The sequence below is a fragment of the Pogona vitticeps genome, chromosome 4, assembly GCF_051106095.1.
Source record: "Pogona vitticeps strain Pit_001003342236 chromosome 4, PviZW2.1, whole genome shotgun sequence".
In the NCBI taxonomy this organism is placed as follows: Eukaryota; Metazoa; Chordata; class Lepidosauria; order Squamata; family Agamidae; genus Pogona; species Pogona vitticeps.
In genome coordinates this window covers 153384421-153630120 of record NC_135786.1, presented here as the reverse complement: position 1 = coordinate 153630120, position 245700 = coordinate 153384421, and the positions used below count along the sequence as shown (strand labels likewise).

Here is a 245700-nt window from a genome sequence, read left to right as displayed (position 1 = left end):
AATCAGAAAAACAAGGATTTTGGATATATGTTATATACCCTTTGTCCAACATTATCTGCAGGATGCTTCCACTTCTTATGCTGATATCCTCTCCTCATTTTGAGATGCCTTACCTTCAGATTAGCTCAGGGCAATGGGATTTACATTCCAAAACTCTTAAGCTGGTTAGATGCCTACATTCTTATGAGAGCTATATTTTTAAATGCATGCTGTAATGAAAAATAAAAGGATGTTCTGCAGGTAGCTTGATTCTAGAGCTGTGAGGCAATTGGTTCCATAAGTGCATTCAAAGAAAATAGTCTGCATATCATGAAATTAAACAATTCCCAGTTTTCTAAAAACATAGTATTTGGTGTTTGTCCTGAGAATGCGTCCAAACGAAAAGGAGGACCTGGGTAGTTCTATGTGAAGAGTTAACTTTGTGTACCCACAATACAGAAACTGTGGTTTAGGCGTTTGGCTGTGGAGCCAGAGGTTGTCAGTTCAATTCTGCACTGCAGTTCCTAGCAAAGAGCCAGCCTGTGTAGCCATGGGCAAGCCCCATGCATAGTTCCAGATCACAGCCAGAAGAAGGGAATGGCAAGCCCACAGCTGTGTATTTGTTACTTAGAAATATCTGGACAATGTAACCATAAGTCGAAATTGACGGCACACAATTATTATTTTCCGTATATTCAGTTAGCCAGGAAATTTGCATCTACAAGTGCTCAGCTGGAGAAGGGAGCACTGAGAATTTCATATTATGGACCTTGTCCTGGCCTTTTCCAATCCGAGAAACATAATGCAGCGCTATGGCTCTTTTGTCTGCACACAAATGCCAAGACCTTGATGTCTTTTGTCTGGCATGGGGGTAATGCTGGCATTGAATGGGTGCATGAGAAGCCCTGAGGTAGCAGGAACAGGAAGAAGGTATAAACTAGGATCAGTATTATTTAACTATTTATTTACCCATTTAGGGATCAGAGTTGGCATCAATTTGCTGATCTCCAGCCCCTCAAACTAGGTTTCTTTTCTTTTTTTAATTCCCAGTACAGTATTCTTTCTTTTGAAAAGGTGTACTCAGAGAAGATGTTGACTTGATCTGAATGCTGTTTGCTTTTATGGTTCCTTTCTTCCTTCTTACAGGATTTGCAAAGTGAAGCTTGTGACTTTTGTTATACCAAAAAGAGAGAAATTACCATAACAATATGATAGATGGCACAGGGAACAGCAGCTCTCTCTCTCTCATCTTGTCACAGATTTATCCTCCTATCCTTTATCCTTCAGCTGAACTGCTAATTAAACCATCTCTCCCTGATACCTAAAGGCTTTTATTATTTTACAAGGTAAAACAAGTTCTGTTTTGTGGGTGTTGAGGCTTCTTTTGATTGTTGGTTTGCTCATCAAAATTGCCCTTAATTGTTGACTCTTGCCTACCACAGTTTGTATTTTAAACTTTATGGGGGTGGGGTGCACAAGAGAGTTGACATCTTCCAGGTGGGCAGCTCTTAGAATTAGTCATGCAACCTCTCCCCTCACTTCCTGTGTTGGAATATTATGTTCTGGGCCTTGGTTCCCGGTGAGAAGGAAGGAAAATAAAGTCTCTTAAGGTACTTACTATTGATTATGTCAGGCACAAGTATAACTGAGCTTGTCATAACACAGTTTGTATAGGAATATCAACCAGCAAAAAACCCCACCATTTCGCATTCAGCGGATATTAAAAATGCTAATGTTATTCAATAACCAATTACAGAGTTTCTGGGAAAGCCAATTAAAATTCTGGAAGATAAGGAGTCTAAGTGACTTCATTGGACAGGTCAGTCAAAACTGCCTTATCAGCTGTCTGTTCTCGGGGTGATAAAGATTTTCAATTGTTATCAAGAACCTTTAAACTTTGTCATAATTATGGGGGGGGATATGATTTTGATCCTATTAGTGTAAGCGAAAATGACTTCTGCTATAGTCCTTGAAGAGATGGATGGTACATCCATTGCAGAGATTTTCAGTGAGTATTGTATTGAGCAGCATGCTGCTGCTTTGGCACTTTTTAGTGTTTTCCGGTGTTCCTGTGTTAGAAAATGCATCTGTGCTGCTGTGGTTCAGGTGGAAGAGTGACATTGCCTCCTCATCTCTCAGTATCCCACCTAACTAATTAGTCTTGTGGCATGCCTTTGTGGAGTACATTTGTCCATAGAGGTAGCTTAGAAAATTCTTATTGTCTAGTTTGCAACTCTGATACAGCAAGTTATTTTTTTAATGCCAGTTTAACCTGTAGCTAAGCTTTCCTGCATATTAAAACTCAGAATACCTGCTTTCATCTGCCCCCCCCCATCCCTCTTTCATGATGGCACCAAAAGCAAGCTACTTTTCTTTCTTACATAGCCCTGTAACCAAAAACTGAAATTTTTGGCCTGGTTGTTGTAGCTAAAGCTCCCACTGTGTTCTCTTGGCCATAAATTATACGATTGCTATCATCGTTATAGTGTAACTTTCTCCAGTGGATTTGTAGGCCGAAACATTCTGGGAGCTATAATCCAAAAAAATCGGGCTCGACGTGCTTGGGCACAGCTGATCAATTTCCAACTGGTTGGGGTGGAAGACATTGATATTTTCTTGCCATTCATGGCTACAAGGAATCTGTGATTTTGATCAGCAATGCTGTAGGAAAGATTTCCACTTCCCTTCTATGATCTCAGTGCAGGCAAGTCTGTCCATTTCCTTTAACTGTAGTCCACAATCTTCCTATGAATTTCAAGAAAGCATCACACCTGCACAGATTATTCTCTGGTTTCCTTATGGAGACAAAGGACATTTTTAATGTTTGGGAGTGTGTGCTGCTGTTTGCCTTGACCATATGAGGTGTCTGGATATCCCATCTCCCAAAAAGAGGAGCATGCCAATGGAAGTGATGTTTACATTGAGAGGGAACATCCAGATCAAGAGATCCCCAGTCATGGTGGAAGATTAAATAACTGTACTCCACTGTATCTTCCAGGCCCCAGTAATAATCTGGATCAGGCCCTTCCACCTATCTGCTATTTACTTTTAGAGAACCATCTGCATTTGCTAATTGCATAAATGGCATCTAGTCTACTGAGGCCTGCAGACTGTTTATTGATAGCTAGAATCACCCTCCCCAAAAGCTACATTCATATTAGCAGTAAATGAAAATAAATGTTCTTTTGTCTGTTATAGCCCATATGCCTAAGTTAATTACATCTTGTTTTGAAACACTAAACAGTGGAAAACAAATTTCAGTGGTAAACTAGACAAAATTATTTTTGCTTCTACTGGTTGATTATAGTAAAGATGATAAAATGTAACTTTGTTCCATCTGCTCAACTCTCCCCAAGATCTACAATTTCCATATAGACCCAAGAAAGTACAGCAGTTGCTTGAGACTTACAGTAGCTGCTGCCCTGAAACTTGGCAACCCTTCCAGTTTCCCAGTCCAATAATTGCTCTCTATCTTGAAGACTGATGTCCCAAAAGGAGAAGACAAGGCAAGACAAGTGAAGGCTGCTGCTTCTTCTTGCTCTTCTTTCTGCTTATATTGTGGGACCAGGTATATGAAGAGCAAGAAGGAGGAATACGTTCAGTGGTCTGTGAGGATCATGTCGCACCATGCTCCTAGCATATGGTCCTCAGCAATTGCCTGGTGTTGCCATCCTTTGATAATGGCTTGGCATTAAAGCCAAACGAAGGCATGTCCTCAGAATAAAAACAACATTTGATCAACATCTCTATTCAGAAGAGGCGGGACACTCATGGTTTCCAAATATTGATGTTTATGTTAGAAATACCTATATCCTAGTTCTCATTGTTGCACGTCCTTACATTGATTAACTGCTGGAGTTGATGGAAATAGGGTCTAATGCTATCTGGTGGTCCACAGGGTCCTCAGCCCTTCTGTATGATGCAATGGTAGAGGTGGAGCTTAATTCTCTTCCATTCTAGTGTTCCCTTCCTTTGTGATCTCTGTCTGAACACTTTACCCCAGGCTTATCCATAAATTGCTGCCCTCCATATGTGTTGTTCTACAAATCCCATAGTATCTACCACTGTTTCAGCACAGGGCCAAAGAGGGAACTGCTGTGGAAGTAAATGGGCACAGCTCTGTCTCCCACCAGGAACTGTGAGTCTACTAATGCAGGGATGGGCAACCTGTGTCCCCCCTTCAGGATGCTGTTGGACTATAGTTCCCATCTCTCTTCATTGGTCATGCTAGTTGATGCTCATGGAAGTCTAACGACATGGAAGGCTCTGAGGTCTCACTCCTGTTCAGATTTGTTCACTGAACTCTGTAAGTAGGTGGGTTGCCTCTTCATAGCAATGAAGCATGCATGTTCCATTATTTTAGTTGAGAGCCACAGACCTGATTCTCTTATTGAGTGGTTCCCAACGATGTTCTTGGACTAAAACTCCTAGAAGCCTTCAACACTAGCCAGGATTGTGGTAGCCAAGATTTCTAAGAGTTGTAGTCCAAGAACATCTGGGAACCCACGTTTGGGAACTACTGCTCTAAGTGAAGAATTGCTTACCATATTCTAACATGCTGTCATAAAGTTGCGCTTTCGTACTATTGTGGCTGGTCATACATACCACTGGGACGTAGGATGTCTGCACTCTGAAGTGCGGAAGCAGATCTCAGGTGAAATAACCCTTCTTTGCCATGTGTTGAACATTTAATGCAGGTGTTCCCAACTGCAATTGGACCCAGGTGTTCTTGGACTGCAATTCCCAGAAGACTTCACCAACAGCTGTGCTGACCAGGGTTTCTGGGATTTACAGTCCAAGAATACCAGGGTTACCCAAGGTTGGGAATTTGGGCCTATGTGTATAAAGGGTCACACTACATCCACTCTAGTAAGAATGGAGTGGTCTGCTGAGCAGATGCTATGCTGTCATTTGCCTGTTCACACAAAATGTATATCTGTAATGAAGGGCATGTGAGCTCATTGCTTATTCCCACCCCTCCAAATATTGTTATCCATGGGACTAAACTCTGTTATAAGTTCAAATTGACCTTTAATTTACAACCATCTTAACTTTATGGTGATGTACATGGGCTGCGTGCTTGCTTACCTCCTCCTGTGTACTTTTAACTGAAGAATATGCTTTTTAGTTTTGTTTTCTATTCTGTTACAAGATTACAATCTTTTTACCTGACAATCTTGTTTGGAAGTGAAGGAGGGCAAGAAAAGGTCCAAATAGGCATTTACAAGAATTCTTTACCTCCTGGGCAACCTTGTCTTTTTGTAATTGGCTTGTGCATTTTGTCTAACGATACTGACCTTTGTAGCAAACATGTTGGCTTGAGGTAAAGGCTAGGATCTTTGGCCTTTCGGGACTTGCTGCTTGGAAAGCTGAGGTTTTCTCTACTACTTCAGGTCTAAAAAGAAGGGGCTTCATTAACCAAACTGCCCTTTGTCTTGATTACCCATATGTGCCCTTTATCATTTGATTGACAAGGAGGGCAAGAAGAACCCAAAGCTTTGAAATATTTGGTAGTAGGTTAGAAAATAATCCACAGACTTTGTTAAAGTTTTGTTTCTTGAATTTGTGAGTGTGCTTAGATCCTTTCTGGATCTGAAAGCATGGCTTTTGTATGTGACAGGGTCTACCAGATAGAGTATCTGTCTACCCCTTAAAGATGGACTAGTAGTGGTCCCCAACCTTGGGCCTCCAGATGTTCTTGGACTACAACTCCCAGAAGGCTTCACCACCAACTCTGCTGGCCAGGATTTCTGGGAGTTGAAGTCCAACAACATCTGGAGGCCCAAGGTTGGGGACCACTGGACTAGTGCACTGAATTTAAAAATTTCCCAGACATCCAGATGATGTTCCTTTGATTTTGCTTTGCACTTTCCCCCCCACAATTTAACTCGTAATTTCCTCTCCTTTATTCTATGGTTCATTTTTAGTACCACTTTTCAGGGAGGGCACAAAATTTAGCATTTTTCAAGCAATTTATCACTAGTACCGCCAGGAAGACTTTACGATGAATGCAAATCGCCAGATTCTGATGATGGTGGTGGTGCCACCCAAAGAACCTGCTTCCTTCTTCAGATGCTGCTTTTTATCTACTTGCAGCTCTTGCCTGGACTGCCTTTGTATGCCAAACTCAGAAGCCCTCAAGTAACCATGACAGCTCCATAAGCCACTGCCATTTTTTCTGCTAGTGTTGCAGCTTCTGTTTGGTGCTGCTGCTGCTGCTGCTGTCACATATCACATCACTCAGAGATGTCAAAACTCCTGACAGAAAAGTGAAGCTATTGTTCAACAGCAGTGGAAGTTTTCGGGACACTGGCAAGATTAAGTACAGCACCAAAGCAGTGAAGCACTTCAGCGCTACACAATGAACAGAATACATGTATGATCTCCCATCACCAAGCAACACCAAAGACAAAAAAAAGGAGATGACCTAAGGTCTAACACATGTTGTATATGGAATGCTCCTAAGGTAAGTTGTCATGATAACAGGTCATGTGGAAGCAACCTAAGGAAAGGCTCTGGTACAAAAATAAACTGAGAATGTCTCTCCAAAGCCAAACATGACAGCTTTCTCTTGCCTTTAAGGAAATACTCATTAGGTCCATTAGAAAGAAACCTAGCTTGGCGGTGGGCAACGTTGGCAATTATTGACCCGTTGCCAATATTTCTTTTCTGACCAAGGTAATTGAGGGAGGGTGGTGGATGCTGACCAGCTTCAGGCTCTCTTGGTTGAATCCGATGCCCTGGATCCATTTCAGTCGGGCTTCAGGCCATGCCACGACACAGAAACAGCATTGGTTGCTCTGCTGGATAACCTTCTTAGGGAGGCTGATGGGGCAAAATGTCCTTGCTCATCCTCCCTGATAGCCACTTTTGATACCATTGACCACAGTATCCTCCTGGGGAGACTCTCCGAGTTGGGAACTGGTGGCCTTGCTCTTGCTTGGCTCTGGTCCTTCTTGGAGGGCCGTCCGCAGAGAGTTCAGTTTGGGGAGAATGTATCATATTGTCCCTATGATCCCTCAGTTGTGGAGTGCCACAGGGTTCAATCATCTCCCCAATGCTGTTTAACATCTATATGAGGCTGTTGGGGGGTTCATGTCACCAATATGCTGATGACACCCAGCTCTACATCTCCTTTTTTCCATATGCAGTGGATGCCATTCCATCCCTTGGGTGCTGCCTGGAGGCTGTTCTGCAATGGATGCAGTCGAATGGACTAAGGTTGAACCCAGACATGACTGAGGTCCTGTGGGTGGATGGCCCCAATGTCAGTGGTTTGGTGAACTCCCTCTCTTTTGGAAGGGGTGACTCATGCATATCTGAGGTTGTTGATATTTCTTCCATTACATACAAACTATTACATATAAAGCCCTTAATGGTTTAGGCCCTCAATATCTGCAGAATGCCTTCTTCCACCCAGTTCTACCCATATCACCCGTTCCAGTCAGGCCGGGCTGCTGAGGGGCCTAATGCCAAGAGGGGCCAGTGGGAAAAACCCCAAAACTGGGCTTTCTCAGCAGTGGCCCCTCTCCTCTGGAACAACGTACCTGTAAAGATCTGCCTGGCTCCCTTACTGAGGGCCTTCAAGACTAACTTGAAGACGTGGCTATACAGGCAGGCCTTCCCTGCAGCCATTATGTAGCCTATCTCCCCTTTTCTTTCTCTCTTTCTTCTTTTTCTTCTTTTCTTCCTTTCCCATCTTGGACTCTGTGATCAATCTGGAGTTTATTTTTATGTTATATGTAAACCGCCCAGAGTAGACACGTTCTAGATGGGTGGTATATAAATAAATAAATAAATAAATAAATAAATAAATAAATAAATAAATAAATAAATAAATAAATAAATAAATAAATAAATAAATAAATATTTTTCTTTTGTGTTTAAAATGATATAAAGGCACAATAATTATTGTATGTACAGATTACCTTTACCATTTGATAGGAAGTTGGCTTCAACACCAACGGAAAAAAAAATACCCCCTTACCACTAGTAATGTCTGTGTCATAGAATGAAAGGAGTAATAAGGTTCCTTGCAAACCATTTAATTCAACACACAAACTACTTTCTGGCTGTCTTAGTGCCAGTGAGGGAGAGATTAAGACAAGGTTCTGTTCAACTGCTTTTACATTTGAGAAGTTTCTTCTCATGATCAGCTGAAAACTCCTTTGTGGATTAAGTCTTGCCCTCTGGATGGCAGAAGAGAGCAACTTTTTGCACTTTTCAGAGCGACAGTGTTTCAAGGATTAGAAAAATATACTATGTCCCATCAGTCTTCTCTATAAAGGTACACACCCAGTTCCTTCACCCCATTCTTGTAGGCTTTTATTTCCACTGCCCTTCTTTATGTATATTCCAATTTATCTATAATTTTAACGTGTGGGTAGACAAATGGGGTCAGAGGAGGGTGGAAAAGATATCTTTCAGCTTATGCAGAGTACTATTTCACTAAAGGGGCTTCTCATTTTTAATGCAAAGTATTGGAAACAGAAAAATAATGCAGAAAAAAGAATAAATCTTTGGTTCCTGCTTTGGCAGCTCTTCAGAAGGATCAAATTCTGGTCACTTCAGTAAAAATCTGGATGGAGTGGGCAAACCAAAAATAAACTTGATGTATGTATTTTTAAAAGTAAGTCTCTATTGGTTTCAAAGTACACAAAATTATTTTTAAACACAAGAGAAATCCCTTGCCAAAAGATAACGAGGTTATACTTTCTAACATTGGATGTCTTTCAAGAAACAAAGGGTGGGCTTCCTCAATTCGTTTTATCTAAGGTTGAAATATAATTCCTATTTTGCTTCCTTGTCAAGCGAAGTGCTTATTTAAACAGCATCACAAACATAAGAATCATTTTTTAATGTTCTGGGTTAGAGGCTTTGTAGATGCCTCCCCCCTTTCCTATGTTGAAAGTCGCAATGGAGGGAATAGGGTTAATGCACTCTCAGTGTATGTGAAGAACACATCTTTTTAAAACACCTCAACAGGAATTACGTGATGGAAGGGAAAAGAGGAAGGAAGGAAACAGTTGGGCAAAAAAGGGGGAAAATAAAATAAAACAGAATGACAGCGAGAGAAGTGAGGAGAGAAAAGAACACATATGTGGAAGAGGGAATTGGATGGAGGGAAGCATGAATGTGCAAAAAGTTGAGATAGAAAGTATGACAGAGTGTGAGGTAACTCTGTCTCTAACGTATTCTCTCTCTCACACACATCATGATTATATGTAGTCCATGTAGGATAGGGCTGCACATATTTACTGAATGAGGAAACAGAGGTCCATGCAAGGGAGGATCTGATCCAGTCAAGACCTCCCTATAAGTAAAGGAGTGTGTGTTGTCATGTTGGCTAAATGGTTGGATTTGAGGGATATGTTTCTGCTCTGGGATTGAAGAGTGCTTTCCATGTTCTTTCAGCATGTGGCAGAAGTAACTGGAACCTCCTTTACATCTCCATCCATATATGGGAATCAGCCACACAGATGTACGAGGCAGGGCCGTGGCACAGCTGCTGTTGCTGTCCATGCCCTTGGAAATCGGGTGTCAAGGTAGGTGAGTGGGGATTGGCCTAACAGAAGAGCAGCTGAAGTTGCATAATAAATAGAGGATAGGATTGTGAACTACGATGGGAAGAAGTAAGAGTAAGTACATAATGGCCAAAATCCTGTTGCTTAGCATAGCAATGCTAAATTAAGTTGCAGTTAGAGTAGATCCACTTGAATCAATGGACGTATAGAAGAGTTCACTCACCAGATCCCCAGTTATTCAATGGGGCTACTTTAGTACAATTTTTAAATGTTCAACAATAGGATTTTGGCCTATCTTGCCATATACTGAAATGTTGCAGGTTAAATAAGACAAAGATAGATGGGTATATGGTAGAGGTGGGGACAAATAAAAAAATTGTGATTCATTTTGATCCATTATTCATCAAAGTTAACGGATCAACGAATATGAATACAGTGGTGCCTCACTAGACGATTGCCTCGCAGGACGAAAAACCCACAAGACGATTGGTTTTTGCAATCACTATGGTGCCTCGCAAGACTTTTTTTCTATGACCATGCTTCTCAAGACTTTTTTTTAGATTGATGCTTTGCAAGACTTTTTTTTTTATTCCGATTTTTGAGACCGATGCCTAGGGAACCTCACAAGACGATTTTTTCACAAGATGACGATTTTCGTGGAACTAATTAAAATCATCTTGCGAGGCACCACTTTATATGAATATTCTTCAACGGATCGATCAGTCGATTCATCTGCACTTTAAATGGCTATAACACTGGCCCCCAGTGACCCAGAGACACCAGATTTGCAGGGAAGCTTCCTCAAACTCCTGAAAGTTTGGTGAACACTGGATCATGGACCCCTGAGTTATATGGTCACAAAGAGGTTGGAACATGGCCCAAGGAGGCGACTGGAATCGGCAACTGGAGTTCTGACTGAGGGGCAGATTTACAGGCTGGCAGGCAAGTAGGCAGTTTTTTTTTCCAGGAGAACTGGAGGGTGGGCAGGTGGCCAAGGGAGAAACTATCATTGGAACCATACCTCTTTGGGTTCAGTGAGGAGAAGCCGAAAAAGGGAAGGTTCACCTTGATGAAAGTCTCTCCACAGTAACGGGATCCAAATGCGAGTGACATGGTATAGGTAGTGTTCCACCTGGTGGGCAGGTCTGTCAGGAGAACATGGGTCTCCTGACCCAACTCCTCCTGCCTCTCACACAGCCAGCGGGCAGCTTTCAGTCTGCCAGAGAAATGGCCCACCAGTTGGTGGCATTGCTCCAGGAGTGTCTGTGTCTCCCAGGTGCCTGTGTCCCACTCAGGCTTGACGTGGCTGCCCAGGCCGAGGGCATCGCGCACCACAAGATGCCTGCAGCAGAACGGACCTGTAGCTTGAGGCAGGGTAAGGCTGGTGGCTGCCTGCTGGGCCTTGCCCTTCGACCACCTGTTGAGGGTCAAAGTGGACCCAATGGGTGCTACTTTGTGGAGCGTGGCCTGCCTCATGCTCCCAGCCCCAAAAACCTCTGTGGCTGCCCTTTTGAAAGGAGGCACCTCCTCCTGCCTTCCTTCTGCCTCCCCTGCACTTTTCCCTCTCCCAGACGGTTTGAATGAAGTCCCTTCCCTGGACAGGAACCTTGGATGATGCCTCTCTGGATGTTGACAGAGGGCAGTGGAGGACAGATGCCTGAGGTCTGACCCCCTCTGGACCACCCCAACAGTATTGCAGCGTGCCAGCTGTGGGTCATCGCTGAGCGCTGTGAAATGATCCCACATGGCCCCTCTACCATGTTTGCCCAAACAAGGACCCACTGCCTCCCCTGACTGCTGGCCTGGGAAGAACTCTGTGTCCCAGGGGTGCTGCTGGTCTGGGAGGAAAGAACAGATGACTCTGGGACAATGGCTGTGAAGCTTTCCCTGCTGTTACTGGTTCCAAATCAGATTGGGGATCTTCGGAAACCAGTAACTCCTCGGATTCCTCTAGGAAGAGGAGCGACAATTCTTTTGGCAGCTCTGGAAGCTTTGGTTCCGTGCCTGCCTGCAAGGCCATCGGAGGAAGGACAGTGGCGCTGGTATCGTAGATGTGGTTGTGCACATGGTGGTCATGATGAAGGTGCTGCTACCTAGCCTGCATAGCTTCCCAGCCTTCTTCCCTTTGGATTGCCCCTGAAGAAATCCCTTCATGTTCTACTGCCTGCCTAACAAACCAACTAAGGAAGGAAATTAATAGAGGGTCAGAGAGTGTGTGTACATTTTATTTTTAGAATGATGGTGGTGTAATTCGTTTACTAAAATGTGACCTGTCTGCCTAAACAAAGCCCCCCCCCCCGGTATAATGTAATTAGGAAAATTTTCCCCCAGACCCACTGTGGTAGAGAAGCCAAGGAAGTCCAAAAAGAAAAGCTCTGCCAGCTAAGTCTCAGTCAGAGACAAACACACACATACAGTTCTAAATAAGTTTTAGAAAAAAAAGGAATGATGGATTCAGCCTGAGAGACATAAGCCTCCCTAAAATGAACTTTTGAAAACTGAATATAAAGGAAAAGAGATTCCACAGTCACACAACAACAGTTACCCCTCCCCCAACGAGATATATATATATATATATATATATATATATATATATATATATATATATACACAAGCCTCCAGAAAAAAGAAAGGTTTGATTGATTTGAATTTGAAATAAAATTAAACCCTTCTGAAGCCTAATCTACCTCAAATCCCTCCCCAAATTCCCAATAAAGTTGATGATGATTGATGAATGATAATAAAAAAGAAAAATATAAGTCTTTGCTGCACAAAAAAGCAAAACCGCAAGAGCACCAGCAAGCCAGTGAGCAGCAATTCTTCTCCCTCTGGAGAGCACAAACAGAAGTGGGGAACGGTCAGATGGGAAAAGCTTATTTGAAGCATCTGTAAAAGTAGATACACCTTTCAGCAGCGATATTGGTTGCCAGTCATGCCAATCCAGGATCTCTGTCCTGATTGGCCAGAGCTTCAAATTGGCGCCAGCAAGGTCAAAGGGGATAACGAATATAGATGAATATGAACAGGTTGATGAATAAAACTGAGGAAATATTTGTCAAGCCATATTTGTCCTGATTTAAAATTTTACACATACGGATCGACGAATATATGACAAATCGGATATATTCGTCAGAAAAACTGATACGTTTTTATATTCGTCTCCATCTCTAGTATATGGCAGTCACAGGAGAACTATTGGAACATCTACATTTTATAATGGGAATTTATTCCATTATTCCCATTATCATCTAGCTAATGAGCCTACATTTGCTGATATTTGATTTAATTGTGCCTCTGTTACATCAGAATCCAATTCAGTCTTCTAATTATGCTTAGCAGTATGTTTGTGTTTAGGTTAAACCTTTCCTTCCCTAGCTTCAAAGCCTTTGCTCCTTGTTGCTTCCTCCTCAGAGGTTTCAAATATATCTTCGCCTTCTTTTTTTAAAATGTTACAGTGGACCCTCGACTTACAGACGGCTCGACTTACAGACTTTTCGAGTAACAGACATCTCTGGCCGCAAAATTTAGGTTCGACTTGCAGCCAGAGAATCGACCTACAGACCAGAAAAAAACCAAAATGGAACAAAAATGGAACAAAAATGGCCGGTTATGGCATTAATCGGTTTTCAATGCATTGTAGGTCAATGGAGACTCAACCTACAGACTTTTCGACTTGCAGCCACCGTTCCAATACGGATTAATTCCGTAAGTAGAGAAAGTTTTATTTTAGCAATCCTTGCGACTGGGTGAAGATCAAGTTGGGGGATGTTGGGAAAGAGGTTAGTGGAAGGAAGACAAAAGAAATCAGAAACAATGGGCTAGCCAGAGATACTTTGTTGCCTTCCAAGTCATGAACAACACAGTGCCTTCTTTCATTCCATGTGCAAAGGCTGATTGGACTGGAATCCAAACTATATTTAAAAGCAGCAATGAGAAAGTTTTCTTCACTGCAGCTGAACACATTAGGATGGCTGAAGGGCATGAGGACAGGTTGCCAAGCACTTTGCTGCTGTCTCTGTATCAGCTTTCTGAGGCAACTGCAGTCCACTGAAGCAGAGGGCTAGCCTGTATCCAAAGAGATGCTGGTGAGAGTTCCTTTACCTTGGGCTAGCTGAAATGTCTGTGTCATCCTTTCAAGTAAAATCAAGGGTACTTTTTAACCACACATCAAGAGCAGATGTGTGATAAACTGTGTTCAACTGACTGAATACAGCTGTCTGTTTAGGTTTAATGTCTGGGTTTTACACATGAGTTGACTCCATTTGTGTAGGAGGTAATGGAAAGTAGCTGTATCCACGTAACTATCTCTTGTGCAGGATCATACCCATGAGGGAACTCCCTTTCCTCTGTATGGAAGCTGATCTGACAAGCAGCTGAATCCTACATCAACATTGATTGTGATGGAACAGTGTCTTTCAACACACCAGTGAGCAGCAGCTAAGATTCATTTTCCAAAAGGTGGTCAGGTTAGTGTCTTTCAGCATGTGTGTGTATTTTTTCCCCTCCATTTGCTAAGCCTTAGCAAAACGTAAGCAGGGATCAAAGTGCTGCAAGATGGCTTTGATCCTTGCTTTCCCCTCTGCTTACTAAGTCCCATGCGGCTTAGCAAAAGAAGGGGGAAGGCTCAAAGCAATCCCATGGCTGTATAAGGGGGAAAGGGATCAAAACGATCATGCAGTCACAGGATAGTTTTGATCCCTTTCCCCCTCCTTTGCTAAGACCCGTGGGGCTTAGCACGAAGGGAGAAAGCAGGGATCAAAGCGATCCTGCAGTGCTTTGATCCCTTTCCCCCTACACTTGCTAAGCCCCATTTAGATTTCTTAATTTTGGGTTAGAAAAGTGAGGGGTGTCTTATACATGGAGGCGTCTTATACATGGAAAAATACGGAACTTCATTATGAGTATTTGTGTGTGTGTGTGTGTGTGTGTGTGTGTGAGAGAGAGAGAGAGAGAGAGGAAGTGGGTTGGGAGTTCAATTCCCCATAGTGCTTCCTATGGGAAGAGCCAACCCATGTGACCTTGGGCAAAGCTGCACAGTTCCAGACTGTCCCCAGAAGAAGAGAATGGTAGACCAGTTCTGTGTATTCTCTACCTAGAAAACTCTGGAAAGGTTCACCATAGGTCAGCATTGATTTGACAGCATGCAATTATTATTCTATTAAACAAGCAATGGCCACCTTCAGACTATGGGCAAGTGCTTCCCTCAGTAGCCTGTAACAGTAATCAGTATCAAGATGAAATGACATGTAATGAAAGAAACACAGCATTTCAAAGTCCATGTTCACCTTGTAATTCTACAGAGGGGCTCGGAAGGCATTTGAAGAGGACAGTTGGTAGATGGCAAGGCTAACCCTTCTTGCATCCGTTGATTCTACCCTACAAATATTTCTCGAGGCATTTTTAAATTATTCTTAGGCCAAGTTATGAGTTGTAAGAAGCCTGGCTACTGAGAAAACTAGTAGCTACAGGGGGCATCTGCACAGAGAAATCAGTGAGCATGGAAAGAATTAAGTATTTTCCCATTGCCACCACTGGTTTCTGCTGCCCCAGCATATGGGGCAAAACTATATATTACTTGTTACTGTTATTAGAACTGAAATTGCAGGTGTTCTGAAGCGACATGATTCCAGAAGCCTTTCACATTTCAGATTCACACGTGAAGCCCAGTTTAGCTCCCAAATATCAGTCTTAAAAGAGAGCAAAGTAATCTGTGGATTTGGAGAGTGATGGGAAAAAAAACATCAATCTGATGGTCACACACAATCAACACATAAGGAATATCCCTTTTAAATGACAGACTATCTGTAATTTTTGGTTTGGTTAACCACAGCATATGTATATGGAAAACAACTTACTGCTTACTGATCTAATATCTGAGCTTAGCATAAATCAGATTGTACCCAGTTGTAATTCTCAGGGCATACATGTGCACACATGAAGAACTGGAGCAGGGACAGCTTATTGACCAGAGAGGAACAGATCAAAACCTATTACAGTGGTGCCTCACATTACGACGTTAATTCGTTCCAGTGAAATCGCTGTAGAACGAAAATATTGTAATGCGAAATTAAAAAGCCCATAGAAACTCATTAAAACCCAATTAATGCATTCCTAGGGGCTTGAAACTCACCGTCCAGCGAAGATCCTCCATAGCGCGGCCATTTTCGCTGCCTGTGCAGCGAGGAATCCATCCCAGAAAAGAGGGGGGAGCCATGTTTTTTACCCGGCGGCCAATTTGAAACTGCCAATCAGCTGGCTGAAAATCATCGTTTTGTGAGAATTGGTTCCCGAAGCAGGGAACTGATCATCGCAAAGCAAAATTCCCCCATAGGAAACATTGTTTTGCGATCGCTTTTGCGATCGCAAAACCTTCAATGTAAAGTGATTTCGTCGTAAAACGGAGCACTTGTAATGTGAGGCACCACTGTATTTGGTTTACAATAAGCAACAGAATTTTGGTCAATGTGTAATTCTATTCGGAAAACTATTCCACTGAAGAACTTTACCTGAAACAAGAACTTTCCTACCCTGGCTAGCAGACTCCAGAATCAGGGCCAATTTATGCAGTCCATCACCCTGTGACACAATCTCTGAAGTCAGCCCCTGCCCCATGAATTAGAGCAAGGCAGTCTCTTCAGGCAATGGATTTGGAATGTTCTGAAATGGCTGCCACCTGTTAGTTAATTTGTTGTTGTCTTTTTCTCTTCTATAGATGTGAACAGGAGCTTGAGGGATTTTCTGCTTCCTGAGCCAAAATATATTGGCTGTGTTTGTGTATTGTGTATCTTGACAAGCAAGGAAAATGACATTTTATACTCTGCCTCAGGCAGAAAAATCTCTTGGGCCAAACCTGCCTAAACTCTTCTTTCACCAGCACTACAAGGATGGGAGGGGGCAGGTTAAGAATCCTAATAAGGTTCAAAGGTCTGCTCTTGACTATCAGAAATAATGAGTTGCTAAAAGAGCAGTGTCCTTATAAGAACAACTTTTGTGGGTACATTTTTGTACTTGAAGAATTACAGTATGGGTGATATGTAGCATGGGTGCAGATAGCTTTCATTCCTTTCAATCGCCGCTTCATTTTTATCAGTGAAATTCATAGTTCCATCAACACACAATAATCGGGGGATGCCCCAAGCAAGCTTGTAACCTATTTCTTGTTTCAAGGAATAGCTATTTGAATCAGGCATTAGTTTTATGAAACAGGGAGCTATTCCTTGAAAGAAGAACAGGTGGCTGTGAGGATATAGGTTTTGTAGTACTTGTTTTTCAGAGTTCCGTAGGTGTTTCCATCTCAGCCTGGGACCCAGCTCTTGTTGTGTCGATTCAGAGGAGAAGAGCCAGGGTCACATCTCAAGACTGATAAACATTGAATTCCATTCTAAGTGCTTGCCAACCTGGGAACAAGAGACTGAGTAATGAAAGTTACAAGAGGGGCATGAACTTGTGAACAAAGGACTGTGTGCTAATTGGATACCATCAAGAAGCAGAGACTTAGATTTAAGTTATAGAAAGGGGGATTACGTGTGTCTAAATTGGAGGAGAAGAAGATGAAGGACATAACAGTTTTAAAGCCTTCTTTGATTGATTAGGAGATTTAGCAATTGTTACTTAGAATAGCATGGTAATTAAGTAGTAAAACTATTAATTAATCGTTTTATTGTCTTATGGAAAAGACTTGCAGGAGCTTACTTAATACTTAGATGTTTGGCATTTGACAGTTCAATTTGTTTCTTTTTGAATTTCTTTTTAAATACTATACTTTTAAATATACCTTTTACCCAAGTGTGATTCTTGGGGGCAAGAGGGTGAGTGCCAAAAGAAAATGCCTTAGCCACAAGGGCTATGTTTACTATTTTTGTTCTTTGGATGTCCTACCTGGTAAGGCTGGTGTGCAAGGTTTAAATTACATAGCTAAAGAGTGTTTAAGCCCAAATAAGGGAGGAATTGGAAATCTAGAGTTAGAAACTTGCCCATAGTTGCCCACTTACACACCTTCTAGGTTTCACCCAATCTAGAGTGAAAAGGTGGTGGAAGCTGGGAACTAGAGTTATGGCACCTTTCCCTAGTGGCATGACTCCTCTAAGGAGGTGCATTCCTGACAGTGGCAGACCAAAAAAGGGGTTGAAGTATGTATAGTAGGGCTGTGATATCTGCGGGATCAGTACCTGCAGTTTCATCTATCCGCTGCCTGAAAATATTAAATAACCCCTCCCAGAAATATGCCTTTCCAAGATGTATTGCTAGAACTGGCCACCAGAGGGAACACTATACAGTGGTGCCTCGCTTAGCGATGTTAATCAGTGCAGCAAAAATCGCCGCTAACCAAAAACATCGCTAAGCGATTTTTAAAAGCCCATAGGAATGCATTGAAACCCCTTCAATGCGTTCCTATGGGCAAAAAACTTACCTTTAAGCGAAAGTCCTCCATACAGCGGTCATTTTCACTGCCCGGTATGCGAGGAATCTGTCCCAAAACACAGCGGGAAGCCATGTTTTTTACCCGGTGGCCATTTTGGAACCGCCGATCAGCTGTTGGGAAAACATCGCTATGCGAAAATCGGTAAGCGAAACAGCTTACTGATCATCGCAAAGCGATATTTTCCCATCTAAATCATCACAATGCGATCGCAAAAACAAAATCACTATGCGATTTTGTCGTTAACCGGGGTGCTCATTAAGTGAGGCACCACTGTATATAGTGTTTCTATACCCACACTTTTGGGCATCCACTGCAGATACCACAGTCCTACTGTATTTAACTTTGGCAAACATGTAGCAGATGGCACACTCATTCCACCAGTTAAGGAACATAATTTCCAGAATCAGTCAGGTTTTGATGGCACCTGAGGAAGGTAAAGGTAAAGGTAAAGGTTCTCCTTGACGATTTGTCCAGTCATGTCCGACTCTAGGGGGCAGTGTTTCCAAATCACAGAGCTAGCGTTTGTCTGAAGACAATCTTCTGTGGTCACATGGCCAGCGTGACTAGAAATGGAACGCCATTTACCTTCCCACCGGGGTGGTATCTATTTATTTACTCACATTTTGGATTTTGCATGCTTTCGAACTGCTCGGTTGGTGGGAGCTGGGACAAGTGACGGGGGCTCACTCCATCACGTGGATTCGATCTTACGACTGCAGGTCTTCTGACCTTGCAGCACAGATGTTTCTGCAGTTTAACCTGCAGCGCCACCACATCCCTGAGGAAGAACTTATCTAAAAGCACGTCTCCTTCTGTCTGGTAATAAGAATGCAACGAGAATAAATAAAAAACCTGCTTATGACATCCCAAATCATGGTTTGATTCGGGGGTGGTTGCTTCATGCTGCCAAACAGTAGGGCTCTCTCTTTTCCATGTCCGTGTTTGTTGAAGGACTTAATGGGAATGTTGGTGAAGATGAGACCTTGCAGATGAGACCACAGAATTGTTGACTCCATCAGTGCTTACTTTGGCCCCTTTGCCAATCTTCTTTATACCTGTTTTTTCTTCAGCAGGTTGTACTTCTCCTTTGAAAGCCTGGCTGGGGAAAATGCAACTGAAAGAAAGCGAAGCATCTGAATTGATGGGTGGGTGATGAAAGATGAAGCACCATGTTTCCCGTGACCAATTCTTTCCTGAAGAAAGTTTTCTTTTGAAGAAAATATGGGGCCGCGAACCCTCAAACAACGGAGAACCACTTTCTTTTCTTTTCTTTTCATGACAGCATCTAGAATCCCACAGCCTCATGACCGCTGTCTGAAGATTCTGAGCATTGTGGTCCAAAAAAGGAACTTTTCTGAGATCTGAGTGCCCTACATTTCCTGTATGAAGTACTCTCCTATACTGGAATTCTTTATTCATCTTAGCAGAAATGTCCAGCTTCTGGGTCTTGGTTCAGTAAATAAATCCTAGGTTAGGCTTGTCCAACCTGCGGCCTGAGGGCGGCATGCGGCCCAGGTCAGCTGATAATGCAGCCCAGTGCAATTTTTTTATTTTTAAAGAAATTCCAAAGTTTCAATTTACACTGCCGGCACTTATGGCCGGAATGTGGCCAGGGCATGTCACAACAGTAGAGGGGGAGAGAGGGAAGGAAGGAGTGGGAGGAGAGGGGACAGGGGGGCTGTGTGACTGCATTGCGCCATCCCCATCAATAGGTGGATCCCCTCCCGGCCCCATAAAGCCGCCGGAGTCGAAGCTGGCAGCCTCTGCTGTCTGAGATCGCAACTGCCGGTAAGCGCGCTTGGAGCGGGGCTGCAGAGGACGGCTAGGGTGGCCCATACCAAATGTATGTGCAGCCCAAACGAAATTTTCATCTTCTAATGTGGCCCAGGGAAGGTGAAAGGTTGGACACCCCTGTCTAGGTGAAGCAATAAGTTTGCAGACTCCTCCGAGTTACAACTGCTGGGAAACTGCAGAGGGCTGCTCCAGCTTGAAGAGTTTCTGCCTTCCAGTTCAGCCTCCAGTTCCCTTACCCCACCTAATTCCCACAGCCCCCAGTGTTTCCCATTGCTACTCTTCAATGTGTATTGTTTCCAATGTCACATTTCAAATCCTGTGCAATGATAAAAGAAAGGGACAGGCCTGTGAATATGCCACCACAGTTCTTGATCAGAGTCTGTGATTGTAACAGAGCACTGTGCTTAGTTACATTGATTTGCCTTTGAGAGCTCTTTGCCATATAAATCTCATCAGAAATCTTTAAAAACCTAACTCTGCTAGGCCATTGTTTCTCTCCCCACTTTCTGTGGAAAAATGAAGGAGAGAAAGGAATTCTTTTCTTAATGCATCAGCTGGAATGTTTCTTTTTTCAGCAATGTATGTGTGTATATTTTAACATTTAAGGTACTGTAAAACAGACATGAAAACGGGCATGTGTTTGCATAGGCCCATGCGAGCGATTCAATAGTTTCATTATGAATAACCTCTTTCTATGCATGCCATATTCATGCCATAACACAAAGAGGAGCTTTTATCTATTGTTTTTTTTAAAGTCCTTGAAATGTAGAAAGAACAAATATTCTTAACATTACTGAAGTTCAGAGAAGCTGAAGGTGGGAAATGTGTTTATTGCATCACCATCATTCAGTAAACAAAAGGTTTTGTATTTCAGAAATGCCTTAAATGCTGCTTAGGCTGAAATTCCGCTTCCCCCCCCCCCTTCAAGTTTTTTTATGAACCAAAACTCAGCTCCCTATGCATTCCAGTAATGGGAAAGGCAGAATAAACATTTTTCTGGGGTTTTTTTCTGCTCCTAGTCACTCCTCCCCCAAAGCTACTGTTCTTTCCCAATGTGCAGAGAAAAACAGCCAAGGTGAGAGAGATTTTCAATAGAAAAAACTGCTGGAGGAAAAAGGGTTAAGTATACTTTCCCACTCATTCACTTACACTGGCACACTTCAAAGTTTATTTTTGTTCAGTTAGCAAAAGAATTTAGAGGTATAACTTAAATTCCTAGTTTAATTGCATATTGTTTTCACAATGAACTCTTATAATGTCCTCCTGCCCCCACCAACACATATATTCAAAACAACCCTTCTAAGAATGGTGTTGGAAGTTTGGACCTCCTTCTAGAAGAAACTATAATAAAAGTATTTTAAAGGTGCAAACCAATTTACAGCATGCTAGTGTACAGTTCACCATCATTAGAGAGAACACATTTGTCTCTTATGATTCAGGTGTGCGACTCATGCTCAGCTGTTGCTCTCTTTATTACTTGGCCAGACCCATATATTTTAAACTCACTGCCCACAGAATCCAATTGTTAGCATAGTTGGTACCATGCTGATTAGGTGATTCAGGGAGTTACAGAATACAGAAGTGATATTTCCAAACTCTGACCCAGCTAAAGAACGGTTCATTGGCTGGTGAGGAACAGATGGCCATTTACCTACTGTTGATAGCATAGAAGAAGCTGGATTTAACCAGCCATGCTGTACGGGGGCTTTAACCCCCCCCCCACTGTGGCCCAGAAGAAGCTCAGATTGCTGTTTCACCTAATTGCAGGCCAATAGCTACCTCCAAATTTTGTGAAAATGTCACACTCACATGAAATGTTATCTTCATTTCTTAGGAGTTAAAGTTTTCTTGAGAAGATCTCTGGTGTGAGTGTGTGTTGTTCACCCTAACTATATGAGGTGTCTGGCTCCCATTTCCCCATTTAAACAAGAGCCAGCCAAGCACACCTCATGGAATGCCTCAAGAACTATTATCACTGCCCTCATGCCTTTCTCAAAAGTGTGGGTGATGAGAAAGCAGCAGAGAGGGTTTTATACCCCTCTGAATAGCAAACAGCCTTCATTCAAAAACAAAAATAAGAGGAAAACATATTTTTCAATATATATCGTTCATTAATCAATTAGAATTAATTGTTACATCTACTGTATATTCCACCATCTTTCAAGATTCTTGAGGCATTATTCTTGGTTATGCTTCCCATTTTTAATCTTCCCTGCAATCTTAACAAGGTAGGTTAGTCTGAGAAATCGTGAATCGCTCAAAATCACTCAGTCACTGAACTTTATGGCCAAGCAGGGATTCGAACAGAAGTCTCCTCAGTCCTCATCTAGTACTCTGACCACTACACCACTGTGACTCTCAAGGGCAGTGAAGATGCACACTCGGTGTAATTTTGGGGACAAAAATACTTTGCCCATCTGATGATTTCATAAGGGCTTCAATTCTCCCAAACAGTCCCTATCAATAAATGAAGGGGGGGAGGTAACTATTTTTTTTGACCCAGCACAACTTTCTGGTTTTGAAAGTATAAGACCACAAACATGTGAACATGATGTGAAATGAAGCCCATCTCAGGTACCTAGGAGGGTGGCCGCATACGGAAAATAGAAAAGAAGAGGACACACATTCTTTGTCTTTCCCACTTCTTTAAACAAGAGAATTTTACCAGGTGTAATTTTAAAGGTTTTTAGCTTTGCCTGCCAGACGGAGGATATTAGGCTAAAAAGGAGGACATGTCCTCCTTTTGCCAGACGCCTGGCAACCCTAAATATGGTGGAACTGGTGGGGAAACTCTGGTGGGGTTTTTTTGAACATCGCACTCAATAGCACGAAGGACTCATCCCCAGGAGACGCTTCTCACAATGCTTTTGCAGCATCTCTGTCCCAGATATGATGCAACCATCTTCTCATACAGAGACATAAAAGAAGGACCTGCCATAAAATGTTGTAGCATGGACCAGAGTGCTGCTGCACTAGATTCCAGATGTTTTATTCTCTTCCCCTCACACACATATACCCATTAAAAAAAACAGTCCCCACTTCTACAGCAACAGAGTATGACCATCTTCATGGTGTTGGTGTGAAATCAGTATCTCCCACCTTGGTAGTCCAACCCTCCCTCTTTAAAACATTGTCAACCACTGACAATATCTTATTCTCACACATGGGCAGTGCCATTTTGGTTATAAAAAGAGAAGGGGCAGGTGTATGTTAATATGCCTTCTCTGGAGGCTTGCCCGGAACAGCAATTCATACAGAGCAGGAACAGAGGTTGAAAAAAATAGCATATTGGACTACATCTCCCAGAATTCTGTCCTCCACCAGCAAAACCATGCTAGTTAAGAGATTCTGAGAGTTGCAGTGGGAAAAAGGTGTTATTTTTTTTCAAACCATGAGGAAAGATAAAGAATATGTGTGACTCCAGATGTTTTTGGACTACTGCTCCCATATAGGTTTTACCCTTGGATATGTTGGCTAACACACTGGTTCTTAACCTTGGGTTACTCAGGAGTTTTGGACTGCAACTCCCAGAAGCCTTCACCACCAACTGTGCTGGCTGGGGTTTCTGGGAGTTGCAGTTCAAAAACATCCGAGTAACAAAGGTTAAGAACCACTGGGCTAACACAAATGGGAGCTGTAGTCCAACATAAATTGGGAGGCCACATGTTCCTGAATCCTTCTAGTTTGAGCCTGTAGGGTCTCACTCTGACATCATCCGAAAGGAAACTTTTTTGAGCTTAGGACTGAAGTCTCCTTCAGCCATCAAAAGCTCAAAAACTGCTGACTTCTGTTTTATTCTGCCACCGCCACTCAGAATGTGAACCGGCTGTTTAAGATGATTAGCATGGTTCGCTCAGAAAAGGGATGCGACTAGGCTCTTGAGGAGATCAATAGTGTGCTGATCACTCAACAAATGTATGCAGCCCTGTTTGGGATTGCCAATTTATTTTTTCAGACATGACTGCTGTTTCTTTTAACAGCCATATTTTAGGAGGGAAAAAAACCTTACTCTATCACTGCCAAGAAATGACAAGAAATGTTGAATTTTATACCCTATGCAGTTGCTAAGAGGGCCTAAGCCTTTCTGATGGAAAAACTGAAAACAGCTATTTCACCAAGACAGAGCTGGGGAACCTTTGATTCTCCCAATGGCTGGGCCTATAAGACCCACAGTCCTTTATAATGGACACAGTGAATAGGACAAGTGAGAGCTACAGGCCCAAAACATATGGCTGGTTGAGGGCTTGCCCACCCCTGTGGTAGCCCATATAAAAGTTCTAAATAAACTTTCCCCAGCTATTGCAGCCACTTTATGGTTTGGGAATTCCAACGGGAGCAAAGTAGGTATTCGGAGTAGAGATCGGCACCAACCCCTAGTTCTGTGGGTCATTCTGGTTCATTCATTGGCCTCACAGCTGTTCCACGGTTTAGTGCCCCGGCCCCTCCAGAAGGCACCCACTCAGAGGCAGTTTTTACAGTTCCAATATGCTTGCTACAGTATTCTGTTAATCTATTACTACTAACCACTTCAGAATTGTGGGAAGAGGTCTAGGTGGGGCACAGGAAGAGTAACTAAATGCTGTAGCATAGCATTCTACTCATCCAGCCACGCCCACTCTATCAGCTATTTCATTCTACTCATCTATTCATTCCTTGCTTATTAAGCATCTTTAGTACTCACTGAGCTGTTTTTCAGAAGGAGATGTTTTGGGGTTTTTTTTAGGGTTTCCCCCCTCTCCTTTTTTTATACTTCAAATCTTGGCAATTTCCCTAAGCTATTAATAAGCTATCTCATGTGGATGGTCCTGTTTTGGTTGCATGAGAAACCACGCTTGGCTTGGTATGATTATATCGTAAGGGTGTGCAAGTACCATCTGCTTCAATTTGGTCTGAATTATTTATCTTACAAATCACAAGCACTTTGCTTTGTCTGAATAGTGAAAAAAACATGAACATGGGAGCAATAAAGGACTCTGACATGGGACTAGGGAGGAAATGCAACATCATACTGAACCTCCAGCGTGCAGGCCTGGCTCCCACAATTTTATTTCTCTCCCCCTCCCCTCATTGGGAGCTATGCATTCTGGGTAAATTAAGCCCTATTCCTAATACTATTTTGATCTACTCCACTCAATCCCTGGACAATGGCACAGATTTCACACACATGGGTACCTAAACGGACAGAGATCTGCAACTACCAGAAGCAGAGGAGGAGGAGGAATAAGAAGAAATCTCCAGATCTTCTTAACTTATGAAAATGAAAATGAGGTGAATAAAAATCTCTTCCAACAAGCTGCTCTCATAAAATGCCTAGTGAACACATGAACAGAGACATTTCTGCCCAGGGACTTCATGACTGGGGTTTCCAGGACAGCCTGGGCCTTTCATTATCACTTGGACTGTCAATCTCCTTCTGCTTTGGGTTTTTTTTGGTTCTATTACAGTGTTACTTTTATTTTCCCAGTGAGTGTATGAATATATATATATCAGTGTGTGTGTGTGTGTGTGTGTGTGTGTGTGTGCGCACAAACACACATATTTATACACACACACATAGGAAAGTTATATATATATATAAACTTTTTAGAAGCTGAGTAGGTTGCAAACCCGAATGCATGTCTGGGATATAGGATACTTTTCACATGATTTGTACTGGAGTAGATATTTTATATTGTCTTTGAAGTGCATATATCTCTATCTCTTTTTCCTGACAGAGATAGAGATATGTGCACTTCTCTGCCCTGGGATGGAGAGAGAGAGAGTGAGTTGAATTGTTTTTCCTTATCCTATATAACTACTGTCTCTTCTTCTTCTTCTTCTTCTTCTTCTTCTTCTTCTTCTTCTTCTTCTTCTTCTTCTTCTTCTTCTTCTTCTTCTTCTTCTTCTTCTTCTTCTTCTCCTCCTCCTCCTCCTCCTCCTCCTCCTCCAACTCCTCCTCCTCCTCCTCCTCCTCCTCCCTGATAAGAGATATGGCACAGATTTATATCTGTGCCATATCTGTGCCAATATATATTTATATCTGTGCCAAGATATATATCTTCTATCAGGAAGAAGAAGAAGAAGAAGAAGAAGAAGAAGAAGAAGAAGAAGAAGAAGAAGAAGAAGAAGAAGAAGAGACAGTAGTTATATAGGATAAGGAAAAACAAGTCATATGATGACTTAGGACTAATAGATTTGTTGTAGAATGGGTTTCATTGCTGAGATCTGCCAAAGCACATGCTAAATTACATTGTTAGCATTAAATATGCCAAAAGACTCCTGTCTATTTTTCTTATGCAGAGAAAGAACAAGAAACCACATTGCTTGGACTGGATTCCAAGTGGAATAGTGAGGTTGCCAGCTTTTTCAACCAAGAAACCCACTCTGCTACTATTACTGATGACCTAGTACTGTATGTTGCTACAACTGGGGGATGCTGTTGAAGAAAAAACAATAAGAAGTGTTGAATGAGGTGGCAACCCTAATTTGGTTGATAGCAAAGTCTTACCAATTTGTATCTGCTAATAATGTTGGAAACAAAGATTATCTTTCTTCCATTATTGGAAGTAAAGTGTGGAGTAAGTGAGAATAAGGCAATCCTGCAAAAAACAAGAGGGACAGCATTTGTGTCCAAAGTGCCATGTGGGAAACTGTTGGACAGATGGATAGTCAGGTAGGCATAGGCATCTAGTCTTCCTTGGCTTTTTGTTATCGATTTCTCCCTCTTTAGTTAAATTTCCCCTTCTCCTCTTCAAGGAAATTATTGTTGCTCTTTGTTCTCCTTTCTCCCATGTGTAATGGAAGATTGAGGATTCCTCCATAATTGGGTCTCCTGCACATACAGGGCAGATCTAGGAACTTCTGTACCCAAGTCTAGTTTTTATTTTGTTTTGTCCTGAATAGAAATTGATTTTCTTCATATCGTTTACCGTAGGCATCCAGAGTGATCATTCTGAATTACAACTGTAAGATTATCTCACTAGTCCGCTGCACTCTGCTAAAATATTTACTGCCACCAGTCTCCTACTTAGGGAAACCTTGAATTGTCTCCCAAGGGACAAAACATGATTACCCACTGACTCCACAGTAAAGAATGATCCAAGAAGAAACAGATGCTGGGAGGGCACATAGAAAATATTAATTTATTTGTTATTCTGGATAGATCGGTATGGCAGCAGTCTAGAAAGCCCTGACCTCTAAGTAATTAGAGCTTTGGATACAAGAAACATTATGTATGAGAAGCACCTTCAACCTAAACAGAATCAACCATAAGATCGTTAAGAAGCTTCAGGAGTGAGTGCAATACTTGTTAGGTATTTTTCCCCCACACTGTTAACTCGGAAGGTATTTTTCACTCTGTTAACTCGCTAACTTCCACTGGTGTGTGAATGGGAAAGAGAGAGTGAGCAAATGAAAAAGAGTGCATGTTTCGCAAAACTTCTGAACCAGATGAATCACAGCAATTCTTATCAGCCTTACCCAGCATAGCCAATACTTTTTAGGGGTGGTGAGAATTACCATCCAAGAACAGAGGATCACAATGTGATTCACTATCATACTATCCCCTAACATAGCAGCCATTCTTGCTGGAGCTTTAGTCCAGGAAACTATATTTCTCAAGCAGTGATTAAAGGTACTGGAATTCTCTCCTCCATTTCATTTGGCCTCCCCATTTACTATCCATCAGCCAAAATTTTATAGGTTATTTATGTCAGTGTAAGTGTTATTATGCGGCAAATTAGCACTAGTTAAAGATTTTCTACTTTTATGGCAGCTGTGTGACTTCAGTTTTGAGAAGAAAAAGAAGGAATGACTCCTTTACTAGTGGCACTTATGTTGGCATACATAAGCAATAGGATTATGACCACAATCTCAGAAAGCCAATAAAGCATACAAAGAAAATACGCTTCTGAGTTATGTTGCTGTGATACTCATAAAGATATCACAGCAGAAAACCACTCCGAAGTTGATGAACCATAAAGCTATTTACAACTCAGCATCAGTTTGATCTAGAGTGGGATTAACAATTGTACAGAAAAAGGAATTTCAGCAGGCGTGGTGTCATGGAAATTATACTTGGAATTGTCTCTTTAATAATAATAATAATAATAATAATAATAATAATAATAATAATAATAATAATAATAATAATAATAATAATAATAATAATAATAATAATAATAATAATAATAATAATAATAATTTATTGTCATTGTAAGTATATACACAGTATAACCATACAACAAAATTCACAGACACCCAGAGACCAGACACATGCACACACTCTTTCATATCACTATTAAAGGAAATGTTCTCTTTCTTTTTTAATGAGCCCAAATAAACTTGGTCATCCTTCTGGCTTCTTCTTCTATAAATATATATATTTCTTTTAATTACATGCCTTCAAGTCCATTCTGACATATGATGACCCTTTCTAGAGTTTTCCAGTATAGAATACTTGTAAGTGATTTGCCATTCTCTTCTTCTGGGAGTGCAGCTTGCCCAAAGCCACGTAGGCTGGCTCTTCTGGGATGCACCATGGGGAACTGAACTCCCAACCTCTGGATTCATATACCTAGCTTACTGAACTATCTAGCCAGCTAATATATCTGTATTGCATTTGCAACCTGATAGTATTCTGACTTGTCTAACTAGTTTTCAGAGAAGACACCTGAAAATAGGTTACAACTGCCTTCTGCATCTAGTGCTCTCAAGGTTTTGGAGTGGAACCCCCATCACTCACAGCAGGAGATGGCCATTTATGTCATTTTCACTTTCTGCTATATTCAACTTTTGATAAAATCTAATTTAAAAATACCTGATGTGAAATCCTCACCTGTCTTTAAGAGAGGGGAAAATATGAAAGTTTTACTTTCTTCCGCTTTGTAATTTTGTGAATGTAAGTACATAAGTACATTCTGATAGTCAATTGTCAGGGAATCATGAGAGGTGCCATTTAAAGCTTCTTGAGGGCACCAGCTTTGGGAAGTCTGGTTTACACCACATGTAGTGCAATTCTATTCACATCTATTGAAAAGTAAATCTAACTGAGTTCCATAGGGCTTCGTCGTTGTCGTCGTTTAGTTGTGTCCGACTCTTCGTGACCCCATGGACCAGAGCACGCCAGGCCCTCCTATCTTCCACTGCCTCCTGGAGTTGTGTCAATTTCATGTTGGTTGCTTCGCAGACACTGTCCAGCCATCTCATCCTCTGTCGTCCTCTTCTCCTCTTGCGGTCCCATGGGGCTTACTAACAGATAAATACATAAAGGCCTGCACCTTTAACAATGCTTTGTTTCTCAGACTCTCAGGAGGGATTTTGTTTCTGTCTCTTTAAATATATCATTCTTGTTTGGACATAAGCTGTGTGTTTCCAGACCTTTTGTTGAAATAATTTTTTAGGAAGCAGTTTAGGAAAAAAGCCCAGTTTATTTAGTAATATCATATAAATAACTTGTTACAAAAATTGATTTTTCAAAAAAGGTAAATTCACTTTTTCTGTGTATAATATGTGTGAGAAATTACTACTCAAACAAATGAAACAGGAAGGGGAAACATTACACTGAACAAGAAATATAATAGGAAAAAGGGTTGGGGAGAGGATGCACATCATGACAGATAATCAGCCATTGTGAAATAAGGGAATAAATCCAGTATAAGCAGACGTTTTTTGTATGATCCTGTGCACCCGAAGCAAATCCTACCATCTTTATTAGGAATTACTTATACAGTCCCAATATTGTTCTGACTTGCTATCTGGTTCCTCTTCCTGTAATGGATATAGAAGGACCTGTTGATAGTTCTCTCAAGATTGGCTTATACTAAATTATGAAAATGTTCATAATTCCAGATTGCCCAGAGCTCAGATGATATGGTAAATCTATACAGACCATAGATATGGTACCAAATCTCAGCATCTCTCTCCCTCCACACTTTGTTTAAACTGCAGTACTGATGGACTTCTGCTTGTGTGGGAGCCTGGTGGATCTTAAGATAATACCTGGAAGGCCTTCTTCCTAGTCCTTAGTTTACTGGGATTCTTGGCGGCTAATCTAGTGATGACAAGAAACACGTTCTACTCTATGAAGTGTTCTTATTACACCATGTCCCACTTCAGAGCCCAAGCACACAAAACACACAACTGAAAATGGCTTGGCTCTGATGCAAATGAAGCTCTGCATCCACTGCTGGAAATTTCCCCACACAATGGGAATTGCAGGGGCTATAGCTGTTTAAAGACAAGCAATTCCTTGTACTAATTGGCCAATGTTCCCATGCAGTTTTTTTTTTTATCACTTGCTTTCTCGGCAGCAGTAAAGAAACCTGTCTGGAGACAGACGCACAGTAGGAACAGTTAATTGATCCTGCAAGATGGTGGCATTTGCCCTAATTGATGCTTAGCTCTCTTTTGTTTAATTAAAAGAAATCAATTTTTTTTTTAAAAAAGAAGTCATTTATTTTAAAGGGTTTTGAAACTGCAAATTACAAGAGGCTTTGACTTAAGCGATATAACCCCCATGTGATGTGGTCAAGATGCACAAAGCATTTCTTATAAGGCCATGGAAACAGAAGGAGGGAGTGGGTGGTGGGAGAGAGCGGGGATGTAATTTCCAGAATCACTGAAATCACAGAATATAATAGTATAGCATTTCTGAAGAGTTTCCACTTTTCAAACTCTTGTCAGAATCAAAATAGCTTCATGTTTCTTGTGATTTTTTTAATTTTTCTTTTAAATGTCTTTACCTGAATGCCTAATAATTCTATACATTTTTAATAAACACTAAACTAATAGATCTTAGAAAACTAAAAGCTTATAGAAAGTGTGTCCAGATGTATTTACATCAATAGTGCAGTCTTGTAAGAAAGGGTTCTTGTGATATATATATATATATATATATGTTGGGCTTTCTTTGCCTCAAAGCCACTACATATGGGACGAAAGAAAGTGTCATCTTTCAGCTTCCCTTTAAATGCACAAAATATGAAAGTTCAAAAAAAATCTCCACCAAAGCAAAATCTCATCAGGACTTATAGTTGCCAACCTACTGGGAGAAACTACCCTGGCTTGCTTCCCTCACTTTACCACAGTTTGATCTTGAGGGACTGGCATAGGAAGCTTTTCATCACATGAAGACCAAATGCATGATGATGACCTCCCCTCTGCAGATTAAGTCTCCACTAAAGTTACAGTGGGCAGTGAAAATGCTAACAACCCACTTGCCACATCAAACTCTAAGTGATTAGAAAATTAAACAGTATGATTCATTTTCTTCCCTTGACATTTCTGTCACCACATACAGTGGACCCTCTACTTACGGAATTAATCCATATTGGAATGGTGGCTGCAGGTCGAAAAGTCTGTAGGTCGAGTCTCCATTGACCTACAATGCATTGAAAACCGATTAATCCTGTAACCGGCCATTTTTGTTCCATTTTGTTTTTTTTCTGGTCTGTAGGTCGATTCTCAGGCTGCAAGTCGGACCTAAATTTTGCGGCCAGAGATGTCTGTAACTCAAAAGGTCTGTAAGTCAAGCTGTCTGTAAGTCGAGGATCCACTGTACCCCCCATGTATTTTTCTAGACTATGGATAACCAGAGACCATCTCAGGCTTCAGGTCTTTTGCTTTAAATAGAGCTTGTGATGCATGAGGACACATGCTGAATGAGACCTTCAGCATACTATAGCAAAGTACTGGTGTTTTGAAGATTGTCTCAGCAGTACCTAAATGAAATAGCTTGGGTAGGGAAGGTAAAACACCGTTGACATAAAAATTATAACTCGCTTCATTCACTTCTAATCATTATGCCGGCTTTTGCACTTTTCCTCTTCAAGCTGCTAAAGACATCAAATATGGATTCACTCATTGCTTTCTCTCTCTTTTTCATCTCCTACTCATTTACACACAAATCGCATAATCACTATTTGGCTACTTCCACCTTGCTTATCATTACCCGAGCAAGTTAATCAATATGCGGCTTTTCTCTCCTATAACTTACAGATGTCTATTGAGATCAAAGCAGTCAGCAAATAATAGGCTATATCATTTTTTAAAAATCAGAATAAGGAATTCGCTGTAGGTCCTTCATCTTTCTTTTATAAAGCTATCAAGTAATTACGCTGTATATGTTGGGGTGACATGAACAGTGGTGGTCTTTCACAATAAGGAATGTTGTTTTAAATGCAGGACACATACAGCAATCCTCTTGCCTCTCCCATTTTAGCATTTGTATCAGGAGCAGGGTACGTGTGTCCTGTGGACTGCATCTACTACCAGTTCTACTGGTCATATAGCCACGTTGTGGAAATCGGGAGCTGTAGCCCAGCAACATTTGGAAAGCCATTAAGCCTGTTATTTTCCCCATGCCTAATGTACACAACAAACTACCTTTGTAACCGTAATTAACAAGACTCAGAAAGTACACTCAGAAAGAAAGAAAATACCCCAATCTCAAGTAAAGAACAACCCCACATGAAGGAGAAAGTTCTGTAGGTTACCAGCAGCTCGAAATGCCTGGTGGGTGAATTTGAGGTTTGGGCTGAATCACCTGTAAGAGCTGAGTGAATTCATCCAAGTCATTCCAAGGCAGCTGGACAAGGATCAGCCGCAAACATCAAAATGTGTAGGTTGAAATGCTGGTTGTAGAAAATGACTTCTGGTTATTGCAATTGTTATTTCTTCACTGAGGATGATCACAGAACAAGTGTGCCATTCTATGCATACCTACTCAGAAATAAACCCTACAGAGTTCAAAGAGACATGTTGACAGATAAGTGTGTACCTGGCTGCACCTTTATTCTTTGAGCACTGTTTTACTTTAGCATTTTAGCTGTCTGTTCACTCTCTGTTTGCCTTTTTCACCAAACACAGTGCAATCATCTAAGTGCTGCAATCTTCCTTTTCTTTTTGTCCCATCCTGATACCCAGTCATGCAATGTCTGTTCAGGTAATTTTGCTTTTAGTTGCATTGTGGATAAAAATATAAAGGCCTTAGTCATTTATCAATGAGCTGATGCCAAAAAAATCCTATTTGCAGGAAAAAAAAATCCATGCTCATAAATTGCATGGATAGGAGAAAACTTTAGGTGATTAACGCAGAACGTGTCAGCCACCAGAGAATACCATATTTCATTTTTCATTCAGTGTGGAGTCTTAGTTTTGATGCCGGTATTTTAAATAGTTTATATAATATTTATGCACAAGCAGCGGGTGGCTTAATGTCCTTAATGTCATTTTATTGAGGAGGTGAAACACTTTGTCAATAAAATGCAAAATTCTACCTCAAATCGCCTGCTACTTAGTATCACTAATTCAAGAAGGGGGAAGGGAGGCTACTCAAGCTGTCAAAGTGTCATAGAATTAGTGTTGCTAATCCTAGCTAAATCAACTTAAGCCATCCAAGTGAATTTGCTATATCAGGAGAAAGTACAATCAATGCTTGTTTTCCCAATCCTCTCAACATTTTAAGCTCCTGTGGCTCATTTGGCATGGTGTGCTTTAAGGCACACTCATTCCTACAGCCCATATAACGTTCAGGATGGTGCTGTGTGGTCAATGTCAAACCCATGTCTGATTGCTCTTGATTTGACTCAACCTAAAAAACCTCAATGAATGAAAGAAACCGATGAAAGAAAGGTGTGTGCAATTCATCCACAAGGTGTTGGGTGTGAGCTGTCAAACATTTTCACTTCAAAGACTCTCAGGCAGCAATTGTCCTTAGATTATCTTGCATTGCTTTTGGATAAGGTTACATTTCAAGACATAGGAAGAGTTGTGATGGATGTCTGTCCTGTCCTGAATTATGTTCTTACATCTAGAAGAACATAGACACCCCTGGAAAAGCCACAGATGAGTCAGGGGTGCAATAACACTCTCCCTTGCTTGAACTCCCTGACAACTGGTAGTGTGAAGCATATTATCTTTGGGCAGAATCCAGTTGACTGTCAGTGGAATGCAGCACTCCTGCAGTGCAACTCCACCCAGTCTCCACTGCATAGAGAGAGAGAGACTGTCCATTGAAGCTAACAGGTATTCTGCAAGTTCTGCAAATATCTTACTACTCACACAACAAACGGGCAGGAGCTAGCAACTCCATTTGGGGGGGGGGGAATGTTGTGTGGAACCTGTCCTGGTCTGAACTTTACATGAACTATTACACCTTGGATAGCAACTTTAACGTTTGGTATAAAATCTGAAGCAGATTCACTGTCCCCACCCCCCAGCCCCCCAAAAACTGAACTACACGCAGCCTGCGGTGCAAACAGAACAAGTGAACGAAGAAGATTCCAGACTCAAATACTGGAATTCACTCACAGCCATCTGAGGTTAGTAATTACTCATAGCTTTCTTCTCCATGGATTTGCCTAACACACTTTAAAGCCATCACAGGTATTGGCCACTTGTGTATGTGTGGGTGCCATTTGCCTCCTATCAATTCTTGCAAGAAGAAAAAGAGCAAGAAGGAAGAGAGATGGGCAGATGGGTCAGCAGGCCTTCTTGGAGCCTTGTGGCTGCACCATATCCTGTGCTTGTATCCCTGAAAACACTTGGTGTCAATCTGGACAACACACTCAATTCACATTCAGAAGATGGTAGTCCTCTTTCTCTTCACAGTGTGATTTCCTCACAGATTAGATATTGGAAAATCAGACTTGCAAATTAAACCACAGTCACCTTCCGTTGTCCAATCACAAAACAAAGCTAGTTGGAACACAAGAGATTAAGCTCAGTAAAACACATCCTATGACAAAGCCTGTCAGTACTTAAGAAGTTTTGGTTTTAATGACATCCTTTTCTTTTCCTCACAGGACTGCTAGCCCTGATTATTCCCAAATGTATGGATCAGTATTTGATCCGACAACACTGAGCGAGTATCAACTCCCTGATGCAATTGCCTCTACCATTCAGCCACCTCTAACTCAACTAGTATTTGTGAATTCTCTCCAGTTTTAGACCACCCTTGCCCTTTGGCAAGGCAGTGGGAATTTGGGCATGTTTTCTAAACTGGAAAAAATGCATGCTCCTTTTACCATTTTCAGCAGTGGTTTGTTCTTAAAACAGGAGAAGTCAGCCTATTCTAGGTTAGTCTGGATGGCCATCTATCAGATCACTCTTTTGAGTTCCTTCCATGATTCTAGTATTCTACTATTCATTTTTTCCAAAATAAAGAATAAACTATTTTTACTGTTAGCTGATATTAATAACATATTATTCTCAACAAAACTATTCAATTTAATAATGTTCAATTTAAAAATTATTATTGTGGGATGATATAAATGCAGCCATGGTTTTAAAGAGATTTCACCTCTCCCCTGGACCGCATGTGCATTTCTTTTACCCTAGTGTTGTCTTTGCTGGAAACGGGTGTTGACCATTTTTTAAAAAAACAATAGTAAGAATAATAGTGTTGTCAAGTCAATTCTGACTTACGGCGACCCTTCTTGGGTTTTTTGAGTGTACGAAGCTATCCAGGCAGTTAGTGAAATATAAAAGTAAAAACTCAAAGAAGCACGGCTATACAAGATTCTTCTTTCAAAACACACTAATTCATCTCAAGAGGGTGGGGAGTAGTCTCCAAATCATCTAACTCCAACAAATACAGACTTGGACACTGGGTGGGAAGACATGGATCTATGTCAAACTGAAATGACTGTAGGAGTCTGCTGCTATTGAGACCTAATAGATTTGTTTTCGAACTGTGAGAAGATACACTTTCCATTACGCCCCATGATAAAGTCACATCCATAGCAGTCTTTTTTTCACCATATTCAAGTCTTTTCAGATCTTTAAAACTGAATGCATTCAAGTCTTTAAAACTGAATGCTACTGGTATGTAACAATAGAACTGGTTATCTGTCCTTTGACATTAAACTGGTGAATTCAATTTAAAATAATCCTTCCTTCCTTCCTTTCTTTCCTGTCATATATAGTTATAACAGAGACCTAACTGTACTGGTGGATTTATAGCTTAAATTCTTAGCTACCTTTTGGGCTGCAATCCTTCACACACTTAGGAATAAGCCTCACCAAAGTTTCAGCAGACATGACTAGGATTTAAGTTAATCTGTCATTCTGTGTGCCTTCAGTGCAGGATTAATAGATTAGACTTGCTTTTTGCAGCTGTCTCAGATTCCGAGCAAAAATCTTAGTTTCAAATTTTAATTTTGGTAGTGTTGGTCTAACCAGGAGAGCTGGCTAGTTGTTTATCTCATTGGATATTACAGCTACGACAGGGACTTTCACCAGGATCCACACAGCTGGAGGAAAGACTAATTTGGGGTCTTAAAAACATGAAAAACTATGGCAGAGTAGATGATTTGGTCCAAAACACTGTCACTAAGTGGTCAGTCATTTACCTGTGGGAAAGCCAGAAGCAGAAAATCGATACCACTGCATCCCTGTCTCATTTTCTGTGACAAATGCCATGCCTTCTTCCAGCAAAGTAATGACTACTAGCACCCTTTACAAAAGAAATTCAGAACCAACCTTCTGCCTATACATCTATACCAGCTGATACCAGAGTGAAAGTACTGTAACATTACATAATCAAAAATAATGACATAAAATCATATGATCCCATACTATTGTACTGCATCTACTATAAACCGAGAGAGAGAGAATATTTATTTTAAAATAGTTTAAAATATTGTCTTTGAAAACAAACAAACAAACCAGAGAGCTCTTGAAAAGGGCAGGTGGGCCTTTTGGGTGATCCACACCGGGTGGATGAGGGGGTTCAAAAAGCCATTCTGCCAGAGCTCTAAAAGGTTGTTCAAGTACCTCATATTGTTCAAAGCTGTATCCAAACCATCTTACAGTATAAACTTTCCTATGAAGTGGGTTCCTACCAATTCTCTATAGTCCACACTTGTACTTGGTCCTTGTACAGTGAAAATAAAAAAGCCCATTGAATGCATTGAAAACTGTTCAATGTGTTCCAATGGGCTGAAAACTCACCGTCCAGTGAAGATCCTCCATAGGGGCGGCCATTTTTGGTGCCTGTAGAGTGAGGAATCCATCCAAAAACACAGCGGGGAGCTATTTTGAGCACCCGGTGGCCATTTTGAAAACCTGACGATCAGCTGTTTTGATCATCGTAATGTGAAGAATCGGTTCCCGAAGCAAGGAACTGATCTTTGCAAAGCAAAAATAAAACCCATTTAAAACATTGTTTTGCAATCGCAATTGCGATCGCAAAAACATCGTCATGAAGCGGATTCATCGTTATACGGGGTAATCGTTAAGCAGAGCACAACTGTACTTTCTTTTCCTTTCTGGCTTTGCCTTTCACCTTAGACATTTTCTTGACTCTGTCAATTGGCATAATTTGGTTTCTTTTCAGATTGCCTTTTTGATATAATCCTTGATTCACCTCACAACTGATGTGAGGCTGGTGGGCTGAAGTTCTGTGCTGTCTTAATAGATCAAGATCCAGTGGTGTGCTTCCACATCTAACGACGCTTGTCCATATCAAACTCAATCTTATTCAGGACATTCTTCCCCTCTCCTTGGTGCCCAAAACCTCTTCTAGAAAGTTTCTCAGCCTTCTGGAACAAGTTTTTAGGCTGCACAGCATGCTCCATGGGAGGGCTGTCACTGGTCCTAGAGCAGGGGTCTCAAACACAATTTATCTGGGGGCCGCTGGAGGCAGAGTCTGGGTGAGGCTGGGCCGCATCAGATTTTCTGGCAAGCAGAACGGGGTGGGTCCCCCACAGGTGCGCGCATGCATGCACGCACGCACATGCACACACGCGCACGGAGGTCCAGCAACCTTCCTCTGAGGGCCCCCCCTCAAAAAAAAGCACACTCAGGCGGGCTGGCTGGCAGGCTGCAGTTCCAGATAGAGGGTGCAAGAGGCGCTGTCTTGGGAGAGAGCCAGCGAGCAAGATGAGGCTTTTTTTTTTTTTACTCTTGACAGTAGAGGACTCGTGGGGCAGGCAAGGCGGGGGCCACAAACTATCATCTGGTGGGCCGCAAATGGCCCCCGGACCGCACGTTTGAGACCCCTGTTCTAGAGTATGCAGCAGGATCCAGCAGAGGTACACCATTGGCTCTTCATCCAGGGCTGCTCTATGCTGCAGTAAACCACTCCACTCTCATTGATTTAAGGAAGGTATGGCAGGAAGAAAGCCTGGTTGCTTTACCTGCCTGCTATTATTGCCTCCTCCTCCCAACCCCCAGTGGAATCCCTTGTGGGGAAACAAAGTGCCTTCCTGCCTGCCAGATACCTCTTCCCTTGAAGGGGAGAGTGAGAGGGATTGCAGCCAGGCAAGTGAGCAAGCTGGGATGGATACAACTTACAGAAGAGCTTTTGATCGCCCGGCACACTAGACATTAAGATTAAGTGGAGCAGAGAGAGTTTAGCATTAAGGATTTGACTCAGTCTTATTCATGAAGTCGACTTAGGTAGGACTTAAGTTAGTCAGTGTATTTTCAATCTTACGTCCTTTCTATGGTTGGTGTTGTAGAACCCATTTTTCAACCGTTGGAGGTTTTCAACTTCAGCTCCTAGAAGCCCCTGGTACTGCAGCTGAGAGGCAGTCAGTCTGGGATCTGAGGTTCAAAACAGCTGCATTCCCCAAGGTTGAGAAACACATCTCTATATCCCTCTCCCTCCATTCTGGAGTCCTCCAGATGTGCCCAACTTTGACTCCTATGATTCCACAGCCAATGAACTGTTACCTGGGGATTACAGGAGTCGTAGTCTAACATTTCTAAGTAATTTAGGGTTAGGGAAGGGTGGTGTAATGTTTTCTGGGAACAGAATTCTCTTAAATGTACTGTTTGTAGTGCATTGCTATGGCACAAATAGTGAATCCACTTAGGCGCATGCACACACACACACACTGCTCCCTCCCTTTTACTTTCGATTGTCCACCACTAGTATGGATGAACACTTTTAGCAAAACAACCAATTCAAGATTAATATTAGTATTTGAATGGCCTATAGATCTTTTATGTATCTTAATTCCATATTGCATTTTGTGGCTTTAAAAGGAGTTATAACCTCACTCCCTTTACTGCAATGTTTAAGCTAAGCCACAATAGATCCTTACAAAGGGGTGTTTTATATATAATCTACAGAGGACATGTCTGAGCTGAATATTTAAAATATAGTCAGATTATTTGGTGAGTGATAACAGTAAGATAATCCAATTTACACAATAAGCGGAACAAGTTAAAACTATTATTCCGTTTCTGTTGTCCCTCAATTTCCTTGCTATTGTGCCTGTTCGGCTGCCTAAGTTAACAGGATGCAGTACACACACATATATATCTATATAAAACAGATTTTTTTTTAAAAAAATGAAGCTTGTTTTCCCTCATCATTTGCCTCTTGGAAGCTCAAATTATATTTGAGGGGGGAAATGACATTAGATCCACGAAGACTGCAGTCACGGAAACAATTTGAACTGGTAGAAGTGAACCCTTTCAACAGACTGTGGATAAATAGAAAGAAGGAGCAATGCCACACATTTCAATGCTGTTTCTTAGAAATGAAAAAGGCAACATATTAGGAGTCTTTATCACTGTCTGCTCCACCATACATATCGGCCAACTTTTTAAAACGAGGGCCCCAGTCACTGAGGTAATCGTAGTCCTGGTCTCCATCTGTAGTCACCGACTCCAAGGAGCTGAGTGACTCTGCCACAGACCCATTGCCTTCATATGCGTAGGTTGCTAATGAGTCATACGGGGGGGCTGTTGGATCCGTATCGTTCTCCTTCAACCTTTGGCTAATGAAATCTCTAACATCTGTATTATCTCGTACTGCCGGAGTCCGGCGTGGCATAAAAAGTGTTTCCGGCACAATGTCACGGCGCAATTTATTGTCTTCTATGGCTTCAGGGTTCCGTAGGGTGCCAATATCAAATGCTTGGGTATCTTCCTCTCCACCACCTTCATCGTTGTAACTGACAATGTTGTCCCGGATGTCCTCTTTGGAAATGATCAAGGGCTCTTTCTTCCTCTGCCGTCTCAAGGCTGCAAATAGCACCACTGTAACTGGAAAGAAAAACAGAGAAATAAATAGAGCAAAATAGGGGGATGGAAAGGAAAGTTAATTTTCCACCCAATTAGCACAAAAGAAAACAAAAATGAAGTCTGTGTCACATGAACCTTATCTCCCCCGTCCACTTTTCAAAAAGCCCTGCAAAATTGCACACTCCAAGCTCACATGTTTACACCGGGGACAATCTTACTGTGATAGTGTGGGTGTTGAAAATAGGATAAATATTAAGAGGGGAGAAAGAATTTCAAGCTAAAAGGAAGATGAAACTCAGTTGTTGTTTTTAATCAGTAAATGCTTTTTTTAAAAAGAAGACTCTGTGTGGTAAGGAAACCATCCTTTTGAAATCACAAATGTGGTTGTTTCAAGGCAAAGAAAAAAGAAATAAAGAAAGGAAGTGAGCCTCACAAACTCCTGAAATGCTTTGGAGTTGGCTCTCTGAGGAGAATGTACAGCACTTTTCAAGGTGACATGTCATGTTAGCAGTAACATATGAGGTGTGTGTGGGATAATAATTGGATTCTTTCCTTTCCATGAGGGAAAAATTAATGAGGAACATATGCTGTAATTATTAATTTAATTTATACCCCTTAAATTTGAGATAGCTGGTGTAGTGGTGTGGATAGAATGATAGACTAGTACTCAAGAGAACTGGGTTCAAATCCTGGCTTAGCCATGGAAACTTACTGAGGAGTGGCAACGGAATATAGTTATGTCCTTAGACTTCTCAAGTGAGAATTTGCCTTAAAAGAAGCACTCACTATTTCGTGGGGGCTCAGGAAATTGTTTGGCAGTAAATATTGACAAAGAAAAGGCTGCAGTGCATACAACTGGCCAAATTCCTTAAAGCTGTTCTGTAGCCTTTGTGACTTCAGGCATACAGACGCTCAGGGCTGTCCTGAAACATTTTGCTGCCTGAGGCAAAGCAGCAAAAAGTGCTCTGTTGGCTCTGAAGGCAAGGTAAATAGCACCCACAGCATTTTAAAACTAGCCAAGTTGTTTTGGTGCATGAGCCAGGAAACTCCAAAAATATTTCTTTTCAGTGAAAATGTAAAAAAGGACAACTTAAATAACTAACTATCTGCTTGCTCTTTCTTATGAGCCTGTGTCTGTTGCCTGAGGTGGCTGCCTCACTCTTCCGAATGGTAGGGCTGGCCTGGTCTATACTACAAACAATTCATTTTCCAAGGAGCTCAAGGCATGTTGCTTGTTCTTCCTAGCCTTGGACATGGATATGAAAAAAAAGAAAAGAAAAAAAAGGAGGATTTTGCTTTACTTGTACATGAACTAACTACCCTTCTTAGTGTCTTCCAACAAGAAATTACCAGCATTCCACTAGTCCTCATTCCAAGAGCTTAGAGGCCTTCCACTGAGTCCTCTAAACTCAGAAAAATCATGTGGCAGGCAGGGCCAAAAGCAAAAGAATAGGGCCAAAGACCCTGCATATTTCAGCACAAAGCACTGCCAGGAGGAACTCAGTCCTAGAGGAGAAGCATTTCAGTTGTTTAGAACAGGTATCAAACACACACACACACGCACACAAACTGGGACACTACCATCAAATGATCGTGTCATAGGTAAGGGGGCATCTCTCAGGAATTCCAGAGGATGGAACTGGGACCACAGGAGGGTTGGATTCAGTTCCAGGCTGAAGGTTTCCTACCCGTCTTTGAACTTGAGGTCTTTGCGATTACATCTGGGACTGTCTAAGATGTGGGGCATGTTCTCTACCAGTCAACAATGCCTACCAGTCAACAATGCCCCTTCCCTCCATTGCCTCCTGAAAGTTTGATACCAAAGAAAAAGGAGGTGTGCAATGTTTAGGGAACAGATCCATGAGAAGCCTTTGTGCCAAAGGAAATAAACACTTGCCCTGGATGCAATCTCTTCTTTAAATTAAATATCAATATGTTTTCCCCCTTCTTTCTTTCTGTAATGCTTTCATTGGAAACCTTCCCTGTCTTCAACCTCAAATTGTCATTCGCTGTTTGTGTCCTGTGTCATCACTGTACACCGGCTCTAAAACCTAGCACTCATTTGCTCCTCACCCACTTCATGTTATTATGAATGAGATTTCACTGACAGAAATGAATATTCAAACTGGATTTGTGCAACTCACCAAGTAACTCAAACTCTAAATATAACTTGTGTTCTTGATACTCAGTTTTTTCTTTTAAAGAGAGCTTGTAAAATAAGCCATCTGAAGGCTTGATGAAATGTTAAAACAAATGTAAAGCTGTTTTTGTTTCTCCATCCTTATCCTCGGTAACTCTTAACATTATCTGGAATTTTGCCACCAAAAAGTGTGTATGTGTGTGTTGAGAGGGTAGGCAGGCTAGGCTTTCTCAGGCTGCAAGTGAAATCTACCATATGACCTGAAACACACAATCAGACAAAAGAACCTGCAAAAAATTATCTGCCTTTGTTACTGTTAAAAATGGAAATGGTTGTTCAGTTCTTTCAATGCCTTTGTTTCAGGAAGCATGGAGATTGCACACAGAAAGCTTAAAAGAAGATTGGGGAAAAGACAATGATGTAGCTAGCAGCCATTAATTGAAAACCATTGTATTCTGCACTTTCCTTTCAACTCAGTTCTAGATCTAGGATCAAACAGCTGTTCTTTTGGATCCAATACTCCTGACAGCAGCTTCCTATACTGTATAACCAAAGAAGCTGAGTCCCAGACTGGTTTATCCTTAGTAATATACTATGCTGAATGGCTGAGGAGTGAAATGCCTCTACTAGAAACAATCAATATTTTGCAAGCACTTTTGGATCCCACCTGATACCTTTGGATGCTGCTAAGCCTGCTGGCTGGTACAATGACCTTAAGAGTGGATGGAGAAACTCGGATGATGGAGTGAAAACAGGCCCTCCTGGGATTCCAATCTAGGTCTCCAGAATCCCTAGATTGCCTCACCCCCTTTTCTTCAGGCTGTCAGGATTCCTTCCCCGCTTTCCTAAGAAGTCTAGAAGTTTCCATCTCCATCAGGAGCTGCTCTTTTGTAAAGTAAATGAGTACTAACAGCACACTGAAGACTCAGCCACACCCTCGCATTGCAAGAGGGATAGCTCACAACATACTCCCTACCACTATTTCATGCAAATCCTTTACCTAGCAATATAATGATGCAAAGAAGGATTGCGATCAGTGCCCCAGTGCTAAGGCCAGTAGGGTGGATCAGCGCTTCAGCATTGCAAGAGAGCATCTTGCCTCTCTGGTCACAGGCACATACTCGAATTGTCACAGTCTCGGTGCTGCTCTGAATGGGATATTCGTTGTCCGAAATTACCACAGGCAGGAGGTACATATTCATTTCATGTCTGTTGTATCTTGTTTTCCTGGTGTAGATGCCGGCTGTGTTATCTGCAGAGATGGAACAATCTATATAAGGAGTATGTCCCCCCTGAATTGAAGGCTAAAGGAAAATGAAATGGGAAAAAGTAGCATACCTCTGTTATCCTGAAGGGTGAAATTGGAGCTGCTGGCTACCTCAGGAGCCAATGTGAAAGAAAATTTGTGTCCACCAAAAGCGTCGTCTTTATCAACTGCACTTAGGGTCTGTATGAGCTAAACATTAACAAGATGGTTGCTGCATCAATACAGTTGTGCAGAGAGTCTTTAACACCAAAGATCATGCCTTGTCGTGCAGAATACACAACACAGTGGTGCAATCAAGACAGCAAGAGTGTCGCAAATGATGGGCAGTAACTTGTAACAAGATTTTCAAATACAAATTCTTTGAGAACTGTTTTGGAAGATGTGGGTTCTGTGATAGTTTCAGTTCTTGAAAACTGGCAAAAGAGGAAGACTAACTCATTTTATTCTACCTATCCCCTTGTTTCTGGGCTAATTTAATAATAACAACACGTCATCAAGTCAATTCCAAATTATGGTGACCCCTTCCAGGATTTCCTAGGTATGGAGGACAGAAGGGGGCTTCCATTTTCTTATTCTAGGGGCATCTGAGAACATTTTGCCGAAGGCTGCACAGGCTGGCTCTTCTCTAAGGAAACACAGTGGGAAATCAAACCCCTAACCTTTAGCCAGGTATGCAACTCATTGAAATGAATATGTATGCCACAGAAAGATATCCATTTTCTTGTTCCATGATTGGACACTACATATTCCTATGGTAATATCTTTATTTCTGTGTTCCAGAAACTTATGTAAAGATTCCACCCCCCCAGCTTTTCCTTTAATGTCCCTCAAGGGATTCTGGTTGGTTTTTAGTAAAGAAACAATACTAGGGCATAAGGAAATCAGATTTTGTGCACCAGGCCATTAATTCCTAAAAAGATGGTTCCCACCTTTGTGATCTCCAGATATTACGGGACCATGCCTTCCCAAATCCTTGGCTATTGGTCATGCTGATTAGAATGATGAGAGCCATAGAACTGACTGCAAGGCTGGGAGCCATTGTTTTAAAGCAGTGGTTCTCAAGTTTGGTCTTCCCAAATATGTTTCGGATTTCAACTCCTTGAAACCCCAGCCAAGGTGCTCAGTGGTCAAGGATTCTCAGAGTTTAAGTCCAAAACATCTGGAGGAGCACAGCTTGAAAACTACCATTTTGAAGGACATCTGCATCACAAAATTGACCTTTGTATGGACTGTGTCCAGTAACAATATATATTTATTCTTACATGTCAATTTATTTACATTGGTTATGCTTGAGTGCTATAATACCAAATAAAAAAGTCCCTTTTTGCTTGTATCTGGACAGGAAGCCAGAGTACTCCATGCTACAGTCAACACCGGTATCAGAGGAGGTAAGCAGTCTGTAGGACTGAAAGAAGAGGTAGGTAACAAGTGACCCTTCCAGATGTTGTTGAACTACAGTGGGGTCTTGACTTAAGAACGGCCCGAGTTAAGAACATTTTGACTTAAGAACCGCTCTCATAGGAAAATATTGACTTCACTTAAGTACTTAGATTTGAGTTACGAACTGAAAAAAACCCACGTGGGAGGCAGGGAAAGTGCAAAATGTGAACTTTCAGTTAACTGTTGGCCAGTGAAAACGGTGCCTGTCTGCTTCCTCACTCCTCCCAGCCTTTAGAGAGTGGATTGGGAGCCAGTCTTCGGACTGCCTGGTACTGTACTGCCTGGACTGTATTCTCCCTGCCTTCCCTGAACCTTTCTTGACCTAAGAAAAAAAAGAAACAAAATATCCCCCTCTAGTGGTTGAAGGCAGAATAGCAGCTTCCCATTAGTTTCTATGGACGGAAAAGAGCAGATACAGATCAAATGGTTTTCAATGCATTCCTATGGGAAATGCAGATTTGACCTGCGAACTTTTTGACTTGAGAACCGCCTTCCAATACGGATTAAGTTCTCAAGTCAAGACCCCACTGTACATCTCCTTTCACCTGTGACCCTTTACCATGGAGGCTGAAGCTGATGGGGGTTGTAGCCAAACACGTCCCCTTCCATAACTTGAACTATGTTTGAGACTGGTATATGTAATTTATTATTTAGTTATTATTAGTTAAATTCTGTTTTGCGGTTGAATTTAATTCTAATTTATTCTATTTGTTTTTGTTTTAAGTGTTGTTTAATGATTTGTGGTTCAATTGTGTAAACTGCCCAGAGTGGTCTTGGCAGCCAGAGGTGTTAATAAATAAATAAATAAATAAATAAATAAATAAATAAATAAATAAATAAATAAATAAATAAATAAATAAATAAATAATGCATGAACTATATTCCTTGGACAGCCTGATATAGAGAACTAGAATAGGGGAGAGAAACACTCATTAGAAATTGGAATCAGTGGTACATGTTAGACTATCTGCCAAAACTACACTTCCCAATATGTTGGGAGCCACTTGAATATAGGATCCAGCTGTGTGCCCAAAACTGTTACTAACTCATTAGAAGAAGCAGAGCAGATTCATGACTCTATCCAATAGAAATGGAGGTAGAAAACGAGAGTACAACACAATGCCAAAGTATTTGTACAGTACACAATGATGTGAAATGCGGCTGTTACATTAGCTACAGAGTGCCAACTATAGTTGGGGACAAAAAAGCATTGTTTGATTTCACTTAGCATTACTAGTAACCAGCTGAAGAGAACTACTATGAGGCTTAATGCACCTCTTATTTATAAATCATATATTTTCCCCCTTAGGAAGCAGAAACTGCACACCTGCTCAGCTTTTGCATTTTCACAGACGAAGGTCTCATAAAACATCGCAAATTCAGGTGCATTGTCATTCACATCCAGGACTTTAATGAACACTGGGACTCGGCTGCTTTCCTTTGGGTTGTCTGCAAGAATACAAGGATAAAGTTGAAGAAGGACTTTTAATACAGTGCATTACTTTGCATGGGAACATCCTTCTTGTAAAACACTCATGGGGTAACACAGGCACAGAATGACATCACCCGTGTGCTCAGACATCTGTGTCAATTCAAACAGCTGTAGCTATTTTGTTCTGTTATGCTATTTTGAATGGATTTATAAAAAATAAATTAAAAAAATACAAAAATATACATAAAATACAAGTAACTGTAGCCAAAAACTAGAAGAATGGAATTGCAACACTCTCTAAAGGAATAGCTGCAATTTCACACAACTCTGAATGTTCTCCTGTGATACTTTTCCCTAACTCACTTTTGTCCTGTTCCACCACCCAGACCAGCAGAAGTCCTTAGAATTCCTTACATTTGACATTTTGATCTGTCATTCTTGCATAGTCTCCTACTATCCTCTCAAATAACCAAATGAAAAAAGTCTCACTTGCATATCTTATGATTCTACTATTGGGTGCGGCAAACACAGATAGACCAGTGGTTTCCAACCTTGGGTAAGCCAGGTGTTTTTGAATTGCAACTCCCAGAAACCCTGGCCAGCACAGCTAGTGGTAAAGACTTCTGGGAGTTGCAGTCCAAAGACACCCGGCTTACCCAAGGTGGGGAATCACTGATATTGACAAATGAACTAACAAACAAAATGTGTACGTTGGTAACTGTTCTCGTTTCATTTGTGGAGCTACGATAGGCCACAAGGGTAAGCTGTAGGAAAGAGGAGGACAAACAACAATAGCAGCAGAGTTATTCTTAGAACCTGTGTCACCAGTTCATTTGTCTTCCATGTGGGCAAGGCTGAAAGGCAAACAGAATTGGTTTATATGAGCCTTGTTATATGAGCACCTGCTTGTTGCTTTTCAACCATGCAATCCTGTGTTATTTGAGACAATTCAGTGATATTTTCTCTCTAGAAAGTTTGCTTTGAAAGTTCATCCTAAATGTGTGAATTCCAAATTTTCTGAAAGCTGAGATATGTTTAAGCTTTGCGATACGGTTAAAAGATGGCATTTCTTTAAAAATGCACAATCAACTCTTTCTTCTCACACACTCTCCTCCTCCGTGTCCCACCACTAAGAACAGAATTCATTAGGTGGAGACATGGGGGAGGACCTTCTTGGTTGCGGCACAACTCTGGAATGCCGTTCTCTTTGAAGCTCAATTGGTATAATTTGAGCACCAGGTCAATATATATTTCTTTATTAGAACCTTTGAGGGTTGAGAATCATGGCCTGTGCGGGTTTTAACACAATGATTTTTATGCTTCAATATTTTAATATTTTAATGTTGTGTTTTAAACCAATGAATTTTAAATTGCTTTAAACATCTTTTACTTTTAAATCATTTTATACTGCTCTGTAACACACTTTGAGATCCTGTGATAAAAGATGGACTATAAATGTTTTAAATAAAATACATAAACAAATCTGTCCTGGGGTCAGTCAACAGGAACACCACTCTTCCATATGCTTATTCAAATTTTAAGCTCCACTGGCCCTTATCCTGCCCTTCTCCTTCATGCCCAAGTGGCTTTTACCTCATTGGATAAATTGTTAGACTTTGGCCTATTTGGTATAACCTAATTGTCACCTAGTTCTTCTGAAAAAATGAAATAAAATCAAGTAAAATAAAATAAAAAAAACCCCCACAAAATTTCAAGACAGCTTCACTATATGGAACAGACATTTCGTTCTTCTTAATGCATAATGTAAATACATCTTTCTTAGTTATTCATGTAGTATCTATCAAACCAGGGACTGAAATCCTAAATTTCTCTTGATCTTGGCTTTGAAGTGCTTTCTGCCGTGCAGTTGCTGTTTCACCTTTCATAGCTTTCAGGCATAGAAAATTCATCATTCAAAACAACTTCAGCAAGGAAAGCAACTGCTTGGTAAGACTTGAATTTCCTTTCTGCCTTTGTTGCTAACTTCACTGAGACCTTAGGAAGGTCAGAGAGGCAGAAATAGGAACTGTCAACATATTTAAACAGGTATGTATTTGTCAGAACATCTCAAAGCTTGGGAAAAGTTCCTTTTTGAACTACAGATACAAAAAATATAGCCATTTTCTGTGATCCATTCAGCTCTGAGTTAGGCAACACCTTGACTGGATCACAGATGGAGCTGAATTTAGATACTGATGTTAGCTTTTCATAAGCTGTGACCTTGGGGAAGAAAAGAGGGTAGGAAATATAGAAACTTTTTCTGGTTTACGTCCTTGAATCAACAGCAAGCAACTAAAAGAAATGAGATTGACTTCCTCTCTGTGGCTCATAGCTGGAAGACAGTATTCACTACAACACTGGAATTTATGCACAACTTACTGATCTCAGCAGCTATGACTGTAATGTTGTGCCACAACAATGTTTCCCGATCTAGAAGTTTAGAAGTGAATACTGAACCATTTCCAGAATCAATGTTGAATATTCTGTCCATATCTGTATGACGATCTACAGAATACCTACAAATACAAAGATAATAGATTAGACTTGAGATTCATTTTCATTTCATGACTGTTTTAAAATGTAAAGGTTTTCTAAGATTAGGTAAGAAAACAAACTGAATTTGCAGTACTGATATGTGAACTGCAGCTTCATGATGCATTCTCAGAGAAAAACTAGAAACTATGATTAGCAAACATTTAGAAGTAGTGCTCTGTAACTCCAGTGAAATTCCATGGCTAGGCAGGAATTTGAACCCAGGACTCCTGAGTCCTACTCCATGTACTATGTTACACTGGATATCAAAACTAAGATATAATGAACTGATACAATGTAATTCTCTTACTTACTTCTGCCCTGTCAAAACTTAATAGACACATATGAGATAACAATATTATTGCACCTGTATGAAATCAATATTAAAGAAGAGGAACCATAAAAAAAAAAGAGAGAGGTAGCAACCCTTTTTCTAGTTCTCACATGGCTGAATCCACCTGTGTTCAAACCCAGACTGGAGTTAAACCCTCAAAACCCTGGACCAGGATGGACAAATCTGTCCATTTCAGGCTTTTTCATGAAGGATTTGTTTTAAATCTCAATGTTCTTTGCTTCCTGTTGGGGAGAGCACAATCAAGAGCCTCTCGTTTCAAGCATCATTTCTCAGGGGATTTTCTGTCATCTCTTCATCTTGGCTTTAACACTGCTAAATCTGTTGCCTTATGGAAACCACCTGAGACCTACTTATATCTTGTCTATTTTTACAAGGACTGTAATAAACACTGCATTTTGCATCAGACTGTGTGTGTGTGTGTGTGTGTGTGTGTGTGTGTGTGTGTGTGTGTGAGAGAGAGAGAGAGAGAGAGAGACAGAAGAGAGACAGAGAAAGGTTCTCTGAATATTGTTAAGCTGTATCTCCCAGTATTACAGCTTTGCTGTTCTCATACTTAGACATAACTCACAATAATGTAGGTTTGTGATGATTTTTTAAAAATTGGCATGCCTAAATAATGTTTTTTTTGGTTGCAATTAATGAATTGTTATGCTTTTACTTGGAATTAATTTGTTCACAATGTCAGAATTTCACCCTTAATATCAGATGTACACCACTATTATCAGAAGTACACTACTAGATCAAAGAAGAGAAAAAGCAAGAAACACAATTCACTATTTCTGTGTTAAGTAACTGCAGGAACAGAAGTATTGACATTTTACTGGGTAAACATGTTCATTTTACTGGTGATCTGGAGGTTATTTTTAAACTCAAACTAGATTTGAAATAATACATGGACTCTCTCTCTCTCTCTCTCTCTCTCTCTCTCTATCTTGTGCTTCCACTAAAGTGGAAGAATTCACAATTCTGTTAGCTATAATAAGCCTAAATTAAGAAGAGGCAGATTTTAGTTGAACAGCAGAAAAAGGTTTTACAGAGCAGTTTGACAGGGAAAGCAATTCTCTAGAGATGGGGACTTTTTTTGGTCCTGAGAGGACAGAATGCTGCCTAAAACCAATCTAGGGGGCAGATGATATCATGGAATGATGTGCCGCTAGGTAGTGGTTTAGAATGGCATCCTGGGATTGTGACCCCCAAGTGCAAAAACATTGGATGCTACAAGCTGCTGGCCTGTGATATGAAAAACACTTTCCCCAGCTACCTTTCTGTTTCCTCAACCTTTATAATAAAGGAACATCTTATAGCACAACAAAAAGCCATAGATTGTTCCTTTTTGTTACATTTCAAAAGGAGCAAAAGTATCCTTACTAAGTTACAATTGTAATGTAATAAAGTTATATGCTCACTTTTGAGGGAAATAAATTACCAGTAGCTCACTATTTTAGGCTCTGTGAGTCAGGTATCGTGCCCAATTCCCCATTGTCTCTTTGACTGATATTATATAACAAATACAAGTTTAGCCAACAACAACAACAGAGTTACAAAAAGCAGCAATATTAGGAACAGCATACATCATGCGCCAATATTTAACAGATACTTAGGTTTGGGGTTACAACTGGTATCTATTCTATAATGCCAGTCAATGTTTTTATAATTCTGATTGACGGTGCCTGGTATTTTTTTCACCATCGTCATCTCACTATTTGTAACTGGTTACTTCTGAGCTCTGAGCTGAGAGATAGTGGCTAGCATAACGCAGCGGTAAATAGTAACCTAAATGGGGAAACCTCACCTTTGCACTGTGGAGACTTAGCTCATGAGCCACCTGTGACCCAGGTTCACCAAGCAAAATTCATGACTCACAGGGCATCTGGACATGGGGTCAGCATACTGACCATATCACACTGGCTCCCCTGCCATGGGTTGGGAAGGCACATCTAACCCATAAAGTTATGGTGGAGACGATCCATTGCACCAAAATAGTCTCCATGTTATGTTCCCCTTTTATGCTTTTTAAGCAGTGTTGCACATAGCCAGCATCAGTTTCATCAGGATCTGATCTCAGTGTAACAAAATCATTAGAGGCCATTTCCAGTTCCCTCCAATGAAAGGTCAGCAGGCAAGCATTCCTAACAAATGGGCAAAGGTGAATTAAAAATCATGAGTTCTGCTTCTTTTTTTAAAAAATAATTAGTTTATTTTTAAGGAAAGGAAAGAATGTATCCCTCATTATCTTTTAAAATCCTAGGGTTCTTAGAATCTGTCTACTTCAAAGGCTGTGTGCTAGCAGAAATTCTCACAGAATGATATGAGTTGCAAAAAGTAGGACCCCAAGCTGGGCCAACAATTAATATCTCAGAGACATACTGAATGTTGGCAGTAATGCCTTAGTCAGGATTTGGCAAGTTATTTAACAAGATTTAAGCAACCATCTTTCACTTGCGCACTGTATGGAGGATTAGCAGTGTAAGGTTTTGAAATACGAAGCCTAATATCTAGAAATCCGAGTATCATGGATTTAGTGCAGTGTATGTGACACAGCTCTTAGAAGCAACAGAGAAAACAACTTTAAGTTTGATTCTGTATTTGCATCCTAATGCTCACCATTTATTTGGGCTACAGTGGCTTTCAGAAAGCACATGAGCATTTGAGGCTAAGAGTGCAGAAAAGGGAGTGGTATAGCAAGATCACTGTGTCCCCTGGGGTTAAAAACAATGCCCAAGATGAAGGAGGCTAAACTGGGAGTATAAAGCCAGTGACTAGTGGTAAATGACAGGACCCAGTTTCTCTTCTCAAGATCTATGGGGGTTAAAATCTCATTTTAATTTCCTCTATTCTAGAAAAGGGAGGCAATGACAGAATTGTGATTTAAACCAAACTCTCATGCACTTTAACATCTAAATTCATGGTTTTGAGGCAGTCTCTATCATACAGCTAATAATACACTAGAGTGTAAGGGCAGTCTAAAAGCCAGTGTGGTATAGTGGATAGAGTAGGATCTGGGAGTCCTGGGCTCAAGTCCTTGCTTGGTGATGGAAATTTATGGGGGTGGCAATGTTAAAGCACTCTTTGAACGTCTAACGTAGGTCAAAAACCCTACAAGGGTTACCTTAAATTGAAGTGATATGGTGGTACATAACAGCAAGAAGAGTGGCCTGTCAAATACCCATTCCTTTTTTAAAAGGATGAGAGTCCCATAGTGTCCAGTTCTTTCCTCTTCTGCCAATAAACTCTAGAACAGGTTAGCATCAATCCTCCTGGTAATGATGAACTATCACTTCTCTTTTATCTACAACTGGTCGGGCTGGCTAGGGCTGATGGTAATATATGAATGTGTGTGTGAGAGAGTCATAGCTTCACTAGCATTGCTTTATAAGAAAGATCTAAGTACAGATTACATTAACCTGACTATCAATCATGTTGTAGATTTTACAAAAGTAAATGCCACATGTTTTTGTGCATGCATCTGGGAGGAGCATGAACAGCACTACTCTACACAGTAAGCAGAAACTTCAGCCTCTTCTCCCCAGGCTGTGATTCCAATAAAAAGCTGCTTCTCCCTCCTGTGTAGCAGTCAGTACATGCCTCTCATGTGGCTATTGCCAATTGATGAGAATGAGCTATTTTCCCCACAAGTGTTAATTGTCACATGTGATGGTGAAGGATTTTTACCTAGAATATGGCTGCATCATACTTTTTAGTGGCAGTCATAACCCCCCCCTCATTTGTATTGTATTAATTAAAAAAGAAAAAGGAAAAGAAACACCACAATATAATTCCTGATCAGATCATTAACACTGCGTATTTGGGCTTTTCCCTGTGAAGCTCTGGAGGATTCTGTGGTAGGATAGCCAAGTTCATTGCATGAAAATAAAGTAGTTTCTCTCCCATCTTGCTTGATAACTATCAGAATGATAATTAAACTCCCATTCCTGTTTCCCGTGCTATCCTCCCACCATAAATCTCCACCTGACTATCACTATTATAGGGAAACATAACTTCAAATAGGCACATAGGATGATTTGCAAAATAGAAACACAGCACTAAAAGGAAAAACAAGGGCTTGGCAAAATGAGACTTTCGCATTAGTCTTCTCTTCTATAGGAAGAAAAAAAAAAGAATACAAGGTTACAATAACTGAGCATATATTCTAATTACATTGTTAACCCTGACCTAGAAGAGTGCTTTTAATAGGTTACCCTGTCATTGCTTTCATTCTGTTTAAATAATCCCAGGTCTCTTATGATCAAGGGCTGCTAATTATGTTGAGTTGGTGGTGACTCTGACTTACGGATCATAGTCTATTAGGAATTAAGTCGACAACATCAAATTCATTTTCACATTTCTTTAATGAACTTACTGGTGCATGGATGGCAGATTTTGGGACTTTACTCACTTAAAATCCTAGGAAATTGAGAAGCTCTAAGATTAAGAAATACATGGTGAGGCCAAAAAGGGGGGATATGCGTAAATACAGAGAGTGGTCAGGTGGCTAGAGTAAAGCTTTATTAGTATTTGATCCAGAAGGTCCAAGAACTCAAATTAATTTATTTGCAGACTCTTTGTCAATTGGTATGTGTGCACACATTTGAAGAGATACAGTGCATACAGTAAATTACCTGCTCTTCAGAAACTCAAAGTGGGCTACTTGGTCAAATCTATAAAGATTAGAGCTAGATTCTCACATGGGGATGGTTTTCTAAATCAAGAGGTGGGAATGTTAGAGCTGTTATTAGAATGTAACCCTGAGGCCTAGTGTGGTTCAGTAGGTAGAGTGCTAGGAATTCAACTATGAAGTTGTGTCTTCAAACCTATTGACAGATAATGAAGTTCATAGATTGCTCTTGGTTGTTCTTTCTCAGCTTAATTTAGAATAAAGGATACAATTGAAGGTACATCTCTAAACCTTCTGGAGGAGAATTCAAGCATAATTCCAGCAACTCTAGTCAAGGAAGAGGAATGGGTGGCCAAATTCTCCCGTATAATTTTCAAGTTACTGTGCTCTCTGACACTATAATCCCAACCACTGTGTTTCTCTATGATTAAAATCCTATAGGCAGGACCCAGGATGCAATCCACAGGCTGTCTTTGCTCCACTTGCTGTTACTGCTGATCGTCTGTAGTAGCAGTGCTACTGAAAGAGAAGTTGCTGCTGTGCTCTCTACACTGGCAGGACTCTGCAGTAGAGGAAAGTATTCTGGCACTCTCTTGCACCATGGTTGCTTCTGAATTTCAGCAGCAATGTTGGGACTAAAATTGGTGGCTCACACTGATGTTCAACCATAGCAGCATCACTACACCCTTCTCAGTGCATTCCAAGTGGCAAATGTACATACACATGGCACCTCTAATCTGCTCAATTTTACTATGAACACCCTACTGCACACACTATGAACAGCCTAGAACTCACTTCTAAGTAAATAACTGTTAAGAGCATGCTGTAAATAACTACAAACCCTGTCCAACAAAGGTAGCCTGATGCTGGCTACATTGAGATAAGAGGGAAATAAGACAGGGTCACTGATCTTAGCAAAATAATACAGGCTGCCTGTTCACCTTTTCAACTATCAAAAGAGTGTAGAGGCTAGCTCGATCTTAAGGATAAATGTGTTGGAGTGCTGGCTCTACCATTAAGCAGAGTGAAGTATCTGCTTCAGCTATCTCCCTGTCTCCATATTGAGTAGGGCCATAACTAGAGGCAACTGGGAATTCACTTCAGGGTCAAAATTTAGACATGTCCCTTCCCCAGTTGCTGGTAGCATCCATGCATATTACACAGGGCTTCTATCTCCAAGCTTGTTCACAAACTGTCATCATGACTAGTACGGGCTCCTTGAAACGCTATGAGGCAGTGGTTGTTGGACTTTTTAAAATGCTTATACTGCCTCTTCCTGTGAGGACCTTCTATACGGCAAATGTGGGAGGATGGACGTTGGAGAGCCTGCAGCCACCCCAACATGCTACGCTACTTCTCCATCATCGGGTCTTAACAGGACAGGCACCTCCCTGGAGTCATGACTGGAAAAACGTCAGCTTCAATATTGTGATCCTTATACATCCAGGCACAAATGGAATGCATTAATTCATCTGAAAATTCCTCCAGCTCTCAGATAGGCTGAGGGCAATCAGCAACTCAAATATTACTCTATTGACAAGTGCATGTGTCATTCAATCTGCTTGTGCTTAAGGCACGATTATTATTTTTTTAGTTAATTTTAATTTACAAAGCTGCTCCATGGGGATAGCCTCATTGGTTTTCTTAAATTGTACTTTTTATTCCAAACCATCAAGTCCAGAAGACTTTTGGGGGCTAACAAGGGATGTAGATGTGATTTCCCCCCCTCCCCTTCTAAGCATTTCAATAATGACATTATGAAGGATTCTTTAATGAGGGATCAAAGGGCTTTCAAACTGACAGTGCTCTGTTCCCCCCCCCCCCTTTTGCTTTTTAAAGCTACAGTCAAGTGGAATGAAATTGAGGGTTTTCAATGTAACATCAAGTGTCTGAAGGTTTTATTTCTAACTGTCAGGGGAACCTGACAAGCAAGTGACAAGTAGTACATATAACGGTCTAATTGCATCCTCCCCCTGAGCTGAGAGGGAAAGTTAGAGTTAGCATTTATACTCATGATGGTATATGAGAGGGAATCACTGTCAAGACGAAACCAGCCTAATCTGTCCTCACAGATCCTGGAAAACACGAGGAGGAGAGAGGTTGCACCAGAAAGGCTCGTTCAGATTATATCTTCCCCACAAGCATTCAGCCTGAGCAGCAACACAGTCCTTTCACTTCTAGGGTGGATGTCTAGAGAGGCCAGTTTTGACACAACCATTGGTGCACATTCACCTTCTGTCCTTGTCCTTTGCTCATAATCTTCACTGTTGCTTCACTCCTCCTACAGTGTACAGTACTTACTGATCACAGTTCTTGCCAGTGGCAGCCATCCTTTCAGCTCCTCCATGGTGAGACTCCTGAATGTCTCAGGCTCTCCACCTATTATCCTTCATTGACTCTGATGCCTCCTCTGCCCTACCCATTAAACTGCAGCTCAGCACAAAGAAAACCAGGAACAAAGAAAAGTGGTTATTGGAGGCTTGGTGGTGGGGGTGGAAGCAGGGGAGATTTCCAATTGTTAAAAGACAGAGCCAGCACAAGGCATTAGGCCACCTCTGGTAAAGGATAAGAAAGAACACACACCCCATTTTGCGTAAAGAAACCAATCAGAGTGGCTGTGGAGCTGCAACAATGGGGCAGCATCTCCCACTACACCGGGGTAAAGAAGGCTAGTTTCTTGCTAAGGGCAGGCTGCGGAGCCCACACAACTTTGTTTCCTAGTACCCATCAGCATATTCCTCTCTGCTAAACAGTACGAGTTGCCTCTTGGGGTGGAAAAACAAGATATGAGGCACAGGTGCTTCTTCCTTCCTCTACATCTGGCAAACCCTCTATTTTATCTTTGAATATCCATACTGTGGGGATAGTTCATAGTTTGATGGCATAAAACAATAACACAATAACAATAACCTGTATTTTGCAAGGGTCTACTGAGTTGGTTCCTTCTCTTCTGCACTGCTTACACCTCCAGAGGGAAGTAACCATCTTCTTCTGTCCCACTGATTTCAGTGGGACATCAGCACTGCAAAGCATTCTCTGGATGTTTCCCCTCATTTATATTTTGGCCTGTTATTCACTTCTTCAATAACATCTCATAGATAGTTCCTGGTTAGCACTCTGATAAGCTGCTTCTACATTTACATTTCAGAAGAAAAACACTAAAAATATGCCTTTTATGGTTACCATCATGTTTGCATCTAGCCCAAGCTATATCTGTAGCATTCTTAATAGCATGAATATGCTGACATTGAGACATGTGGTCACTTCAGATAAGAATAATAAAGACTGAAACAGCTGATATGCTTACTTGATAGGATTCTTCGCACTGTCAGGGTCCCGGGCAGTCACAGTTCCTATGACAGTGTTTATCTGGACATCTTCTTTTACTTCTAACACATAGGCTGGCCGGCTGAACACCGGAGGTTCATCTACATCTTCCACTTGAATTCTAACAGTGGTCACATCTTTGAATGGCCCCAGATAGAGGAATCTGGGATCTACATGAGGATTGCTAGCTTCCACTTTCAAAGTAAACTGCCTCTTCTTTTCAAAATCCAGAGCCTGGAAAGTAAAAAAATGTACCTGTTTAAGACAAAACTGATAAAGGTTTCCATTGAGACCTGACATTTGAAGAGGCATTTGAAGAGATATAGTGAAAAAGCCTATGCTGAGTGACTCAAAACACTTGCAGCACAATCTCTTTGCATACTGAATCAGAAATAACGTACTTTAGAGGGAGTAGAATTTCACTGAACACAGCAGGAATTACTTTTAAGTAAACACACAAACGTTTGTTTTGATTACAGCTCCAGAGGTCTTTCTCAGCATACTATTAACATCATTCCTTATTTTGCCCCAGCTGACTGGTGCACAGTCCTTGCCCCCACAATGCCAGGATGCATGACATGGTTTACAGTTCATGACATCCCACCCCCTGAGATTTCAAGGCCAAAACCATAGACAAGGTGTGGAGTGCTGTGCTTTTGCAGGGCCAGTGCAGTGAGTTTCATTTGTCATTCTTTCCTCCCCACTTTGCTGCCTCATCTTTTTCTTCTCGTTTTGACTGGATCATTGTTTTGCCATATATGCTATATGTAGGCACTTGCTCCATTTGCCACGATTCTCCCACCTCAACCAGAGAACACCCACATTTTGAGACTTTAGAACACATTTAGGCTACAGGATTTATAGTGGGCACACAAATGTTCATTTACCATGACCCAATTATTTTGTGTAGTGTAATGCATGTGGTTGTACTGCTGTTTCATTCCTCCTTTTTATTTACATCTTGTTGCAACTTCTTAAGGTTCCTTTTTCAAGCACCCACCTAAACTGGAGGGAATAAGGAGAAGACAGCATGGTATAGTGATTAGGGCTGTTTTGGACTAGTGACAGAAAACATGAATGGGGGAAAATTAAACAAAGGAGCCTGAAAGAGCTGATTGCTTTATGTTAAATGAAAGGACCGCACATGAAAGACAAGAAAATGACAGAGGCACCACCTGAAATGGCTTAAAATGGACATTTTCATCATACACATCCCTATCAGGCATATAAATTGAATGAATGAATGAATGAATGAATGAATGAATGAATGAATGAATAAATAAATAAATAAATAAATAAATAAATAAATAAATAAATAAATAAATCAGGAAGCTTGCCCTGCACAGAGCACAGAGTGCTGTCCTCTGAAGATGCCAGCCACAGAGACTGGTGAAAAGTTAGGAAGAACAACCTTCAGAACACGGCCAAAGAGCCCGAAAAACCCACAACCACCATTAGATCCTGGCCGTGAAAGCCTTCGCGAACACATCAAGCCTGCCCTGCATTTCCAAAGCTAGACTTGTATCCTCAACGGAGGTCTAACCCTAATCCTATACTGTCTATGTTGAAATAAGTGTCAGCTGTCATCTAGTTGGCTTTCAAATGTGCAACAGGAGTGGTGCCATCTTGCTTTTTGCCCCAAGAGGAAAAAATGTCTTGAGAAAGACCTATCTCCCAGGGAATCCCTCTTCTGATAGCTACCGTCTCCCTGGGTTTTAGAAAGAGGAAGGGCAGTGTTTAAGAGACAGTCTATTCAAGGGAGAAAATATGTCTACTTCAAATTATAGCTCTTCTGAATACCTATTCAGAAAAAAAAAAACTATTCAGAAGATGTGTAGAATACTCACACATAAAGGAGAGCATGATAGCCCTGGCTGGTACACCTCCGGCTTTGTTGCCTTGCTACATGTGGAAGGTGCGGAGTTCAAAGATGAAAATCTCTGTTGTCTGTGGGGGCTCTACACATGAGTTGTGGCCCTAATTTTCCAGTCTACTTATGCCTTTCTACACTCATATAATTTACACACTTTCTGATGTCTGCATATTCAACCATTTTACAATGTCTGAATATGGCTGAAGTCCAGGAAGGGTGTTCAAATAGTCAAGCATCCAATTTCAAACATCTGTCCCTTCTTTTTGCTATTATGGCTTCAGTAGAGAATTGAATGTAGGAAAACTTCAATGTATTATGTACTACCACAGTGGTTCTTAACCTGGGCGATAATGCCCCCCAGGGGGCGATTTCATTTTTCAGGGGGGCGGTAGAACGAAAAGGGGCGGCGTGGGGGCGCTGGAGCAGAAGGGGGGCGGTAGGGGGCGCTGGAGCAAGCCAAACCTGTGAAGATGGCTGCAGCCTTTTTACAATGTGCATGAATATATATTTTACTCCTATCTTAATTTAGTTTCAGAGTTTTCGTCTTGAAATTTTTAGTTCTTGCATTTTATTTATTTATTTATTTTTTATTTTATTTATTTAATTTATATGCCGCCCACACTACCCAAAGGTCTCTGGGTAATGTCCTTTTTATATTTCTTTTTGAGTCTTAAAATTCGCTTGCAACTAAATCATTAAATGTTACTTTTTGGGGGCATTTCATTTTCTTGGAATTGAATTTTGTTTTCAGGGGTCATTGGATTTAAGTGTCTTAAACAAACAAACAAACAAACAAACAAATAAATAAATAAATAAATAAAATATATAATAAGAAATAAGAGGGGGGCGATGATAACTTCCTCAATGGCTCAAGGGGGCATTTCTTTCAAAAAGGTTAAGAACCACTGTACTACCAGAAATGTCCAGTGTCTAGAATCAGAAATAAAACCTTTCTGAGATAACATGTCATGAGACAACAGTATTTTTCTGAGAAATACATAACAATCTTTCAGCTTTTGGAAGGCATTGATACTTTTAATCTTATCGGAGTCAACAGAAATACTCAGATACCTGGCCTTCAGTTATGTCAGGATATAGTAAGGGAAGATTCAGATTCACTTTTTCCTACTTCTGAAACAAGCACTTTTCTAGTGTGTTTGTCAAATGGTGATGATCTCCCACACAGTTCCTGCCATAACAGAACATTTCCTTGCAAACAACAAAATAAATTGCTCACTTTAAATTGTCTTCCCTTTCCCCTAAAAGCATTTAGCAAAAAGAAGGGTGACTTGTGTGTGTGTGTGTGTGCGTGCGTGCGTCAGCGCACATGCGCAGAAGGTGTATGGGAGCTGTGTTTTTAAAATATTGTGTGAGTGTGTGTGTGTGTGCATACGTGCGTGCGTCAGCGCACATGCGCAAAAGGTGTATGGGAGCTGTGTTTTTAAAATATTGGTCATTCCTCACTGGAAATATGACTGAGGATATAATATAAAGTCAGAAGCAATAGAGTATGACATTCAGTAAAACAGTATAGCAGGAAAGCTATTGTGTGGTATCAAGGGAAGGCATAACCATCGTATGTTTGATTTGATTGCTTGTTAACTAGCACCAGAAGGGCCAGTTGACATTTCTAGAACTAGCCAAGGTTGTTTGCCTAAATGGCTTTTGATGTCTTACAAGATTTTGATTTAGGAGCACTGAGGCCATCTGCCGAGTTCTCACACAACCTACAGGCCTGGTTGTGTGGGGAGGGCAAACCAGTTGGTTCTTGCAAGGCAGTCACATTGACAAAAGACGCTTGGTCTAAATTTTGTAAGACAGGGGAGCCTTGAAGGGAAAAGAGAAGGACTCCCAGTGAAGCCCCTGTGCTTTCTAGTGACCAGATGCTAAGGGTTTTCCTGTGATTTTCCATTTTTGGTGCAGATATTTACAAACAAAAAGAGACTACAAAAACGCCACAAGCTTCCAATGCTCATTCTCTTCCACAAAATGGACCCCTCAGAGTCTCCAGGGAACTTCCTATAGCTCAGGGAAGAGAGGGAGCTCCATGCAATATACTGTAGTTGCAATTAGATGTGACTATATCATGCAGACCTCAGGGGATAGGAGAAAGGATACAAGCTAGAGTAGTCAGGCTGTCCCTGTTTTTATTTCTTGTGTTGTATAAAACCTGGGCCAACTGCTATGTTAAGAACCAGACTTAAACAAATAAAAAATGACTTGATATCACCACACCAAGTCCTGTGAGGCATTTCTGCACGAACAAGAAGTGACAGGTTTCATATTGATATCTAAAGGCAAAAGTGTGCAGCGGAAAATCTACACAATGTCTGTTTTGCATTGGTTAAACTTCGAGTGATACAGGCTGATATCTTTAACCTTATCAAACTTATCAGATAGGTTGCCTGTAAATGAGATTAGTGTTAATGCTTTCTGACAAAAAGCTCCGGTATAATTAGATAATTCCCACCCATTATCTAATAAGACACTGCCCTTTAAAAAAAGAGAGGGAGAGAGAACCAAGGGACACAAACAGAGAACGTACACTATCAGAATTATTAATTACATCACATAGAAAAAAGATAGGATTCTGACAGGATTTTACATAGAATCATAGAGTGATAGAATAATTGAGTTGGAAGGGGCCTATAAGTCCATCGAATCCAACTTCGTGTTCAATGAAGGAATCCAGATCAAAGCTCTGACAGATGGTTGTCTCAATTTTCTCTTCAATATCTCCAGCGTGGGAGCGCTTCACATACAAAATAATAGCTGAAATCCAGTAATGTAAAGTTATGCCACACGGGACTAATAATGTTATCAGCCCCAACCATGTTTTGGCAATTAAACATCTCCTATCCTCCCCACCAAAGTTTCTAGGCTCCTTTAGAGGATCCCTTTAGTTTTTGGTTTTTTGAGGGGGCATGGGACAGAGATGGGACTCCTAAATGTCTGGAAATCACTACCACAGTCCCTGCTGTGGTCACCAGGACTGGCAACAGTTATTTTGAGACATTTAAGATTTCTCGCTCCTTTCCCAATATCCCCAACACCAAAAAGATCCTAAAGGAGCCTAGAAACCTTGGTGGAGAGGGCATAGGAATTGTTTAGTCAAAATATGGCTGCAGCCGATAGCACCGTCAGCCTTATGCAGTGTAACCTTACATTACTGAGTTTCAACTGACGTTATCAACATTGCGGATCGTTTTTTCGTTACATTGATATCTGATATTTGGCACAGAGACAATGATAATTCATGGGATTATGTGTGCAGCATTTTCTTAGTCAGTGTCTCCAAGAGGAGTTCCGTTCCCCACAATCAGCTTGTGTAGCTGAACAGTACCAGGGCACCCACAGAAGAAGGGAATGATAAACCACTTCTGAGTACTATATACCTAGAAAATCCTGAAAGGGCTTGCCATAAGTAAGAACTGACTGGAGTGCACACTTTATTTTATTAATGGAAGGCAAACACCAATTTAACATTTTTGATTGGTTTGTACAGAACAATTAAAAATCCTCCCTCCAATCCTGTTTAATAAGTCATCCCATTTTTTTTTTACAGCTAGCTTGTTCACTAATCTCATTTTAAATCACAACTACTGAACACAACAGTAATACAAGTTTCATTAAAAATAAACTCTTTCAAACTCCTCCTCCAAACCACGAGACACCAAACTGTTAGGTACTACTTTTATATGCAGAACATGTCCCCTAATAACAATGCATAGATTTCAGGTATGCATGCATGTTTGCAAATTAAGATATGGAAGCACAGAAGAAAAGGAGTGTTTGAATTCAGGTTCATCCTTACAGTACAGAAATTGGCAAAATGCAGCATGCAGCCCACAAGCCTGCTGCACTGAGTCCAGCCCCTGTTTAGGAGGCATATTGCGGAATCGAACCCCCAACCTTTGGCTCCATAGCCAGATGCCTAAACCACAGAGCTATCCTGCTCACTAAAGATCAGTTTCCCTGGCTTGCTGACAACATTTAGTAGCAAACCAGGAAAACCAATAAAAGCAAACATCTTGTTGTAACATTTTTAAAAGTCTTTAAAAGCTACCTTGAGCCATTTTTTGGGAGAAGGTTGGGACAGAAATGAAGTAAATAAAGAAGTGAAATCAATACTAAATCTTAATGATACACTGCTAAATTTCAGTGACATAGTGGCAAGCTGAAGGAGGTCCTGGCTGGAGGAAAACTTCAGACCCACTGAAGTTGCCCACCCCTCTCCTTTTGTTATGTTGGCCCTCTTGGAAATCTTCAAAAGGAGAGCATGAGGTGAAAGAAGAGAAGTGGCATGGTGGCAATGAGCACTGGGATGCAGCAATGATGAAGTAATTTCTGGACCCAGGTTTAAGAGGATTATCAGAGAAATGTCTAGAGAACTGCCAGAGATGTGCAGGGGTGGTGGTGAGAACAGCCGACAGTGTCTCCAAGCTGTTTATGGTGACTTAATCTGGGCACCCACCCCATTTTCTATCAATGGCTGATATTTTTGTTCCTCTGCTCTCTTTGCAGAATATATTGTGCATTTTGTTAGCAACAGCACAACACTCACTGGTTGAAAAATACAGCCAATGCTATAAAACACACTAGAGATGGAAGTAAATCATGTAAAAATGTGCACCTTTTTCACTGTTATAATGCCTTCCTGTGTCTCCTTGTCTGTGATGACGCCAAACATTTCCGAGCCATCCCCTTCAATTATGCTGTATTCCATTGCTGCATTCTGACCCACATCAGCATCAGTAGCTTTTATCCTGCCAACTGGCGAATCAGGGGGAGCAGATTCTGGAATTTTGAATTGGTAGGCACCTGGAAATAAAGAGACTGAAGCTTCAGTAGACAATCACATTTATTTTGAATTTTTCCCCCAAACTCTCCCATCATGTATTCACTCTCCATACTGTTAAGGTTATTACAAGACAGCCAGTCATCCTTTGGGACTTCCTTCTGGTCACTTACGGCATTATAATGCCACATTCCTCCTCTCCTTGGGTTAAGGAAAATGCTAGGACTGATCCATTCTTTTTTCCATGTGGCTGGCATCATGCTTAAAGAGTTCTTAATCACTGCACAGTCTCTTTACATGCAGAGTATTCATACAATAACAGAAAGCTGTCTTATACTACGAAACCATTGGTTCTTCCACCTCAATGTTGCTTGCCCTTCAGGCTTCCAGGATCTATCTCACTTTTATGAGGATTCTGAAATCTCCAAAAAGAAAGTCTGAAGCAAAAGATACCTATTTAAAATCAAAGAACTCGGTGTCCAGAAATTTGTTATGAGTACCTGTACCAGAAATAAATGGAATGCAACCTTTTTTTACACACACATATCCACTCCAAGTTATATTTCAGAAATACGGTTTGGGCAAATGGATGGAGTCTCATTTTATTGGTGCAATTGCTGGACATGTGGGAACCAGATATTCTTATGGACCTACTGTACCTCTTCCACAGATCTATCAATAAAGCTAGGTGTCTGCTTCTGGTTTACATGTACTGGTTCTCCTGTGCTTCAGAGAAGAGTTCTTTCCCTGCTTCAGACAAGAGTTCTTTCCCTCCTCCTACTTGAAAAAGTCAGAAAACAAATCTGGACTCTTCTGCATGCAAAGCATCTGCTCTTTTGCAAACTTGGTCCCTGAAAGTAATGCTCAAAATTATTAGACGCCACAGTGAGGCATGATTTTTTTGCCAAGCAAATGTAATGTGGCAGTTAAACTCTTCAATTAGGCCGGTGTAAGACACTCAAGTTGTTAAGCTGGAGTTTACTAGTAGACAGTGTTTCCACCCAAACATGCCTCACCCCTGGCTAAAGTATGATGCTACAGCAAACACAGCACCAGTCAGGTAATACAAGGAGCCAACTGTATCTTGTCTGACAACATAAAAGTGCTGACCCTGGCTTTGTGTCTCAGATGAAGGTATGTGGGCCTCACATGTAGATGGACACTCTGCCAAACCATTTGTTTGTCCTCAGGCCACTCACCCAGGGTAGGGAAAAAACTGTGGAACCAGGATGAGCAGCTGTTTTATGTATGCTGAGGCTTGTTGAAATAACACCATACTTCATTTCAACACGAATGCTGATGAGACATTTCTCTTTTCCCTCACTGCACAACTGATTATAATGTATTCTTTTTGGATGATATACAAATGGAAGAGAGCAAATTGGAAATTTCTATATTGTCAAAGAAAGTGGATAAAACATAAGAAATAGCCATTGTCCAATGTGACACAATGAGACAAAGCTGAACTCAACAAAAGCCCTTATTGCACTGGATTATCAGTGATCTGAAGATGTTGCTTTGGGGACCTTTGAGACATAGCACTTCTGTATCATTGTCTCAGATTACATGGGAAGCCTGTGGCTAAAGATGTGTGTTTTTCTTTAGGGCATTAGGACCTACACATATCAGCAGGGGTTTCCTGATGCCCGTGTCCATAGGCTGATGTTGCCCTATATTATGAGTTGTTTCTCAATCGGGAAGCAAACCCACCACATCTTAAATAAAACCTGACATAGGCTCATGCACAGCATTGTTTTCTCTAGGGGAGAAAAATACTTGGTTTTTACTTCTTGGGTCCCAGTATTTCAGAATGCATCAAGATCTCTATGTCTATGGAAACCTGGAAAAAGATTTCGAGAAATAGGGAGTTTCTGTGATATTGTAGTGGGCAATTTTTATGCTAATACAGTACAACAGAGATCTTCAAGCAAATGATTAGAAAAGCTGGCATACACTTGTTAGGTCAAAATTTCATAGGGGCTACTGAACTCTCAAACTCTAATCCCACATTCATAGTTAGCCATAAATTTCAGAAGGGACCCCTAGCCTCTCCCTCTATTTCTGACAGTTATCCTGACCTTTAGTTAAGATTCAAGTGAAAATCTGAAGCACAGCACAGCAGTGTATTGATGTTCCTCCCTCCAAAGCTTGGATGGTCTCAGAACGTGTTGATTGATATAATACAATCTTTGAACTGCAGAGCAGGAAGGCATCCTATGGATCATCAAGTCCAGTCCCTGTCTGGGAAGCACAGTGGGGAACTGAACTCCCAAACTTTGGCTCCAAAGCCAGAGAACCTAAACCAGTTGTTCTCAAATTTGGGTCCCCAGATGTTCTTGGACTGCAATTCCTAGAAGCCTTCACCACTCACTGTGCTGGCCAGTTGGGAGTTCCTGGGAGTCTAGGAATATCTGGGGACCCAAGTTTGAGAACCACTGACCTAAACCATGAAGCTATCCAGCAGTTCAACAACGGTTTTTCTAATCCCATCCTTAGTTCTGCCAACATGCTGTCCGTGTCCATCTTTGCAAAGGGTGGTAATGGATCAGCCAGTACTAATGTGTGGCTATATGAATTTCTCCACTCTTTTGCACTCATTATTTGTATAACACTTGATTTTCTATCTAGTGAGAGCTGAAACGTGAGAAAGTGAGTCAAAAAGTGTGTGTGCATAGGTGGATGAATTTCCCCTTCTGTTTTGTACCAATTAACTTAAAGGTCATGTGCCTCCATTTCTTCTTTTAGTAGTATAAATGATAGGGATTCAAAAGAGTGCTCTGCCTCTGATGAGCCTGCCCCTCTGCTCTGCTATCCCCACAAGGCATCACCTGCCATTAGAAAGGGAGCACATGGGAATAATTGTAATGAACACAGAATAACAGCATGGATTCATTTCCTCCCTATTGTAACTCTATTGATTTTGATATAATTTGTTTTTACCCTTTTAAATAGTACATTACAATATCAGAGCCACTAGATAAAGGTGAAGAGAAATCTACTTAGATGTAACTGCCCATTGTCAGCTGAAGAAAGCTTATGTTAACTAATCAGTATCTTTGGACACAACTTAACGACTAAACAACAACAAAAATCTTCAATTTAGAAGGAAAAGAGAAGGGTTAAAAAAAGAGCAAAGGAATAATCATATAAAGGTTGCCCTTTCCCACAAAATGAAGGTGAGGGAGGTTGGGAAAACAATAAACTATACATTAAGTATCCAGTTTTCGAAATAGAATGAACAGATTCCCCTGTCTGAATAAGTTGCAGAATTCATCATTTCTCTTAGGTACAATATTCTGTCAGAGTATTTGGATTGTGGAGAAGCTAAAACCTCAGCCTCTGATCTGATTATTGGCAATATTGGTCAGATTTCACCCAGCATTTCACTTTCAAGGACATGTTTGCAAATATAAAGGAAAGCATTGGATTTTGGCTAGTCCCCCCCCCCCTTTTAAATAGCGATTTCAAAGAAACTTCTAGTAAGCATTTGTCATCATTATTTGGGATGTTCTTTCTGTGGTTGTACATGTCTGTGCCCCAATAATCCAGGATCTGTAGGGCTGATGAGCTGGAATGTTTTGACTGGAAAGGAAAGCTGACATCATCTGCCATTCTCCTCAGGCTTCCCCTTCCCCTCTAACTACACTTACAGTCTTAATATAGCTGGTGAGATGGAATTTTCGGTTACAATATCTTGTATCAATATCAAGCTATCCCTGTTGCAACACAAAAAAATTCTGCAGTGGTTTCAATTCAATGTATAATTCAAGCTTCTTCTGGAGATGAGTACTGCTAAAACTGATTTGCTGATACGTATGAACACAGTTGCTTGTACAGTACTTTTGGATTCTCCTTGAGGGTACACAGACATGGCTATGGGTGCTATCATGATGAGCAGCTGCACTTCAAACTCTACCATTACATTTCTCCCTGCTAGAAAGTTTTAAAAGCACTCTTTCCCTTAAAATGATTTTTATTTTCTCCACTGCTTTTATGTATCATCATCAAGCTGTGATGCGTTCACATCATTCGATTGCAGAATTAATTCAAGGCATTACTAAAATAAGGCTGAATGATTAAATTGTCCATACTTTGAGGGAAACGAGGTGGATTGTCATTGACGTCGGTCAGTGTAATGTTCACTGTGGTGGTTCCTGATAATCCACCCATCTGTCCTCCCATGTCCTTTGCTTGGATGACCACTTGGTATTGCTCTCTGTTTTCTCGATCCATGTTTAGCAGAGCTGTTTTGATGATGCCTAGGGATGAGAAAATGAAAGATACTACTGAAGATAGTGTTGTTATTGGAAATACTTGAGTTCAGTGGTTGGAATGGTACCTGTCTGCCTCAGAATGAACTTCCTCACAAGACTGGCCCTGCTGTTAGGGAGAGCATAGCTGTGCCTTCAGGCAAGAGAATGAGAAGGTGCCATGAAAAAGTAGCATATCTTTTGTGCTCTCAAAGGCTTTCATGGCTGGGATCCGATGGTTCAGACAGGACCGCCTTACACAAGTGGAAGCCCTGTTGATGTGCAAAGGAATACTCCCTGATCTCTATGTGCACAATGGAGGTTGGGAGGAACTACTGCTGGCAGAGTGTTACACTCTGCTGACAGTCAATAGATTATTGGCCTTGTTATCTTATTTTTACTGCTGGAGATAGGAGTGGCATTTGCTCAGTGAGGTCCAAAACACATTTGCTTTAGGCAGCCTGCAATAGGGAGGGAAACATATTTTCCCTTTGCATTTAAGTGAGACTTTTTCAGCTTTTTAAAAAGATATATATATATTTGCTGTGACATATGCTTGACTTCCAAAGTATACTGTTGCTTGGGTATATTCTAATTTTTATGGCATGTCAGAGTATCTTTTATATGCACACTTTTTTTTTTACACACCATACAGAAAAACGTCCAAGGCATTTTACAGGATAAATTTAAATCTCTGCTTGACTATGGATCACTAAACGATAGCTGCACATACTCTAGTGTAAACTGTTGCCAAGTTGTCACACTAAATTATAGCAAACTGTCAAATTGGATCTGTTGCTGTCGCTTGCATGACTGGCACCTGTGACAGCTGCTATGATGTATGTGCGTGTGTATGTATATGTGTGTGTGGGTATTGGGGGAATATCCAAGCTATTCACATATCCTGTTGTTTCATACCATTCTTTCAGCAACCTATTGATCCCACTCTAAAATCGTTTATGAAATGAAAAGAAGTATAACTTTCCCTCACTGGTTACTTTCTGTGTGTTTGTTCTCCCACCCGTTTTTCCATTCACATTTTATCTTGACAGCCTGGCTAAAAGCAATGAAACTGGCTTCAGCAAGGTTTGATTAAAAAGCTCATAACATGAAATTGGAAGAAATTCACTAAGACGTAACAAGCATCTAAGCATTCTTTCTATATATTTAAAAAACAGAAACGAGTATGGCAGTGATTTTTTGAAAAGAAACGTTGGACAGCAAACAGAAATAGTACATTCTATTGGGCTCTCTGTCTGGTGTCTTTACAAGTTTGTTTACCCATCACTCCCTCTATTTCCCATGACCAGGCTGTGCATGTCATTGCTGATATAGCCAAAGTGGCACCACCAGTGTGTAAACCTGAGGGAATTCCATGTGCTTGCAGAACAGGAGGAGGGGAAAAACCCAACAAAGCAAAACCATGGAAATTTTTTTTTTGAATAATGATAATCCTTTAGTCTGGGTGGGAGGATACCCCCTAACAATTCAATAAAGACTTAGCATGTGTAGCACCCACAGAACACTGATTACAGGTGTGAATACACAGCAGGTAAAATGTGAATGGAATCTCTGGGAAGTCACACCTGGGAAGCTGGGTTTCTCCAGGTTAATTCAATTCAGCCATTCACACAGGAGTCAGCAGAGAAAGGAGAGGGATTCAGCTTGCTTTACACATTGTTAACTTTTCTATCCTCTCCTTTCCACAACTGGTGTTTCCCTCTTCCCTTCCGCTCCTTTTCTATTTCTTTCTTGCTTGCTTGCTGTCCTAGTGCTAGGACTTTTTTTTTTTACTTGCCACCTGACATGGGGGATATTTTTAACAGCTATATGGCAGGTGCATGCAATGAAAGCCATCAAAGTTAGGATAAGTGTAGTACTGAATCTGGCTGGGCAAATGGGGGGAGGAGGGGAGCTGTGTTGCAGCTTACTTTTGAAACAAAACCAACATTTGCAAACGTCTTCATATTTGGACAGAAAGAATTTGTGGTTTAAGAATTTCAAATGCAAGGCAAATGGAAATCAACATGTTTCCTAGCTCTGTTTTTAACGGGAGATGCTGGATTGTCTACATGCCTGGATGCGAATTATAGTAATCTCGTTTCCATCTCTCCTCTCTTCTTTTTATCCATCAGAGCCAAATGGCTGAACTAAGAGCTATTTTTAATGAACACATTCTAAATATACAGTCTCTGATTGTTCTAATAAGGCCTAATATTTCAGAAGTCCTGCTTATTAGCTCAAGATAGGAAGATTAAAACAATGTGTGATGATTGCTCCACTGGGCCTCTCAAAGTCTGCACTGAGAGTCAAATGGAATGTCTTTGATGAGTTTGCTTAATATGTCCTAGCTTTACTTAACCCATCGTTTTAAATTATAGAGGTTGTCAGAGAATGACAGATTAAGGTCCCCCAACCTGACTCAGATTCCACAGAAAAATACGGTTGCCCCTGGAGAATGCTGTAGACTACTCTTGCACTGTTCCCATAAGTAGGGTCATCGGCATCTGTTGCTGTGACTTGCACGACGAATGTACCTAAAATATAATAAAATATAGAAAAACAAGCTTTTAGCCAACGGACACCATATAAAACATTCACCCTTGCCTCTGGCCAGACACATGGGCCCAGGGAATGGAGTTTACACCAGAGATGCCATTGGAGGGGGGGGGCATGCTAGAAACCAATTTAATGGCTGAAAGTATTATTTTAAATAAGAACAATAACTGTTTTCAAATTATTTGGACTTTGCATATCTAGTGAGGAGGGTGTGAAAGTTCTCCTGAAACACAGGTTAAACAACGGTCTCATTTTCCCTCTCTTAAGTGCATCTGGAGGGCCAAAGTAAACACGCTGCTTCAGCACACTCTTTGCTCTTCCATTGTTAGATTTTATTTCAGAAAAACCTGCTACGGGGCTAAGGCACATGAGAGGGATTTTTGACTGCCATGTGTAGAGGGGCAATTAAGCCACAGTCTCTCAGTTGCAATTGCCTCCTGCAGTCCATTGGAAGTGTTAGTATGCAAACACTGCACAAACTTAGATCTTACGGTAGCATAAGGAAATATAGTATCTGTGTGTATGAGTAAGAATTTTCTTGCAACATGTGCATTAGTACTGTCTGAACCCATCTGTGAGCTGTCAGACAAGGCCATTTCTAGTTCACATATGCTGCTGCAAGGAGGATCTCCTTTATCCTTCCATCTATCTGAAATTTTCAGCTTTGCATTCCATTCAAGACAAAATATGCTCCTAAATATGTTTCCTGTTCTTTTGTGCTCTGTTAGAGGTCACTGAACTTTCATTTGTGAGTTTGGAAAGAAAGAAGGAAATAGTGGAATGGGTTTGGAAAAAATCTATCCAATGAGGGGGGAAATCATTTATAGATTGGAAAAGGGTATCTCTTAACTTTAACAGACCTTTTCCTGACAAATTGATATTTTCTTTAAATCACATGGCGTGAATCAGTCAACACAGAGAACTTTTTTTAATGTAAATATTCTCTTCCTTATCATTCTTTCCCATTGTGTTATGGCCTAAAGACAACTAACGCTCTTGATAGAGCATGATAGCCCTGTTCTGACAGTGTAAGATGTTATAACTGCTAACCTAGGAAGCTTTTGGAAAGCATTATGTGCTTTTACTGAGGATAACTCTATCTGTGGCTATTAGTTGTGCTAGCCAGCCTCCATATACAGCAGCAGTATCTCAGATCTGAATGCCAGATACTTTGGACTTAGAGCAGGGACAAGCTATCATGTTTGTGGTATTCCCTGAGAACTTCCAAAACCGTTAACTAATCACTGTTGGAAACAGGATGAATTAGTAGATTTGATTTTGTATGATCAAGCAAGGGAATTTGTATAGAACAATGGATGAATGCTTGTTTGACACCTATGCTGGCCTAGAGTGGTCAATATGACCAGATAGGCAGGGTATAAATGGAATAAATAAATAAATAAATAAATAAACTTGCCACGGTTTCCTTGCATGCAACTATGAAGGGAGCTGGTAAACTGTACCATAGTTTCTGTATCATGGTAGGGAGTTCTTTATTGATTGAGCGAAGATACAGTCTTTCTCCTGACCCAATAAATGGATGTTATGAATGACCAGCTTTCTACAGGGCTACATGTATGTTGTGATCATTACACTTGGTATGCCATTTGTCATCTGTGTTGACACACCATGTCTATATTGTCCTTTTCTCCCTAGGCTGTCAGTAATGGCTTAATTTGTATTACATGACAAAAATGTCATGCATAATATGGAAAAACTACTAATTGAACTGAGACAGGAGGACATAAGTCTAGAACTGTTCCTGGACCGGCTAGTGAAAAATCAATCTCTGCATTGTTAACTGATCTGACACCTACCTACATCAGACATTTCTGGGACGCTTGCATTGTAAACATCTTTTGTAAATAGTGGCTCATTGTCATTGATGTCATGGATCTTAATGATGAACTCTGACTCTGGCTCAACAGGTCTTCCAGTCCTTTTGTTGATAGCCTGAGCCCGAAGAATGTAAACAGGCTTCTCTTCTCTGTCTAGTCTCCTTGTGGCCTGTATATCTCCCGTGTTTTCATTGATAATGAAGAGGTCTCCTGCTCCATCTCCCGAAAGAATGTATTTAAGCGAACCATCTCCTTTATCCTGGTCAGAGTGAAGCTGTGAGAGAGTAAGAATTTTGAACAAAGGGGTCAATGACCAGGAAATAATTCCTGAGGCTAAATCTTTGTCAGCCATGATTTGTATTTAAGCAATATTCACTGTCTAAAACATCTTGAGTTTATTTATTGTAAAATGGAGATTGTTGTAAATAGAGAAGTTAGAGTGTTACGACAAATATGCACTTATTATCTATGATCACTAAAATTTGGTTAGTTTGTACTTATCTTGTATTCAGATCAATTTAAAAGCCATGTTAAATGCTGTTTTCAAAAGTGCAAATAACTTTATTAACTCATTTCTGTAAGTGCACATACGTGCTTAAGTGACAACCATTGGAATCATATGGTACTGAGCTAGACTACAATTGCACTGGGAAAAATGTGCAGTTTCCAGCTGGGGAGTTTCCTTCCAGTACCAGCTTCAGATATTCCTTAAGATGAAGGCAGAAAATATTACAGTGGTGCCTCGCTTAACAATTACCTTTACTTAGAATGTGCATCAGGTTACCTAGTTCTCTTCCTGCTTCTCTTCTGTCTCATTAATGGCTGCCTATTTACCTGGATTCCCAGTGTGGTGTAGTGGATAGAGTGATGGACTATGGAGAACAGGATTTGAGTTCCTACTAGGCCATGTTAACTCAGTGGGGGAATGGAACTGGAAAAACCACTCTGTAAATATCTCACTTACCTTGTAAGCCCTATTACAGCCATTATAAGATATCTTATGTCTATTTCTGAATTTCTGTTACGTCTTATGGTGTTATGACAGTTGTTTTATTTTTCTTTTGGGGGTGGTGGTGACAGGTAAACTGTCCAGAGTGACCTTTGGCCAAATGGGTAGTATTAAAAAAATCCCAATTAATCTCTTCCTAGTTTTGAAAGCTTTTCCAGTGAAAAAGGAGATGAGTGAAAATATTTGGGAATGTAATCTGCATGCAAAGGTCCTTCCACTGTTGTTCATGTCCTTTTTGTTCTCTGACCATATGTTCATCACTGGTTTAATAAACTACATGATCCAGTTTTGGAAAATGATTTTTTTAGCAACCAAACACCTAAAGTGTGTTGGTACCTTTCACCCTCATGCCTCTCCCCCACTTCAGCAAAGTGAAACTAAAAAGTTTAACTGACTGGAGGCTTTCCCTCCAGTCAATTAAATTTACCTTCACTTTTCTTTAATCTTTCCATCTTGGCAAGGCTTTTATATAATCGCTAAAATTTTGATGTTTAAATGCTTTTAAGATGTTGCTTGTTTATTTTTATGTATGTAAGTTGCCCCGAGTAGACCTTGTCTAGAGGGGCAGGGTATAAATCCAATTAAAGTAAAGTAAAGTGTACTTTGCGTTCAGTACATAAATGCAATAATTCAGCAAATATCAGAAGATCTCTTGACAGGATGTTAACAGAGAGACTTTGAAATAGACTAACCTAGTTTAAATAGTTTTAAAAATTTGAACAATCAAAATAAAACCCAGAAAAAGCTAATACAGTATTTTTAGCCAGATTTAGATTTGTAGTATGTTCTTTTCTTAGAATTTCAAGTTGACTTGATTTTCTACATAATTTTGACAGTTGTGCTGATCTTTCTTTTGAGTTTGAACCTTACATACCTATGTAGGCCAACTGCCTTGCCTTAAATGCAATTGAAAAAAATAGGTTTTTCATTTTCGATGTGAAAACTAAACAACCTCGTAAAAAGGACTGAAGCATTCCCAGGGGGAGAACACGAAACATACCATCACGTGCCTATTCTGCAGTGGTAATGAGAAAGCATTCTTGTTTTTTGTTACTATCATATTCTTTTAGGAAACCATTTGAGGGTACAAGATTAGAAGACTGGTCAAATTCCTAGCATGGGCCTAATTTCTCTGCCCATGACACTAAAAAACAGAACTTCCTAAAAAGAACAAAAATGCTATATTGAAGGAAATATTGTTTCTGTTAACCATTTTTGGTGGAAAATGCACAGTGCACAGCAGCCTTCTCTACCAGGTATTCTCCAGATGTGTCTGACTACAACTCCCATCATTCCCACCAGGACCAACCTTGCAGATATGCCACTGTCATACAGAATGAGTGTTTAAAATAAGGATGGTGCAAAACCTTTATCTTCACAGCCAGCTTAAAAATGCTGCTTCGCTTAGCTGAAAATAAATAATTAGACTGTCTTTGATCAAGAATCTATCAACTTTTAACTTTTGCATCACACTGTTAAGAATGTGGTAATTTCCAAAGAAATACTTTCGGGGGGGGGGGGAGAAGAGGTAGAAAGCTGATTTCCCAATTCTTTACCATTTAATCATATTCCTGCAAAGGATATATTGTAACAGGAAAATTAAACTGTAAATTCATTCCCAAAGGCATGCACGCTACATGTTGCTTGATTATCCCAACAGCCTTTGAGTATTTTTTGAGTTGGCAACAGATAATACAAACCTACTGGCCTGATTCAGAATTTACATTCCCAGACCTTGGATAAGCTTCATTTTTGGACTACAGAAAAGAAATTGCAGCATCTTCAGCCAGCACGTTCACTGTCACTGAAAAGTAATTTTTCCAGCCTCTTCAAATTTCCAGTCCAATAAGGAAAAAGAGAAGAGTGTTTTTCAATGGATAAGGAACAAGTGACAGATGGGGTTCTCCTTCCTTCCCTTGCACGGTGATTTCTCAATTTGTTAGACCACAGTTCTTTATAACCTCTGAGATGGAAAACTGATTACGTTTATAAATGAAATAATCCAGCAAGTATCAGAAGATCTCAAGACAGATCTTGGATTAAATGTACCTCAACATTGCTGGAAAAAAAATTCATACAACTATGTTCCCTAAAATGACAATGATTTTTTTCCCCTCATAGCTTTCAGGGCACTGCTTGGAAACCAAACAATCCACAACTGAATAAACAGTGCAAAAGACATACAGAATCTCTATCAATTTCAGACCAAAAGTGATCAAATGTTTGGCTGAGTTAACCTCCCTGAGACATCAAGAGATGCAGCTTCAAAACATGGAAGAAAAGGGGAAGGTATCATCCCTGTGACCAATGCAATGACGGATAAATGAAGCACCGATGTGCTTCGTATAACTTTTCTTTCCTAATTTTTTTCCAGTCTAACTCACAGATGTGAACTGTGACAACTGTTCATCAGATGGTTGTTGTGGGTTTTTTGGGCTCTTTGGCCGTGTTCTGTTCTTCCTAACGTTTCGCCAGTCTCTGTGACCGGCATCTTCAGAGGATAGCACTCTTCTGTTCATCAGATGCTTGACCAGAGACTATCAGTGTGTCCCAGTGTGTCTCAATATCTGTAAAATTTTGTCACTGTTTACGTAATTTACAATTCATTGTTACTGTGCTTTTTGTATTTTGCACTTGATGCTATTATGTTACAGATATGTTAGAATCAGACAATGCATTATCTGATGTTTTAAAAACTTAATAGTCAATTAAGCCCCACAAACCTTTACTATTGGTTGAGGACCTGTAGCTAGATATTATCAGTCTTAAATGTACATCATCCCTAATTATTGGTCATGCTTCTTGGAGCTGAAGGGAGTTAAGAGTTCAAAATCTGTTAAAGGGCACAACCCCATTACAAGTATTACATGCATTGCACTGGCCCACCTCTTCTTGCTTATTAATACTTGCATAGCACAAATCCTGTATGCAAATATGAACATGACCCAATTCCTTCACCCAGAACTGCCCAGGCTACTCACCAGGTTCCGTGTGGTGCTGAGGTTCTTCAGTGGCAGTGGCACATCCATCCATCCAGGAGCCCGGTAGCCCTTCCCCACTTCCCCGCACAGCCGACCCCTTTGGTGTGGAGCTCAGCCAATAAGTGGTCAGCTGCGTGGGGTGTCAGGGAAAGGCCAGCTGGGCTCATGCCAAGATAGGAGCACCACCACTGACAAAGGTCACCAGTGCTGCATGGAGCCCAGGGAGAGGTCAACAGGTGCCATGGGTCATATTTATATCTCCGAGAATACAAAATACTCATCTCTAGTAATGACACATGAGGATGTCGGCCATTGCCTAGTATTATTGACCCTGAACTTTTTGCAATGATATGGTTTCAATGAAAAACAAAATTTACAATTAACGTGTATTTTTTAAAATTGCAAATGATATCTAGTTGAATACAAAAGCCTGCCCAGTTTTTCACTTGACTATCCTTAGAATTTACTTTCACTATTTTAGTGGTTTAACTAATCATTTAAAAATCTCTGAAGCCAGAAATATAATTGGAAAAATGAAAGGGAGAGGGTGCACTTACAGTATGTTTGTTTTTCATTCCCAATCCAACAATTTAACAAACTCATCAATATCCTTCAATCTCGAGAGACTATGGTATTGTGCTCTGCATGGAGGACTTGGAACAGCGTCTAGTGTGGCTGAGAAGGCCAATTCAAGAGTGACAATCCCTTCCACACTGAGGACAAATACAACTTGTATCCCGTCTAGCTCCCTGATTTTGCTGCTTTTGTGACTGCCTCTTTGCCTCAGCCTGCTGGGCAAGGGTCTCTTCAAACTGGGAGAGGCCATGATGCACCGCATGCCTCCAGGCTGAGCGCTCAGATGTCAGGGTTTCCCATCTGTTGAGATCCATTTCCAAGGCCTTCAGATCCTGCTTGCAGATATCCTTGTATCGCAGCTGTGGTCTCCCTCTGGGGCGATTTCCCTGCACTAATTCACCATACAGGAGATCCTTTGGAATCCGACCATCAGCCATTCTTGCAACATGCCCGAGCCAACGTAGACGTTGCTGTTTCAGTAATGTATACATGCTAAAAATTCTAGCTCGATCTAGGACTACTCCATTTGGAACTTTGTCCTGCCAGGTGATACCAAAAATGCGTCAGAGGCAACTCATATGGAACGTGTTCAGCTTTCTCTCCTGCCATGCATGAAGGGTCCAGGACTCACTGCAGTACAGGAGTGTGCTCAGGACACAGGCTCTATAGACCTGGATCTTGGCGTATGCTGTCAGCTTCTTATTGAGCCAAAATCTTTTTGTGAGTCTTGAGAACATGTTAGCTGCTTGGCCAATGCATTTATCCAGCTCGACATCTAGGGAAAGAGTGTCAGAGATGGTTGAGCCAAGGTACACAAATTCATGGACAACCTCCAATTCTTGCATGGAAATGGTAATAGAGGGAGGTGAGTCCACGCTGTGGCCCATGACTTGTGTTTTCTTCAGGCTGATAGTTAGTCCAAAATCTTGGCAAGCCTTGCTAAAATGATTCATGAGTTGTTGGAGGTCTTCGGCAGAGTGGGCAACAATGGCGAAGAGGAAGTCTCGCATGCATTTCATCTGAACTTTGGTCTTTGCTCTCAATCTAGAGAGATTAAAGAGTTTTCCATCTGATCTAGGAGATAGACACCTTCAGTTGCAGTTCCAAAGGCATGCTTCAGCATGACAGCAAAAAAGAACCCAAACAGGGTCAGCGCGAGGACACAGCCCTGTTTCACTCCGCTTCGGATGTCAAAGGAATCTGATGTTGAGCCATCAAAAACTACAGTGCCCTTCATTCCCTCATGAAAGGACCTGATGATGCTAAGGAGTCGAAGAGGACATCCAATCTTAGGAAGTATTTTAAAAAGGCCATCCCTGCTAACCAAGTCAAATGCTTTTGTAAGGTATATGAAGGCCACTAAGAGTGGCTGTTGTTGTTCCCTGCATTTCTCCTGCAACTACCATGGCAGTTGTGGACTTATTTGATCGGAAACGGCACTGTGATTCTGGATAGACTCTGTCTGCAAGCACCTGGAGCCTCTTCAGCACGGCACGGGCAAGCTTAACAAACTATTGTTCAGTTAAACAAACCATTATTTGTTGCACAGAGAATATGACATCTCATGGCAGCCTGAGCCCTGGTTGGAGGCATTCAGTTCATTTACAGCTGCAGATTACTACCAGATGCTGTGGGGAACCAAAGTATGTATTGTAAATCAGCACTCGGGCCTTTACATAGCCTTTTCTTCTCCACAATGACTGCTTTTTTAATGGAATTCAATACTCCATAAAAGAAGGGGCTTTTCAAAAGTACTTTTGAATGAGCTTTTCATGAATGGGCTTTTCAAAAGGTACTTCTACCTTCTGCTGAAACTGCCCATCTTAGTACCCATGTCTGTGTAAAGCATTTCCTGTTTTCACTACAGAGTTCACATTTGGACACTGGCATTACAGGACTGAGCAGTACAGTTGTGCCCCACTTAACGATTACCCCGTATAATGACGAATCCATTTCATGATGATGTTTTTGTGATCGCAATTGCGATCGCAAAATGATGTTTTAATGGGGTTTTTTCACTTTGCGACGATCAGTTCCCTGCTTCGGGAACTGATTCTTCACATTACGATGATCAAAATAGCTGATCGTTGGGTTTTCAAAATGGTTGCCGGCTGCTCAAAATGGCTCCCCGCTGTTTTTAGGAGGTATTTTTCGCTTAACAGGCACCCGAAAATGGCCACCGTATGGAGGATCTTCACTGGACTAGCAGGTATTCAGCCGAATGGAACGCATTGAATGGTTTTCAATGCATTTCAATGGGCTTTTTTATTTCACTTGACGACGTTTTCGCGCTACAGCGATTTTGCTGGAATGAATTAACGTCGTCAAGGGAGTCACCACTGTACAAGCATAGTTCCAGGTGACCTTTAACAAAATGTAACAAAAACTAATGAAAAGGAAGATGAAGAACGAAGGGCCCAATGCATGTTGCTCAAATGCTTGTACTTCCATATCAAGGTAAAGCCTTGATACAATGAAGGGAGATCACAGTAACTAAAAAGAGATGACTATTCTTACAACAGGTGGTGCGGTTGTCAGTACTGCCTAAAATGTCTCATCATGCAGCAGAGATATAAACGTAGGCAGCTCAAGAACTGAGCAAGCAGGTACAGTATCTCCCTCAACATTTAGCAGTGTCCTCCATGAGTCACTTCACAAGCCACTGGGGCCATAAAAATTATGTTCTGACATAATGTGGCTTCAGGCAAATTCTCCAAAATAACCTATATAAATCTAGAGCATAGAAAGCTTGATTTACTCAGTTTTGAGTAGGAATACTGCAGATCAGAGTCCAGCCAGGTCCAAAGCCACCTCACAAACTCTACAAGTTTATAAAGATAAAATGAGATAAACCAAATGTACTAGAGAAGTGAGATGTAAGTAGGACAACCATACGTATGTTGTAAATGTGTTAATAATATGCTGGAGTATATGCTGGCCAGTTCCTTCTCACACAGTCTTTAAATAAAGACCTTAATACAAATCTCTTTTGCTGATTTCCATCTCCGAAGCCTAAAGCTATCACACAGTTCATGATTCCTTCCAGCAAACACAACACATTCAGGATGTATCTAGTATCTCCTCTTAGCATGCCATCGGGGTGATGTAAGACACTGTCCCATTGCCTGTGCTTAGCCACTAATCCAGTGATTTTCTGCACATGGAACAGGAGGAGGCACCATCCTGAGATTCTTAAACTTAACATATTTAAATTGCAACTTGATTTTTAAAAAATTAAGAAGAGAGAACATAATTGCATATTGTATAATAGTCTTTACAGTGAATTAATTTGCTTCACTCCCTAGGTTTAATGGAGGCTCCTCTGAGAAATAATTCACTCAACAGGGTTGGTAGAAGATGAACCACGAATAATGGGTTTTATGTGGCACTACGCACTGTTTTACTAATTTCACTTATGCACAATTGTTAAATTTAATTATCTGACTCAATTTTAATGATTCTTTACCAAATAAAAATTATATAGTCATTTCCTCACTCCCCCTGTCCCCAATATCTCAGGCAAATGTTTTCAATTACAAGCACCTAATGATGAATTCCTGAATAATAACATTAGAGGAACTATGCTGGGTCCTACCAATGGCCTAACCGGCCTAGCATTTTGTTCCCACAGCTGCCAACCAAATGCCCATAAGACGGGATAAAACAAGATAACATCTTCCTGGTTGTGTCACTTAACAGCTGATATATTCCAAAGTAAACTAAAGGTGTACCCACTGTGACTAGTAGACAGCCTTATCCCTCAAAAATATAGTGAATCCACTTATTAAAGCTATTGAAATTGATGTCATTTATTACATCTTTTGGTCATTAATTCCACATTATGTATATTGTTGTGAAGAATTTATTTCATTAATTCTAAATCTTCCATGATTAAGATTTTTTTTGCATGAAACCTGGGTTCTTTCCTTATCCAAATTCGCCACAACATGTTACACGTTAATATAGGAACAAAAAGTTTTGAGCACTGCTAAAGTTGCATAGCTGAAGTTACATGGGGAACCACAGCCACTCTCAGCTACTACCAGTGTGGTAGGGCAGCTAAGAGTGTAGGACTATGGCTTAGGAGAGCTGGGTTCAAATCCCCACATGGCCAGTCAGTCTCTCAGCCTGACCTACCTCACAAAGTAGTTGTGGGGATAAAATACAGAGGAAGACTGCCATGCTCACCATCCTGTAATGAAGAAGTGATACACTGAATAAAAGGCAGAAATACAACTAATTAACAAATTTCAGTGTATCCTTTTCATTGACCATAAGCAGTTTTTTTCCTCAATTCTATATTAAAAAGGATACAAGCCAGCTAGAATCTCTACCCCTGCACTCAAAGCTTTGTTGAAGTGCAGTATAGATATATTTTCAATCAATTCATCTTTAACTGAAAAAATGAGAAAACCATTATTACCATCTTCTTCTGATGTTCAAATCTGCCTGTGGCAGCCATAACATTTGAGGACTAGCATAATTAACAGCATCTCATGGTTGAAGATTTGTATAAAGCAACTCCACGTCTACACTGGCTCTAAGGAAAACAATCTTGCTTCCTTTGTGTACAAAGAGGAAGATGGGGTGCAGATCTATAGAGAGCTGCTCTTAGATACAGTGGTACCTCGCATAGCGACGATAATCAGCGCAGCAAAAATCGCTGCAAAGTGATTTCGTTGCTATGCAGTTTAAAAAGCCCATAGGAATGCATTGAAATCCCTTCAATGTGCTCCTATGGGCTTCAGACTCACCTTAAAACGAAAATCCTCCATACGGCGGCCATTTTTGCTGCCTGGTATATGAGGAATCCGTCCCAGAAAACAGCGGGCGGCCATGGTTTTTACCCAGCGGCCATTTTGGAACCACCGATCAGCTGTTAAAAAATCATTGCTTTGTGATGATCGGTAAGCGAAACAGGGTACCGATCATTGCAAAGTGATTTTTCCCCCATAGGGAACATCGCAATGCGATCACTTTTGCGATTGCAAAATCTTCACCGCTATGCGATTTCATCATTAAACGGGGCGCCCTTTAAGCGAGGCACCACTGTACAGTATAAGCCAGTGATGGCGAACCTATGGTACGCGTGCCACAGCTGGCACACAGAGCCCTCTCTTTGGGCACATGAGCCATAAATCACCATAGAGAAATACTTACCCGTAAGTATTTCTTTGTTAATACCACCCATAGGAAAAAACAACAACAGAAAGCATTTAACCCTTGCAGTGCAGGAAGTTGTTTTTTCTAAACTGAAACCTCAGCATTCAGGTTTTAATTGCAGTATTGGCACTTTGAAATAAATTAGTGGATTTTGTGATGCAATTTCGGCACTCGGGCTCAAAAAGGTTCACCATCACGCCATAACCCCTCTGTGCCGACTCAAAATTTAGCATCATCTGGTCCATAACTGTGCAACTTCTCCTTCATTTCCTAGTTGTGTGAGCAGCTGTGCATTCCAAACAGGAAAAGCATCACAAAAACGGAAGACAAAGGAAGACATATATTTACCTGATAATGGCATATACTAATTTATAGGCATAGGTACAAATTGAGAAATCACTCGTGTGAGTAAAACAGAAATAAAATATACTCTCCTTTCAGTTATGTCAACTATCGCATATTAGAACTGCATGGCGTGACACTGGGGAGGCCAAGTCAGGATGTGTGAATCACAGAGGTCAACTCAAAGAACTACAATTACAGGTGAGTAACCTGTTGTTATTCTTCATGGCCTCTGTGAATCACACCCTGGGTGACTAAAAAACTGTCTTACCCAGAGGAGGGTGTCACACCAAGGTAGAGGATAGTACAGCACATCCAAAGGCCACATCGGATTTTTGCCTAACATCCAATCTATAGTGCTTGATGAATGTGAATGGCTGTAACTAGGTGGCAGAGGTGCAGACATCCGGAAGACGAATGCCGCGAAGAAATGCTGTGGAAGCTCCCATTGCCCTAGTGGAGTGAGGGTGAATGACCTGAGGAACTCGCCTTTGGGCAAGCTGGTATGCTAAGGTGGATGGTAGAAGCAACCCACATGGAGATTCTCTGTGATGTCACCTGTAGACCCTTCGTAGGGAATTGATAGCTGACGAAAAGTTGAGCTGAACATTGGAAAGGTTATGTGTGGGCTAAATAAAGTGCTAGGGCCCATCTGACATCCAGAGTATGGAGGAATCTTTCTTGAGCAGTAGACGGAGACAGAAAAAAGGATGGAAGAACCAACAGTTGGGACATAGGAAACTGGGAAACAACCTTGGGGAGAAATGAAATATCTACAAATAATTTGATCTTATCTGGATAAAACTGTAGATAAGGATGATCATAACACAAGGCTACAAGTTCACTGGCATGACGAGCAGATGTGATAGCAACGAGGAATGCTATTTTAAGGTAAGGCCTGTGAGAGGGGTGGATAGATATATGGAGGTAAATGAAGCCAAGGGCTCAAATGGGGCCTTGGTAAGTTGCTGCAGGACTATTGTTAAAGACCACTGAGGTGAAGGTTGGTGCACATCTGGATACATGTGTGAGAAACCCTTCAGGAAATGCTTCAGAGTAGGGAGTCTGAAGAACTGAGCTGCTGGAGAGGTTGGTGGTTGATAGGAAATGATTGCAGAAAGGTAAACCCTCAAGGAAGAAAGGGAGAGGCCCTTGGCTTTAAGATGAAGCACAAAATGAAGGGCAGTAGAGAGAGAGGGATTAACTGGAGGTAATGTAGAGGTTTCATTAAAGGACTGGAATTTTTTCCACTTGTACTGATAAGCTCTCCTAGTTGAGGCTTTTTCGCCTGATGGAGGACATTCATCAGGGAGGAAAAACCCTCCATGCTGCCAGGTGCAGAGTAGGGAGGTCCGGATGGAGTTTTGTTTTGCGTGAGCAGGTGCGTCAGATGGGGCAGGTGTTATATTTCTGATGACAGATGGTGTAGAACCGGAAACCAGGGCTGTTGCGGCCACCATGGAGCTATCAGGATAGCATTGGGTTTGTCCTGTTGGAGCTAGACTACTATTTTGTGGAGGAGCAGAAATGGTGGGAACAGGTAAGTAAGGATCCTGGGCCAACGGCCGACAAATGCGTCTCCGCGTGAGTGCTTGCCAACTCTTGCGCGGGAGCAGTAATGTTTGCACTTCCAATTTGTCCGGGAGGCAAAGAGAACAATGGTGGGAGTCCCTCAGCATTTGCAGAGAAGGAGAGAAAGACTGGTCTTATTCCCATTAGTAAGCTTGAGATTACAGTGGTGCCTCGCAAGACAACTGCCTTGCGGGGCAAAAAACCCATAAGACGATTGGTTTTCGCAATCCCTATAGTGCTTCGCAAGACGGTTTTTTCTATGATCATGCTTCGCGAGACATTTTCCCAAGACCAATGCTTCACAAGATGAATAAATTTCATTTTCCTTGCAAGGTTCTCATAGTGAACCTCGCAAGACGATTTTTCACAAGACGACGATTTTCGCGGAATGAATTAAAATCTTCTTGCGAGGCACCACTGTACTTGCAACTGAGATCTGCCAGATTGTTGTCTTGGCCAGCTATATGTAATGCTGTGAGGCAGATGTGATATGACAGACACCATTCTCAGAGGTCGACTGTGAGATACAGAAGGAGAATAGGTACCTCCTTGCTTGAGGATATAGTACATTGCTTTAGTGTTGTCGGTAGCAATTTGCACCATCTTGCCTGCAAGATGGTCTCTGAAAGCCTTGCATGCCTTGATCACTGCTAATAGCTCTAGTTCATTGATGTGAAACAATTTTTCCCTTTCAGACTATTGGACATGAATCTTTAGGGATTTTCAGTGAGCACCCCAGCCTGTGAGACTGGCATCGGAAGTCACTTGTATTTGAGGATGTGGTTGTTGGAAAGATCATCCCATTGTAAGGTTTTGGGTACAGCGCCACCAAGAAAGTTGAGCAGTGAGTTCAGGAGTGACCCTTAAATGAGTGTGAGGAGGGTTTGTTAATGGGTTGAAGATGGCAAGGAACCATGCCTGGAGTGATCTCATTTTGAGGTGTATGTGTTGCACAACAGATGTCATGGATGCCATAGTGCCTAGGACACGTTGAACTGTTAGTGCAGGTATAAGTGCATGAGGGTGAAGGCGTGAAGCAGGGACATCAAGTTGCATCGCTTGTCCATTGGAAGGAATGTTTGGGAGTGAACAGAGTCTATGAGTGCCCCTATGTATTGAACAACCTTTGTGGGCTGTAGCTTGGACTTTTGTTTATTTATAGTAAGGCTGAGATTGTGAAGAAGAGATAGCATAAAGTGGATGTCTTGTGTCCTGCAATGGGAATGAGCTACAAAGAGCCAGTTGTTGACGTATGGAAAGATGTGGTTCTTGTGAAGTCTGAGGTAAGCTGCCACAGGTGCCATGCATTTGGTGAAAACTCTGGGGGCTGTTGCAAGTCTGAAGGGGAGTCTTTTGAATTGGTAGGCTTGAGTTCTGAGCTGGAAGCAGAGGTAAGGCCTGTGAGAGGGGTGGATAGATATATGGAGGTAAGTATCTGTTAAATCTATGACTGCAAACCAGTCGTTTTCTGAAGAAGGGAAAGAACAGACTCGAAGGTCACCATGCAAAATTTGGTGGTAACACTGTAGTGATTTAGGTTTCTGAGGTCAGGGATGGGATGGAGGACTCCGTCCCTTTTGGGGACAGTGAAATAACGAGAAAGAAAACCGCTGTCAGTTTGATATACTGGTTCTGTGGCATCATTGAGAAGCAGAGTCTGTATTTTGTCCTACTGGGTTTGCGATGGAGGTGTGACAGTGTGCACTGGTGGAGGGAGCTGATGGAATTGAATGCGGTACCCGCTTCAGATGATGAAGAGGACCCAAACATCCATGGTGATGGCTTCCCATGCAGGTAACTGTTTCCAGAGGGCAGGAGGAGAAATATGGTGCGTTACGATCTTGGCCTGTTGGACATCAAATGTGATGCTTAGCTTTGCAATCATTGTGCCTAGTCAGTTTGTTGATGTGGTTTGGCCTGGTAAAATTGTTGTTTGAAGTAGGGTGTATAAGAGGTTTGCCTCTGAGGTTTGTGAAGGAACTTCTGGTAGTTGTAGGGGTGCCACCATTGAGTATGTTGGGGACGTTGCTGGTATTAAGGGTAGACTTCCCAACGTCTAGTGGCTGATCTCTTTTTCTGGACATTTTCCAAAATGTCATCTGTCTCCGCATTAAAAAGACCTGTCCGGTCAAAATGGAGGTCTTCAATGTGTGCTCTCACATCTCCAGCGAGGCCAGCTGTTCTCAACCAGGAAAACACCGAAGGGCGACAGAGGTAGCCATGGATTTGGCTGTGGCATCAACAGTATGTCTGGCTGACAACATTTGTAGTTTGGCAACTGAAAGTCCTTCTTGTTGGAACATTTGAGCCAAAACCTTTTTGACCTCAGGAAGCGCCTCAATGAAGGTGGACATATTGTCCCAGAGGAAGCGCCAGTAGGTGCCCATGGCTCCTTGGTAGTTTGCCACTCTCATGATGAAGGCAGCTGAAGAATAAAGCCATCTACCCATTGAGTCAATTTTCCTGGTCTCCTTATTGAACGGTATGAGGATTTGACGATGTTGAGATCGAGATGGGAAGCTACAACAAAGATCGAGTTTGGGGCTGGTTGTTTTTGGAGAAAATCTGCTCCCAGATCATGGACTCAATAAAGGTTGTTGATACACTTCAACATCAAGTGTGATGAAGCTGGTTTTGTCCAGGAATGTTGAGAGGTGCTACATAGGGATGGCAACATGGAAATGTGGACCAGAGTAGTTGTATGTTTGGAGATCAGATTGTAGAGATGATCCGCCGGCTCACTTGTGAGTCTATGCATCTGGAGATCCAGGGACTTGGCCATACACACCATTAATTGTGTGTATGTTTGAAAATCCTTCGCTGGAAATGGAGGATTGCTATATGCCAGATCAGATTCAGGAGAAGCCAGCAAGATAGATGGTGTCTGAGGTCTGGAGCCTTGTTCAGTATGATCAACATCATGTCGGGAATCTGTGGATTGATGATTGACATCAATGTCAAGGGGTTGCACCTCAAGGTATTGATGTAGACATCGAGATGTTGATGTCGATGGCGTGTCCATGGACATTGGTTGGTATCAAAGATCGTCCATGGGCAACAATGTTGATGGAATGTCCATGGACAGAGGTCAATATTGAGGAACGTTGATATCTGAGTCTGTATCTCAATAGTGACAAAATGGAAGCTGTTCTCGAGGTGCTAAAAGCTTTGATGGACCACCTTTGATAGCTGTGGAATAGATGGACACCGGTGATGCCAAGCGGGATGATTGATCTCAATCCTCTTGGTGGGCTGGGAAATACCAGCTTGCTGAGGCTGCAAATGCATTGTGAGTCGAAGTGTATTGATTGGCTGTTCTAGGTTTTTTAAGTGCTGGCTGATAGGCAGTCTGTAGCCCCTGACGATCCTGATGGTGAGATCGTTTTGACACTGAGGGCTGCCATGAGTGAGGCTCCTGATAAGGCACTGCCGTCAAACTGGGAAGAGTAACTGGTTGATAGTGCTTGGCAGGCTTTCCAGTTGAGCACTGATTGGGGCAAATGGCTGCCCAATAAAGGTGCTGGTTGTGGAGGCAGGTTGCCGGTCTTAGATAGCTGGTGCCCTTGATGATGCATTGGAGGCTGAGGTGGTAGGCCTGCTGGGACAGAGTAGGGCACGGTATCAGGTTGCATTTCTGCAGGTGAAGCAACCAAGGAGGACTCCTTAGGGGAGCCGGATTGCTGGGGGCTGGCAGGAGAGGATGTAAGCTGATCCACCCGCTCTTCCCATTCTGCCAATTTTGAAGAGCATAGTTGGTGGGATGGGAGCCCCTCTTCATCTGAGGGTGAACCCACACAAATTAAATCTCTGGCCTCCGAGGGCTGTGGAGAAGCAATCCCAGGGGATTTCACCTTGAAAGACTTGGACTTTTTCGGTGGCGAGAGATCGCAAGCTGAAGAGGCGTCCATGGACAGCTTTCTTTTTATGGTCGATCTTGATGTCGAAGACTTCGACTGTTTAGTTTTCTGCCCCTTTGTCTGCTTAGATGACATTGAGGGGTCACTGGAATGAGATGGCATGGGTGAAGGGCATTGTTTTGCCATCTCTGAGATGGCTTTTTCCACAGCCATAGCTTGTGAGGTAGTTTTACAAGCAGGCTGAGCCATAGCTTTTGCAGGCTGAGGAGATCGTTCCCAAAGCCGAAGTTTAAGCCTAGAAAGGTGACTGCGGAGAACTCTGTGCTTAAAAGTTCTTACAGTGAGGGCGTGAGGAGGTTTGGTGAAACAAACATTTAACACGGCTGTCCAAAAGTGGGATTTTATTGTCACAGACCACACAATGTTTAAATGGGCCCAAGGGGGCCATGAAAATGCGAATAAACTAAGAAAAATGGGGGGGGGGCCTTCGGCCCTAAGGTCAGAATGAAAAAAGGATGCATGTATATACATGTGTGTATGTTTGAAAATCATCCGCTGGAGATGGAGGTATATATATGTATGTTTTTATGTATGTATTTTCATGCCCCCCTTGAGCCCGTTTAAACATTAAACATTATATATATATACACGAGGCTCTCAACATGGCGGTTGAAAGAAACTGAAAGAGAGCCCTAGCACCAAGGTACATATATGGAGGGGGAGAGGTCTACACTAATGTGGTTTTTTGCTACTGCAGAAGTTCTAGAATCTTCCAATGATGCTCTGCGCAGGTGCAGATTACCAGGGTGTGATTCACAGAGGCCACGAAGAAGAACTGCTATCTCACTTTGCTTGATTATTTTTATGACATAAAACTGACAATCTTAGACACATAACAGTAATTACAGGAAGTTAATACAGTGCTGGCAATGAGTAAAATGCTATAATAATTATTTTGCAGGTATTTTCTAGCAATAATGTGCATTTTCAGTTACTCAAATATGTTAAAATGTCCTTATTTTGTCTTTCTATCATAATCCTTATACTTGGAAGTTTGTAATCTGCTTTTTTATGAAATGCGATATATTAATTTTATTCTCAATGAAGGTAAAGTTGCTGACACAGTTTGTTGAATAGGCAGAAATATAAACTTTGCCATCAGCATGCGTGTGGATGTCAGTCATGCTGGCTTTACAAGTGTTCATTAAATATTTATAGTCTTCATTTAAGAAGGAAGCTCATAATGGGCACTCTCAAGACTCAGCATTCTGCCAAACCTGGTATCTGAAGCCATCATCTCAGTTACCTGTCACTCAGACTGACTTGGACTAGTGATGTGAGGGGAAAAAAAGAGTGCTTCCCCTCTCTTTTTGGTTTCGTATGATTCATTAGGAACCATGAATGGATGCAAATACATTATCAGCAACCCTGGCAATTTAAAAATTGTCTGTAAAATCAATATTAAGCAAGATTTAAGTCAGAATCCAAGTGTTATAAGAAAAATACTTTTCAGATGATTATCAATAGGAAGTATATATATCAGAATGCATATATATATTATTGATTTGTAGAAAGGACAGGAGAAACAAAGCCACAAACACAGATAGTAATAACTGAAACCACTATCCAATTATAAGTTCTCCTTTAAGCTGTGAGGTAAAATCAAAACTGAAATAGTGTTGAATGTTTATTTCATTTTGAACAAATATACAAGACAGTGTCAAATTTCTTCAGCATCTCTTGAGCTTGAATAGCTTTATTCCTCGTAATAGCAAGGAAGAGCTTTAGTAGAACCCAGTAAAGCTACATCATATTCTGCTTTCCATGTATGGAAAAGGAATGAAGAAATGCTAGTTTTGCTTTCTCCTGCCTCCACAATTTGAAAGCTCAATTTCTGTTTTCTGTTAATACGTGAACAGTGAAAGTTGGTATTTTTTTTCAAAAAATATCAGAAAAAATTATCCCTGATTTGCACAGCTCCATGTATATGAAGAGTACCATCTTGTGCCTGCCTATCAAATAGGCATGATAGATGTTGAGCCTATCAGAAAAAGAAGTGACAAGTCCACTTCAACACTAATATAGTTGACTACATATATAGATTCAAGCCCAGATTTGCAAGAGTTAAAGCTGCGCCTGGGGTTGATGAATTTGTCAGCTTATTCTACAACGGTTAAAATTTCACATTCCTGCCCAAATATTAATAAATGTATGAATGGTTGTTGTGGGTTTTCGTTAGCTGGTCTTTTGTGTGCAGCAATCACTGGTCCTTGTAGCTGGGTAGAGTTTGTTGACCTTTTGCAGCTCTGTGTGGGTGGGTTTTCTGTAGACCTTGTGTCCCAATAGCAGGTCAGTTTTGTGTATGACCATGACATCTAAGAAAAGAAAAAGAAATAGAGGGCCAACTCTCTTTCTTAGATGTCATGGTCATACACAAAACTGACCTCCTATTGGGACACAAGGTCTACAGGAAACCCACCCACACAGACCGGTACCTACACAAAAACTCCAACCACCACCCACAGCAAATAAGAGGCATAATCAAAACACTGGTAGAGCATGCAAATCAGAACTGTGAAGCTCAATTTCTTAGCACTGAACTCAGTCATCTGAATTGGGTCCTACTGGCAAACGGCTACTCCAGAAATGAAATCACAAGAGCCATCAAACCAAGAAAACAACACCAAACTGAAGAGGAAAAACAGCCACCCATAAATAAAGTATTTCTGCCATACATCAAAGTGGTCATGGACTGCATGGGGAAACTTTTGAAAAAACACAACTTACAAACATTATTCAAGCCCGCCACAAAAATACAACAATTGTTACAGTCAGCAAAGGACAGAAGGGACCCCCTCACAACTGCAGGAGTATACCAGATACCTTGCAGTTGTGGTCAGGTATATATTAGAACCAGAAAACGCAGCATCCACACCAGAATCACATAACATGAGAGACACTGCAGAATAAAACAACCAGAAAAATTGGCAGTAGCTGAACATGCCCTAAAACAACCTGGGCATGAAATTCTATTTCAAAATACTGAAGTACTGGACAACACCAGCAATCATTATGTTAGACTGAACAGGGAAGCCATTGAAATCCACAAACACCAGCAGAACTTCAACAAAAAAGAAGAAAGTCTAAAACTCAACAAATCCTGGCTCCCAGCACTGAAAAATACAGCCTGCAAAAATCAATGAACTCTACCCAGCTACATGGACCGGTGATCACTGCACACAAAAGACCAGCTAATGTCACCCATCAATCACAGTGACAGATAATCTCTCCATTTTATCACAACAATACACCCACAACAAAAAACATGCTGATCACCACCATCACCCATCTCCTGAAAAGGACAAAAACTGACCCCACAGCTATAAATACTCAACTATTCAAACAAGCTGCATCAGAGCAGAGACAGAGTTCTGACTCCTGTCCTCTGAAGATGCTGGCCACAGGGACTCGTGAAATGTTAGGAGAACAACTTTCAGAATATGGCCAAAGAGCCTGAAAAACCCACAACAGCCATCAGATCCAGGCCGTGAAAGCCTTCGAGAATACAAATGTATGAATGTCAGTGAAATATTATTAAAAATAGACAGCAACAACATTTTCATCCAACAATAAAGAACAAGCAGCATGGTGCCCTAGCAGTTTTCTTTTCAGATTTGAGGTTCAAGTGTGTCCACTGTTAGACTTTTAAAATCCCACTGGATTCACTGAGAATGAAGTAATCTGATCATACACAGGATTATATTTAACTCAAACTGGCAGTTTGGAACCTTTGGAAAAGCATAGAGATCAGTACATACCCATCTTTTCTTTTTTCCCTTTCATTGCATTGCAACCCCATTTCGGCTCTGTTTAACCCCTACAAAAAAGCATGCTTGATTTAATTTTCCCCTCTCCTATCTATCCAAATTGGCAACATTCACGACTAACAATGTCTTATTACACAAACTCATTTTAACACTTGAACAATTTATTACCTTATTTATTAAAATAAAATAGCACATGTATTGTTACATGTGCTATTTTCTTTTCTTTCCTGTGTAACGAAAGCCATATACAAATATTAACACAGCCATGTCCATTCCAGGCCCAGTATAGACATTCTTAGAGAGAAAGAGATGCTGATGTCTCTCAGTTGTTGTTTCTTGTCTTTCCCTTCCTCTCCCTCACATTCAAGTTTTATTCTAAACGCATAGTGTAATATCATCAGATTGTACATCTCTCCTCCTGCATCCCATCCCTGGCAACTTTGCATCTCTGAATATGTCCAGTTTGATCCACAAAGTCCCAATTGGCTTCTTGAATTTCTTCAGTGGCTCGGGCTATATTGCAAATTGCACAATTAGACATCAGCTTCCCATAGCCAAACCACAAATACCAAGTCGTGCCATTAGAAATCTGAGCAATGACCAGGAGCACTTACTTATCCTATTGGGATTTGTCCCATTGTCTGATCTGTAATTTTGCTGTTGCAAACTCATATATGGAAGTGGAAGAAGAGGGATGTACATCCTTGACTGGATTCATCCTTTTGCAGTAAAAAGGGCCAATGAAACATTGCTCCCATCAATGCAAAGTGCTAGGAAACTATGGAGAATTACTTGGTTGGTCTCAGAGAAAAATCGAGGATTTTCATGTTTTTGTGTGTAAATACTAAAATATTGCAATGCTTTTTACAGTATTGGAAAGTGCAACAGCATCGCTTTGTTGCAGAAATTCCTAAAATAGAAATTGGTGGTTTGTTTCTTTATGATCTATTAGAGCATCCTGTTGTGTGTGCTGTGTATCTGTGTGTGCAGATACCTAGGAGGCTAATGCCAAGTATACGGAATTTTGCACAAAGCGCAAAAATGCTCAAAATGATGGCTGTCCCAAGATTCGAATATTTACCAACAACCTACTTAACTGATTTCCCCTTCTTACCCCCACAAAATGTGTGGACTCCTGTCATTATGGAGCCCAAAATCATTTGTTATAGACAGTTATCAAGCTGGGCCCTCAAAGATACATTTCACCATGCCCGTGAAGGTGCTGGTGAATAAGGTCCAGAAATCGGACTATTTGAATTATACCAGTGCAGCAAATATTTTCCACAATAAAAATTTGCAGTCAAACCCTCACATATTGGCCCACTGAAAAGCTACTGGTGGTAGTAACCAAAGAAGAGTTAAATACTGTCAGCTTCTAGGGGCAGTGTTAGAAATATTATTACACAGGGAAAGAGGGGCAGAGTTAGCAAAATTAAAGCAAACACATGTTTAAAAAGGCCAAAAAAGGTGTTCTCAAAGATTTTAAAAACAGTAAAATATTGTCCCCCCCCCCCCCCCCCGTGGAGAAGTTTGTAATCAAAAAATGTGTTGCATTAGTCCTGATTTAATTCCATAAATCCAAAAAAATCTATTCTATGATGTTCAGTTATATAAATATAGGAAGTCCTATCCTATAGCACCATGAAATGGGGGTCATCCAATGGCACCAGGCTGTCCACTGGTCACCACAAGCTTGAAAGCTGTAAGAAAGGACAGAAGCTCAGGAGTCCACATACCAGTGAACCATCTCAGAATTGCCTCAAGCCTGTACACCATGGATCATGTTTTATAGCATATTTGTGCTAAAGATGTAAGGCAGCTGTTTTCCTGTTTCTACAGTGATCGGATTTGTGATTCACCACTAACAAGATGCAGAACATACAGCAAATTCCTTGAAATATGTAATCGGTGACTAGCTGTCAGACTAAAATACTGGTTTACATGTGGCAGATACCGGCATCATTTGCTCTACTACTTTTTCAAGTAATAATCTCATTTTCGAATCTGAGATTTATAGAGTAGCAAGCAATCTGTTGCCTAGATAGGAAGCAATTCAACAAGGTCTATCATGTCTAGCTCTACACAACTGGATTCAGAAAGTCTTACGGACTCAAACACAAATTAAATTCCAGGGGAAACCTACCTCTCATTTTTCTTTCCTATTAATATATCACTTCTTTAGGAAAAGAAAAGGTTTCTTGGTGGGACTATGCAGCTAGCAGCAAGACTTTCCTTCCATTAATCTCCTGAGCCAGAAATCAATGTGTTTTCCCCCCCACCTGTAATGAAGCTAGGTTAAAGAAGGGAGCACTGAACACCTTAAGCTACTCTGCTAAAGCTCTCTTTATACGGGTACTTCCCAGTATCAGCATGGTAGGACCTAGGATCAGCTCACAGACTGCCTGCAAGGCTAGAGCAAATAGATTAAAACTTCCTAATTAGGGATGTGTTCTTCTCTAAAATTTGCATTTGGAAATACCTTCCTTTTCCTACATCAGATTTTCTCACTTGTGCATTAGGTCCCGTCTTTTTAAAAATAAGATACAACCAACCATCCATTTGGGTTTTTCCTCTCTCCCTCCAGAAGTATGTGCTCTATACTCTTCCGGTTGACTAAAGCAAGGCAGGCAAGGCAGACCTCCAGAGGTGGTTGGACTTTAACCCACAAAGTTCCTCCGCATTGGCTATGCTGACCAGGGCTGCTGGGAACTGTAGTCTAGCATTATCTGAACATTCATACTTTGCCCATTGGACTGAAACATGTTTAAACTGTACAGTAAGTCCATCTTATCTGTGGAATCAGTATCCGCTGATTCACTTATTCACAGTCTGTAAATATTCAAATTATTAAAAGAAACATCCTAGAAAAATATATTTCTAAAGATGATGTTACTAGAACTGGCCACTAAAGGGAGCCAGAGCTATATATAACTTTTCCTAGAGAAATATATTTCTATGATCTCATGACGATAAGTGGCCACTAAATAGAGACAGAGATCACGCTATGTATAGTACAGTATTTCAAATGCACCCAAAATACATTAGGACCCCTATATATTTGGGAAATCTGTTCCAAGGCTTCCCTGAGAAAGGCAGATTGTAGCAAGTGCTATTTTACTAGCAAACACTATACATTTCTTCCATTCCCATCCATTTGTAAGATACTGTGCCCGAGGACTATATATGTGGTTATACATTATAGATTTAGGAGTTATGCATAACACTCACCACATCCTTCTAACCCTTTCCAGAGGGAGAGAGTTTCCTAATCTACCCTTGTTCCCCATCTCTCGGAAGAACGAACTGCTATACAGTGGTGCCCTGCTTGATGACAACCCCGCTTGATGACGAAATCGCTTGACGATGGGTTTTTTGCTATTGCGATCACAAAAGGATGGTTCCTATGCCGTTTTTTTGCTTGACGTTGATTAGGACTCTGCTTTGCGAACTGTTTGTTTGCAAAACAATTTTTTTTTCTGGCTCCGCAAAATGGCTTCCCTTTGCAAAATGGCTGTTTTCTGGACCCCTGCTTCAGAAGACAGTGATTTTAAACAGCTGATTGGGGGTTCTCTATGGGCGATCTTCGCTAGACAATGAGGTATTTCCCCATTGGAATGCATTAACCGGTTTTCAATGCATTCCAATGGGTTTTTCCCCCGCTTGACAACGATTTCATTTAACAGCGATTTTCCTGGAACGGATTATCGTAATCAAGTGGGGCACCACTGTACTCACAGGATAGCTGATTACACTGAAGCAGCGCTCCTAACAGACAACCTAAATGATCTTCTCAGCAATTGGGAATGAATTAAACTAAAAATGGTCATGGAAGAAGAAAAAAGAAGAGCTGTTCAGCCATTTTGAAGATATTCCTATGTAGACTGATTAGATCTAATAAATCTTCCTTGTTTTTGAAAGGGAAAGAACGCACACACATACAAAGTCTGCTTTCAGGGGCTCCATGTATGATTATCCCTTTGTATTTCTGTATAGGTTCTTCGGTTATCTGTAAAGACAAATAATTAAATGTGTAAAAGCAAAAACTCCTTTGCTTAAAAGAAAAGAGTGTCTGTCTACATTTATAGCATTTTCTATGTCTGATAAATGCTACTAACACAAATTTATCATTCAGTTATATTCTCTCTACTTCCTTAAACATGTGACTTTATGTGGGAAGAGAAATTACGGACACAATGAAATACATAGGTTACAAATTTATATCAAGGCCAAAGGCGGACTGAAGATGATTTGCTGGCTAAGGTGAATGACAAGAGGCTGCCTGCTCTGGAGTCCACATACAGAGGCTGAGCAGACCAGCAGCCTGATATGACTTCATCAGTACCAATGGAGAACAGAAGGAGAGTTAATGAAGAATGCCTGAGAGGTTGCCACTGCTGCCTTCCCATACCTTGTGCCTGAGAGGGTTTCTTCATTATAGTTGGGGCCAGTTCTCTCCAGACTCCGCCCTCCCCCTGCCAAGAAAATCACATAATAACAGCCTCATGTAGGAGCACCCTCTGTGTGATAGAAAGTATCAGCACGATGAATTCTCTTAAAAAACAGAATTCTTGGAACAATTTGAACTTAAATACACATCAGAACATGACAGAAACATTGCTGAGGAACATGCTCCCTCATTCTTTCATAAAATACCACATACTGCCATATGCTGAAGGCACAGAGCTGCTAAAAGGATCTATAGTGCCTTCGAAAAGCAGCTGTCAAAGTGTGCAAGTTTAATAGCTCCATTTCTGGGGAAAGTTGGCAAGCCAGAATTAATACAAAAATGATTTTGATAGACAGCAGCTTGAGAAAGTAAATTGCTAGGAATAACCTTTCATTTGTTTTGTTTTACTGCACAGAAATGGGGAAAAAAGATGGATGACACCACAAGGTCTTTCTCTCCACCCACCAGATTTCCCATATGAGAAATGTGGATCCCTGCCATTTGAAGCCCATGCACCAAATTCTCAGATAAAATTTTACTGTCCCTGTGGAATCTGAGAAAGAAGTAACAACAGCAGAAGCCTGGCAAATTATGAATGCTATGTATTCGACATATATCTGAGATGATGGGTAAGAAAAAAGAATTCTAATGCTATTTTATTAGTATGTCCATATATTTCAATGATCACAAATGAAATTAGACCTCTGTAGGTGCATGTCCTTTTCTTTGTGATAAAACAAAAATGTTATCAGCACTGAAAAACTAGCATGTGAACCAAAAGATCTTATAATCGCTGAAATCTTCTTGTTTAGTACATTATGTTGCACCTAGAGTAGGCCCATGGGCCTACTCTAGTTATGACTTAGTATGCTAAGCCAGACATCCTGGAGAGTGAAGTCAAGTGGGCCTTAGAAAGCATGGCTAACAACAAGGCCAGTGGAGGTGACGGCATTCCAGTCAAACTATTTAAAATCTTAAAAGATGACACTGTTAAGGTGCTACACTCAATCTGCCAGCAAGTCTGGAAAACTCAGCAGTGGCCAGAGGATTGGAAAAGATCACTCTACATCCTAATCCCAAAGAAGGGCAGTGCCAAAGAATGCTCCAACTACCATACAATTGCACTCATTGCACATGCTAGCAAGGTTATACTAAAAATCCTACAAGGCAAGCTTCAGCAGCATGTGGACCGAGAACTCTCAGAAGTACAAGCTGGATTTCGAGGGGGCAGAAGAACACGAGACCAAATTGCTACCATGCGCTGGATTATTGAGAAAGCCAGAGAGTTCCAGAAAAACATTTACTTCTGCTTCATTGACTACGCAAAAGCCTTTGACTGTGTGGACCATAACAAACTATGAAAAGTTCTTAAAGAAATGGGAGTGCCTGACCACCTTATCTGTCTCCTGAGAAATCTATACGTGGGACAGGAAGCAACAGTTAGAACTGGATATGGAACAACTAAATGGTTCAAAAATGGGAAAGGAGTATGACAAGGCTGTATATTGTCTCCCTGCTTATTTAACTTATATGCAGAATGCGTCATGCAAAAGGCCGGACTGGAAGAATCCCAAGCCGGAATTAATATTGCTGGAAGAAATATCAACAATCTCCAATATGCAGATAATACCACTCTGGCAGAAAGTGAGGAGTAATTAAAGAACCTCGTAATAAGGGTGAAAGAGAAGAGCGCAAAAAATGGTCTGAAGCTCAACATCAAAAAAACTAAGATCATGGCCACTGGTCCCATCACCTCCTGGGAAATAGAAGGGGAAGATATGGAGGCAGTGACATATTCTACTTTCTTGGGCTCCATGATCACTGCAGATGGGGACAGCAACCACGAAATTAAAAGACACCTGCTTCTTGGGAGGAAAGTGATGACAAACCTTGACAGCATCTTTAAAAGCATCACCTTGCTGACAAGTTAAGGCATAGTCAAAGCTATGGTTTTTCCAGTAGCGATGTATGGAAGTGAGAGCTGGACCATAAGGAAGGCTGACCGCCGAAGAATTGATGCTTTTGAATTTTGGTGCTGGAGGAGGCTCTTGAGAGTCCCCTTGAGAGACTGCAAAGAGAACAAACCTATCAATTCTGAAGGAAATCAACCCTGAGTGCTCACTGGAAGGACAGATCCTGAAGCTAAGGCTCCAATACTTTGGCCATCTCATGAGAAGAGAAGTCTCCCTGGAAAAGACCCTGATGTTGAGAAAATGTGAAGGAAGGAGGGGAAGGGGATGAAAGAGGACGAGATGGTTGGACAGTGTCATCGAAGCTACCAACATGAATTTGACCCAATTCCGGGAGGCAGTAGAAGACAGGAGGGCCTGGTGTGTTCTGGTCCATGGGGTCACGAAGAGTTGAACATGACTTAACGACTAAACAATGCTAAGCAACAGGGTTTCACAATATTCTTCAGGATTGGATAGGAAGGACATACGTATTTAGTTTATAACAACAACTAGAGGAAGAGGAGAGTTGACAGAGAACTATAAAAGTATGCCCTGTGTGGAGAAAGTCAACAGAGATATGTTTTTCCACCTCTCATAATGCTAGAACACAAAGTTACTCAATGTGAGTAAATACTGATCACTACTTCACATAGCACACAGTTAAAATATGCAACTGGCTATCAAAAGTTGCAGTGACAGCTACCAACTTAATCCTTTTCGAAGTGAATTAGAAAAAAATAATGAAAGATGACACTATCAGTGGCTAGTAGTCTTCTTCTTAGGCATCCTTCAGTCTCGAGAGACTATGGTAAGGTGCTCTGTATCGAGGACTTGGAACAGCATCTAGTGTGTCTGAAAAGGCCAATTCGAGAATGACAATCCCTTCTACATGGAAGACAAATACAATCTGTACTCTGTCCAGCTCCCTGATTTTGCTGCTTCTGGAACTACCTCTTTGCCTTGGCCTGCTGGACAAAGGTCTCTTCAAATTGGGAGAGGCCATGATGCACTGCCAGCCTCCAGGCTGAATGGTTAGATGTCAAGTTTTCCCATCTGTTGAGGTCCATTCCTAAAGCCTTCAAATCCCGCTTGCAGATATCCTTGTATCACAGCTGTGGTCTCCCTCTGGGGTGATTCCCCTGCACTAATTCTCCATACAGGAGATCTTTTGGAATCCAACCATCAGCCATTCTCACAATGTGCCCAAGCCAACATAAGACGTTGCTTGTAGTCACACAATGACTAAATGCATGCTACTTTTGTGAGAGCAACATGGTCTGAATATCTGCTACTAGGGAGCAACTATGTGTGAGAGATAATTGAACTCAAGGCTTGTGCACTGACCATATATTTCTGTAGCATTTAAAATAAATTAAGGGTGGGCTGATAATAACGAATTCACCTTCCTGGATTAAAATTCATCCCACATACCTTAGGTTATCTATACTATGGACAAAAGAAACACTTCTGTTTCACTAAATGGACAAACACAGTTCTAAAAAGTGACCTCAGGGCATCAGTTTCTTTAATTCTTTCTGACTGGAAACTATTGGAGTTAAGGAAACATTACATTCATAGTTGACTGCATCACAGGTTATCCCTTTCCAAAGATATATAGAAATACTAGCACTGTACAGTTCTCTGTGTATTTAATATACTCTGTGCCATAAGCATAATAATTTATTAAAATTTCAGCTCCATTCAATTTATGCTCTACTGTAAAGGATATCTCTTTCATAAAAGACTCAGTAAAGCACATATTTAAAACTAACAAAACTATACAAGATGAACCAAAGAAATTTGCAGTTGTAACTCTTATATAGCAAGCAGCTTGATTTTGGAATGGTGATCAGACTGTAAATGAAATGGAATAAAGAAACCCCAGACCATTCAGTAATACTGTACCCTGAACAAGCCATTCTGCTATTCAATCTATCAAATGTCATCCTGAGCCACAAAAAGATGATTTCAATATATTTGGACTAAGACAGGCTGGTGATGTGATCAGTAATGAATTTCTCATGTTTACTTGCACAGCTCATATTAGTTTCAATAGGAAATAGATACAAAAAACTTGGATTAATAAACAGATGCACATAAAAGCCAATAAAAATGAGAATGAAATGGAAGATATACAACTAAACTATATAGACTCTAGAGAAGGATTGGGCAATTATGGAGGTTCCCAGAAACATCTTCTCTTTCACACACCAACCTATCAGAAGATTATTTTTGGGCCAAAACATAGTTCAGGGGGACAGGGGCCTTGTTTTATAGGAGACAGCCATGTTTCACCTTTTCTCATCCACATTTTTTAAATGATTGAGTGGCATCTAGGTGGGTCTATGAGGTCAACATGCAGTCTATGAGCCACATTCTTTCTTTCTCTGCTTTAGAGCTGGATTTGGTTTACACACTTAGCAATCTCCTTGTGGCTGCCTGGAAAAGTACACAGAGTAGTTCATATAGCTCACAAGATCTCTTGATGGTGCAGTCTGCATGACCTGATGCCTCCATGAAGGCCTTTGTGTATGCGATCACTCAGCAACACCCCTAGGATTTTATGGTCATTCAAACGCAGTATCCCTTTTCTTATAACCTTGATAAAACAGGGCATAAAAAATTATCCTGGGGTGCGACTGGCTATACAGAAGGAAATAATTCTGATGCAAAGTGTTTTGAATTTGATCTCTGATGGTTTCTTTGGGTGAAATAAACTGAAATAAATAATAAATAACCTTAGAACTCCAGAGCTGGAAGGAAATCTATGGATCAATGAGTCCAGGCCTTGTCAGGAAGGCACAGTGGGGAACTGAACTCCCAAACTTTGGCTCTCCAACCAGATACATAAACCACTAAGCTTTGGTCATGCAGATGAATACAATTACTGTGTCAGAGGCAGAAAGTTGTGAAAAGAGTCATCATTGAGATTGGCAATTTCCACTAAAATAACCCTTTCCTTCTATTTTATTTTATTCTGTGAAGTGACATAGCATTTCTCTGAATCAGTACTACGTATTTTTAAAAAATATAGAAACACTGTTTGGAGACTTGGTTGAAGGGAACTGATACCTGTGTGACTGCCCCATTGCATTGGATCAGATGATCACGTAGGTCAGAAAAAGGGGGAAAGTGAGGGCAGCTGAAAAAGAGTAATATAAACCATCTCTGCTGGCTCAACAAAAAGAGACAATTCCCTACCAGGCTTCTCCACGTTTAGATTTTTGTTGTGTGGTCAGCGCTTTTTAATTTGATTTTATCCATGCCAAATGGCACAAACTGAGGAGCAAGAGGTCAGTGTCGTCAGCCTCTAATCTTTTATTCTTTGAAAAATATGAAAAGTAGAAATACTACTAGAGATAGTATTGTTAAGGTGGTGGGTTTGAGATTAGCTTTAGGGACCCAGCAAAAGTCACGCTCTGACCAGTGCAATTCATAAAAGTTCCACCACCATAGCATAATCACAACTGTATGTCTAGGTCTAAATGTAAGTATTGTGGCATACAATTTATCTCTCCATGTCATGTCTACCAGAGTTGGAGACCACTAGCAGGCTACATGCTTCTGCAGGGGATTATCTGCAGCAGTCACTAGGCCTAGGGGTCTCATACTGTGAAGTAGTGTCACTGCAGAGGTTTCCAAGATTGGCATGAGAATCTGTCAAAGGTGTTTATTTTATGTATTATTGGCTTACGAATATGAGCAAATAATACATCTATTCCAAACAGAGGTTAGAACTATGTAAAATAAATAATACATAATAGTTGTTGTTATTGTTGTTTAGTCATTAAGTCATGTCCAACTCTTCGTGACCCCCATGGACCAGAGCATGCCAGGCCTGCCTGTCTTCCTCTGCATCCTGGACTTCGGTCAAATTCATGTTGGTAGCTTTGATGACACTGTCCAACCATCTCATCCTCTGATGCCCCCTTCTCCTCTTGCCTTCACACTTTCCCAACATCAGGGTCTTTTCCAGGGAGACTTCTCTTCTCATGAGACGGCCAAAGTATTGGAGCCTTAGCTTCAGGATCTGTCCTTCCAGTGAGCACTCAGGGTTGATTTCCTTCAGAATGGATAGGTTTGTTCTCCTTGCAGTCCAGGGGACTCTCAAGAGTCTCCTCCAGCACCACAATTCAAAAGCATCAATTTTTCAGCGGTCAGCCTTCTTCATGGTCCAGCTCTCACTTCCATACATCGCTACTGGAAAAACCATAGCTTTGGCTATGCAGACCTTTGTTGGCAAGGTGTTATCTCTGCTTTTTAAGATGCTGTTGAGGTGTGTCATGGCTTTCCTCCCAAGAAGCAGGTGTCTTTTAATTTCGTGGCTGCTGTCCCCATCTGCAGTGATCATGGAGCCCAAGAAAGAAAAAATCTGTCACTGCCTCCAATAAATAATTACTTGTAATTAATTCTTCCCCTTCAGTAACCAAGGTATTTATTTCATTTCATTGTTGAATCTTGTTTAATTTATTTAAAGCTTCTGTTCATCACTCTTCTGCTCTCCAGAAATGCTCTCAAGATAAGTAGACTGTGTTGTAATTGTAAACTACAAAAGGAAGCCTTCATTCCCAGTTGTATCTGTCTATCTGTGACTTTTCAGTCAAATCTAGAGTAATAAGGCTGTGTTCTTGGTCAATAAAAGCAGCTGAATGTCACATAGTTCAAGGGCTAGCTCACTGACAGTGTAACTGACAGCCTCCTTTTTTCCATTTCAGCTGGATCCTACGCTAGCACCAAGCACTCTGTGCATAAAACCTGTCCCCTTTTATGCTCCAGTTCTCTCATGAGGTGGATTATAATCCAAAAGAGATGAAACTAAATAAATTTACCAGTCTTTAAGGTGCTGCCATTATTTTTAGTTTTGGCTTTGATATACATGTGGTTGTTGAGCGAAGAATGTAGTGGATGGATGATAGTCTTGTTTTGTGGTATAGTCTCTAGCAGGTCATAGTATACTTAAAAAAACTTTACAAACTTAAAAGCTATTTATTTTAGCTGCTTTTAATAAACTGAAAGCCAAAACATATATTTTAGTTGGCGGACCGGTAGCTGGCGGGAGCGTTCTCTCCACGGCTTTGGTCCGCTTTCCTATTTTCTCTTTTGTTTTTTACCTCTCTTTGCTCTCTTTGTTCCTTGTTCTCTCTTTATTTTGTTTTGTGTTGTTTTTGCCTCAAGTGCTCTCCCCCCTCACTCGGTAAATAATCTGCTGCCTAGAAGCCGGCTGCTGCTTTCTGGGTGCAGGAGAGAAGCTGCCTGCAGTGGTTGGAGCGGCGCAGCATGACGAGGCTTCCGAAGCTCGTTTGGAGCTCGGAGACCAGAGTTCGCCTGGCCCTAGAGCCTGGAGCTTGTGCTGTGAGGCTTGAAGAAACCCCTCGCCAGCTCCGAGAGCCTTGAAGAAGTGAGGGGATTTGGAAGAACTGGTGGCGTTTTGGTGGCTAAAGCAGGGGGCTGTGCTGCAGAACAACCAGCGGGGCAAGTGTGTGTGAGCGAGGAAAAAGATTGACACTGAGCTTGATACACGGGGCTGGAACTTGGCTGGCTAGCGGAGCACAGAAGGACATTGCGCTAGATCGAGGGGCCACAGTTGGTAGCTGTTGGGACGACCGTGCAACTTTGGGGACGCCAGGAGGTCTCGCGGAATAGGTTGTTATGCCTGGGGCTCCGTTAGAGAGCGAGCCAAGAACCTGTCCGTGGAAGCTGGAAACCCGCCTTGGAATGAGACATCCGCCGGTCGTGGGTCTCTGCTGGCTGTATCGGTGAGTCGCCATGTTAAGACTAGTAAAAACTGTTCTCCGAGGGAAGACAGGGATAACAGGAACACTTCTACTACAATGTTTCCCTCTCTCCCCTGTTGAAAGCCTTGAAGCATGCCAGTTGTGTAAGAACTGCACCCTCCCTTTTACAACCCTAATAATACCTACTGTTGAAACACCAGGACAGAAAATGGTCCAGGACCGAGTGAGGCGGAATAGGACTATATATAGGGGTAATTTAACTTATTTTAATTTAATCTAATTTGGTTTTATGCTTATTGTTAAATATTAATGTTTATTGTTATTAATGTCTATTGCTAGATAGTATTTGTAATTTTTCCTTTTATGTCTGGTGGTATTACTTTAGTGTTTTTTTCCCTCTCTTCTTCTCTTTCTTCTTTCTTCTTTTTACTTTCTAGACTGATATGGAGAGGAAGGCCTGCCGGCCCAGTGAGGGTTCTAACATCATGGTGATTATGGGTAGAGGGAGATATGGCGCTGGTACAGTGCCTACTCAAGTTAGAAGAACAGTGAACAGAAGTTTGAAGGCTGTTCACTGTTCTGGCACTGTCACCAACTGCCAATATTGAGGTAGGCAGCCTAGCTGGCCCTCTACTCTGAACCTGGTCCTGTTGAACGCCAGATCTGTATCCAACAAATCCCAGCTTATTCAAGATCTTATCCTGGAGGAGGATGCAGACCTGGCGTGCATAACTGAGACCTAGATGGGTGGGGAAGGAGGAGTTCCTCTGACCCTTTCCTGTCCTCCAGGTTATGCAGTCCAGCACCAGGGCGAACTGGAGGGGTGGTGTGGGGAGTTGCCATTGTTTACAGAAAATCTTTAGAGGTTACTAGGAGCTCCTCGGTTGTGAAGCCAGGTTTGGAGGCCCCTCATGTGCGGATTGGGGCCAGGGATGGTATTGAGATCTTGCTGGGCTACCGCGCTCCCCGTGACCCAGCCACTTCCGTACCAGAGCTGGCAGACTTCGTCTCGGCGGCACTGTTGGAGTCCCCAAGACTTTTGGTCCTGGGTGATTTCAACATCCATGTGGAGGCGGAGGTATGCGGTCCAGCTCTTGAGTTCTTGGAAACCATGGCTTCCTTGAACTTATCCCAACATGTCAACAGCCTCACACACATGGGTGGCCATATGCTCAACCTGGTTTTTTCCACCGAGTGTATCAAGCATGGTTCGATAGTGACTGACCTCGTGTCAGTCCCCTTGTCATGGTCAGACCACCACCTAATAAAATGTAACCTTGCAATGGCGCTCCCTCCTCGTAGGGAGCATGGACCTATTTTGATGGTCTGCCCTTGAAGGTTACTGGATCCAATGAGTTTCCAGGATACCATGAGTGGGATGCCAGCAGAAATGTCTGGCGCTCCTGTCGAAGCTCTGGTCGATGGCTGGTTCTCTGCCGCTACTAGGGCCGTAGACACGATTGCTCCCAAACGCCCTCTCAGAAGCAGAGCTCGGCCAGGACCCTGGTATAATCAGGATCTAAGAGCAATGAAGCAAATAAGGAGACGGCTAGAGTGCGTTTGGAGAAGGAAACCGACGGGTCATAATAAGATAGCTGTCAGGATCGCAACTAACCGTTACCTAGCCAAGGTAAAGGCTGCTAGAAGATCTTACATCACTGACCGGATAAGTGAAGCTTCCAACAAGCAGGTGGAACTTTTCCGTATAGTTTGCGATCTATCCGGAACTGGTTTGGGTGAAGGGCCTCCCGCTAGCATCTCACCTGACCAATTTGCAGCATTTTTTAAATCTAAAGTGGAGGCCATCCACCGTGACCTTTCTCCTTTTTTAAATACAATGGATCGAGCAGAGATGTCCAGTGTTCCGCCTTGCCCGGTAATTCTTGACTCCTTTCAGCCTGTGACACCGGATTTGGTGAACAAGACGCTTGATTGCTGTCGTGCCACCACCTCTTCTCTCGACCCTGGCCTGGCTAATCACAGCAGCCAGGCCCGTAACAACTGAATGGGACACCGCAATAATTAATGGGTCTCTTCAGGAGGGCAAGGTCCCCGTTGCCCTCAAGGAGACACTCATTAGGCCCATTAGGAAGAAACCAAATTTGGCGACAGATGACATTGGAAATTATAGGCCCATCGCCAATGTTTCTTTCCTTAGCAAAGTGGTTGAGAGGGTAGTGGCAGATCAGCTCCAGGCACTCTTGGATGAAACCAACGCCCTGGACCCTGTCATGAGTGCATCCGAAGACCTGGACCCAGAAGGGTTAACTGAGGCTGAAGAGAATGCTGTGAGATCAGAAACACCTGAACCACCTCCAGATTCTCCTTCACAGCAGACAAGCTTCGGGCCAGGCTTCGGGAAAAACTTAGAACAAGAAGATCAGAGAATCGCTCGAAGGCTGTCCACAGAAACCTACGTTCATCTAGTCCTGAGTATTAGCAGGATAGAAAGCTTTCCAGCAGCTCAAGGAGCTGTTTTACTATAAAACAGCTCCCAATGAAGCCAGAAATTCTGTGGAAGCAAAGAACTGAACCTTGGCTTGCATCCACGTTTCTTGAACCGTGTTCCTGACTCTGGACTCTGCCCTTGGACTATGCTGGTATTGACTTCGGACTCTGACCCTGGACTACGCTGTGTATCGGACTCTGGACTTTGACGCTGGACTTCCTCCTGTGAGTTGATTTATGGACATTGGCTTTGCATTCTTGGTATTCTTGACTCTGGACTGGTTTATCGGACTTTGGCTGTTGTAACCCCCAGGAACGTAACAGACCCATTCCAGTTGGGCTTCAGGCCACGCTATGGTACAGAGGGCACTGGTCACACTGATGGATGACCTGCTGAGGGAGGCTGATGGGGGCAATATGTCCTTGTTGGTCTTCCTCGATATCTCAGCAGCCTTCGATACCGTTGACCACGGTATCCTCCTGGGGAGGCTCTCTGAGTTAGGAATTGGTGGCCTGGCACTTGCCTGGCTCCGTTCCTTCTTGGAGGACCGCCTCCAGAGAGTACAGCTTGGAGAGAGTGTTTCAGCCCTGTGGAGCCTCAACTGTGGGGTCCTGCAGGGGTCGATCATCTCTCCAATGCTGTTTAACATCTATATGAGGCCACTGGGCGGGGGCATCAGGGGGTGTGGGGCATTGTGTCACCAGTATGCTGATGACACACAGCTCTACATCTCCTTTTCATCTACCTCAGTGGATGACGTCCTGTCCCTTCAGAGCTGTCTGGAGACTGTATTGGAATGGATGCAGTGGAATGGGTTGAGGCTGAACCCGGACAAGACAGAGGTCTTGAGGGTGGGTGACCCTTCTATCAGTGGTATAGGTAACTCCCTTTCGTTTGGGGGGACAACCCTTGCCACAAAGAGGTCTGAAGCTTGGGGATACGTCTGGACCCAGCGCTTACCATGGAAACCCAGGTGGCGTCCGTGGTCCGCTCCGCCTATTTTCGTCTATGGCGGATTGCCCAGCTACGACCCTATCTTGATGGGGGGGGGCTCACTACTCTAATCCATGCACTCGTAATCTCGAGATCAGACCACTGTAACACACTCTATGTGGGGCTACCTTTGAGGCTGATGCGGAAACTTCAGATGGTCCAGAATGCGGCAGCCAGGTTTCTTAGTGGAGTGAGAAAACATCAACACATCTCCCCCACTGTGGCTGCTCTGCACTGGCTGCCCATCCGTTTCCACGTGGACATCAAAGTGCTAATGATTACTTATAAAGCCCTAAATGGTTTGGGACCTCAATAACTGGCAGATCGTCTTCTCCCACCCAGAACTACCCAAATCACCCAACATAGCCAGCAGGGATGGCTGAGGGGTCTGACGCCGAGGGAGGCCCAGAAGCAAAAAACAAGAAACCGGGCCTTTTCGGCGGTGGCCCCTCGGCTGTGGAACACTCTCCCTACCAAAATTCGGCTGGCACCCTTGCTGGGTGTTTTCAAAAGCCAGCTGAAAACTTGGCTATTCAAGCAGGCCTTCCCTTCAGTCAATTACGTGATTCTTATTTCTTTTTCTTTTGATTTATGCCATCTTGGGACTGTTTGCTTCAAATTAATTGTTAAAATTGTAATTCTATGATTTTATACTCTATATCATTCTGTTTTCATCTATGTAAAATTGTGTATATTTTAAATTGTTTTTATCTTGTATGTTGTGAGGCGCCCAGAGTAGACTATGTCTAGATGGGTGGCATATAAATAAATAAATAAATAAATAAATAAATAAATAAATAAATAAATAAATAAATACGAACAAACAAACATTTTATTTTGTTACATCAATGGCATTTAACTACTTTGGGGAATTTGGAACTACAGTGGTGCCTTGAGTTACAAAATTAATCTGTTCCTGCCATTTTTGGTTGTATCTCAAGGCGCCGGTCACAAGTCAAAGTACTGTATTAGTTCCCATAGGAATTAATGCAAAAGTGGTTAATCCGTCCAATGGGGGAGACCTTTTTTTAAACCTAAGATGACCTGGTTAAAAAAAGGGCAGGAAAGGAGGGAGGGAAGGAGGGAGGGAACAATGGGGAAAAGAGCAAAGGGGTAAACAGACCCCTCAGGCAAAGGTTTGTGCTTTTAGGCACAAAAAGGGAGGGGACAGAGAGAGAGAAAACAAAGTTTGGAGTCTAAAACAACTTTTAAACCAAGCACCTTTTAAACCAAAAGAGAGATCCCCCCACTAAAAATACACTGCAAGACCCATCAAAGCACAGAAACATAACCCGCCTCGAATCAAACAAACCCATTCCAGAAGGGACTAAAAAACACACTGCAAGACCCATCAGAAACACGATTAATCTGTTCCAGCTGAACCCACCCCCACTAAAAACTCTAAAAACACACTGCAAGACCCATCACAGCATAGAAACATAACCCCACCACCCAGCCCAAAACCACACTGCAAAACCCACCTAGAACAGGCAGTTTTTAAAAAGCAAAAAGCATTACTTTATCAGGCAGTCTGTAGCCTCCTCTGAACATACTCTCTAACTGCTGGGGCGAAAGAGCTACAAAGAAGTAGCCTCTTCACCACCAACGGTTAGCAGTTCAAATTTCCCCACCTTTTCCCCCCATCTTTTTTCTGGTTGTAACTCAAAGCTCCGGTTGCAAGTCAAAGCAAAATTTTGTGGCTGGAGCTGTTCATAACTCAAATTGATCGCAAGTCAGGAGGTTTGTAAGTCTATGTGTGCCAGATTTTTGTTTGGTTGGTTGGTTATTTGGTTATCAGAGGTCTACATTTTTGCTTAGTTCCTACTCTTTTTTTTTCAGTTGGAAGGGCTGTATTAATAGCATGGATTAAGAAAATTTGGTATGGGCCATTGTTTATTGTAACCATTGTTGTGGTTCCAGATGTGGACAATGAAAAAAGATTTATTTATTTATTATTTATTTAAAATATTTTTACCCCACATTTTTCCTTACAAGGATCCAAGGTGGCTTACATCATTACAAAGACAGTACAGTGGTGCCTCGCTTGATGAGTACCTCGTTAAACAAGGAAATTGCTTGACATTTAGTTTTTTGCGATCCCTATTGCGATCGCTAAATGATGACTGAATGGGCTTTTTTCGCTTAACGTTGATCGGTTCCTTGCTTCGGGAACGGATTTGGTTTCAAAGTGGCCACCCGCTGTGCAAAATGGCTCCCCGCTGTGCTTTAGGACAGATTCCATGTATTACAGGCACTGGAAAATGGCCCCCCTATTAAGGATCTTCGCTGGATGCTGAGGTATTTTGCTCACTGGAACTCATTGAACCGGTTTTCAATGCATTTCAATGGGCTTTTTCATTTCACTTGACGAGGATTTCACTTAACAGCGATTTGAACGGAATGAATTATTCTCGTCAAGCGAGGCACCACTGTATTTAAAAGGTAAAAACAGTAAATATACAAATACTGTATTTAAAAATAATTAAACAAGTATTATGTTAAAAATGGTAAATAAAATCAATACTAAAAACACATTTAAAAGCAGCAAAGCGCAACAATTCATTTTAAGAAACCCTTTCAGACCACTAAGGAAAAACCTGCCTGAAAAGAAAGGTTTTTGCTTGTGGAAAGACAGCAAAGATGGGGGCAGCCTAGCTTCTCATGGGAGGGAGTTTCAGAGTCTGGGAGCAGCGACAGAGAAGGCCCTCTCCTGTGTCCCCACCAAACACACCTATGAGGATAGTGGGACTGAGAGAAAGGTCTCCCCTGAATATTTTCATGCTTAAGCAGGCTCATAGAGGGAAATGTGGTCTGTCAGATAGCTTGGACCCAAGCTGTTCAGGGTTTTATAGTTTACAACAAGCATTTTGAATTGTGCCTGGAAATGGACTGGCAGCCAGAGGAGTTGTTGCAACAGTGGGGTTATATGCATGGATGGGGAGTTCAGTTGGAAGACTCAATGTCAAGTCAGACTTAAGTCACACTGGTGACTTGGCTCAGACCCAACATGTTCCTCCCTCCCCTAATGACTCGGACTCAACTTGTGACTCAGAACCCATCCACCTCATCCATTTTTCTGGGGGAAAACGCTTGTTTTTAAGAGGGACTAGGACTTGAAACTCAGGACTTGGTACCAAAGACTCAGACTTAGACTTGGGAGTTGGATCCAAAGACTTGCCAACATCCATGGTTATATGTTCCCTGTAACCAGCCGCAGTTAGCAATCCAACGGTGGCATTTTGCATCCACTGGAGTTTTTGAACACTTTCCAAATTCAGCCTCACATAGAGTAATCCATCTGAGATATAATAACTAGGGCATGTATCACCATGGCCAGATCAGACCTCTCAAGGAACAGGCACAGTTGGGGTACCAGTTTTAACTGTGCAAAGGCATTCCTGACCGCTGTCAAAGCCAGTATAGTTTGTTTCCCCCATTTTGCATTCGTTTTTCACTTGCTCCTTTAATTCTTTCATGGAGGGCAACTAGAAATATGTGAAATGCACCAAGCCACAATTTCAGGGTTAGACTGAAAGATAAGCCACAGTTTAAACAAGCTAAGGTTTAATAGGCCAAGAAAAAAAATTCTAACCATTCTAACAGAAGAACAGTTTCTGTGTTTTACCACTGACTAACAAGCAGGGTTTATTTGTGGGAAGGAATTCAGACTCAGTAACAAGCCAGAATTCAATAAATCATAGACTGGTTTACCACTACATGTGAAGAGAATACGAGAATACTGGTATAGCCAAACTTAGGCCATCTGTTAGATAGCAATGATTGAAGAACAGTTCTCTATAATGATTGGTCTGAACGCATCACAAGAATGCTTGTGCGGTTTACATCACACTAGACTGACCCCAGTGAGTATCTGCTATCTCAAGGGTGGAAAACACTCTTAAGGATGAACTATAAATAAAAAGCAACCTCTGGCCTAAAAACCCACAAAAGTGTTCACTAGGAAGTTGTTGAATAAAACATCATGTCCTTTCAGCAGCAGGTAACAGACTCTTACTGCTCCCTAATGGATGCACTTGAAAGCAAGCTCTTATCTTTTCCTTATTGACAAAGGTGACCCAGTGGAAGGCTAAACAATTGATGCCAGCAATCATGTAATGTATGTACTTGTATAGGGAGGAGACGGGAAGAGAAGGGAGAAAAATCAGGTATGTCCAAACTCATGTACTAAACAACTGAGAAACATTTTTTAAAAAATCTAAGCAGAAATTATTCAGAAGTTGTGTGTGCATACCAAGAACAGATGACTCCTCAGCTCTCCTTCCAGCATGCACATTAATTTATTGCTTGTTTTGCATTCTGTTATTACAAGATTTATATAATGGATAGTCTCAGTCTGCCATAGGAAAATCTGCCATGGAGCTGATACACATGTTTTGCAGGATCAACTAGTAGAATTACAAATTCTACAGAATTACTAAATTGCAGGAGACGGTTATTTCCAAACACTAAATATCACCAGCAAGATCATAATTAGCATGAAATGCAGTCATTTTCTAATGTGCTAGATCAGGGTTTCCCAACCCCCGGTCTGCGGCCCAGTGCCGGTCTCTGAAGTGACATCAGCTGGGCCGCGGGGACACAGCGGCAGCCATTACAAAAAGGGGCGGAGTGGGCTTGAAAATCTGTTGCTGCTGCTGCCTCAGAGGTAAGAAAGCCTCAAAGCCACGGCGTGGGTGGGGCTTGGGCAGAGGGAGGAGGGAGCCCAGCTCAATGGCCCCAGGAGCAACCATTACAAAAAAGAGGGGTTTTTTTGGCTTGGCTGGGCTGGAAAATCCTCTGCTGGTGGTCCCCTTTCTGCCTTTTACCAGAACAGAGCTGCAGCATAGGAGCAAGTCTTTTGTAAAACTAATAGGTCCAGATTGTACCCCAGACAGAATGGCTAGTATTTGGGAATGATGGAGATTGTAGTCTGAAATGTCTGGAGGGGCATCAGGTTGCCTGCTTCTGTTCTTAATGAGTCTTAATGTGGACTTATTTATTTACTTAAAATATTTTTATCACATCTTTCTCCTTGAAAAGAACTAAGACAGCTTACAACATTAAAAGACAAAATTAAGGTTAACCCAAGTGAGCATATAAATATTAAAAAAAGGTCAAACAAACATTGTGGATATAAAAAGTTTACACACCCCTGTTAAAATGTCAAGTGTCTGTGATGTAAAAAAATGAGACAAAGATAATTCATTTCAGAACTTTTTCCACTTTTAATGAGACCTATGAACTGTACAATTTAATTGAACAACAAACTGAAATCTTTTAGGTGGAGGGAAGTAAAAATAAAAAAACTGAAATAATATGGTTGCATCTGTGTGCACACCCTTAAACTAATACTTTGTTGAAGCACCTTTTGATTTTTTTTTACAACACTCAGCCTTTTTGGGTTTGAGTCTAACAGTATGGCACATCTTGATTTGGCAATATTTGCCCACTCTTCTTTGCCAAAATGCTCCAAATCTGTCAGATTGTAAGGGCGACTCCTGTGCGCAACCTTCTTCAGATCACCCCACAGATACAGTATTCAGTCAGATAAGTCAAAGTCTCACGCAGGGGTCAGGGAACTTTTTTTCCTTTTACTTCCCCCCCAAAATTATATACATCAACATTAACCCCCCCTTGGCTCTCCGTCCGCAGCCGACCCCCCTGCCTCTGCGCTTGCCCGGAACCTGCGGCCACCGCCTGAGCAACCAGTCTGGTGCTGCCACACCATTTGGAGTAATTCACCCCTGTTCCCTGACCACTGCCCTAGAGCATATGTAACTGTCATATTGGACGTAGTTGCCCACCAATATAGTTGATTCCTAAATTCTCTAGCATTTTATTTTCTTTATCTGGTTCTTAAGAAAGAACCTCACCTTGCATTGGTTTGTAGCTAGAGTGCTATACTAGTTTGTTTATATGGATGGATAAAAAATACTGAATGACTTATATATTGCTTACCTCTTTTTAAAGTGCCAAACAATGCTCAAAATTTGAATTAAGCAGAAAAAATATCACATGAATAATGCATAATAACATGTATTTTATAATACAGTGGTGCCTCGCATAACGAACGCCCCGTTTAATGACGAAACCGCATAGCGATGCGGATTTTGCGATCACAAAAGCGATTGCATTGCGATGTTCTTAATGGGCAAACATCGCATTGCGATGATTGGTAAGCGTTTCACTTACCGATCTTCGCATTGCGATGTTTTTTAAACAGCTGATCGGCGGTTCCAAAATGGCCGCCAGGTGAAGAAAATGTCCGCCCGCAGCATTTTCGCACGGTTTCCTCGCTTACCGGGGTGGTGAAAATGGCGGCCGTATGGAGGATCTTTACATAACGGTGAGTTTTCCACCCTATGGGTTTTTTTGCGCCGTATAGCGGCGATTTATCCGGAACGGATTATCGTCGCTATGCGGGGCACCACTGTATAAATATAATTTGCTCACATACTGTGTTTGGGCTTTGTAGGGACTTTCACATCTACCAATTTTGAGCTTTCTTAGCACAGAAAGTTAGTGTATTTTGGTAGAGGAGGGGTTGTTTTAATTTTCAGCATGGCACTCTACCAGTTCTGACTACGTTTGCTAAGCATTTTAGATGAAGACCTGACAGAAAATAATGGAGGGCATATTGTAATGAAATTCTTGTTAGCGAATGAGGATTGATTTAATGAATACTCCACTGTTGCCTAGAGCCCCCTAAAGAAGCAAATCATTATTAAGGAGATATAGTATGTGCCTAATTTGAGGAGTTGAGTTTGATGCATTTTACAACATTGAATTTTATTCCCTTGTCTTTTTCTGAGCCCACATCTTTGATCTTTGCAGTAAAACTGGGCCAATGTAAAAGGTTCAGCTTGTTTTTAATTACCTCCTCTCCCATCCTTTTTGTAGTTACTAATACATCAGATGCCTTCCATTTCAAAAGTTACCTCTACATTGTTATGATGATAATGCAGTAAATTTCTGTCTATGTCAGTGATCTGAGAAGCCAGGCACAAGAACTTGCATGAGCATATATAATAAAAATAGTAAGGACTAAGGGGGTTCAGGAAATCAAATGACAAACTATTAATAGAAGACTTGGCCCTGTTTTCTATCGTATGTGAAGCAGGTAATCTACTTTAGGGGAGAAAAGGGCAGGTCAAATGAGAAGCATCCCTTTGTCCTCCCACATATTTCAGTGTCAACGGCACACCTGAGCATCAGGTGATGGCCTCATTATGGCCAAATCCTGTTGCTTAGTTATCCCTGAGAAAGGCAAAATACATAACTTCCATGCATGCTTTGTCTGTTGGTACATGTGCTGTGAAAACCTAAGTGGGGATTTGTTTGACTTATTTATATGTTGCCTTTCTCCAGATAAGGGATTCTAGGCAGCTCACAATATTCCTCTGTAAGTTCCATTTATTAAAATAAGCCTGTTCTACTTGTGACTCACCAAAGTGGAGCAACAGTTGACTCACCAAATCTGCACTGATTCAATGGTCCTACTCTAGGGTGACTGACTACAGAATTACCATATTTTTTGCTCCATAAGACGCACCTCTCCATAAGATGCACCAAATTTTTAGAAGAAAACAGGAAAATAATAATCAGTTTTCTTCTCCTAAAAATTTGGTGAGCCTTATGGAGAGGTCTGTCTTATGGAACACACCATAGGACCCTTTGGAGGCTCACCCTGCCCCCCTGGGGGCCAGAGGGGGCAAAATCGCCACATTCAGGGACTCTTCTGAAGCTCCCCAAGCCTCAAAAGAGTCCCAGAAGGTGGCAATTTCACCCCCCTCTGGCCCGGTGGGGGGGAGGCAGGGTGAGCCTCCAAAGGGTCCTAGGGTCTGTTCCAGGACCCTTGCGAGGCTCCCCTCACCCTCACGGGGTCAGCGGGGGCGAAATCACCAGCTTCTAGGACCTTTTCTGAGCCTCAGAAAAGGTCCTAGAAGCTGGCGATTTTGCCCCTGCTGGCCCTGTGTGGGGGGAGAGCCTCGCAAGGGTCCTGGAAGGCTCACTCGGACCCTTGCAAGGCTCCCCCCACGGGGCCAGTGGGGGTGAAATTGCCAGCTTCTCTCCATAAGACGCACAGACTCCCCCCCCCACTTTTTTTTGGTGGGGAGTGCATCTTATGGAGCAAAAAATACGGTAAAAAGCAAATGGCAACATGATTACCAACCAAATGTTTCAACAGAATCAAATACCTACACAGAGAGTGTATTGGGCAGCTGCTGCAAGTTGTGGCACAAAAAGGTGGCAGATATCTTAATTTGCCACATATGTGAATATATTTAAGGAGATGGTAATTAACACCAGAGAACAGAACATATTTTATTGTATAATAATGATTTTGCAAATGTCCGCTATTTACATAAATGTTTTCTGGCATTGAAATAGCACTCTAAAAATGCCACATGGACTGGAATTATTTCTACAACTGATGTAGAAACAGCACCAAAGCCTTGGATTAGTATGTATGTGAGTCTTTGACTTGTCAGATAATTTATGTGGTTCATTGGATAATTATCATGTTGCTATTCTTCTCCCCCAGACTCTGTCTCTTTCTCCATTGTAGCTCACCAGATTGTTCCCTCATAGTTTATGCATTTAAGTATTACTGTGGCAAATGTTTGTGCATGTTCTTGTAATTATTGTTTCCAAACAGACTTCATAGTCATAATTGTGGTTATTGTCTTTTTGCAGGTCCTTGTTTTTATTTTACCATTTTTCAGTAGACCAACAGAAGTCCAGAACTTCAAGACAACTTCTGTAACTAAACTATAAAATAAAAATTCATTATTTCTCAATGTTTCTCAAAGGAATCCCACTATTTAAAGCTTATAACGCAGCCAGGCAATTACTTCATATTTCATCAAGGTAGATTTCCATCCAACCTTTCAGTTTTTCCTTGGATGTGAAGATTTCAATCCATATCATCAACTGTGAATCAAGAGGTTCAAACAAACCAGTCAAAATGAATTAAACAAAAAGTTATCAGTCTGGATATATGAAATGTGTTGTTGATAACTGTATTGTGCAATTTACAATGGAATCAAATTAGGGTTGGTGTCAGAACCTGGTATCCTTGAGAAACCCTGACCCCAGTGAGGGCCACTGCAAGCACCTCTGCCATGGATCCCTCATTTCTTCAATGAGTGCCGAGTCATTTGGAGCTGTGAATTACATTTCCTGTTGGCATCTGTCACTATGTTTCTCAATCACTCCAGCCCAATGAGTGAATGCCTCTTTAAGGATTGGAATGTGCTGCTATTGCCAGACATTCTCACCAGGAGAACCTCTGTTTGCTGGAGCCCACCAAAGGGCATTTGGCCTGTATCCAGCCCTGTTAAAATATGCTTAGTCAACTTCTTAGATTAAAACCACACATGATCATTAACCAAAAGGAGAGATAGTTATCGTGGCTGTAAAAAAAGTTCTAAAATACATTATTAAGGCAATGTCTTTATTAGTCCAGTCAACCCTCGACTTACGAACTTAATCTGTTCCGGAAGGATGTTCGTAAGTCGAAAAGTTCGTAACTCCAACCAGCATTTCCCACAGGAATCAGCATTTCCCATAGCATTGAAAACCGTTAATCCATTCCAGCTGTTTTTGGTTCTTAGGTCAAGGGGCAGTTTGCAGGTCGAAGCATTAGTTCCCATAGGAATTAATGCAAAGCCGGTTAAACCATTCCTACCACTAGGGGCAGAATTTTTTCTTTTTTAAAAAAACCTAAGATGGCGTAGGTTAAAAAAAGGCAGGAAACCACAGAGCGAACGAACAAACAATGTTTAAAAAGAACACTTTTTAAACCAGGCACCTTTTCAACCAAGCACCTTTTAAATCAAAACAAGCAGCTTTTAAAGCAACCAAGCACCTTTTTACCCAAGCAGGTTTTAGCTCAAACTGAGCTCCCTTTTACCCAAGCACTGTTTAACCCAAGCAAAGCACCTTTTAAACTTAATTTTACATTTAAAAATGATAATACCAGGCACTGCAAGGCAGTCCCAGGTCTCTCTTCCCACTCTCTAACTGCTTGGACGAGCGAGGAAGCAGACAAGCAGCCTCTTTGCTAACTGAAAGTTCAAATTTCCCTGCCTTCCCCGCACTCTTTTTTTCCGTAACTTGAATCCAAGTTCGCAAGTCGAGTCCATATTTTCCTATCAGAGCGGCTCGTAAGTCTAAATGTTCGTAACTAGGCTGTTCGTAAGTCGAGGGTTGACTGTAATAATAAGCACATACTATCAAGTCAATTCTGACTTATGGCGACCCTTTTCAGGGTTTTCCAGGCAGAAAATACTCAGAAGTGATTTGCCATCCTCTTCTCCTGGGGGCACCCAGGGACTGTGTAGCTTGCCAGCCTATGTAGCCCTGGGCAAGCTACACAGTCCCTGGGTGCCCCCAGCAGAAGAGGATGGCAAATCACTTCTGAGTATTTTCTAACTGGAAAGCCCTGACAAGGGTCACCACAAACGGCACTAGTAGGGAACTCCCAACATCTGGTTCCAAATCTAGATACCTAAACCACTGAGCTATCTAGCCTTCCTTAGGTCAACAAAAAACACATCAAAACATGCAAGCTTCCAGTATTTCTAAACCTCTTCATTAAGTAAGATGTTATCAAAAACAAGGAAAGCAACCTGTCTTGTTCTTGTAAACCTTGTTGTCTGCATAAAGCTGATAATCATTTATAGAAATAGAGCATCATTTAGTTATTCATTAAAAACTGATTTGGGTGGATTATGCTATAATCAATGAGATATGTGCATACTACATATTCATTCTAACACTTCAGCCACTTCCAATAATACATGAATTTGACTTTCATGCCTCATGGCTAATTGTGCAATTACAAGGACGTGAGCCACTCTGACACCTAAGAATCCGAGGGCCAGTTGTGAAATGCTTAGGGCCATGGAATCAATGACATTTATATACCATGTGTCCACTCCATACTTTGTAAAATAAAGTGCCATTCACACTTCAATAAGTAACTTTTAAAAATAACTTCAGGGCGTCTCACATTTCTTTGCTCTGCCCTATCAGCTCAGTCATGGATATATTATCCATATTTCAGCCAAGAGTCTTCTCTGCTTCGTAAGCTTGCCTGATGCTGGAGGAAAGTGAAGATATTAAGTGTAGTAGCTCAATGGTTTAGGCATCTGGCTGCACAGCCAGAGGTTGGGAGTTCAATTCACCATTGTGCCTCCTTGAAAGGGGCTATGCTTGATGATCCATAGGGTCCCTTCCAGCTCTGCAGTTCAAAAGCTCTTGTTGTAGTAAGTGAACCATGAAAAAAGTATCTTAGTGATTAGTGTGCTCCAGGGGGCACATGGGAGACAACTGGAGACAGAGATGGATGGACCTGAGAAAATCTGCAGTTCACCTGCAGAGGATATCTTTAATCATCATGGTCCTGCCCCCACCCCTTTGAAATTATTCTTTTAACAAAGGCCTTTTTTCCATCCCCAAGCATCCCACAATGATAGGAGGCCACTAGATGCCATTCGTTTAACATAATTATTTTATAATTTATGTATAAATACCATTTATTTATGAATAAGTTGATATGTATCATAAGAAGCACATTTCAGCTGAAAACCAGTAACACAGAGCATGGTGTGCTCTTACACAGGAACCAAATAGAATGAGAGCAGGTGAAATGAAAATAACAAAATACTTTAGAAAGATGGGGGTTGTTGTACAACCAGATCTGGAGGGACAAGGAGATATAATTATTTTAACGTTGTGACACTTTTTCTATGGAGCAGAATCTTTAAAAGAAGGAAAAAAGTTAGCTATGGAAATTTTACTTGCTTCCTAATTGGTGCTCAAGAAACAACAGCTGAAAGAGTGTCTGATTAGCTCTGTCATCTATAAATGATGAAAGGTTTATTTTCTAAAGTTTAACAATCGTATTCAAACTCCCAAGCACTCCTCTGTCAGCAATTTCCCATGCCTAAACTAATGAAAGAATCTTGGAAAAGAAAAAAAAATTAGTTCATACAATGACAGTTGAAATTATAGCATGACAGAAACTTAATAAATGAGAATTACATCTGCAGTTTATGGTGATACCAAGAAACCTTTACATGAGGACAAATCCTCACTCAAACAAAATTCTGAAGGGCTGATTTTTTGGCGGGAGGGTTTCAAAATTCCTCACAAATCCCTATCTACATCTTTGGGTTATTTTTTTTTCTACAGAAAAGGCCTATGAAGGAAAACAACAAAACTTCAGGATCAAAAGGTAACATGATATGTAGATGTTCACTGTGGTAATTGCTATGCCAAATTATTCACATGTGAGAAGAACCATACACATCAAATCCCATACACAGACGTTCATAACTCCCATGCAAATCAAGTGAAGCACCTGTCAATAAAGCCTCTTTCACATGTTCACCTGGACCTCATAAATATGTACAATATTATAATGACAATTTACAGATTACAAATTTTGTGAGGAATATTTCTCAGCAAACACACATAGGGTTTGCGTACAAATTTGAAATTTCACAGCAGAGAAACCAGGCTAGGATAGCCACCTACATGTAACAAAAAAGAGGATAGTTCTTCAAATAGAGGACAGTCCTTCCTAAACGAGGACATATGGCCACCCTAATGTGAAGAAATATACACATATGCCCGTGAATTAATACAGGGAAGAAACAGGTCAGCAACATAGAAAACAGAACTGTGAGACACAGCTTTGGAAGGCATATTTTTGGGGTAGGGGGCTGTGTGATGGTGTTCTGGCAGTAATTTGTTTGCTACTGTGCAAAAGACTGCCTTCACGAATGTTCAGACTGTAGATTTCTAAATACCACAAAACATCAGTCCTCTCTTCAGCAGAAATCAGGGCCTTGATTTCAACTCTTCGTAATGGCAAGGCCCCCAGGGAAGACATGATCCCTGCTGAAGTGTTTGCCACTGACACCTGCCAACTCTCCTCAGACTGAAGAAGCTACTTGGATGAGTAGCAAAACGTTTCAACCTAATAAGAAAGAAGTCTAGCTGCCATGACTCAACTTCCAAATAAACTCACCTGGATGACTGAGAATCTTCACAAATATATTAGCCAATCTATTCAATTATATTAGCTGTATGGGTAATCTCCCCTCAGGCTGGAGAACAAACATTGTTCTCCCCATCTTTAAGAAAGGTGATCTAATAGATCTCTACAATTATAGACTAGAGATGGGGGTATTTGACTATGAATATCCACACACAGGTGGAATAACGAGGGTCCAGCCCCATGGGGCCGGACAGTCCACTCACCGATCTGCCGTTGCTGCAGGTGCTGTGATCCTTCTAATGACTCTGGCGCTCGTGATTGGCTCGCCACTCCTGGGGGGAGGCAGGACAACAAGCCTTCCTGCCCGGTTGAAGAATGGCTCGCTGATCATGAGCTCCAGAGTCATTGGAAGGATCGCGGCGCCCGTGGCAATGATGGATCAGTGAGTGGACCATTCGGCCCCATGGGCTGGGCCACCTGTGAGGGGATATCTGTATTCGTACATGAATACGAATATCACCATCTCTATTACAGACCCATTAGTCTTCTGGATGTGGCTACTAAGCTCTATGCATGATATCTTTTGAATAAACTTATGGAAAGGGACAGGAATCAATCCATAATTTTTTAAGAGCAAGCTGGCTTCAGAAAAGGGAGAAACACAATTGATCAAGCATTTGTCCTTCACAATTTAATTACCAAATACACTAGGAGCCCTAATAAGTTTCTTTATAAAGCATTCATTGACTTTTCATCTGCCTTTGACTTAATAAATAGAGTGCCTATGGCATAAAATGGGCAAAATTAACTTTAATAGAAGACTTTTGGGGCTGAAAAAGCTGCTGCATCACAGCAATATGATGCAGGTACAAAATGGCATACAAGGTATGCATTAATCAAGGGGTGAAACAAGATTGCATTTTAGCATAGTTTCTTTTCAATTTTTATGTAAATGTCCTGATCCCTGAAATGGCTTTCCTTTCTCCCCCCCCCCCCGTCACCCCCAGCAGTCGGAGGTCACAAAACACCAGTGGTCTCTTCTTCCAAACAGGTAAAAAAGATTTATTTCATGGACAGTAAAGAGCTCAGAAAATGTGTATAGAGAAAAATTAAGACCCTAACACACGGGTGCCCGCATGTCCTCATGCATGTACACTGCCTAGAAGTAAAGGGGTGGAGGATAAAATGTGTTAAAAAGGGAGAAATCCAATATAACTGGAATGGAAAAAGATACATTTTTTGGTTTGTGTGTAAAGCATAGATAAAGCACATAATCTCAATGACTGCTGCAGTGTCAGAACCTGAAGTCAACAATTCTTGTAACACAGCAGGACCACCATTTTCTGTACCTTTACTTTCTCATCTGTTTATTTGCATGTCAAATGAAATATGCCCATGGCTGAGCAGCTGACTGGCAAGTATCAGAAGCAGCCATCTACTCTGAGGGAAAGAGTAAATGCCCTGTGGAGAGAGATCATGCTCCATGCACCACAGGTCAAGACGATCTTCCTGAGGTGAAATGGTTTTCTCCGTAAGTTTTAAGAGATCAGGTGAAACAAAGAACTGTTCAAGTGGAACAAGTGGTGCTGGATTTGAAAAGGGCACTTTCTGCATATTGTTTTCCTGGCTATTAGTTATAGTGTTGGAACTAATATTGCTGTTTTGTTAGAATGAGCAACATGGCTCTTCCAAAATTGTGATTGTCAACATAACAGTATTAAAACAAAGAAGAAGCCATACTGGATCAGAATAGATTATTATGTTCCTGAAATGGCCAACCAGAGGTGGGACATGAGTGCAAAGCACCATACCTTTCTGGAAATTTCTTTACCTTAAAAAGTAGGGACATACAGACATCAGTGGTGAATCAATCAAAGTCTCTCTTTACTTAACAATGCAATGTAAGATGATCTCTCTTTTCCATATAAATAAATAAAAGCAAATAGTCAACAGCTACCTACCTTGGAGTCACCAACTCCTCACAAAAATTATATATCGGTCTCTAACCCCCACTTCTCACAAATGAGAGGGGTTTGCTATTTAAGCCTCTCTTAAAGAAATAGGTTATGCTTACTACAAGGTATCACTGCTAAATATGTCTCTTATATAATGCTAGTGTGCAGCTCAAGGTATTCATCAGGAAACACATTCAAGAGTCAAAAGTGTTCCAGCGTAATATATCCTGATCAAGGGAGAAGGCAGCGAACCAAAATTTTCAGTTGTAATTGCCACTCTAAGTCATCCACTTCAGTAAAGGGCACAAAAATAATTTATAGGAACCACTAAAAGCTTCAATGCCCACAAGCATGTCTAATTTCCTTCCAAACCCAATCAAATAAAACTTATCATTTACCAAGTTAACACTCCTCAAATCTGATAACTCCTTTGGCATGAGATTTTTCTTGGTGTTATGGGCTTTACAGTACCTCATAAGGATGAACACTATGATCCATAGCTGTGCATGTTTACTGCAGAATGCATGCTGTGTTATTTTTTCCAAAAGGGGCAGGGACGGATTTATTTGTGCTATTTGCAAATGGTACTCTGAGCACCCATAGTGAACCACTAAGCTAGGACACTTCACTCCATTCAATGGCTTGCAGACATACAAACAATAACAATTCTTTGCAAATATACAAGGTGTATGGGAGTGGTCAGATGATGTAACATATATCACATCAATAACAACAGCAAGTACAATTTCTCTCTGTGAAGCCACAGTGGATGAGACAGTAGCACATATTTCTTCGGAGAAAACGGGTGGCCATGCAATTTAAATCTTAGTATCTTCCATAGTGGCAAGTTCCACTGTTTTCAATGGAATGACTTGCATGCATTCAGGATCAGAATGCAACTTGGGCATATATAACTATATAATAGAACAAATCAGGCTAGAAAATATGTTCAAAATCATTAATCATCATCATCATCATCATCATCATCATCATCTATATATATATATATAATGATGATGATGTGCTGTCAAGTTGTATCTGACATGCTGCTCCTACTAGGGTTTTCAAGGTATGCCAAATTATCTAAGGCATGATTTGAGTGGTGCCATAACCCAGTGAATTTCCATGGCAAAGTGAGGATTTGAACCTAGTTTTCCTGAATTCTAGACTATCACTCTATCCACTACATAACACTGGCTTTCTTACAGTCCTTACAGCGGACCCTCTACTTACAGAATTAATCCGTATTGGAACGGTCGCTGCAAGTCGAAAAGTCTGTAGGTCGAATCTCCATTGACCTACAATGCATTGAAAACCAATTAATCCCATAACTGGCAGTTTTTATTCTATTTTTTTGTTCCATTTTGTTTTTTTCTGGTCTGTAAATCGATTCTCTGGCTGCAAGTCGAATCTAAATTTTGCAGCCAGAGAAGTCCGTAACTCGAAAAGTCTGTAAGTTGAGCCGTCTGTAAGTCGAGGGTCCACTGTATTAGTCTATATATTTTTTTGATAATGAATACCGATTATACTTGTCATGCTGAGAAGGGTGATCAACTCTCCTGAAACCTGAAAGCACAGTTGTATGCAGCTCTTGAAGTCACAATTTCCATACCTTACTCTGCCAATTTTTTTTAACCTTGAGAAGTAGGTTATAAAATAATTACATACATTCTAATATACATAATACAATTGTTCTTGTTTGTTACTGATTTTTAAAAAATAAATTTCCCCTTTTCAAAGGTGTTTCATGAAAACTCTTCAAAAATAACAACTATTGCAGGATATCAATGCCTATATGAAACATCTGTGGCATAACAGAAAACAGAATCAAGTTTTCCACTCATCGCCTGCCTGAATGTTTCGCAGCAATTCATATTCACCATGTGAAGGGAACTGGAAAGATGTCAGTTTTTGAATTCTTCTCTAACTCGTACCATTCTGAGATCAGGGAATTCTCTGACATGTGTTAATCTATGTCAAGGGAATAACATGCCATATACTGTACAACATCAAAAATTTGTCAAGATTTTAGAACTACAAGTCTTCCAAATATCAAGAAAATCTTAAAATGAAACTATCATTTTAAGCAAGAAACCATTCCTTTATGATGATCATAAAGTCCCCCTCCCCTTTATATATATAACTAATATATATATACATACTGGGGGACTTTATGGTCATTCATTGTATGTGTATGTATATATAATTTTGTTGGCTGTATATATAATGGCATTTAAAATCTATATTGTTTTGAAGCTAAGCATACGCCAGTATTTTCAGCATCTACAAATAAGCCCGTAAATTCACTATCAATATTTTCAACCTTAAATACTGTACAGAATTTTTCAATGTTAAATCTCCAGAGCATTAGACAGTATATTCTAGTAGCATCAAATACAGTAGTATGCTTGAAATTAAGGGGCAAATGTTAATCTCCTATGTTGCAGGCTGAGCAAAACAAAATTTATTAATGCAGCTATTAAACAGATTTTATGTAAAAGACAGAAAAGATTTAATTGCAAATTTTGTCCTAAACATGTTATAGCTGTTATGTAAATCCGATCACCTTTTCCTGCTTTTTTAGTTATGCAGCTGAAGCAGCCCCTCTGCATGTCTCTTATAGCATATTCTATCAGCAGATTTTGATAATTCCAGTGGGCTAGAATTAACCTGCCATTTTGACTTGTCCATTAAGAGAAAAGACCTCTAAGAACTACAGAATAAAAGGAGCTGAAAAACATCCTACCTTGCCAACATACTGATAGTCAGAGCCTGTGTACTCTTCTAAAAGAAAGAACTGATTCCACATCCAGCTTCTTTTGGAACGATGAAGCTCTTTCTTGCTATTTCTAGATAGATCCAAAATCTTAGTATTTACTAGAAAGCCACTAGTTCTTTTCGACAGTGATATAGAAGAACTTTGGTGAGGATGACCAATCCAGAAGAGGAGCCAGAAGCAATGATAAGTTCTCATCATGGCAATACGCAACAAGCCTGAAGTGGTGGTATCTTTCTTCACCTGAACACAAACTAATTTTCTGTGGCAAAGCCCGATCTCATTCCATGTTCTTCACTATGGATTTCTGAAATGAAAAAGAAACGACAATTTATCAAGTACATACAGGGTTACTTAGTATTCCCGGTATAATAGCAAATATGACAAAAGTAGGCAGGAAATTGCCTCAGAAAGAATCCTATTAGGCTCTCGGTTCGGAAATGTTGCAAGTGGCCCTCTATATAAACTGAATGGAATATCTCTATTGAGTAGGAGGAATAATAGCACTATTTACTTTGCTCTTTATTCCATTTACTTGAAAAATACTAGTCTGGGCAACTCGATTATTCCTTTGACTTTGTTCACAGTGATTCTATTTATTAGATCAAGAAAAAATTGTTGTTTTCAGTTGGGACACTTTTAAAGTGTGGTTATTATTAGGGACAATATGGCTAAGTGCTGCATAGCTGGCCTTCTTGCGTTTGTGCACACTATTCTCTGTAGAATTCTGCACATTTCTTGATTACACATAGATGCGCTGTTTCCCAGAAATTAAGACTTGACCTGAAAATAAGCCCTAGTATGATTTTTCAGGATGCTCATAATATAAGTCCTACCCCAAAAATAAGCCCCAGTTAAGTAAACCCCTGCTCTCCACCATTGTGCAGGGACCAGATGACATGATTGTATTTGAATAAAAGTAGATTGTTGTCCATGAAAAAAAAATCCCCTGAAAATAAGCCCTAATGGGGTTTTTTGAGCAAAACTTAATGTAAGACCCTGTCTTATTTTCAGGGAAACATGGTAGGCATAGATATTGCCTCTTGTACTGATTGATAGCAATAGTATTTTTGTGGGGGGAATCATTCAGAGATGGCTCCCATTTCCTGGGTTGTCTTTAAATAATGATATCAATTTAAAACAAAAGACACTAAAACTAAACAAAAGCAACATAAATTAACATGGCAAAATGGCCGATAGCAAGTGAATCAACCTCTCTGGTTAACAAAGCATATTCCAGCAGAGTTCCTGGAGACCAAATCTAATGCATCCCCCATTTCCTTGGGGAAGGACTGTATTTCAGTGGTGTAGAGTCCAGGCTTTCACTGCAAAAATTCCGAGCTCTGGTTAAAAAGGTAACAGAGACCCTGGGTAGACTCTGCTGGTCCAAGCATGCAATTCTGTACCATATGCACAAACAGCTTACGCAATATCAGTCTGTATACAACGTATTTCCCAGCATGGATAAAAATCTCCCTGCTATCTCCTTTGAGGGGACAGCAGGACAAGGAACAGGTAGGTCAGGCTGAGGAAATAAGATTGACCCACGGTCAAGTGAGAATTTTAACTTGGGCTTCCTAGTTTAGCATTCTGACCATTGTGTGACACTGGCATGCTTATTTGAGTTCTTATTTGAGTTCTGGAGATGGAATAGTGCACTTCATCACACTGGGGCAGCAAGTTAGTTTAGCATCCCTAGGACAGGTGATGACACACACAATTCTGTTCTCCAGCAGAGGGGGAAACAGCTGGAAAATTCAGGAGGAACAGCCAGAAGGCTCCAGTGGCTGCTGCTATCATCCTTTCCCTTTTTCTGAATAATCATCAATACATATTGTGTATGCCATTCTATTGAATCCAATTAAATCTATTTGGGATGTTTAAGGATAAGCAAAATTGTCTGGAAATGTGTTCCCTGTGGCCACAGACCTACTGGTGAAATAATTCACTTTTGAATCTAGATGAACAGTTATGGTAAGTTTGGCAGATAAAGAAGATGAGAGGAAACAAACATTTAAAACATCCATAGGGTGGAAAAATCCATTCTAAGGCCATTTCTTTCGAAATTTATCAGTCTTGGAGTGCTTATCAGAACAGGAATAAGCTGGAGGATAGCATGAGATCAAAAATAGCAGCCATGGTGTAATACTGCAACATTAAATTGTGCACAGTTAAATGTTGTGATAGCAACTTGGGTTTTGTGGTTTGATGCCTTTTCTTTGTAATTTTTCTTTGAATCAATGGGTGAGCAAAACTCTTTTCAAAAAAGGAAAGCAGGTATATCTAAATCTAAAAGGATGGATTTCCCCACCTAATGTTCTATACTGATGAGTTGCAAATACAATGTCAATGTTTATTAAAAAAAACCCTCATTATACATCTGCAAAGGAAATATTTAGTAGGAAACCGCATGCAGTGGGGTAATGAGCTTTAATAGTTACCAAACTGGCCCACAGTGGGCACAGAAACTGTGAAAATAAGCACTGCATTAGCAGAATATAGAAGGGTAGGGCTGTTCTGAGTATACAATGTCCTACCAATATGCTCCTGGTTCATTCTCCTGTCTCTGGGTAACCTTCACTCACCCATGAGATATTTGATAATGTTCCATTTTTAAACAGAACAATCAGCCACATAGAGTGTCTCAAACATTCCTTTTTTAACTGTTAGATTCCCCAACTACCTTCTTTTCAAACTTGGCAACATACTTCAAAACAGCATAAAAAGTATGGCTGCAGATCGGGCATTAGAGGTAAGGTAATTAGTGCCATGATGACCCCCCCACACCCCCGGTTGTCCTGTTCTCTACCAGTGAACAGTGTGCTTCTCATTATGTTTGCTCGGAATTCAAATATAGGAGACTGATGACAATGCAGTAGTTCTCACTCCATGCAACTGGTTCCTTTTTTATTGGGCAGGAAAACTCTGTGGGTAAGAGGCAGAACATATGAACCAATGTATTGTTCTGTCATTAGTACAGGCTCGATGTATTACACTGGCATGGGAGGAATAGAGGAAATCATCTTATCCTAGGTAACTCCACCATCCGTTTTCTTTCACTTACTCTTGTGGATGAAACCTGCAGCAACTCATTATCCCTGCACTAGATTCCTTTGGTCATGTCAGGGAAAGTCAAGGAAGACAGAGAGGCCGACCATTTAAAGTAACAACCCTTTAAATGTCAATTGCCAAAACACACACACATACACACAGACAGACAGACACACACACACAATTACTCCTGCAAGGGGGAACTGTTCTGCACTTCAGATTTGTTATTTTTCACAGCTCTGATGTCACAGGAGAGGTTTTATAGCACCTTGGGGTGAAATATGGCTTGCAAGGATGGTATCACAGCTGCTAAGCACATCTTCTTAATGTCTCCCCCAGCTATAATGTGTTACTGATAACTACAGCAGGGGAATCTTACCCTGAATCATTTTACCTAACTCTTCTTTGCTTGATCTCTTCTTCCTGGAGAAAGCCAGCAGCTTCATATACCCAAGCACCAGCTTCGAAGCAGCCACAGTTCTGCTCTGCAGCACCTTATTGCTTTCCTCTCCCCACCCCCGAATCTACCACCTGAGATAGCTGACAATTGGCCTAATGGTAGGGCTGACCAAGGCTCAATCTGTAGATAGTGAATACCATTTGGGAGGAACAACATGTAAAGTACACACTCCATAATAACACCTGATGAATGGACAGAATTTGCTGAGAGTAGTTAAATGTATTTAAAACAGAAAATGGAGAACATTATGGGGATGAAGGGTATATGTTGAACAGCAAGAGATAATAAATTCTAATCTTCAAAAACAAGCCAACAAACCACCACCCTCTGTTTATGAATGTGGGATATTTTGCTTTTATATCCATGATTCAGAACACTAGGATGTGGCCCAATATCGCTGCATAATATTGCACCCGCAATGCCAGCAGGAAAAAGGTTGCAAAACTTCACATAGCAAAAGAGCAGCCTGAATGTTGACAACACAAATACTAGCAGTCAAGATGGTGTACAGCAGTAGTTCCCAACCTTGGTTAACCCAAGTGTTCTTGGGTTGCAACTCCCAGAAGCCTTCATGACCAGCTGTGCTCGCCAGTGCTTCTGGGAGTCACAGTCTAAGCACAACTGGGTATTCCAATGTTGGGAACCACTGGTCTACAGGGTATTCTCTTGTGCTCACTACTGTTTTTTCTATGCATTTTGATTACTTTGTGGCTTCATGCAACAGATGCATTGAAACCTTGTTGAAAAAAAGCCATCACAGTTGCTTTGTGTTTCGTTAGCTAATGAAAAAAGGAGTAAGGTTCTGGGATTTTCTCCCTGCTTGTTGTCCCTCTGTGAATGGTAAGTTGATAGGAAGTGTGGCAGAGGCAGGGGGACAGGAGGAAGAGAGTTAGCTAAAAGTCAGCTAATTGCATGACAGAAAAGGTCAAAAATTCAGATTGCCCAGATCTGGAGATGATTTTCCCCTTTGAAAACTTACGTGAGATGACTGTTTGGTTTCAGAAATCCTGAGAGGATGTTTACTGAAGATATGTGGCAAAATTATCCCACTTTCTGCAGAACTGTCACTCCATTACTTTCTTTAAAGCTTTTTTTTTACTCTTTAAAGAAAGCCTGTCTTTTCAGTCTGTTTCTGTGATATTTCTAAATATGTTCCCCGCTCCACCTATGAATTTCACTTTGTGGAGCTCCTGCCAGCTAGCCTGTACTAGACTTGTTCAGTCTTATAACAAAGCGATTGCTTCTCCCTTTTGAAAGGATCTTTTTTGAAGACTGATATTTTAGCCTCTGCAGCCTGGATTCTTTCCAAATAAAAAAGGGAGGTGGGGACAGACATTCTCTTTCTATTGCTCTTTTCAGTTCATGTGATCTATTTTAAATCTGGAGATGTTTAGCCTAGCCTATTTCTGAATGAAGGGTAATAGAGCTGTACTTTTAAAAAATTGTAATTTAAAAACCTTCCCACAAAATTGGCTCAGAGCAAGAGCAGAGTGTCTGCTACAACCATGCCAAATTTGGTGCTGTCTTGAAGCCTAGTTTAGAAGTTATAATTTTTTTTAGGGCTGCCCCCATTTTTAGAATTGTCTTATAGAATGCTGATTTGCTTTGCTAGCACAAGATTAATAAGAACTTTATATACTGTGTTTTCTTAAATATGAAGTTATAATGCTTCGGAGGATAGCTGAAGTGATTTTTTATGTTTCACATATAGCAAAACAGTCATCCATAATGAACTTGGTTTAAAATAGCAAATGAGCAGCTCCTAGATGGTTTTTCAAATTATGTTTCTTGCATCTAGTTATGATAAAAGCCTTCCTCAATTTTCTGGATTGTAAATTAGTTAAACTACTATTTCTCTTCCACCACCTCTTTCTAAGTAATATTCACAGATAAAGAAAATGCTATGTTTAAAAAGCATATACGAAAGAAGCACAAGTTGATGACCAATCATTTTCAATACTAAGATAGAAGAAAACTTTATTATATACATCCCTCTGTTTTAATGTCAAAGACCTTGTGGGAGTAAAATTTCCCAGCAAAGGAGGATTTGAAAAAGACAGGTATATTATCAAGAGAAAGAGGCAGTAATTGCTTCCAAAAGGGGATTTCATACTTTATTTCAAAAATATTTTTTTCACTTTAAAAAAAAGTCAGCCAATGGAGACTAAATAAATACTGATTTACAAACAAAATAGTGCACGGCCTCATCAGTGTAGCTCAGCAACAGAAGAAGCTGCCTGAGTGATACTACGAACCTGTTGTCTACGAGCCAAAACGTTCCATAGCGATCTGGAAGTTGAGTCATGGCAACTAGACCTCTTTCTTATTAGGTTGAAACGTTTCTGAAGAGAACCTTACCTGGGTGACTGAAAATTTTCACAGATGTTCTATAGTGATCCTCACCTGTATTTTTATGTGGAAGAGCTAGCCAGCTCCCCTTCTTTGCCCACTGAAGGGCAAACAGAAACTGACATTTGAAATAATTTCAGACATAATCTCGTATGCAGCAGGACCATCTTTCTCAGGGCAGCACAACTGGTAAGGACTATCCTGGATCTGTTCCACAAAGCTCTCTCTGTACCTGCTTTGTTCTATGGCTGGTGTTATGATAGCACACAACAGAGAAGAGGCAGGCAGTTATGAGTTAATGTTTTAGATAGTTGTACATATAAACAAAGTTCTAGCATCCAGTTAACTCAATGCAAACTTCCAATTTACACAGCGAGATATCTACTATGACCTCTGAGATTAAAGCTGTTCAGCTGCTTTCTGCCTTTCACATGCCTAATACCATCACTGACTGCATGATTAGCAGTTCTGAATACATGAGGTGAATGTTGAAATTTATTTAGCAAATCAACATGCTAGCCTAGTACACGATCACCTGAGAGGAAGGAAAATGTTTATGTTGCATGTTGGGTAGTTTGACCTTTTCTTCCTCTCACTGATCAATTAACTAATGTCCCTTATTTGGTGGGCAAAGATAACCCTTCTTTCTCATTTAAATTGTTTATTGCCTTTATTCACGCACACACACATTCTAGAAGTCCTTGGGATAAGCTGGAAGGATGATGCTCTGCTGAGCATCTCCTCATGTCCATCATGTCATGTGGTTTACGATATACCTTTTTGCTTTTTTACTATTTTAACTTTTCTTTATCCTTCTTGCTAACTTGTGAAGTACTTGGTACTGTTTATTTACTACTATTGCAACTTTCTGAATCAAGCTTCAGCCTGTGATTTGCAAGTTATCACCAAGAGTAAATATCTTCTTTCTTTTACCTTAAAGTGTTAATTCCATCTCCAAGCTGTGCGAGCCTATCACACTGTGCAATTAAGCTCATTATCCAATAGGTTAGAAAAATTACTCATTTGGATTACATTTCCCAGAGTTCCCAACCAGAATTCCCAAAGGCAACATTTATAAGCTGTGACAAAATTGATGCATGCATGCCCTGAATGCCTTCTTCATTTCTCAGTTACTTCAGGAATAGTAATTGGATGAGGATTTTCGATTGACTTACCTGAAAGAAGCTGACCATCACTAGATGTAAGTATTACTTTCACCACAGTACATGTACATTCTTTGTATCATGACTTTTACATATCTAACTATTTTCATTACTGAAGCTGAGAAGTAACACATTGTAATGTAACATGTTCCTTGTGACAGGTAATACTACTGTTCTAGCAGACTGCCCTAGCAAAAATTTCATCATTAGCACTTGTGGAAAACCTATCAAAAGCACTTGTAACAATTCAGACACTGAGTCCTACATGGCCTCAACAAGGAAGGAAGGAAGGAAGGAAGGAAGGAAGGAAGGAAGGAAGGAAGGAAGGAAGGAAGGAAGGAATGTTAATAGAGAGATGGGCTGCAGTTCCCACTAGCTTTTGGAGGCATCCTTTGGGGGAGGTCCAAGACATCAGAAACCCAACATCAGTTACATTAATATTAACATAGTGATAATGCAGAACATAACTAGCTCTGTTAAGCAATGAAGTAATAATAAGTCTCCTATACCTACTTTTAAAAAAGTAACTTCCAAAGCTCTCCTAATAATTTAGCCAATTACTTGCCCATCTTAGGTAGATTCTTCAATTGTTTTTGTTTATTTTTAGAAGACATACATAAACCATTATTTATGTTAAAAAGAATGTAAATCTCCCGCCCCCACGAATTTCATTGGAACTATTTCAACTTAGGGGCAAAATAATATCTTTCCCTATATTTATTTTACACTTATTGTTGTGTGAAACTGTGTCAAGTGCGAACAAATTAGGAGGGCACTTTCTTTTTCATATTAACTCATATCTAAAGTGAAACAGGCAATTAAGAATACTGGCTTGTTAGAAACTTCTCCAAAAGTCACTGTACTTATGTGTGTGTTGTGTCTGTGACACAAACAACACATCCCTCTTAATTCTTATGGACAGTGGGAGTGGGAAAAGGGGAAGATACATGAAGGGTGGGACAAAGCTTACTATTTAAGGCAAGTTAACAAAGGGTTTGACTCCACAGTGGGGCAAATATACACAGCTGTATATTTATGGCAATAGTATGTAGTTGTTAGATGACTACAACAAGTTTTTCTTTAAGTTCCAACTACCAGCACCTTTGATCTGACAAGGTTCTAGAGGTTAAATTACAAATCTGTTAAAATTTTATTTATTTTTCAATGGTGTTGTTTAGTCGTTAAGTCGTGTCCGATTCTTCGTGATCCTATGGACCAGAGCACACCAGGCCCTTCTGTCTTCCACTGCCTCACGAAGTTGGATCAAATTCATGTTGGTAGCTTCAGTGACACTGTCCAACCGTCTCATCCTCTGTTGTTCCCTTCTCTTCTTGCCTTCACACTTTCCCAACATCAAGGTCTTTCTGAGGGAGTCTTCTCTTCTCATGAGATGGCCAAAGTATTGGAGCCTCAGCTTCAGGATCTGTCCTTTCAGTGAGCACTCAGGGTTGATTTCCTTCAAAATGGATACTGTAGGTTTGTTCTCCTTGCAGTCCAGGGGACTCTCAAGAGTCTCCTCCAGCACCACAATTCAAAAGCATCAATTCTTTGGCAGTCAGCCCTCTTTATGGTCCAGCTCTCACATACATCGCTACTGGAAAAACCAAAGCTTTGACTATGCGGACCTTTGTTGGCCAGGTGATGTCTCCGCTTTTTAAGATGTTGTCTAGGTTTGTCATCACTTTCCTCCCAAGAAGCAGGCATCTTTTAAATTTCGTGGCCGCTATCCCCATCTGCAGTGATCATGGAGCCCAAGAAAGTAAAATCTGTCACTGCCTCCATATCTTCCCCTTCTATTTGCCAGGAGGTGATGGGACTAGTGGCCATGATCTTAAGTTGTTTTTTTTTTATGTTGAGCTTCAGACCATTTTTTGCGCTCTCCACTTTCACCCTCATTAAGAGGTTCTTTAATTCCTTCTCACTTTCTGCCATCAGAGTGGTATCATCTGCATATATGAGGTTGTTGATATTTCTTCCAGCAATCTTAATTCTGGCTTGGGATTCCTCCAGTCCAGCCTTCCGCATGATGTATTCTGCATATAAGTTAAATAAGCTGGGGGACAATATACAGCCTCCTTGTACTCCTTTCCAAATTTTCAACCAATCAGTTGTTCCATATCCAGTTCTAATTGTTGCTTCCTGTCCCACATATAGATTTCTCAGGAGACAGATAAGGTGGTCAGGCACTCCCATTTCTTTAAGAACTTTCCATAGTTTGTTGTGGCCCACACAGTCAAAGGCTTTTGCATAGTCAATGAAGCAGAAGGAACTCTCTGGCTTTCTCCATAATCCAGCGCACGTTAGCAATTTGGTCTCAAGTTCCTCTGCCCCTTCGAAATCCAGCTTGTAGTTCTGGGAGTTCTCGGTCCACATACTGCTGAAGCCTACCTTGTAGGATTTTGAGCATAACCTTGCTAGAGTGTGAAATGAGTGCAATTGTACGATATTTTCAATGGTGATTTAGCACTAATTCATTTTAACACTGACTTTAACACCTTTAAAACTATTTGGAGACAACAGTCTGTCACTCCACAAGCACCTCTTCATGTTAATCAGGCAAGCAACACAGAGCAGAAAGTGGAGAAAGGAAGCAAAATTTAAGCCACCTCAGTGGTTAAACTGAAAACAGACAACTCTCCACTGGGCTTCCCCACACTCAGTTATGTGTCATGCAGCTACTGGTTTTTAATTTCACTTCATCCATGCCAAATCTAACATAAACTGCTATGTAAATGTTGATGCCCCTAATCTGGCATGTTTTCTTATGGCATCTTTTTCTTTTGCGTTCTCCTTCTAACTTATACTAATTATTTAAATAACTACTCATTTGCACTTGAGAGACCTCACAATGAATCAGCAGTGACTGTTCATTCAAAAGCAGTTTAATAGCATATATGAGAATTAATTTTCAATATCTGGATTTTATGAAGATTCATCTTAAATTAGTAACTTCTAGACAGCAGAGATCCCAATGCCCATATTGAAATATATATGGAGTCAGAAGATCTTGAAAATTGGGAATGACCCACATCCTGATAACTCCTTCTTCCTTTATCCTAGGAGATTAAGAGGCTGCTATACACTGAGTCAGACTTTTTGATCATCTAGCTCAGTACTGTCAACTCTGACTCATAGTGGCTACTCCTAACCTTAACTGGATTTGGGGACTGAAGCATTTTGCCTTTTGTGTGCAAAGCACCTGTTCTGCCAGTGAGCTATGGCATCTCCTCTTATCTAGTACACAGTTGGAAATTCATAATGGAAGGAACACTTCATGTATTAATTATCCCAGAACTTTACTGTCTATAGCAGTGATGGTGAACCTTTTTGAGCTTGAGTGCCCAAACTGAAAAAAGAAAAAAAAAACAACCCAGTGGGCAGGTGGTGGTGGTGGTGACGGAAGCGGCAGCAGAAGCAGAAGTGGCAGAGGAAGGGAGAATCCTGGGCACAGAGGCGCCTGCATACCCCACTCTGTATCTACTTCCAGTCATGCTCAACCCCACCACTGCTTATAGCTTGGCTGGCCTGCCGCTGCTGCCACCAGCTGCTCCAGATCCTGGCCCATCGCCTGTTGGGGCGCTAGCACCATGGCTTCAGCCTCCTTTTTCAGGTTTGGCTGCCGGGGGTAGCAATCCAGCGACTTATAGCTTGTGTGCCCACAGAGAGGGCTCTGCATGCCAGCTGTGGCACATGTGCCATAGGTTCACCATCGCTGGTCTACAGTGGTGCCCCGCTTAACAATTACCCCGTTTAATGATGAAATCACTTCACAATGTGTTTTTTGCGATGATGATTGAATAGGGTTTTTTCGTTTCATGATGATTGGTTCCCTGCTTCGGGAACCAATTTTTCGCTTTACGACAATCAGAAAACAGCTGATTGTCGGGTTTCAAAATGGCCACCCACTGCTCAAAATGGCTCCCCACTGTGCTTAGGACGGACTCCTCACATTACAGGCACCAGAAAATGGCCGCCCTATGGAGGATCTTTGCTGGACGCTGAGGCATTTCGCCCATTGGAACGCATTGAGCGGTTTTCAATGGGCTTTTTACTTTCACTTGACGACGATTTCATTCTACAGCGATTTCGCTGGAACAGATTAACGTCATCAAGCCAGGCACCACTGTATAGGGTATATGGGAAAATAAGAAGCTGTCTTATAGCTTAGTCCAGTGATACATCTAATCCAGTATGGTCAGCTGTATCACCAGTGGGTCTCCAGGTTTCAATCAGACTTAGAATCATATCATAATTGAGTTGAAAGGCCATCAAGTCCAACTCCTGCTCAAGGCAAGAATCGAAATCAAAGCAGATCTATATAATTATAGAATAATTTACTTCTCTTCTAGTACTAACTGGAAATTGCTGATAGTCCCCTATACAAGTTCTGATCAAGTGTGTTCAGAGTGAATCAGAGTGGTCAGTTTACATCTTTGTTTTGGTGAACACATAGTCTCCCATTATGTCTAAGCAACTTGAAGTGAGCCCTCTAAACTAGGATTGCAAACCACCCTCAATCTTGATTTGCAATCTGGTTTGGATAGCTCGCTCAAATTAGATCTTGCTAATTTGCTGAAGCAGTGGCAACTCTGGTTTGATAAAAAACATGAGATTAGGCCACACATGTGAAAAGAGAAGAGATATCCCTTCACCTCCTGGTTCTATCCTGCTCCTCCAAAAACTGTCACAAACTCATGTTGAATTTGGCAACGAAGGACTGAATGTGAATAGGCATTATCTTATACACTGGGACTGGATATGGTGGCAATTTTTTAGGCATCAGAGATTTTCCCCTCCCATTCCACAGCTCCCAAAGACTTCACCAGGACAAAGGAGATCCCTAGGGACCTCAGGGTTTGGGGGAGACTTGAAGGTTTTGTGGTTATCATAATTATTCTTGTATTTATTACATTTATACCCACCTTTCTATGAGCTGATAGTGTTTAAGGCAGCTTACAAACTTTTTAAAAGAATGACAGATTGAACCACACCTAGCTAAAATATTGATAAGACCATACAAACTCACCACACCATGAAACCATTAATTCCCCCTAAACAAGTGTATAATGATGACACAATACTTCTGTGGTCACAACTTGCACAACAGAATTCTGGCCGCTGTCCAATTCAGTGCAAAGATGATTGGATGAGTAGCAATGAAAGGATAGAGCTTCTATGACAATTTATCTTCCTTTTATCCTATCCTCCTCCAGTAAGCTGAATATATTTTTCCAATTTTATCCTCCCAACAACTTATCTGGGTCAATTTAGTGTGACATGTGGACTTTCTTTAATAGTAGTACTGTAATAAAAATGTGCTGTCAAGTCAATGCCAAGTTATGGTGCCCCTTTCAAATCCTAAGGCAATGGAAGTCTACATCCCATCCCTGCCTATTTCACTCCCAACATCTTTTTTATGCTGCGGGAGAGCTAAATCACATGTTACAGGGAATGTGTGTTTCATCATTTTCAATCTCTTCCCCCCCCCCCCCGGCATGTAAAGTTTTCAACACCTGAGGAAATCAGACCTGGAAATGGCATTCTGCTTGTTTCCTGATTACCAACTAAAGCTACTTTTTGCAAGTGCAGATAAGCTTATGGTAGAATAAGGGAGTTCTGCTTCTACTGATGTGATAATTGTACGTATTACAGTATTTAATTTGGCTGTGAGGCCTGAAATGGAATGGTAACCATGTCCGTTCATTTATTACCTCTCTACATATATATGCTGACTTTATTTCGATAATTTCAAGTGAATCCACTGCTTTATTCTAACAACATGTCAGGTTTGGCCAGATGAGAGAGAGAGAGAGAGAGAGAGAGAGTGATTAGCCAAAGGTAAACCAGTGAGTCTCCTTGGCTGAGTGAAAGCTAAAACATGAAATCTCCTTGTCCGACATTTTACCACTGTGGCATATTCGGTAAAATACATTTATAATTCTTAAACAATCTGGGAAAGTGTATCAATGGAGATATCTATCAACAGGGAAACATAATTTATCATTGCCTTGCTAGTAAATTGTGGGAGATGAGACATCTGTATACATTCCCAAGACATTGAAATAGGTTGGTAAGACACTGCAAACTTAACAATGAAGGTGCCATTTCTGTGAAGATTGGTTTTTTCCCATCTGATTTTGAACATTCCTGGAGCTTTGGTGAACACTCCACAAGTGAAATCTGTTGCAAGAAGTGAGACACATAATTCTAAATTATATTTTCTGTCAGAATTCACACATTGGACACTTAACATCCAAGAAATTCTGCTTTAGAAACCATGTTTCCACATGCTGTGCAGGTAATGGCTGTTTTAAACTGTGCTTACAGACACATAAGCACAACAACTGCAACAAACTGTTCACTGGTAACTGTACAATGCAATTAGGAAAAAAGAATTGTTGTATTTTACTCTTGTTTTGTAAAACATAATAGATTTAAAAAGGAATAATTAGATGATGAGCAACACACAAATCCTAAGGATCTGGAGCAATGGGTCTGTTCAGTCATTATGTTCTCACAGCTATGAAATTAGTACTGAACTCAAAGTACCCCTCTACATCTCTAACAGCTTTTAAAAGAAATGGAAAGAGAGAGAGATTTCATTCAACATATAATGCTAATGGTCCTATATATAGAATGTAGGATGTCTCATGGGTCTCTTTACATTTGGTCTTTAAGGTGCTACAAGAATCTTAGTTGGTCTTTAAGATTCTAACTTATTCAAAAAAGAAAAGCTAAAAAAGATGTTGGCTCACACAAGCCCTTGCCCTCCCAGTAGGTCTTTAAATCCTAGCTGAATTTTTTTAATGGATGCCAGTGGGTTACATTCATTGGTGAGGTGGACGGCAGAGCTACGGATGTGCTGAACTAAGCTAGTCTGTTGCCCTCAATTAAAACCAAGATGGCCATGTCAATCCATAAAATCCAAACCAAAAGGCAGATTCAGCCTACCCTGTATTTTCAGAAAAAAAAGAGACTTATATTCCTTCTTTATCTGACTATGCAGCGCTTTGCACACCTACTTATTCAGAGGAAAGTCTGTATTGTGGGGCTGTGTATCACAACAGATGTAATGGCTTGAAGTAACACTTGCCTGGTTTTTGGACATAACATGCCCCACCTCCATTTTTTATATCAGCTAGATCGGGGGAGGAAACCTGAACATTTTCATAGAAATTGAGAGGGATCTAATTGCTCAACTATGGATTTTGTTACTGCTTTACCTGTTGCCCACAGAGTTCATAGAAAACTGTGTCCTGTCATCAGTGCTGAAGAATGATTTAGTGTGCTCTTCTGAGATGAGCCTGCTCAGGACAAGGAAGTATTGATGCTTATTTAATGCCACTTTTTACTAGTTTACAATTTCAGGGATTTTGAGATTTACTGAGTGAGCTAATGATAATGTGGCGGTTGTTGGTGGGGGAGGTTTCAGCAGTAACTCAAGGGCTAGAAAGAGTAAGATCAAGAGGCTGAGGCTAGCTTCCAGCTTAAGAAGTACAGATCCACTTAAATGTAGAGATGTTATTATCAAGTGTAGAGAGATTTGCAGTTTCACACAATGTGTAATTTACTAGGAAAATCTTATTAGTTTTGTTTGGTGAGTGGGATGAACATGAGACAGATAACTGACATATGCATTTTTACCCTATAACAGTGGGATGCATGGAAGTTGGGAGGAAGAAAAGGTCTGAAAGACGAGTTGTCAGCCTATTTATTGTTCCAGATCTCATCAGGCTTTTAATCATTCTTTTCTAAAACACTATTGCTAGAAATTCTTTTCTAAAAATGGTACCTGGCATTTGCAGAGAATGTGCTTTTTGTTAAATGGAAAAAAAATAGAAATGAAAGTCTGATATTTGTAGCCAAGATTATCTGGGATAGTTTTAGGAGTAGTACTCTGGAAACATGTACAGTTTATCCAGTTTTCTGTGTTCACAGATGGAGAGGGATAGGAATATGCCTTTGTTCCTAGTGTCTTGACTTTTGCTTTTGTAAATGCAATTTACCCAAGATTGCAATTCACCCAATGTGAGTTCAAGTTCTCACTGTGTCATGAAATTCACTGGGTGGTCTTCGGTCAATTACCTTCTCAGTTTGGGTTACCCCATGAAGATAAAGAGGGGAGGAAAGGAGGGTATAAACAGCCTTGCGGCGCAGTGGTTAAACTGCTGTACTGCAGCCAAAACTGTGCTCACAACCCAGGGTTTGATCCCAGGTAGCGGCTCAAGGTTGATTCAGCCTTCTAACCTTCCGAGGCTGGTAAAATGAGTACCCAGCTTGCTGGGGGGGGGGGCAATATGTAGCCTGCATAATTAACTTGTAAACCACCCAGAGATTGCTTGAAGCACTATGGGGCGGTATATAAGCAGCACGCTTTGCTTTGCTTAATAACGGGAAGGCACAAATAAAAACAAAAGTCTACTCAGAGGGAATCCTGTTGAGTTCAGTGCCCTTAACTCCTAAAGAATTGTATACAGTATGTACTGCAGTTAAAAAATGCAATATAATATTCTGAAAAATATAAACGCCATTGATCTTGACAGAATTTACTTCTGAATAGACGTTTGGAGGGCTTGCTGCAAGATGACAAAAGCACTGGAATGCTTTCCTTATACTGTAGGAAAGTATAAAGGGACTGAGATTAGATTTTTTTTTAGAGACCAGTTAATACAATAGGTACCTAGCGTGGATCAGTTATAAATTGTGTCTGAAAGAATACATTTTGTGTGGCACACATTATACTTGAGTATGTGGCTATCCAGTGAAAGCAACTGGCAGTAAGCAGAGGATAGATAAGAAAGCAGTTTTTCCACACATTGCCTAAGAATAATTAATTTCTTCTATTTATCAGTGCTACAAAGTGGATGCACTGAAATAAGCCTCTCAGGGTGCAACCAGATGGCACTTTGTCCCACAGTTTGGACTGCTCTGGAAAAGGGCTGGTTTGCTCCACTTTCTGGCAAACACGTGATGTACAAACAATTGGGAAGCAGCCCAACCCTTTTAGGTTCTTGTCAGGGCAATTTTTTTTGGGGGGTGCAGGTAGGATCTCTCTCTTTTGGTTCATCTTCAGCATATGTGATTGCTGGTATTGAATCAAAGCAGATTGCTCAGCTGTCACTTTGCTTTTATGTCACTTTCTCCCACTCCTCCTCACAGAAGGGGAGACAAAAGAAGATGCCAGCAGTTGTTGTTGTTGTTGTTGTTTTTTTTTTTTAAGCCAGTGCTGAATCACTTCACTGGCAAGTCAGTTAAAGAATATGCCACTGTGTATTCTCGAAGGCTTTCACGGCTGGTATCTGATGACTGTTATGGGTTTTTCGGGCTCTTTGGCCATGTTCTGAAGGTTGTTCTTCCTGATGTTTCACCAGTCTCTGTGGCCGGCATCTTCAGAGGACCGGAGTAGGAATTCTGTCCATGCCTTGTCCAATGTCCAGAGCATGGACAGAGTTCCTACTCCAGTCCTCTGAAGATGCCGACCACAGAGACTGGTGAAACATCAGGAAGAACAACCTTCAGAACACGGCCAAAGAGCCCGAAAAACCCACAACAACCATTAACATGCCACTTTAATTTTTTTAAAATGCAGGTTCCCTCTACGTTCCCATGGAAACAGGATGGGATACAAAGGGGAGTCTTTTTTTTAATCTTTCACTTTTTGTTACATCTGGCACTGGAGGCTACAGCATAGTTTCTTGCCTTGAAACCACCTGATCTTCCCATCCATCCAAGTGAAATACTTCACTTCAGAGCAACCCTGTTTATCAAGATTTAGCCTGGGACAATTTGGCTGTCTAACCACATTCTCTGTGGCTGCAAGCCATGAGAGTTAAACCTTAGTTCCCAGAACTGACAAGTCTCCGACTGCCTGGTGCTACGGTTCAATAATAATATAAATAAACTGTGATAGCCAGCACGGTGTATGTGTGTGGGAGATGACTGATATTGAGAAGGTAACTCAGTCTAAATTTCTCTTTGCTGCAGTTCTCTTTACTTGCTTTCTGCCCCACCTACCTTGCCACTCTACTGAAGGTTTGGGAAGCAAAGTTTGCAAGTGTGCTCCATCTTGTCTACCACTGAAGTAGTACAGTCATGGCCAAAAATATTGGCACCTGTGCAATTCAGAAAATGCAACCCTTCTCTCAGAAAATTGTTGCAGTTGCAAATGTTTTGGTACTCACGTGTTCATTTCTTTGGTTTGCATTGGAACAACAACAACAACAACAACAACAACAACAACAACAACAACAACAACAACAACAACAACAACAACAACAACACCAGAGAGGAAAAGTCAAATCTGATACAATCCTACAGAGAAAGCCAAAAATGCACTGGCCAAAATTATTGGCACCTTGTCTAAATTGTAAGAAATAATTGCTTTTCAAACATGTGATGCTCCTTAATTTGTATTTAGACATACCTGTCGCAAGTAAGAGGTGCGGGCAATATAGTAATCACACTTGCAACCAGTTAAGATAGAGAAAAGTTGACTTAATCTTTGGGTTGTGTGTGACACTGAGCATGGAGAAAAGGATGAAGTATAAAGTGTTGTCTATGGATTTGAGATAAAAAAATTGTGGAAAAACATCAACGATCTCAAGGCTACAAGTCCATCTCCATAGATCTTAATGTTCCTGTGTCCACTGTACGCAATATCATCAAGAGGTTTACAGCCCATGGCACTGTAGCTAACCTCCCTGGACGTGGATGGAAGAGTAAAATTCCTGAAAAATTACAACAAAGGGTTGTTTGAATGGTGGATGCAGAATCCAGATGAACTTCCCAACAAATTCAAGCTGATCTGCAGACACAGGGTACAACAGTGTCAGCTCACGCTATCAGTCAGCATCTGAATGAAAAGGTAGGAGACCTAGGAGGACACCACTGCTGACACAAAGGCATAAAAAAAGTAATACTGGAGTATGCCAAAACTTAAGTGACAAAACCACAATCCTTCTGGGAAAATGTACTGTGGACAGATGAGACAAAGGTAGAGCTTTTTGGTCAAGAACATCATGGCACTGTTTAAAGAAAAAGAAATGAGGCATTAAAAAAAAAAAAGAACACAATCCCTACAGTCAAACATGGTGGAGGAAAAGGACGAGAAATATGATCCCCGAGGTTTTTCTGGAAATGGCAGAAGAACTTAATTTAATTGATGTATGGAGAACTAAGTATCCCCAGAAAAGAGATTATACATTTTATTGAAATAGACATGATTCATGGTCAAGAATAGATAACTGCTGGAAGAAATTGAAATGCTACCAAATACATATGTAGACGACAACCCAATAATGATGACTCTAGGATAAGTGGTAAGAAGAGGAGGTTGGAGACTAAATAGCTATTTATTAAGAGATGAGGCCTTTTTTTATTAAAATAAAAGAAGAATTACAGTTTTTCTTTCAAATTAATAAACCCCAGGACACAGAAATGAAAATGAGACTCAGCAAAAGCTTTGTGACAGAGTTTAATGCACAAAGGAAAAGAGAAAGAAATAAACAACATCAAACATTAATAACATATCTAAAGAAAGAAGAAATGGAATTAAAGAAAACACCTACAGTTAAGTACCTAAAAATCAAGATAAATATATTACAACATAAAATCAACTTACTATTAGAACAAGAAGAAATGGCAAAAAAATTAAATTTACAAGGCAAAACTTTTTTGAGAATGCTAATAAACCAGGAAGGTGAATTAAAATATATAGAATTAAAAAGAGAAAGAGAAAACAATGATAAATGTAATACTGGATAAGGAAGGATGGAAAAAAAATACAAACAAAAGGAATTCAAAAAAAAATTTAAAAATTATACAAATCTTTACAAAACGAAAGAGACTGAGCAGGAGCAACAATGGAACTATTTGGATAAAGTCCCGGATTGGAGATTTAGTTCTCAACAAATGGAAAATTTAAATAAACCAACCATGGCAAATGAAATTGGAGAAGCATGGAAAAAACAGAAAAATGGGAAAGCCCCTGAACCAGATGGTCTTCCAGCTGAATATTACAAAGCATTGGAAGAAACTGTTTTGCTTAGTGTAAGTCTATTGAAATTGGAAGGTCATGATTTAAAAATGGGTTGGCATGCGTATGCATGGTATGGGAAATTTAAAGAACAGTCATATTTTGCAGATCACCTTCTCATGAATGCACTGTGCTTAGTATGGCAAAAATTTCAAATGCAAACCTATAAGAAAATTCCAATATGGATAGCACCAATAGAGGCATTTACATTGAAAGTACTGTATTGAATCATAAGGAAAGTTACTCACATATGAAGACTTGTTAACTAAAGATCAAAATATGAAAGACAAACAAGACCTAGAGAAGCTGGGTCTAGCTACGGATTGGTGGTCAATGCTGAAACTAGAATCAAGATATAAAAGGACAAAAACATGGGCTTTTTTGAGGGGAAAGTTCAGGTGGACGAACTATGGATCTATACTAATGAGAAAATAATCAAAAAATTTATAAATATGAGAGGGTGAAGGAGGTGATGGTAAAATGGGCACAAAACTCTGGATATAATATTGATGAATGGACCAAAATGTGGAAAGATAATTATACAATGATCAAGCCAGTTAATCTTAGAGAAAATATCCTTAAAATGTTTAATTGATGGCATTTTACTCTGGTAAGATTGGCAAAAATGTCAGAAGGGATCAGTAATTTTTTTAGAAATATATATATTTCTAACAGGGACTTATTATCATATATGGTGGTCATGTGAAAAAGCAAAAAAATAAAAAAAAATTGGTCACATGTTTGGAAAATGGTGACCAAGAGGTTGTTCAGCAAAAATTAAGTTTTAAACCTGAAATGTTATTATTGAATATAATGCCAGAAATTATTGATAAGAAAACAAAATATAGTCTACTGTATATATTTACTGCAGCGAGGTTACTCTGTGCCCAAAAATGAAAGAATGGAGAGACACCAATGATGGACGAACTATTAAAGAACCTATTGGATATTGCAGAATTAGATACGCTCTCAGAGACAATATGGGATCAACAAGATACTTTGTAAAGGAAAGCTGGAAGCTGATATATAATTGGGCCCCGAAAATGACAGGAACTGAGGGGAAGAATTAGTTTATAGTGAATCAGTGCTCACTGGAATCCTTTGATGATATTTAGATGACCAGACAATGGCACAATCTCTGATCTATAGGGGCAGTGTGAATATTAGTCTTGATGCCTCTTGTTATTACTGTTAGATTTATAGTATTCTTTGTTTTGTATGTTGGGTATGTATGAGAGAAAAAAGAAGAAAGAAATGGCTACAAACAAAGTGCTGAAGAGTTCTGAAGTGGCCAGCTGTCATGAGTTCAGCCGAAGATCTGGGACCTGACGGGTTAACTGTAGCTGAGGAGAATGCTGAGCAGTTAGAAGCACAGACAGCTGAATCGTCACCAGATTCTCCTCCCCCAGTAGCCAGGGTAAGGGCTAGACTTCGGCAAAGACTTATGATGCAAAGGCGAGAGGATTGCCTGAATGCTGCCCACAGAAACATCCAGTCAGCTAGTACTGAGTTTTGACAGGATGAAAATGCTTCCAGCAGTTCAATGACTATTTTGCTATATAATCAGCTCCCAGATGGCTGGGAAGCTTGTGGAAGCAACAAGTCAATTCCTCCAGCTCACATCCACACCCCTGCTCATCTTGGACCTTGTCTTCTGGACCCTCAGCTTTGGACTCTGACTTCTGACTACGGTTTGTGTTTTGGCTCTGACATCTTGGTATCTGTTTTGCATCTAGTGGACTTCTGACATTGGACTGGTTTATTGGACTTTTGCCTGTTAAAACCCCTGGGAACATGAAACCAGCAATGAGTCCAGATCTGAATCCCATAGGACAGCAGTCCCCAACTTTTTTAGGACTGTAGACTGGCTGAACCTCTGAAGAAGGCAGGGTACCCCCCTCGCTTGCGTGGGAGCTTGCGGGTGCATGTGCGAAGGAGAGGGGAGTGTGGGGGGGGCTGGGAGGTCTGTCTCTGCAGCCTGGTCCGGCTCAGGCCACGGACTGGTGCTGGGCTGAGGCCTGGGGGTTGGGGGAACTGTGCCATAGGACACCTGTGGCGAGATCTCAAAACAGTAATTGGGAGAGGGCATCCTTCAAATCTGAAGGCCCTGGAGCAGTTTGCAAAAGAAGAGTGGTCTACAATTCCAGTAGAGAGGTGTAAAAAACTCATTCATGGATACATGGATTTCAGTTATTTTTTTTCCAAAGGGAGTGTTATCAAATATTAAGTTAAGGGTGCCAGTAGTTTTGGCCAGTGCATTTTGGGGGTTTTGTGTGGGATTGTATCAGATTTGACTTCTCTGTACAGTGGTGCTTCGCTTAACGATTGCCCCGCATTACGACGAATCTGCTTTACAATGATGTTTTGCAATCGCAAAACGATGGTCTAAATGGGGGAATTTCACTTAGCGATGATCGGTCCCCTGCTTCGGGAACTGATTTTTCTTTATGACAATCAAAAACAGCTATCGTTGGGTTTTCAAAATGGCCACCGGGTGCTTAAAATGGCTCCCCGCTGTGCTTAGGGATGGATTCCTTGCTATACAGGCACAAAAAATGGCCGCCGTATGGAGGATCTTCGCTGGACATTGACTTTTTAGCCCATTGGAACACATTGAACGGTTTTCAATGCGTTTCAATGGGTTTTTAAATTTCGCTTTAGGACGTTTTTGCTTAACAGCGATTTTCCTGGAATGGATTATCACCATTAAGTGAGGCACCACTGTATTTTTTTGTGTTGTTCCAACATAAACCAAAGAAATGCGAGTACCAAAACATTTGCAACTGCAACTATTTTCTGAGAGAAGGGTTGCATTTTCTGAATTGCAAAGGTGCCAATATTTTTGGCCATGGCTGTACATCTCTCAGGAAGTAAAAAAGGAAGTGACATCCTACAGCCTTGGACCTGGTTTTGGTACATGTCATAAATCTTTAAGTGAGTGAAAGAATTTGTGAAGAACTGAAGGGTTTATGCAAGGATGCGGCCCATTTAGGAAGATAACATTCTCCAAGAGATGGGTCTGAGTACTTGTGATTCTCCTTCTGAACTCACATTGAACGCTAGCCATCCCTTCCAATGCAGTGACTTCTATAATCTCCACATGCAGCACTGCATGAGCCTTGTGGTGCAGTAGGTAAACTGTGGTACTGCAGTCAAGACTTTGCTTATAACCTGAGGTGGGGTTTCACTGCAGCAAGACCGGTCAGGTTTTGGGAAAGCTCCTGGAACTGACCGGGAACCCTTGGTCCTGAGGCCCCCAATGTAGGGGGCAAAAGGATGGCTGACAGTAGAAGCGGCATCTGAAGCAGCTGAGGCAACAGAAAGGGGAGAGAAGTTGGTGGAAGCTGCTTTCTTCCCCTGAAGTATTTTCTGAGTGCACAGACCGAGGAAGAAGCCATGTTGGGCAAAGAGCTGGGAACACCCCTTGCAGAGAGAGGAGGAGCACAGAAGGATTTTGGAAAATATCCTGAGCAGGACTCTAAGTGAGTCAAGATATGTGTTTTATATAAAGAAACCTTTATGGACCTAAAACAATGACACGGAAGAAAGCTGGGCTTAATGAGCTAGTGAAAGTGGATTAGATCCTGCAATTCTTTGAGCCATGGTAGAAGCAAGCCTCCCCCCCATCCTCCAGTTTCCATCGAGAAAAGAGAAGAAAGAGAAGGAAAAAGAGAGAGGAGGGGAGAAAGTTATTTGGTGAATGAACCGTTTTAATCAAAGGCAAAGACTCGCTCCCGTGAAATAGCTGAATCATAAATTGTCTAAATACAGAAAATAAAAAAAAAAGAAATATCCAATTTAGAAAAAAAAACTTTTTAAAAAAACAGAAGGAAAAAATGGAGATTATGAATTCAGAGCTGGGAGTGATACAACATAGCCTCCCAGAGTGGTAGAATATACCAGATGGGTGGGATATAAATCAAATAAAAAAAATAAAATAAAATAAATAAGCATGGGGAAAAAAACAAGATGAAAGCAATCGGCTAAAGTTACATATGGAGGGAGCCAATCTCATACAGTGGACCCTAGACTTACGGAATTAATCCGTATTGGAACGGTGGCTGCAGGTCAAAAAGTCTGTAGGTCAAGTCTCCATTGACCTACAGTGCATTGAAAACCGATTAATCCCGTAACAGGCCATTTTTGTTCCATTTTGGTTTTTTTCTGGTCTGTAAGTCAATTCTCAGGCTGCAAGTCAAACCTAAATTTTGCAGCCAGAGAAGTCTGTAACTCAAAAAGTCTGTAAGTCAAGCCGTCTGTAAGTCAAGGGTCCACTGTACTTAGATTCCAGAATCTTCCAGAACAAAAAGTTGAAGACACAGTGCAAGTAGCAACCAATTTTTTTAGCCTCATTTATGGAGATGTGGCCAAAAGAAGTACAGCAAAATATAGAAACAGCACAAAGATTTAACACAGCGTACACCAGGCTTAATAAACTCCCCAGAGAAATTCATGTTAAATTCACGAGAATATTTCAAGAAAAGGTTCTAAGAAACATGCAAGAAAAAGGACCCAATTAAAAGGAATATAAATTAAGATTTTGAAACATCCTGTGGCAAATAAGGCAGAAAAGGAGACAATACGTGGAGTTAACACATTTCCTGAGAACAAACTCAATTACATGTAAATGGTTACTACCTGGAGGTGTCTCTTTCCAATTTATGAATAAATACAGAAATTAAAATTGGACATTTGCCTTCAAGACTTACAGTATGAAAATCAAGAACTGCCTGCTGAAATATTTTTTAAAATGTGTTGGAAAGATAAAATACAGGAGGGTACTTCCAACCATGTTAAGTGGATAGGAAAGGAAGCAGAAAATTAGTGGAGATTATTGGAGGCTAGTATAGGAAATATTTAAAAAAGGATTTTTTTTGCATTTTGTGAGATATCACTCACAAAATCGTGAGTTAATTGAGTATTATGTCTGAGATTGTAGATAAAGAAATGAAACATTTAATAATACATGTAATTACTGTATGGGAAACATTGGAAGAAAGCAGAAACACAGTCATCTTAAAAAGGACACAATATTTGGAATGACTTTAAAACTGGATTCAAAATATGGACTGGAAAGCATAGATAAAAGAAGAATGAGAAGGTCCAATTAGGGAATGAGAGAGTAGTAACTATAATAATTGTAATAAAACCTGTTAAGTTGTTCTTTTTGGTTATCTTTTTATTCTGGTAGAACTGTATAAGTGGATTTAAAAGTACCCTCTCTGAAATTTTACCCTTCCCCTAACCATGTCCACTCCCCCAGCCCCCCAGCCCAATCCTATCCCTATTGGAAATTAATAAAAATTTAAATAGAACAGACTCTGTTTATGACCTGAATTCAATTTCAATGGGCTCTGACAGGCAGCTCAAGACTAACTCAGCCTTCCATCCTTCTGAGGTCAGTAAACTGAATACATAGCTCACCAGGGGGCTAGAGGGGAGAAAATGTGTAGACTTGCATAATTAAATTATAAACTGCCCAAAGAGTACTTTAAGTGTTAACCTTGACATCCCTGGATGAAGGACAGACTATGACAACAAATAGAATTAACTGTTCTAGATGCTGACAGTTATCTATCAAGCAAACAACTTGGGAAACAAGGCTATTTCTCATGAATCTGACCATTAATTACTTCCATCTTTAGAAGCCATGCCCTGCATCCAGTGATTGGGTGATGTGAATGACAAGACAGGGTCGTTTTGGTGGCAGCACTCTCAGCTAAAGAGCTTAATAGCCTTTTTACTGAAGGGCTTTGTTTGTTTGTCTTTTAGGACACAAGTCTTTTGACCTTTTGACTTATTCTTTAAAACTGGCTTTTTTAAATACTTTCTGCTTTTAATTAGGCTATCAATGTTGTATGTAAACTATCTTGTGCCTCAGAGCCCTGAAAGATTAAGCATAAGTGGCTTAATAACATAAATAAAATTTTGAGCAGACAAAAGTCATACAAGAAGAGGAATGATGATACATATGTTTGGGTGTCCAGAAGAAGTATATAATGATCAGGACTAACTGAGAACTGGTAAGATCATTAATTCCTGAGATATTCTGTTTCAGCTGTACTGAATCCAAAACGGAGACCTTTGTTTTTAGTTACAGTGGTGCCTCACAAGACGATTTTAATTCGTTTCATGGAAATCACTGTCTTGGGAAAAATCATCTTGTGAAACCCAGTTCCCCATTGGAATGCATTGAAATCTATTTAACGCCTTCCAATTGGGAAAAAAATCACTATCTTGCAAAAATTATCCATAGAAGACATCGTCTTGCAAAACACAGTTCCCCATACCATATTGGGGAAAAGCAATCCCCTCAACTGCACTGCCTTTGGAAATTCAAGGGGTCTCAGATGGCCTTACCCCTCTTTCTCTCTCCAACAATAAAGAAAGAAGATAAAAGAAGTCAAAACAGCCCCCTGGCTCCTCATAATGGTAATTCCATTTACCCTTATCCTTTACCACAGAGAAAAAAAGAAAGATAGGAATATAAAACATCAGGTCTTGCTGCCTTTACAATAGGTCCTGATGAGAAAAAGAAATTTAGAAAAAACAGGGTTAATCACAAGTGTAATCTCCCATTAACACAAATTATGCAGATGAGTTCCTCACATTTGGGGAAATCACAGGGACTAGCAAAACACCCAAAGTACAATGGATGAGCCTCCCCCTTGGAAAACCACTTTTATGACATGGTACTTTCTCTGTAAGGTATGAGTTAAAATGGCCCTTGCCTCTCCTACCCCATTCTGTCCCCTAACCCCCCAAGTCATGGTGACCCCCTGGCTGCAACTCCCACTCAGTACAGGGCTGCACAGCCCCAGTCCTGCCAGAGGCCAAGAGAGCTCCTCACTGTTTTGGGGTGGCCTATGAGACCCCCATCAGGGGCTAAGTGTTCCTCCCACAATCCTCTAGTGCACAGGTATTAGCATATGCTAATACCCTATGCTAATTATGGGCGTAACACCTAGGTACTTTATGCTAATACCTGTGCACTAGAGGATTGTGGGAGGAGCACTTAACCCCTGATGGGGGTCCTGCAGGGCACCCCGAAACACTGAGGAGCTCTCTTGGCCTCTGGCAGGACTGGGGCTGTGCAGCCCTGTGCTGAGTGGGAGGTGCAGCCAGGGGGGTCACCATGACTTGGGGGGTTAGTGAACAGAATGGGGTAGGAGAGGCAAGGGCCATTTTAATTGGTACCTTGCTGGGGAAATACCATGTCATAAAGGTGGTTTTCCCAGGGGAGGCTCATCTATTGTACTTTGGGTGTGTGGCTGATCCCTGTGATTTCCCCAAATGTAGGGAATTCATCTGCATAAATTATGTTAATGGTAGGATTACTTTTATGATTTCCCTATTGTTTTTTTATAATTCCTTTACCTTTTAGATCTTTGCTATTTTCACTATTCTCTATCATTTAAATTTGCAACCATAGCCCCTTTGGCAATACTTTGCAAGATGGTTTCCCCCCCAATTCGAACACATTAGTTATATAAGGTCTACTTTTTTATCCCAAAAAAGTCAGGGAGAAAGTGTATGTTGGTGTTTTTCCAGGAGACAGACCATGGAAAACCAGCAGTATACACTTTCTCCCCTGCTTTTTGTCTTGTGAGGCAAGGACCTAAACATCATCCAGCAAAAATTGCCCATAGGAATAATCATTTTGGGAAGGAAAACATTGCTCAAAAAAAGTCATCATCGTTTTGCGAGGCACCACTGTATATCTATTTAGTAATAACTTAGCATGGTTACATTTTGCTCAGGGTTAAATTACTACACATTAAACCAGAGATTAGCAATATATTACAGTCAATTAAGTTATCAATTAAATCTGACATTTCTGAAAGTAATGGTGCAATTTATTTAGTGTTCAACTTAACCTGAGGGTTTTGCACCCATATTTCTCCAGTGGTAAATTAGGCAACTATAGGAAAGTAGAAGGAAAGAAAGCTATTGCTAGGATAATCAAGGAAAAATATAACCACAAAGTCCTACTTGTGCTTCCACTTTGAGTTCTGCATTGCTCAACCTCTTGAAGGGGAAGAATAAAGAGATATGATTATAAGGGTGGGAGAAAGGGAAAGCAAGAAAGGGGTTTTAGGAAATGGGGGATTCAATGATTTTTGCAACTGTTTTCTTCTCTCCAGAGCTCAAAATAGGGGTATAGGGGAGGAGTAAAATCGTAGGAGAAATTTTTCACCTTCTGTTGCTCTTAGGGCTTTCCTTCTCTAGTTTCTTTCACAAGACAAGGTGAATGAAAGGTATAGCCCTTATCATCCCACCAAAATAAATACTTCCCATCCAGACCTTAAACTACACTTTAAAACTTTAATTTATGGATTCTTTTGTTTTATCCACCAACATGTACTAAACTGTATTGGTAAAATCTTTTGGAGAACTGAAGCAAATGCTCAGGCTACATGCACATTACCCCTGGGAACTGCAATTCCTTCTTCTCCCTAACTCTCTTTCTCCCAGAAAATGGCAGTTTCTTGACACATAGCATTGATTTCATAGACATTGCCTAGTTTTTGCATTTAGATTTATGCCATAAATATCAGTGTTTCAAGCCCAATGATACATGGAATTCAGTGAAAAAGCTGTATGTACTATTGCCCCTTTCCCATACCCCTCAAAGGAAAGATGTGGAAAGTGTGTGTGTGTGTGTGTGTGTGTGTGTGTGTGTGTGTGTGTGTGTGTGAGTGAGTGAGTGTGTGTAGGGGGAAAGAGACAGAACAAGAGAAAACAATCATTGCATTGAATTCATTGCTATAGACCAATTTGGAAAAAGAAATGTCTTTGGAGAGTTCAACTGAATATTTTAGTTTTGTTCTGTGCATCTAATCCTGATACTTCCATTTTGACATAAAAATCACCATGCTGGATCTACCTAACCTTTGTTGGCTCTGCAGATTTCTGAATAGCAGTAAACCATAATATTACAGTATCTCAATGCAGAAAGCACTGCAGTGCTGGCAAGAAATCTCCAAATGAATCTGGTCCAAGACACTGCTCAAACTTTCTGAATGTGAGATTCTTTTATTCTTTTGAGGAAACGGCACACTGCAGCACCAGGTTCCCGTTTTGTCTGCAGGAAGTCCCAGATCTGCATGGTTACCTGTGAGGCAAAGTGAGGCAGCTGCTTCATGAAGAAGATTTTGGATGTCATGATAATGCAACAAGTTCTTTCTTAGTGGAATAGCAAACTGGTGGGGTGGATTATATAAGGGCTACATCTGTTAGATCTGTCTGTAGTCATTCCGTTGTCCTATTGAGTAAAGTTCTGGTGCAAAAGGAACCTGGTCTCTAACCATTGTATTTGGACCACTGGACTCCTTTGGGGGGGGTTCCTCATGGAGGACATACAGTGGGGTCTTGACTTGAGAACTTAATCCGTATTGGAAGGCGGTTCTCAAGTCAAAAAATCTGTAGATCAAGTCTCCATTGACCTACAGTGCATTGAAAACCGATTAATCCTGTAACAGGCCGTTTTTGTTCCATTTTGGTTTTTTTCTGGTCTGTAAGTCAATTCTCAGGCTGCAAGTCAAACCTAAATTTTGCGGCCAGAGAAGTCTGTAACTCAAAAAGTCTGTAAGGCAAGGGTCCACTGTAGAAGTGCTTCCTGCCACTCCTGTCTCAAACAGGAGAATGTCCTGGGTTCATCCTGTGGGTTCTCACATTTGATGCCTACATCTAGAGTTAAAAGGGTCAAGGAACAGTGTTGCTGCCAGTCAGAGTAAGCAGCCATTTGATCTGGTATAAAGCAGTTTCAGCTCATGATACCTACTATGAACATCCCATTCACAGTCCCAGCTATATTTTGCTATTTCTTTTGAAATATACTCCCTAATACTGGGGCAGATGCAGAAATGGCAAAGGATTATATGAGTACAGTATATGAGGAATATTTGAGGCAGTCACATATGAGAAAAGTGAGACTACAGTACTCCCCACTCAACCAATCTGACCAAATATTTATTGCTTTTAGCCATGGTCCACATCAAGCCATTTCATCCAAAGAAAGAGGCGGCATGGCACCACATCCCCCTCTCTTATCTTTACATAAAATGTATCTTTTTGACACCATTATACTCTGCCTTCCCATGTTACCACTCCATCTCATGGAATCAATCAAAGTACCACTGTTGAGGGTCAAGAAATGTTCAGAATTCCAACCATAGACTGTGACATAAATTATATTAATCATTACTGAGGGGAAGTAGAAGAAATCAACTGCAGTTTTGAGCTGTTGCCTTCCATTCTGTAAAACATATACGGTATTTGGACTTTTCATGCTGGTTTACATGTCAGCTCAACAGCCCAGCCATCTTCAAGCTCCCCACACCTAGAACCATCCACAAAGTAGAATCTAATTAAGTCTTTGCCATAGATAATGTATTTCTCTCTTCTTCTCTAGCTAGTTCTTTTCATTTTCAAAAATACGATAGTGTTCCTAACCATGACCTATCATGACTTCTCCTGACTCACGGTGGGCTTTTGACCCCCACCCCCAAGTATCTTCCTGGATTATGCATTGCTTGGGGATACTTGTGTGTTGCAGACCTACAGTACATGTGTCATGTCACTCAGAGACTGCCTGAACTGGATTCATTCTCTGCTGTGGTTTTTGATGACACTCAGAGAGACTGCTGCAATGCAATCAATCCTGCTGGAGAAAGAAACTTTAGTAACATTTCTTAAGCTCATAATGGAACATGCTTCATAAAGTGCTTGTATCTGGGCCAGCTCCAGGCACACTGGCAGCAAATGGGCTAAAATTTCTTTAGGTGCCACGTACTGTTTTTTGTTTTTTGTTTTTTTTGGAATAACAAATGATATATTTCAAAAAAAGACATTATGTCTTCTGAGAGGTTTCACATCTATCTCTTGTAATTTCATGTTGTTTTAAGGAGAGGAAAATTCCTAGTACTGTATTTTATGTTTAATGTTAATTGAACAGAAGGATGTTCACTTACTGCTGGATGAAACTCACATCTTCTCCCCTAGTAAATTCCCTACTAGCCTCACTCGTCTCAGGTTTGTTGTAGTTCCTTGCCAATGTGTAAAATACACATATTCTGCATTTAGAAACATAAAAAGTGCTATGCTAGATCAAAAGAAGGGTTTATCTAGTTCATCATTCTAATCACACAGTGACCAATTTGATGCCAGTGGGAAACCCTCAAGCAGAATGTGAATATTGCAGATGGCCTGCTTCTGAAACTGGAGGGAGCAGAGAGAGAGAGAGAGAGAGAGAGGTGTGATGCATCATTGCAAGTGTCATCCTCCATGAATATGTACAATTTAATACCCTTTTAAATCAATGTTGTTGGCCATCACTATAATATATGGCAGTGAATACAGAGTTTTAAGTACATATTCTGTAAATAAGTACTTCTTTTTTTTATCTATCTCAGTCTCCAATGTTTATGCAGAACCACTATCTTGATTATATATAAAATGAAAGTATCTTTTCCTTTGCCATCACCATCTGAACTTCTCTTGGATGAAATACTCAGAGGAAGAGTTCATATGCTAATTTCTTGATTTTTGGTTGTTGTGGGTTTTTCAGGCTCTTTGGCCGTGTTCTGAAGGTTGTTCTTCCTAACGTTTCGCCAGTCTCTGTGGCCGGCATCTTCAGAGGACAGCACTCTGTACTCCAGTGTAGTTGGCTTGGGAGTGCAGTATTACTACACCAGGGAGTGCAGTATTACTATGCCAGAGTACAGAGTTCTGTCCTCTGAAGATGCTGGCCACAGAGACTGGCGAAACGTTAGGAAGAACAACCTTCAGAACATGGCCAAAGAGCCCGAAAAACCCACAACAACCATTAGATCCCGGCCATGAAAGCCTTCACAATTATTCTTGATTTTTCTTCAGACTCCTTTTGTCTTAGTTTCACGCTCCATTTATTCTTTTCTTCAGTCATTATTTTCCACCCTTCTTTAAGGTTTTTCTTTTTTTTTCTTTTTATCAGTTAGCTTATTTTGCATTCTTTTTTTAAAAACTCATTTTGTTCTCTGAACCAGCTAGCTTTCCAGGAACTACTTCCAGTCCTTAGTCTGTCCCTAATCCTGCCCTTTGAGTACTTTTAAGGCCTGAAACAAAACAAAACACAAATTTTCCATTTCTCAATGGAAATGAATAGGGAATATTCTAACAATTTCACTCTGAGCAGCTGAAATGTTCATGAACTCTCTGTATCAGCTTTGTCAGTCAGTGTAAGATGCTTTACAAACAATCTTAAATCAGAACTTTCAAAAGAACCAAAGAAGCACACACTTCTGGAAAACAATATATACTAACTCAGCACCTGCATACATTCTGTCAAAATGTGTACTCTTGAATTATACATTCTGTTTCACAATGCAAACACACATGCTACGTAACAAAATTATACAGTTTGTTGAAGAGGTAATCTCTGGATAATGTTTCCAAGACGATTTCCTGGGCAACTGATTTGTGTACATAAATTAATTAAGAGTAAACATTACCTCTATTAACCTCAAACTACATCACATATTGAGATGCTGCAATATTTTTTTTCAGTTCCCTATTTGATTCACCTGCTTTTAGAAGTCATTTAATTGACTAAATTACCTTTAATCTGTTGACAGTGAATGCATAAATGAGATGCACTCCTACATACTGCCAGGGATAAACTACAACTCCATCAAGCATATTTGTTTGTGTGCATGTGTGTGTGAGTGCATAAGCATGCACGCAGTGTGTCTTGTTACTTTATGTTGAAAGTTTATTTGTTAGCATACAATCCTTAAGTAATGAACCCATAAAACAAATGTTTGTCTGCAAACAAAGCCAGAAAATTGTATGTGTATTTAAATAAACCAAACAGTATATTTAATAAGACAAGCATTTGCTTAGAGGTACAATCTTCCCTTAATCTGCATGTCCCAATTCTTGGCTTTTAGTCTGGTACTATGCTAACATGATCTGGGTTTGGGTTCTGTGTTTTCAATGTTGGACTTCAGCAGCATCTATTACTGGGTAGACCATCAGTGGTCAGCATCAAATGGTATCCTTATCTCTAGATCCCAGTGCTTCCACCAGGCATGGATGGCAAGTCCTCTCCCTCCTGCAGATCCCCCTGCACTGTAAAAACTTGTTCTGAGGTTTTCAGAAGCTCTCAAACCAACTGGGGGCATTACAGAGTATTACAACAGAAGGGGGAAGGGAAGAAAGCCTCAGTTCCACTGAATAGCTAAGTACACTATTGGATTGCTGCAGTTGCATATTTATTGACAGTGAGTTGTTTGGAATATGTGACCCACTGAAAGTGTGTTTTGACAACTACTTAAATTTTGCTGATATGCGTTGCAATTAATTGACAAAGGCTGGATGGGAGCTTCATTTTCATATCCCTGAGGATAGGAATATGAAGTGTGGTACCACAGGTGCCACAGAGGTCTGTTTCCCCTCCCAAGAACCAGTCCAGTACACTCACCGGGCTCCACACATCACGTGTCTGTTGGTACCAACATCGCACCAATCACGGAAGTAGCATGACTGGCTTTGCCCTGCCTCTCCACTCAGCCGACCACTTTGGTGAGGTGTCGGATGACAAGTCTCCCTGCTCAGCTATTCAACAGTTGGCTGTGTAGGAAGGCGGAGCAAAGCTAGTCAGGACTTCTGTGATTGGTGCGATGTTGCCGCCGATGGACGTGTGCACTTCGTGGAACCCAGTGAGTGGAGCAGGGGTGAGAATGGACTTCTATGCACCTGTGGGGCCACACTTCATATTCATACCCCCAGGAATATGAACACGAAGCTCCCATCTCTAGCTGGAATCCTATCAACAACTTCTGCATGCATAAGTGAAACTGCATAAGTCAACTCTCAACCATTACTTCATTAGCAGCAATTCATCAACACAATCTACAAAATTTCTCTCATTCATGCACAAATTGGTAATACAATTCTGGCCAATAAATTTGCTTGAAATGTTTTTATTACTTTGTATAATTTTTATTATTTTATTATATTTATTTATTTATTGGACTTATATACCGCCCCATAGAGCTACAAGCACTTTCTGGGCGGTTTACAATTTTTTAATTATACAGGCTACACATTGCCCCCCCAGCAAGCTGGGTACTCATTTTACCGACCTCGGAAGGATGGAAGGCTGAGTCAACCTTGAGCCGGCTACCTGGGATTTGAACCCCAGGTCGTGAGCACAGTTTTAGCTGCAGTACAGCGTTTTAACCACTGCGCCACGAGGCATTTGTGTGTGCGCTTTTGAAGAGCATATTCTGCATTGACAGTATCAAGATTCAAGAATCTCCAGTTAAAGGCTGATTAGTAATGTGTGTTTAGTCGTTTAGTCGTGTCCGACTCTTCGTGACCCCATGGACCAGAGCACGCCAGGCCCTCCTATCTTCTACTGCCTCCAGGAGTTGTGTCAGGTTCATGTTGGTTGCTTCGCAGACACTGTCCAGCCATCTCATCCTTGGTCGTCCCCTTCTCCTCTTGCCATCACACCTTCCTAACATCAAGGTTTTTTCCAAGGACTCTTTTCTTCTCATGAGATGGCCAAAGTACTGGAGCCTCAGCTTCAGGATCTGTCCTTCAAGTGAGCATTCAGGGTTGATTTCCTTAAGAACTGATAGGTTTGTTCTCCTTGCAGTCCAGGGGATTCTCAAGAGCCTCCTCCAGCACCACAATTCAAAGGCATCAATTCTTCGGCGGTCTGCTTTCTTTATGGTCCAGCTCTCACTTCCATACATCACGACAGGAAAAACCATAGCTCTGACTATTCGGACTTTTGTTGGCAAGGTGATGTCTCTGCTTTTCAAGATGCTGTCAAGATTTGTCATCGCTTTCCTCCCAAGAAGAAGGCGCCTTTTAATTTCAGGGCTGCTGTCTCCATCTGCAGTGATCATGGAGCCCAGGAAGATAAAATTTGACACTGCCTCCATATCTTCCCCTTCTATTTCCCAGGAGGTGATGGGACCAGTGGCCATGATCTTAGTTTTTTTGATGTTGAGTTTCAGACCGTTTTTTGCACTCTCCTCTTTCACTCTCATTACAAGGTTCTTTAATTCCTCCTCACTTTCTGCCATCAGAGTGGTATCATCTGCATATCGGAGGTTGTTGATATTTCTTCCGGCAATCTTAATTCCAGCTTGGGTTTCTTCCAGTCCAGCCTTCCGCATGATGTATTCTGCATATAAGTTAAATAAGCTGGGGGACAATATACAGCCTTGCCGTACTCCTTTCCCAATTTTGAACCACTCAGTTGTTCCATGACCAGTTCTAACTGTTGCTTCCTGTCCCACATATAGGTTTCTCAGGAGACAGATAAAGTGGTCAGGCACTCCCATTTCTTTAAGAACTTGCCATAGTTTGCTGTGGTCCACACAGTCAAAGGCTTTCGCATAGTCAATGAAGCAGAAGTAGATATTTTTCTGAAACTCTCTGGCTTTCTCCATAATCCAGCGCAAGTTAGCAATTTGGTCTCGAGTTCCTCTGCCTCTTCGGAATCCAGCTTGTACTTCTGGGAGTTCTCGGTCCACATACTGCTGAAGCCTACCTTGGAGGATTTTGAGCATAACCTTGCTAGCGTGCGAAATGAGTGCAATTGTACGGTAGTTGGAGCATTCTTTGGCACTGCCTTTCTTTGGGATTGGGATGTAGACTGATCTTTTCCAATCCTCTGGCCACTGTTGAGTTTTGCAAACTTGCTGGCATATTGAATGTAGCACCTTAACAGCATCATCTTTCAAGATTTTAAATAGTTCAACTGGAATGCCATCACCTCCACTGGCCTTGTTGTTAGCCAGGCTTTCTAAGGCCCACTTGACTTCGCTCTCCAGGATGTCTGGCTCAAGGTCAGCAACTACATTGTCTGGGTTGTCCGGGATATCCAAATCTTTCTGATATAATTCCTCTGTGTATTCTTGCCACCTCGTCTTGACGTCTTCTGCTTCTGTTAGGTCCTTCCCATTTTTGTCTTTTATCATGTTCATCTTTGCGCAAAATGTTCCTCTAATATGTCCAATTTTCCTGAACAGATCTCTGGTCTTTCCTTTTCTGTTATCTTCCTCTATTTCTTTGCATTGTTCATTTAAGAAGGCCCTCTTGTCTCTCCTTGCTATTCTTTGGAAGTCTGCATTCAAGTTTCTGTAACTTTCCCTATCTCCCTTGCATTTTGCTTCCCTTCTCCTCTCTGCTATTTCTAAGGCCTCGTTGGACAGCCACTTTGCTTTCTTGCATTTCCTTTTCTTTGGGATGGTTTTCGTTGCTGCCTCCTGGACAATGTTACGAGCCTCTATCCAAAGTTCTTCAGGCACTCTGTCCACCAAATCTAGTTCCTTAAATCTGTTCTTTACTTCCACTGTGTATTCATAAGGGATTTGGTTTAGATTATACCTGAGTGGCCCAGTGGTTTTTCCTAATCTCTTCAGTCTAAGCTTGAATTTTGCTATGAGAAGCTGATGATCAGAACCGCAGTCAGCTCCAGGTCTTGTTTTTGCTGACTGTATAGAGCTTCTCCATCTTTGGCTGCAGAGAATATAATCAATCTGATTTCGATATTGCCCATCTGGTGATTTCCATGTATAGAGTCGCCTCTTGTGTTGTTGGAAAAGAGTGTTTGTGATGACCAGCTTATTCTCTTGACAAAACTCTATTAGCCTTTGTCCTGCTTCATTCTGAACTCCAAGGCCAAACTTCCCTGTTGTTCCTTTTATCTCTTGGCTCCCTACTTTAGCATTCCAGTCCCCTAGAATGAGAAGAACATCTTTCTTTGGTGTCAGTTCTAGAAGGTGTTGTAAATCTTCATAGAATTGTTCAATTTCAGTCTCCTCAGCAATGCTGGTTGGTGCATAAACTTGGATTATTGTGATGTTGAATGGTCTGCCTTGGATTCGTATTGACATCATTCTATCATTTTTGAGATTGTATCCCATTACAGCTTTTCCCACTCTTTTGTTGACTATGAGGGCTACTCCATTCCTTCTACGGGATTCTTGCCCACAGTAGTAGATATGATAATCATCTGAGCTGAATTCGCCCATTCCTGTCCATTTTAGTTCACTGATGCCCAGGATGTCGATGTTTATTCTTGCCATCTCCTGTTTGACCACCTCCAGCTTCCCAACGTTCATAGATCTTACATTCCAGGTTCCTATGCAGTATTCTTCTTTGCAGCATTGGATTTTCCTTTCACTTCCAGGCACGTCCACAGCTGAGCGTCCTTTCGGCTTTGGCCCAACCACTTCATTAGCTCTGGAGCTACTTGTACTTGTCCTCCACTCTTCCTCAGTAGCATGTTGGACGCCTTCCGACCTGAGGGGCCCATCTTCCAGCGTCATATCTTTTAGCCTTTTGTTTCTGATCATGGGGCGTTCTTGGCAAAGATACTGGAGTGGCTTGCCATTTCCTACTCCAGGTGGATTGCGTTTAGTCGGAACTCTCCACTATGTCCTGTCCGTCTTGGGTGTCCCTGCACGGCATAGCCCATAGCTTCTCTGAGTTACTCAAGCCCCTTCGCCACGACAAGGCAGCAATCCATGAAGGAGTAGGTTCAGGATTGAAAAAGGAGAGCAATACTGAAATCTAGAATTGACTATCACTAGGCATGGTAGCAGTATCCAGGCAGGTAGTTGTAAAATGAGTTATATAAATGGAACACAATTCTAAAGATGGGTTTTGTAAAGTCACTTTAAGAAGAATGAATATAATGACATGCCAAAGCCATATGCGACTGAGCAGTGGAAAAATGAGGCTCTGGAACCCACAGTCGTCTTATTGCTGTTCAGTCATGGATGGCTTTGATGTGTCATTATGGTAATTCTTCATAAAGGTAATTTTCCATGCTTGGTTTTTAGCCATGATAGTAAAAATGAGTTATGATCATAGGTAGTATTCAGAAGGCAATGTTCAAATAAACGATGAGAGGGACAATTAGTAAGATGAGTGAGGGGTTGTTGTGCTCATTTCCTGCCTGTAAGCTTCTCATCTACTTTGTCACTACAGGGAGGTCTTTGGAAGTACTGTAGGCATTCAAGGGTCCCGCGGAGAGGAGCACTGTGTGCAGGTAGCCTCCAAAGAAATGACTATCTCAGGCTGAGTGAAGATTCTTTGTAGCTATGATAAGAAGCAGAAACACATTCTTCACCACAATTTTCCAGGCTGGTGAAAACCAACATAAAACAATGAAATATCCATTTAATACATTAGCCAAAATCCTGTTGCTTGTTTAACGTAGTGAATAGCACTAGTGAGTTTCAAATGACTGAAAAAAGAAAATTGTTTTAATAAGGTAACATAACCACCTTAAAGAGACTGCCTTACCTTTACCAGGTTGTCAATATAACTGGTTCTATAATTGAGATCTCACCATCAATTAGGCCTCTATTTTACTGCAGAATAGTCCTCTTCTGGTAGAAAACACAACTAGAGCTATTCGGTAGAAGATCTCAAAGACAGTCAGGCCTTAGTTCATCACACAAAACACAGAGGGCTTTTAGCTTACAACTACATTACACACACACACACACACACACACACACACACACACACACACACACAACTTAATTGCACCGCATTTCATCAAACCATATACTGTCTTAAGTATCAGGCCACAGAAGAGTCCTGAAGGTGAGAAATCTCGAACCTACCAGCAACGCTGAAAATAGGCCCTGAATCACTTGCTTTGTATGTTTTTGTTGCTGCCCAAAACACAGCTTATGTCTTCTGTGAGTACAGATTATATGTTGAGAGCTATTGAGTCTGCCATAGCTCTCTACAGTTTACAATTATAATAGAGACACCTGTTTCACTTGGGCACTTCTGTAATAGTGAAGGAGAACACCATTCAATAGCAGAGTCAATGACTCTGAAATTCACTGATCTGCCTGCTCAATGCACTGACATAATGAAATTCATGGCGCTGCAAAAGAATATTGGCCAACAATGCACAACATAACATCTGTGGGTGTTGTTGTTTTTTTCATCCTTTTATGCTTTCCTCTTTCTAGTGGTATCATTACTCCCTGTACACATATATTCTCAAAGCTCATATCAAATATTCAAGACAGAGTTAGAGTGTAATGCTAACTGGCCAGCTGAAGCAACACGAGGTCAGCTGAAGCTTTGCTTAATCCGAATCCTCCTTGCTTTCATATATGAAAACTAAGAAGATCATAACAACTATGACAAAGATAAATGCTACTGAAATGCTCCTTGTACGTTGCTTCGTTTCTTTATATATCCACTTCCAGAACAACTTTTCGGAGGATTAGATAAATTCAAGGCAGAGAAATAAATGTTCCATGCTCCAAATGCAGTTTATCTGCACTCAGAAGACACTGGAGACACAAGCAACAAGAGGTGGTAACAATGATCACACCTTCCTTCTGGGCTTCCAAGAAGCATCTGGCTAGCCTATGCTAGAGAGATAGTACAACAACCAAAAAGACTTTTTGTCAGACTGAGTAGGGCAATTCTTATGACTTTGTCATCAAACCTATTAATTGCAGAACAAAAAAAGTAGCCAAGCATGCAAACAGGTATAGGTGAACAATGAGTGCTGGGGAGGCAGGTAAATTGTGTTACCTTCCTAATGGGCAAGATGCACCAAGTTTGAGAAGTGCTGTACAACACAACAGCAGCTAAGAGAATATTTCTTATATCAATATTAATTATTTTAACAGTTGCAGCTGGGATGGACACTTACAGAACCAACAAAAGAGGAATGGCATCATCAAAAAGGAGGACAAAAATGGGCTGAAGTTTGTACATGCGAATATTTATGTGCAGATGGAACATTTAAAGCTGCCTTGGGTCCTTTTGGAGAGAAAGGTGAGGTTAAAGTATTTTTAAGTAAATAAATAATTTTAACATGAATAGAAATGCAAAACAGCCCTAACTATGCATTCCTTGCTGTATTGGACAAAAGTGAGGAAGGGAAGTGTTCTAGCCCAGTGGTTCTTAACCTTTGTTACTCAGATGCTTTTGAACTGGAACTCCCAGAAACCCCAGTCAGGACAGCTGGTGTTGAAGGCTTCTGGGAGTTGCAGTCCAAAACTCCTAAGTAACCCAAGGTTAAGAACCAGTGCTCTACCCTCATCCCTTCCATTTCCAGCTCTGTCCTATGCATGGAGGGTAATATGTCTGAAGGGAACAAACCCATCATATTGATGCAGCTTCCTCATGAAAATTAGTGTCTAATAAAATGAGGGTCCTGATTTGTTTGCATGATGCCCATGAACATAGGAGCCTCTTGCCTTCAGACTTCATGTATAGAATGGTGATTGAAGCAGCTTTTCCCCTTCAAGTCATATTTATTCAACATGGCAACAAATGCCTAAAAGGCAGGGCCGGACTGGGACCAAAAATCGGCCCTGGCATTTAGAGCACACAGGCCCACCGGCTATGGGGACACAGGCCCACCTGTTGTGGGCTCCATTCAAGATATTGTGGCGCGCTGAAGGGGCGTTGCTGGTATAGTGGTATTGGTACATGCTTACGAGTTCTCCCTATCCCAATCATTGCCCTGGTTGTATAAATAACAAGGAGCATCAGGAAATCTAAACCTATAAAATCATCACATTTAACAAAAAGTGTAATTAAAATTTAATGTTTAAATTTGTCAATGCTAGTGCTCTCTAAACAAAAAACACCAACAGTACAATGTGAGATCTTATAGCTATTTTAATGTATTGAAACATTAGATCATTGAATATAACTGCAACAAAACGTTCAATGTGAACAAGCCATAAGTAGCAGATCCTCCTACATCAACACTTCCACCAGGAACAAAAGGCTCGGCTCAAGAACTTTCCACCTCGTTTATGATTTGAACATTTTAAATTTGAACCCTACTAATACTGGAAAGACTTAGGAATGATACGTTATCAAGGAATAAGAAGACTTTGCAGGGCTTCACTACTCTCTGCAACTCTGTTGATGATGGCATCCACATCAAGACTCATGAGGATTTCTTATTCTGTAGCCATTAACATGAATGAATCCAAATGGTCCTGGGATACAGTATTCCTCAGTCGATTCTTGATGAACCTCAAGGTGGAGAAGCTTCTCTCACAAGCAACTTGAGTAAATGATAGAGTCAGTAGGAATTTGTAGGCTAGACCTATCACATTATAGGCATCTGTTAATAAATTGTAGCGCCGTAGAATTTGATAGCAACAAATGGCACAGTTCTTACATGTTGCACATGGCTTATTTAACAGCTCCATTTCATCAAATTGTTGACTTAGATCTTCCATGGGCGTTTCTCTTGACACCCTTACAGTGTATTCTTCTAGCGCTGATGTCTTCAATTTGTCCCAATGCAAAGCTAGACTAGTTAATTCACACCGCAAATTTTCAGCTGTGGCATTCTCATTAAATTTGATCAAGACTTTACTTAAATCTTCCATTGCAGATATATGAAGCCCTTGTTCTCTTATGTTTGAAAAGTTCCTAGGGTCTAGGCATGCATAGTTGGCATACAGTGTTTCACTAGCAAGAAAATGTCGAGTTATGCTCTCCGTGATTACATCAAGGATCACATTGTGTACTAGTATCTTATATGCCATGATGGCATCCGATATTACTTCATCTTGAGAACATTCACCAGCCATGCTTTTCTTCTTTCTTAACCTTTTATGAGGCAAGGTGGCCTGTACTTCAAGTTCACAATCTTCACGTTCTTGTAGTTTGTCATTTGCCCATCTTATAAAATCATCTGCACTGTTCTTGACCCCTTCAAAATCTCTGGCAAGCTTTTTGAGATTTTCCTGTGTCCCTGTGACCATGTGATGAGCTTGTAATACATCTAAGCCACTTGTTTGTAGATATTTTGACAACAGGGATGTCAGCTCAAAAATCCGAAGAATTATATGTGCTGTGAGAACGGTCTCATATTTAAGCAGTGATTCTATGTAAGTTTTTGTCTTTATTCGTACTTCTGGCTTAGATCTTGAGTTTTCTTCAATCTTTGCCAATGTTACAATAAGGTCAACATATAAAGCTGAATCAGGTTGGGAAAATGATCCAAATATTTTTCTAAGTGCTGCATCTTTGGACCACCAGCATATTTCCCCAATCACAGAGACTCTTCGATGGTGTGGATCCTGACTGACATTTAGCCATACATTCATTCGTTGATTAGACTCACGAATAAAAACTCCAACATCATTTATTAGATTAAATAACGATGCACTTGGAATTACAATATTTGTGGTGTCAGCCAGTACTAAATTGAGTACATGTGCATAACACCAAATATGAATTTGGCCTGGAGATTCTCTGGACAACCATGTAGAGAAGCCTCTATACTGTCCTTGCATGTTAGCTGCTCCATCGGTAGAACTACCAGTGCAATTTTTTATGTCAATTTTACATGACTGCAGAACTTGCCTTAGTAAGGTAAGAAAGTATTCACCTGATGAAGACTCACAATCGACCACTGCCAGGAGCTTCTCATGAATACAGTCTGTCACATAACGAACAATTACTGAGCATTGGTCTCTTGAAATAATATCTTTCCTCCCGCCTCTTGCTACCCTCCCTAAAGCCCTCTGTGTTTTGGCACCGCTCTTCCTTTTCCCAGCCAGGGTCGGATCCAGTTAGCCATTAAAAACCTCCCACTGAACTGCCTTGCCCTAAGTGGCCCTCCCGCCCTCCCTTCCTGTGCTCGGCCGCCGCCACCCGCCGTGGCGCACAAGTGAAGCCGGCCGGCTGTGCCTCCCGAAGGTCGTGCCCAGGCGGGTCCTCTTGGCTGCCTTTCCGAGGGATCCGTGCCAAAGGGACACCGTCTCCGGAGGAGGAGGAGGAACAGGTAGCAGCGGCTCCCTCGTCCTTTCCAGGGCAGACAAAAGGTCGGCGCTGCCGGGCGAGGCGGCCACGGAAGAAGCCCGCCAAGTCCGCTCTGGCGGAGGTGACCCGGTCTTGGGGGAAGCGGCGGGGAACTTGGCGGAGGCAGAGACGTCGTCGCCGTCCTCCTCGTCCTACTCCTCAGTGCCGGGCGGAGTGGCGGGAAGCGGAGGGGGGGAAATGCCCTACCTGGACCGGGGTTGCCTGGGTCTCCGGAACCCTCTTCGGACCCGAAGGACCAAAAGCCCGCACCGGGAGCTGCCATCTGCCGAGCTGGTTGAGGGGCTGGGGAAGTGCAGCGAGGGTGCCTCAGACTGACCGAGCCCGGGTGAGTGAGCGCACGCGTGTGTGTGTGAGTGTACGTGTGTGACAGAGGCGGCGCGTGTGCGAAAGTGCGGGAACCAGCCAGCCAGGGAAGGGGAGGAGGAGGAAGGAGAAGGGCGTGGGCGAGAGGAGCACGGGTCCCGAAGTGCGTGCGTGCATGCGTGTGTGAATGCAAGTGTTACCGGGCTGCGGCTGGCTGGGCGAAGCCGAGGATGAAGCAGCCGAGCGTGGCTGGACGCGCCAGACACACCGGTGCGGGTGAGGGCGGGAAAGGGCAGGAGAGAGGGAGGGAAGGTATTCAGCGCTCCTCAGGGTGTCGGACGGCTCCCTTTTCCCTCCTCCGAGTCCACAGGACTGAGGGAAGGGTGCTGGAAGTGGAGGCGCGGGGACAGGGCTTGACTCCTCGGGGACTTCAGGCGCGCAGTGGGCGCCTCTGCGCTGAGGCAGGAACCGGCCGTTCTGACCATCGGCCATTCTGGCATTTGCCAGAACTGCCAGATGGCCAGTCCGGCCCTGCTAAAAGGAGTTTGAACCTCACCCTCATGGGAAAACTTTGACTCATATGATGTATGCCTGCTTGGCATGCTGCTTGAGTGTTACTCATGAGGAACCTCAAGTCAACCCTGTTCTCTTCTGCATCTTCCAGATCTGAATTGGACAGCCCTTCAACTAGAAGACACTTGCAGAGGATTGTCCTCTATGAATTAGATGGCACAGTCCGTACAGTTTCAGGTGCACATATGAATGGACTGTACTCATCAAGCAGAATGCAGAGCTTCTCAGTAGAGATAGGTCCCATGCTCAGCAGCAAGTCATTAAGTGCAGAGGGTGTTAAGTTCAGGTGGCAGCAAGCCATTGGTTTTGGATTTGCCTATCAACTGATCCAAGGTGTAGGTAGCTGCTGACTAGAGTAAGGGAGTATATGTCCCATAGCTATTTGATGTGAAGTCTCTCCCCTGCTTGGTCCACAAGCTAGCTCTGAAGTCCAATGATAAGGTCTACCAGATAAGACCAAGGATAAGGACAAAACAAAACGAAACAAAGATACAAGAATGTGAAGCTACAGTTTGTGTTTAATTGTAGCAGCGATGGCATAAGACATTTTGCTGTTTAAGGTGAATAAGATGACATTTCCTTTTGTTTCATGTACAGAAGCAAACTGGATTTGAAATTGAAACTGAATTGATACCAACCAGCTAAAGTAGAGCATTTTTCACCACACCTGAGTGCAGCAGGCTAGTTCTGGGGTTAGGATAGACCACATGTTCACATTGGTTCAACAGCAACCTCAAAAGAAAGAACAGAGGAGAATATATATATATATATATATATATTACTATATAGATGGGTAAATGAACAATTAGAAGCTTCACAGTTCTTTTGGGAAGAGTGTATAATTCCACTATTTTTGTCCTTTTTGATGCTATTCAACCTTCAGGCTGAAAGAAACCCTACAGAGCTACTACAGGGAACCTACCAAAGGCAAGGCTATTTGCTAGATTGCAATGCCAGTTGCCTCCTGACTTTTTCTTTGATGTAGGTGTTTCTGCAGAAAACCTGAAATTAGATCCTGCTGTGCCTGCCTTTTTTAAAAAAAGCAAAACACAACACAACATTCAACCTCATTCCTCTGAAACAAATGGAATAGTGGCTTTTGGATGACTGCCTCTCAGGACTCCCTCTCACAAATATGGTCTCTGACAGTAATCACTGAAATATGTCTGGAAGCAGAGCTCTCTTCTCCCTCTACTGGAGTGCACTGGCAGATTAAAAACAGTAGGACAGAGCAGAGAGAAGCTGTTGAGTCCTTAATGGCATTAGAGCCAAGAGATCACACACAGCGCTGAACACTGCTACAGTGTACGACCTTGCCTGGCATGCACAGTGCTGATTATAAGAAAGAATCAAGTGGATATGAAGGAAAATTGAGCTGCATCTCTTCACAACTCCTCATTGGTAAATGGAGGATTAGGATACTTCAGGAGGGGGTGGGAAACAATGTACATATCTATGTGAAGTTAAAATAACGGGCGATTAAAAAAAACTTTATTATTGTTATTGTTATTATTGTTATTCCAACAGAAGGAAATATGACTGACTGCAACTGGCTGTAACCTATAAAGAATATTGAGGTTAACAGGAGCCAAAGCGGCAGAAATATTTAAGAAATATTTGTGGTGGTTTGTGCATTCACACATGTGACATACTCATATTCTATAACTAATTTTATTACTTGTTACAGTTTCAATAAAAAGAGAGAGAGAGAGGTATCATTCCAAAGGGAATATTTCTAATTGTTCTTATTTCATGTCTGGTAATTTCAAGATACTGTATATGAGAAGTTCAAGGGGTGGGTTACCATATCATCCCACAATGAGTTTCCATGGAAAGGATGGAGATTTCACCTCAGAGTTCCTCAGTACAGTACTAGTCTGACACTCTATCCACTACACCACACTGGTCTTGTATTTCTGATAGCATTTCCTATATAGCAGGGAGAGGAAACATTTCGGTCTTCACAGTTATTCTTAGACTACAACTCCCATTACTCCTTATAGGCTGGGACTGATGGAGTCCAGAAACACCTAGAGGGTCACACATTGCTATGCAGCTGTATTAAAAGGTTTGTGGCACAACATGTTGTGGGAAGAAAATAAGGGGAGCACTGTGGGATCTGAGTAAAGAGGCCAAGAACGTTGAGACTTTGATATGAATATGTTTTTCTATGAAATAAGCTTGGTTTATACAACAATTAAATTTATGGAGGGGTGCTGAGATTTTGATATGAATATGCATTAAATATCAATGTTGTATAATTGAAAATAAAATGGCTGATTTTACCTGAGTCATTGTACTGATTGTATTCAAATATAGTTAACAAAGTTTGAAACTTAATGTTGTACAGCTGTGGTACATGATGAAGCTTGGTGTAACTAAAAATGAAGCAATGTACAGTATTTTCTGATTGGTCCCAGAATTGTACGTAAGTCATGTGTAAAGGAGACATTTTATCTGGTGTAAGTCAGATCACCTTTTTCCTATGCTGCATGTTGTATCATGTCATATTATGCTGCCAGATGAATGTTTATTCTGTATGCATATATGTAAATAGACTAAGTTGATATTTTACTCTCTGTGTCAGAGTGTCTATCCAAACCAATATCTCTTTACTCTGCTAATATTATGGGTATTCACATTTAACCAAAATTATCAACAAAGAAGTCTATTATTCTTTTTACCAGCAGCAGACCTTCCCACCGCAAATGAACCAATGGGCAGAAGACCTTTGGAAAGATGGAGAAGATTTTTGGCAGAGCGTTGTGTTCTCTGGCTCTGAATGACATCAGTGAGGGTTTTGAGGGGCTCTTTCCTTTTTCTTTTTTTCTCTTTTTGGGAACACTATCAATTTGATTGGCATTACAGTGGTGCCTCGCTTAGCAACTGCTTCGTTTAATGACAAAATCGCTTAGCAACGACTTTTCGGAGCGTTTTTATGCTTCGTTTAATGATGGTCCCTATGGGCGATTTTCGCTTAGCGATGGTTGGGACCATGCTTTGCACAGCGATTAAATTTTGGGTCCCCTGTTTCACTTAATGATGGTTTAAACAGCCTCATGTTTGCTGTTTTTTAAATGTTTTTCTGTTATTTATAAAGTTAAAGTTTACTGTTTAAAATGTTTGAAATCATAATGTGCACTTAATAAACCCTTTGTTAACCAAATTTGACTTTGTTCTGACTCTTTTTAATTTGTTGTTGTATTTTTCCCCCATTGAGATGCATTGAATAGGTTTCAATGCATTTCAATTGGGGAACTGCGTTTCGCTTAGCGATGTCTCCTATGGCGATTTTCGCTTAAGGACGGCAATTCGTTCCTATTGGAACAGATTGTCCAGTTTTCAATGCATTTCAATGGGAAACCGCGTTTCGCTTAGTGATGAAATCACTTATCAGCTATTTTTTTTTAACCAATTAACATCGTTAAGCGAGGCACCACTGTATTGGGCTTGAGGGTAGCACATAATTTTCATTTTCCCTTCAGTAGTGCTCAGTTCATCTCTCTCAGTGTTAAGGTCACTCCTCTTGTGCTCCCCCTCCCATTATTCTCTGCATAGAAATTGGTTCTAGCAGCTAAAAGAAGGTAGTGTTGTGTTTTTTTAAAGCATGATTTTCTATGTAAGTTAAGTTACCACTGCTGTAAAATGTTGCCAACATTTTCTACATTCTTTTCACTATGTCTTGATATAGATATAACCAATACAAACTAAAAATGCAACTGAATAAAATGTTATTTAAGGAAAAAATCTGCGCAGGGTATATAACTGGGGATCAAAGAGATAAATGGAAGAATAAGCAGAAATTAAATATGCAAATAGTATCCTAGGAAAATCAAACCTAATGCACATAATCTACTTCTGCTCTTCCACATAGCATAAGAAACCAGAGAAGACAGCAAAAACAAACAAAAATGAACAACAATGAAATGGGCTAGCCTAGAATTCAAGTATTCCTCAAGTACAGTTTAAGCAAACTTCCTCATAGATGGCGCTGCAATAATTAAATGTGGAAAAAACAGATCTTCTTTATGACTGAGGTAAGACATAGCAAAGAGAATGTAAGGATCAAATTTTCTGAAACCAGAAACAGAAGTTAGAAACATATCATGGCTACAAAAGGGAAATGCTTAACTTATACGAGTGTCTGAATACAACAACATGAGTTTCAACCACTTCTGAGATTATGCAAATTAGTTTGCTTTCTTTCATGATTGGTCTTCACGATTTGAGCATGATTTGACAAATACAGAAAGATTGCTTCAGTCACCTCTCTGCAACATTAACATTGTAATGTCTAATTATAGAGTCTCTCTTAACATCTGTTTCTGGCCTAATGTCCTTATACCTCATATATTTATATCAATTATATATTTCATGGATAGTAATTTGCTAGCAAACTTTTATGGTAAACTGCTTCTGTTGAAAAGCACTGTGTTTGAGCTAGGGATTCTGGAAGATTTAGTTTGGTTCACGTTCCAGACTGAATTGATCTGATCCACTCCTTCAGAAAGAGAGTGCAGTTCAGAATGTAATGTGCTACTGTTCTGAACATTTCAATCCTGAGGCACCAGAAAAGAGTGGAAAATGGGACATGTAGCTGCAGGAGATTACTGCTCCAAATCCTGAGCATGAGTTGCAAAGGTCACCCAAATATTAGACATCAAATACACATATATAAAAGCAGCTGTGTTTTTTTTCCAGATTCATCAGAGGACATATTTGATCAAGAAATGGGCATAACATTTGGTTGCTTGAACAGCAAATGTTCACAAAATGTAGTAAGTTAAAACAAATTCAAAATGAAATATTTTGACATAAACTTCATTTTTCAGTCAATCCTTAAGATTATGTTTTACTTTGAAATATTTTACTTTGCATTTATTTTAACCTATTGGACTTTATGTGCATTTGCTCTTTATGATGTTATTGCTGGAATTTGGAGAGACATGCATTGCATTGCTAACACAGTGGGCAAACTCCTGTTGATTAGCATAGTAAATTACACGATAGCAGACCCACTGAATCTATGAGTGATTTGGTCAGTCAATTCTTCCACAAATCCCACAGAGTCAAATGGGCCAACTCTACTAGCAGTTTACTAAACTACAGTGAGGTGCAATTAAACTAGGCCTAGTTGATTCAAAGGAACTTATGGAGGATCCTCATTGATTCAATGGGCCTACTCTAGCTTGATTTACTAGGCTAAGCAACAAGATTTTAGCCATTGACTAATGGGTAAAGGCATATAAAATATATACCATCAGAGGTTTGGTTTTTGAGTTTGTGTTATCATTATTACTTTAGATTAGGATTTTTTCCCCTTAATAATGGCATTTAGTTGGTATGTAACACCAACCAGACTAAGTAAATTTTATATAGGAGTAGGTGGTAAGTACTGGTGTTGTAAGCAATCCAAAGCAATTTTATATTTTATCTTTTGGACTTGTCATAAAATTAGAATATATCAGGCTTCAATTATAAATGAAATTAAAAACATGGCAGGTAAAGCTTAATATCTTGATCCTATGATTATGTTGTCAGGTTATCTTTAACATGTGATATTATCAGAACTATTAATTTATTTGTGCATAGTAGCCCAAAATGGCATTTCTTTTAAGTGTGCAGTAAATATATACATTCTTCTTTGGAAAAATACTTCATTCTTGAATTATTTATTAATTCAGATTAAGAAAGGGAAATAAGCATTTTCCTCTGGAAAAGTTTATTTGTTATATATTAGAAGGCATTACAAGAGTTCTCAAGAAACACCATAATCTTACATTTTATTGGATATATCTATATATTAGGGGATGTGGTGACACTGTGGGTAAACTGCAGAAGCCTCTGTGCTGAAAAGTCAGAAGACCAGCCGTAATAAGATCAAATCCACGCATCGGAGTGAGCTCCTTTCGCTTGTCTTTTGAACTGCCAACCTAGCAGTTTGAAAACATGTAAAAATGCGAGTAGATAAATAGATACCACCTTGGTGGGAAGGTAACGGCGTTCCGTGTCTACTCGCGCTGGCCACGTGACCATGGAAATTGTCTTTGGACAAACACTGGCTCTATGGCTTGGAAACGGGGATGAGGACTGTGCCCTAGAGTTGGACACAACTGGACTAAATGTCAAGGTGAACCTTTACCTATATATTACGTTTTATTGGATATATCTGGATATATCTATCCAGAATCACAGTGTGGATTTCAATCTCATAGATCCACCACTGACATGGTATTTTCCCTCAGACAGTTGCAGGATAAATGTAGGGAATGACAGCCACTCTTTGTGCTTACAAAGTTCTTTGATTTGGTTAGCAGGGACGGCCTTTTTAAAATACTTCCCAAGATTGGATGTCCACCTCAGCTCCTTAACATCATCAGGTCCTTTCATGAGGGAATGAAGGGCACTGTAGTTTTTGATGGCTCAACATCAGATCCCTTTGATATCTCAAACGGAGTGAAACAGGGCTGTGTCCTCACATCGACCCTGTTTGGGATCTTTTTTACTGTCATGCTGAAGCACACTTTTGGAACTGCAACAGAAGGTGTCTCTCTCCGGACTAGATCTCTCTAGACTGAGAGTGAAAACCAAAGTCCAGCTGAAATGCATGTGGGACTTCCTCTTTGCCAATGATGCAGCCATTGTTACCCACTCTGCTGAAGACCTCCAACAACTTATGAATTATTTTAGCAAGGCCTGCCAAGATTTTGGATTAAAAATCAGCCTGAAGACAACACAAGTCACGGGCCAGGGTGTGGACTCACCTCCCTCTATTACCATATCCACACAAGAATTGGAGGTTGTTCATGACTTTGTGTACCTTGGCTCAACCATCTCTGACACGCTGTCCCTGGATGTCGAGCTGGATAAACACATTGGCAAAGCAGCTACCATGTTCTATAGAGTCACAAAGAGAGTATGGCTTAATAAGAAGCTAACGGCATATACCAAGGTCCAAGTCTATAGAGCCTGCGTTCTGAGTACACTCCTGTACTGCAGTGAGTCCTGGACCCTTTGCGCATGGCAGTAGAGGAAGCTGAACACCTTCCATATGTGTTGGCTCTGACACATTTTGGTATCACCTGGCAGGAGAAAGTTCCAAATAGAGTACTCCTAGAACAAGCTGGAATTTTTAGAATGTATACATTACTGAAACAGTGACGTCTACGTTGGCTCAGGCATGTTGTGAGAATGGCTGATGGTCGGATTCCAAAATATCTCCTGTATGGAGAATTAGTGCAAGGAAATCGCCCCAGAGGGAGATCACAGCTGCAATATGATATATGCAAGTGGGATCTGAAGGCCTTAGAAATGGACCTCAACAGATGGGAAACCTTGACATCTGAGCGTTCAGCCTGGAGGCAGGCGGTGCACCATGACCTCTCCGAATTTGAAGAGACGCTTGTACATCAGGCAGAGGCAGTCTCAAAACCAGCAAAATCAGAGAGCTGGACAGGGGACAGACTGTATTTGTCTTCAGTGAGGAAGGGATTGTCACTCTCGAATTGGCCTTCTCAGCCACACTAGACGCTGTTCCAAGTCCTCTATTCAGAGCACATTATCATAGTCTCTCAAGACTGAAAATTGGATATATTATAAATAAAGTATGGATATGAAATAATGCTTGGTATATATAAACATATGGATCTTCCCATGGAATTATAAGCAGCTCGATACACTATCCAATAATATTGGAAACAGTAAATTATATTCAATTAATTATTTTTCTCTTCTGTTCATCTGTTTTTATGCATCTGTTTTAAATAACTGATATGATTCTATCTTGAAACGTTTCCCCATTTCTTTGTTTGTTCTCTAAAACTGGAAATATGAAATTTAAGCAGACACTACTGAATTTCTCACTAAAATAAATGTACAGTTTCTATCTTCAACTCAGTTCCCCCAGAGCCTTGTTTGTTTGCTTGCTTGTCTCAAAAGATTGTCCTGAAAGGTCTTCAAAACTGTGAGAGCTAGAAACACAAAATTTTGCTTAGATACCGTTGATCCATCAACATAAATAACCAAGTTAGTTGCATATCAGAGTCTACTCCCCAGAGCCTCTGTCTTGAAATACCATAGAAACAGTAAAAGCTATACACAAGTCATTTGACATACATTTGTGCATTTTGTGTGTGTGTGTGATATGTGCCGTCTAGTGAGAAATAATTTATAGTGAGCCTAACAATGCTTTTAAGTTAAGAAAGATATTTAATGAGTGGTTTACCAGTGCCACCCCACAGTTAGTTTGTACGGCTGAGCAGGAATTCAAACCCAGGTTTTCGTAGTCTATTACTCTATCTATTACACCACAATGGATACCTACTACAGCAGTACCTCGGTTTATGAAAGCCTTGGTTTATGTAATTTTCGATTTACGAACCAAAATCCATAGAAAATCATGCCCTGGTTTATGTTTTTTTTTTCTTTTTCTTTTCTGCTGTACGAAAGGGTTTACCCAGGATGCATTGCACCTCAAGGTTTCTAGCACTGCCCTCGTTCCTAGCGCAATCCATGCATCGGCACAGCAGGCGGCCATTTTGAGAGCCACCGATCAGCTGTTTCAAAACCATTGTTAAGCAAAAAATTGGTTCCCAAATCCGGGAACCGATCACCGTAAAGCAATTTTCTCCCATTAAGACATTGTTTTGCGATTGCTATAGTGATTGCAAAAACCTCATCATCAAGCGGATTCATTGTTTAACAAGGTAATCTGTTCCCTGTCCAGCTCCCTGATTTTGCTGCTTCTGTGACTTCCTCTTTGACTTGGCCTGCTGGACAAGGGTCTCTTCAAATTGGGAGAGGCCATGGTACACTGCCTGCCTCCAGGCTGAACGCTCAGATGTCAGGGTTTCCCATCTGTTGAGGTCCATTCCTAAGGCTTTCAGGCCTAAAAATTAGCATATGTCCATTCCCCACTAAATTTCTGATTAGTGTTCTACACTGGTTCTCCTGGTGCCTTCTGTTTTTGTTTGTTCCCAAAACCTCTCCAAAACAGTAAGAGCTATATAAAAAAATTATTCTGGATGCTATTGGTATCCTAGTGTAAAAAACTGGCTTGGTTAAATCTCAAAGATGCTATCCCCATTTATTTTGGTAGTGGCACCAAATATTTGCTAGTGGTATATAAAACTTAACTGGTTGGATATTTCAGTGTGTTAGGTATCTGGCTGCAGAGCCAGAGGTTGGAAGTTTTGACTTCCTGCTGTGCATCCCAGAAGAGTCAGCCTGTGTGGCTGTGGACAAGCAGTACAGCTCTAAAGTGCTCCCAGAATAAGGGAATGGTAAACCATTTCTTGAGTACAGTGGGGTCTCGACTTAAGAACGGCCCGAGATACGAACTTTTCGACTTACAAACTGCTCTGAGGGGAAAATATTTACTCGACCTGCGAACTCTATTTCGAGTTACGAAAGGGAGGGAAATGTGCGGGAAAAAACCTTCCACAAAAGCCCTTCCCTTTGCTTTCTGTTCCCGGAGGTGCAGCGTCTGACCCTGCCTGCTAATTGATTACTCATGGTCGGTTCTGGGGGGAAGGCACAGAGCTTTTCTTTCCAGCCGCTTCCCGTTCTCCCCCACACACACCTCCGCCACCACAGTTTTACCCAGGCAGAAGTGTCCAGAGGAGGAGGCTGGCGCTGCTGTCCAGATGTGGCCTGGGGGGATGCACCCCTTTGCTGCGCTTGACTCACCCCCTCCCCCTCGAAGGAGAGCCCAGGAGGCGAGTGGTCGCCACGCACACCCTGGCCCGTCCAGCCGCCGCTTCTCTGCTTCTCTGTGCTCGGGCAGGCTCTCCCCGCACAGCCACACCCCCATGGCAAGGAGGAGGGGGCGGCAGGGGGAGAGTAGCTGCCCCGAGGGGCTAGCCAGCAAGCAGGGAGCCCATCTCCCTGGGGGGGGGGACTCTGGATGCCGGCCCTGCCGCTCGCCAGCTGAATCCTCCTGCTGAGTCATGCTCCGAGGAGGAGGGGGAGAGAAAGGTGACCAAACAGGAACAGTAAGTTTCCGCCTGGCCGCCGCCACCACCAAATGCTGGGGAGGGACGGTGGGAGAGAGAGAAAGAGAGAGAGGAGTGTTGAGGGGAGATCATTATGGGGAAGGAGGGGAGACGGGAGGGATTCCCCTTTTCTTCCCAAGCTGCCTGGCCGCCGCCACCGCCCCAAGTGCTGGGGAGGGAGGGTGGGAGAGAGCGAGAGAGAGAGGAGTGGCGAGGGGAGATCCTTGCGGGGGAAGGAGGGGAGGCGGAACGGATTCCCCTTTCGGTCCCCAAGCTGCCTGGCCGCCGCTGCCCCAAGTGCTGGGGAGGGTGGGAGAGAGACAGATGAGTGTTGAGGGGAGATCCTTGCAGGGAGGGAGGGAAAGCCCCCACCCCCACAGTCGCTGCCCCCGCCACCAGTCCTGGGGGGTTGCCCTGTCTCTCTCCCCCTCCCTCCCACTTTTAGGAGAGGACAGGCAAGGAGAGCGCCCCCCCTCCTCAGAAGAAGCGGCAGGCTGCCTCTTCCTGCCTCTTTTGGGATGCAAGAAGGTTTTTTAAAGTGGGAGCAGCACCCAAACAGACCCCCTGCCCGGCTCCTTTCCTCCGCTTCACAGTGTTGTTTCAATGGTGAGCAGGGCGACCTTGCCAGGGCCGAGGGAATGTGAATCCCGGTCTCTTGACTCCAATCCCGGGAACCCCAAGCTCTTGATGCTTGTCTTGTCTTGTCTAGTTTGAAAAAGTGCTTTGCAAACTGTTCTGTTGTCTGAAATATGCTTGATTTAAAAGGTGTTCCCTCCCTCCTTTGCTGCCCCCTTTTCCCCAAAACCTGCTTGGCTTGGCTTGGCTAAAAAGTGCTTTGCAAACTGTTCCCTGCCTCCCCCCTCCTTTTCTGAACTTTTCTTGACCTAAGGGAAAAAAAAGGAAAAAATATCCCACTCTAGTGGTAGAAGGCGGAATAGCACCTTCCCATTAGTTTCTATGGACAGAAAAGAGCAGATACGGATTAAATGGTTTTCAATGCATTCCTATGGGAAATGCAGATTCGACTTAAGAACTTTTCGACTTGAGAACCACCTTCCAATACGGATTAGGTTCTTAAGTAGAGACCCCACTGTACTCTACAAAACTCTGAAAATGGTCACCATAAGTCAGAAATGACAGCACAAGCTTATAATTATATAAAATTTGCTTGCCAACAGACCTTGCAGTTTTTGCTATATTTTGCTTATGGCATTCTCTGCCTATAGTACTAGCAGCAAATATAATTCATCTCAGCAGCTTTTTAATGGCAGCCACCATTCTACACACGACAGACCATGAAATGTCCCTTAAATGTTGCCTGAAGACTGCCATTTTTATCCCCCAAAAGTCCTGTCTGAATGATACATGAGAAGTATTCCTGGGTAAGCTAATTCCAAACAGCTAGCACCACTGTTACAAAAAATAAACCCATCTCCAAAACATTTTCAAATATTTATCCTGCTCCCCTGAAATCACTGTCCCTTTTGTCCTCCTGCTCAAAATGCAGCTATCAAAACTCAAAAACATTCGTTTTCAGCATGGAATTAGCTATTAAACACAGTGAAGGCAAATGACTCAGAGAAGTATTGGGAAATTTTGCCAAGAGTTTAGAAAAGTTTTTTTAAAAATTGGCCAAACTGGTTGTGGGATTCTGGAACTGTAGTCCTTTAAATTTAAGAGTAATTTTTCCGAGTTATAATCTCCTCAGACAAATTTCGGAGACCACTACAAGGCTGTTAGTATGGGGAGAAGTATGTTGGCATCAGTATGATATGACTAGATTTTCACAAAGATTTTAGCTTTGACAAAAAAATACTTGGCAGTCAAGTGATTAAATGACTAGTCTTTTTATCACCAATAAAGACAACAGCTTTCACAATGGAGGGATGGAAACAGAAAGATTCCCTTAACAGCTTGTTGCAATTAGGGGTATCTCCCAATGAAGACTTCATTCTGCAATCATCTTGTCTGCAGAATTTTATGGAGAGTCAATATATCATATATTTTTCCCCACTTTTTTTTAATCTCAAAAATCTATTAGGAGTGAAATACCTTTTTACTGTTAGTGCTAGGAATTATCTTGAAAAAACCAATGCTAGGCCTTTTGTGACGTGCTGCTTTTCATTGTGGAAGGAGTATAATGAAGGGAGAATGAAATCCTGCTTCTTTGTGTTCAGTATAGCCAAAAGTTGTACAGTTTAGGAAAACCTGCATTCAATGAATGTACTACATATGTATCTGAAATCTGAATGCACACACCCACCAGTTGTGCTGCTAGCCAGTAGTTAGAACCTACCTATTAATCCACCCTCACAAGGAATATGCAACTTTGGGAAGAACTGTTGGCATAATCACTAAATATATGTATCACTGTTTCCTGATCTAATATCTCAGAGGGCAGAAATTGATGTCACAGATGATCTGTCATTCAAGAGGGAATTCTTCAACTGCTCAGAAATGCCCAAGCACTAGCTTTTCACAAATTTCATTTCTGAAACTCAAATGTTGGCCTAAATCATGGCTCTCTAGTGCTAATGAGCTTTCAGCCAGTATCATGGGCCATCCGTTTCTCTCCCCAGAGTCACACAGATGATTCTATGGGTACAAAAAGTGAATGACTTGGTCATTATTCCTTTGCTCATGAGCTTGCGCACTGCAATAGATTAAATACCTGCAAAATCAGACGGACATTGAACTGATACAACAAGACAGTTCTTACATGCAGACTGGTTATTCTCTTGTATGTCAACTCTCCCTCCCACCCTTCTACTAGTTTCTTCTGCCCCAATTTGGCTTGATCCCAAAACAGCCTCTAAAGCTCAGAAAAGAAGACACACTGCACAAGTCAATGTGGTTCCTAAGCGTAAGATTTTTTGAAGAAAATAAAAGAGGTAAAACAGTTTCAAGTTACGGGTTTTCTACAATACTTATTCCTCTGCAGGTTACGAAAAGACTGCACCTGCTTAAAAGGGTTGTGTCTGAATGTTGTTCTTTTGGAAGCTTGAATAAGTATCCACTTGAGGGAGCTCCAGACTTTGCAAGCTGTTTTGTGTGCTTTATTATGTACCTCACAGTTAATACTGGCAATCTGTCTATTGGCTTTTCAAAAGACAGGGAGTAAAAGAGATAGTTTGGTTTCACAAATAATTTCAGGGTGGCAGCGAAACAAGTGGCAGTCTTAACAGCAAGGGATCCTATTTGATTGTAGCTGTTCCACTTTGGTTTTCGTGTTTAAAATTTGACGTATAATGTAAATGGATAACAGTTTGTGGCTTCTCATTATGTGTTTAATGGCATACAAAAGGCTTTTTTTTTTAAAAAAAAAAAAATTCAGACAGCTCAGCTGGAAGCACGAAAATTACCATGGCATGGAATATTTATGGAGATTCATTTTGCTTAAGATGCGTCATTTTCCTGCCATAGAACACAGAGGCCAATTAACCGTTTCCAATTAAATAAGCTCAAATCTAATCTCACACATCTAGAAATATCTGCTGAAACATAATACAGTATCTGCATTCTGAATACCGAAAGGATGACCTTTTTTGGAAGGTGAGGGAGAGGTAATTTCAAGGAGAAAACACAACCATGTGTTGTGTTTGAAAAAGCACGTACAATTCTAAAAAGTTGCTGAAATCCAGTAGGTTGGAACTAGAGTAGGTCCATTAAATAAATAAACTTACACAACTGTTGACTCACCAAATCACTATTGTTTTGATGGGCCTACTCTAGTTGCAACTTTCTAGCAGTTTTCAGCCAAAAAGCGTGAAACCAGTTTGTTTCAGTCACAAGACACACAACTAATAAACAGCAAAATAGTTCACTTGGGAAAACAAAGTGAATCTAAAGTTTCTGATTTTTTGTGATGTCTAAAAACATTTACTGACTGCATCCTTAATAATGGATTAACACAGCTGCATATATGCTTAGTTTTGGGGTTGTTGTTTTTTGAGCAGAGAAGAAGGAACATTTTAAGAGCACTTGATTTAAATGAAGCTTTGAAGCTGATGCTATGCCATGAGAATCGGATAAAGAACAGATTAGAGTTTATACCTAATTCAGGAGAAAGAAAGACAGATGCATTCAAATGTCCCTCTAAGGAAAAAAATGTTCCTTGATTTGAATTTACTTCCTATCTGTCCCCAAGATTTAGGGAAGGCTTCATGTATGAATTTGTAAAGTACCTAATGCAGAAAAGGATTATTCATGTTCCTAAAAGGCTCACAGTGGCAATATAAATGGTGATTTTTCAATATGAAAGAAGAAATGCTTTGCATAGTGGGGGGCAGGGGCACACTCTTACCTTTTTCATAGCTTTTTGTTTGCTTTTTGTTTGTTAACAGGCTATGAATATCACAGAAAAGCAATTTCTCCCCCAGTATTCCTGTTGATTCCATCTGAACTGTTGCTAGTCAATTCTTGTATTGCCATACCTGCTACATTTACTTTCCAGATGCTGTTGCACCTGTGTACTTCACACATAATTGTTCTGCATCATGGGTGGCTTACAGTCCAAGGCTGTTTTCTGCATATACAGTTAATTTTGTTCTCATGAATGCTTCCTCTTTATTTGTAACTCTCAACTAATCCAGATAACTGGGTGGGGGTGGGAGTTTAGGATTGGAAGTCCTTTGATGAACGTGCTTTTCCTCTCACTGCAGCAGGGGGATATGAGTGTGTGTGTGTGCATGCAATACATTTACACCTCACCACTACAGTATTCATTTATATCAAGAGCAACTGTGTACCATCAAGCTGATTTTGACTTAATGGCAACCCTTCTGGGAGCACTCCAGGACTGCATAGCTTGTGCACGATCTTCCACACTGGCTCATTTCCTGGGTGGCACAGTGAGGAATCAAACTTCCAGCACCTGGCTCCATAACCAGATCCTTCAACACAGGAGTCTCTCCAGCCAGCTATTGCTTATTTAGTGGTATGTCGTGAAAATTGTGAGTCACACACAGTCCCTCTCCTGCAATTTCTAAAGGAACATGCTAAGCGACCCTGTTATCTCCCACAGTAAATGAATAGTGAATGCAAATATATTGCATGGTGGGGGCATGGAATCAATAATTCAGGAAAGTCCTTGTTTCTGTTTAGGCTTGAATACTTTTGATCTTTAACTTAAGAGAAGCTGCATACAGCAGTTTGAGGATTTGGGGTTTAATTGGATACACAGGCCAATAATAATGATAACAGTTTAACAGCATAACTGACTCAAGAACTATTCAGGCTATCCTGCTGTATTCCTTTATTAGGAAATGTTGATCTGTAAATGCTAGTTGATTATATTTGTTGGAACTGCTATAAGAGCTGTCCATTTATATTAAAAAGGAGCAACAGTTGCTTAGAGTACACATTCCTCAGCTTTATATCTTTTCCATTTCAGATACAGGCTGAGGGAAAGAATATGGATTAACTGTAGCTCATTCTAAAGGTTCTGGGTTCAGTTCTCAACAGATTTGAGGGGAAGAGATCTATATATAGGTGAGGACTTGGGACATGCATTAGTTAAAGGAGAAAGCAGGGGACCAGATAAATTAGAAGTTGCTTACTTTTTTGTGTGTGTGAGTGCGTACTGGATGCACACCTGTTAACAACCACACTGGCATTTCCTGGTGTGCTCAGACATCACAAAGAACTAGATATCTAGATGATATTGTGTAAATTGCACCTATACAAGCCTTCTCACAAGGTACTCAGCATTAAGAACTAATCACCAGATCTAACTGAGCACTTGACACATGTACAGATACTGTATGTTATTAACCTCACCTCTTCTAAAGCTGGGATAGTTATATTCTTGAATGCTTGCCACGTGAAAATATATACATTTTTATCATTGTGGAAGAGTAGGTCTTCCTTATGTAGTAGAACACCAGAGGCATAAATTGGGAAGGAGGAATGTGTGTTTACCTGCAACAAACATCAGACCTAGACAACGTAGCTACCAGTGAGGGATGATGGGAGTTGCAGTGCAATAACATCCTGAGGGCCACCCAATCCCCATGCTTGAGCCATCTCCATAGAATGCAGTGGGAAGTATAGTCTGAGGAGGAATAAAAGAGAGCCTTATTTTAAGCATCATGTATTTTTTTCATTGAATGTCCATTTATAGAATTCTGGTTAGAATGGGTATCAGCACCTTTCTCAATTAGCCAGATAACACTCGGTGAAACTACTTATTGCATTAAACATCTCCTGTACTGTAGTGTACCTCTTTTTTGTTTAAGAGTAAATGTGCATAGATCTGATACAGATCAGGACCACCACAGATGTTGAGGTTTCAGTGGTGTTTTTTTTAATCTGCCTCTGGATTGATTTAAAGGACAGTCTAGTGGGGAGGGAACCACCCGCCTGACTGCTCCTGCACCCTTTGTGTCACCTCAATAGGATTGTGGCTTATATGTTTAAGTAATGCAGGTTGAACCTCTGAAGTCATTGAAATGAGGAATATTATTGTACGGCATGTCCTAGGTATTGAATATGTTTGTTTGTTTGTTTGCTTGTTTAACTTATATGTCGCCCACTCTACCCAAAGGTCTCTGGGCACCTTACAACAATTAAAATTCAATTAAAATACAAAAAAAGGATAAAACTATTAAAATACAATTAAAATAGATACCCTAAAAATTGCCATCAGGACCCACAGTTGATGTTATTTCAATTAAAAGCCGTCTGGAACAGGAAGGTTTTGACCTGGCGCCGAAATGTCATCAGCATCGGTGCCAGACGAATCTCACTCGGGAGGGCATTCCATAGTCCGACGGGAGCTGCCAAAAAGGCCCTTTGTCTACAAGCTGACTTGAGGGGCAGCTCTTTCAAAAGGCCCCCATGGCTAGATCTTAACTGCCAGGTAGGCTCATATGGAAGGAGGCGATCCTTCAGGTATCCAGGGCCCAAGCCATTTAGGGCTTTATATGTCAAAACAATCACTTTGAATCGGGCCCGGGCAGCAACTGGTGATCAATGTAATTTAATTAGAATTGGCTTTATGTGTTCTCTAGCGGCTCACCACCCACCAGCCAAGCAGCTTGATTCTGGACCAGCTGCAGTCACCAGACCATCTTCAAAGGCAGCCCCACGTAGAGCGCATTGCAATAATCTATACGAGATGTTACCACTGCATGTGTAACTGTCATGAGACTCCGCTTGTCCAAGTAGGGCCGTAGCTGGTACAATTTCCGCAGCTGAAGGAAGGCGCCCCTGGACACTGAGTCCACCTGGGCTTCCAGAGTTAGACTGGGGTCCAGGAGCACCCACAGGCTGCGGACCCTGTCCCTTAGGGGAGTGTACCCTATTCAGGGCAGGGAAATGGCCCTCCAACCTGTCCAGCGAAGCATCCACTAACAGCACTTCCATCTTGTTTGGACTGAGTTTCAATTTATTAACCTTCATCCAGTTCATTATCAGGTTTAGACATGAGTTCAGCACAGAAACTGCCTCACCTGGATTAGTGGAAAATGAGAGGTAGAGCTGAGTGTCATCAGCATATTGCTGACTCCTCAGCCCAAACCTCCTGATGACCTCTCCCACCGGTTTCATGTAGATGTTAAACAGCATGGGGGACAGTATCGAGCCCTGAGGAACCCCATGACATGAATGCCATGGGGCAGAGCAACTGTCCCCCAGCGCCACCCTCTGGACACGGTCAGCCAGGAAGGAGCGGAACCATGGTAAAGCAGTGCCCCCAACTCCCAACCCAGCCATCCTATCCAGAAGGACACCATGGCCAATGGTGTCGAAAGCCGCTGAGAGATCCAGGAGTATCAACAGGGTCACACTCCTCCTGTCTCTCTCCCGGCAAAGGTCATCGTACAGGGCGACCAAGGCAGTCTCCGTACCAAAACCCGGCCTGAAACCTGATTGAAATGGATCCAGAAAACCCATTTCATCCAGCAGTGACTGGAGTTGCCCGGCCACAACCCGCTCCAACACTTTGCCCAAATAAGGGAGGTTCGCCACTGGTTGGTAGTTAACCACCAGCCTTGGGTCCAGGTTAGACTTTTTAAGGAGTGGTTGAATTACCACCTTTTTCAAGGTAGTAGGGACCACTCCCACTCTCAAGGAGGCATTCACGGCCTCCTGGACCCAAGTGCAGACTCCCCTGGCAGATCTTCCAATTAGCCAGGATGGGCAAGGGTCGAGCAGAGTGGTGGTAGAATGGACAGATCCAAACACCCTGTCCACATCCTCAGGTCTCAACAATTGAAACTCATCCATATGAGTTATTAACAATAACAATGCAACATGGATATGTTCTACTTGTCCATGTGCACCACATTAAAATCATGTTTGAGGCATAAATGTAAGCAGTCTGCAGCACATCAGGACACAAGCCTTAAATCCTCCCCTCTCCCTCGCTCCTGAATATCCCACACACACACCAAAAAAAAGAGAGAAGAAAAACATGTTCCTCCCAGCAGGAAGAGAGATCTCAGAATCAAGGGGAAATGTGGCCATAGACAACCTGATGCCCTTCTAGATGCACTGGGTTGGAACTGCCATCAACCCTACCCAGTCTGGTCTATTAGCTGGGAATAATTGATGTATGTTATATAGGCCAAACCCACCGGAGGCTATGGAGTTGCCTATTCCTGGTACAACACCAACGTGCTCTGTTACACTCGAAGCATTTTTAGCACTTTATCTGTTTGTTAAAAGAATTATTTAAATATCGTGCTTGATTGGGTATATGCCCCTATTATAGTAGTCAGTGCTGAATGCATGTTTTCAACATTATGAAGAGAGGCACACCAATGCAATCTGTTCCTTACTTTTTTCTAACTTGTCAGTGTTTTTCTCCTCATAATTATTTTGGTTCGCAGCTCATGTTTTCCTTCCGTGCAGGTTTCCACATGCCCTCCCGCTTTCTCTTACACTTGTTCTACTTACAAATGTTCAGATTACCATGCAGATGGTTTTTTTTCTTAATCTGAGAGGGGTTTTCTTTTTCTTTTTCATTCTTTCCATGTTGAGCAGTATATTTTATTTTATTTTAATCTCTTGGTTTGCTAGTTTCGATTCAGTAGTGTATTATCATAGTACCGCACTGTGGATATAAACACCGTCTGTTTTCCTCTCATTATTTCCAGCATCATGAAGACAGAGAAAGAGAGAGAAAAGAGAGGCCCTCAAACACTTTTTATAACAAAAAGAAAAAGTGCTGAAGGAGCCACCTTAGGTCAAACATACAAGGACAATATGAGAATGATTCAGTGGAAGTTCCTCAAGGCCACTTCTCACTTTAAGTGTTGTTCTTGGGAATTAATTATTTCAAGTGACATATGAAACAAAATATTGCAATCTGAAGTACTTCTGTTTAGAGTTCAGGGCTCCACACATTCCATTTCCTTCTCGTTCCTAGCTTTTTAAAGAAATGACAATTCTGTTCCATTCCCACTCAAATAAGTGAGTTCACAATTAGTATATGTTATAAATCTGACATGCTGTTTTTTAAAACAATCAACTATACAAATAGGAAACTTTTGAGTGCTAGTCATATAGTCAAAATAGCACCATCTATGCACAAAGAGATTTGAGTATCCCAAGGCTTTCAGAAGTATGGAATAAATGTGGGGGATTTTCTTGAGAGGAATCTCACTCCACAACAACCCAGTGAACATGCACAGCAAGTGTGAGAAGTTTGTTGATTGTGAGGAGGGGTGCAGAGAACAACGGAGAAAGCGAAATGCATCCAAAACCTAGGGCTTGCTTTCCCCCTCCTTTATTGAGAAATTTTCTAGTATGTCAACCAAATAGGGGATGTTATCAAGCTGGATCATTTCTAAGAAGGAACTAAACTGTATTATCTTAAAAGAAAAGAGTGTAACACTTTCAATAAGGTAGAAAAACCATAGAGATAGGTCTCTGGGCACAACTTAAAAATTACAGAACCGATAAGAACAAGGAAAATACACTTAGACATTCTGGTGAGCATAGCCGAACAAAACCATAACCCCCAATGCAACTAGCTTGTAAGAGTCCTGACCCTACTCACAGCATTTTGTGGTCTCACCTCTCTTTGTTCTGTAAAAGTATTCACACAAGAACTTCCATTACAATTCTAATTCGAGCATGAAAAATGAAGTTTGTGATCTGGTTCTCAGTATCTCATAACAGTGTCCTGCTTCTAATCTATTTACACATAAGATGCAAATTAATTTAATGTCATTTTGCTTTATGATTTAAAGCTATATGTATATTACACAATATTAAATGCAAACTGATCCTCAAAGCACCATGGTTAACATGAACGAAAGATCATCCCAGCAGATCAAACTGAACTGACTAGTTGAGGAAGGTTTATTAAGTTGTTTTGGTCACTAAAGGCATTCCTTTTTATTAAGGTCTTCCTAACCTGTGATTGCCAGAGTTGGCAGGGAACAGAATCACTAGGTAAACTGCCAGAGTTCCTCTAGCTGTGTTCTACTATCAGGAACTTGGTTATCAAATGTATCTTGAGTTTAAAAAAAAAGTGATAAGAACAGCCAATAACTTAATCACAAAGTGGCCAAAAGCTGCCTATGGAAAACACACCAGCCTGTGTGATAGAGTTTAGATTTTAATTTGGCAAATATAAAAAATGAAGATATACACAAATACAGTACATAACATTTATTATGGTGATGCGTCAGTCAACAAAATGTCAATATAACTAGAGCTATGAGCAGTACTTATTTACTTAGAAGAAATTCCCACTATGTTCAGTAGGGCTTACTCTCATCTAAGTATGCATAGGATTGCAGCCACCAGGTCTCAACAGGAAGCATGGAGTACAGTAGTCTTAGGAAAAATGCATCTGTTCACCAATATGCAGATGTTCAATCTTTGGTAAGTATCTGGACCATAGTTGTGCTGGAGACCAGGAACTCCACTTAGGGTAAGCTACACATGACACGATATATGTGGATCTGAGGCCTTTCACTACATGAGGTGCTAATCTGAACTGGGATTCCATTTTTGTCCACAAGTGGGAAAAAAAATAGAGATTCAGTTGTATGCTATGCATTTTAACATTTTGCATAACCTAGAAAAATACTTAAGCATGATGACACTAAACATCCTGACATCATTAATGGCTAGAAAACAGCTTAATGCCCCAACTCCATCATGTTTGGATAACCATTACATCTTCTTTAGATATTGATGGTTAGATGTTTCATCAGCTAGAACTAGAATTTTAGAAATCACACAATCTAAGAATATGGTGTTTGCAGCTATCTCTGCTATGCCACTGACTGCTAAACGCTTGATGAAACATTTCAAATTTACTGTCCTATCTCCATCTACTATGTTCCTCAACCATTTCAGAAGCTGTAACATAACAATAAAAGAATAACATGTTCCTGTTTCCTTGGCAGTGGGGTTCAGTTCCTGGAAAAGACAGAGAAAACCCACAGCTCTATACAACTTGCATGATAAATAAACTTGAACAAGATCCTGATTTTCCAGTATACAGAACTGGGATATCTATTGAGGTTATCCTGTTTTTGTAGTACTTCTATTTTGTACCTCTCAGAACAGAGGTGCTTTTCCAGACGTGAACAGTTTATATGCCTTACATAATTCAAATCTCGGGATATCCTTTTATCAGGTTATAAAAAGCATTTTTGTACTTCTGTTAATCATATAAAATTTGATATCTCAAGAGAATTCCTGTTTTGAGAAGCAGAATCCAAAAAAAACCCTCTATTTTAAGGAGGACAACACACCTATGATCCTTCCTTCTATTTTCAAACATATTAGAATCTGATTTGTGCTTGGAATTATATTAACAATGTGTGGTGTGCAAGAAAAAATGAATTTTATTGCACTCTTCATTCAGAATTAAAAGTTTCATGTAGTTTGTTACTCATGCATTTAATTACTTTTCCAAACTAATTTAGGACTGTTCCCCTCACCTCTAGATTATGTTGCTTTCAATAGCAGATTTACCAGTTGTCTGTTGCCTATAGATCCAGTACTTCCCATCCAAAATGCATAAAGCCTTTAAGATATTTTACTAGTCCTTTAAGGCATTTGACATGCCAATTTTCAGGTGGGAAAAAGGCCCAGATTTTATAGGCAACTTGAGAAGGCACATAGATACAGTCTAATAACTCTCTTTTCCCTTCTGCCTGTAACTTTTCTGTGACTTGTGCAGACGGTTTTAGCTTTTTACCTCAATAGAAATAGATGAATAATGAATTATATTTCCCCCTTATTTAAAGGACTTGTTTGAGTTTCCATTAATTTTATAGCCATAATAAGAATATGCTATTTGCATCTATCTCTGCTATGTCAGAGATAGCTGCAAACAGGTTTCAATTGTTTTGCTTTAGGTAAAGGTTCCCCTTGACATTTAGTCAGTCGTGTCCAATTCTAGGGGGTGGTGCTTATTCCCGTTTCCAAGCAGTAAAGCCAGCGTTTGTCTGAAGACAGTTTCCGTTGTCACGTGGCCAGCGCAACTTAGACCCGGAACGCTGTTTACCTTCCCACCGAGATGGTACCTGTTTATCTACTCGCATTTGCATATTTTTGAACTGCTAGGTTGGTGAAGAGCTGGGACAAAGCGACAGGAGCTCACTCCGTCGCACGGATTCAATCTTACGACTGCTGGCCTTCTGACCCTGCAGCACACAAAGGCTTCTGTGCTTTAGCCTGCAGCGCCACCACATCCCTTTTGTTTTACATTCGTTTTTTAAAAAGTCCATTCGTCATTAAAAAGTTCAGTATTGTTTAAATGCATTAAAAATTAAGTTAATTAAAAATATAACAAATAAATAACTTTTGTGTTACTCATTACACTTATTTTTTAAAATATTCTTTCTTCAGCTTTTGTTTGCAAGAGAGAGAGGAAGACTTCTAGAGAATGCAGCATTAACCTTCTGCAGGATATCATATCAGACTTTCTTGATTGTCATAATGACAATGCTGGACTCTCCACATTTAGAGGAATGAAACTATATACAGTAGTTAGAGCCAACAGTTACAAAAGCAGAGAAGTCTCTTTAAATGCAGAAGGTTTTTCCTGGTGAGCTGGAGATGCTCCTTCTGGTATTACTCTTGTTCGCCTGTTCTTTGAACTGGATTGATTAACTCCTGGATTGTTATTTGAACTTGGCTGTGGAACCTGAAGCTTGATTTGACTGGGTTTTTTGATAGGACTTGTCTATAGACTTGACTGTGTGTTTGAAATTGCGCTGGGGGGCTGGGGCTGTAGATTTAGCCACTAGACTAGAGCCTTTCTGACCCTGCAAGAGGACAGCTGTCTTGTCCTCTCTGAAGGGAGGCTAAGAAAAAAAAGATGCATCTCATCCCTTAGTTCTAGTAACAGTGTATCTTGTAGAACTGAGGAAATGGCTATAAAGTACTTTGACAATTTCAGAATGTCACTATTCTTTGATGTTGTTTTGCACTGGTTCTGAGATTTTCTCATCATCCTGGAGCTGATCATATGGTGAAGGAGAAAGCAATCTGTTGCCCATGATGTAATTGCATGGTGATGACTTCAGAGCACTGGTGAGAGTGATCTGAGAGAGAGAGATGGGGAAAGAGCATGTGATGGAGAAGGAGAAAGGAGTAAGAGAGAGAGAGAGAGAGAGAGACCAATATTATTTGTACCTCCTGAAGGATTCATAAAGGTGGAAAATTTTGCCCTTTGCCCTTTAATCATTCTTGTTAGGGATATAGAGAACTATCATCGTCTTCAGACTTGACCCTTTGCCTATGTCTGAGGAAGGTGTTGCAGAAACAGAATTTATACTAGACTGCTTGTTAACAGAGCATGAGAAATACCTACAGGCTTTCTGACAAAGCTATAGCAGAAACCCTCTTCAAGGTCAAATCATGACACTTTGTTCCATCACTGACTGGAACCAACCTAGCAGGTGTTTTTAGCTGCAGAAGAGTGCCCTTTTCCTCGATCCCCCAAAATGTGGAGAGTGAGAGAGTTCACTAAAGACTGGCTTTGTGTGTCTGTAAGAAAACATGGGGAAACATATTACTGTATTTGAACATCTCCTTAAACTTGCTGTTGTAATTTTATAACAATGTTGTTCAGGAGATTTTTTTTAAAAAGTCCTCCACGCCTTCTTCCCCTCTCAGAGGCAGCTGGCAATTGACAGCATTGTGGGGGAATGCTGGAATAACTCTCTAAATCTCAGAAAAGACTTGTGGAGACCATTATAAATCAATATAGCACATGCTTCATAAACCAATTTAAACAGCAGTTTACTCCTCAGCTAATGTCTACCTATGTTACATGGATTTTTAAAAAGGATCTTATCTCATTTGTTTCCCACCCTCTCTCAGGTGGACTCAGAATACAGTAGTCCGAGCAAGCTGTCCAGCCATCTGTCTTCCAGATGGGTTATAATGGCTACAATGCCCAGTATCCTCAGATAATATGCTATCCAATTGTGGAAACTTGATACTGGGTCAGGAATGTGACCAGTCTAAGAGATCTGGTGAACTAGCAGTCAAATACTTTTGAGCATTAAATTCTAGAACAACAAACCTAGGCATATTTCCTCAAAAATAAGTCCCATTAGCTCACTGAGGCTTCCTCCTTGTTAAATTAATATCGTACTGCAGTTCTAATCATTAACAGCTTTGCTACTTAGCTAATTCAGGGAAGGTTGATCTTTAGAGGTCTGGGGCCTACACATACCCATCCCAGGATGCAGTCCCCATTAATAAGATGAAAACACTGAGGATCAGCTATAGATGAAGGGGATGAAGAATTGTGCCGTCAACTAGAAAGGTAAAAGTTTGTACAACTCACCCTCATCACAATAATGCTTTGGCCTCCCTATCAAGTGCATTGCTTGTAAACTGTTGGCCAACTGTGAACAATTCAGAGTACTGGTAACAGATATAGATGCACTATGTAATTTCAAAACAAGAGGAGATTTGATTAAAGCAAATTCTTCTCATTTTTTCAAACTAGACAGTTTTGCTTCTGCATAGAAGAGAAAATATGTGACTGAACTGGAACATCCTAATGCCAAATGCAGCAGCAGCAAAAACAGAAATTGTTCCCCAAATTGTCTTCAGTCCTAAAAGCAGCAATCAACCAGACCGGACTAAAAAAGCATCACAATGCCAAAGGGAGTTGGATTTGTACAGCTTACTGCCCAGTTCAGAATGTGCTGCAGTAAGAAAAGGATGCAACACGGTTACAAACTCTCTGGGGTATGAGGATTTGAAGGCGATGACTCAGATTCTGTCCTTGGTTCCATCCATGCAGTCCCATGAAGAAAATGGGATTGTACGTGTGCAACTGAGGGCAGAATTTAGCCTGAGGATATCCTTTGGCACAGTTCTTGACCTCTACAGTTTTTCCTCAAGACTCTTCTAATGCGACACCTCTCTCTCTCTCTCTCATTCTCTCTCTCAATTTCCAGTTTTGTTTGGTTTACTTTTTCAGATTTGGGCTTCAGTTTCATATGAGGAGCCAAACCTGGATTATGTTCTTTTTTCTCCCTAAAGCAAAAATGGTAGGGAGTTGTCTTTTTTTTTTCTGGACTCTTAGCATATATCTAGAGAAAGAGAGGGAGGGAGGGGAGAGAGAGAGAGAGAGAGAGAGAGAGAGAGAGAGAGAGGAAAACAGAAGGTCTGGAATGATTCTCTCAGACACAAGCCATCACTTATCAATCAACAAAGTAAATTTAACACAGTGCCCTCCCGATATTTTAGCTTATAACTCCCATTATCCCTAAACACTAGCCATGTTGGCTAGAGTATATGGGAACTGTAATCCAAAACATCTGACATGCAGCTAGGGAGCAGTGAGCTTCATTTTCACCCACGTATTTCTACCAACTAGGGTCCACCAAACAACATAAAATAAAACCACAACAACTTAAATGCAAAACATTCTTAATCACCCACTGAAAACCTAGTGGGAATGGTGTTAAATGGTTGCTCCATTACTGAGGCACTGTTAACAGAAAAAAAGAGAGAGATCTGTCTCATGTATCCACCAATTAATCTCTACACACGTGCACACACCTTGGTGGAGGGGCCTGCAGTGGGGTCTCTGCTGATAATATGAAATTATTGGAAGGCTCATACAGGAAGAAGAATCTTGCAGATTGTGGCTTGCAAAACAAATTCAGACTAATTATAAAATTCCCTATTATTACAGCAGGAAGAATTTCTTCTATACAGAATCAAATTCAGGTGTCCACCAGGTACAAATGATTATGAGAAAGCATGTACCAACAACCCTCAGCATTCTGTTGGAGTAGCAACACTCTGTTGTAAGGTGAAACTCCGGTCACAGGCAGAGTGTTCACTGCAGTACTGCAATTTAAACACAAGGGGTTAAAATTCCCATATATAAGTGCTCCTAGAACTCTGACTGCATGGATGACGGTGTAGCAAGAAATGCTGATGTTCAAGTGTGCTTCACAATAGCATCCAGGCAGTAGCAGCTGTTGACTCCAGTTTTGTGTGTGGTGTCAATTGACTCTAGATTTTTATCTGTTTTTTCTTTTTTCTTTTCAAGAGTTATCCACAGTGTTGAGTCTATACTGGGAATAGGATTTAGCAGCTGGGATATTTCATGTAAAGTGCAAACAAAAATCTGGAGTAAATTCACCCTGACAATGAAGTCACCAGTCACCACTGCTCCAAAGAAAAATCGTAGTCAGGACCTCAGCATATTGCCACGTAAACATGCTGGCTGGATGATTCTGAGATTTGTAGTAAAAAATTAAAAACCACCATCAACGTTCCTTATAAATTTCCTCTAATGCTGGTGGGGGCCCTGCCCCATGCACATGGGGTTCCAGCTACAACCAGAACCAAATGGACAGCAACACTGGCTGCAGATGTGCAGCACCAATGCTATGCTATGCAGCCGTGCACCCATGCAGCTTAGATTTAGAGAAAACATTACCCACCTGTTTTCCAAATTCTGACACACACACACGAGACAGGAACATTTTTCCTATTGTTTACACACAAAAGAACTAACATTCTACTTAAAAACCCAATCAAAGTGCACAAACCTCCTCTCCCCCCCAAAAAAGCACACTAGGAATATAATTTCACCATATTTATAGGTCAAGACCACAATCCTATACATAGTTACTTGAACCTGAGATCTACCGAGCCCAGAGATGCTTCTTTTTCTTATGGAATACGATTCAACTGTGCAGTTAAACTGAGCTCCAGCAAAAGATGTCTAGCAAGCTAAAAGGAACTGTTCAGTTTTATCTGAAAATCCAAACAACCACACAAAGAAGTGCTACTATTTGTATTAGCAGTATTGGAGAAGGAGCCTCAGCCATGAAAATAAGTACAGTGGGACCTCCATATCTGCAGAGGATCAGTTCCAAATGCCCCTCCCCCGATGCTGAAATCCTTAGAGAATAACTGTAGACCAGGGGTAGGCAATTGATTTCTATAGGGGGGGCCACTTAAAAATAACATGAAACAGTGATGTCATGATTGTTTTTATTTTAAACTTGTTAATCTTCACAAATACGATTTTTGCAGTATGTTAAAGATAAGCTAATGATCAATTTTAGACAAAAAGCTATAAATGGTTTTGATGTTCAAAACTATCTGCAGGCCAGACAGGAGTGGCTCGCGGGCCGTATGTGGCCCTCGGGCCGCACTTTGCCCAGGTCAGCTGTAGACATCGCATGGTCTGTAGTGGACATGTCTGGTAACTACATCCTGGAAATACATATTTCTGGGTTTTTTTCCTTTAATATTTTCTCAGACAAATGAAACTGCAGATACCAGTCCCACAGATACGTGGCCCTACTGCATACAACTTCTACTTGATTGTTTTCCTTAGCCTCTGGAGCCTTTTCTCTTAAAAAACAAGAAAATATGAAAGTCATTTTGTCCCCATTTTGTCCATCTCAGAAAAAGGAAGGTTGATAAGCTGTCCTGGGGCTCTGACAACTGAAATCATTGCTTCTGTTCAGTGGGGGGGGGGGGGGTCCCAGAGCTCTGATTCACTTTCAGTACTTTGTAGGTATTTAGCTGGATCCTGAGTTCACTGCTATATTCAAGAGCTGAAATGCCAGTAATGTTTAGTTGCAGATACTGGGCATTTAAATGAGCAGCAGCAGAATCTGGCAGCATGTGACCTGATATGCATGTACACTTCTACCAGCACAACTGCAAAATACAATAGTTACTAAGAAATCATCCATATGAACTGTAACATGCCATGCTTACTTGTACCTGCACAGCTTCTTCCCCAATATCTAAAATAAAGGAAAGCAAAAATCCAAAATCCAATGCAAACTCCATCTCTCCATCTAAAGTATGGTTGGCAGATATGTTTCAGTGTTAAAGGTGTGAACATCTTATGCACCAGCAGCTTGGATTTAGTAGCAAGAACAGGTTCCATACTGTGGCTGAAACTGTGTTGCTTTGTGTAGTAAATCACAACTAGAGTGGATGAGTTGACTGACCCACACTGATTTAATGAGCCCTCTGCAGTTGCAACTTGATATACTGAGCAACAGGAACAGGATTCTGATAGGTTCTTTACTGATTCCAAGTTAACTAATGTCTCAATGAAGGCACTTCTCTATACAGTGGTGCCTCGACTTATGAACACCCCAACTTACGACCAATTTGAGCTACGACCAGCTCCGGTCGCAAAATTTTGCTTCGACTTGTGACCGGAGCTTTGAGTTATGATTTTTAAAAAGACAGGGGGAAAGGCGGGGATTTCAAACTGCTAACCGTTGGTGGCAAAGAGGCTGGGTCTTTGTAGCTCTTTCGCCCCAGTGGTTAGAGAGGGTGCATTCGGAGGAGGCTTCAGACTGCCTGGTAAGGTGCTGCTTTCTGTTTTTTGAAAACTGCCTGTTCTGGGTGGATTTTGCAGCGTGGTTTTGGGCTGGGGGTTATGTTTCTGTGCTGTGATGGGTCTTGCAGTCTTCGTTTGTTTTTAGGGGGTTGCGTTTCTGATAGATCTTGCAGGTTTTGTTTTCTTTTGGGATTTCCCCCCCATTTCCGAAGGGTCGTGCGGGTTTTTGGTGTTGGTTTTTTTTTTTTTTTTTTTTTTTGCATTTTCCCCATTTCCGATGGGTCTTGCAGGGTTTATTTGTTTTTTGGGTTTCTTTTCTTTTCTTTTCTTTTCTTTTTGCATTTCTAATGGGTCTTGCAGGGTTTGTTTGCTTTTGGGTTTTTTTCCCCTGAATCCAATGGGTCTTGCAGGGTTTCTTTGCTTTTTTCTTTTTTTTTTCTTTTTTGCATTTCTGATGGGTCTTGCAGGGTTTGTTTGCTTTTTGGTTTTCTTTTTTTTTGGCATTTCTGATCAATCTTGCAGTGTTTTATTTTTCTGTGTGATTTTTTTGGGGGGCGGAATGGATTAATTGTGTTTCAATGCATTTCTATGGAAAATGGTGCTTCAACTTATGACCATCACGAGTTACGACCATCTTCTGGAATGGATTAAGTTCGTAAGTTGAGGCACCACTGTACTCTGTAAAGGTTAATATAGCCATATAGCCATTAATCCTTTGCCTACTTAATTGCACAGAGTCCCACTACATTTGTGCAGGTCTGCAACTTTAAAAACACAATAATTTTCTTATTGTGTCAGAGAAACAAGTCAATCTAAGCTACAATTTTATTTCTGACAATACAGTATCTAATTGGAATGTTCTGGGAAGCTTACAAACAAGACTTGAAGGGTGAAATCTATAATGTGCTGAGTGTCCCTAACAGCTTATAATCATAGATATAATGTCCCTAAAAATGGAGATTCCATTCAGCTGCCCATGCTAAAAAAACCTTTTGACATGTATTCTAAATATTGACATGGGCCACTGTTTCATTATGTCCATAATATAACTCTCTTGGGAGTCACAATCAGTTCCTGCCCTCACTAATTCTAGGAAGGGTTTGAAGGGACATTGTTCAGTTTGGCCGTTTAAACGATTTTGGTTATTATAATGGTTTTAATTTGGTTGATTATATATTTTCAAAAAACTTATTAGATGTCCTGAGAACTCTTTTTGAGTGAAAATGTTGAGATTAAATTGCCTGAAATAAATAATGGCCAATTTTGAGAAGATCACTTAAATAAACAAACAAACAAAAAAAAGCAAACTAAAATTTAAATATAAAAACGATAGGCTTCTGCTACATTTTCTTTTGGAGACATCAAGAGTTAATCACATTCCATGCACTGTGGTTTAATACCAGCTTTAATAAAATTGTGGCCTAGAGGCAAAAGACAGTCGGGATTCTGCCTCTTGAAAGTTTTGTTACCCCATTCACATTTTCATAGCCGGGGGCTTGCAGACTGCCATTGATATCAGTCCCTTTGAAATATGCTCATTTTGAAGATATTCTAAATTATTAAATACCTTATTAGGGGAAAGATTAGCTGGCAGGAGGGAAGGGGTTGTATTTAGACAAAGGAAAAATTGAATGGCATAGTAAAGGAGAGAACGGAGGAAATATTACTTATATGAAATGATACAGCTTCACTGTTGATATAAAAGTGGTAATCCATAATCCATAATTCACTTTAAGAAATGATCCCGTCATATTACATCACAATGTGTGACAAATTGCTACTGTCGCTGTATCCAGCAATAAATTACATAGAATCATTCCTGCCAAGAGTAGAAACTTTTTTTGTGCTTTGAAAACACAATGTCACTACAAGGTTATCCTTCTATTGTTCCCTAGGATTCTCCTATCACATAAACCATCTTCCATTTTCACCATAAATCCTGGTGGGAACAAAAGGAAACTTTTATCATGTGATAAATAATCACGAACATTACCATAAATGTACATACACAAGCTGTTCTGGATGTTAGGGGAAGGGAGAAGAGCATATTTATTCTTTTATTCCCTTAATAATACTTGTCAGTCAGGTGATCAGGTAATTTTTTAAAAAACTACAAGAAAACTCAAGCGATTTTCTTCAAGCTGACTGCCTTCTTACTGTCTGCCTAGAGCTGCCTGTTACCATGTTAATTGTGCAGTTTAATATGCAAGACAAAGCCTGCTCAATGCTTTGAAGTGCTTATTCATGATGTCATGGATATTAGAATTCATTCCTTAATTATAAAAGAGAATAAACCTCTTCCCCCCCTTTTCATTCTGCACCTCCACTTATTGTGGAGGTGGCATCAGATTTCTTAACCCAGTCAAGATAATCATTTTACCACAGAGAAACAGATAAGTGTAAAAACACACACAGAGAGAAAAAAACTTTTTTTAAAGGCACCTTTTCTTTTACATTTAATCAGAAATGGGAAGCTGTGGTTTGTGTTAAATTAGCAGTACAGGTCTTATATCAGTGTGAAGCAAAACTCCACGGCTGCTGCTTAATTAAGCAGTCATGTTTCTCATCTAAATAATAATAAAAAAAGGTTTAATACCACTCAGTATCTCCTGTGATATCTCACTAGAGGCTCCGTATTGAGTTAATCCTGTTTGTTTTCAAGATACATTTCTGATCAGCCCCTTTTGTTACTTGATGTTACAGTTCATGAAGCCTAGGCTAGAGATGGGCATGAACTGGAAAAGCAGTGGTTCGTGATGGCTCATGGCTAATCACGAATTATGAACCACCACAAACTCCTGGAGAAATGAACCAGTTCATGGCTCATTTTTCTGGTTTGTGCCTGGCGGGGTGGGTGGGGGCTGTATCTGGTCCTGCCACCTTACCTTCTCTGCTGCCGCCATAGGCGCATGCTCAGAGGCAGCAGCCAGCTCGTGGCAGGGAAGCTGGGCCTTCTGAGCATGTGCCTGTTGCCCATCTGATAGGCAGACACGTGCCCAGAGGCAGCATCTGGCTCCTGTTCAGTGGCTTTAGCATTCTTACTTTCCCTAGCCCTAGCATCTAGTGTCTAACTACAATGTATCCATGTGTTTAAATTAGGATTAGTATAATATTTGCAACTAGATCAAAGCCAAAAGGATGTCTAGTGGCTGTACGCTCAAGTCAAAAAAAATTCTGATGCTGCACAACACATACAATTGGAATATGGAACATGAGAAGAATGAATCAAGGTAAAGTGGGAACTGTAATGCAAGAAATGGAACATACAAACACTGCAGACCTTGTCAGTGAACTAAAGTGGGCTGGAATGGATTTTCATTTACACAACTACAAAGTATTATACTTTGGAAATGACAAACTAGGAAGAAAAGGAGTGGCTCTAATACTGAGGGAAGAAGTAAAAAAAGGCAGTGAGGGGCTATAATATTTAGAGCTTGAGATGTTTGTAGAAAACCTTTCCTCAATTTTAACAATCATCTGTGTCCCTAAAGTATCTGGGTTTGGTGCTGTATTACCTTATTTCATTCATGATCTGCTAGCAATTCTCAACTTATTTCTGGAGTGGTAATGCCAGCTAAATGATATACTTTTTCAATAGGGATAAGTTTCAAGCAGCCAAAATCATGCATACTCCATTAAGAGCTAAATCTACCTGTTTAGCATGTGCTGATTTATATCATATGACACCAGTATGTTCTAGTATATCATTCTGCTTTAAGAAGCCATCTAATATGGAAAACTAGAACACTCATTTTCTATTTGGAGATTTCAGCAGCCATAGCAATACGGGGCTATGAATGCTGCATAGCTCAGTAGTTCAGGCATCTGGTTGTGGAGCTAGAGGTTTGGAGTTTGATACCCCACTGTGCCTCCTTGACAGGGGCTGGACTCAATGATCCATAGGGGCCCTCCAGCTCTGCTGTTCTATGATGATTATTATTACTAACATTATGATGAATATGGTGAAGCAGTTATAAAATGGGCAGAATCCCATTCAATGTGCCTTGTACATCATACTGTATTGAACTCCCCAGTTCTCTTAACAGTGGCAGGTGGCAGAGGCTACAATCCAGATCTAACTTTTTTTAGAGAGTTCAATAGTTCATTACAAACACAGGTGATCCAATTCCAATCATGAACTGTTAATATTCAACATTAGTAAAGCTGAAAAAGAACACTAAAAGAATTGTACTGCCAAAATACAACTTAAACCACATTCCAACAATTCCACATAAGGAACAGATTTGCGTTACCAAACACAATTGACCATGAAGTATGCATTGAAACAAAATATATTATTATGGAAGAATGCAAAAAATATCTTTCTTGTAGTAAAAAGAAAAGAAAAACCCAGATGGATGATGGAAGAAACACATAAAATTGTAAAAGGCAGGTGAGAAGCAGAACGAAAAGATGATAGAAATAGGGTCAGAACCTTGTGTGCAGGTTTTCAGTGCCTGTCACAAAGAGACAAAGAAAACTATTAGATACCCAGTGCACTTGTAACCATGGCACCTTGATAATTCCTAACCCATGCAAAGAAAGCACACAGAAGAGCATGACAGCTTAAGAAATTTCCCTGTGTGAGGCAGAGTAGTATATAGGACTCTCCAGTCACCCAAGGCAAGGTGGCCAATGTATTTCAGTGCCCAAGGTAGAAAACCTCACTCCTAAAATTCCACACCATATCTGGCAGTAAAAACACAGTAACAAAAAAAGTAAATAGTGCATATTATGCCCTGTCCAGAATTTGCTGCTGGAGGCATCTGCCTCTCTCTGCCTAATGGTGACATTAATCATGAGGGGTGGGGAGATTAAAAAAAAAAGATGATGGATCACAGGTATTGAAAGGTCCACTGTACAGAATATGCATTCCTTATACTGTGTTCCACTCCAGAATGCCAGATATAAAATTCCAAATGGTCCCTAATTCCAGGTAACTGTAACAGCCAGGTGTCCTGCTATGCTGAATCTTTTCCTGCCCTTTCTGATGCAGTAACTCCTGATAGTGATGTGCATTAAATGCTCCACATTTATGAGCTAAAATGCCAGGAGGCAGCTTGCAAAACAATCTTGCAGTACAGAAATCCCTCCTTACAACCTGCAGCTTGTTAGCCACTTTAGCTCCCTAGGTGGCACCACAGATTAAGTAGCCTGTTTCTGTCCTGACCAACGGGAGATGTCCTAGGCATTCACAGTGCATTTGGTTGACAATAGGGGCAGGAAAGGAGCAAAGAAAACCCGCAGCTTGAAATACTGAACAAGGTGGAAATTTTTTTCTGATTAAATCTGAATACTCCCCAAGCTGCCCTGTCAAATTTAAAAGCACCATGTTTCCTCCTTTTGATTGTCAACAGTGAAGGAGCTGTCATTATAAATAATGTCTGTTGCATATTAAGTGAAAGCTCCATGTAACAGATCACCAAGAAATGAGGGTGGAGGTTGTACTTTGCCTCTACATGCTTGTGACAACAACCTGCACACAGGCAATGACTTCACTGTAACCAGCCCGATGAAATTACAACCAGATGCTGAGGAGAGGGAGGCAGGGGGAAAAGAAACTGATATCCTTTAAGGGAATGCAGTTCAAAGAGACTTAAAGCATTTTTGACCAACTAGTAAGTAGTGGCTTCAGCTCCCTTAGCAAAGATGAAGCATGCAACTCAGCTGGCAGCTGCTGGAAGCAGCAGTGATAGGTCTCCTGACCTCTTCCTCCGGAATACCCAGGGTTTTTCTCTCTCTGAGACTGCAGGGCTGTGTCTGCCACACAATCTATCCTGCACCCTCTTAAATGGTCTGTCCGATGGTCATGGTTGAAGGAAGGTGCAATACAAAGCACATCAGCTTCTGTACATGGGATGGAGAGGGATATCGTCTTGCCCTTGCCCTTAGGCAGCAAATTCCCCCATGCCCCACCATGACCAGGCTATAGGAAAACATTTATGCTGTTTGACCCACAGCTATAAATACTGAACTATCCAAACAAACTGAGCCAGAGTACAGAGTTCTGGCTCCTGTCCTCTGAAGATGCCGGCCACAGAGACTGGCAAAACCTTAGGAAGAACAATCTTCAGAACACGTCCAAAGAGCCCGAAAAACCCACAACAACCATTTATGCTGTTTCTTTTCCTTACTGGGAGTGGGGAAGAAAAAAGGCACTGTAAGGAGAAGAAACACTGGGACAAGCGAACTCTGGATGGCAAATTCGCTTTGCCTCAGCAGCTGCTCAAGACCACCAAAGCTAAAACATCACACCTTCAAACTGAGCTTGATCTACTTAAGGAGAATTTGCAACAAACAGTGCTACCAAGCACAGTTTAGGAGCATTTGTTATAATTATCCTTTTAAACTTTGCAATAATTAATTATAGACTTGATGTAACTATGTATCTCTGATGAGCCACATATACAGGGGATTCTGAAGCAAAAGAGTTTGTGCCTTTGGAAAAGCCAGCTAGTGTCCCAGGACTACTTCTTAGTAACAATAATCCTTCAACATGTAATAAAGCCACCATACTTAATTAAAAGAAGTGGGCCTGTTTAGCCTTGAGAAAAGAAGACTGAGGGGAAATATGATAGCACTTTTCAAATACTTGAAAGATAGTCATATAGAGGAGGGGCAGGATCTGTTCTCAATCATCCCAGAGAGCAGGACACATAACAATGGGTTCAAGCTACAGGAAGCCAGATTTTGGCTGAATATCAGGAGAAATGTCTTAAGTGTTAGAGCAATTGGACAATGGAACCAGTTACCTCGGGAGGTGGTGAGCACTCCAGCACTAGAGGCATTCAAGAAGAAATTGAACCGTCATCAGATCTGCTTTGATTTGGATTCCCACATTGAGCAAGGGGTTGGACTAGATGGCTTTACATGCACCTTCCAACTCAATTGTTCTAAGATTTTATGATTCTATCTTACCAAAGTGGTTGCTTTCAGATGTGTTAGACAAATGGTTCCCAACTTTGGGGGTTTTGATCTCAAATTCCAAGAAGCCTTTTCCTCTAGCTGTGCTGGCCAGGATTTCTGGGAGTTGCAGTCCAAGAACATCTGGACTACAAGGTCCAAAGTTGGGGAGGACAACATTATACAATAACACCCATCAGCCATTGCCTACATGTCCACCCACACAATAACAAGACAGTAGTCCTCACTGCATAGAAATTTAGACATACTGTAAGTACACTAGGACTCTAGAGGTTATGGGAAACTTCCTTCTCCATCTGTCAGAGGAACTAGGAACATTATATCTATTTCCTCTTTGCAAAAACAGAGCTGCAAAGGAGGGAGGGTGTCAAGTAGAATCCCTCCATCAACCAGAGAAGGAACTGCTGCAGAGTTGCCAGCAAAAGAATGTACCTCCAACAGAAGTGAAACAGAAACCACACTGAACCCCCTCAATTAGCCAGGGAGTTTAAAAGCTGATGCGCTGTGTGGGTTTGACATGTGCGCACATGCATCTGTGTTATTCATCTAGCCCATTGGAAACGGCCTCAATCATCAATCATCATTTTTATACCATCTCAATTCAAAATCTGGTATGCTGTTCAGTAGTGAGCTAAATGTCCATATCTGGGCTGGCAAAGATTTGAAGCAGCAAAGAGTTATGGAGAATATCTTTTTACAGACACCACCAGGACATATCTCTGCCTGAGGTTAAGGTGCCTACTCCATCATTCCATCTGCAGAAACCAACCACACATACAGCTGAAGCTTCCTTCAGTATTGTACAGCATTCACCACAGCATTTGTGGTTAGCAGACAAGCTAAGTGAAGGGCAGACTACCTGTCTGGAGAACCTGTCTTGCTTTGCCACTACTTAACAAAGTGATTGTGAAAACAGCCCTTTACAGATACTGGAGCAAACACAGTGGTGCCCCGCTTGATGATTACCCCGATCCACAACGAATCTGCTTTATGATTAGTTTTTTTGCGATCCCTATTGCGATTGCAAAACGATGTTTAAATGGGGAAAATCCACTTGATGACAATCGGTTCCCGAAGCAGATTTTTCACTTAACGACAATCAAAAACAGCTGATCGTTGGGTTTTCAAAATGTTTCCCCACTGTGCAAAATGGTTCCCTGCTGTGTTCAGGATGGATTCTTCGCTTTACAGGCATCGGAAAATGGCCGCCCTATGGAGGATCTTCGCTGCACTATGAGGTACTGTATTTCACCCATTGGAACACATTGACCGGTTTTCAGTGCATTTCAATGAGGTCTTTGCTTTCGCTTGACGATGATTTCGCTTAACAGCAATTTGATTTGAATGGAATGGATTATCGTCGTCAAGTGAGGCACCACTGCATTTTCTTTCTCGATGGGAGAGGAACACAATGCATTCGTACATGACACCTGCTTGCAAAAATGGGCCCTTGTTGGTGAAACAATAATCCAGCATATACTGGAATCATATTGTAACCTCAGATTCCCCTGATCCTATTCTAAGGTAGTGCACATAACCCTTCTAATATCAGCCTGTCTCTATGGGGCACCAGGCTCTGAAGATCCAAATCGGATATAGCAAGAAAGAGGTTCTGAGCCTGTAGCTAGGTACCATGTAGGCTCAATCTCCTGTTTCTCTCTAGCAGTTTTGCAAATTAAGCACAAGAGAAAAGAAGGTTGTTTGCAATGACAGGCAGTAAAAGAGAACAACACAGCACGGTTGAAAATATATTCCTTTGGGCAGAAGAAAGGGGAGAATGCCATAATGCAAAATGAGAGAGGCTCAGAAAGAGCACGGGGGGAGGGGAGAATATAACTTTACAGAAATCAAGTTTACTTCTCCACAATCTCCTGCAAGTCTTGTTGTTTTTGTTTTCCCATACCGTACACCTGGTTAACTTTGAAAACTTGTAATGAATGTTGTACAGTTAAAGTAGTTTAATAAATGATATTGCACTTAGCTCACCTCATGTTTTGAGTCTAGCATCCCAAATACGCTTCCTGTCTCTTGAGAAGAATTGCACTTCAGATTCCAGCAAAGGTTGGATGAAACAGATATCTGGGAAAGGAGGAGAAAGAAACTTGGCTCTGGGAGCACATGATTAAGTTCTGAGATGTTGAGAATACCACCACCCTCAAGTCCTCATAGAAGATAGACTGGTCCTGACCACTGTAACACACTCTGGGCATCTTTAAAAACTAACTGAAAACTTGGATGTTTGTGCAGGCCTTCCCTCCAGCTAATGCTTGATTTTTTTTTCTTTTCTCTTTTTTATATTTTCTTTTTTCCTTTCTTTTTTCTTGATTAACTTCTTTCTTGATGTTTAAACTTTGTTATATTTTAATATATGGTTATTTATGTTGGTAGCCACCTAGAGTGGTCGTTTGACCAGATAGGCGGGATATAAATATAGTAAGTAAGTAAGTAAGTAAGTCAGTCAGTCAGTCAGTCAGTCAGTCAGTCAGTCAGTAAGTAAGTAAAAGTAAGTAAGTCAGTAAGTCAGTAAGTCAGTAAGTCAGTAAGTCAGTAAGTAAGTAAGTAAGTAAGTAAGTAAGTAAGTAAGTAAAAGTAAGTAAGTAAGTAAGTAAGTAAGTAAGTAAGTAAGTAAGTAAGTAAGTAAGTAAGTAAGTAAGTAAGTAAATATTTGCTGCTTGATGATAAACCAGGATTCATGCTGTAGTGCACAAAACAACCTGATGTCCAAGAAGTTAACCAATCACCCACATATTTCTAACGTCTTTCCTCACAAACAGTAATAGCTAGAGATAAACACAAACCGAGCCACAAATCAGAAAAACCAAGGAACCAGGCTAGTTTGTGGTTTGGTTCATGACCCAGTTTGGAGATAGTATTTTGTTGAACAAAACAAAGCACCAAACCGTTTTCTGCTCGATGCTTCATTTTGCTTTGGCAAAACAGAATGCCTGCCTGTCCACTTCCCACTGCCTCCCTACCTGTTCCTGCTGCGGCCTCCTCCTCCTCTGCCACCACTGCTGCTGCCATCCTCAGAGGCAGCAGGCCTGGCCTCCCTGCCAGGAGCCAGGCCTGCTGCCTGTGTGCACATGCCTGCCACCCAGCTGATAGGCACATGCGTAAAGGCAGCAACTGACTCCTGGTAGGGAAGCCTGACCCACTGCTCTGAGCATGCACCCATTGCCCAGCTGATAAGCAATGGTAACAATGGTGGTCGCAGTGGTGCAATGGTGTTGGTGGCACAACAGGAGCACATCCCCCCCCCACCGGGCACAAACTGAAAACTGAATCGTGAACCAGTTCAGTTTCCCAGTTAGTTCATGGTGGGTCACCAGCCACCATTTTTCAGGTTTGTGCTAATCTCTAGTAACAGCTAAAAGTATGATCTAGTGGTTAGTGTACCGGAGAACAGGAAGATCCAGATGCAAGTCTGCATTCAGTCATGAAACAAATAGGTTGACTTTATACAGAAGAGAGCATCAAATAAGGAGAAAACAAGAGGTGTCATCCATAAGAGAAATGTGTACCAAAACTGGAGATGAAGAAACATCCACAGGGGAATTTATTATCTGATCAAGATAAAATAGAGTATGGAAACATTCTATGGAAGAGGTGCAAGGAGGACAGATTTCTACAAAGAGCTTTGATGAAGAACCAGTAATTTTAGGAATATAATTCTTTTAAAAGTTAGAAAAAATAAATTTCCAGGAGTAGATGGGGACACCAACAGAGGTATTGCAAGCTACAGACTGGGTTTATTAAAATCCTAAAAAGAATTAGCCAACCAATATAGAAAATAAAGTAATAGTCCACACAGACTTGGAACATTCAGCATACACCCACAGTCCAAAGAAAGGAGATGCCAAAGATCACTGGAACCATAGGATCATCACATTAATTTCTCATGCAAAATGTTCAAGATTTTGCAACAAAGTCTTTTGCTATATATGGAGTGAGAACTGTCAAATGTTTAAGCTGGATTCAGGAAAGGAGGAGGTACAAAAATCATATTGCAAATAAAACATTTGCTACTGAAATAAACTAAAAAAGAAAGAAAATCAGACTGTGCTGGATTACAGAAAAGCCTTTTACCGTGTGAATCATGAAAACTTATCATTGTAAAAGGACTCCACAACATTTGCTTATTGTGATGCATACATAACCAATACTTTGTACAGAATATGGAAAAACAGAATGGTTTTCCATTATCAAAACTATTCAGAAAGAAAGCTAGTATCAGGGCAGAAACAGGATGCCAGGCAGAGTTAGACCTAACTAAACCTCAAAGCCTTTTCGTTTAGGCCTTTTCTCCCAGGAAAGCCACATTAAGGTATCTATAAGATGTGTGCAAGTCAGGAAGAGTTCTCTGAATGAAGAATTGTGGGATGTGGTCCAGGAAATCCAAAAATCGCATCCTTAACTGAAGAGGATTAATATGCTCCATTCCAGCTTGATTTTCTTTGAAAAGCAAATACCTGGGTGATAGTAAGGCCTCTATATATATCCCTTGCTCATCAACTTGGATCTATAACCAAGTAGTTCATTTTGACTAGATTATTCAGAAGTATTATACAAGTAGTATTTCTTCACTGAGATGATTTCTGTGGGCTGCTGGCAACAGGAACAAGATAAACTTTTCAAGAGAGCTGTACTGTGGCATCAAAGTTGATCTCTTTGCAAGTTAATTGCAATCAGCTAAGATTTCCAAGAGCTCAACTAGGATTAAAATTGAATAAATGGAAAAAATTGCCGTTCCCACTTCAGGACACAACTCAGTATTCAATGCGGGCAGTCATCATGAATGACAAAATGCTTCCCAGTCTGAGATTGTGTTCCGATACATCACAGATCTGGTGCAACCCTATCTATCCTGTTTCCCCAAAAATAAGACAGAGCTTTAAAAAAACCCATTGGGGCTTATTTTCAGTGGATGTTTTGCAGTTGCTGCACAATGGTGGAAGGTGGGGTTTCACTTAACTGGGGCATATTTTGGGGGGTAGCGCTTGTATTACGAGCATCCTGAAAAATCATACTAGGGCTTATTTTCAGGTTCGGTCTTATTGTAGGAGAAACAGTATGTTTATTCAAAACAACTCATTGGCTGAAATTCTGTTGCTTAGCATGAGCCAAAAATGTAACATTTGGTCTGTCCCTCCCTGGTAAATAAATGGGGTATGAGGAGGTATGCAGGTGTGTGCTGGCTTGGTGCATGTATGCATGCATGCCCAGGAGAATCACAGCAGAGATGGTTTGCTATTCTAAAGTAAGTGTGCATGGAGTTAGTAGTTTTATTCCTTAACTCCAGGAACAAAAATAAAAGAATACTTTTTCTTCTTTTTAGCTAACATAAAAAAGTACTTCTACGAAAATAAGCATGTGCACCAAACTCAAGATAAGTTCTGAATACTGATTCATGATGCTGATTCTTGATTTAGAAATTCAGTCCTCCCTTTGACTCACTAGAAGTCACAGTATTTCCCCCCGATTTGTCAGCACTGTATGAAATTTGCATGACAGTAACTGTTTATGAGAGAATTATATCTGCCAAATTTTGGCCTTGGAAAGCCATGGGAATTTTTGCTAGGTATCTAAAATTTCTCTTTTTTCCTTTTCATGTGAAATGCAAATACTTTTTTTGTTGTTGTTTGCTGAAGTTGCCAAGTTTCAAATGAACCTGCACAGGGAATTCTGTACATGCATACCCTTTGCATCAGTGTTACCTAAAGAAATGTGTTGGGCCCTCTGTATTTGTTTGTGTGAGCAATTGTTACTAAAATTATATATGGTAGAGGTGGCTAAGTAATATGAGGAATCCGATCTACTTCCAAATGCCTTCCTCTGTGGGGGGTAATTAATATGTAAATGGCAAGTACATTGGATTTTTCTAAGCAAGAAATTACTTTTTAAAAATGGATAAATGTGGTTGCGGATTATACAGTGGCATAGCATTTTCCGTAAGCAGCCATGCTATACCACACCTTCCAAATATCCACAAAGTTACGGGACATTTTCTGCCTTTTCCCTGTTATTTCCCTGGAGTTTTCCCTAAATGGAGAGCTTGGTGAGAAATGTCTCAGTTTGTCTGGACATGCATGTCCTGCTAAACATGAAAAACTACAGGGCTGAGGTTTGGATTCAGCCTACTTTGGAACAGACTTGCTTAGATTTAGATACCTCTGAATTGCACCCATAAATCAATCTAATTTGGTTTTGGATTCTTCTTCTTCTTCTGCATCTCAAGCATATTCTGAATCAAAATGTCTTAACCAGAAAGGAAAGGAAAGGAAAGGAAAGGAAAGGAAAGGAAAGGAAAGGAAAGGAAAGGAAAATGTCTAACTTAGCTACCTTGTTTTCATTGGTGTGGTGACAGTAGAGGGAAATATCACATTTACTAGGACAAATATTTACATTAAAGTAAATCCCATCAAGTTCAGTGGGACTTATTTCCTAACAAGGTATGTTTAGAATTGCAGACTAAGTGGAAATTACTTCCAAGAAAATGTGGTTTCAGAAGAGCTCACATTGCCTTTCTAACCTCCTCCTTTGAAGAGGGCATGGAGGAGTGATGGAAAGATGTCTTGATCCTTTTGAAGATCTAAGCAAGAATGGAACGTATTTCTCCTTTGGAGACTGCTACTCTGTGGCAGAAGGGCAATCTTCTTTGATGATCAGCCTACGTAATCTTCAACAGGGCATGATTCATGGAACTTAAAGTACCAACAATGTAGTTTTAATGCCAGACAGATATCTATTCCTGACTGTGATTGGAATTGCCAAGTGCAAGACCTTCACTTTGAGAGTCAAAGGAAACCTGTATCCTGGTGTTCTCTTAGACCTACAATAGTCTGACTTTTACAATTTGTAATAAACAGAATGTCATCTGCTAACAGTTATACTTTTGAAGGGCTGGCCCTACAATTAGGCGAAGTGAGACAGCTGTCTTAATACATTATCATTGTGTTTTTGTTGCCAGGGAACAAGAAAGGTATTTGGGATTTTTATTTTTTATTTATTTTTTATTGCTTTCAATCCCCAAATAGCTTGACTGGCCTTGCCTACTATGCTATTTTTATTTATGCAGTTTATTGTTCTGCCTAAGGTAACAAAACATTTTAAGCCGACCCCGATGAGATACTGCCTATGGTTTCAGATTCTCAACCCACACCGGGATTCTAGTAACAGCTCTCAGTGTGTATCCAGTGATCAGTTTGCTTTAATACAGATGTTGACAGATCCCAGTTTCCATAACCACTGTTGTAAAGTAACATGGGGAGGCCCACACACTTCCTACTCATGTTTGCAGAATGTACTTTCACATTAGTAATAATAATTTTGTGCCAACAAGTCAGCTCTGACTAATGGCAAATGTTTATAGGGGAAACCCTAATTTTCATTGGTCTCACCCACTATCTATTGCAGCCTTCTATTCTACATCATATCTTATTCTACTTCAGAAGCCGCCATCCCAATTCAAGAACAGCTTCTTGTCGGTGAGGCATCTTAAAGTTGTAGAGCTCAGCACCCTCAAATGCACCTGATTTGTAAACTGAATGGCTTTCTATTAGATTAAAGCATTGGTGGATCTAACCTCTTTTCTTCATGAAACATGTAAGACTACATCTAGAATGTTTACTTCCTCCAGTAATGTTCAGTCTTTCTCCACTGACCTGTTCCTTTACCTACCTACTTGTGATTTCTTTCCATGATTAGTTACAGTAGTTGGAACGGCTGGATAGACTCACTTCCTATTATCTCCCAGGCAGGTGTAAATGTCGAAAGGAAATAACGAAATCAGTTCAGCAGAGAAACATTTAAGGTAACAGACAAGTGCAGTGGTAGCTTATTCATACAGTGTCCTCTTCACAATATGTGTGTGTGTATGCTTGCATGTGTATCTATGCCACAAGGGAACACTTGGAAGAGATACAGTACATGTTTTATATTGCAAATGAAATCTAACAGTGACATTCTAAGTATAATTAAATATTTCTGCATAATGCATATACATATTTTGGCAAAGCAGCCTAATTAATCCATAAAATGCTTCTCCACATTGCCAAGGCAAAAGCATTATTAAATGGATTGTTTTGAAACACAGCAGGTTTGGCATGGTTCTGAGCTCACACAGATGGAAGATGTATATACCATAACAGGTTTTGGGCTTCAACATTATGTGCCAATGCAGCAGTATTATTGTTATCCTGGATTTTTTTTAACACAGATGTTTTTTGTAGAATCTAAGTTAATTTATTAGCAGTCTGGGCTGTTTTTATACAGCCATTTTGTTGTGTCGTGGGCAGAAAAACAGTATACAAATACATTCAATAATAAACAAATGCCCAGACAATTGTTTTAACAAAGATCTGTTCATTTCCCACATGCGTACACAGTCATTTCCTTTATCCTACTGTGGCCTCTGGCTGAAGTGGGCTGGTAGAAGGTCAAACAACCAGTTAAGTGGGAAGTTCCACATCCTTTCTGAACTCCCATGCAGAAATTTAGAGCACATGCTTTGGACTTTGACTCCCATCAGCCCTATCCAGCATGGTCAACTGTAATGGATTATGGGAAATGAAATGCAAAACATGTGGAGGCCTAGAGACTCTGTATGCCACTTTTAGAAAAGAGTTCTTCTTGGGTCAAAAAGAACCATACAGGAGAGCTCTTCCGCCATTACCAGACCTCCCTGAAGTTCTGCTTTCTTGTTATTTCAGGAAAGTAAGGGGGGAAATAAGTAGGAAGGAGGAAACTGGAAACAGCAATGACTGGTGAAAGCCAAGGACTTGTGCTAAGTTCCCAATGTTTTTATCTGAAAGGAAGCCTTATGAGCATGTTTTATGCTTTCAGTACAGATGACTACTCTGCAAATGTGGGCTTCTTTACAGGGCCTGGAAGAGTTACTTGTTTTGGATGACTATTTCCAGAACCTTCCGGCCAGCTTATCCAATAACATTTCTTTTAATTCCTCTTGAAAAAAAAGACATTGACAAAGAGTGTGAAGGACAAATTCCTGAGAAGGAATAGAAAAATTTCACCAGTGGTATCAGGTCTGAATATGCCCACTAACCTTAACTGCCAAGAGAAAATGAGTTCTAGGATGTCAGCAGTAGCCTCTGTTTCTAGTTATTTTGCCCCCTTTCCACTATCTTCCAAACTTAACAACTTCTGTGTGGCTGAGGGAAGAAAACTATCAACCCACTAAACTGGGTCACCATAAATCGGAATTGATTTGATGGTGCACAACTATTTATGTGATGAAGAGCTGTGGAGGAATTGAAAGCTTGTCTTATTTGTAACCTTTTCCTAATTCAATAAATGTTATTTCTCAGATTTGGATTCTGTCGGTGTGAATGGATCACATGGCCATTTCCCCCACTCTTGCTGCATCCAGATTTTTGGGGAAAAGTAGTATCAGTGTGATTACTGGAATCAACCATAGAAATCCAGATGCTACACTGCATATCATCCATGTAATCCTAGAGACTATCCATGTATCTTGCTAAGCTTCATGGAGTGATGAGAGGAGCACCGTTGTGACAAAGGAGACACTGAATATTGGTGCCTTGGGAAAAGGATTGTGATGGAAGGCCAGAAAAGTCGCAACAATGTGTGGCATGTTTTATAATCAGTTCCTTACTTCTCCCAAACAAAACCAGAAGGAGATGTGTGTAGAGGGAGGTGATATGTCTTCTTCAGGCAGAAGAAGTACCTGCAAAGAGAAATCTTCCCGAGAAGGAGACAAATCAGCATTGTAAGTTGATCCCAAGGGTGAAAAGAATCCTTCAGTATAAGACATTAAAATGCATTCAGCCCATTATGAATGTAGGAAAGGCCATCTGCTTTAAGCCATTTGTGATAAAGCAGTAAGGCTGTCAACAACAAACTACTATTCTGTTTTACATTGGTACAGATGCTGACTGCCTAGGAAGGTTAAGATAGCAGAATACTGGACAAATATGAATTCAGCTAACGGGAATTAATTGAATACAGTGAGTATGCCTGAGCTTTAAGGCATGTCACCCACTAAGTCATGATTTGATGGCATATGGCAACAACATTCTGGGACTAAAGCTAAAAGGATCCCGGAAGGTCTGTTAATATCTTGGAAAAGTTGTGAACTCCCAGAATCCCCATTGTCAGTGAATCCAACCACATTTAAGTACTTTAGACACCAGGTGATTTGACTCCCACTGACTTTAATGGAGGGATTTACCCATGTGAAATTGAAATCCAGGAGACTGAAAGAAACAACCACCACCTAACAACTTAAATTTGACTGAGTTGTGTTTTACACGGCTACTGGTGCAGCAACTAAGAATAACAAGTATGTACAGTATGTAATTTTTTTAAAAAAATCTGCCATATTCAATGAATTATTTAGGAAAAAGTAGTTTTACATATACAGCAACATTTCCACAACCTTTCTTGTGGTTGGCCCCATTCGTTGTGAAGGAGTGTGGGTCTTACTGGGATTTGCATCCAATTTGTACTTTTAAAAGCCACTTCTCATAAAACTGCTTGTCTTCAGGATATTTTTGAAATTATTTTTTTAACTATATTAGAAATCTACTTCCCTGCTGGAGTATCTCATCTGAAGCTAATTGGGAGAGGGGGGCATGTTGTATACTAATCAAAACTTAATTGAAGTCTTCCATCTGAGAATGCTTGCCCATTCCCCACCCCCTGAACTGTCTTATTTTTGTCTGTTTACAAGCAGGAACATCTTGCATATCCCAGTCAAGTGACCACTGATTGGAAATACATTGTTCCCTCAGATATTTTGTACTACGGGATGCATTATTCCTTGTGTTATTAGCTGTGGCTGCTCTGATAGTGAACATTAAGTTAAAACAGGAAGCACCATATTCTGAAATAAACAGAAACTGATTGGGTGGGATGATAAAAAAATCAAAAACCATAAAACAGTTAAGTTAGAGAAAATGTCACTGTTGTTAACCAGAACAAGGAGAACATTGTGTAAATGATGAGACAAATACGATACTATCGATATAGGATCAAATGCATATCGGGGAGCAGTATGTTATCTCTGGGAAACCATTTAATATCATAGAATCATGAAGTTGAAAGGGTCTAACTCCTTGCTCAAAGCAGGAATACAAATCAAAGGATACCCACCAGGTGGTTGTCTAAATTTCTCCTGAATGCCTCCAATGCTGGAGCACTCACCACCTCTTGAGGTAATTGGTTCCATTGCCTTACTGCTCTAACAGTTAGGAAGTTTTTCCTGATATTCAACCGAAAGCTGGCTTCCTTTAACTTAACCCCATTGTTGCATGTCCTGCACTCTGGGATGATCAAGAAGAGATCTTGCCCCTCTTCTGTATGACAGCCTTTCAAGTATTTGTAAACCGCTATGATTTTTTTCTTTTTATTTACTTAAAAACTGTCCCAAATTAATCAGGCAAAAATGTAAATAGTTGTGATTTTTAATACCAAAACTAATAAATGTCAGAAGAGCAGGAATCAAGTGGGTATGCCTCTTTGGTAGCTGCTGAAATATGCAAGTATATTATTTACAAAGCAAATGTTACTATTTTGTTTCCATTTTCCCCCGTTATTATAGGCAAAGTTTCTTGCTTGAAGAAAACCTCATATAATGAATAAACTAAACTTTATTTAACCAGGTGACAACCATAAAAAGGAAAGGAGAAGTTCTCAAACGTATTAAGGGCAGGAATTTAACTTTTCTGAAGTCATTTTCATACACCATATCATATTTCTATAAAGTTAAATTCCTGTATGGGAGAATAAACTCTATATGAGTGAAATGCTGAACAGCAAAATAAGAAATGATAGTGATACTGTATTTAGATTCTACTGACAGATGTTCCACAATTAACAACTAAATCAATGTGGATATCTAGTCGCCACAGTTGTAACACCCATCTTGTTCATTTCTGCTTGTTTTACCCCACATTTTCAGTCAAAGGCCATTAAGTCTTTAAATATTAAAGGAAAGTCCTTGATGGGCTAAGGAGCTCTTGTGTTTTCAATGACAGAATGTTTTCCAAACACCCTAGGGAGTGGTTATGCAATGAAAGAGGGGAACCACTTTAAAATAAGGAATGTCCAATAAACTTCATTCATAAATTTTATTCCACTAAATGTATGATTTGCTACATCTTGCAATGAGACACTGCTCAAGGAGTAGGTGTAATTAACAGGCGGAATGTGATTTATCAGCCTCCAATATTACCTTGGTGCTCCACTATCCAAATTCTTGATCTATGCTCAAGGCATCTGATTCCACATTCTTTCTTTTTTTAAGTTTTGTAATGGCTCTGACAAATCAAACTGATTTAAATTGGTTTGCCAGGAGCTCAAGGACTAGTAAGAGGGCATAAGCCAGCGAAATTTAAACCACTTTGAAGTCCTATTATTCCCCTCTTAAGCATAGTGGAAATGAAAGTATTAACATTGACTTTAAAGTGTTTCCTCCATAGTGTACCTATGTATACACACACACACACACACACACACACACACACACACACACACACACACACACACACACACACACACACACACACACACACACACACACACACACACACACACACCAACTATCTATTTTCAGATATAGCGTATAGGTATTTCTGCATGTGTTGGACAGTGTTCATGATTTTAGGCCTCATGAAATACTGTCCTACAAGAACAAACATGACATTGCAGGATTAGACTACATAAAAAATTTCTGTGAGATACAGTTGTGAGGGCGGGAAAAGTGCCAGTGCTTTTGAGTGAAATTATGCTAAACAAATTGCCCGAGGTCACATAAGAAGTTGGTGTCTAGAGCAAATGACTGAAACCAACTCATCCACCTTCAAATTGACATCCCAACCTTTAGCTTGCTAACATGGAGGTGGGGGAATAAAAGGATGTGAAGCAGTAACATGATGATACACTTCTGAAGTTTTTTTAAATAAAATATTATAGTAATGTCCCATAGTATACTCTGCAACTGACATATTTCCTTTCAGTCTCCTATAATATAGATAATATTCCATATGTAATTCATTTTTCAAAGGGAAGGGAAGGGGGTTAAAAAAACTGTTTACAGTTTTTTTATCTTTTTTGTCAAGTGAGTTAAATAGCTGTTAAATAAAAAGGAAGGAGGAGAAAGGAAAGAGCAGTTTTCTTGAATGAACCATACATTCCTAACCAAGTAACTTTTTTGTCTTCTCAGACCAGACCCCACTCCATTTAGAAGGGGCTGTCAACACAGAAATCAATAACCCAAGGGAAGATGTTCATGCCAGACTTCCTTCTTCTACTCCATTAATCGTTCAAAATTACGTATCAATGTTAATAAAGTATAAATCAACTTCCGCACCAAACCATCAGGCAAAAATGTCATTCTAGTGCATAGACAAGATCATTCCATGGAGTATGTGTTCATTAATCTGCTTGATTTTCAAATAATTTTATAGACAAAGGACTGAAGGGAAGGGACAGAAAGCAAAAAAAAAATTATTCCAATAAAAGATGGATTCCAATATTTGGCTACTGTATAAGTTATTCATTCCCAAAATAATCCCATTTATCACATTGAACAGAAAGCAGTATTTGACAGTGTTAGTTCTGCTCAAATCCCAGATTATCTGTATCCACTTTCCCAACCAGATGTGTTGGATTACTCCCATCATCCACAAAATAGAGATGATAGACATTACAGTTGAACACATGTGGTTGGTGCCAGGTTTGGAAACTGATCAAAACCAAGCAGCAAATAGGAGCTTATGCTAGTAAGAAAGAGGCAGCGAAGAAAAAATTCTGTGTTTCAGGAGAAGGCAACACCCCTCAGTGAACCTGTTCATCTTAATTCCAAAGGCATGTGTACCTCCAATCTAGATAGCAGAACTAGTTTGCTAAAAAGTTCCACCAAGTTTCTAATGCTCAGTAGCATATGTTCAGGAAACAGAGAGAAGGAGTAAATGTCTTCCTCATTGCCACCTAATATATAAAGTTGTGGCTTTGAGAACGGTAAAATAGTAATGATTATAATCTTAGACCTGCAGAGGTGAAAAGGACTTTATGGATCATGGTGGGGAATCAACCTTTGGCTGTACAGCCAGATACCCAAACCATTAAGTTATCAAGCAGTTCTTTCTATGCGAACACTCTTTTTAATTAGGGGGAAAAGTGTATTTTAACTGATTGATTTTGCATGGCATATGATATGGGTGAATAGGCAGTTGTTGAGAGATGTATATATCTCAGGTAGAACAGTGTGATTTTAGCACACAAGCACACATAAACACATTTAAAAGACAGGGCAGAAATATTGACGGTTAGCCTTGAGATATGTAATAGTAAGAAATTGGGAATGGGGGCTACTTAAGGAGCAACTAGCAACTCCCTAGAGGGGACACCAGCTTTCAAGAACCTCAAATGGCTGCAGAGGATAACTGCAGGGAGCCAGCGTCAGACTGAATCATTTCCACTTGCTTTTAAGACATTTCCCTCCAACCCGCACACTCTCTGACACTGCTGCTGCTGCTGCTTCTGCCTTTTATTCTTGAGTAACCAGTCTCTTTTACTCACAAATCACCCTAAATTTGGGCCACGGTAGATTCAATGCAATTGAGAAATCAAGTAAGCAGAGCAGCACTAAAGCCTGGTTGATAATTTCACAGAGGACCAATCCTGGTCTTGCAGTTATTTATTAGCACACTTGATCTGCTTAAAGAATCCCATTTCACTGGATTCTCTTTGAGTGGCACATCCTGAAGGAACTCTGCTTATGCATCGGGGTGAAGGAATCTCTTTGATCTCATCCTGTCAGACTCAATTGCAAATTCCACGCCCTCCTTCCCCAAATGAAAGTTATTGCCTCCATCAACTCTCTGAAAGGGGGAGGGGAAGACACTGACCACCAGTGTTCAGATTTATGGAACCATTAAAGTTTCAAGCAAACACTTTTCTGGCCAAAGCTGAGCATGCCCATGAAACAAGCCTGTCTTGAATGGACGAAGAACATGCATTATATGTCTGGTAATCCCTGATGCATCCCACCCAAGTTCTTACACATTGTCTGAGGGGCTCTGCAAAGAAAATGAAGAGCCACAGTAAGCCAGTGCATGAACACAGCATAACCACCTCACCCTGGGAGTATCCCCTTGTAGTTATACATCAACATCTGGCATCTCTCTCCCCTTCTACGTTTGCACATATATAAGTAAAAAGCTGAGGACACAGTTTTGCGCACAAGTTTCAAAGTGGTAAGAAGGAGCTATGTTTATCTGTGGCACAGTACTAAGTGGGGGCTGATTAACATACTAGCACAATAAATAACACATGCAGATAACTGCTTCTGTTTAGCATGTTATTCGTGAGTGAAACACACTTAAAGATCTTTGGTCATCAAGTTGATCCATTACCTTTCCCTCTTGGAACTGGTGAGTGTAAAAAAACAAACCCATCTTCCTTTCAGATCTTTTCATCAGAAAACTTTAAATCACAGGCATCATAAAGAGGCAGCTCTTGGTCCCTTCCTGGCTAAAGGTAGCAGATGTGCTGCAGGGCTGAGTGTAATTTCAGCCGTTAAACTTCTTGATCCTTAAATGTCATCAGGAATTAGACGAACATCCATTTGCACTTACAAAGCACTGCATTTAACTCTCCATAAAATATGGATTTTATTGCAGCACTGTCAAGACCTGGTTCCACAACCACTGACCTCTGTTCTATTTGCATATCTCCAGACTCTAACCTCTGAATAATTCTCTCTCCCTCCCCACCCTATCCCCCCCTTTGTCACTTTCCTCCCTCTATGTGAAGATACAAAGACACAACCCATGTGTACTATGTGATTCAATAATGAATAGTTCTCCCCAGCCATGTTTCACGCTACTACCGAGTGTTCTACAACTGCACAACTTCAATACCCCATGTATTCACCTTGCATGCCTCCTTGCATGCCTCCCCATCCTTTTCATGTGGGGAAAAAAATCTTTAGGTTTTACCAGCTTTTCTGCCATTTCTTGCACCTCCCTCTGCTCTCCTGACTTTTCTTCGAGGAAAGACCTAATTTTAGCTGCGTACCTTCCTTAGACCAGCATTTCCTGTCCCTTGCTTTTCCTCCTTAGTCAGATCAATAGCAGATATAAAGAGAAGAACACTATACAATATCCCTCTATATCCGCATCTTCACGCCAATAACCTTTCCAAGAAGGGGTGCGTGGGTTTATTAGGGTGACGATTGTCCGCAGCATCAATATGAAGCGTCTCCCTCCTGCTTGACTTTACTTCAGACGACAGTAAATGTGCTCCTCCTAACAAGCACCTTAATTGCCAGCCTCGGCTTGGCACCCCATCCATGCGCAAAACCAGAGGAGGGTTGTTGTTTAAAAAAAGAAAAAAACCAGAGCATGCCATCCATCCCTCGTCTAAATAAAGGAGCGAAAAGCTGCCCATGTGGTGCCAGGCGACTATGTACCCAGCCTGCCTGCCTGCCTGCCTCCCTCCCACCCCGCCAGTACAACGGACCCGCCAACTTTGGCAAATAGGAGGCTTTCATTAGCATTTACAGCAGACCAAACAAGGGGGAAAGGGAAAGAAGAGAGCGGTGGAGGTCGGGGAATGGGGCGTCGAGTGCGGTGCAGGGGAGGGAGAGAAACTACCGACCCACCAACCTTACCGTAGAAAACCGAAGAGTAACGGGAAGCGTCGGCTTGCTTGGCCGGGGCTGCCTCCAGCCGGCTTTGGGAACACGCGCAAAAGCCTCGTTCCCTTTCCGCGGAAGATGAGGGGAAAAGGCGAAGGATGAGTCAAGCGGAGCCTCTGAGGAGAAACCGTCGCCAGCGTTGTTAGCAACGGTGCCTCTTCTCCGTCTCCCTCCTCCTCCTCCTCCTCCTCCTCTTCTTCTTCCTCCTCCTCCTCCTCCTCCTTCGCTGCTGCTGCTGCTAGTGAGACTGGAGCTACTTGCATGGACCGGGGGCTCCCTCCTTCTCTCGTCCAGCATCACTTTACAACTCGGGCTGGAGGGCGAGCGGAAGCCCGCGGGGCTCCCGGCTTGACTGGGTTTTCATTCAGCCCTCGGAGGGAGAAGGAAATGTCCTGTCCGTGTCCGTCTAGCCCTCACCCCCTCCCGGCGCCCCCCACCCACCCCACAGCCTCCGGCTTTCGCTTTCCCTCGGTCCCTCACCCACCACACATAGGCTCTCTCAGGCTCGCTCCGTTGCCGCGGCTCTCACTGCCGCGCCTCAGGAGCTGCGGCTGACTATGGGGAGGTTGAAGGCGAGGGAAAAGGGAAAGCGCCTCTTCCAGGCATCCAGCGATTTGCAAGTGAATACGGTGGGAGGTACGAGGGGGAGGGCTCTCTGGAAGAAGACGGACCCGCCGCCGCGGCCACCAACACACACACACACCCCACACACACACACACACCCTCCGCGGCCCCGTCCTCCCGCCCTCCTTTTCGCCTCACGACCGGCCGCCTCATTGTATGACAGAGAAAGAGCGGCGCTTCTTGTCGCCAAGGCTCTCTGGAGCAAAGCCTTCGGGCTCGTCTTCTAACCTGGCTGGCTGCCAGAGAATAGAAAGCCGGGCGGTGTGTGGGGGGGGGGGGTGGCTGCCTCTCTCTCGCTCGCCCTACAACTTTGGGACCTTCCTAGGAGGTCACTAGGGCCGGCCCCAGCGCCTTTGCTGCCGGAGGTAGGACAGTGAGCAGCATGCGGCGCTCTCCCACCGGCACGGCCCGCCAAGTCAAGGTGCGGACCTGGCAAAGATGCGCGCCAAAATACTTTCGGGAGGAAGGCCAAGCAATCCCGCGAGGTCATCTTCTTAGCGTTAATAAAGGGATGCCAAGGAAATAAATCACTAACAACATGCTGCCCTTTCGTGATGCCCCAGATCAGCTGCTCCCTCCTGCCTTAAGGGAGAGAGGGCCCCAGTGGTTGAAAAAGGACACGAAAGAATCGACATGTCTTACTAACCAATCCCGTAGTCACTTGGTTTAAACTTACGAAGCAACTGTTCTTCCACATTGTACCATACAGTATACATGACTGCTGGAATTCTGACATTGCTCCGCATGTATTTGAAGTGAATTATAACCTAGAAATGTCGTGTTAAAATAAATCGGTTTGTCTTTCACAATTTGTTCTAATAGACTTACAGACAGATGTACCCTTGGAAACACTTTGTTACAATTGGAAGCTGTTGTAATTACCCACAATCGTTTTTTTAAAAAATATTTTTTGTATTCTGTTTTTTCCTCTCTTTCAGTTCAATTCCATGGTGAACTTGACATGCTAGTTTTTACAGAGACTTTTGGGAACTCTTAGAGAGCCTTAGATTTTGGGAAGATATGCAGAAATGCTTATTTTGACATGAGTCGGATGTGGTTTGAATATCACTCTGTTGTTTTGACACTTGTTGGTGATTTTAAACATACATGAACTATTTTAGAGTATTATTTTTATTCATTTACTGCATTTGTAACCCTTTATCTTCTAAGGAGTTCAAGGCAATGGTATTCCTGTTTTCCTCATAAGAACCCTGTGAAGTAAGGGATGAGAAACAATAATTATGAATATGCAGTGATTCTTATAATTAAGTTACCCAAATAGCAATTTGAAACTGCTCTTAATCCAGCACTCCAGCCATTATACTACACTGGCTTCTTTTGTACTATATTGATAGATCCCATTTAGTATTGTTGCTGATTGACCAAAAAGCATAATTAAAAAAACGTATTAATTCAGAACTGTGAGCTAGCTGGATAATTCACTCATGTGGAGAACCAAAGATCAGGAGTTTGCTTCCCCGCTGTGCCTCTCATGAGAAGATCCAGTATACCACCCACAGTGGTCTGGTTGCTAGATGGTGCGGGGTATAAATCTAATAAATAAATATGTGTGGCCCTGGGCAAGCTGATGGTCCTTTAGTGGCTCCGGAAAAAGGGACTGGTAAACCATTTGTGACTATTTTATACCTAAGCAACCATGTGAAGTGTCACCATAGGTGAGACTTGACAACACAGTTACCATATTTTTCCATGTATAAGAGACCATGATGTATAAGACACCCCCCCACACTTTTCTAACCCCACATTTAAAAACGTAAGCAGAGTTTAGCAAGTGGAGGGGGAAAGGGATCAAAGCAATCCTGCAGCTGCAAGATCACTTTGATCCCTTTCCCCTCGTGAAGTCACAGGATTGCTTTGATCCATTTCTCTCTCCTTTTGCTAAGCCCCATGGGGCTTAGCAAGTGGAGGGGAAAGCAGCTATCAAAGCGATCCTGCAGCGCCTTGATCCCTGCTTTCCCCCTCTACTTGCTAAGGCCCATGGGGCTTAGCAACTGAAGGGGAAAGCAGCAGTCAAAGTGTGGCAGGATCGCTTTGATGCCTTTCTCCCTCCACTTGTTTTTATTCTCTCCTCAGCTTATTTCTGCATATAAGATGACCCTCATTTTTTTTCTAAAAAGTATCATTTTATACACAGAAAAATACAGTATTTATATTGGTGGTACCTGGTATATATAAGGGCCTTTAAAGTGCAGTCCTATGCATATTGATTTGGAAGCAAGGCCCACTATATTGAAGGATCTTACACTCCACTGAATTAGAATTGCAGCTTTATAGTATTAGGAAAAGTGTTGTATGCATATTTAAATAATGCTTACAACAACTCCATAAGGCATGATATATTACTAGTCTCATTTTGCAGATCAGGGCTGACCCAGAAAGATCTCAACCTATGGATAGGCAGAAAATTATTGGCAGTCATGAAATCTGAATTCAGTGGGATTTTTTCTGTAACTCCTATAATACACCAACAGTTGATCAATGCTCAGTTGTGCTTAGGTCCCCTTGAAATAGAACCACTAACTTTTCACACTGATTTCAGTGTGAACTGAGTGTAACAAGTTAAGTTTCCATCCCATTCTATAGGTCTAAACCCATGAAGATTTTGTGAAAAGCATCTGAGGGATAATGAATAGGATGGAGAATCCTTCTAGAAACCTTTTAGGAGTGCTAGGAAGCTCCCATAATGTAAAGCACACACACACACACACACACCCTGCAAAAAAGTAAGAATCAAGTGAGGGAAGGAGAAACAAATTAAAGCAGAAATGTAAGTTTTGATCATCAGTACGTAAAACCTATTTGCACAAGATCTTCTCTTTGTAGTACATATTGTATAGACCAGGGAATCTCTTCATAAAAAGCCATTTATTATGCATTCACATAGACTACAGGTCTATGAAAACACTAGAATTAATGCATGTGGGGTTCAATATGAAGGTCTGTGAAAATAAAGCAGTGTTCCTGACCATGGCAGGCTTGTATCAATGGGACATCTGAAGTGCAGCCAACATGCATGGACATCATTAAAAGTGGGATTTATATGGGCTCCACATTCTCCTCCACACTTTAAGCTCTTATGCATTGTACTGGGCTACAATTCTGCCTATAGATATAATCATAAACCACATGATGACTGTTGTTTCAAGTGATGGTTTGTGGCTATCCCTAACTTATTTCCGTTATTCTATACCCATGAAAACCAACATTTAAATGGAAGAGTGAGAATTTCCACATGATTTGGAACTGTGGTTTTCCTGTATTCTAAATCATGTGGAAAACCTTCATAGATATACATATATCTCCTTTTCAGAAAGTCATCCTTCACAGCAGGAACAACAATGCTGGACAAAGATTAAGCTAGAATACTTCCTTTCACCAAGTGAGAGCATCCTGGCACAGGGTTAAATTGCAGTACTGCAGTGAAGATTCTGCTCTTAACCTGAGTTCAATCCTGGACCCAGGAATCAAGGTTGATTCAACCTTACATCTTTATGAGACCACTAAATTGAGTGCCTAGTTCACAGGGGCGGGGGGGCAATATGTAACCTACATAATTAAATTATAAACTGTACAGAAAGTGCTTGAAGCACTATGGGTATAAAAGCAGCACACTTTGTTTTACTTTGCATGGATTCCCTATACTGGAATATGGGTAATACGTCTCCACAGGAGGTGTCCACAACGTCAGCTATAAATCCCCACGTTTGTTCTACCTGCACAGGTGAAACATTCTTCAGGAGGAGGTAAAAAGTCTGCATTTCAACAACAGTGACAAATGACGAGGTTGCATATCTTTTAGTTCACTGTTAGGAGGGCTGAGAAGCAGTAAGTACATACCTTCAACCAAACAATCAGTCAGAGGACCTGTGTATATATCTGGAAGAATATATGGATATCCAGCAGAAATAAAACACACAGCGATACTGTTAAAACGGCAGCACTATAAATGTAAATGTAATTGTGTCAGAAGTATCACTGAACTCAGTTGGATTTATATTAAGGGACATAGGGCCAGACTGTAAAAGGGTACTCTGCAGTAAAGTAACTTTATGTTCAGTACCTTGAAATTATTTCCAGTCCCATGTGTAGAGTGGTCATTGGCCAATGGAAGAACACATGCTGTTTATGCAAAAGATTCCTCAGATTGGGTTAAAGGAATTCAGACACAAAACTGGGAATTATCTGATAACCCTGCAAGCCCCTGTCGGTCAAAGTACATAATATTGAGCTAGACAGATGCCGTATAAGGCAGCTTCGTAAGTTCACAGAATGGCAAGGATACAGGAAAGCTAGCACAGCGTTTATGGTGAGCTCCACGAACCCTAATATCTACAGCGTAAATTGGAGATGGTACTACAGAGATATATGCCATTGACCTTCCCCCCTAAATTTTCTTATAATGAGTGGACAGCAATGATTCAATATCCACATATCAATTTGTTATTCTATAAGCATAGATGGGAGAGGGGAATGTCCCCAACCCAAGTCCAAATCTGAGGTCACCAAAGCCAGAATATTGCAGGATAGGAGTAGCATGTCTACCAACTCTGACTTGCCATCTGCCACATTCATTAAAATTAGTTGTACATTTTCTGAGTCAGTTGCAACTTAGTCCTCAAAAGTGCTATAGCTTTGAAATCCAGCTGGGAGTTTCCAAATGGCTACTGCTGGTCTTCTGCAAGTTGCCTAAGCATTCCCCAGAGCTTCCCCCCTCTTCTTTACTTAATTTGTTTTGTTTTGTTTTTGTTGACATAGTATAGTATCCCCATTCTTTCCTAATTCTAGGACTGTGTATATCCATAGAGTCTGCATGCCACAGATTTTCACTGGCTTATTGCAACAGAGAATCTACTGCTTAAGGACAATAAGGATTTGAAGATGTCAGCTAATGGAAGATATTTACTAATGGCTACAAATTATAGTGGTTATATATTGCCTTCAATGACTGTGGAACAACAATCAGATAAGGCTGTTACTCTCATGTTCTGTTTCTGAGATTTCCAGAAGTATCTGGCCATTGTGTAACACAAGACATGAAGCTTGATAGAGCTCTGGTCTAGCCATTATGGCTCCTCTTGTGCTCTTACATTATGTTTCTATTTCTCAATCACTTTACCATTAGCCTATATACCTCAGGAAAACGGATTTTTATTGAGCTCCATTTCAAGTTTTTTTAAAAAAGTTCAGTTGATATGGAGACATCTGGGCTTCCTTTGGATTTACCTAGATCTGTGTATATTTGTACAGTACATGCTTGCTGAATAATTCACTGAGTTGAGGAGCTGGCTATAAAGCCAGAGGTTGGGGGTTCAATTCCCCACTATGCCTCCCAGGAGAAGGGTGCCAGCCTGTGTGGCCTTGGGTAAGTAGAACAATCTCCGAGCAGCTTCAAAAGAAGGGAACGGTAAACCACTTCTGAGTATTCTCTATTTGGAAAACCGTAAAAAAGGTGCATTGCAAGTTGAAATCAAGGAGACAAGGTGCTATATATTTGTGTTCACATATAGTCTAGTTAATTTGTTGTATATTGCAGATTAATCAGATAATTGCTATCTCATACATCTGATGTTCCCTGACCATTCAGATCCCACCAAGGAAAGGACAGCACAAGAACTTATTCTATGTATTTTTGACACAAGAAGACACTTTGACACTCTTCTTTGTGCATCCATAACAATTTATGAATTTTCTGACGGAACGCACCATGAGGTCATGAAAATGTCACCTGAAAGATCTCCACTGGGAAGTGAAAATCAATCAAACTTTCACTTTATGAACCTCTGAAGAATGTGGAAAGAAGCTATTCTCCTGAGATTTTTACACAGGATAGTTTACACGAAAAGTAGAGCGAGATCAATATTGTTTGAACTTCAGGGTTATGTTAAATCTGAATTAATTGTGTGTCTCCTTTGTATTGCAGGGCAACATAATTCCAACAATACTGCTTTTGATCTTGGGATTAGGATCTGTTTAATATTTTAGATTATTATATTTGCATGAGCAAAAGTAAATTCGTCAGAGGCACTCATAGATGCTGAAAGGTCATATTCCAGTCCACATCTAAAGTAAGGTTCCTACGTTCAGCTGCTGAAGCTGCAGCCATGAATGGCACAAGCATTCCTTACTTTTAGCCAAGAGTCCCTTAGAAGTTCAAAACCAAGATCAATACAATGCTGCATTACAAACTTAAAGAATTATGGTTTTGCTGATTTAATAAGCTGTTTGTAACCGTAATTTCCAATTTATTAAGAAAAAGCACCAAACGTTGGGCCAGGTTGTGCAACGATGTAAAGAGAAGGAAGACATTCCTGACAAACCTCTGCAAACGATCAACTGACACCATGAATTATAAGGCTAGAATAATATTATCTTTGCCTGCATACCTACTGATGTTATTGATGACCACAGCTCTCTCCAGATCTTTGAAAATCCAAATGCATTGCTCGACTTCTTGACCTTCTGTAGTAATGAGTTCCACAGGTGGGTTATACATAGCATAAATATTTCCCTTTCTTTTGCTTTACATGCACTGTTGGTGCACATTCAAAAAGTCCCTTGTTCTTGCCTTGTGTGGAAACAGCTAACAGAGAGGCTTTTTTTCCTTTCTTTCATAGGCTAGCTTACCATAGTGCTTTCAGGATTACAATACCCTGTCAGGTTTCATATTCTTAGATTCTCAAACGAAATTGTTCATTTGGCCTCTCCTGCTCCTCCTAAACACTAAATTCCCAATTTTAACATCACTAATTCTACTTCCAAGAGTAGATTAGTGGTTCCCAGCCTTGGGTCCTCATATATTCTTGGACTAAAACTCCGAGAAGCCTTCACCACTAGCTGCACTGGCCAAGATTTCTGGGAATTGTAGTCCAAGAACATCTGGGGACTCAAGGTTGGGAACCACTGCTTTAGATTGTAAATGAAATAAATTATCTGTACAGTCATGATCTATGCTTCCGCATGAAGCCCTTCTAGAAACCCATGATACTTGTGGTCATTACCTAACATTTTCTCTTCTGTCTCTTGTTTCTTGAGCAAAGTGACTTTGCACATGTATGTTTTGGACTGAAACATATCACTCCACATCTTCTCAAGCACATTATTTCCTTCCCAAGGAAGCTGCTAACAAATTCAGCTGTGATCACGAGACACTCCAAGACCAAACAATAGGTGTACATTCTGTAACACCCCCTCCCTCAATCCTGAATTGTTACTAAGTAAAGGTAAAGGTTCCCCTTGACATTTAGTCCAGTCGTGCCTGACTCTAGAGGGCAGTGCTTATCCCTCTTTCCAAGCCATAGAGCCGGCGTTTATCCATAGACAGTTTCCATGGCCATGTGGCCAGTGCGACTAGACACAGAATGCTGTTGCCTTCCCACCGCAGTGGTACCTATTTGTCTACTTGCATTTGCATTCTTTCGAGCTGCTAGGTTGGCAGGAGCTGGGAAAAGAGACGGGAGCTCACCGTTGCATGGATTCGATCTTATGACTGCTGGTCTTCCGACCTTGCAGCACAGAGGCTTCTGCGATTTAACCCACAGCGCCACCACGTCCCTTTGAATTGTTACTAGCAATGAGATATTTTATTTTAGTTGGGGAAAAAAATCTTTAAAAAAGAGATTTTATTTTACGTTAAATAGACAAGTCTCAAAGAGATCTAAGCAATGTTTTTTTCTTGTACCCGTTTTCTTCAGCTCACGGGCCATAATGGCCTTACTTGCACTAGTGGCCACATTCTGAATATTATGGGTGAGCTGCCATTGTAATCTCCCATGATGATGTCCTAGAGGGACACTGTGTGTGGATGTGGAGGTATGGCATGAAGTTAAAATGAGAATTTTATGCAGCTGCATAACATTGCTCACAATGTCAGATTAATGAAAAAAAGGGACAGGGTTACCTGGGTGCACTTGAGCAGTGAGTATTGTTAGATTACTGTAGTTGCCCAAGAATGATAGGTGGAAATGGTGGTCCTGCTGTACTGTAAAAGAAAGTACAGTAAAGAGTGTATTTTGGTAATTTATCATTTATATTTTGTAGCATACTTCAGCATAGAGCCATGTGGGTTTTCAGGACTCTAGACTTACAGTAAATAATTGTTTATCAGTACAAGCTGAGAGTTGATAAGCTAGAAAAAATTCCATTCTTATGGAAGAATTAGCAGCCATTTCACTTAAATGAGACAAATGGTCTTGCTAGTCATCACACTAAAGAGATAAAGAACAGTCTTTCAGACCATTGGTCTTTATAACCTACTCCCTATTCCTGCTCCTTCTGTTTCAAAGGAACCCTCCAGTATTGCAGGCAGAGATCTTTCCTAAGCGTTTGACATCAGATTATGTTAACCAGAAACTGAGTTGGCAATCAGCATACTCAGCTATGCTGTAAATTACATTTGTGCTCATTGCTTGGTTTTGATCCTTCTCAGAATGTAAGAACCCTGCTTGATCAGACTAGTAAAGACCTGTTGAGTCCAGCATTCTGCTCACTCAGTGGCAAACTACATGCCTATAGGGAAACTCACAAACTGGACACGAATGCAACAGCATCTTCCATTATTTTAGTGCCACCCTAGAAAATGGTACTATGGTGCATACTGCATCTGATTTTGTAGGTAAAATACAGCAGTCCTGACTCATTGCTGGATCCTCCATGAATTTTCAGGTCTCCCTTTTAACATTTTTCAAGCTGGCAGACATCATTTCGTCTTACAGTAGTAAATTTTGTAGTTTACATATGCACCACATGAAGAAGTGCTTTGCTCTATCTGTTTGGAAATACCCATCATTTAACTTCAATAAATGAACTCAAATTCTGATATTATACAAATGTTTTTCCATTACATCATGCAAAATTTTGTATCTTTCATTCCCCATCAATCCCTGTATTTCCCTTTTTAAAAAGTGGGAAAAGGAAAAACAAAGCTAAACAGACCTAAACAATACATTATTGCCTCAAAAGGCAGTTTCTTGAGTCCCATTTGGTTGCTCTTTTTCTTTACCTTTTTTCAACTCTACAAAGCAGAATTTGACTCTTTTAAATACAGCCACTAGAATCTAATCTTCCTACTTATTTTTATATGGCATGAACACTATGTTGTGAAAACTAACTCCACAGTATTCTGCTTTCATTGGATATTTTTGTTCTCTAGAGCATATGTGGAGTGTAGAAAATCAGTTGTGTAAGTAGCTACAAATTCCTGTGGGAGGTTTTTTTAAAAAATTATTATTGCCGATCAATGCACAGAGGTCAAAGAAGTTCTAATGATTTTAATCAGATCTTCTCCTGTTAACCATGAAGTGACATTTTTAAAAAACAGAAATGCAACTTTTCTTTCTTTCTTTCTTTCTTTCTTTCTTTCTTTCTTTCTTTCTTTCTTTCTTTCTTTCTTTCTTTCTTTCTTTCTTTCTTTCTTTCTTTCTTTCTTTCTTTCTTTCTTTCTTTCTTTCTTTCTTTCTTACTTACTTACTTACTTACTTACTTACTTACTTACTTACTTACTTACTTACTTACTTACTTACTTTGCTTTTGTGTGCTCCATATCTAAGGAGGAAGGAATAATGGGTGTTCATCATTATCTGGATCACTGCTGAGAGTTTATTAGCCATTTTCTGTGGGTGTGATGTTGTCCAGATCAGGTATTTGTACCCTTTCAAGCTCCCCATCAAGAATGTAAGTTGTTGGGATTTCTCTTATTTTCCTCATAGTATTTCCTTTACTCAACAGAGCATTCATTCATTCATTCATTCATTCATTCATTCATTCATTCATTTTGCATGACCGCCCATACCATTTTGTCTTTTTCAAATCCCTTGGTTTATTTTGCTCCTTCCCCCTTTTTTATTTTAAAAATTAAACACATGCACCTGAAGTGAGAGCAAGTCCTTACTGCTTAAAAACCTGCCTGAAAATGAAGGCCTTTGCTTGGTGACAGGAAAAGAGGTGTGTGTGTATGGGGAGCAGCCTTGCTTATCAGAGCAGCACATTCCAAAGTCTGGGAGCAGCCACTGAGAAGACCCTCTCTTATGTCATCATCAAATGAGCTTAGGAAAGGGGTGTAACTGAGAGAAGGGTCTCTGGAGAAGGCTCATATGGGGTGATGTAATCATTATAGATGGATGAATGTTGGTGAGAAAACGAGAGCCTCTCAACCTAGCTTTTGCCTGTCTGTCTGCTTCCATCCTCCATACCATACATGTTTCTGTCATATAAACATACCACACTTAAAGCACAACCTTGTTATTCACCGCACTACCCATTCTGGCTAAGTCTGGATATAAATCCCAGGAAATTATGATAACCCACATTCACATGATAAAAAGAAGGGTGGAAAAAAATGAAGAGCTCTTAGTTTCCTAAAAGGGGAATTTTATTTTTGTTTTATTATTTAGCCAAGAAGTGAATGGTAAAGTATAAAGTAATGAGTATTCTCTACCTGAAAACCCCTGAAAAAGGTCACTATAAGTTAGAAGTGACTTGATGGGACATTCTTCTTTAATTTTCCATTTTGGGGTGCCACGAGATTTCTGGTTTTTTGCAGCTTGTAACCAAGTTCTGTGGTCATTCTGGTAGCTGTGCTATACATGAGGTGGTTTGTTTCCTTTAGTGTGTTGTTTGGGATTGTTTTGATAACAACATTTGGACCATTCAGTAGATGTTTTACTGGTTTACTTTGTAACTGGTGCAAATTGGGAAGCCTTTGTCTTTCTGTGTTCTGGCTAATATGGGTTACTATTTTTCCCATAAGTGATGTCTGCTGTTCTGTCAACTCATAATTTCTGGGTTGTTCCATAAGTTGTTCCTCTATTGATATGTTTTCTTCCACTATTGTGTCTACCTCTACCCTCCTTTTGTCTTCCATATTCTGTATTGATTTTGCCACCTTTTCTAGTTCTTGCAATTCCAGTTCTGAAAACACTTTACTTCAGATGATAAACCTTCTCTGGTCCATTAATTGTTGTTCAGTTATGATGGAAATTTGGAAAAGGAAACATTCAAGTAGTGAGTTTCCTTTTCCAAATTTCCACCATTCTTTTTTGAAAACCACAGGCTGTTGGGTTTGCCTCATAAGATTTCATAATGTCTCTATTTTCACCGAGAGTCCAAGTTTTGCATTTATGTTGTTCCAGTAGCTTTGCAGCAGCCTGTCCTCGTTCATCAACAGGGTCTGCTAAGCCTTGTAGCCCATTTGTTACCAGATGCCCAGGGGCTATAGCATCTGACACACTCCTTGTTGACCCTGATGATGACTGATCTGGTATGGATTTCTGTTTATTTCCTCTCAACATAAAGCATTTCCCAGGGGTATGGGATCTAAGATAACATGTGAAACTAGTTTGAGTATCAATATATCAGAGAAAGAATGGATGGAAATATGGACTACATATAAATCAGTATCAGTCAAAATGAAATAAATGGTTTTGAAGATAGTACACAGATGGTATTGATACCCCACAAAATTAATGGAGAAATCTCAGGTACTGTAGGTGCTGGAGAAACTGTGGAAGTAAAGGCACATTAGAACACAAGTGGATCTCTTGCCCCAAAGTGGAAGCATATTTTCTGGAAATAATTAAATGGATAGAAACATTGTTGAATCAAAAAATTGCACATCTTACTGGTGCAACAAGAGTTCAAATTGCACAAAACTGGAGAAATGCTCAAGATTTCTCAGTAAAAATTTTGAGAACAGAATCTGGCAAATGGTCCTGATGGAAAAGCTGGCCAACCAAATTAAAATATATAGAGGGGAAATAAAACAGGATAAATTTATGAAAACCTGGCAACCATTATTTACATATGAAATTAGCTCAAGAAAAGAAGAATGTGATATGGGAAGTAATTTGGATTGCTGGCATGTAATATTTTAAAAATAATTAATTAAGTATGTTAAAATATGAACTAGTGTATGTATAAAGAAAATCTACTGAAATAATGTGTAAGTAATGTGATAGTATTGTACTACAATTCTAACTTGCATTGTCATACTATGGATGTTAATAAAATTGAAAATTTAAAACAAAAATGGTGGGTGGCTTTGTTGCCGGCTGAAGACTATTTAGTCAGAAATTGTCTTAAGTTATTTTCCTAACATCAGTTACCAATAGCGGCTTTTTGAAGAAGTGCCTTAATGGGTTTTGTTGTTGTATTATTTGGCTGTCTAATCTTTCCAGTTTTGTTTGTTTTTTTGTTTGTTGCCAACTGCTTCAAAGATTTTTTAAATAAAAAAAGCTGTACAGAAATCTTTGAAATACATAAAAATAAATAAATTTGCATATCTTTCTAGAAAAAAAATGGTTGGTGGACACAGCTGGTGTGGCTTCTCAGCTGAGACCTGTCTGGCTTGGGAGACCCTTCAGCATAGTTCTCAACCTACCTCCTCCTCAACAAGGCCTGTGCCCATGGATGGGATGATGATGATTATTATATTGCCTATAAATCTCTTCCTCATTTTCCTTTAGGATTAGAGGAGATAAAAGACAGTGACACACTGTGACTCAGGGAATGGTCCTGAGGGAGAGGCAGCCTTCCACAACTGATAGTACATGTTGGAGAGGAAAGCACAGACAGTAGCTAATGCTGTTTTGCTCTTTTAAATCAAATGTGAGGTGAGGAAAACAATTAGTGCAGTTGAAAACCTCTGCTTTTATTTGAAGAAAGAGTTTCAAAAAGGAAAACACTGGCCGGAACACAGTGTTATTAGGAGCCTCTTTCTATTTTTTTTATCCTGCAATTAAGAGCAACCTGTGTTAAGGTAACTCCTTAGAGAGTTGGCATTCATGTGTGTTTTTTCCATTTCACTGCCTTTCTTCTTGGTGCCTATTTTAAAAACTGCAAGAACATGGATTAAACTTATTTGACATTAAATAGAGACTCTGCTGAATGTAAGAAGCCAATTGTAGTTTTTTTGTGTGTATTAGGACTGGTGTCTCTCATGTTTTAAGTCTGCGTTGTTACCTGAATGGGTAGATTTTCATCTATGAAAATTCTACAGTCTACACTCTTTGAAAACTACATGACCATTAGCTGTTTTTATCTTCTTTGGTTTGTGTCTGTGAGCATGTGTCTGTGTCTTATTTCTCTGGAATCCATGCTCCATCACTTCATTCACTAGTTTCCCTGACACATCTTGCTAGCGTCATGTCTGCTGGACACAACAGCGCTTCTGTCACACAGAATTGAACACATCACTTTTTTCAAGTTCAATAGTCATGTGTAGGTGCTACAGCCTATTTAATTGTGAGCAGTTTTTTGTCTCCATCTTTGTCTTCAGACCAGTGTTGATGTTTGTTTTTTTAAAAAAAAATCTACAAATTTCAGGCAGCAGTATTAGTCCTGGAACTGGATCAGTACTCCCAAAGTAACAGCATGCCCTTGCAGGTTTTTTTAGGCTCATATTTTTGCAATCCAGCAACAAAAATGCAATTGCACCCTCCCACACTTCAGAGATGCCGACACTGTTTCATTCATGCAGCTGGGACAGAAGCCAAATGCCATTGGTTTGAATCAACCAGTTGCCATCCTAGGCCATGTAAACAAGCAAGGGTGGCAAGTATCCAGCAATGTGGTGCCCTCTAGATGCTTTAGACAACACTTTCACAATCCCTGCACTTCGTCCATGCTGACCTACAGCTATCCTAAATTAAAGAGAATCCCACCACTTTTGCAAAACTGAACAGTATGCCTCATTACAAGATCAGTAACATGCCTTTCTATGGGTGGTTTAAGTTAGCTTCTTTCTTTCCTTTCCTTTTTTAATGTGGTAGCCTTGTCATTTTGGCAACTCACCTAGACTGTATGAACAGTTCCTGTTTACACAAATCAGATCCATCTTGCCACGTTGAATTGATTCTACTATCCTTTCCATCAAAACCCTGGCATGCATAAGTATTCTCCATTCTTATTTTAAGAAAAGAAAATATCTGCTTTCATGGATCAGGCACACTCTGATTTTTGCCATCCAGAAGAAGTACTTCTGCTTACTTTGGTTCTTCACCAGTCTGCATGGTTGACAGTGACCTGTGCTGAATGAATGAGGATCAGAGAATCCTTGCAGATTGCTTACCATGGTGAGCATGGCAGTGTCCCTAAGGGAAACCTATTTCCCTTTTCTTGGAACGTGCCACCAAAAAAACCCCATCAGTCTAGACTTCTTAACTCACATTTCATTAGAGGAGTAAATCACTTGTTAAAACTCCAAGAAAGATGTGGTTCTTCAAACAAGTTCTCCATTGGAAATCTGAATGTTGAATACCCTCCAATAATTCAGAATTGTCCTGAATATTCTAAAGTTCAAGATCACTATCTAACAGCAAATATTTGATTTCTGAAACCGACAATGTCTTTCTGAAACTGACAATGTTGGCAGCTGTATTTATTTGACAGTATAGGATACCTGATATGCAATGGCATTTGGCATTTTATTTTATTTGACAGGTGACATGCAACAGCAGCCAATATTTGAAAGACCTTTATCTGCAATAGGAGTCTGATTTTAATCAGATTCAAGATCAGGAAAAAAAAGATGATCCCAACACCCACAGAGGTTTGGGAGAGCTTGTTTGTAGAGTGGAACTATAAAAACACCCTTAATAAAGGTGTCATGCACACGTTACATACATGTAAACCAAGTTAAAATTATTCAAATAACTATTACGCATATGGAGGAAAAAACCCAGCCATAAAATAATCCACTGAATAATAACACAAAACCAAGCTTTGCTTGGAACATCAACTGTTTTAACCAGCAGTTCCTCAAATCAACCAGCCAACATTGCTTGCTAGGAGGGTGTCATCCTCAACTGTAGCTTTTCAGAGTTATGGTGATGCGGATTGAGGTGGTGCAACAGAGGTGGTTGTTAGTACATGACCAAAAGTAGAGGGATGACAGCCTTGTCATCCAGAATCCTGGATGTTGGAGGCACTAAACAGCTAGTTTCCCTCCCTGCACACATACACAAATGCTGATTGTCTGGCAGTCTTCCTTGGGGGTATTGATGTCATTGTTCTATGGCCATACATGGTGCTACTAGCTAGTCAGCATCAACCATATTTCCATCTAAGATCTTCTCAGGCTGGGCGGTTGAGAGCTTTGACCCCGAGAGAGGCCTGGAAAAAGACAACCAGAAGTCAGGCCTTCTTGGCGGTCTCTCCACAACTTTGGAAAAGTCTCCTGCCTGAATTTCACTTGGCCCCTTCACTGGGAACTTTCAAAAGATTACGAAAAACATGACTATTTAAAGAGGCCTTCCCGGACTCTAGAACATCTTAATACAGTGGTGCTTTAAAAACCTATACATTCAACCTTTCACAATGCTTTTATTATTTTATTATTCTAAATGTTTTATTTTTGTTATTGTTGCTCTTTGTTTTCAGTTAATCGATTACTCTTGTATTGTTTTATAATGATGGTATTTGTAAAACACCCAGAGTGGCCTTGCTAGCCAGATGGGCAGTATAAAAATCAAATCTATCAATCTATCAATCAATTTATCTATTGATCTATCGATCGATTGCTGTGGTGGTCATATTGTTTCTGCAATGCTACTGCTGAAACACTATCAGTATAAACATGCATTCCACTTCCTTTTGGCCATCAGTCAATGGTGGCACCTCCATACCAATAAAGAGTAATCTCATAGCGGTACAGGGGCAACATTAACTTGTGGATTCAGTCTTTTGAAACCTGTAATGATTAATTGAGCATATGTCTTCTTATAGGAATCATCTCCACACTTTAGAAAATAAGAAGTATTGTGTTCATTAGAGAAAAACTCTTGCAAAAAGAAATCCAATAAATAAATAAATAAATAAATAAATAAATAAATAAATAAATAAATAAATAAATAAATAAAATATAAATAAATAAATAAATATAAATCCTAGTTCTAACTTAGCTGGAGATGTCTGAGCCATAGCTTCCATTTTCATCTCTTGAGGACCAAAAAATGATGCCTCTTCCTTAGAAGGACACGAGAAAGGTGTGTGAAGGGAGGAAGTGACATCAACAATCCTAAGAATAGTAGTCTAAAGTTAAAGGAAGGTCAACAGAAGTCAGAGCTGGTAAAGAACAGTCTAGCATACCTGAGGAGATTCACTTTCTACTTTTCGCCATCAAGAGAAACAGATCTCCTCAAGTGGAAGATGAGATGTACCCAATCACTTCCAACAGATGCTGCTTACCAAATCTTGATTGGCTGCTTCAGGTAGAATTCCTTCTATTGGATGTTCACATGAGCAGCTTACCTATATCTATTTATTGATTGTCCTCGCTCTCTCCCTCCCTCTGCTCCTGTTAGTTTGTAAGTACTGTATTGTTTCAGCCAATAGTTAATGTTTTTATATTCGTAAGTTGCTTTGAGTTACTCCTTATACAGGGAGAGAAAGCAACATTTAAAAAATGAATAAATAAAAGAAACTCTCATTATCTAAACATTTCAGTTTTTTTCCAGGAGGGATGGGGGGAAAATTGATAATGGAGATCATGTAAGAAATGCCCACCTGATGAGCTGATCATAACTAGCATGTGAATTCACCCAGTCACTTTACACCTGGTTCCCTAAGGATTGTGCTGGGTTTTGGCAAAGAAGTGTTGCAATCCATTGTTATTGAAATCGGTGGGAGCTAACTTTTTACTAACTTGTGCAAGTGATTCCAGCGAGACACAGGCTTAACTGTTTTAGTCTGGATCCCACCCTGTGGTATTTCATTTACACATATTGCTTTGACACTGATGTTTATGAAAAATATCTGGGAGGCTGTGTTGCTTTCCTTTCATCATAAGCACTTGCTGTTCTGAGCTTCTCTGCCTGCTGATTCAGTCGCTGATACACTGCATACCTCCAGTGCCTGTTCTCAGGCATCTGCTAATACAGAACCTGGCAAAGCCAAAAGCCACTCCCGAAGAATTGTATATGGATGCAGCTGAGCCGAAATATCAAAAGATTCCACATGGCTCTTTTTAAAGTAATCATCCACTGTTTGTAATGCAGAGAGGGAGAGGAAGAAAGACTGAGAGTTCAAAGAGGACTTCAAAATGTGAACTTGTCAGCACTTCTGCATTCTATCACCTTTGGATGGCACATTAGCATCACCAGCACAGCATCTTAAATTATTTTGAGCAGTGGCAGTTCTTAGACTGCACGGGGGGGGGGGGGGAGTAAAAACAACACCACACACCCTTCTGCATTAGGCAGCTTGTAACTCAGGAAAAATAATTATCTCATTCTTGAAAGGACCAAAAAGTACAGTTGCCGAAGCTTTCCATGTGAGTGAACTCAAAGTCCTTCATTGCTCCCTCCTCCTTCCCCAGTCCATGATTTTCCAGTTACAGCAGAAGGAAAAAGAAATCTGGGGCACATGTGCCTCCCCCTCTCCTTCTTGACATGTTTCTTCCACAAGTCTCCTTCACTTTGGCGGGGGGGGGGGCAGTAATGATGCTCAGTGGGCCACTCAGAGGAATCACTGATGGATATTCCTATATCCTAGAAAAAATACCCCAGACATGATATATTTCCCAAGTCAAGGCATAAACTCGAGGAAGCACATTTATTGCTGGCAGTAATCAATTCCTGCTCCTGGTCAAATTTTAGTTGTTTTTCAGACTTTCTGGTGCTTTCCTATACCCAGAGAGTAGCCTATCAGGCATTAATTACATCAACACCTTTATTGTATATGGTTATCAAAGGTTTGCTGGCTGGATAGGATAGCTCAGTTGTTTTAGGGTCTGGCAGAGACTGGGAGTTTGAGTCCATATTGTGCCTCCTGTGGGTAGAGTCAGTCTTGGACAGTCCCAGGGTGCTCCAAAGAAGCAGGCAATGGTGAACTACTTTGGAGTGTTCTCTGCCTGAAAAACCCTGAAAAGTGTCACCATACTCAGAATTGATTTGACAACACAATGGCTTTCAAAGGTTCAAATGCCCCCTCCCCCTTAAGCTGGCTGAAAAGGACCCTCCTTTCTTTCATTTTCAAGGGGGTGATGGTGAAGACTGTGAACAGATGTAAAGCTTTCATTCCATTTTTTTTTAATGCCCACCTCACTGCGTGATGGTTCCTACACTTTCCTCTCTTCTCATTGCTACTCAGAAGGTATCAGATTGATGGCAAGAAGCGCTGTGCTCACTCTGGTTTTACTTCAGGAAAAGGTAACGTATTGACATGGTGATATCTGAAGCCAAAGCACAAAGATTTCCAAATTCTTCCCAGGCTCTTGCAAAGCAAGCAGTGTGGCCTCTGATATGTGCCCAGGCTGCCTTATTTAACAGAACCCTACTCTGCACCCAGGTTCTTGTAGGAGGCAGCAGCAGGGCCTCCAATGAGCTTTCCGGAGTCCCAGCCTCTTGCATCAATTCCTCATTCAATGTGCCGTCGGAATTGCCAGTTATCAAACACTCAGAGTCTGGAATTGCCAGTCAGGCTACAATGGAACTAAAGCTTCTTGAGGACCTCACCTGGAGTCTACCAAGGTCACTCAACAGGGGAAATACCCTTTTGTCAAGACTAAAGAGTGACAGAGGAAGGTGAGTGGTGGAATGAGAGTCCCAGGAAGGCTGAAGTGTATTATGGTGACGGAGTTTTTAACTTAAATTGTTTATTATATTTATTTCTTGCACTCAGAGACTGCTTGTGAATCAGATACTGAAAGCTGAAGTAAGAAAAAAAAAATACAGCAGTCTTTGTTTATTCTAATCATCACCGTTATTTGTTATCTTTTGAACAATGGAATTGCTTGATCTTGCCCAGGGGAAAATCATGGGCTGATTCACATCTGCCTGCCTGCCTGCCTATCTGCCTGATCATCAGTAGCAGCCAAAACGCTTGGGCAAATGGTGCATGTTATAGATTGACAAAAAATGTACAATATTATCACGGTGTTTGCACATTAGTACTTTGTGCACATCTTTTACTGTCTCTTTTTTTTGCAGTGGTTGAAAGCAAGGAGATCAACATGTTTTCCAGACAATAAATCAGTACAATAACATATCAGGAGTGAAGCATGCAAAGACCATCCATATGGTTCAAGACAGGAGATGATGCTGAGATGTTCCTTATTTAGAACAACAAGTATAAATCTATTTCTGTTGGTTCCTATTGCTTATTTCCAATCTCTCTGCCATCTCTTTCCTCAGGCAAAAAGCAACACATCTGATGAACAGGGATTTTTTTGTCAGAGTAAGAGTGCTCAAAATCATGGTTTTTTGCTTCATGGAGAGCCTCCACCCACTGAAACATGAGCCTTTCCTCTTCAGGTACATTGTTTTGTACATAAGGTAAGTGACAATAGAGTGGCAGTCCCAAAACCAGCAAAATCAGGGAGCTGGACAGGGGACAGATTGTATTTGTCTTCAGTGTGGAAGGGATTGTCACTTTCGAATTGGCCTCCTCAGCCGCACTAGACGCTGATCCAAGACCTCTAGTCAGAGCACGTTACCATAGTCTCTTGAGACTGAAGGATGCCTACATTCGAGTGGCAGGGCTAGGCACTTTCCAGATGGTTGAAGTTAGTGAGACGAGTAATGCCTGGATGTGGTTCTATAGGCACAGGTGCTCATTCACAGGAAACCATGCTCAGTATTTGGAAACCAGGGAGTGATGAGAAAAGTGCTTTCAAGCTTGTTATACATTGACTGAAATTCTGTTGCTTGATGTAGCAAATGGTGCTAGAGGAGGTCCATTCTATCACAAGGGATTTGGTGAGTCAGCTCTTCCAGTCCCATTGATTCAAATGTGCTGACTCTACCTGTGACTTACTTTAATGATGGGGTAGGCCTATTTGAATCAATGGTATTTATGGAGGAGTTGACTCACTACATTCTCATGGATTCAATGGGCCTACTCTAGTGCAGTGTATACTATGCTAATTAACAGGATCTTGGCCAATGTGTGGAGTCCCATCATATGTATAAAATGCAAAGTGCATCATGTTATTTTTTTTAGTTGTAATCAAAAGGAAAGTAAAGAAAGGAAAACTCCCACAACTTTTCCAAACCCTAATAAAGGCAGTGTCTGTTTTCCCATTTTCCTAGGTGTAGTTTGCCCATGCATTAGACCTTACAAGGAGATCTATTTTAGTGGGGGCTGTAGCTTCTTCTGCCTCTGTTTTTTGGCTACCCCATCTCAGTACTGCCAGGCTAAGCAAGTGGTACCAGGACCATAGGTTAAATTACAATGTGTTGACTTAAAAAAATCCTGTTAAACTATGCCACATAATCTATCCTTGTCTTTCCTAAAGCCAGACAGGCATTCCAGAATACTTGTAATACTGCACAGAACACTTGTTAAATCATCTCATTTCTTTCTCTTAAGCTCCAGTAACTAGTTGCACTGTGGTAAGAAATATGTGGCAAGAATATCCAGGCCAGTGTGAGAGAAGTCACAGACTGGTGTTATGATCATCTCATAATATTTGCATCTTAACTGCAGTTCATTACATTGTCCAAATATTTTAATCATCAAAATGTTTTTTCTTCGCTATGAAACATACAGAAAGAGGCAAGCTGAGCCTAATAACTCCACAATTATATATCCCTTTTGATGCTAAATGTAGCTTTGCCAATAAATCAAGAATCATCCATTTGAAAAACAGACGAGCAAACAAGGAAACATCTCAGCATTTCCATGATACTACTCTACCCAGTTAGTAAATATGGAGGCCATTGGAAATATCACTCTATTATGCTTTAAAGTCATTTAACAACCAAATTCTAATCCTTTTCCTCAAATGGGGAAGGATTCTACCACAGGAAGGTGCCATGCACCACTTACGCTTCCAGCTCAGCATCATCTAGGCTGATCAGCAGCTTGAAATGGTGTTTTTTTTCCAGCCTCCTTTTGGGATGCAAAACATCAATGTTCTATAATTGGGATACAGCTTCATCCCTGTAGGAAACGTAGCTCCTAACAAAAGAACGAGTATATGTCACTGAAAAAAACAAAAACTGGGCATTGAGTTGCATAAAACTGCATATGCTAATGGAAGCAAATTTAGAAATGACTGCTGTAATTTAAAGAGAATTGCAGTGCATCTTATTCAAAGGTGTGTGTGGCAGTAGAGCTGAGGGGCTGAGCCGGTGAAGAGTGATGCATTTCAGCTATAGATCATGATCTAGTTGGTACCCTAGGGGTACTTTTCTGGAATATCCTTTGATATTCTGGAGACTGAACTGTCATGATATGCCAAGACCTCTTCTGCTACCATATATTTAGGGCAGCCCTTTCTAACTTTGGGTAGCGATGTTCTTGGACCACAACTCTCAGAAATCCTGTTCAGCACAGCTAGCGGTGAAGACTTCTGGGAGTTTTCATCCAAGTACATCTGGGGACTCAAGGCTCTTAGAGTGTCATCCTGTGCAAATTTCCTTGAGCTCTGTGTGGCACTTATTTCCAAGAAAAGAGAGGCTAGGAATATTAAAAGGTATTTAACTTTGGCTGGGTAGTTTTCAATTAGCCATCATCAACTCCATTGGTGTGCTAAGTTTGCTCCAGACCATGTGAGCTCAGAATAGGAAGTGAACTTCGTAGACTGTCTCCATGCATGAAGTAGATTCCAGTTAGTTTGTCCCCAATAGCAGGCTGTCAAATTCATTTCCAAATTGTGAGTATTTTTAGAAATCTGCAATAGTTTTAAGACAGCTAGCACTAAGGTAGAGATTCTTCATATTTAGCATTCTGGAGTGTGTTAGCTAACCTTTCTCCCTGGCTTACTATTAATATTTAAGGACCAAAATAAATCTTCAGCACCTCATTCATACCTTCTACCTGACTCATCCATCCTTAGATGGATGATGGAAGAAACACTTAAATGGCAAAGGACAGATAAGAAGCAAAAGTAAAAGGTGACAGAAGAAGGGTCAGAACCCTGTATGCAGGGTCTTCAGCGCCTCTTTCATACCTTTTACCTGACTCATCCATCTCTAGATGAATGATGGGAGAAACATTTAAAACTGCAGATGAGAAATAAAAGTAAAAAGTGACAGAAATGGGGTCAGAAACCTGAATGTAGTTTTTCAGTGACTATCACATCGAAACAAGGAGAACTTCTATAACAATCAGTGCAAAGAAACAGAGGAAGACAACAAAAAGGGAAGAACAAGATACGGTATATTTTCCACAAAATCCAAGCCATCAAAGGAAAATTCGAACCTAGTTTAGAAATGCTGAATGAACAGGATTCACACTGTCTGACCAGCAGAAAATAAAAAGAAGGTGGAAACAGTATACTGAAGACCAATACAGATGGGACAAATGAATGGCAGACTGCTAGAGAAAGTCTATGATGAAGCACTTGCAGTCTAGAACTCTAGAAAGCAAAGTGAAAGCTGCTCTGAAAGAATTAAGAAGAAATAAATCACTGGGGTAGATGGAATACCAATAGAACTGTTTCAATCCCAACAATAATATCTCAACAAATATAGAAAACAAAACAATGACTCACAGACTGGAAACACTTAATATATATTCCAATCCTTAAAGGAAATGACAAGGAGTGCAATAACTACAGGAACATTGCTTTAATTCCTCATGCAAGCAAAGTGATTCTTAAGGTGTTGCAACAAAGGTTTCTACCTTATAGGGAGTGAGAAATGTCTGATATTCAAACTGGATTTCAACAAGGAAGAAGCCCTCTCTAAATGAGATTATTTTACATACACCTATCTTTTCTGACAAAATCCTCTGTTCATAAGGTGATGGTGGGAAGACATAATAGCATAGACTCACATGTTGTAAGAGAGCCATAAGCCCCTAATGAGATCTCCTAGTGAGATCTAACAAGTCAAACCTACTAGAGCTCATCTGAGATGACTCTCTGAGCTATAATAGTTTATGTGCCGGTGGGAGTAAGTTGTATATATAAAATAAACACTGTCCCCCCTCCTCCGCCGCCTTTCTGAGATCCTGGAGATTGTCTCTAAAAGTGCAATACATCAGACGTTTGGGTTGCTTGAAGTAGGAGAAAGAGCTTTATTCAGTTTGTCCCATATTAAAGTAGTTGTAACAACAATGAGAAAAATATTGCTTTGTTTTTCTGCTGGTGAATCTTGAAACCCCAAACATTATTTTAGAATTTAACCTATGCCTGGGTGCCAATTCCCTTTTGAAATTCTCTACCTTATTTCTGATGGAAAAATTAGTGTGATCATTTCACCAAATTTCTCTAAAGGAAGTTGAACTTTTCCAGTAGTTTACCTAAGGTAAAGTTTGTCATCATTAGCAAGGGTTGTAGCAGTTATTTGTCATAAAACAAGGTTCTGCCATGGAAAGATGGCTGATGTTTCCTGTTGAAACTCTAAATCTTATTAGTACATGTCAAAACCATGGACAGCAACATAGTACCGTACAACTGCAATCCTCTGCACATTTGCTTGTGAATAAAGCCCTATTCAGTCATTATTGTATCTTATGTTATTAACATAATTAGAGGAGAGCACCTAGCTTTCCCTCCCTCCTTTACAGTTTTCTCCACAGAAGCAGCAAGGGGTCAGAAAAGGAGAGTTTCCTGCTGCCATGTAAACTACAAACAAGCAAGAACCCTGGAAAATCTGGTTTCTGGCTTGCATGTAGAGCGTGCACATGATCAGAGACTTCTTTTCACACTCACTGCTGTCCGTGTGGAAAAAGCAACATTTAAGAAGAGCTGGACTAAGTGTTCATTTCTAACTGTGTTAATGACGCTGGATGCAGTTATGTCTAAACAGGGCTTAATTTGTTAGTATGCATGCAGAGGATTGCAATGAAGTCTCCAATATTGGCTTTAGACAAATCATTGCAACATTGCTCTCTAACTTGTGAAGAGTTTCAGTAATCCTCTTACAGTAAGTAGGGTTGCCAACATCAATGGGGCCACTCACTATTAAGTGCTTTGGGAGAGGGATGTGCTCCATATGAGACCGAATGCCAACATATTAACTGGTTCTGGACCATTTGTACATTTCTGGAGTGACAATGGGGTGGAGTAAAGAGCTCAGTGGTGCTGATCAAGCAGAATACTACCCTCATGGATCTTTCAAAATGTGATATTTTGTTCTAAAATAATCAAGGGGTATGTGTGTAGAAAACGCAATCCTGAAAATGTACACTCTATTTTAAAATGAGGTTTGAACATCATTTATTAAGAGTATCTGCAAAACAATCAGCCAGCTCCACAGCCAAGTCTGAGAGCAAGGTAACTGAACAATAATCTTGCCTTGCAAATATTTTTTTTCATGGATGACAGTTGAATCTTGCAATATATTGATGTGACCAGAGATGGTGTTTGTTTCACACCCTTTTATTCATTCAGGCTTTGCAAATTGTAGTCAAAATAAGATTTTTATCATTGAAGTGGCACCTACTAGATTCTGAGTTACAAGCCCTTGTATTTACAGGAGATGCAAAAACAATAAAAATTCCTATTATAAAATTTATGTTGTTGCACCAGGCCCTTGTACTTCCAAGCCCTGCAGAAAGGATTGCTAACAGCTGATGAAGGAAAGATAAGTATAAATAATGGCCAGAAAAGATAGCCAGGGCAAAGAGCAAAAGATGCTAGGAGAGTACCATTAGAGGGGAGCATATCAGGCAAAAACAAAGAAAAATAATAAAGAAAGAAGACAAAAACATTGTGGCACCGTAAAGACTGACTACTAGATTTTTATATGAGTGTTTGTGCATAGGTCCACTACCTCAGACACAATGTCTGAGATTCAGTGTATGAGGCAGTGGAATTGTGCATGAAAGCTCACATTAAAATACAGCAGTTAGTTTTCAAGGTGCCACAACTTTTTTTGTCTTCTTTATTTTTTTATTTTTCTTTTGCTTTAGCCTGATATGCTAGCACAGACTAACATGGCTAACTCTTTTAAAATTAGAGGGGAGAAAACTCTGCAGGGAGTGTGAGAAGGATTGTTTACTATATGTTAATGTGACTTTATAATTGCTTAGGCTCTAGTCTATCAATTGCATACTCTCTTAAGACACTCAGATAGGTGTGACTTAACTTAGAGTTACATTTTTATAGCTTAGAGCACTGGTTCTTAACCTTAGGTTACTCAGGGGTTTTGGACTGCAACTCCCAGAAGCCTTCACCACCAACTGTGCTGGCTGAGGTTTCTGGGAGTTGCAGTTCAAAAACATCTGAGTAACAAAGGTTAAGAACCACTGGCTTAGAGCAGTGGTTCTTAACCTTTG

General features: G+C 40.9%; 1 protein-coding gene, 1 long non-coding RNA gene and 2 other non-coding genes across 8 annotated transcripts; 2 read left to right on the top strand and 2 right to left on the bottom strand.

Moving 5' to 3' along the window:
* The first annotated feature begins 9391 nt into the window (after positions 1-9391).
* Positions 9392-13081, top strand: LOC144589005 (uncharacterized). Its single transcript, XR_013544824.1, has 2 exons — positions 9392-9524; positions 12959-13081. It is a non-coding gene; the product is annotated as an uncharacterized LOC144589005 (long non-coding RNA).
* A 25541-nt stretch (positions 13082-38622) lies between these two features.
* LOC110075428 (cadherin-6) lies at positions 38623-220135 on the bottom strand. 5 transcript variants are annotated; one of them, XM_072998518.2, is made up of 14 exons: positions 219868-220061; positions 205200-205292; positions 168167-168260; positions 124721-125057; positions 72084-72378; positions 70125-70244; positions 67549-67716; positions 63293-63480; positions 56767-57020; positions 48337-48473; positions 45853-45974; positions 43157-43274; positions 42819-43070; positions 38623-39699 (listed from the first exon to the last, which is right to left on the bottom strand). In XM_072998518.2, the coding sequence occupies exons 4-14, from the start codon at positions 124949-124951 to the stop codon at positions 39209-39211; spliced, it is 2376 nt and encodes a 791-aa protein (XP_072854619.2). In that variant the 5' UTR covers positions 124952-125057; positions 168167-168260; positions 205200-205292; positions 219868-220061; the 3' UTR covers positions 38623-39208. The 5 variants fall into 5 exon arrangements, with proteins under 5 accessions (XP_072854619.2, XP_072854620.2, XP_020642339.3 ...); XM_072998519.2 differs by lacking the exon at positions 168167-168260; XM_020786680.3 differs by lacking the exons at positions 168167-168260; positions 205200-205292 and having other exon boundaries at positions 219868-220135.
* On the bottom strand, positions 150358-150523 carry LOC140707153 (U1 spliceosomal RNA). The gene has a single exon (XR_012087108.2). It is a non-coding gene; the product is annotated as a U1 spliceosomal RNA (small nuclear RNA).
* LOC140707175 (U1 spliceosomal RNA) lies at positions 150997-151160 on the top strand. The gene has a single exon (XR_012087115.2). It is a non-coding gene; the product is annotated as a U1 spliceosomal RNA (small nuclear RNA).
* Positions 220136-245700: the final 25565 nt, after the last annotated feature.

Coding starts and splice junctions, on each gene's coding strand:
- LOC110075428 (XM_020786680.3), bottom strand. CDS start 124,951: ATGATGAGAACTTATCATTGCTTCTGGCTCCTCTTCTGGATTGGTCAT. Junction 70,245..72,083: donor CCCAGAAATGTCTGATGTAG/GTAGGTGTCAGA, acceptor ATTATATTTTAG/GTACATTCGTCGTGCAAGTC. Junction 43,275..45,852: donor AAAATGCAAAAGCTGAGCAG/GTGTGCAGTTTC, acceptor GTTAATGTTTAG/CTCATACAGACCCTAAGTGC.